Raw genomic sequence first — 262,175 nt, 5'->3', positions numbered from 1 at the left:
AGCTTACCTCTCAAGGTTTTCCAAATAAATTTCTTAATATACCCCTTCCTGAAATGCTCTAAGCACATATATACATACCTGGTTTTTAAAACTTGGTCTCCCATTGTATGGTTCTATAATTTTTTCCCCCCACTGATTCTATTTTGTGTATCTTTCCATATCCATGGAGATCAGTCATATTCTTGTTAATGCACATTATAAGTGTAGTTTTTCATCCTATGCATTTAGTAGTCATAGGATCAGAGCAGAAACCAACCAACTTCCTACCTGGGGTAGGAATCTCCTCTCCAGAGTTCCCTGAGGAATGGCCTTTGCTGCTCTATTTGAACATTCACACTTGTCATCTTATTCCAGCTGGCATTGTTACAGAAGTATCATTTATGAAGCCAAACTCAGACTCCTTGCAACTTGTATGCTTTTACCATAGTTGTATTATTTGCTGTTTTATAGAAAAGACTTAAACCTCTACGGCCATACTACCCTGAATGCTCCCGACCTCATCTGATCTTGGAAGCTAAGCCGGGTCAGGCCTGGTTAGTAGTTGGATGGGAGAAAAGATCTAAACCTCCATAATAATGTTGAACATTTCTTGACCCCTTTGCCAGGTATTCTGCCAGATAGTTTCATTACATATCTCATTTTAATCCTTAGAAAAGTCCCGAGTTAGCCATGCACGGTGGCTCATGTCTGTAATCCCGCACTTTGGGAGCCCGAGGCGGGCGGATCACCTGAGGTTGGGAATTTGACCAGCCTCACCAACATGGAGAAACCCCGTCTCTACTAAAAATACAAAATTAGCTGGGCATGGTGATGCATGCCTGTAATCCCAGCTAATTGGGAGGCTGAGGCAGGAGAATCGCTTGAACCCGGCAGGCTGAGGTTGCAGTGAGCCAAGATCGCACCATTGTACTCCAGCCTGGGCAACAAGAGTGAAACTCCATCTCCAAAAAAAAATTCTGAGTTAGGTAAGATTCTTAGGTAGGAAGTAGGTGAGATATTTGGGATGAAAGTTAGTAGGCAAAGCCTGGGCCTGGCACGGTGGCTCACGCCTGTAATCCCAAAACTTTGGGAGGCCGAGGTGGGCGGGATCACTTGAGGTCAGGAGTTCAAGATCAGCTTGGCCTAAAAATACAAAAATTAGCTAGGTGTGGTGGCGGACACCTATATCCCAGCTACTTAAGAGGCTGAGGCAGGAGAATCACTTGAACCCGGGAGGTGGAGGTTGCAATGAGCCAAGATCACACCACTGCACTCCAGATGGTGACAGAGTGAGACTCCATCTCAAAAATATAATAATAAAAATTTTAAAAAGGCAAAGCCTGAATTCCCTTTACCAGATATGACAGCCAAATGCTTTTAGGTACTGGGCCAGTGAAGAAATGGGGGAGGTGGGTATGGACAGTAGAAGTAGTTGGGGGACCGTGGTCACTTGTCAGATGTATATTTTACCTGAAAGTAGCCTTCTCCCCGCTCCAAAATGTTGGCCAGACCATATATCCTAACTTTTTTAAAGGATGTTCTTATTTGTAACAATTCTTATGCCTCCTGTTAGTCATTTCCAAGGCTAAAAACCCTCTCCAGTTGCTTCAGCTATTCTGCATGTGATGGAAATTTCAGATCCATTGCCACTCTGGTGGGTCTCTTGGTTAAGCTTCACGTGGTCATATACCAGAGGCACTTCTGTTCTGCCAGGAATTGTGAGGTGCTGGAGGTACAACAGGAACAAATAGGACTTGGGTAGTGAGGAACACAGGTTGCAAACCAGCAGCCACATGTTGGCCTGCATTTGAGGATTTATTTTTTGAATTGTTCCGTTTTATCTTCTGACCACCTGTCCCCAAGTTCTGCGCATTTTGTTTCTGAAAAGGGAAATGTTCACATGATCTTGATTTTGGACTTGAAAAATCAGGTAGTCCTTCATTGCTGAGAGGCTCCAGCCAACTCAAGTAAGGTAGTACAAGTTTTAGCTGAGCAGCATTCTCCAGTTCACCAAAGTTTCCACCACTCTTATTTTTATATCCAGCATGCTAATTTTCCTCACTAAGGACAAAGATTGTCTTAAACCCTCCCACAAATCCTAGCACAGTGCTTGTAGACACTTAGGTTTGTCAAATGAAGAGCTGGAATCGGGTGCATTTCCATCCCAGGACACTGTTCCTTTGAGGTATAGATAGGTAGGCAAGTACCGACCTACGTTTACTTCAGACTTTCCTAAATGGCCCTCCACCAGCTGCCTAGCAGGCCAGCTACTCTTCACACAGTTGATGCTGCCTGGTCAGTCATGCCTCTGCCTGGCACCCTCTGCCCAGGCCAAGGAGCCCATTTCATGACCTACCTATACCAGCTGGCACAGGAGAACCTCCTGCCACTGGTGTATGGTAAGGGAACCTGGTAGACGGACAGTAACAGCACTGGCTTTCTGCTTACCTTTGAAGGGTCATATACCAATCAATGCACCTTAGTTGCCTTGATTTCTCATTAAATTCCTATCCTGAGGCTTCTCTCCTAGATTCGGTCCCATAGGCTCCTGGCCTCACAGGTATGTAGTTCAGTGATGGGGCCTCAGTTTCCTTCTAAAGTGGGGATAAAACAGTTCCTACCTCACAAGGTGATTGTGAGGATTAAATAAAAACAGTTCCAGATGGTGGTTCACACAGCCTGGCACAAAGTAAGCTGCTGTTCAAGAAAGTAAAGAGGATCAATGCTTTGGCTTCAGGGAGCAGAGCCTGGGATGAGGCAGAGGTGGAGGGAAGAGAGACCATCTGTTACCCTCTTGCCATCTTGAGCCTGCTGTTCCATGGCAGAACCACCCGAGAGCCAGCGGCAGGGGCGAGGGTTGATTGCCCAGCCCAGGCAGGGCTCCTCTCCCTGACAGCTGCTGATGGAGGGTGTGAGGAGGTCTCAGGCCCCTGGTCCTTTACCAGCATTCGGCTGGGCCTGGAAGGCTGTGTGCTCCAATCCTCCGGAAAAGGTGAAAGGCCCTGCAGGGAAGTCCTTGAAGACAAAGAGGTTTTGCAGCTGGAGCATCATCAGATTGCCTCTCATGGAGCTTGTTTTTCCTCTATTTTTTTCACCTCCACTCAGTCTTGCTCCTTGCTATGCAAATACAGTCTGGTCTGTGGACTGGCAGCATCAACATCACTTGGGAAATTTGAAAGGCAGAATCTTGGGCTCCTCTCCTAAATCGGTATCTGCATTGTAGCAAGAGCCCTGTATGTCAAGAAGCCTACCTATTAGTTGCTTGTCAGTGTCTGAGAAGCACTGGCTGATGAGGGCTCACTTTCCCTCCTAGTCCATCTCCTCACCTTGAGACGACCTCCTCAGGCAGTGCCAATGGGTGGCCCTGGGTGCAGGGGCACTTAGAAGGTATAGTCCCTCCTCTTTGATCCACTGTTATTCTCTAGCTAAGACAGTAACTCCCAAAGTCTGCAGAACTGGCAGAGAAACAATGCAGGAAGACTTTGTGAAGATCACTTTTTGTGATCAGTGAGAAATTAAGACAGGAGTCCCAAAGATGAGGAAGGTCAGTGGCAGGAGTGGAACATGCTTGGGTTCCCTGAAGGCCCAGGGAAGGGGACGATGTATAATTTATGGCCCAGTGAGAGGCAGGATAGGTTTTCTTTCTGTTTCTGTGGGAGGCAGGCCTGGTGGCTCAGGAGTTTACTCCAAACGCTGGAGGTGGTGGCTTGCCTCCATCCATGGATCTCTATTGCCTCCATTCTTTCATTCCTCTCACTAACACAAGAAGAACCAACTAGAAAATGCTCCAATCTGAGGGTAAAAGTTTCTTGGCTAAGATGCTAATCCTTTGAGAGGGTTTTCTCTAGAATTAATGTCTACAGAGTTTGCCCTGAGACCACCATCCACAGGGCTGCTTTTGCCCCACAGCTGAAATAATGGCAGCAGCAAAATCACCAGCACATCCTGGGAGGGTCTGTGGCCTGATAGGCTGAAGAAAACCAGTGCCCCTTTGTCCGTAGTTGCAAGGAGATGACTTGCATTGGGAAATAGGAGGTGACCATGAGGAACCTGGGCAGTAAGACCAACTGTCCCTGTAGCTGTGATCAGAAAAGTGTAAGACTTAGCTGACTGATGGCATTGGGCATGGTGGCCAGCACCTGTAGTCCTAGCTACTTAAGAGGCCAAGGTGGGAGGATCCCTTGAGGCCAAGAGTTCAAGACCAGCCTGGGCAACAGATCTACAAATTTTCTTTTTTTTTTTTTTTTTTCTTGAGATGGAGTCTCACTCTGTCTCAGGCTGGAGTGCTGTGGCAGGATCTCGGCTCACTGCAACCTCTGCCTCCCATGTTCAAGCTATTCTCCTACTTCAGCCTCCCGAGTAGTTGGGATTATAGGCACGTGCCACCACGCCTGACTAATTTTTGTATTGTTAGTAGACATGGGGTTTCACCATGTTGGCCAGGCTGGTCTTGAACTGCTGACCTCGTGATCCTCCTGCCTCAGCCTCCCAAAGTGCTGGGATTACAGGCGTGAGCCACCATGCCTGGCCAAAATTTTTTTTTTTTTTTTTTTGAGACGGAGTCTCGCTGTGTCACCCAGGCTGGAGTGCAGTGGCGCGATCTCGGCTCACTGCAAGCTCCACCTCCCGGGTTCACGCCATTCTCCTGCCTCAGCCTCCGAGTAGCTGGGACTACAGGCGCCTGCCACCACGCCCGGCTAGTTTTTTTTTGTATTTTTTAGTAGAGACGGGGTTTCACCATGTTAGCCAGGATGGTCTCGATCTCCTGACCTCGTGATCCACCCGCCTCGGCCTCCCAAAGTGCTGGGATTACAGGCTTGAGCCACCGCGCCCGGCCTCAAAAATTTTTTTAAAAAAAAATTATACAGGTGTGGTGGTGTGTGCCTGTAATCCTAGCTACTTAGGAAGCTGAGGTGGGATCAGTTGAGCCCAGGGTTTGAAGTTACAGTGACCTGTGATGGTCCACTGAACTCCAGCCTGGGCAACAGAATGAGACCTTGTCACTTAAAAAGGCCAGGTGTGGTGGCTCACGCCTGTAATCCAAGCACTTTGGGAGGCTGAGGCAGACAGATCACGAGGTCAAAAGTTCGAGACCAGCCTGACCAACATGGTGAAACCCTGTCTCAACTAAAAAAAAAAAATTAGGTGTGGTGGTGGGCGCCTGTAATCTCAGCTACTCAGGAGGCTGAGGCAGGAGAATCGCTTGAACCCAGAAGGCGGAGGTTGCAGTGAGCCAAGATTGTGCCACTGCACTCCAGCTGGGCAACAGAGCAAGACTCCATCTCACAAAGGAAAAAGGGGAAAGGAAAAAGAAAAAAACTCACTGATCAGATTTGTTGATAGCTCCAAGTTTCCCCCAGAGTTATTTCTAAGTATTTTACGTTTTGTATAGCCTTGATAAATGAGGCCTTTTAGGCTGGGTGCAGTGACTCATGCCTGTAATCCCAGCACTTTGGGAGGTCAAGGCAGGCGCATCGCTTGAGACCAGGAGTTCAAGACCAGCCTGGCCAACATGGCAAACCCTGTGTCTCTACTAAAAATACAAAAATCAGCCAGGCATGGTGGTGTACTCCTGTAATCCCAGCTAGTCGGGTGGCTGAGGCATGAGAATCGCTTGAACCCGTGAGGTGGAGCTTGCATTGAGCTGAGATGTTGCCACTGCACTCCAGCCATCTCTAAATAAATAAATAAATCAGGCACAGTGGCTCATGCCTGTAACCCCAGCACTTTGGGAGGCTGAGGCAGGCAGATCGTTTGAGCCCAGGAGTTCAAGACCAGCCTGGGCAACATGGCAAAACCCCATCTCTACAAAAAAATTAGCCAAGTATGGTGGCATGCACCTATAGTCCCAGCTACTCAGGAGGCTGAGATGGGAGGATAGCTTGAGCCCAGGAGGTGGAGGTTGCAGTGAGCCAAAATTGCACCACTGCACTCCAGCCTGGGCAACATAGTGAGGCCCTCTCTCTACAAAATAACAAAATTAAAATAAAATAAAATATGAAATAAAATGGATTTTTTCCTATTCATTTTTTTCTTTGAATAGTTCTTTGTTAATGTATAGAAACACTACTGATTTTTATATGTTGCTTTTGTATCCTACAACTTTATTTAGTTCTGACAGGTTTTTGGTGGTGTCTTTAGGGTTTTCTATATATAAGATCATGCCATCTGTAAGTAGAGACAGTTTTACTTCTTCGTTTCCAATTTGGAGGCTTGTCATTTCTTTTTCTCGCCTAATGCTCTGGCTAGGATTTCCATTACTATGTTGAATAGAAATGGTGAGAGTGGGGATGCTTGTCTTGTTTCTAATCTTAGTGGAAGAGCTTTCAGTATGTTCACAGAGAATTTGTCATATAAAGTAAATTCCAAGGTACTACATCAGAGTACATTCCTTCTATACCTAACTTGTTGAGAGTTTTTACCATGAAAGGTTGTCAAATTTTCTCAAATGCTTTTCTACATCTATTGAGATGATCATGTGATTTTTGCCTTTCATACTCTTTTTTTTTTTGAGATAGAGTTTCACTCTTGTTGCCCAGGCTGGAGTACAGTGGCGTGATCTCGGCTCACTGCAACCTCCGCCTCTGGGTTCAAGCGATTCTCCTGCCTCAGCCTCCCCAGTAGCCGGGATTACAGGCATGTGCCACCACACAGGCTAATTTTGTATTTTTAGTAGAGACAAGATTTCTCCGTGTTGGTCAGGCTGGTCATGAACTCCCGACGTCAGGTGGTCTGCCTGCGTCGGCCTCCCAAAGTGCTGGGATTACAGGCGTGAGCCACCGTGCCTGGCCTGCCTTTCATTCTCTTTACGTGTGTATTACATTTACTGATATGCATATGTTGAACCCGGGATGTCAGAAAATGTCAAGTATTTTCCCCATTTAATGGGGAGTGAAACCACAGTGAGACCAAAAGCACCATGGACTGATGCTGGCCCAGGATCGAGGACTCCTCGTTCTGAACATCAACTCAAGATGATCTTCCACTATGTATTTCTCCCTGGTGTTTTCATCTCCCCACCTCCAGCGAGGGGCAAGAAACTAACCTCTCTCTGCCAATCTTATCAGACCAGCAATAAAAGAAGGTCAGTATCTCAGTGTGTGGAAATTATGACTTTGCAATCTAGGAAAACAAAGGAGGCAGGCACAAAGTCTAGAAAGTCACATAGGGTGTTGGCAGAGTAAATTCACGTTTATATACCAAGTCCCAGGTCACCAAAACTTGAAACTTGAGAGTACTTTGGGAACAAAAATATCTCTTCATTAAAAAAAATAAACATTAACCAAAAAAGTAGACCACAGAACTTTGAATGCAGCTCTATCTTGATGTACTTAAGTTCTCCAAATGTCTTAACTACAGTGACAGCTCTAATCTAACCTTGGTTTTTATCTCCAGACTTTGATTTAAATTTGCATATCAAGTCACCTTGAATTCGACGTTTATGTTTATCCATGAATTATCTTTGGGGCATCTACTATGGACATAGCTTTGGTAGGTATCAAAAAGGAATCATCCACCATGCCCATCCTCCAGAAGTTTGCAATATACTTACGTAGAAATAGATCCATATTTGAAATAACTGAACAAATATAATAAGTAATATTAATAAATAAGTACAGTCAGCCCTTCATATCTTTGGGTTCCACATCTGTAGATTCAACCAACTACAGATAAAAAATATTTGGGGGAAAAAACAACAAAAAGAACAATACCAGCTGGGTGTGGTGGCTCACACCTGTAATCCCAGCACTTTGGGAGGCCGAGGTGGGTGGATCACCTGAGATCAGGAGTTCAAGACCAGTCTGACCAACATGGTAAAACCCCATCTCTACTAAAAATACAAAAATTAGCCAGGCTTAGTGATGCATACCTGTAATCCCAGCTACAGGGAGGCTGAGGCAGGAGAATCGCTTGAACTCGGGAGGCAGAGGTTGCTGTGAGCCGAGGTAATGCCATTGCACTTCAGCGTGGGCAAGAAGAGCGAAGCTCCATCTCAAAAACAAAAAAACAAAAAACAGTAATAACAGCAAAAAAAAAATCCTTACGAAGAATAAAAAAAAATTAGCTGGGCTCTGTGACCCATACCTGTAGTCCCAGCTACTTGGGAGGCTGAGGTGGGAGGTTCGCTTGAGTCCATGAGTTTAAGGAGGCAGTGAGCCATGATCTCGCCACTACACTTCAGCCTGGGTGACAGCAAGACCCTGCCTAAAAAATTCAACAAGGCTTATCATGAAAATCAGTAGTTCTTGGCAACCACTCCTTTCTTTCTGTTGAAGAGACAACCACCTTCAGTTCTTCCAGATGAAGCTTTTAGTACTGACTTTCATGTCCATGTGAAATATTTTTATTACCATTTCACAGTTGTTCAGTATTAAGCCTTATCAACTGACTGTATCTAGTGCTGCAGATTGGGCTGCTGTTTGGTCATCCTTCATCACAGACACGTACTTTCAGTCCCTCCATTTGTCCATATAATTGTGTCATTTTGGTTGGATCAATATTAATGTTGATGTTACTAAGGACACACAAACGCTATTCATAGCTGAGCCAGAACTCTTAGTATGACTGACTGCTTTTCCTTCTGACACAACTTTTAGTTTTTCCTTGGAGTTAGTAATCACGTTTGTTTGCATGATTTTCTATGTATCTGTGTATCCCTAGTTAAGCCCAAACTGACCCCATTTGTATATATCCCCTAGTCTCCCATCCGTTTTATCTGAAAGAACTCTCTCCATAACTCTCTCCATAAAGGAGGGTGCTGCCCTGTCCTCTTCCTGCCCATTGTCCCTCTGAGGGGAGGAGGTGACTGTAGTGCCTTCTAGCTTCCCGCGTGACTTCTGATTCTTGGTTCTTCCTTTGTCATCATTTTTCTCTCTGGATGCTTGTAGAATTGTCTTCAGTGCTCTGAAATTTCACAATGCATGTCCTGCTATTGGCCTATTTCTATTAAGCACCCACTACCCATTGTGCCAGGTGCCCTTGGCCTTTTCATTCTGGAAGCTCATGTCCTTTAGTGCTAGGGAATTTTCTGAAATTAATTTATTTGATAATTTATTTCACTCATACCTTGGTTTCCTATTTCTGGAATTTTTTCATTAGATGTCGATCCTTTTCTATTTTTCGTATTTTTGTCTCTTTTCCATATTTTGTCTTTTTGATCTCCTTTGTGGAAGATTTCCTCAGTTTTTTTCTTTCAACTCCTCTGTCATATTTTATTTTATTTTATTTTATTTTTGAAACGGAGTCTTCTGCCACCCAGGGTGGAGTGCAGTGGCGCGATCTCATCCCACTGCAACCTCCGCCCCCCAGGTTCAAGCAATTCTCCTGCCTTAGCCTCCCAAGTAGCTGGGATTACAGGCGCGTGCCACCATGCCTGGCTAATTTTTGTATTTTTTACTAGAGATGGGGTTTCGCCGTGTTGGCCAGGCTGGTCTCGAACTCCTGACCTCAGGTCTCAGCCTCCCAAAGTCCTGGGATTACAGGCATGAGCCACTGTGCCCAGCCCTCTGTTATATTTTCTACTACTGTTTGGGTTTTTTTGTTTTTTTTTTTTGTTTTGTTTTGTTTTCTTTTTTAAGACAGAGTCTCACTCTGTTGCCCAGGCTGCAGTGCAGTGTGGCGATCTCAGCTCATTGCAGCCTTTGCCTCCCAGGCTCAAGCAATTCTCCTGCCTAAGCCTCCCAAGTATCTGGGATTACAAGCCTGTGCCACTACACCCAACTAATTTTTGTATTTTTAGTGGAGATGGGGTTTCACCATGTTGACCAGGCTGGTCTCAAACTACTGGCCTCAAAGTGACCTGCCCACCACAGCCTCCCAAAGTGCTGGGATTACAGGTGTGAGCCATTATGCCCGGCCTTCTACTCTTCTGTTACTATTTTTTTTCTTTTCTTTCTTTTTTTTTTTTGAGACGGAGTCTCACTCTGTTGCCCAAGCTGGAATGCAATGGTGTGATCTCGGCTCGCTGCAACCTCTGCCTCCCAGGTTCAAGCAATTTTCCTGCCTCAGCCTCCCGAATAGCTGGGACTACAGGCACGTGCCACCATACCCGGCTAATTTTTTGTATTTTTAGTAGAGATGGGGTTTCACCGTGTTAGCCAGGATGGTCTTGATCTCCTGACCTCGTGATCCACCCACCTCGGTCCCGCAAAGTGCTGGGATTACAGGCGTGAGCCACCACCCAGCTCTGTTACTTGCTATCATGGTTTTAATGTCCAAGGACTCTTTTTTACATTTTACAGCAATCAATTTTTGTTTTATGACCATAACATTTTTATCTCAGTATATTATCAACATAAAATAGTCACTTATCAGCACAGCAGTGAGAATGATCCCTTTAAAATCTATTATACTAAGTTCCCACCCACACTCAGATGAACTTGATGTCATTAACAGTACCATTCCACCTGCTGCTTAGACCGCCTGTCGCCATTGCCTCCTCTACAGTTGTTAAACCTGGTTCTGGGTTGGGCATAGTGGCTCACGCCTGTAATATCAGCACTTTGGGAGGCTAATGGGAGGATCTCTTGAGCCCAGGATTTTTTGTTTGTTTGTTTGTTTGTTTGTTTGTTTTTGAGACGGAGTCTCGCGCTGTGTCACCCAGGCTGGAGTGCAGTGGCGCGATCTCGGCTCACTGCAAGCTCCGCCTCCCAGGTTCACGCCATTCTCCTGCCTCAGCCTCCGAGTAGCTGGGACTACAGGCGCCCACCACCACGCCCGGCTAGTTTTTTTTTTTTTTTGTATTTTTAGTAGAGACGGGGTTTCACCATGTTAGCCAGGATGGTCTCGATCTCCTGACCTCGTGATCCACCCGCCTCGGCCTCCCAAAGTGCTGGGATTACAGGCTTGAGCCACCGCGCCCGGCCTGTTTTTTTGTTTGTTTGTTTTTTGTCTGTTTTTGAGACGGAGTCTCTCTCTGTCACCCAGGCTGGAGTGCAGTGGTGCGATCTCGGCTCACTGCAAGCTCCGCCTCCTGGAACCCAGGAGTTTGAAACCAGCCTGGGCAACATAGTGAGACCCCATCTCTACAAAAAAATTTATTATTTTTTATTTTTTTATTTTTTTATTTTTGAGACGGAGTCTCGCTCTGTCCCCCAGGCTGGAGTGCAGTGGCCGGATCTCAGCTCACTGCAAGCTCCGCCTCCCGGGTTTACGCCATTCTCCTGCCTCAGCCTCCTGAGTAGCTGGACTACAGGCACCCGCCACCGTGCCCGGCTAATTTTTTGTATTTTTAGTAGAGATGGGGTTTCACCGTGGTCTCGATCTCCTGACCTTGTGATCCGCCCGCCTCGGCCTCCCAAAGTGCTGGGATTACAGGTGTGAGCCACCGCGCCCGGCAAAAAAATTTATTTTAATTAAGCCAGGTGTGGTGGCATGCACTAGTGGTCCCAGATACTCAGGGAGCTAAGGTGGGAGGATCCTTGAGCCCAGGAGGTGGAGACTGCAGTCAGCTGTGATCATGCTACTGCACTCCAGCCAGGTGAGTGCAGTAGGCTCATGCCTATAATCCCAGCACTTTGTGAGGCTGAGGCAGGAGGATTTTTTGAGACCTTGTGTCAAAAAAAAAAAAAAAAAACACATGATTGCTTCCCTGTTGCTCTTCTGCTGACCTAGCTGAATTAGGAGACACGAACACAGCTTCATTTTTCAAATCTCTGTCTCCTATGGAAAATGCTGGCTTTTTTTCCTTCTTTTTAAGGGAGGTTGGTTTGAATCAATTGTGTTTGAAACTTTTTTCTTTTTTTTTTTTTTGAGATGGAGTCTCCCTCTGTTGCCCAGGCTGGAGTGCAGTGGCATGAGCTCGGCTCACTGCAAGCTCTGCCTCCCAGATTCAAGCAATTATCCTGTGTCAGCCTCCAGAGTAGCTGGGATTATAGGCATATGCCATCACACCAGGCTAACTTTTGTATTTTTAGTAGAGATGGGGTTTCACCATGTTGACCAGGCTGGTTTCGAACTCCTGACCTCAGGCAATCCACCCGCCTTGGCCTCCCAAAGTGCTAGGATTACAGGCGTCAGCCACCGTGCCTGACCTTGAAACATTTTTTTTTTAAGTATGTCCTGGCTGGGTGTGGTGGCTCATGCCTGTAATCCCAGCACTTTGGGAGGCCAACGCGGGCAGATCACTTGAGGCCAGGAGTTTCAGACTCGCCTGGCCAACATGGTGAAACCCCATCTCTACTACAGATACAAAACTTAGCCAGGCGTGGTGGTGCGTGCCTGTCATCCCAGCTCCTCCACCAAATGCCTCTTCTCATCTTTACCAAAGGAGCTTGTTTTTCTCTGGTGACAGAAGTTGTGATACGGGTTTCCTATTCTAATCTTCTAGTCCCAGACCAAAAAAAAAAAAAAAAGCCACACTTTCTTTGGGCCTATTTACCAGATTTAGGTGATAAGCTGAGAGTGAAGAGAAGGGCTGGACCCCCAGCTAGGGTAGGAGACGGGAAGCCAGCCTCTACCCAGGCCAGGGGAGAGGAGGTACAGGTTGTAGATCATACCACTGCTCCAACCTGTGCGACAGAATGAGACTCTGTCTCAAAAAAAAAAAAAAAAAAAATGTCCTCTTACTCCTTCCTTACTCCCATCCCCTACCTTAGCTGGGGGTCCAGCCCTTCTCTTCACTCTCAGCTGATCATCTAAATCTGGAAAGCACCTGGAGTGTACAAAGCTCTGGGAAAGACCTAGCAGTGATCAGGTTCCAAAGTTCAAAACCCTGTGAGTAATTGATACTCTGGAGTGAAGGCTGGAAGGCAAGGTTGTCTTTTGTCTAAGAGGGAGACAGCTACATCTTGAAATCTGGACACAGTTGAGGCTGTGATGGTGTTTCTGTCTTCTAGGGTCAGTCTTGGGTTTTCCTATGTCATCTTCCAGACTTTGAAAAATGATTGTTGGCCAGGCATCGCGGCTCATGCCTATAATCCCAGCACTTGGTGAGGCTGAGGCAGGAGGATTGCTTGCATCCAGGATTTTGAGCCCAGCCTGGGCAAAATAGCAAGACCTCATCTCTACAAAAAATCAAAAATTAGCTGAGCATGGTGGTGCATGCCTATAGTCCCAGCTACTTGGAAGGCTGAGGCGGAATGATTGCTTGAGCCTGGGAGGTCGAGGCTCCAATGAGCCATGGTCACACCACTGCACTCATCCTGGGGGACAGAGTGAGACTCTGTGTCAAAAAAATAACTAAACAAATGAATAAGAAATTAGCCAGGCATGGCAGTGTGCACCTGTAATCCCAGCTACTTGGGAGGCTGAGGTGGGAGGATTGCTTGAGGCTAGAAGGTTGAAGCTACAGTGAGCTGTGGTTGTGCCACTGTACTCCACCCTGGGCAACAGAGCAAGACCCTACCTCAAAATAAAAAGATAAAGAATTGTTCACTTAAAGATGGAATTATATTAAGCAAAATATTAAAGACTCCATATTAACAATCTGTCATTGTATTCTTCCAGAAAAAAAGCATATATAAAAATATATACAGATACTTTTTTTTCTTTTTTTGAGACAGTCTCAGTCTGTCCCCCAGGCTGGAGTGCAGTGGTATAATCTCTGATCACTGCAACCTCCACCTCCCGGGTTCAAGCAATTCTCCTGCCTCAGCCTCCTGAGTAGCTAGGATGCAGGCAGGTGAGATGTTGAAGAGTCCCTTATGTCATGGAAAGGAGCCTGGCCTCCCGTCCCCTACCCTAGCTGGGGGTCCAGCCCTTCTCTTCACTCTCAGCTCATCATCTAAATATGATAAATAAGCTTAAAGAGAGTATGGCTTTTTTTGTCTGGGACTACAAGATTAGAACAGGAAACCCATATCACAACTCCTGATGCCAGAAAAAAAACAGGCTCCTTCAGGTAAAGATGTAAAGAGGAACTTGGCTCATGAAAAGATTCGGGAAGCCAGGCGCAGTGGCTCACTGTAATCTCAGCACTTTGGGAGGCCGAGGTGAGCAGGTCACTTGAGGTGAGAAGTTTGAGACCAGCCTGGCAACTATGGTGAAACCCTGTCTCTACGAAACATACAAAAATTAGCTGTGCATGGTGGCGCACACCTGTAATTCCAGCTGCTTGGAAGGTTGAGCCATGAGAATTATTTGAATCCGGAAGGCAGAGGTTGCAGTGAGCTGAGATTGTGCCACTGTACTCCAGCCTGGGTGACAGAGTGAGACTCTGTCAAAGAAGGAAGGAAGGAGGGAGGGAGGGAGGGAGGGAGGGAGGGAGGGAGGGAGGGAGGGAGGGAGGGAAGGAAGGAAGGAAGGAAGGAAGGAAGGAAGGAAGGAAGGAAGGAAGGAAGGAAGGAAGGAAGGAAGGAAGGAAGGAAGGAAGGAAGGAAGGAAGGAGAAAAAAGATTCAGTAGCATGAAAAACAGTGGAACAGGAGAATTGGAGGAGAGTTGCTACCAGCAACAGGAGAAACTTGTACAAAAAGAAGGTTCGTACCTATAGTCAGATCAGAGAGGTTGTTGTAGGGGGCGATCTGGAGTCCAAGAACATAGTTTTCAGATGAAATTCTGGATTCAGGGATAAACATTCAGATAACAGAATATTAGGTACAACCTTGTGTGTGAGTTAAAAAATGGAAATGAAATGAACTTTTTAAAAATAAATGAAACGGACTATTTTAAAAATAAAATATAAATTACTAAAATTGACTCGGGAAGAAATAGAATATTGGAATAAACCAACGAACTCTGGAGGATAGGAAAAGGGTCACCAGAGATCTTACGTTGCATCAGCAGTGGACTGGATAAAGAAAACATGGTACATATACAACATGGAATATTATGGGGCCAGATGCGGTGGCTTACACCTGTAATCCCAACATTTTGGGAGGCCGAGGCAGGCAGATCACCTGAGGTCAGGAGTTTGAGACCGGCCTGGAAAACATGGTGAAACCCCATCTCTACTAAAAGTACAAAAATTAGCTGACTGTAGTGGCACACACCTGTAGTCCCAACTACTCAGGAGGCTGAGGGAGAGAATCACTTGAACCCAGGAAGCAGAGGTTGCAGTGAGCAGAGATTGCGACACTGCACTCCAGCCTGGGCAACAGAGCAAGACTCCGTCTCCAAAAAACAATAATAATAAAAATTAAAATAGAATATTATGCAGCCATAAAAAGAACAAGATCGTGTTATTTGCGACAACACAGATGGAGGTCGTTTTCCTAAGTGAATTAATACAGGAACAGAAAACCAAACACCACACATTCTCACTTATTATAAGCAGAAGCTAAACCTTCAGCACACGTGGGTACAAAGAATGGAACAGTTGACACTGAGGCCTGCTTGATGGTGGATAGTGGGAGGAGGGTTAGGATCAAAAAACTACCTTTTGAGTACTATGCTCATTACCTGGGTGACAAAATAGTCTGTATACCAAACCCCCACGATACGTAATTTACCCATGTAACAAACTTGCACGTGTATTCCCTGAACCTAAAATAAAAGAGAGAGAAAAAGATCTTATGCCCCCAAATTTTCAGACCTAGTTGAACAATATTATGGAAAATTTCTACTAAACATTGAAGAAAGACTGGAGGTAATTTTGCATTCTAGAATCTAAAGCAAGAGAGGCCAGGCGCGGTGGCTCACGCCTGTAATCCCCGCACTTTGGGAGGCCAAGACAGGCGGATCACGAGGTCAGGAGATTGAGACCATCCTGGCCAACACGGTGAAACCCCGCCTCTACTAAAAAAAAAAAACAAACAAACAAAAAACTAGCCAGGCATGGCGGGCGCCTGTAGTCCCAGCTACTTGGGAGGCTGAGGCAGGAGAATGGTGTGAACCCAGGAGGCGGAGCTTGCAGTGAGCTGAGATTGCGCCACTGCACGCCAGCCTGGGTGACAGAGCGAGACTCTGTCTCAAAAAATAAAATAAATAAAATAAAATAAATAAATAAAGCAAGAGAAAAGTTTAGAAACATCACTATCCATTTAACAAGCCTAGTAGAACACTTATATCAAAGCTCATCCAAACCAATGTGTTAAGAAATGTACATGCCAACTTCATCTATAAATATTGATTTTAAGTTTGTAAATAAATTATAAGAAGACAAAACCAAGCTGTGGGTTAAAACAAATAGGCAAAGTCAAAGGTCTATTAAGGAAATCTGTGTGTGCTTGATTGCCCTAATAGGTTGAAGGAGAAAAATCGTATGACTCCTTGATAGAAGCCAAAAACCGTCTGATAAAATTCAACATCTATCCCTGATTTACTAAAAAGGTATATTAAAATTCCCTAGCCAGGTCTTTCCTCTCGCAGGTCCCCATTCTCTCAATAGAGAGAGCTGTTTTTCTTTCTCTTTCTTCTATTAAACCGCCGCTCCTGGAAAAAAAAAAAAAATCTCCCTAACCAACTTCAAAAAGATGGGTCCTAACATCACCAAGAATATGAAGAATTAGGCCGGGTGTGGTGGCTCACGCCTGTAATCCCAGCACTTTGGGAAGCTGAGGCTGGCGGATATTATGAGGTCAGGAGTTTGAGACCAGGCTGGCCAACGTGGTGAAACCCCATCTCTACTAAAAATACAAAAATTAGTCGGGCTTGGTGGTGTACACCTGTAATCCCAGCTACTCTTGAGGCTGAGGCAGGAGAATCGCTTGAACCCGGGAGGCGGAGGTTGCAATGAGCCAAGGTCACGCCATTGCACTCCAGCCTGGGCAACAAGTGAAACTCTGTCTCAAAAAGAAAAAAAAAAAAAACAGAATATGAAGAATTAATCACAAATGCCGTAACTAATAATAAAATACCAAATGCATTCCCATTAAAATCAAAAACAAGGCAAAAATGCCCACTAACATCTGTCATTTTGATTGAACAAAGCCAGAGGAGGTATGAATGTCAGTATACAGACAGCCGTGCAAGAAATAAGGGTTTCCTTAAGGCTGGGCATGGTAGCTCAAGTCTGTAATCCCAGCACTTTGGGAGGCCAAGGTGGGCGGATCACTTGAGAGTCAGGAGTTTGAGACCATCCTGGCCAACATGGTGAAACCCTGTCTCTACTAACGGCACAAAAATTAGCCGGGTGTGGTGGTGGGCACCTGTAATCTCAGCTACTCGGGAGGCTGAGGTGGGGAGGGTTGGTTGAGCCCAGGAGGTTGGGCTTGCTGTGAGCCTAGATCATGCCATTGCATTCCAGCCTGGGCAACAGAGCAAGACTCTGTCTCAAAACAAACAAACACTATGCAGTTATTTTTTAAAAAACTAAAAATACAAAAAGTAGCCAGGCATGGTGGCATGCACCTGTAGTTCCAGCTACTCGGGAGGCTAAGGCAGGAGGATCACCTGAGCCTGGGAGGCAGAGGTTGCAGTGAGCCGGGATTATGCCACTGCACTCCAGCCTGGGCAACACAGCAAGACCCTGTCTTGAAAAAAAAAAAAAAAAAAAAGACAGAGAGAGAAAGAGAAACAAGGCATTCCCATTTTTTTTTTCTTTTTTTAAAAATTTCAGTGAATGGCTGGGCATGGTGGCTCCCAGCACTTTGGGAGCCCGAGGCAGGTGGATCACCTGAGGTCAGCTATTTGAGACCGGCCTTGCCAACATGGTGAAACCCCATCTCTACTGAAAAAGAGACACAAAAATTAGCTGGGCATGGTGGTGGGTGCCTGTAATCCCAGCTACCCAGGAGGCTGAGGCAGGAGAATTGCTTGAACCCGAGAGGCGGAGGTTGTAGTGAGCCAAGGTCGCGCCACTGCACTCCAGCCTGGGTGACACAGCAAGACTCTGTCTAAAAAAAAAAAAAAAAAAAAAAAAATTCAGTGAATTTCAAACATGAGTGACCATTCTCCCAGGTGATGGAAATTTACTCCTGGCCATAATAAGAGTGTTCCCCTTTCTGACAGCAAGCAGGGAGGACTGTCACTTGGTGTCAAGGCCTCCAGAAAGGAGGAGCATCTGACTCTTGAGTGTCCACACTGGCTAAGATGTGTTTTGTTTTGTCTAGATCTTGGGTACTGGTGATACAGGTAGCTGTGGTTTTGTCCCCTGTTCTCAGCTATGAACATTCTTCTGATCTGTGTCTCTTAGCTCCTTCTGCACCCCATTTGGGCATGTGGGAGCTTTAGGTGGTGTGTGTGCCTACTTCGTGGGAGTGTTCAAGATTTTCTGCTGCCTTTGAGAGCATTTAGGAACTCCTGGACACACATCAAATTGTTCTGCTGCTCCCAGCCCATGCTGGCATGCGTGCGTGAGAACCATGTGGGCTGCCAGACCCAGCTGCCCTGCTGTGCCCATAGCCTTTTCACTGTCTTGCCACTTACCAGACTCTACTTAGAAAAAGGGCATGGGTGCCTTCAGATTCCAGCTTTCTGGTTTGTCAAGGATATCTCTTGTTCTCCTGCTGGCAGCTCGCCCCTTCCATCCCCCACCACCCACTTACAGCAATTTTCGGGGCTTCTAGGGGAGGGGACAAGACGCAGGGGCACATCTCAGATTCAAACCCACATGCTTCTCTCTAACTCTCCTCTTTCTCTGCATCTAGAGACTTCTAGTTAAAGAAGCACTTATCAAGCAATCTATGATGGAAGACCCGTTTTGTTTTACTTCCAATTGTCATGAATTAATCTTTTTGGCCTGTACACTGTTGAATGAGATGAGTCTGCCAATCATGCACTTGGATAGGGACAACATCATATTGCTATAACAGCTGCTAAATGTTCTCAATATCTGTACTTAACTCATCATGGACAGTAACAGACAGTTCATGGATCAGCAGGGGGCCAGGGGCTACAGTGTGTAACCTGGTATGGAGTCTCACTCACCTCATCTGCCATTTCAAGTCTGAGAAAGAAGCCTGGGCACAGTGACTGACACCCGTAATCCCAGCTTTGGGAGGCCAAGGTGAGCAGATCACCTGAGGCCAGGAGTTTGAGACCAGCCTAGGCAACATGGTGAAAATTAGCATGGTGGCGCATGCCTGTAGACCCAGCTACTGAAGAGGCTGAGACGGGAGAATCACTTGAATCCAGGAGGCAGAAGTTGTGGTGAGCCGAGATTGCGCCACCGCACTCCAACTTGGGCGACAGATTGAGACTCTATCTCAAAAAAAAAAAAAAAGAGAGAGAGAGAAAGACTTTAGAAACTAAAAATTTCAAGAACTTGACTTCCTTTTTCTACATTCTGCTGTGTCATTCCTTCCCTAAGCCAATAGGCACTGAACACCCTAGCTGCTGCCAGACTGGAGGCAAGCAGTCATGGGGTCACAGAAGACGGTAGAAATTAAAATGTATTGGTTAACACAGCAACTTTCAGTCTTGCTGTAGAAATGAGAAGTATGAAATTGGTACAAAAAGAAAATGGAAAGAAAGAATGAGAGACTAATCATAATTTGTGAACACATTCATTGCAACTTACAAAAACCAAGAGGATTTTTCTTCTTTTTTTTCAACCTCTACATTAAGGACACAGAGATTTTTTCAAACAGCTGTTTGCACTAATAAGAGAGTTCAGCAGCAGGATAGATGGTTACAAATAATATCAAAATTGAGAGAACTTCTACTCTACTAGAATAACATTTAGGAACATTGTCTCATTCACAATAACTATAAAACAAAATACTTGAAGATCAAATTAATAGAAAGTTACTGAATATGATAATCCGGCTTTTACTAGTTTTTGTTTGTTTGTTTGTTTGTTTTGTTTTGTTTTGTTTTTTGAGACAATCTCACTCTGCCGCCCAGGCCGGAGTGCAGTGGCACGATCTCAGCTCACTGCAACCTCCGCCTCCCGGGTTCAAGTGATTCTCCTGCCTCAGCCTCTTGAGTAGCTGGGATTACATGTGAGCACCACCACGCCCGGCTAATTTTTGTATTTTTAGTAGACATGGGGTTTCACCATGTTGGCCAGGCTGGCCTCGAACGCCTGACCTTGTGATCCGCCCGCCTCAGCCTCCCAAAGTGCTGGGATTACAGGCTTGAGCCACTGCACCTGACTACTAGTTTTATAAAATAATCTTTTTAAGTATCTCAGTAAGATGTTATGATTTTTTTTCAAACAAACAAGCGAACAAAAACTATGCAGTTAGCTTTTTAAACTAAAAATACAAAAGTTAGTCAGGTATGGGGGTGCGTACCTGTAGTCCCAGCTACTGGGGAAGCTGAGGCAGGAGAATCACCTCAGCCTGAGAGGCAGAGGTTGCAGTGAGCCAGGATTGCGCCACTGCACTCCAGCCTGGGCAACAGAGCAAGACCCTGTCTCAAAAAAGAAAAGAGAAGGAGAAAATAAGGCTTTCCAATTTTTTTTCTTCTTTTTTAAAAATTTCAGTGAATTTCAGTCATGAGTGACCATGCTCCCAGGGGATGGAAAGATTATTTCATTCCACTAGTAAAAGCTGGGTGCAGTGGCTTGTACCTGTAGTCCCAACTGAGGTGGGAAGATCACTTGAGCTCAGGAGTTAGAGGCTGTAGTGATCTATGACTGTGCCATTGCATTCCAGCCTTGGTGACAGAGCAAGCTGTCTCTAAAAACAAAACAAAAACCTAATGTCTCAATATTATAAAGAAATGCAAATTCATCTACAAATGCAATTCCATTCTAATCAAAATCACATAGAAGGAATGGGGGGATTTGACAAAGTGATTCTGAAATCTATCTAGAAATAAAAGATTAAGATAATAGCCAAGAAAAGGTCAAAGGAGAATCTTAAGAATACTTAACCTCTTTGATATTAAATGACATTATAAATCAGGCATGATGTCTCGTGCCTATAGTCCCACTACTCAGGAGACTGAGGCAGGAAGATCCCTTGAACCCAGGAGATCAAGGCCAGCCTGGGCAACATGACAAGACCCTGTCTCTAAAACAATAAAATAAAATGGCATTATAAACCTACAGAAATTAAAACAGGGTGATTCTGCATAGGCACCAAAAGAAAAAACAATGGAACAGAAACACTATGCAAAAAGGGTCACAAATATCAACAAAAGTTTTGTATATGATAAATGGGCAATTAAAATCACTAGAGAAAAGGATAGCTTATTTAATAAATAGTGTTGGAATAACGAATTAACAAATGTAGGCTGGGCCCGTTGGCGCACGCCTGTAGTCCCAGCTACTTGGGAGGCTGAGGCAGAAGGATTGCTTGAGCCCAGGAGGTTGAGGCTGCAGGGAACCGTGATCATACCACTGCAGTCCAGCCTAGGCAACAACGCAAGAGTCTGTGTCTCAAAAAACACAAAAAAAACAAGTGGCCCAGTTGTCTGGGCTCATGTTTGGATTGAACTTCCTCATCTCTTAAAGGAGGCTGACTTGCCATGTGACTTGCCTTGGCAAGGAAATGTGAGTTCAAGCAATATGTGTCATTTCTGAGTAGCGGCTCTAACCGCCAGTGCGTAATTTCCCTTGTTTCACTTTCCCTCTGCCACGGTCCTAGAGTGATGATGATGCATAACAGAGCTCCCCATTGACCCATAATGAACACAAAGTGTGAGAGTGAAGTACACACCTTTGTTGTGTTAAGCCACCGGATTTGGGGGTTTCTGTCATGCAGCATACCCCAGCCTACCCTGGATGATACAGTCTCTATCTCATACTTCACACCTATTAGAGGAAAAATGAGTCACATCAGTAAATTAGAAACATGAATGATTAGCATTTGCTGGGAGTATCTGTGCTTCTAAAGAGGGCGATAGGGAGAAGGCACTGTTTATTCAAAAGAATGAAGGACCAGCTTCGTAACTTGTAACATGTGGGGCCCAGTGCAAAATGAAAATGCACAGTCCCTTGTTTAAAAACTGATTAAAAACTTCAAGAGGGTGACAGCAGAGCATTAAATCAAGCACAGGGTCCCTCTAAGCATGGGTCCCTGTGTGTCTACACAGGTCACACACCCAGGACACCATGAAGCATCCCTGGCTATGTCTAATTGATGTGTCTGCATCCTCCCTTTTCTCCTGGGCCAGTTTCTACTGCTCTGCTTCAGATTATACTTCCACGGGGCAGTGAGGTTGATGTCTGTGTGTCATTCATGAAGTCTTGATACAAATATCACTTCAGTGAGGCTAAACCCCCATGCCCCATGCTACTTATCTCTGATCCTGATTCATTTTTTTCCTTAATACTCACTACCATCATAGTATATATTTCACAAATTTATCTTATTTACAAGTATTTCCCCTAGTAAAATGGAATCCACAAAGGCACAGATTTTTTTTTTTTTTTAATTAAGTCTAGCTGTCTTGCCCAGGTTGGAGTGCACTGATGCAATCTCAGCTCACTGCAACCTCTGCCTCCTGGATTCAAGTGATTCTCCTGCCTCAGCTTCCCGAGTAGCTGGGACTACAGGCTCCTGCCACCACACCCTGCTAATTTTTGTATTTTCAGTAGAGATGGAGTTTCACCATATTGGTCAGGCTGGTCTTGAACTCCTGGCCTCAAGTGATCCACCCACCTCGGCTTCCCAAAGTGCTGGGATTACAGGCGTGCGCCACCATGCCCAGCTAATGTTTGTATTTTTAGTAGAGACGGGATTTTGCCATGTTGACCAGGCTGGTCTCGATCTCCTGACCTCAGGTGATCCACCCACCTCCCAAAATGTTGGGATTACAGGCGTCAGCCACCACACCAAGCCAAAGAAACAGATTTTTGTCTGTTTTGGTCACTGTGTAACCTCAACATTTAGGCTAGCCTGTCTGACAGGCTACACATTGGTGAATCCCTCCATTCAACAGTATTTATTTTATTTTATTTTATTTATTTTTTTGAGATGGAGTCTTGCTTTCACTCAGGCTGGAGTGCAATGGCGTGACCTCGGCTCGCTGCAACCTCCACCTCATGGGTGCAAGTGATTCTCCTGCCTGAGCTTCCCGAGTAGCTGGGACTACAGGCACCCACCACCATGCCTGGCTAATTTTTTGTATTTTTAGTAGAGACGGGGTTTCGCCATGTTGGCCAGGATGATCTCAACTGCTGACCTCAGATGATCCGCCCGCCTTGGCCCCCCAAAGTGCTGGATTACAGGCGTGAGCCACCGTGCCCGGCCAACAATAGTTAATGGTTGCCTCTCAAGTCACTGCATCATGTCATCTTCTGGGGCACAATAACAACCAGACCATAGAAAGTACCCTTAGGACACTTCCTGTCCAGTAAAGGACTTGGGTGCTTGAGCTATTGCTGGAATTTGTTGTTTTGTTTTTTTTGAGACGGGGTCTTGCTCTGTTGCCCAGGCCAGAGTGCAGTGACACAATCTCAGTTCACTGCAATCTCCGCCTCCCAAGCTCAAGTGACCCTAACACCTCAGCCTCACAAGTAGCTAGTACCACAGGTGTGCACCACCACCCCCCACTAATTTTTGTAGATGTATTTTTGTAGAGTGCGGTGGCGCGATCTCAGCTCACTGCAGCCTCCACTTTCCTGAGCTCAAACGACCTTCCCACCTCAGTTTCCCAAGCAGCTGGGACTACAGGCACATGCCACCACATTCAACTAATTTTGTTTGTTTTTTGTAGAGATGGGGTCTCACTATATTGCCCAGGCTGATCTCGAACTCCTGGGCTCAAGCAATCCTCCTGCCTTGGCCTCCCAAAGTGCTGGGATTACAGGTTTGAGCCACTGTGCTCTGCCAATATTTGTTGAAAGAATGTATGAATGAATTTAAAGAAATAACCGGGGCAAGTTGGTTGCTATGTGGCCCAGGCTGGTCTCAAACTCCTGGACTCAAGCAATCTGCCTGCCTCGGCCCCAAAGTATAAGCCACCAAACCTGGTCTCATTGTTAGAAATCTTGACAGCAATTGCAAAACATGATCTCATAGGATGTCATGAGGTTGGGACCCTATAGGAAAAATATTATTTTTATTTATTTATTTGAGACGGAGTTTTGCCAGTCACTGCACCTGGCCTCTTTTTAGTTTTATTCTTTTAAATCAGCTTTACTGGAGTACTATCTATGTTCCATAAAATGTACCGTTTTAGGCCAGGCACAGTGGCTTACGCCTGTAATCCCAGCACTTTGGGAGGCTGAGGTGGGCGGATCACCTAAGGTTGGGAGTTCAAGACCAGCCTGACCAACATGGAGCAACCCCATCTCTACTAAAAATAGAAAATTAGCCGGGCGTGGTGGCACATGCCTGTAATCCCAGCTACTCAGGAGGCTGAGGCAGGAGAATCACTTGAACCTGAGAGGTAGAGGTTGCAGTGAGCCAAGATAGTGCCATTGCACTCCAGCCTGGGCAACAAGAGGGAAATTTTGTCTCAAAAAAAAAAAAAGGTACCATTTTAACTATACAGGTTGATGCACTTAGATAAATGTATATACCTACATTCTGTATGCCTTTTTTATTGTGTTAAAAAACATATAACATTAAATTGATGGCTAGGTGCGAGGCTCGTGCCTATAATCCCAGCACTTTGGGAGGCCAAGGCGGAAGAATTGCTTGAGGCCAGGAGTTCAAGACAAACCTGGACAGCATAGCGAGACCTGTCTTTATTTTTAAAAATAATAAAAATAAAATTAAAAAATAAAAGAGGAAAAAAATGTTTTTATTATTTTTATTTTTCTATAGAGACAGGATCTCACTATGTTGCCCAGACTGGTCTCAAACTCCTGGGCTCAAGAAATCCTCCCACCTCAAGGTCCCAAAGTGTTGGGATTACAAGTATGAGCCACCACACCCGGCCAGCAAGAAAAAATTTTTTAAAACATTAAATTTACCATCTTAACCATTTTTAAGTGTACAGTTTAGTAGTGTTAAATGTATTCACATTGTTGTGAAACAGATCTTTAGAACTTCGTCTTGCAAAACCGAAACACTATACTCATTAGACATTAATTCCCTCTCCCTCTTCCCCGAGGAAAAGATTCTTTTTGAATCACCCCTATACAGTAAATGGAGCATTTAGTATATTTAAAGAACTCCCTAAAATAATCTCAAAATAGGGCCACTCCCAAAAAGAGCCAGTAAATCATTCGGGGCTCTTAAGGGTGCATTGTTTTTTTAATTCAACTCAAATTAACTAAGTAGTAAAAGAGGATTAGGGGACTCCTGTACCAGAACAGTCCTCTATCCAGGGCTCACATGATGACCACAGGTAGTTTCTCTTCCTTTCTGACTCGACACTGTCTCTGGATGTTGTCTTCACACACTGGCTGGGAGCAGCACCAGGGGTTGTTGTGGGCTATGTCTTTCCTCAATCACAGCCTTTTCTTCTTGGGCCTGCCAAGAAGGAAGCTTTTCATTCCTGGAAACCCCAGCAGATGGGTCCTCTGCTGGATCTGCTTGGGTTTCCTGCCCATGATGACCAAAGGAATGTCCATGATGTCTTAAACAAATCAGGGCCCATGTGGGAGTTTGGGCGGGCGTTGATCCTCCCTTACTGCATGGCTGAGAATGGGTGAGCCAAGAATTAACCAAGGCAAGTTGGTTGCAGGGATAAAAGGCGGTGGGGGATGCTAGGGAGATACTGTGATATCTTTATATATTATATTACTCAAGCATTCAGTATTCAGTGAGTTCCAGTTGCAAAATGATCATCTTGATGAATGTTTGGGATGTGGATCACGCTGTCCCTGAATCAAAGTTTCAGGTGCAAATGGTTTATTAGAGAAGAGTGTGCTCCCAGGAGAAGCCTGTAAGGGGATGGAGTGACTGGACTGTGAATTATACCTCCAGGCAAAGGACCTGGGCTGTTGTCCTCCCATGCCAGTCTGGCTACTGGCCAGGGAGAAGGGGGAATTGAAAACTCCCAGACACTTCCAGCTCTCCAAGCAGTCACTGAGGCTCCTGTGCCCAAGTTGCCCGCCATTCATAGCAAGCAGACAGCAGATGGGTGCACAGAGCTTGGCAAAGATGAGGCTTCCACGAGTTGGAGGCCAGCCTGGGCAACATAGTGAGATTCCATCTCTTTAAAAAATACTAAAAATAATTAAAAAAAAAAAAAAAAAAAAAGGGCTGGCCAGGCACGGTGGCTTACGCCTGTAATCCCAGCACTATGGGAGGCCGAGGTGGGTAGATCACCTGAGGTCAGAAGTTCAAGACCAACCTGGCCAACATGGTGAAACCCTATCTCTACTAAAAACTACAAACATTAGCCAGGTGTGGTGGTGGGTGCTTCTAATCCCAGCTACTCGGGAGGCTGAGACAGGAGAATTGCTTGAATCCGGGAGGCGAAGGTTGCAGTGAGCTGAGATTGTGCCATTGTACTCCAGCCTGGGCAACAGAGCGAGACTCCATCTCAAAAAAAAGAAAAAACAAAAACCATGGCTTCCATAGAATCTACTGTAAGGCATTATCAGGGATCTGATATGAAAGCTGGTGCCAGGATGGGTGGGCCAGGGAGGCCCGGAGAGCTGGGGAGGGGGCAAGGCTTGTAGCTTGAGGTGAGTCACTGACAAAAGTGCCCACACAAAGGAGTAAACTACAGACCTGGCAGAGAGAGCACCTGGCCACAGGCCTGGAAGAATGCAGCTGTGGAAAAGAGAAGAGAAACGTGTGGTCTTGAGAGTGAAGAATGGAAAAACTTTTCCTCTACTCTTTTATTTCGAAATGGGGTCTCACTCTGTCACCCAGGCTGGAGTGCAGTGGTATAATCTCAACTCACTGCAACCTTACCTCCTGGGATCAAGTGATCCTCCCACCTCCACCTCCACCTCCAGAGTAGCTGGGACTACTGGCATGCGCCACCATGCCCACCAAATTTTTTCTTTTTTTTTTTTTTTTGTAGAGATGGAGTTTTGCCATGTTGCCCAGGCTGGTCTCAAACTCCTGAGCTCAACTGATTCGCCTGCCTTGGCCTCCCAAAGTGCTGGAATTACAAGCATGTACCACCATGCCCAGCCTCCTCTACTCTTATATTCTGTAGCTGGGCCTGAGAGTTAAACTGTCAAAAGACAGATTAACAGGAGGGAAGTTTTATTTTGTGTATACATAGGGACTTCATAGAAAAGAAGTGAAAACCTAAAGAAGTGGTTAGGCCTGAGAGCTTATATATCATTTTAACAAAGGGTGATAAATTGTGGAGAGGTAACTAGACAAAGAAAAATGGGTTTGGGCTTCTAGGGGTTGTAAATTGTGGGAAAGTAAACATAAGGGGGAAACTATAGATAGGTTAGATAAGGGTTATCTAGTAAGGTTGGTTTATGCAGATTCATCTTGGTACCATCTCTAGTGATAATGGTGATTAAGAGTTATTCTACTCTTCCTGGTAGGGAGAGAAAGACACCCTTACAAATGAAACTTTACGTTCTGCTTTTAGGCAGAAATGGGAGGGGCAGTGATATGGTTTGGATGTGTGCCCCCTTCAAATCTCATGTTGAAGTGTGATCCCCAGTGTTGGAGGAGGGGCCTGGTGGGAGGTGTTGGGGTCATGGGGGCAGATTCCCCCATGAAGGGCTTGGTGCCGTCTCATGGTAATGAGTGAGCTCTTGTTCTGAGTTCAGGCAAGATCTGGTTGTGCAAAAGTGTGGCCCCTCCCCCGCCTTGCTTGTTCCCACCATGTGACATGCCTGCTCCCGCTTCACCTTCCACCATGAGTGGCAGCTCCCAGAGTCCTCACCAGAAGCTGAGCCCTGGCTCGTGCTATGCTTCTTGTACAGCCTGCAGAACCGTGAGCCAAACACACCTCTATTCTTTATAAATTCCCAGCTTCAGGTATTCCTGCAAACACAGTAACAGAGAGTTACACAGGGCAGAGAGTTCTTCCGGTGTCTGCTATTTCTTAATTGACTTTAGCTTAAAATAATTCTTGTGCCAATGTGGCATAGTTTGGGGTGGCATATTCTGATTCCCTTCAAGGAGGACAGTCTAAGAGTGAAGGGAAGAGAGAGGAAGCTGTTGTTCAGTCTCCCCCACTTTGCTGCATCAACTCCCACTACCCAAGCCTTAGACTAGCCCTTGGGCTTTCCTATCTCTGGCCTCCGAGCTGACACCTCGCATCACTGCTCTTCATCCAAGGCCCAGGCAGCCTCACCAGTACAGTCCCTGGTGCCAGGTCTCAGCCAGGCCCTGGGTCCAGTCCTGCCCTCCAACAGCTCTGACCACACCCTGGAGTCCCAGCCAGTGGCACCAAGCCAGGATACACAGTGAAGTTCCCTCAGTGTGAGCCACCAAAGCCAAGCCCCGGGGCAAGAAAAATGCAGAACCTCCAGGCCGCTTCAAGTAGGGCTCCCTGTGTGCACATTCTCTCTCATTGTCTTTGCGTGCTCCACCTTCAGAGCCTTCCTGGTTCTTCCCACACCTGTGACGTTCAGGAGAGTCTTTCTGGAGGTTTTGGAGCTGTTGTGTAAGCACTGGGATTTTATATTTACCAGGGTGATAGTGTGGGAGGAAGAAAGTCCAGATCTCTTACGTCGAAGAAGGATAACCCTGAGGTGTAATTGACACCCCACAGCTTCCCAAGGGACAAGGCTGAGACTGGAACTTCACATGAAATGCCACCCTAGCTCAGTTTTCTCCTTTTCCTTGACATGCGTCCCTCATTCCCTTACTGTTTCCCCTGGAAGCGCCTCCTTCATAATCTCTTGGACATGGATCCTCACTTGTACATGAATCCTCACTTCACTTCTTGTGCATGAATCCTCACTGTGCTGTTTGGCTTCTGTTTCTCAAGTCATCAGTCTCCACAAGGAAGTTGGAACTAGATCTTCAGAAAACTTCAAGTTCATGTTCTTATAGTCTCACGGCCAAAAAGGAAAAAAAACACTCTCCTACCAGCTCCAGGTAGAAAACTGCTGGGGAGAGTTCTTCTTGGCTAACATGGATGATGTATCCGTCCCTGGAACCATCACCATGGACAGGGAAATAGGGTCCTGCAAACTCGCCAAGAACTACATGATTCAAAAGGGGCTGAGTATGGAGGCTCATGCTTGTTTGGAATCCCATCTACTCTGGAGGCTGAGGTGGGAGGATCACTTGAGGCCAGGAGTTCAACACTAGCCTGGACCACATAGTGAGGACCCATTTCTACAAAAAAATACAAAAATTAGCCAGGCATGGTGGTGTATGCCTGTAGTCCTGGCTACTTAGCCAGCTGAGGTGGGAGGATCACTTGAACCCAGGAGGTCAGGGCTGCAGTGAGCCATGATGGTGCCACTGCACTCTAGCCTGGGTGACAGAGTGAGACCCTATCTCCAACAAAAACTCAAAAAAGGCTGGGTCCGGTGGCTCACACCTATAATCCCAGCACTTTGGGAAGCTGAGGCAGGTGGATCACTTGAGGCCAGGCATTCAAGACCAGCTTGGCCAACATGGTGAAACCCTATCTCTACTAAAAATACAAAAATTAGTCGGGCGTGGTGGCAGCATGGTGGCACACACCTGTAATTGCAGCTACTGAGAGGCTGAGGCATGAGAATCACTTGAACCCAGGAGGCAGAGGTTGCAGTGAGCTGAGATCACACCACTGTACTCCAATCTGGGCAACAGAGTGAGACTCTGTCTCAAAACATGAAGAAGACATTTTTCTACTCTCTGTATATCTCTCCAAATGCACATATTAATGTCTATATTAACCTTGCTATATATATATCACTATAACTATAAATCTATGTACCTTTTTTTTTTTTTTTTTTGAGACGGAGTTTCGCTCTTGTTGCCCAGGCTGGTGTGTAATGGCACGATCTCGGCTCACTGCAACCTCAGCCTCCCGGGTTCAAGCGATTCTTCTGCCTCAGCCTCCCAAGTAGCTGGGATTACAGGCACGTGCCACCACGCCCAACTAAGTTTGTATTTTTACTAGAGATGGGTCTTCTCCATGTTGGTCAGGCTGGTCTCGAACTCCTGACCTCAGGTGATCTTCCTGCCTCGGCCTCCCAAAGTGCTGTGATTACAGGTATGAGCCACCATGCCTGGCCAAATCTATGTACCCTTACACGAATATTCATGCCCCCATCTTTCTCTGGCTTCCTGTCCCTACATGTCCATGCCCAGTTCCGCATATGTCTGTCTTTGTGTGCTCTTGATTGGCTCTGCCCTGCTTTAGGCCCCACATAGCCCAGTGATGCTGAGCTGAGGCATTCACTAATAACTAGAATCAAAGTTATCCCCACTCCCAAGCTTTACCATCATTTCTGGTGCATCTAAGGACATGGTCAGCTGACTTTTGAGTATTGAGTACCCCCCGGACAATGACTCCATTGCCATTCACGTGGAAATGGGGCATTGTTCGCTCCTAGAAAATAAGGAAAAACAAACAAACAAACAGAAGATTCTATACATCTTCTGAGAAGCCTATTTCTTTTATTCTGCCACATTTGTTTCAGAGCAACCAAAAAAAGAAAAAAAGAAAAAAAGTTAGTCAGGAGTGGTGTGGTGCTATTCCGGAGGCTGAGGTGAGAGGATCACTTGAGCCCAGCGGGTGGAGACTATAGTGAGCCTTAATCGCACCACTGTACTCCAGCCTGAGCAACAGTGAGACCTTGTCTCAAAAGGAGAATAAAGAACCAACCAACAAACAAAATCTGCCTGGTTATTTGCACAGGGTAAACAAAAATTCTTTTATGCAAATATTTGTTAGGTCTTCACCCTCTCAATAATTAAATACTGCTTTCCACTTATACATGAATTAGTGGAACCATGTAGTGAAAGGAGGCCACCTGTCACCTGCCACAGCTCTTAGCTCATCTGGATCAGGAATATGGCAGAGTAGGTAAGCTGGGCAGTGCTTTCTCACCAATAAGACTCCTGGGTGATCAAGACAACTTCCGGGTTCTCTTCCTGGCTTAGTCACTCTTCCGGTTCTCTATTTCTGCATTACAAATGGCCCCAACGCTTCATGACTGGACAGTTGAATTTTGTGTCTTATGGTTCTGCAAGTTCACTGGGCTCAGCTCAGCAGTTCTCATGTGGGATCTCTCAGGTGATTGTTGCCAGATATTGGTTAGTGCTACAGTTAGCACAGGACTCAATTGTATGCAAATACAAGATGGCTCCTTTACGTGGCTGGTGGGTGATGCTAATTGGCTGCTGAGAACTCAGCTGGGACAATCAACTGGAGAGTTTATGCATGGCCTTTCCAAGTGGCTCAGGAGTCCACTTAGCATGGGGGCTGGGGTCTGAGAAGGAGTATCTCGAGAGCAAAGTTCCAAGACAGCTAGATGAGACCTGCAAGGCTTCTTAACGCTGTGCCCTGGAAGACACAAGATGTCCCTTCCACTCTTTTTTTTTTTTTTTTTTTTGAGGCGGAGTCTCGCTCTGTCGCCCAGGCTGGAGTGCAGTGGCGCGATCTCGGCTCACTGCAAGCTCCGCCTCCCGGGTTCCCGCCATTCTCCTGCCTCAGCCTCCCGAGTAGCTGGGACTACAGGCGCCGCCACCACGCCCGGCTAATTTTTTTGTATTTTTAGTGGAGACGGGGTTTCATTGTGTTAGCCAGGATGGTCTCGATCTCCTGACCTCGTGATCCGCCCGTCTCGGCCTCCCAAAGTGCTGGGATTACAGGCTTGAGCCACCGCGCCCGGCCGTCCCTTCCACTCTTTTTTTTTTTTTTTTTTTTTTTTTTTTTGAGACAGAGTCTGGCTCTGCCGCCCAGGCTGGAGTGCAGTGGCCGGATCTCAGCTCACTGCAAGCTCCGCCTCCCGGGTTCACGCCATTCTCCTGCCTCAGCCTCCCGAGTAGTTGGGACTACAGGCGCCCGCCACCGCGCCCGGCTAGTTTTTTGTATTTTTTAGCAGAGACGGGGTTTCACCGTGTTAGCCAGGATGGTCTCGATCTCCTGACCTCGTGATCCGCCCGTCTCGGCCTCCCAAAGTGCTGGGATTACAGGCTTGAGCCACCGCGCCCGGCCGTCCCTTCCACTCTTAAGTCACTAAAGTCAGTCCCAATTCAAAGAAAAGGGAATTTGCTGGGCGCAGTGGCTCACACCTGTAATCTCAGCACTTTGGGAGGCCGAGGCAGGCAGATCACTTGAGGCCAGGAGTTCAAGACCAGCCTGGCCAACGTGGTGAAACCCTGTCTCTCCTAAAAATACAAACAGCCAGATGTGGTGGTGCATGCATGTAATGCCAGCCACCTGGGTGGCTGAGGCACAAGAATCGCTTGAATCCTGGAGGCGGAGGTTGCAGTGAGCCGAGATGGTGCCACTGCACTCCAGCCTGGGTTACAAAGGGAGACTGTCTCACAAAGAAAGGAAAGGAAAGGAAGGGGAGGGAAGGGGAGGGGAGAGGAGGGGAGGGAAAAGGGAAAGGAAAGGAAGGAAAGGAAAAAGTGGAGAGGAAAGGAAAGGGACTTAGACTCAGGAAAGGAAAGGAAAGGTAAGGAAAGGAAAGGAAAGGAGAAAGGGAAAGGAAAGGAAGGAAAGGAAAAAGTGGAGAGGAGAGGAGAGGAAAGGAAAGGGACTTAGACTCTACCCCTTGAATTGCATTGCAGCATTCATCTATGGGGAGGGAAGGAAATGTCGGTGTCTGCCCTCTTCAGAGATAGTTTTACCTTGGTCATTTACTGAGTGACAGATCACAAACAACCATGCAATGAACAAGTACATCTTGAGCTCCTGCCTCACACAGGCCTCCAGGAAGTGTTGTGGAGCACCAAAATGCATAAAATGTGGTTTCTTGACGATTAGGAGTTTTTGAGGGTTGAAGAAGTGAGAATGGTGGAATTGAGAAGGGGTGTTTCTTTCTCAGAGTCTGGAAGCCACCTCACAGGAACAAAAGAAAGCTGACCACAAACACCTACCAGCATCCCATGGGTACATGATGGGAGGCATCAGTGGGAGGAGTCGCAAGGGAGGACTCAGTTCAAGGCTTCCAGAAAGAAGAGGAACGCAGGCGTCACCACCTGACTGAGGTTGGTGCCTCTAATTTGAGATAAGTATCTTAAGAGGGCTAAACTGAAAATGTCCTAGGAATAAGTACGTCAGCATGAAATGACTCTGATTGTAAAATGCGGCAGAGAGCTTCTCCTACTAAGAGCAGGATATGTGGAGGGAATGCTCTGTATGCCTAGAGGAGCAGGCCAAAGGAATTCCAGCTGCCCTCTACCCACTATGCAACTCCTCCTGTGAATGGTGAGAATGGTGCCGACCACTCCCCATGGCCCCACCTCTGTTCCTGAGGGTAGGAGGATTCCTGTCCCCTTCGTACCATCCTTGGTACTGAGAGCGATGCTGAAGAGACTGGGATGCTCATATTCTCACAAAGGGACTGCAGGGTGGTACAGATGGCTGGATGCCCAGTACTACATCCATTCTCCCCTTTTTCTTTAGTAGTAGAACCACTGAACCTTAGCTGGATGAGTAATAAAACCACTGGATAATCTTGGCCTAACATGGTGATCTGATTTGGCTCTGTGTCCCCACCCAAATCTCACCTTGAATTGTAATCCCTGTAATTCCCATGTGTCAAGGGTGGGACCAGGTGGAGGTAGTTGGATGATGGGCTGGTTTCCCCCATGCTGTTCTTGTGATAATGAGTGGCTCTCATGAGATCTGATGGTTTTATAAGCATCTGGCATTTTCCCTGCTTGCTCTCACTCTCTCCTGGCATGCTGTAAAGAAAGTGCCTGCTTCTCCTTTGCCTTCCACCATGACTGTAAGTTTCCTGAGGCCTCCCTAGCAATGCAGAACTGTGAGTCAATTAAACCTCTTTTCTTTATAAATTATCCAATCTCAGATATTTCTTCATAGCAGTGTGAGAACAGACTAATACGCACAGCCATTAATAGAAAAACTACGTTTCCTGGCATGCCATCTAACTAGGTATGGTCATGTGACTAGGCTCTGGCCAATGGAACACAGGTGGAAGTTGTTGGCGAAAACGCCATAAAACGGGAACAGCTGCAATATCAGCTGCAGGATATTATTTTACCTTTCCACCTGCCTGGGACCTGGATGTGGAACTGCAGTGTGAACTTTGCAACCTTGAAGAGAACAACCTTGATAATGGATGGTGAAGCAAGAAAGAGGAGCCTGAGGCTGGGTGCAGTGGCTCACACCTGTAATCCCAGCACTTTGGGAGGTTAAGGCAGGCAGATTGCTTGAACCCAGGAGTTTGAGACCAGCCTGGATAACATAGTGAGACTCCATGTCTTGTCTCTACAAAAAATTTTTAAAAAAAGCCAGGTCTGGTGGTGCATGCCTGTACTCCCAGCTACTACCAGGAGGTGGAGGTTGCAGTGAGTCATGATTGTGCCACGGCACTTCAGCCTGGGCAACAGAGTGAGACTCTGTGTCTTAAAAAAAAAAAAAACGGGGGGGTGGGTAGTGGGGAGGCCAGGTGCAGTGGCTCGCGCCTTAATCCCAGCACTTTGGGAGGCCGAGGCCGGTGGATTATGAGGTCAAGAGTTCGAGACCAGCCTGGCCAACATAGTGAAACCCTGTCTCTACTAAAAATACAAAAATTAGCTGGGTGTGGTGGCACGCACCTGTAGTCCCAGCTACTCAGGAGGCTGAGGCAGGAGAATCGCTTGAACCCAGGAGGCAGAGGTTGCGGTGAGCCAAGACAGCACCATCGCACTCCAGCCTGGGTGACAGAGCAAGACCCTGTCTTAAAAAAAAAAAAAAAAAGACAGGAGCCTAAGCACTGTTGACATTGTGGCATATTCATCTGCAGCGTGGTGGGCAGTTCTAGGACACCTGACGTGTTCCCACTGCAGAAACCGCACGGGTTTCTCCAGCACCACTGAAGCTTGCTCAGCCCGTGTAGAGTAGCCTGGACATACTGGGGCTTTATTTTCCTGAGGACAACCCTCAACCAGTGAGTGCCAGGAATCCGTGGGTAACTGCCCACCTGTTTTCCCCCCTCTCACCAGATAATTCTGAAGCATCTTCTACCCAACTCTGCAGAGGGTCCCTGCAGGACTGAGCCTGGTACCCGCAGTGATAATATGCACTTCAGTGCACCTTTTCTTGGCTTTCCACCCTGCCCTTTCTCACTTCTCCACTACTTGGAATCCTTTCCAAACAAACTACCCATACCTGAAATCTACTTTTACATAAACCCAAGCTAAGATGGTGAAATATTGCTTCATTTTGAAGTCAGTGGGATCAATTAAAACCTTAAAGAGGGATTTAGATGTATGTGGATTGGCAGCTGAGGACCCCGGGGGTGGGGACCAGAGACTGGAAACAGATGAGTCAGGGGATGAACACCCTCATGTCTGTGAGGGATGATGAGCATTAACCCGGGTCAGGAAAGTTCTGTCTGACCCAAGGGACATTCAAGGTGTGACCTCGTGAATCGCAGGTGTGAATAACCAGAAGGAAGATCCTTGGATATGTTTGGGGTTTTGACTTTTTTGTTTTTGAGACGGAGTCTCTCTCGCTCTATTGCCTAGGCTGGAATGCAGCGGCACGATCTCACTGCAACCTCTGCTCCCCGGGTTCAAGCTATTCTCCTGCCTTCAGCCTCCCGAGTAGCTGGGACTGCAGGCATACACCACCACACCCAACTAATTTTTTTTTGTATTTTTAGTACAAACGGGGTTTCACCATGTTGGCCAGGCTGGTCTCAAACTCCTGACTTCAGATGTTCCTCTCACCTCAGCCTTCCAAAGTGCTGGGATTACAGGCGTGAGCCACTGTGCCTGGCCAACATTTTTGTTTTTTAAAAAATGTTCTCTTTCCTCCACTCCCTAGTTTTGCCTTTTCTGGGATGCTCCAGAACTCTAGGAGGACAAACAAGGTCCTTCATGTCCCACATTAGGGGAAGGCAGCATCCTCCAAAGAAGAGTGACTCACCCTGACCAGCTGGCAGAGAAGCCTAAGGCCAGGCCCTGGGATGTGGAGAGCCAGTCCCAGCCTGGTCCGGAAGGAGGCGTGCCAGGGTGGCAATGATGCATCACCCACGTGGTTTACTGGCCTTGACTAACCTGACCATGACTTAGCAAAGCTGTGAGGTTTCCCAGTCTGGACCAATATGGGTGTGTGGGTAGAATACAGCCAGCAAGGGGAGGCGAAGGCCTGAGCAGCATGTCAAAACCAGGAACTTGTGGCCTCTTTCCCCGTCACCACAGCCCCTCTCCACCCTTCCTCACATCTGTCCCTGCTTCCCTGGTCATCCCAGGGACGGGGGTCTCCAGTGCAGCCCACTCCTCATCATGGTATTACTCCAGTACAGCTCCAATCTGACCTACAGTTGCGGTGTTTGGCATAGCAGGGGCATGATCCCTACTACCTACAACCAGTGAGTCACAGCCCTTTGGTCCAGTCTGTGCACTAGTCACTTCCTGTCCATCATGTGAGCTCCCACAGAACCCGGGTCCTGCCCCAGAGCCCAGGCATTAGACAGGCCTTGGCCTTAATCCGGTTGTCTCAGAGGCATCCCGTATGTGTCCAGGACACCTGGGAAGCTGGTGGTGGTGAGGAGTGAAGTGCAGTAGGGGGCCTCTGCTCTGGCCCCCTGGCCTCCTGCAAGCCAGGAAAACAGGCCCCACTCACAGCCACTTCTCCCCTGCTGGCTAGTCTCAAACAGATCACTAGAAGGACTTTGCTGCCCATAGCAACAAGGGTCACTGGTGAAAACAAGTAGCTCAGGGAGGTGGATCATGGAAATCACAGAATCAGAGATTTCTCTGTTCTCATCCCCTAAATCACCAGTGCCCCTGCTCCTGACAATTGGTCACCTCTCAGCCAACATCTGAGCCTGTGGTGTCCCTTCCTAGTGACAGAGTTCATGATACTCATGGATTATTTCAACGTGTTGGGAAGTTAGTCTTTTTTTTTTTTTTTTCTTTTTAAAGAGATGGGATCTGGCCATGTTGCCTAGGCCCATCTCAAACTCAAGCTCAAGTGATCTTTCCCACCTCGGCCTCCCAAAGTACTGGGATCACAGGTGTGAGCCACCACACCTGGCTGAGGAAGTTAGTCTTTAGAATGAGACTAAACCTGCTTTCCTATATTTTTCATCTTTTCATGTGCTTATTGGATATTTGCATTTCATTCATGAAAAAAATGATATCTTTTTGGTTTTTGTTTTTTTAATAGAGATGAGGTCTCCATCTGTTGGCCCAGGCTGGCCTCAAACTCCTAAGCTCAAGTGATCCTCCCACCTCAGCCTCCCAAAGTGCTGGGATTACAGGCATGAGCCACCACACCTGGCCGTTGGTATTTTTTAAATCTGTTCAAGTATCTGTACTTTGGTTTTCTTTCTTACTACAAATGCTATGTTTGTTCTCAATTCTTTTTTTTCTTTGATCACCTTTTTCAAAAATGTCCATTTTATTATTTTTCCTTCATTGAATTAGCATTTGGTTTGATTGATAAAATTTATTATTGAGTTTTCACTTGATTTATTTTTGTTTTCATCTTTAATAATTTTTGCTTATACTTCCTTTGGACTTATTTTGCTATTACTTGTCAGCCTCCTAGGTAGAAAATTTAATTTACATAATGTCAGTCTTTTTTTTTTTTTTTTTTTTGAGATGGAGTTCGCTCTTGTTGCCCAGGCTGGAGTGCAATGGCGTGATCTCGGCTCACTGCAACCTCCGCCTCCCGGGTTCAAGCGATTCTCCTGCCTTAGCCTCCCAAGTAGCTGGGATTACACCTATGCCCCACCACACCCAGCTAATTTTGTATTTTTAGTAGAGACGGGGTTTCTCCATGTTGGTCAGGCTGGTCTCGAACTCTCGAACTCAGGTGATCCACCTGCCTCGGTTTCCTAAAGTGCTGGGATTACAGGCGTGAGCCACTGCGCCCGCCCTGATAATGTTTTTGTTTTTGTTGTTTTTGAGATGGAATCTTGCTCTGTTGCCCAGGCTGGAGTGTCGTGGTGCAATCTCAGCACACTGCAACCTCCACCTCCTAGGTTCAAGTGATTCTCCTGCCTCAGCTTCCCAAGTAGCTGGGACTACAGGTGTGCACAACCACACCTGGTTGATTTTTGTATTTTTAGTAGAGACAGGGTTTCACCATGTTGGCCAGGCTGGTCTCCAACCCCTGACCTTAGATGATCTACCTGCTTTCAGCCTCCCAAAATGCTGGGATTATAGATGTGCACCACCGCACCTGGCCAGTCTTTCTTGTTTCGTTATCTGTGAACCTGTGGGCATGCATTTTCCTAAGTACCACTTTGGCCACATTTTCCAGATTTTGTCATACAGCTCTCTAATCATGTTTTTTTCCTGGGTTGTAATTTGTGTTTTTATTTCCCCTTGGAACCAAGAATCATTTAGAAAGCTTTTATAAACATTTCCAAGTTAACAAATTTTGGGATAATTTTTTGGATTTTTTAATAAATTCTATTTCACTGTGGTCAGAGAATACACACGTATGTGTACACCTATATGTATATGCAGCTTGTATGACTTTTCACTTTTCTGTAACTTTAATCCACCTGTCTCAGGTCTGTTCTCTGATCCCCCTCAAAGAAAGCTTAGTTCCTTTTTCACAGGGTGTGCCATTAAATATTTCATAGCAGGCCGGGCACGATGGCTCACACCTGTAATCTCAGTACTCTGGGAGGCCGAGTTGGGTAGACCACTTGAGGTTAGGAGTTCGAAACCAGCCTGGCCAATATGGTGAAACCCCATCTCCACCAAAAAATACAAACATTAGCCAGGTGTGGTGGTGCACACCTATAATCCCAGCTACTCAGTAGGCTGAGGCAGGAGAATCACTTGAAACCGGGAGGCAGAGGTTGCAGTAAGCTGAGATCATGCCATTGTACTCCAGCCTGGGTGATAGAGTGAGACTTCGTCTCAAAAAAAAAAAAAAAATTCATAGCAGCTACTTAGTGATTCCTGTTGAGGGGGGTGGAGGAGGATTATGCACTCCTTCCCTGGAGACTTTTGGTCCTCTGGGACCTTCTTAAGCACTCAGATCCACCAGCCTCCCTTCCTCCTCCCCATTTACTGTGTTGAGACAGGACAGGAAAAGTTGCTCTAAGTTAGACATTCACAGTAGGACAGCCATGGTCAGCCTTCACTGTCCTGGGGTCCATCTCTGAAGACACTGGAGTCTTTCAGTATCCCTCCCTCATAACTTATGAAACCAATATGGTGCTCAGAATGCAGGGAGCAGAGCATCTCCTCTCTCTGTCGCTGGAGACTATACTTCTCTTTATATGCTTCAAAGCTAGTATTGTCTTTTTCATAGCTCAGTCCATAAACTAAAGTCCCAAGTCAGTGTTTCCCACATTGTGTTCCATAGAATACCAGCTCTGTAGACATCAATAGGTAATATACAGTTCTGTTTAGGGACTGCTGATTTTTTATTTATTTATTTATTTATTTTTGAGACAGGGTCTCACTCTGTTTCCCAGGCTGGAATGCAGTGGCACGATCAGGGCTCACTGCAGCCTTGAACTCCCGGGCTCAAGTGATCCTCTCACCTCAGCCTCCTGAGTAGCTGGGAGTACAAGCATGCACCACCACGCCCGGCTAATTTTTTGTATTTTTGTTTTTAGTAGAGACAGGGTTTCACCATGTTGCCTAGTCTAGTCTTGAACTCCTGGACTCAAGCAATCGGCCTGCCTTGGCCTTTCAAAGTGCTGGGATTACAGGTGTGAGTCACTGTGCTTGACCTAGGACTGCTGATTTAAACAAAGAGGAATTTACTCCTTTACCATGGGCATCCAGGTCGCTGTATTTTCTAGTGCATAAATTGACTTTTTTTTTTTTTTTAATTGAGAGAGTCTCACTGTGTTGCCCAGGCTGGTCTTGAATTCCTGGGCTCAAGTGATTCTCCCACCTCCGCCTCCCAGTGTGCTGGGATTACAGGTGTGCACCTCCACACCCAGCCACATAAATGGCCTTTTTTTTTTTCTTTTTTTTTGAGACAGAGTTTCACTCTTGTTGCCTAGGCTGGAGTGCAATGGTGTGATCTCGGCTCACTGTAACCTCCACCTCTCAGGCTCAAGCGATTCTCTCACCACAGCCTCCCAAGTAGCTGGGATTACAGGCACCCGCCATCATGCCTGGCTAATTTTTTTTTTGTATTTTTATAAAGACGCGGTTTCACCATGTTGACCAGGCTGGTCTTGAACTCCTGACCTCAGGTGATCTGCCCGCCTCGGCCTCTCAAAGTGCTGGAATTACAGGTGTGAGCCACCATGCCTGGCCTATAAATGGACTTTCTAAAAAGAGGAAAAAGCATAGTGGTGCTTCCCAAACTAATCTGTGATAGAACCCTCTGTAGAACACCAGGTACATGTTCCAGAACAGATGCTATATGCTCCCTAAGGCCCTATTTTCAAGTATACTCCTGTGATGTATTTTGTTTTGGTTGACCTTTGTGTAGCCAATTGTTGGAGTCGGTCCTTTGCTTCATCCTCCCAGTGGGTTTGTATCTTGATTCCCCAATACAGTGTTTCAGCTTTCCTCTGAGATTCTTACTATCAGTGAATCAGATCAGCCTGTGACCTATGTTCTCATACAATGCATAGATAAGCGCTTGGAAAAGGACAGGACCAAGGACAGAGCCATATAGTGTGCCTCTGAAATAGGGAGACACACACATTCATCCCATAGAATGACTTTAATTGATTGATAAGGGCTGCCTGGGCTAGCACTTCCCAGCCTTCCTTGTGGTGAATCACGTGAGAATGCAGGATGTGACTCAGGGAGTTTGGGGTGGGTCTGAGATTCTGCATTTCTCACAGACTCCCAGGTAATGCTGATGCTGCCAGTTCTGAAACTACATTTTGAGTAGCAAGGTACTAGAGCACTGCGTTGAAAAGGGATCTGAGGCTACATCTGCACTCACGTGATCAATTAGTAATGTCTGCCACAGGCAGAGAAATGAGCTGTGAATAATGTGCCATCTTTGCCCTACAAGTCTATGTTGAAAATGATGTGTTATTCAAGAAAGTGGAGGGGAAAAGTAAGGTATACCATAATATGTTACACAAGCATGAAAATGAATGTCTTCATATTTTTGATAGCACAAATCCCAAGCCGTATTATGTTTTTTAAAAGGCAGATTTGGAAAATAAACTGTATACTACACTCCTATGTGTTTACAATAATCGATAATCATATACTCTGACAATGCCAAGATTTGATGAAGGTATAGAGAATGGGAACATTTTTACACTACTGGTGAGAACATGAACTGATATGGCTTTGGGAAACTATCTGGTATTATCAGTACAACTGAAGACACATATACTCTATAACCCAGTAATCATTCTCATGTGTACCAAGACCCATGGATAGACGCACTGCATGTAATAACCCCAAGTTGAAAACTCAAATGTCCCTCAAAAGGAAGATTGATAAATTTTGGTATATTCATAATGAAATGCTACACAATAATGGATATGACAAAACTCTAGCTATGTGTGGATGAATCTGAGAAACAAAATATTAACTGAAAAAGACAAGACACAAAAGACAATACAATGGGCCAGGCACAGTGGCTCACGCCTGTGATCCCAGCACTTTGGGAGGCTGAGGCAGGCAGATCACTTGAGCTCAGGAGTTCAAGACCAGCCTGGCTAACCAGGTGAAACCCTATCTCTACTGAAAATATAAAAATTAGCTGGGCATGGTGGTGTATTCCCATAATCCCAGCTACTCAGGAGGCTGACGCAGAAGAATTGCTTGAACCCGGGAGGTAGAGGTTGCAGTGAGCTGAGATTGTGCCACTGCACTCCAACCTGGGCGACAGAGCGAGACTCCATCTCAAAAAAAAAAAAAAAAGAAAAAAGACAATACACTGTACATTGTATGATTCTAGTCCATACATTTCAAAAATAGAAAAACCTATATTATTTGGTGATGTGTACACAGGTGCTAAAACTATTCTTTTTTTAAAGGCAAGGAAACAGGGCTGGGTGCAGTGTCTCACACCTGTAATCCCAGCACTTTGGGAGGCCAAGGTGGGAGGATTGCTTGAGGCCAGAGTTCAAGACTAGCCTGAACAATATAGCAAGAAGTCATCACTACAGAAGATTTTAAAAATTAGCTGGCTGGGAGCAGTAACTCATGCCTGTAATCCCCAGCACTTTGGGAGGCCAAGGTGGGTGGATTACCTGAGGTCAGGAGTTTGAGACCAGTCTGGCCAACATGATGAAACCCCATCTTTACTAAAAATACAAAAATTAGCCAGGTATGGTAGTGGTTGCTGGTAATTCCAGCTACTCAGGAGGCTGAGGCAGGAGAACTGCTTGAACCCGGGAGGTGGAGGTTGCAGTGAGCTAAGGTTGTGCCACTCTACTCCAGCCTGGGCGACAGAGCAAGACTCTGTCTCAAAGTCCTGGGCTCAAGTGATCTACCCACAGGCGTGGATTATAGGCATGGGCCACCTTGCCCAGCCTAAAACATGCATATATTTCTAATTCCATATAGCAAGTTGATTCTAACAGAATGTTTTCATTGATTTTTTTTTTTTTTTTTTTTTTTTTTTTTTGAGACAGAGTTTCACTCTTGTCAACCAGGCTGGAGTGCAATAGCGTGATTGATTTTACTTGTTCCATCATTCTGGATCACAGAGATTGCCCTAAACCTTGGTGTTATCATCTCTCTCTCTGTTTTTTTAGAGGCAGTGTCTCACTATGTTGCCCAGGCTGGTCTTAAGCAATCCTCCTGCCTTGGCCCCTCAAAGTGCTGGGATTACAGGTGTGAGCCACCGTGCCCAGCCATTATTATCTCACATACTGATTGTTCCTTCAAGCTTAGAGTCATTTACAATTTGATAAACATTTCTTCCATTTTTTTCATTGATCATGCCACTGCACTCTAGCCTGGGTGACAGAGCAAGACCCTGTGTCAAAAAAAAAAAGAAAACAATGTCGTAAGTCAGGCTCCCTAGAAGCAGAGCCTGAGGCAGGGATTCAGCTGCACATGATGTCTTCAGGGAGTGCTCCCGGGAGAAGGGAAGCCACATGCAGCAGAGGAAGAAGCTGAGCAAAGATGTCGTTTTCATCTAGAATCTAGCCTTAGCATAATCCCACAGAGAGCTCAGAAGTATGAACAGCATCACAGTGTTGGTCTCACTCTGGGGCAAGAGGACCAGCCTTTATGCAACAGAGTCACACAGCACTGGTTGCAGGCTGCTGGGGGTGGGTAACCTCCCAGGCAAGGCGACCCCAGTTGGCCAAAAATAACTCTCTGGAAAATGGGGCAGTTGTGAGTCATTATCAACCATCACCCCCTGCAGCTGGGGGAAAGATGCACCAGGCAGCCGTATGAGCTTAATTGTCCTCCAAAATGTCATATGTAGAAACCCTAACCTCCAGTGCCTCAGAATGTGACTCTGAGACAGGGCTTTTGAAGAGGTAATTAACTTAAAATGAGGCTGTTAGGTTGGCCCCTAATCCAATCTGACTGATATCCTCATAAGAAGAGGAATTAGGACGCACAGAGAGACACCAGGAATACATATGCACAGAAGAAAGAGCATTTGAGGACACAGAGAGACTATGGCCATTTGCAAGCCAAGGAGAGAGACTCAGAAGAAACCAATCCTGCACGGGCCTCGATCTTGGACTTCTAGCCTCCAGAGCTATGAGAAAACACATTTCTGTTGTCTAAGCCAAAGCTTGTGGTACTTTATGGTAGCTTGAGCTGACTGAGACAGCAGATAAACAGAGTCTGGATGGCACCAATGACATCCAGTACATCTTTTTTTTTTTTTTTTTTTTTTTTTGAGACGGAGTCTCACTCTATCATCCAGGCTGGAGTGCAATGGTGTGATCTTGGCTCACCACAATCCCCACCTCCCGGGTCCAAGTGATTATCCTGCCTCAGCTTCCTGAGTAGCTGAAATTACAGGTGTGAACCACCATGACCAGCTAATTTTTGTATTTTTAGCAGAGACAGGGTTTCACCATGATGGCCAGGCTGCCCCGATTTTTTTGTATTTTTAGTAGATACAAGGTTTCACCATGTTGGCCAGGCTAATCTCAAACTCCTGACCTCAGGTGATCTGCCTGCCTTGGCCTCCCAAAGTGCTGGCATTACAGGCATGAGCCACCGCGTCCAGCCTCCACTACGTCTTCATGTATGCTCTCCATCCAAATCATCTCTCCTTTCCTTCCCCACCTCCTCCCAAAAACACAGCTCATTTAAATCTGTCTGCCCTCTCTTCATGGGGAGCTACCGTGCCAATTACAGGAACCAGCTAATCTCCTGTATCAGCTGCCTGCCCCAGACAGGAGCCAACCAGTTTTCCCAGCCTCCTTTCAGCACTTTTGACCTCTCAATGAAAAGAGTGCCAATGGGCGAGGAATGGTCTTTTGGTTGAAATGAGCCATAAACCATCAGATAATTGCACAGGTTTCTGTATCTCCGCCTTTAATCCACCATTGAGACCCAGTTCTGACTTAGGGGCGCTATGTGTCCTTGCCCAGTCTGCAAAGAGCTTAAGAATTGTTGCCATGATCCCCATGGAGGGGCAGAGTGTCACAAAGGGAAGGAGATAGAGCTGGCTAAACTTTGTGAGGTGAGATCTTTAGTTTATTAAATCATTAAGGTTAATTTTCTTTCCAATGTTGGATTTTTCTTGTTGAACACTAACTCTGTTGATCCAGTTTCCACCTAACAGTGGGAATTCTGCAGCCTTCCAGTTGGCTGAACAAGTAGTGGACACCAAGTTTGTTAAGTTTAGGGTTGGTAAGTTTGAGTAAGAACTTTGGCTTTTTATCTGGGTGAAATCGGGAGCCATTGGTGAATGTAATAGTTTGCTAGGGCTGTCATAACAAAGTACCCCAGACGGGGTGGCTTAAACAACTGAAACTAATTTTCTTGCCATTCTGGAGGCTTAAAGTCCAAGACCAAGATGTCAGCAGGGTTGGTTTCTCCTCAGCCCTCTTTCCTTGGCTTGTAGAGATGGCAGTGTTCTTCTATAACTTCACACGATCTTCCCTTTATGTGTGGCGTCCAATTTCCTTCTTTTTTTTTTTTTTTTTTTTTTTTTTGAGGTAGAGTCTCACTCTGGCTGGAGTGAAGTGGCATGATCTTGGTTTACTGCAACCTCTACCTCCTGGGTTCAAGCAATTCTCCTGCTTCAGCCTCCAGAGTAGCTGGGATTACAGGCGCCTACCACCACGCCCAGCTAGTTTTTGTATTTTTAGTAGACACGGGGGTTTCACCACGTTGGCCAGGCTGGTCTCGAACTCCTGACCTCAAGTGATCCACCTGCCTTGGCCTCCCAAAGTGCTGGGATTACGGGCGTGAGCCACTGTGCCTGGCCTCTTCTTTTTTTTCACTGTAGCCTCGACCTCCAGGGCTCAAGTGATTCCCCCACCTCAGCCTCCCAAATAGCTGGTGGGAATACAGGTGCGCACCTCCACGCCTGGCTAATTTTGTTGTTGTTGTTGTTGTTGTTGTTGTTGTTGTTGAAACGGAGTCTCGCTGTGTCTCCCAGGCTGGAGTGCAGTGGCGCGATCTCGGCTCACTGCAAGCTCCGCCTCCCGGGTTCACGCCATTCTCCCGCCTCAGCCTCCGAGTAGCTGGGACTACAGGCGCCCGCCACCACGCCCGGCTAGTTTTTTGTATTTTTAGTAGAGACGGGGTTTCACCATGTTAGCCAGGATGGTCTCGATATCCTGACCTCGTGATCCACCCGCCTCGGCCTCCCAAAGTGCTGGGATTACAGGCTTGAGCCGCCGCGACCGGCCCTGGCTAATTTTTATATTTTTTTATAGAGTCGAGGTTTTGCTATGTTGCCCAGGCTGGTCTCAAACTGCTGGGCTCTAGCGATCTGCCCACCTTGGCCTCCCAAAGTGCTGGGATTACAGGCATGAGCCATTGCACCTGGCCTCAATTTTCCTCTTCTAATGAACGCATAAGTCATAATGTGTTAAACCCCACCCTAATGACCTCATTTTAATGTAATTGCCTCTTTGAAGACTCTATCCCCAAATACAGTTACATTTTGAGGTACTGGGGCTTAGAACTTCAACATATGAACTGAATTGGAGGGGGACACAATTCAGCCCGTAACAGAGGGTTTTGGACAGAAGAAGGACTTTGTAATGTCTTATCTGACTTGTTTTGCTCTGTTGCCCGGGCTGGAGTGCAGTGGCATGATCACAGCTCAATGCAGCCTTGAAATCCTGGCTCAAGCAATCTTTCTGCCTCGACGTCCAAGAGCACTGGAATTACAGGTGCGAGTCACCATGCCTGGCTGTCATCTGACTTTTTTAAAGGACCACTTAGGTTGTTGGGTAAGAAGGCAAGAGTATCAGAGCAGGGCCCACCAGGAGATGACTGCAATAATCCAGAGGAGAGAAGAGGGTGTCTTGAGTAGGGAGATAGCAGTGATAATACGCAGATAATAAGGGGAATCAGATCCTAAAATATATATATAGATACTTTTTTTTTGGAGACTGATATATATATCCATTGAGGTCAGGAGTTCAAGACCAGTCTGGCCAACATGGTGAAACCATGTCTCTACTAAAAATACAAAAATTAGCCGGGCATGGTGGTGGCCACCTGTAATCTCAGCTACTTGGGAGGCTGAGGCAGGAGAATCACTTGAACCCAGGAGGCAGAGGTTGCAGTGAGCCAAGATCAGGTCACTGCACTCTGGGCTGGGGGACTAAGTGAGACTCCATCTCAAAATCCCAGCTACTTAGGAAGCTGAGGTGGAAGGATCACTTGAGCCCGGGAGGCCAAGACTGCAGGTGAACCGAGATTGCATCATTGCATTTCAGCCTGGGCGACAGGAGACTCTGTCTCAAAATAAAACACACACACACACACACAAATAAAGGCAATGCATTAATCTGGGTGGAAATGAGACGCATGTTATTTAGGAATGTGAGGTAGCCATCCAGTGGTGTTTAACAGATGTTTGTACAGCCAACTTTCCAGAAAAAATTTGCATATGTATTAATATATACATTTATTACAAATTTCTCTGATATAAGGGATATATGGTATACAATTTACAGATGATAAAATACATTTATTTCTCTTTTTTCCTTTTCCTTTTATTTTTTTTTTTGACATAACGTCTGTCGCCTAGGCTGAAACGCAGTGGCACAATCTCGGTTCACTGCAGTCTTTTTTTTTTTTTTTTTGAGACGGAGTTTTACTCTTGTTGCCCAAGCTGGAGAGCAATGGTGCGATCTCGGCTCACCACAACCTCCGCCTCCCAGGTTCAAGCGATTCTCCTGCCTTAGCCTCCTAAGTAGCTGGGATTACAGGCATGCGCCACCACACCAGGCTAATTTTGTGTTTTTAGTAGAAATAGGGTTTCTCCGTGTTGATCATGGCTGGTTTCAAACTCCTGACCTCAGGTGATCCGCCCGCCTTGGCCTCCCAAAGTGCTGGGATTACAGGCGTGAGCCACCGCGCCCAGCCTGCAGTCTTGACTTCCTGGGCTCAAGTGATTCTCCCACCTCAGCCTCCTAGTAGCTGGGACTACAGGCACGCCACCACCACACCCAGCTAATTTTTTTTTTTTTTCTTTTTTTTTGGAGAGATGTGGTTTCACTGGTCTGGAACTCCTGGGCTCAAGTGATCTACCCACAGGCGTGGATTACAGGCATGAGCCACCTTGCCCAGCCTAAAACATACATATATTTCTAATTCCATATAGCAAGTTGATTCTAAGAGAATGTTTTCATTGATTTTTTTTTTTTTTTTTTTTTTTGAGACAGAGTTTCACTCTTGTCAACCAGGCTGGAGTGCAATAGCATAATCTTGGCTCACTGCAATCTCCGCCTCCCAGGTTCAAGCAATTCTCCTGCCTCAGCCTCCCAAATAGCTGGGATTAGCCGAGATCGCACCACTGCACTCCAGTCTGCGCAACCGGAAACACTGTCTCAAAAAAAAAAAAAAAAAAAAACTAGTGAAAATGTTAATAAAAGTATGTCATATCTATAGCTGTAGCCTTTGCATTGGAATAGCATGAACAAACATTTGAGGAAATGTTCTTCCAGTGTTCATAATCTATTTTTTACAGCAAAGAAGTTCTCCTACCTCTGATTAACAAGTGAAGTTCTGAAATATATCTTTCTTGTTTTACTTTGTCTTCTTTGATAACATACATGAAAATATCAACCAACATTCATGTTAGATACCAGAGTTCAGCAAAAATCAGTGAAAGTGGCCAGGCGCAATGGCTCATGCCTGTAATCTCATCACTTTGGGAGGCCAAGGTGGGCAGATCACTTGAGGAGTTCAAGACCAGGCTGGCCAACATGGTTAAACTGCGTCTCTACTAAAAATACAAAAATTAGCCAGGAGTGTTGGTGTGCGCCTGTAATCCCAGCTACTTGGGAGGCTGAGGCAGGAGAATTGCTTGAACCCAGGAGGCAGAGGTTGCAGTGAGCCAAGATCATGCCACTGGACTCCAGACTGGGCAATAGAGCAAGACTCTGTCTCAGAAAAAAAAAAAAAATTAAATTAAATTAAATTAAAAAGCTGGGTGTAGTGGCTCATGTCTGTAATCCCAGCACTTTGGGAGGCCAAGGTGGGCAGATCATAAGATCAGGAATTTGAGAACAGCCTGGCCAATATGGTGAAACCCCGTCTCTACCAAAAATACAAAAATTAGCTGGGCGTGGTGGTGGGCGCCTGTAGTCCCAGCTACTTGGGAGGCTGAGGGAGGAGAATCGCTTGAACCTGGGAGGCAGAGTTTGCAGTAAGCCGAGATCGCACCACTGCACTCTAGCCTGGGCAACAAAGTGAGACTTCATCATAAATAAATAAATAAATATTTTTTAAAAAATGAGAATACAAAAATTAGCTGGGCTTAGTAGTGGGCACCTGTAATCCCAGCTCAGCAGTGAGCTGAGATCGCGCCACTGCACTCCAGCCTGGGTGACAGAGTGAGACTCCATCTCAAAAAAAATAATAATAAAATAAATAAATATATATATATATAAAACAAATAAATAAAAATAATAAAAAATAAAAATACAAAAATTAACTGGGCATGGTGGCGGGCACCTGTAATCCCAGCTCAGCAGTGAGCTGAGATCGCGCCACTGCACTCCAGCCTGGGTGACAGAGTGAGAGTCTGTCTCAAAAAAAATAAAAAGTAGGCCAGGCGCGATGGCTCAAGCCTGTAATCCCAGCACTTTGGGAGGCCGAGATGGGCGGATCACAAGGTCAGGAGATCGAGACCATCCTGGCTAACATGATGAAACCCCGTCTCTACTAAAAAATACAAAAAACTAGCTGGGCGAGGTGGCGGGCGCCTGCAGTCCCAGCTACTTGGGAGGCTGAGGCAGGAGAATGGCATGAACCCGGGAGGTAGAGTTTGCAGTGAGCTGAGATCCGGCCACTGCACTCCAGCCTGGGTGACAGAGCGAGATTCCGTCTGAAAAATAAATAAATAAATAAATAAATAAATAAAAATTAAAATATTTCCCAAGCCCAGGGAGCTTATTCTTAGAGAAGGGGGAAGGATAATGGGGTGAGCAGGCATTCCAAAAAGTATTACAGCACCCTTGGAAGACAAGGAAAAACTCTGAGTCCTTTTAAACGCAAGCTGAATGTCACACATGGAGAGATGACTGAGATGAAAGGACAGCAGGATAAATTAGAGGAAAGTTGGATGATATCAAAAAGGATTGGAGGAAAACTAAAATTCAAGAATAGCGTTAAAATCCATTTTGGAGGATGACCTTTAAAAAAGTTTGCCTGGAATGCAATAAAAAAGAACAGAGTAATAGACAAAGAGGATCATAGCAGGCAGAGAACACAGAGCTGGGTCAGCGACACAGTGGAAATATCCCTTCTCTCTTTTCTTGACATTATTTTGGTTTTGTTGGAGGTGAGGCTGGTGTTAGAGAGGCCAAATTTTGATGATGATGAAAAAGCCAAGGGAATCAGGGGTTTAGGCTCCAACATCCTTATTCCACTGAACCACCCGCAACTGCTTATCCCTAGACATTTCATTATGTGAGCTAAATAAACACCTATTTTAAGCAACTGGTGTCTGAGGTTTCTGAAACATGAATTTCAGAAAATTCACGTTCCCTGAAACCCCTGATATGCTAGCATGCATATAATCAATGTTTCTCAGGCGAAATCAGAACAAAAAGGATTAGTCCTAATAATTGAAACTATAAGAGAATAAAATTATCCTGAGATAAAGAAATATGCCGATCAAAGAGCTTACTGTCTCCTGAATGAAATTAGAAGATCTACATTTAAACATGATTCACTGAGTTGGGCGGATCACTTGAGGTCAGGAGTCTGAGACCAGCCTGGCCACCATGGTGAAACCCCATCTCTACTAAAAATACAAAAATTAGCTGGGTGTGGTAGCACTCGCCTCTAGTGCCAGCTACTCCGGAGGCTGAGGCAGGAGAATTGCTTGAACCTGGGAGGCGGAGGTTGCTGAGATGGCATCACTACATTCCAGCTTGGGTGACAGAGCAAGACTCCGTCTCAAAAAAACAAGCAAACAAACATAAAGACCATTCAGCAAAGTATCTAAACTGTGAGGGAAAAATCATGAACTCCTGATAGGATCCATGTAGAAAAGATGGGAAAATCAAGAAAGAAATATATATAAGCCTGCCTTAATAGCAGCATGTACAAGAGTTTTATGGGGTAAAATATTGTGACTCAAGGATTTTATATCCAGTGTATATTTCATGTGTAAGGGCAAAAGAACATTCTCAGATATTCAAGGGCTAAAAAAAAAAGTCTGTCATATCTAGCATGTAGTAAAATACTATACAGGACTGGCAGGCGGATCACTTGAGGTCAGGAGTTTGAGACCAGCCCCGGCAATATGGTGAAACCCCATCTTTACTAAAAATACAAAAATTAGCCAGGTGTGGTGGTGTGTGCCTATAATCCCAGCTACTCGGGAGGCTGAGACAGGAGAATTGCTTGAACTCAGGAGGTGGAGGTTGCAGTGAGCAGGATTGCACCACTGCACTCCAGCCTGGGAGACAGAGTGACTCTGTCTCAAAGAAACAAACAAAAATTATGCACTTTTTTTTAAAACATGGAAATTTTTAAGGTAAAAATATGGAAAGATTCCCAAGATACATACTGTTACATGAGAAGAAGCAGCAGAACAGTCTGTACATCATGCTACTGTAAGAGTTAAAATCGGGGGGAAGCAAGAATCTGTATTAATATTAGCTTGTTTATTCATAAAGAAAGGAAGTGAAACATAAGATACTAAGAATTGTGGTTAATGGTTGTTGGAAAGATGGGAGACAAGGCTGGGAAGAAGGTTGACTAATTCTTCACATATTTTGGTGTGACTTTTGAAGCACGTAAAAGCATTACCCATTTGGGCCGGGTGCAGTGGCTCAGCCTGTAATCCCAACACTTTGGGAGGCCAAGCAAGGTGGATTACCTGAGGTCAGGAGATCAGCCTAACCAATATGGCAAAACCTCGTCTCTACAAAAACTATAAAAAATGGCCGGGCACGGTGGCTCAAGCCTGTAATCCCAGCACTTTGGGAGGCCGAGACGGGTGGATCACGAGGTCAGGAGATCGAGACCATCCTGGCTAACACGGTGAAACCCTGTCTCTACTAAAAAATACAAAAAAACTAGCCGGGCGAGGTGGCGGTCGCCTGTAGTCCCAACTACTCGGGAGGCTGAGGCAAGAGAATGGCGTAAACCCGGGAGGCGGAGCTTGCAGTGAGCCGAGATTGCGCCACTGCACTCCAGCCTGGGCGACAGAGCGAGACTCTGTCTCAAAAAAAAAAAAAAAAAAAAAAAAAAAAACTATAAAAAATTAGCTGGGCATGGTGGTGTGCGTCTGTAGTCCCAGCTACTCAGGAGGCTGAGGCATGAGAATTGCTTGAACCTGGGAGGCAGAGGTTGTAGGAGTGGAGTTTGCACCACTGCACACCAGCCTGGGCAACAGAGTGAGACTTTGTCTCAAAAAAACAAAAGTATTCCCCATTCAAAGATTAAACTCGAAATACTGTATATTTTTATTTTTAATTTATTTTTATTTTTGTTTTTTATTTGCATTACCCATTCAAAAATTAAACTTGAAATACTATTTTTTTTATTTATTTTTTATTTTTTAGAGACAGGATCTCACTGTGTTGCCCAGGCTGATGTGCAATGGCTTAAAATAAGTGTGAGTGTGTGTGTGTGTGTTTTGGAGACAGAGTCTTGCTCTGTCACTCACTCTGGTGTGCAGTGGTGTGATTCCAGCTCACTGCAACCTTGAACTCCTGAGCTTAAGGGATCCTTGCACTGCCTCAGCCTCCCATGTAGCTAGGACAAGCAGTCTTCCTGCCTCGGCCTCCCGAAGTACTGAAATTATACAGATAAGCTACCACACCCAGCAAATATATATATATACACATACACACATGCACACACTATTGGAATGCTGAGAGGTGGGAGGAACTCTTGACCCCAGAAGGTTGAGGCGACAGTGAGCCATGACTCAAAAATGTTTTAAAAATTATATTACTATAGTTGTATATTGTAGTTATATACATATAGTTATATCATTTATTTAACATCTGCCTGCAAAAAGTGGTGGCAGGCGTGGTGGCGGGCGCCTATAATCCCAGCTACTCGGGAGGCTGAGACAAGAGAATCGCTTGAACCCGTGAGGAGGAGGTTGCAGTGAGCCGAGATTGTGTCATTGCACCCCAGCCTGAGTGACTCCGTCTCAAAAAAAAAAAAAAAAAATTATCCGGGAGTGGTGGCACGTGTCTGTAGTCCCAGCTACTTGAGAGGTTGAGGCAGGAGAATCGCTTGATCGCTTGAACCTGGGAGGTGGAGGCTGCAGTCAGCTGAGATGTCACCACTGCACTCCAGCCTGGGGCACAGAGCAAGACTCCGTCTCAAAAAAAAAAAAAAAAAAAAAAAAAAAAAAAAAAAAATATATATATATATATATATATATATATATATATATATATATATACCAACTGGCTGAAAGAGGAAGCAAAATATGAATCTGAGAAATGGGGAAGTCAAGGTATAGAGTGGGTTGGAGCACACAGTCAAAGTCGAAAATCACAATTATAGTAGAGCTGATTTCAATACTCAATGCCAACATAAAAAAAATTCTTGGCCGGGCGCGGTGGCTCAAGCCTGTAATCCCAGCACTTTGGGAGGCCGAGACGGGCGGATCACGAGGTCAGGAGATCGAGACCATCCTGGCTAACACGGTGAAACCCCGTCTCTACTAAAAAATACAAAAAACTAGCCAGGCGAAGTGGCGGGCGCCTGTGGTCCCAGCTACTCGGGAGGCTGAGGCAGGAGAATGGCGTAAACCCGGGAGGCGGAGCTTGCAGTGAGCTGAGATCCGGCCACTGCACTCCAGCCTGGGCGACAGAGCCAGACTCAGTCTCAAAAAAAAAAAAAAAAAAAAAAAAATTCTTGAATGAATACTCCACATCACTTTCAGGGTGGATTTTTCTGTTTTCGCAAGAATGTCATTGGGATTTTTGATAAAGACTATGTGACATCTATAGATCACTTTGGGTAGTATTGACATCTTAACAATATGAAGTCTTTCAATCCATAAACATAGAGTTTCTTTCCATTTATTTTTGTCTTTTAAAATTGCTTTCAGCAATGTTTTGTAGTTTTCATTGCACAAGTCTTTCGATGAATATTTTATTCCTTTTTTTTTTTTTTCTTTTTGAGACAGAGTTTCGTTCTTGTCGCCCAGGCTGTAGTGCAATGACGCGATCTCAGCTTACCACAACCTCCACCTACTGGGTTGGAGTGATTCTCCTGCTTCAGCCTCCCAAGTATCTGGGATTACAGGCATGTGCCACCATGCCCGGTTAATTTTGTATTTTTAGTAGAGAAAGGGTTTCTCCATGTTGGTCAGGCTGGTCTCGAACTTCCAACCTCAGGTGATCCACCTGCCTCAGCCTCCCAAAGTGCTGGGATTACAGGTGTGAGACACCACGCCCAGCCATATTTTGTTCTTTTTATGCTGTTATAAATGGAATTATTTTCTTAATTTCATATATAGTAACACAACTGATGTTCATGTATTGCTTTTGTGTCCTGCTGCTTTGCCAAATTTGTTTAGTAGTTCCAAAGGTTTTTTTTGTGGAATCTTTAGGGTTTTCTATGTATCAGATTATATAATCTTTGAATAACAATTTTCCTTCTTTGTTTCCAATTTGGATACATTTTCTTTCTTTCTTTTTTCTTTTCTTTCTATTCCCTCCTTTTCCTTCTTTTCTTTCCTTTTCTTCCTTTTGCCTAATTGCTCTATCTAGAAATTCCAGGACTATGTGGTATAGAAGTGGTGAAAGTGGGCATTCTTATCTTGTTCCTGATCTTAGAGGAAAAAGTTTGTCTTGCATCATTGAGTATGATTTAACTATGGGGTTTTCATATATGGCTATGATATTGTGGTGGTTTTCTTCTATTTCTAGTTTGCTGCATTCTTTTTTAGCCATGAAAGTGTGTTGAACTTTTTCAAAAGCTTTTTCTGCATTGATTAAGATGATCATGTGGTTTTTGTTTGTCATTGTGTTACTGTTGTGCATTACACTTTCTGATTCTGGGGTTGATTTTAAAGCATTCATTCCTCCAAACACACTCCCAGGTTTAGGTCTCTTACCTCTGCATGTATTTAGGAAAAAGACATAATATGACCAACTTCCCAACTATTAGACCATGTTTGGGATAAACTGTATTTTGTTATGGTGCCTTATTTATTTATGAGACGGAGTCTTGCTGTGTCGCCCAGGCTGGAGTGCAGTGGCGTGATCTCGGCTCACTGCAACCTCTGCCTCCCAGGTTCAAGTGATTCTCCTGCCTCAGCCTCCTGAGTAGCTGGGATTACAGGTGTGCACCACCACATCTGGCTAATTTTTATATGTTTAGTAGAGATGGGGTTTCACCGTGTTGGCCAGGCTGGTCTCGAACTCCTGACCTCAGGTGATCTGCCCTCCTTGGCCTCCCAAAGTGCTGGGATTACAGGCATGAGCCAACAAGCCCGGCCTGGTGCCTTCTTTTAAATCCTTTTTTTTTTTTTTGAGATGGAGTCTTGCTCTGTCGCCCAGGCTGGAATACAGTGGCGTGATCTCGGCTCACTGCAACCTCCACCTCCTGGTTTCAAGCAATTCTCTGCCTCAGCCTCCCGAGTAGCTGGGATTACAGGTGTCCACCACCACATCTGGCTAATTTTTGTATTTTTGGTAGAGAAGGGGTTTCACCATCTTGGCCAGGCTTGTCTTGAACCCCTAACCTCGTGATCCACCCGCCTCGGCCTCCCAAAGTGCTGGGATTACAGGCGTGAGCCACCGCACCTGGACCTTTTAAATAATTTTATGTGGGATTGCATTGGGAGTTATACCTGATGTAAATGACGAGTTGATGGGTGCAGCACACCAACAAGGCACAAGTATATATATGTAACAAACCTGCACATTATGCACATGTACCCTACAACTTAAAGTATAATAATAATAAATAAATTTTAAAAAAATAAAATAAAATAAAATAAAAATAGCTATAATTATGACTATGAAAAAAATAAATAAATAATAATTTTATGCTGCATACCATATTCAGCCTTTAGTATTTAGTAGTAGATGAATTCTTACTTTGTTGTTGCGTGCCCTGGAGAGCATAGTTCCTTGGAGACTCCAAAGGAAGATCTTTCCAGGAAGGTCTTCTGGGAAGGGGCCTCCTCCAAGAAGGGAGTGAGGAAGGAGGTGGATTGAGTCAATGCACTTTTCCTCTATCTTGTCAGAGTTCCTGAAGGTATCTTTTTTCTGAACTTGGGTGGGGTTTGCCATGGGGTAGGGGAAAAGAGAAATGATTCTGACACGTACAAGAAAACGCTCCTTTGTGGGGCGCAGGGGCAGGAGCTGCTTCCAGAAGGACCCAACAAAGACTTGTAGGGAACGTTTAAATTTATCTGTGTGGGGCCGGACATGGTGGTTTATGCCTGTAATCCCGGCGCTTTGGGAGGCCAAAGTAGGTAGATCACCTGAGGTCAGGATTTTGAGAGCAGCCTGGACAACATGGTGAAACCCCGTCTCTACTAAAATTACAAAGTTAGCCCGGCGTGGTGGCACATGCCTGTAATCCCAGTTACTTGGGAGGCTCTGGCAGAAGAACCTCTTGAACCTGGGAGGGGGAGACTGCAGTGAGCCGAGATGCACCACTGTACTCCAGCCTGGACGACCAGAGCGAAACTCCGTCTCAAAATAAATAAATAAATAAATATCTGTGTGAACTAGCACTTGAGAGACTGCTGCAGCCTCAGGCAGTTTTCAGCCCTGTGCACACAATGAAATTACCTAAAGGGCTTAAAAAAAAAGATGGAAGCCTGGGTCCCACCCCAGAGGCTCTGAGGGAAGTGACCTGTAGTGCAGTTTTTAACCATCCACAGGTGTTCGTAATGCAGCGCCAAGGTTGGGTAATGAAGAGCTGACGTTGATTGAGAGCTGACTCTGTGCCAAGCTCCATTCTCCAAGTTTTACTTCACAATAACCTTATGAGACAGGTCTACTGTTATCCTTCATAGAGAGCCATTGAGGCACAAAGAGGTTAAGTGCTGGCCAGGGACTCCCAGTTCATAAGGGGTATTCTCTCCACTTGAACTTCAGAGCCCATGCCCCTTACCACAATGCTGTGCCAGCAAGGGTTGCATGCCAGGCCGTGCCATGATCCTGCCCCAATTACCCCTGGGGAAGAGAGATGAGCCAAAACATAAAGGGCGGGAGCAGCTGGGCATGGTGGCTCACGCCTGTAACCCCAGCACTATGAGGGGCCGAAGCAGGAATATCACTTGAGCCCAGGAGTTCAAGACTAGCCTGGGCAACATAGCAAGACTCTATCTCTACAAAAAAAAAAAAAAAAAAGTTTTTAATTAGCCAAGTGTGGCAGAGTGTGCCTGTAGTCCTAGCTCCTCAGGAGGCTGAGATGGGAGGATCGCTTGAGCCCAGGAGGTCAAGGATGCAGTGAGCCGTGGTTGTGTCACTGCACTCCAGCCTGAACAACAGAGTGAAAACTTGTTTAAAAAAATTAGAAATAAAAGCAGGAACATCTCCATCTCTATCAAACTGGTCCAGGCACCGAGGACATTGCTGATGAGCACAAAAGGGAACACAGGAGTCTGTTTTAAGCTCCTGATGCCAATGCCTCCATGAGCAGCCCAGATGTGAACACTGTACCCTGAGTGAACTGCCTCCTAGAGATGTCTGGGTGACCCTAGATCCCTTGGCTCCTCTTCAGCCCCTCCTGATTCTCATCAATGTTTGTTGCCTCCCAATCCAAAGAGCACATGGAATTCATGACGTGTAGTTTCTTACACGGGCCTGCAGGGTAGGAGACATCAACAATGCCCCAGCAAATCGAATATGCAAGCCAGAGCCTGTGATCCTACAGAGAACTGAAGCAGTTATTTTTCCCAGTCTCCTGGGGAATGTGAGAGTCGTTCAGTGTCGTCCTCACCCCAGCTGAGGATTCCTGGGGAGCCAGAAGGAAGCTGGGAATATAAAACGCTGGTGGCCCACCCACTCCCCAGCCAATGTGAAAATAAGTCCTAAGAGAAAAAGGGAAGCCGGGTGCTGTGGCTCATGCCTGTAATCCCAGCACTTTGGGAGGCCAAGGCAGGAGGATAACTTGAGCTCAGGAGTTCGAGACCAGCCTGGGCAACACAGTGAGACCTCAATTCTACAGAAAATTAGAAAATTAGCTGGGCGTAGTGGTATGTGCCTGTAGTACCAGCTACTAGGGAGGCTGAGGTGGGAGCATCCCCTGAGCCCTGGAGATCAAGGCTGCAGTGAGCTCTGATCATGCCACCATACTCCAGCACTCCAGAGTGAGACCCTGTCTCAATAAATAAATAAATAAATAAATAAATAAAATGGAAAGCATAGAAGGCAAGAGAAAAAGAAAATAAACAGAACAAGATTATAGCTCAAAGTCCCCCAATGTCAGATCAAGAGTTTAAAAGTGAGTAGTCAGGCTGGGTGTGGTGACTCATGCCTGTAATCTCAGCACTTTGGGAGGCCAAGGCGAGGGGATCACCTGAGGTTGGGAGTTCGAGACCAGCCTCACCAACATGGAGAAACCCCGTCTCTACTAAAAATACAAAATTAGGCCGGGCACGGTGGCTCATCTGTAATCCCAGCACTTTGGGAGTCCGAGGCAGGCAGATCACGAGGTCAGGAGTTCGAGACCAGTCTGGCCAACATAGTGAAACCCCGTCTCTACTAAAAATACAAAAAAAAAAATTAGCCAGGCATGGTGCCTTGTGCCTGTAATCCCAGCTACTCGGGAGGCTGAGGCAGGAGAATCGCGTGAACACGGGAGGAGGCTGCAGTGAGTCGAGATAGCGCCATTGCACTCCAACCCAGGCGACGGTGTGAGACACTCAAAAAAAAAAATTAGCTGGGCATGGTCGTGGGCACCTGTAATCCCAGCTACTCAGGAGGCTGAGGCAGGAGAATCGCTTGAACCCGTGAGGTGGAGATTGCAGTGAGCTGAGAGCGCGCCACTGCACTCCAGCCTGGGCAACAAGAGTGAAGCTCCGTCTCGAAAAAAAAAAAAAGAGTAATAAAGTGAGAAGCACAATGAACCAAGGGTTTACAAATGTTTAAAAGACTAAAACTGAAATGAAACATCTGTGATGAAAAGTTATGCATAACCAGCCTGGCCAACATGGTGAAACCCCGTCTCTACTAAAATACAAATATTAGCTAGGCCTGGTGGCGCGCGCCTGTAATCCCAGCTACTGGGGAGGCTGAGGCAGGAGATCTCTTGAACCTGGGAGGCAGAGGTTGCAGTGAGCCGAGATTGTACCACTGCACTCCAGCACCACTGCACTCCAGCCTGGGAGAGCGAGACTCTGTCTCAAAAAAAAAAAAAAAAAAAAGTTATGCATTAAAAGATCATCACTGAGGAGGTTAAATAGGATAGAGAGTTAAAAAAAAAAAAATCCTGCTAGCAGCAGCTGGGGAGAGACTCTTGAAAGAGGGTTTCTAGGACATGCCAAGCTTCTAGCAAGTCCTAAAATAGGCAGGAAACCCGCAGGCACTGTCAGCATCTGCAGGCTCCAACACTGTGAACCTTCACGCAGGGTCCTCTGGGCTGGGGCCTTCACTTCCATCTCAGGAGCCCTGGGGCAGAATTTTCTGGAAGGCTGCTTCTTTAAGCGGGGCCCTGGAACCAGCTGCATCCCAACACAGAAGCTTGTGAGGCTTGTAGATTCTCCGGCCACACCCCAGGCCACTGAGTCAGCATCTGCATTTTAACAAGATCCCCAGGGGATTCATTGTACATGAAAGTTTGAGAAGTGCTGCTTTAGAAAAAATACCACATCGCCTTCCTTTATTTTTAATTTATGAAGTATTATAAATAGCCAAAGAAAAAATGAGAATATTATGGCAAACACTTAGGAACCTACAACTCAGATACAGCAAAAGTTAGCATTTTGACAAACTGCCTTCAGATCTATTTTCTTCTTCCTTTTGAGGCAGAGTCTCTCTCCGTCAACCAGGCTGGAGTGCCGTGGCGCAATCTCAGCTCACTGCAACCTCCACCTCCCAGGTTCAAGCGATTCTCATGCCTCAGCCTCCCGAGTAGCCGGGACCACAGGTGTGTGCCATCACGCCCGGTAAATTGTTTGTATTTTCAGTACAGATGGGGTTTCACCATGTTGGCCAGGCTGGTCATGAACTCCTGGCCTCGAGTGATCCGCCCATCTTGGCCTCCCAAAGTGCTGGGATTACAGGCAGGAGCCACTGGGCCTAGACTTTCTCTCCTTAATACAGCATTAGAGGTATAGTTTCTTCCTCTCATTGTCACCTTTCCTCACAGGTCTCTTTCCTTCCCTGGAGATTGCTGCTGCTATGATGTTAGTGTGTTTCTTCCCCAATTTGCACCTTTATTACAAATGCAAGAATCAATAAAGACAGTGTCACTCTGTGCATTTGATTTTACATAAATAGTCGCATACCCTATGTACCTTTCTGCAACTTTCCTCTTTAACTCAGCATTATGTCTTAAAGGTTTATGCATGTTGATAAGTTCACTCATTTTAATAGCTGCATAGTATTCCTTTGATTGTATACTGTGAGATGTATTTATTAGTTCTCTTATTGAGGGATAAATAGGCTATTTCCAGTTTTTTGATACTGAAAAAAAAAAAAGCTGAAATGAACATTTGCAGGTATCTTTGTGAACATGTATGAGAGCTTCCCAGCTGCAAATCTCTGGAAAAGCCTAATCTGGGTTGCCCACTATCTAGATAGTTATATTAACTAGTATTGGCAAATTGCTTTCCAAAGTGGTTGAGGCTATTTACACTCCTGCCAACCACGTATGAGCTTTTTTTTTTTTTTTTTAAATAGAGACAAGGTCTCCCTATGTTGTCCAAGCTGGTCTCAAATCCCTGGGCTCAAGGGATCCTCTTGTCTCAGCCTCCCAAAGAGTGCTAAGATTACAGTCCTGAGCCACCACACCCGGCCCCTCCTTTTTTTTTTTGAGAAAGGATCTCACTCTGTCACCCAGGCTGGAGCGCAATGGCATGATCATGGCTAACTGTAGCCTCAATCTCCCAGGCTCAAGCCATCCTCCCACCTCAGTAGCTAGGACCACAGTCACGTGCCACCACCAGCTAATTTTGTTTATTTTTTGTAGAGACAAGGTCTCACTATGTTGCCCAGGCTGCTCCCAAACTCGTAGACTTAAGTGATCCTCCTGCCTCAACCTCCCAAAGTACTAGGATTATAGGCATGAGCCACCACACCTTCTGAGCATTCTTCCATATCCAAATCCTCTCCAATGCTTGATTTTATTGGTGTGTTAGACACTGTAGGCTGGCTAACTCAACACCTGTCTAACTCTTTCTGCTTGGCCTACCTGTATTATACATATTCGAAAACGGAATACTCACATTCTCATCTCCCCTTCATCTGGGGTGGCCACATAATGCAATCCTGGACACTGTATCTCTCGTGTTTTATTAAGGAAAAAAATTAGAAGCACAATTGGTAAAACATCAGTGTTTGTTCAGAATTAATCGTAGGTACACATGTGGGGGTTATATTATTTTCTGTTCTTTTCTGAATGTTTGAAATATTTTGTATAGCAAAAGTTGGCTAGAAGCCATTTAAAGCTTTTGCTTTTCTGACAAAGCACACTGATGCCTTTAGTCTTGCTCTTCTCTGATTGTGGCTTTAAAATAGGTGTGATGTCCGGGAGCACACCAGGTACCTTGACAGCATGTGGCTAAGCCATTGAACCGATGCCCACGTCACTTACCTCCAGACTTTCTTGTTTGTTTGTTTGTGTGTTTGAGATAGGGTCTCACTCTATTGCCCAGGCTGGAGTGCAGTGGCACAATCACAGCTCACTGCAGCCAAAACCTCCCCGGGCTTAGGTGATTCTCCCACCCACCTCCTGAGTAGCTGGGACCACAGGCTCCCACTACCGTGCCCGGCTACAGACTTGTTATGTGAGAAAAAGAACTTCCTATTTGTCTGAGTCATTTAGTTAGATCTTCTACTGCTTGTAGCCTAATGCATTTCTTTTCTTTTCTTTTTTTTTTTTTTTGAGACAGGGTCTCTCTCTGCCCAGGCTGGAGTGCAGGGGTGTGATCTCGGCTCAGTACTGCGTCGATCTCCCAGGCTCAAGTAATCCTCCTGCCTCAGCTTCCTGAATACCTGGGACTATAGGTGCCCACCATCACACCCGGCTAATTTAAAAAAATTTTTATTTCCACCCAGCTCAGTGGCTCACGCCTATAATCCCAGCACTTTGGGAGGCCGAGGCGGGTGAAGTGCTTGAGCTCAGGAGTTTGAGACCAGCCTGGGCAACACAGTGAAACCCTGTCTCTATTAAAATACAAAAAAATTGGCCAGGCATGGAGCGCATACCTGTAATCTCAGCTACCTCGGAGGCTGAGACAGGAGAATCGCCTGAATCCAGGAGGTGAAGGTTGCAGTGAGCTGAGATTGTGCCACTGCACTCCAGCCTGGGAGACAGAGAGGCTCTGCCTCAAAAAAAAAAAAAAAAAAAAAAAAAATTCTAGTAGAGACAAGGTTTTAATATGTTGTCCAGGCTGATCTCAAACTTCTGAGCTCAAGTAATCCTCCCCTCCCACCTTGGTCTCCCAAAGTGCTGGGATTATGGGCATGAGCCACCATGCCCAGCTGCCTAATGCATTTTTGATTAAATAGGCAGGCTTGCTAATATTTGCCGATCTGAAGAATGTAAGATGGTATCTCGGTGTGTTTTAATATACATTTCCCTAATTACTGCAGAGGTCGAGCTTCTTTTTGTCTGTTTATATGTTTCGTGTGTTTATTGGTCATAGAAATCATTCCTTTGTCATTTTCCTTTTGGATGGTTTGTCCTTTTTGCATTATTTGTAGGGTTTTTTTTTTAGGTGTGGTTCTGTTTTTTTTTTTTTTTTTTTTTAAAGAAAGAGTCTCTCTCTGTTGCCCAGGCTGGAGTGCAGTGGCACAGTCTCAGCTCACTGCAACCTCTGCCTCCCGGGTTCAAGTGATTCTCCTGCTTCAGCTTCCCGAGTAGCTGGGATTACAGGCGCCCATCACCACGCCCGGCTAACTTTTGTATTTTTAGTAGAGACAGGGTTTCACCATATTGGCCAGGCTGGTCTGGAATTCCTGATCTCGAGTGATGTGCCTGCCTTAGCCTCCCAAAATGCTGGGATTAAAGGCCTGAGCCACCACGCCAGGCCTATTTGTAGGTTTTTAAAATATTTTGAAAAATAATAATAAAAAACAAAAAAAGAAAAGTTTTGGATATCAATTCTTTCTTAGTTATATACGTTACCAATGTCTTAATTTGTAGCTATTTTTCTCATATTATTTATAGTTTTCCATGAAAATGTACAAAAGGATTTACTTTTTTTTTTTTTTTTTTTTTGGCTTTTTTTTCTTTGAGACAAAGCTTTGTTCTTGTTGCCCAGGCTGCAGTGCAATGGCGTGATCTCGGCTCACTGCAACCTCCGCCTCCCAGGTTGAAGCAATTCTCCTGCCTCAGCCTCCCAAATAGCTGGGATTACAGGCATGTGCCACCACACCCAGTTAATTTTGTATTTTTAGTAGAGATCAGGTTTCACCATGTTGGTCAGGCTGGTCTCAAACCCCTGACCTCAGGTGATCTGCCCACCTCAGCCTCCCAAAGTGCTGGGATTACAGGTATGAGCCACCTTGCCCGGCTTATTTTTTATTTTTTATTTTTCTTGAGACAGAGTCTTACTCCGTCGCCCAGGCTAGAGTGCAGTGAGGTGATCTTGGCTCACTTCCACCTCCGCCTCCTGAGTTCAAGAGATTCTCCTGCCTCAGCCTCCGAAATCGCTGGGATTGCAGGCCCAAAGCACTATGCCCAGCTATATTGCTACTTACTTTCTTTTCTCTTTTGAGACGGACTCTCACTCTGTTGTCCAGGCTGGGGTGCAGTGGCGCGATCTCAGCTCACTGCTGCAACCTCCTCCTCCAGAGTTTAAGCAGTTCTCTGCCTCAGCCTCCCAAATAGCTGGGATTACACTATATTGCTACTTTCTAATGGTAAAGTAACGGCCTTGCCTTCCTGGGATAAATACCAATTGGTAATGTTTGTTTTACGCATTGTTGTATTTGACTAGCTAATGTTTTATTCATAATTTTTACATCTGTGTAAGTGAAACTGAACTATTGGTTTCCTTTTCTTCTTACCCTTTTTTAATGTTTTTGGTTAGGTGTGAGATTTCCACTTACAGTAGCTAGTGACTAGATTCACATGGGTTATTGAATTTTGTTTCTTAGTTTGGGTAAGATGGAGGTTTTCTGTTCCTCAAAGTTATAGACGTTGCCTGTGAGGACTCCTGGGCTTGGTGAAGTGTTTTGTGGTTATAATTTTCTATTCTTGCTAGAATTTTTTATTCAGGTTCAATTTTACTTATATGTAAGTCTGTTCCATTCCTTTGTCTCCCAGGTTCAAGCAATTCTCACACCTCAGCCTCCTGAGTATCTGGGATTACAGGCGCCCGCCTCCACATCCAGCTAATTTTTGTATTTTTAGTAGAGAAGGGTTTCACCATGTTGGACAGGCTGGTCTCGAACTCCTAACCTCGGGTGATCAACCACCTCAGCCTCCCAGTGCTGAGATTACAGGAGTGAGCCACCACAGCTGGCCTTCTATGTTTCTTCTTGAACAATTTTGGTAATGATGTTTTTCCATGTAATTGTTCACTTTAATTTTTCACATGTAAAGTCTACCATACAGAGTCCAAAGCTTTAGAAGAATTCCTTATTTCCCTTCTCTTGTAGGGACTGGCCCAACACGGACAGGTGGCAAAAAAAAAAAAAAAAAAAAAAAAAAAAAAAAAAAAACCTAAAAAAAGATGCTTTTATTTGTCTCTGATGAGTCATAACCTCAAAAAGACACGGGAAAGGAGCTGTTAATTTCCCAAATACTCCCACTTACATCCATTAAACACTATTGTTGGGCGCGGTGACTCACGCCTATAATCCCAGCACTTTGGGAGGTCGAGGTGGGTGGATCATGAGGTCAGATCAAGACCATCGTGGCCAACATGGTGAAACCCTGTCTCTACTAAAAATACAAAAATTATCTGGGTGTGGTGGCGTGCACCTGTAATCCCAGCTACTCGGGAGGCTGAGGCAGGAGAATCACTTGAACTCAGAAGTCGGAGGTTGCAGTGAGCGAGCTGAGATCGTGCCACTGCACTCCAGCCTGGCAACAGAGTGAGACCCCGTCTCAATAAAAAAAAAAAAAAAAAATTAAATTTAAACGCTCTGTAACTTTAACTATCTTGGCTGGGTACAGTAGCTCAGCCTGTGTAATTCCAAAATTTTGGGAAGCTGAGGCAGGAGGATCACTTAAGGCCAGGAGTTTGAGACCAGCCTGGGCAACATGGAGAGAACCCCCCAACACTCCCACCATCTCTTTAAAAAGTAAAAAAATAATCTGGCCGGGCGCGGTGGCTCAAGCCTGTAATCCCAGCACTTTGGGAGGCCGAGACGGGCGGATCACAAGGTCAGGAGATCGAGACCATCCTGGCTAACATGGTGAAACCCCATCTCTACTAAAAATACAAAAAACTAGCCGGGCGAGGTGGCGGGCGCCTGTAGTCCCAGCTACTCGGGAGGCTGAGGCAAGAGAATGGCGTAAACCCGGGAGGTAGAGCTTGCAGTGAGCTGAGATCCGGCCACTGCACTCCAGCCTGGGCGACAGAGCGAGACTCCGTCTCAAAAAAAAAAAATAATAATAATAATAATAATAATCTAGGCCGGGCGCGGTGGCTCAAGCCTGTAATCCCAGCACTTTGGGAGGCCGAGGCGGGTGGATCACAAGGTCAGGAGATCGAGACCACAGTGAAACCCCGTCTCTACTAAAAATACAAAAAATTAGCCGGGCGCGGTTGTGGGCGCCTGTAGTCCCAGCTACTCGGGAGGCTGAGGCAGGAGAATGGCGGGAACCCGGGAGGCGGAGCTTGCAGTGAGCCGAGATCGCGCCACTGCACTCCAGCCTGGGCAACAGCGTGAGACTCCGTCTCAAAAAAAAAAATAATAATAATAATAATAATAATCTGGAAGTGATGGTGCATGCCTGTGATCCTAGCTACTTGGGAGGCTGAGGCAGGAGGATTGCTTGAGCCCAGGAGGTCGAGGCTGCAGTGAGCCATGATCTCACCACTGTGCTCCAGTCTGGGTAACAGGGAAACAAAACAAAACAAAATAAAAACCATTGAATATGGCCGGGCATGGCTCATGCCTGTAATCCCAGATCCCTGACAGGCTAAGGCAGGAGAATCACTTGAGGCCAAGAGTTCAAGACTAGCCTGGACAGTATAATGAGACCCCTGATTCTGCAAAAATACAAAAATTAGCCAAGTATGGTGGCGGATGCCATAGTCCTGACTGCTGGGGAGGCTGAGATGGGAGGACTGCTTGAACCCAAGAGTTCAAGTTTACAGTGAGCTATGATTGTGCCACTGCACTCCAGCCTGGGCAACAGAGTAATATCCTATCTCTAAATAAAATAAAAATTTTAAACCAGCTGGGCGAGGTGGCTCACACCTGCAATCCCAGCACCTTGGGAGGCTGAGGCAGGTAGATCACCTGAGGTCAGGAGTTCCAGACCAGCCTGGAACCCCGTCTCCACCAAAATATAAAAATTAGCTGGGTGTGGTGGCACATGCCTGTAATCCCAGCTCTTTGGGAGGCTGAGGCAGGAAAATCACTTGAGCCTGGGAGGCAGAGGTTGCAGTGAGCCAAGATAGTGCCACTGCACTCCAGCCTGGGCAACAGAATGAGACCCTGTCTCAAACAAAACAAAACAAAACAAAACCTCATTAAACAAGGACATTCTGAGCATATAGGAGATGGGGTGAACAAGGGCCCCCGTGGCCCCATGGCAGGCAGGAAAACAAGGGTGAATTCAGGTGAAGGTGAGCACCAACTTGGCAGGAAGGAGGCTTCCCTGGAACGGGCAGAGAGATAAGGTAAAAGCTTACCTGGCAGAGATTGTGACCACGAGATGCCGACCTGGAGACCAGGTGGTCAAGGAGAGAGAACTTTAGCCTGGAGTAACCTGGTCTTCAACCTTTTGCCAGTTGTATCCCGGAGTAACCTCATCTTCAGTGTTTTACCAAATGCACCATTTTGTGTCACTCCTCCGTTCCCTGTCCCCCACCTGTCACCTTGTCTAAGATAAATGCACCATTTTGGAGAGAATTGGAGGGCAGAAGAGGGGGAAGAGACACCAACTGCCTTTTCTTACTACTTATAAACCCTGTTTTGTTGTTTTTTGTGTATTTATTTTGAGACGGAGTCTTGCTCTGTCACCCAGGCAGGAGTGCAGTGGCACGATCATAGCTTACTACAGCCTCCTGCCTCAGCCTCCTGAATAGCTTTGACTACAGGCACACACCACCATGCTCAGGTAATCTTTTTCTTTTTCTTTTTCTTTTTTGAGACAGAGTCTCACTCTATCACCCAGGCTGGAGTGCAGTGGTGTGATCTCATCTCATTGCAGCCTCCACCTTCCAGGCTCAAGTGATTCTCCTGCCTCAGCCTCCCGAGTAGCTGAGATTACAGGTATGCGCCACCATGCCTGGCTAATTTTTCTATTTTTAGTGGAGATGGGGTTTCTCCAGGTTGACCAGGCTGGTCTCAAACTCCTGATCTCAGGTGATCCATGTGCCTTGGCCTCCCAACGTGTTGGGATTACAGGTGTGAACGACTGTGCTCGGCCCAATTTTTTTATTTTTTAAGAGACAGGGGTCTTGATTTGTTGCCCAAGCCGGTCTTGAACTCTTTCAGCCCCCAAAAGTGCTGGGATTGCAGGTGTGAGCCACAGAGCCTAAGCCTGTTTGAAAATACAGTTTTAACTGGCAGAGAGGTGTTTACTCTCAGGTGTGAATAAGGCAAGAAAAATCAGAAAGTGGGGGATCTGGGCTGGGCTTTGGTAGGAAATGCTGTGACTATAGCCTTAGGACAAAAATGCAAAGGGTTTGGGAAATCCAGGGTTTTGCAGCTGTGTAATCTTGAGCAAGTTACTTAACTCCGAAGGCCTTGGAATACGAGAATGAGATCTCTGATTTTTAGCTGAGTTCCACAGTTTCAAATTCCTGTGGTTTGGACACAGGGACCTGGGGATCAGGGAGTCGGCGGGTGGATTTCAGAGTGATATTTTCCAGGGCCTCCTCTTTGACTTCAGTTAGCACCTATTAGATCTGACTTGTACACTGTGCACAGGGATCCGAGCAGTAACACCGTTTGGGAAGCCAAAAGATCCTGTGGTTTAAAAACAACAAATAGTAAACAGTAACTGCCATGGATATTCAACAACCACTGGAATTCTATAAACATAATGTACTAGAAAAATAAATCCCAAGTGATGTGCAAAATGGACGGGGGAGGAAGGAGACTGACTCACCCTGCTCCTCAAGGTGTGGTCTGTAGACCAGCAACACCAGCATCACCTGGAAACTTGTGAGAAATGCAGAATCTCATGCCCCACCGAGATCTACTGAATCAGAATCTGGGTTTTGTTGTTGCTGATGTTGCTGTTGTTTTTAAGAGATAGGGTCACCCAGGTGTGGTGGTGCGTGCCTGTAATCCCAGCTACTTGGGAGGCTGAGGCAGGATAATCACTTGAACCTGGGAGGTGGAGGTTGCAGTGAGCCAAGATCGTGCCATTGCACTCCAGCCTGGGCAACAAGAGTGAAATTCCATCTCAAAAAAAAAAAAAAGATAGGGTCTTGCTCTGTGGCCCAGCCTGAAGTGCAGTGGTGCCACCATAGCTCACTGTAGCCTTGAACTTCTGGCCTCAAGTCATCCTCCTGCCTCAGCCTCCCAAAGTGCTGGAATTAGGATCTGCGTTTTCACTTTAGGTAATAGAACTACTTCAAGCTTGACTGGGCTTGTTGGCTCACACTTGTATTCCCAGCACTTTGGGAGGTCAAAGTGGGAGGATCACCTGAGGTCAGGAGTTCAAGACCATCCTGGCCAACATGGAGACACCCTATCTCTACTAAAAATACAAAAATCGGGTCAGGCACAGTGGCTCACGCCTGTAATCCGAGCACTTTGGGAGGCCGAGGCGGGCAGATTACTTAAAGTCAGGAGTTCAAGACCAGCCTGGCCAACATGGTGAAATCCCATCTCTACTAAAAATACAAAACAAAATCAGCCGGGTGTGGTGGCGAGCACCTGTAGTCCTAGCTACTCGGGAGGCTGAGGCACAAGAATCATTTAAACCCAGGAGGCGGAGGTTGCAGTGAGCCAAGATTGTGCTGCTGCACTCCAGTCTGGGTGACAGAGTGAGTCTCTGTCTCAAAAAAATAAAATAAAATAAAACAAAACACAAAAATTAGCCGGGCATGGTGACAGGTGCCTGTAGTCTCAGCTACTCGGGAGACTGAGACAGAAGAATTGCTTGAACCTGGCAGGCAGAGGCTGTAGTGAGCCAAGATCATGCCACTGCACTCCAGCCTGGGGGACAGAGTCTGTCTCAAATAAATAAATAAATAAATACTTCAAGTTTGCGTTAATAAGGACCTGAACCAGGCATTTCACATCGAGTCACCTGCTGGGCCAGAGAGGTCCCATAAATAAGTGAGGAGGCCTGTTTGTGGGGAGCGGTGAATGGCTAAGAGATGCCCCCACCCCATGGGGCCAGGGAATCCTTAGCTCTGGCCCAGGGGATTGTTACTGTGGTCATGCCAGAACAGAGGCATTGCTGGGACTGATGATTTTTTTTCTTTTTCTTTTCCTTTTTTTTTTTTTTTTGAGACGGAGTTTCACTCTTGTTGCCCAGGCTGAAGTGCAGTGGTGCAACCTCGGCTCACTGAAACCTCTGCCTCCTGGGTTCAAGTGATTCTCCTGCCTCAGCCTCCTGAATAGCTGGGATTATAGGCGCACGACACCACGCCCAGCTAATTTTTTGTATTTTTAGTAGAATTGGGATTTCACCATGTTGGTCAGGCTGGTCTCAAACTCCTGACTTCAGGTGATCCGACCTCAGCTGACCTGCCCACCTTGGCCTCCCAAAGTGCAGGGATTACAGGCATGAGCTAACGCACCCAGCCTAATTTTTTTTTCTTTTTTTTAATTGAGACTATCATGAAACAGCATTGATTTTTCAAGAGAAGCATAAAGTCCAGATTCCAATGTGAAATCTCCTAACTTTTAAATCCTGATAGCCAATGTTTAAAGTTATGTTTAACTTTGAGAAATTAAAAAACTGAAAAGAGAATACTCAAACTTTTGTTCTTCTAACCTGGGATCAGGGTAGGGGGCAGATAATAGGAAGGAAGGAGGGAGGGAAGGGAAAAAAGAGCAAAGGACAAGTAAACTGTAGGTAAGACAGACGCAACTGGGAATGCCAGTCTGTAGATGAGGTAATTTACAGACTACACGCAAGAGTATGGGAACGAGTTAGGCAAGCCTCCCAGATTTCGGGAAGAGGCACCTGGGGGAATGATGAAAGTAGAAGAGGTGGAGGGAAAGCAGGCCGCCCTCTGCGGAAGGATGGCTGGTCCTGTGTTAGGTATGAAGAATGACTTGCAGGCCATCTGGTTCCAAAGCCCAGCTCTTACCCACATCCACGGAAGGGGATACTGTGCTGCCCTTAAAAAGAATGAGGCTTATGTCTGTAATCCCAGCACTTTGGGAGGCCAAGGCGGGTGGATCACTTGAGCTCAGGAGTTTGAGACCAGCCTGTGCAACTTGGAGAAACTCCATCTTGACAAAAAATAAAGAAAGTAGTTGGGCGAGGTGGCGTGCACGTATGGTCCCAGTGACTCAGGAAGCTGAGGAAGGAGGATCGCTTGAACCTGGAAGGTTGAGGCTGCAGTGAGCCCTGATTGTGCAACTGCACTCTAGCCTGAGTGACAAAGTGAGACCCTGTCTCAAAAGAAAAAAAAAAAACAGAATGAGGAAGCGTTGGTGTCGGGATAGGGGAGTATCTCCAGGTCATGTTAAATGAACCAAGCAACGTATAGAACAGTGCATACATGGGCTTCTCTTTGGGTTTCTCTCAAAGCAAACTCAGACAAGGATTCGAGTGCAAGTACTTAATTTGGGAAGTGAGCTGGCTAAACAGCAGGAAAGGAGTGGGGAAGTGAGACAGGGAAGGGAAGGCGGCCAACAACAGGTGGGTGATCCTACAAATAACTACTGAAAGCAACTGAAGGTGAATCCGGTGGAGAAGCGTTGGGCAATAGCGTAGAATTGGCTTCCCAGAGTTATTTCGCCAGAGGGGTGGGCAGGGGAGCAGGGGTGTTAAGATGCCACCACCTGAGAGCTTGGATGCAGGCACTCCAGGACGGGAGGGGAGTAATCTCAACCCCCACCCCCATGCACTGTCTGCCACAAGGCTGCTGAGGGTCTTCCTAGTTCCCATCAATCCCTCGGGTGCAGGGGCAGGTGCATACCTGCTGGCAGGAGAAAATCTGTAGGAGCACACTGCAAAGGTGACGGGAGAGCAGCCACAGCATGTGCTGCCCTATTGCTGTGTCAGGAAGTTCTTTTTCCTTGGCTATGCAACCGAATGTTTTTGTTTTGTTTTGTTTTTAGAGCTGGGGTCTCGCTCTGTCACTTAGGCTGGGGTGCAGTGGTGTGGACTCCTGCACTGCAGCCTTGAACCCCTGGGCTCAAGTGGTCCTCCCTCCTCAGCCTTCTAAGTTGCTGAAATTAATTATTGAACTGCATCCAGCTCAAGAATATATGTGTATAAATATGTGTATTGAGAAGACAATACAAGAAAGCAGTAAGAATGGTTGTTGCTGGAGAGGGGAAAATGGGCAGGAGGGAGGCAGGGATGCTACAGAGACTTTCATCCTGGGCTTTTTTACCTTTGAATTTGGAACCAGGTGAATGTATTCCTTGTGTTTTTTGTTTGTTTGTTTGTTTTTGAGACGGAGTTTTGCTCTTGTTGCCCAGGCTGGAGTGTAATGGCGCAATCTCAGCTCACTGCAATCTCTACCTCCCAGGTTCAAGTGATTCTCCTGCCTCAGCCTCCAGAGTAGCTGGGATTACAGGTGCCTGCCACCATGTCCAGCTAATTTTGTATTTTTAGTAGAGACGGGATTTCGCCATGCTCGTCTGGCTGGTCTGGCTGGTCTCGAACTCCTGACCTCAGGTGATCTGCCCGCCTTGGCCTCCCAAAGTATTAGGATTACAGGTGTGAGCCATCGCACCCGGCCCCTCGTTTTTAATCAGTACAATTACAGCATATAGTTTTAAAAAGTGGTCTGCAGGGGAAAAAATAAAAAGAGATAAAAGTGACTCGCATGTAGCATCTGAATGCAGGAAAACGAAGGTAGGAGGTGGGTCAGGAGAGCAGAGAACAGAAACAAACAGAAGTGTTCAGATAAACTGAAGTTATGTGTGTGTACAGAGACCAGATATCTCAGATCTCTGATTCCATGCTATTTTGTAGGTTTGTTTTTTCTTCTCTCTCTCTTTTTTTTTTCTTCCGAGACAAAGTCTTGCTCTATTGCCCAGGCTGGAGTGCAGTGGTGTAATCTCGGCTCACTGCAACCTCCACCTCCCAGGTTCAAGCGATTCTCCTGCCTCAACCTCCCCAGTAGCTGGGATTACAGGCGAGTACCACCACGCCCGGCCACTTTTTGTATTTTTAGTAGAGATGGGGTTTTGCCATGTTGGCCAGGCTGGTCTCAAACTCCTGACCTCAAGTGGTCCGCCCACCTCAGCCTCCCAAGGTGCTGAGATTACAGGCGTGAACCATCGTACCTGGCCTATTTTGTATGTTTTTTTTTTTTTTTTTTTTTGAGACGGAGTCTCGCTGTGTCTCCCAGGCTGGAGTGCAGTGGCGTGATCTCGGCTCACTGCAAGCTCCGCCTCCCGGGTTCACACCATTCTCCCACCTCAGCCTCCCAAGTAGCTGAGACTACAGGCGCCCGCCACCACGCCCAGCTAGTTTTTTGTATTTTTAGTAGAGACGGGGTTTCACCATGTTAGCCAGGATAGTCTCGATCTCCTGACCTCGTGATCCACCCGCCTCGGCCTCCCAAAGTGCTGGGATTACAGGCTTGAGCCACCGCGCCCGGCCTATTTTGTATGTTTTAATAAGTTAAATATATATAGCATATAACTATGTAATGTAATGCTTTTACCTTTATCAGACCATGCATTCTATTAATATTTCTTAGTACAGACAAGACAGTAGGGTCACCAGACCCATGAGATGGGCCAAACACAGCCACAACATTCTTCCTCAAGTATGTAAACGGTAACTGTTATAAATAATCCTTTCCTTGGTACCCCTAGGAGTTCTATTTAAAAAGTACCTGCATTCCTCAAATAGTCAAAACAACATTGAAAAAGAAGAGCAAAGTTGAAGGACTCATACCTCCTGATTTCACAACTTACTACAAAGCCACAGTAATGAAAGCAATGTGATACTGGCATAAGGACAGACATATAGACCAACAGAAGATAATGGAGACCCCAAAATAAACCCTTGTATTTATGATCAATTGATTTTCAACAAAGGAGCCACCTTTTAATGTAGAAAAGACAGTTTCTTCAACAAATAGTGCTGGGAAAACTGGATATCCACATGCAAAAGAAAGAAGTTGCATCCTTACCTAACACCATATATAAAAATATTACCCGGAATGGATCAAAGGCCTAAACATAACAGTTAAAACTATGAAACACTTAGAAAAAAATCTTTATGACATTAGATTTGGCAATAATTTCATAGATATGACTCTAAAAGTATAGGTAATGAAAGAAAAATAGATAAATTTGACCTCATGAAAATTAAAAAGTTTTGTACATCAAAAAACACTATGAAGAGAGTGGAGCCAGAAGGCGCATGTTCTTAGGAATTCTTGAGGCTGTGCCTCAGAGAAAAAAAATAGAGAGTGAGGCTGGTCATGGTGGCTCACACTTGTAATCCCAGCACTTTGGGAGGCTGAGGTGGGAGGATCACTTGAGCCCAGGGGTTCCAGACCAGCCTAGTCAAACCCTCATCTCTACAAAAACTAAAAAATATTACATATATATATATATATGCCAGGCATGGTAGGACATGGCTGTAGTGCCAACTACTCCAGAGGGTAAAGCAGGAAGATTGCTTGAGCCCAGGAGGTCAAGGCTGCAGGGAGCCGTGATCATGCCATTGCACTTCAGCCTAGGTGACAGAGCAAGACTTCATGTAAAAAAAAAAAAAAAAGAAAGAAAAGAAAAGAAAACAACTAGAGGTGGAAGGATCGCTTGAGCCCAGGAGTTCAGCAAGGCTGCAGTGAGCCATGATCACACACCACTGCACTCCAGCCTGGGCAACACAGTGAGATCCTGTCTCTAAAATTTTTTGTTTGTTTGTTTGTTTGAGACAAAGTCTGGCTCTGTCGCCCAGGTTGGAGTGCAGTGGCGCGATCTTGGCTCACTGCAACCTCTGCCTCCCGGGTTCACATCATTCTCCTGCCTCAGTTTCCCGAGTAGCTGGGACTATAAGCGCCCGCCACCATGCCAGGCTGATTTTTTGTATTTTTAGTAGAGATGGGGTTTCACTGTGTTAGCCGGGGTGGTCTCGATCTTCTGAACTTGTGATCCGCCTGCCTCGGCTTCCCAAAGTGCTGGGATTAGAGGCGTGAGCCACCGTGCCCGGCTTTTTTTTTTTTTTTTTTTTAATGAGATGGAGTCTCACTCTGTCACCTGAGCTGGAGTGCAGTGGCACGATCTCGGCTCACTGCAAGCTTCGCCTCCTGAGTTCAAGCAATTCTCCTGCTTCATCTTCCTGAGTAGCTGGGATTACAGGCGCCCACCACTACACCTAGCTAATTTTTTGTATTTTTAGTAGAGACGAGGTTTCACCATGTTGTCCAGGCTGGTTTTGAACTCCTGACCTTGTGATTTGCACTCCTCGGCCTCCCAAAATTCTGGGATTACAGGTGTATCCCACTGTGCCCGGCCTAAAAAAATTTTTAAAACCACACAGTAAGAAACAAGACAGTGAAAAGACAATTCACAGAATGGAAGAAAATAGTTGTAAAACATGTATTTGATAAAATATTAATATCCAGTATATATAAAGAAATTCTATGATTCAACAACCAAACAAACAATCCAATTCAAAAGTAGACAAAGAAGCCAGGCATGGTGGTAAGCGCCTGTAGTCCCACCTACTTAGGAGGCTGAGGATTGCTTGCTTGAGCCCAGGAGTTCGAGGCCAGCCTGGGCAACACAACAAGGCTGGTCTCAAAAAAAAAAAAAAAAAAAAAGCAAAGCCTTGAATAGATGTTTCTTTATTCTTTTTTTTTTTTTTTTTTTTTCCGAGACAAGGTCTCACGCTGTCATCTAGACTGGAGTGCAGTGGTGTAATCACAGCCTGCTGCAGCCTCCATCTCCTGGGCTCAACCACTCCTCCCATCTCAGCTTCCCTAGTAGCTGGGACTACAGGTACACACTATACCCAGCTAATTTTTGTATTTTATATAGAGACGAAGTTTCACCATGTTACCCAGGATACTCTCGAACCTCCTGGGCTCAAGCAATCTGCCTGCCTCAGCCTCCCAAAGTGCTGGGATTACAGGTGTGAGGCACTGTGCCTGGCCAATGTTTCTTTAAAGAAGATATAAAAATGACTGGGCACGGTGGCTCACGCCTATAATCCCAACACTCTGGGAGGCCAAGGCGGGCAGATCACTTGAGATCAGGAGTTTGAAACCAGCCTGCTCAACATGGTGAAACCCTGACGGTTTGAAACCATCTCTACTAAAAATACAAAAATTACCTGGGCATGGTGGTGCATGCCTGTAGTCCCAGCTACCAGGGAGGCTGAGGTGGGAGAATTGAACCGTGGAGGCGAAGGTTGCAGTGAGCCGAGATCAAACCACTACACTCCAGCCTGGGAGACAAAGCGAGACCCTGTCTCAAAAAAAAAAAAAAAAAAAAGAAGATATAGAAATGGACAACAAATAAGAAGATGGTCATCGTTACTAATCATTAGGGAAATTCAAATCAAAACCACAATGAGATGCCACTTCACACACACTAGGCTAGCTATTATAGAAAATAGAAAAATAAGTGTTGGCAAGAATGGGGAGAAGTTGAACCCCTTGTGCATTGCTGATGGGAACATAAAATGGTGCAGCTGCTGCAGAAAATGGTATGGCAATTCCTCAAAAATCTAAATCTAGAACTGTCATATGAGTCAGCAATTCCACTTCTGGGTACATGCCCCAAAAAAGTGAAAACAAGGTCTTTCAGAGATATGCGTACACCCACATTCATAGCAGCATAGCCAAGGGGTGACAGCAACCCAAGTGTCCATCAATGGATACACTGATGAAATGTGATATATGCATACAGTGGAATATTATTCAGGCTTAAAAGGCAAGCAACATGCTCCAATACAGATGAAGCTTGAGGGCATTGTGCTAAGTGAAATAATCCAGTTACGAAAAGACAAATATTATATGATTCCACTTGTATAAGGTGCCTGAAGTCACCAAATTCATAGAGACAGTAGAAGGGGGTTGCCAGGGACTGGTGGAGAGAGAAAATGTGGAATTAATGTGTAATGGGTAGAATTTCAGTTGGGGAAGATGATCATGTTCTGGAGATGGATGGTGGTGATGGTTGCATCACAATGTGAATGTTCTTAACACCACAGAACTGTACACTTAAAAATGGTTAAAATGGACCTGGCGCGGTGGCTCCTGGCTATAGTCCCAGCACTTTGGGAGGCCGAGGCAGGTGGATCACCTGCGGCCAGGAGTTCGAGACCGGCCTGTACAACATGGAGAAATCTGGTCTCTACTAAAAATACAAAAAATTAGCTGGGCGTGGTGATGGGCGCCAGTGATCCCAGCTACTCGGAGGCTGAGGCAGGAGAATCGCTTGAATCTGGGAAGTGGAGGTTGCAGTGAGCCAAGATCACGTCACTGCACTCCAGCCTGGGCGACAGAGTAAGACTCTGTCTCAAAAAAAAAAAAATAAATAAATAAATAAATATATAAATAAGACAAAGAAACAAACAAACAACATACACATTGCAGTGAGTTGTGACTGTGCCACTGCACCCTAGCCTGAGTGACAGAGAGAGACCCTGTCTCTAAAATAATAACAACAATGAAACAAAACAACGATAATTTTTCCTGATATGATTCATTGGGAAGGATATGACATCACATCCTTGATTCCTGTCATAAATATTTAATCTAGATCATGATGAGTAAACATTAAAAAACCCAAATTGAAGGACATTCTGCAAAATAAGTTACCTGGAATTTTCAGATACATCAACATCAAAAAGAGGTGGCCTGGCATGTTGGCTCATGCCTGTAACCCCAGCACTTCGAGAGGCCAAGGCAGGCTGACCTCATGAGTTCCAGACCAGCCTGGGCAATATGGCGAAACCTCATCGCTACAAAAAACACAAAATTACTAGGCATGGTGGCACGTGTGCTTGTGGTTCCAGCTACTTGGCAGGCTGAGGTAGGAGAATCACTTGAGCCAGGCAGAGGTGGCAGTGAGCCAAAATCACACCACTGAACTCCAACCGGGGCAACAGAGCAAGACCCTGTCTCAAAGAAGAAAAAAAAAAAAGAGGTAAGGTAACTGGCCAGATTAAAGATATTAAAGAGACATAGCAACTAAATGCAATAGGCGATCCTTGATTGGACTCAGGACCAAAAAGAAAACAAATCGGCTGGGCGCAGTGAATCATACCTGTAATTCCAGCACTTTGGGAGGCCGAGGTGGGCGGATCACGAGGTCAGGAGATCGAGACCGTCCTGGCTAACACAGTGAAACTCTGTCTCTACTAAAAATACAAAAAATTAGCTGGGCGTGGTGGCGGGCGCCTGTAGTCCCAGCTACTTGGGAGCCTGATGCAGGAGAATGGCATGAACCCAGGAGGTGGAGCTTGCAGTGAGCCGAGATCGCGCCACTGCACTCCAGCCTGGGTGACAAAGTGAGACTCCGTTTCAAAAAAAAAAAGAAAATAAAAGAGAACAAAAGAAAACAAATCTACAAAGGACATTATTGGGACAATTGGAGAAATTTGAACGTAGACTGAATATTAGAGACCAGTGCTAATTTAACAATGATAAATTTCCTATGTGTGATACTACGGTTGCATAGGAGAATGTCTTTGTTCTTTTTTTAATTTAATTTTATTTTTTGAGACAGAATCTGGCTCTGTTGCTCAGGTTGGAGTGCAATGGCGTGATCTTGGCTCACTGCAACCTCCGCCTCCTGGTTCAAGAGGTTCTCGTGCCTTGCCCTCCTGAGTAGCTGGGACTAAAGGTGCATGCACCACCACATCCAGGTAATTTTTGTATTTTTTAGTAGAGACGGGGTTTCACCATGTTGGCCAGGATGGTCTCAATCTCCTGACCTCGTGATCCACCCACCTCGGCCTCCCAAAGTGTTGGGATTATAGGCGTGAGCCACCGCACTCGGCCCTGGTTAATGTTTGTATTTTTAGTAGAGACGGGGTTTCACCATGTTGGCCAGGCTCGTCTTGAACTCTTGACCTTGTGATCTGCCCACGGGTGACGGAGTGAGACTCTGTCTCAAAACAAACAAACAAATACAAAACTGGTGAAAAAGGTAAAAAAAAAAAATGACCACCTCTCAGGAAGGTACTAACTGGGAAGAGGCATGAGGAAAATTTCTCGAGTGATGGAAACGCTGTATGTTGAACACCGTAGTGGTCTCATGGGTGTATACAGGGATAGAAATTCGTCCAGATGCACAAATTGAGCCTCAACAATAAAATGAAGTACTAATAGTATTGAAGACTGTTCTTGGGCTTTGATCCACTGGCCACAACTTCTTGTTGGCCTAAGGCCTTCATGCTTTATGTTTAAGTGTAGTAACACTCATGCTCTATGTTTGAGTATAGTAATACTCAAAAAAGGGTGGCTATTGCACCTTCGGAGCTGGGTTATGGCTGACCTCCCGGGCTCTGGGCAGCTACCGTGGTGCCCCACCTACAGGAAGAAGAGAGGAGCCAAGATTGAAAGGGAGTATTAACTCACGGAAAGGACAGGATTTACTAGCAGGAAAAGGAAAAGTTTTATGTAAAGCACATGGCACAGGGCTGGGAACCTTGCACTTCCTCCTTAGGGCTTTCTGACTCACGCTTCCCTCTACTCCGTTTCAAGGTCTTTGCACACCTGCCTCTTCTTGGTCCCAGGGCCAAGGTGCCGCCTTAGAGAGGGCTTCCCTGATGCTTCACCAAACATGGCACCCACCTCTACTCACTGCCATCCTGCTCCATTTAATTCCTAAGTCACAATTTGCAATGATCTCTCTTTTGTATTTGTTGACTTGTCCCTGACTCTATTTTAATTGCAGCCCCCTAAAGAGCAAGGACTTCAGGTACCACTGGGCTTAGCATGGTCCCCAACTGGAAGTAAGCACTCTGCCAACATTGATGGCATCAGTAAATAGTATCTGTTAATAAACTGGGGAAATTATTGCTATGGTTGAATCAAAGGAGTAGAGAGTGGTTTTGTTTTTGTTTTTGTTTTTTCTTTCTCTCTCTTTTTTTTTTTTTATCCTGAGACGGAGTCTTGCTCTGTAGCCCAGGCTGGAGTGCAGTGGCGCAATCTTGGCTCACTGAAACCTTGGCCTCCCGGGCTCAAGCGATTCTCCTTCCTCAGTCTCCCAAGTAGCTGGGACTACAGCATGCACCACCATGCCCTGCTAATTTTTGTATTTTTAGTAGAAACAGAGTTTCACCATATTGGCCAGGGTGGTCTTGAGCTCCTGACCTCAAGTGATCCACCTGCCTTGGCCTCCCAAAGTGCTGGGATTACAGGGGTGAGCCACAGTGCTGGCCTTAGAGGGTAGCTTTGAGAAAGAGCTTAGAGGAGACTGAGGAGTGGTAGAAGTCAGGGATTCATGGAGGGAAGCAGAGTGTGGAGGGGAGGGGAGTACAAGGGCGGCGAGAATGAGAACAAAGTCAGCAGGATTAGTGCGTGTTGATGGAGATTCAGGTTGATGGGAAATTTCAAAGCTTAGTGAAAATAGTTCCAGATCAACAAAGATGGGGGTCTTACTATAATTCCTATGGTGGTCTCAAACTCCGGGACTCAAGGGATCCTCCTGCCTTGGCCTCCCAAAGTGCAAGGATTATAGGTGTGAGCCGCTGCACCCAGCCAATAAGTATTATTTATGGCTGCCATTTAGTGTTTTCCACAATCTTTTGAGGAAAGGACTACCTGTGGGACCTCAAGCAAGTTGTTTATTGATTTCTTTATTTTGAGACAGGGTCTCACTCTGTCATCCAGGCTGGAGTGCAGTGTCTTGAACATGGCTCACTGCAGCCTCGACCTCCTGGGCTCAAGCAACCCTCATCCCCCCGAGTAGCTGGGACTACAAGCATTCACCACCACGCCCAGCTAATTTGTTTTGTAATTTTTGTAGAGATAGGGTCTTACTATGTTGCCCAGCCTGGTGTTGAACTCCTGGGCTCAAGTGATCTGCCTGCCTGGGTCTCCCAAAGTGCTGGGATTACAGGCATGAGCCACTGCACCGAGGCAAATTATTAACCTCCCTGAGACTCACTGTCTCCCTTTGTCACATAGGGGCAATAAACGTGCCTACCTCATAGGTTGTTGCGAGGATTAAGCAAAAATAACAGTTGCAAAGTCTTTGGAACAGTCTGTAGCTGGATCACAGTAAAGTACTCAATAAATGTCACTACCACTATCATTTTTTTTTAAATATTTTTTATTTTTTAAGACTGAGTCTCCCTCCATTACGCAGGCTGGAGTACAGTGGCGCGATCTTGGCTCACTGGAACCTCCCTGATTCAAGCGATTCTCCGGCCTCAGCCTTTCAAGAAGCTGGGATGGACTACTGGTGCATGCCACCACACCCAGCTAAGTTTTGTATTTTTAGTAGGGACAGGGTTTTGCCACGTTGGCCAGGCTGGTCTCGAACTCCTGATCTCAGGTGATCCACCCGCCTTGTCCTCTCAAACTGCTGGGATTACAGGCATGAGCCACCGCACTCGGCCTTACTATTATTATTTTTTCACTATTATTGTAATTGACCCATTTTACAGGTGAATAATTTGATGCCCAGAGAGGCTAAGTAACTTTTCCTAGCTCGTGTAGCTGGGTTTTTTTTTCCAGTCTGGCTCGTCCTGTCTGTCCCCACTGCCACAGAATTAATTCATCACTTCCCACCCATACTTTTGCTTAACCTTTTCAGGAGTCTTCTTTCTTTCTTTTTTTTTTTTTTTTTTTTGAGACGGAGTCTCGCTCTGTCGCCCAGGCTGGAGTGCAGTGGCCGGATCTCCGCTTACTGCAAGCTCTGCCTCCCGGGTTTACGCCATTCTCCCGCCTCAGCCTCCCGAGTAGCTGGGACTACAGGCGCCCGCCACCTCGCCCGGCTAGTTTTTTGTACTTCTTTTTAGTAGAGACGGGGTTTCACCGTGTTAGCCAGGATGGTCTCGATCTCCTGACCTCGTGATCCGCCCGTCTCGGCCTCCCAAAGTGCTGGGATTACAGGCATGAGCCACCGCGCCCGGCCAGGAGTCTTCTTTCTATCTGTCTCTTCCCACACCTCTCCACCCTCCATAGTGCAATCTTGGCTCGCTGCAACCTCCACCTTTTGGGTTCGAGCAATTCTCTTGCCTCAGTCTTCTGAGTAGCTGGGATTATAGACATCCACTAGCATGCCTGGCTAATTTTATATATATATATATATATATATATATATATATATATATATATATATATATACATATATTTTTTTTTTTTTTTTAGTAGAGACAGGGTTTTGCCATGTTAGCCAGGCTGGTCTCGAACTGCTGACCTCAGGTGATCCATCAGCCTCGGCCTCCCAAAGTACTGGGATTACAGGCATGAGCCACCGAGCCTGGCCCCTAAGAAACCTTTTAAATGCCTACATGGAGCATTAGTGGACACTCCAGGTGCACCCTCCACATGCCGAAAGGTCCCATGACAATTTCTGTGGATCACTGCCCTGGATTCTCTGAGCTTTTGTTTCCAAAGGCTTACATCTATATTCTCTTTGAAGAATCGTCCTCAGGCTACTTGAACTGCTCTGCCTAAAAACACAGAGAGGCTAGGAGCTGACTGTCTTACTGTCTTACTTGTCTTGTCTGACTAGTGCTGTGATATGAGGCCCAGCTCCCTTGCCTTGAGTAGGAACAAACTTGGAGATACAATTTGTTCTCCAGAACTCCATGCAGATCAGGCTAAGGCTGAGACCTTACCTAAAATTACCCATCTCTCTTTTTTTCTTTTTTAAGACAAGGTCTCACTGTGTCACTCGGACTGGAGTGCAGTAGTGCAATCATGGCTCACTGCAGCGTTGAACTCCTGGGCTCAAGTGATCCACTTGCCTTGGTCTCTCAATGTGTTGGGATCGCAGGTGTGACCCACCACACCCAGCCCATCACCCTCCTTTTAGCTCCTTCTCCTTTCCTATTCTACTTTTCTTACTGCTGAGAAATTCCCTTACCAGGGCAGGCGTGGCAGCATGCACCTGTAATCCTAGCACTCTGGGAGGCAGGAGGATCTCTTGAGTTCTGGAGTTCAAGACCATCCAAGGCAGCAAGAAAGACACTCCCTTACCAGTTTCTCTTGGGAGCCTTTTCTTTATATATGACTCACAACAAACCTTTATCTCAGATCTGCTTCTGAGGAATTTTATTTTATTATTATTATTTTTTTGAGACGGAGTCTCGCTCTTGTTACCCAGGCTGGAGTGCAATGGTGCAATCTTGACTCACTGCAGCCTTTGCCTCCTGGGTTCAAGCAATTCTCCTGCCTCAGTCTCCGAGTATCTAGGATTACAGGCATGCAGCGCCACACCCGGCTAATTTTGTATTTTTAGTAGAGACAGGGTTTCGCCCTGCTGGTCAGGCTGGTCTTGAACTCCCGACCTCAGGTGATCCACCTGTCTCAGCCTTCCAAAGTGCTGGGATTACAGACATGAGCCACAGCACCCAATCTTTTTTTTTTTTTTTTTTTTTTTGAGGGGGACAGAGTCTCACTTTGTTTCCCAGGCTGGAATGCAGTCATGCGGTCTTGGCTCACTGCAACCTCTGCCTTCCAGGTTCAAGAGATTCTCCTGCCTCAGCTTCCCAAGTAGCTGGGATTACAGGCATGTGCCACCACACCTGGCTGATTTTTGTATTTTTAGTAGAGACAGTGTCTCACCATGTTGACCAGCCTGGTCTTGAACTCGTGACCTCAAGTGATCCATCCGCTTCGGCCTTCCAAAGTGCTGAGATTACAGGCATGAGCCACTGCGCCTGGCCTAATTTTTAAATTTTTGTTGAGATGGGTTCTCCCTGGTTCTGCTGAGAGAGCAAAATATGGAACAAAATTAAAAAATAAAAAGAGCAAGATAAAACAAAACAATTTTTTTTTTTTTTTTTTTTTTAAAGAGAAGCAGACGGGGTCTTCCTATGTTGCCCAGACTAATCTCAAGGTTCTGGACTCAAGCAATCCTTCTGCCTCAGCCTCCCAAAGTGCTGAGAGGACAGGTGTGAGCTACCTTGCCCTGCCATGAACCCAGTTTTGCACCATCATTTTCCTCTTTACTCCCTTTATCTGGGTGAGTACTAATTTCTGTGGCATGTGTTATTGGTGAAGTGTCCCCGTCAATGATGAAGATGGTGTCCTCCAGCATCTGGTGTTCTCTCCACGCACTATTCTCTCTCCGCTTACTCCCAGTCTCCTTTGCTGAAGGAGTTCCCAGGCGCTCCTTCCTGAGCTTTTAGTGCTCTCCATCTGCACGCTCTCCCTAGATGATCCTTTTGAATCTCTTGGCTTCAAATATCACATACTGTTGATGACTCCCTTGTATATAACCATAACCCTAGCCCAGTCTCCTCCCTGTGCCTGTGTGAATGAATCTGGATGCAGATATTGAACTTCCTACCCAATGATCCCTCTGGGGTTGTCACACATGGAAGTCTTCTAGGCTGTCCCCCATCACAGCTGCATCTCCCTTCATGCCCCTGGTCTGTAAAATGGCCCCTCATCTACCTGGCCGCTCAACTCCAAACCATGAAGCTATCCTGATTCCTCTTTTTCTTTCATCTTCCACGTGTAGCCTATTAGCAAGCACTGTCAGTATTATCTTTTTTTATTTTTACTTTTCTTGAGACAGGGTCTCGGTCTGTCACCCAGGCTGGAGTGCAGTGGTGTGATGTCAACTCACTGCAACCGCTGCCTCCTGGGTTCAAGTGATTCACCCGCCTCAGCCTCCCGAATAGCTGGGACTATAGGCATGTGCCACCACGCCTGGCTAATTTTTGTATTTTTAGTAGAGACAGGGTTTCACTGTGCTGGCCAGGCTGGTCTCGAACTCCTGACCTCAGGTGATCTGCCCACTTTGGCCTCCCAAAGTGCTGGGATTATAGGCATGAGCTACCACACCCGGTGTGTCTTTAAAGTATATCTTGAGGCTGGGCGTGGGGGCTCACGCCTGTAATCCCAGCACTTTGGGAGGCTGGGGCCGGTGGATCACCTGAGGTCAGGAGTTCAAGACCAGCCTGGCCAACACGGTGAAATCCCGTCTCGACTAAAAATAAAAAATTAGCCGGGTGTGGTGGCACGCACCTATAGTCCCAGCTACTTGGGAGGCTGAGGCAGGAGAACGGCGTGAACCCAGGAGGTGGAGCTTGCAGTGAGCCGAGATCACGCCACTGCACTCCAGCCTGGGCGACAGGGTGAGACTCCGTCTCAAAAAATAAAAATAAAATAAAAAAATAAAAGAAAATGGCCAGGCGCGGTGGCTCACGCCTGTAATCCCAGCACTTCGGGACGCCGAGGCAGGCAGCTCGCAAGGTCAGGAGATCGAGACCATCCTGACTAACACGGGGAAACCCCATCTCTACTCAAAATACAAAAAATTAGCTGGGCATGGTGCCTGTAGTCCCAGCTACTCAGGAGGCTGAGGCAGGAGAATGGGTGAACCCGGGAGGCAGAGCTTGCAGTGGGCCGAGATCATGCTACTGCACTCCAGCCTGGGCGGCAGAGCAGGACTCAGTCTCAAAAAAAAAAAAAAAAGGTATATCTTGAATTTGTTGCTTATTTCCACCTCCACTGCTCTTACCCCAGGCCAAACCACTGTCTTCCACCTGAACTCCTGTAATTCCTTTATCTATTTGCTTTACACTTGTCCCCTTCAATCCATTCTCCCTCCCCAGCAAAAGAGATCTTCTCAAAACCTAAATAGGTCAGGCATGGTGGGTGGCTCACACCTATAATCTCAGCACAGCACTTTGGGAGGCCCAGGCAGGTAAATCACTTGAGTCCAAGAGTTTGAGACTAGCCTGGGCAACACAGGGAGATGCCATGTCCCTATATCTTTAAAAAAAAAAAAAAAAAGTTTTAATTTTTTGTTTTGTTTTACCTTGCTCTTTTTCTTTCTGTTTTTGTTGATTTTTTTGTTTGTTTGTTTTTGAGACAGAGTCTCACTCTGTCACCAGACTGGATTGCAGTGGTGCGATCTTGGCTCACTGCAACCTCCGCCTCCCAGGTTCAAGTGATTCTCCTACCTCAGCCTCCCAAGTAGCTGGGACTACAGGGGTGCACCACTACACCCAGCTAATTTTTGTATTTTTAGTGGAGACGGGGTTTCACCATGTTGGCCAGGATGGTCTCCATCTCTTGACCTCATGATCCGCCTGCCTCAGCCTCCCAAAGTCCTGAGATTACAGATGTGAGCCGCCATGTCTGGCCTCTTTCTTTCTATTTTGTTGTTGTTGTTCTGTATTTTGCTTTCAGCAGAATCTGGGACACTTCATCTGGACAAAAATTAAAAATTAAGCCAGGTGTGGTGGCATGGACCTGTAGTCCCAACTACTAGGGAGGCTGAGGTGGGAGAATCGCTTGAGCCCAGGAGTTCGAGGCTGCGGCAAGCTGTGATCACACCACCGCACTGCAGAATGGGCAATAGAGTGAGACCCTGTAACAGGAATGACAGCAAAACATAAACCCCTGCTCACACCCTTTACCCACTCCCTATCATATTTAGGAGACTTGCTTTTCCTGGCCTTTTCATTACCTCTTCTGTAATCTCATCTCATCCCATTCTCGCTCCTGTCTTCCATGTTCCTATCACACTGACTGCTTTTCAATTCCTCGAACATGGCAAGTTCTTTCCTGCCTCAGGACCTTTGCTCTTGCTATTGCACTTCCTGAAATGTTCTTCTCCCAGGTCTTTGCATAATTGGCTTGGATGAGTCTCAGCAATAATCTCACCTTCTTCATCCTTTATCATCTTACCTAAGTTGCCTCCCAACTTTGATCAAAGCCTGTTCTTCTTGTTCTTTTTAAATTTATTGCTAACATAGTAATAATAATTATTGTTTTCAGGTTTTCACTATTTATTTATGACAAATAGTCCACATTCAAAATTCTCTCCAGTCAACAGTTATTTGAGGCCAGGCACAGTGGCTCACGCCTGTAATCCCAACATTTTGGGAGGCTGAGAGGAAGCATATAAGAGCCCAGATGCTGGTAGGTATGGGAAGACAGAAGATAACTCACTGCATAAGCAACACCTGGTGGGGCTCCTGGTACTCGGTGGACTTGTGTTCTAAGACATGAGATGGCAGCCAAGAAATAAACAAAAAATAATTATGTGCTTTCTCTGCTCATATGCGTTGTGGTGGCAACAGCTGTGGCCTCAACATGCAGAATAATGCTAGTGAGTTTGTGGACGTGTATGAAATGCTCCACCAGCAACTGCATCATCAGCATCAAAGACTACGCCTCCATCCAGATAAATGTGTCTGAGGTTGATAAGGTCATGAGCAGGTTTAATGGCCAGTTTAAAACCTATGCTCTCGGTGGGGCCATTTGAAGGATGGGCAAGTGAGATGATCTATTCTCTGACTGTCCAATGCTGATGACATTGTCTCAAATAACTTTTTCGAGACACCTCGCCCAGTCCTTCTTCGGTCTTCCCATACCTACCAGCATGCAGGCTCACTGGGGGCAGACCTAGTAAGTCTGTGTTTTTTTTTTTTGAGATGGATTCTTGCTCTGTCGCCCAGGCTGGAGTGCAGTGGCGTGATCTCGGCTCACTACAACAACCACCTCCTAGGTTGAAGCAATTCTCCTGCCTCAGCCTCCCAAGTAGCTGGGACTACAGGCGCCCGCCACTATGTCCGGCTAATTTTTGTATTTTTAGTAGAAACAGGGTTTTACCATGTTGACCAGGCTGGTCTCGAACTCCTGACCTCAAGTGATCTGCCTGCCTCAAGCCTCCCAAAGTGCTGATATTACAGGCGTGAGCCACTGTGCCTGGCCAATAAGTTTCTTTGTGTTCATTTGTTTGTTTCTTTTGTGACAGATTTTCACTTTTGTTGCCCAGGCTGTAGTACAATGGTGCAATCTCGGCTCACTGCAACCTCCATCTCCTGAGTTCAAGCGATTCTCCTGCCTCAGCCTCCCGAGTAACTGGGATTACAGGCATGTGCCACCACGCCCGGCTAATTTTGTATTTTTAGTAGAGACAGGGTTTCTCCATGTTGATCAGACTGGTCTCAAACTCACGACCTCAGGTGATCCACCCGCCTCAGCTTTCCAAAGTGCTGGGATTACAGGTGTGAGCCACCGCGCCCTGCCCAGTAAGTTTCTTATCCATCATTTTGTCAGTGGTTCTAGCTCAGTGCTTGCCAGGTAGCACATGACCAATGAAGAGTGGCTGTACTAACTTATAGGAGGTGAGTGAGTGGTGCAGCCAACCATCGGGGCACAAAGGACCTAAATTCCAAGTGACCTTGCAAACTAGAGACCTTATCAAAAACAGAATGGAAAAATATCACCTAGGGAAAGACTGAATGTTTGATATTATGGCTCAAAAACCAATTGTGGGCTCAGTTATACAGCTAGATTAGGCTTCTTATATGGTGTTTGTAAAGGGCTATAAAAAAAATCTGCAGGAAGCACATTCACATCAATTACCTCATTTAATCCTCATACCAACCTAGGCAGTATATAGGGTAGACGAAATTGTCTCAAGTTTACATACTAGGAAACCTATGTGTAGTTTGGTTATATGATTTCCCCAAGGTCACTGAGCAAGGCAAAGGCAGGGCAGGGACCCCGTGCCTTTTCTCTCCAAGGCTGCATGAGTTGTATAACCCATTTATTCTAGGATCAAAGAAATATTCAAATTTAAACCTTCACATCCTGCAGTCCAGACACATCCCTCTTTTCTAAAGCACACATTCCTGGAGACAACACCTGTGACCCATTCAAGTCCCTGAGCCTGTTCTTGTGCCCCAGGCCCCACCTCAGAGAGAGACCAAGCTGTTTGAAACGGGGAACAAGCCCAGCCGCAATGACTCACATCTATAATCCCAGCACTTTGGGAGGCCGAGATGGGCGGATCACCTGAGGTAAGGAGTTTGAGACCAGCCTGGCCAACATGGAGAAAACCCGTCCATGTGTGGGCGCCTGTAATCCCAGCTACTAGGGAGGCTGAGGCAGGAGAAATGCTTGAACCTGGGAGGTGGAGGTTGCAGTGAGCCAAGACTGTGCCTTTGCACTCTAGCCTGGGCAACAAGAGGGAAACTCCATCTCAAAAAAAAAAAAAAAAAAAAACTTTTGTAGTATACATACAGAAAAACTTAAGTGTGCAGGTTAATGAAATCTCACAAATTGAATATGCCTGTGTGCCTAGCACCCATATCAAGACATCACACATGGCCAGCTCTTCAGAAGGCCCTTGTGTCTCTGCTTAGTCACTATGCCCCTAGAGGGTGACAGCATCCCAAATTCCAGCAGGTTAGATTAGTTTGCCTCTTTTCTTCAAAAACAAAACAAAACAAAACAAATTTGCTGTTGTCCACTTCCTGTTTGAACTTCGTTTCTTTTTTCTTTTCATTTTACCTGCTGCTCCCATTCAACCTCTTTTCTATTTTACATAACTACTGATGGAGTTTTGTTCTTTTTCCTTATTTCCCCCTCAAAGGCTAAATGTGTCCATGAGGGTCAGGTTCAAATGATTCCCTTATTGAAAAAAGCCCGGTTTCTTTATTTTGAGACAAGGTCTTGTTCTGTCTCCCAACCTGCTAGGCTGACGCAATCTCGGCTCGCTGCAACCGCCACCTCCTGGGTTCAAATAATCCTCAGCCTCCCCAGTAGCTGAAACTACAGGGCTGCACCACCATGACTGGCTAATTTTTTTTTTTTTTTTTTGAGATGGAGTTTTGCTGTTGTTGCCCAGGCTGGAGTGCAATGGCACCATCTCGGTTCACTGAGACCTCCGCCTCCTGAGTTCAAGTGATTCTCCTGCCTCAGCCTCCTGAGTAGCTGGGATTTTTGTATTTTTAGTAGAGACGGGGTTTCACCATGTTGGTCAGGCTGGTCTTGAACTCCTGACCTCAGGTGATCTGCCCACTTTGGCCTCCCAAAGTGCTGGGATTACAGGTGTGAGCCACCGCACCCAGCTAATTTTGTATTTTATGTAGACACGGAGTTTCACCACGTTGCCCAGGCTGATCTTAAACTCCTGGGCTCAAGCCATCTGCCCACCTCAGCCTTCCAAAGTGCTGGATTATATGTCTGAGCCACAGTGCCCAGCCCAAAAGCCCCATTTCTGTACCCTGGCATTGGAGCCTTCTTGTTTAGCCTGTACCCTATGTTTTGCACTTGGCTTATCTGATGGTTAATTATATGTATCAACCTGTCTGGGCTAAGAGATGCCCAGATAGCTGGTAAAACATTATTTCTGGGTCTGACTGGGACAGTGTTTGCAGAAGAGATAAGCATTTAAATCAGTAGACAGAAAAGTTCTGCCTTCACCCATGTGAGCAGGCATCATCCAATCCACTGTGGGTCCAGACAGAACAAAAAGGCAGGGTGAAGGCACATCTGCACCCTCTTCTGGAGCGGGGCCATCCATCTTCTCCTGCCCTTGGACATCAGAGCTCCAGGTACTCAGGTCTTCAGACTCAGGCTGAAGGACGCCACCAACTTTCCAGGTTCCCCAGCTTGCAGACGGCATACGGTGGGACTTCTTGGCCTTTAGAATCACGTGAGCTAATTCCTGCAATAAATCCCCTCTTCCATATCTCTCATATATGCTTCTGTATATCCTGTTGGTTCTGTTTCTCTGGAGAACTCTGGAGAACTAATTCAATTTCCAATCCTCCAGGACCCTGGGGGTTAATCTGAGTTCTTTCCCTTCACATTTCACCTCTCATCAGTGGGCAGCCGCTGTTGGTTTGGTGGAACAAGTGAAGTCATTGAGTACTAACTGAGTACTTCAGTACTAACCGAACTGAGTACTTACTGTGTGGTAGGCACCACATGAGGAGCTGGCATACAGAATTAAATAAACCAGGACCTCTGCTCTGGATGCACTGACAACTAGTGAGGGAGAGAAACAGAAAAACAACTCATTTGCATACATTTCGTTCTAAACGCCGTGATGCACGGAGGGAATGTACTTGCACCAGCCTAGGGACTCAGTGGGGGTTTCAGGAGAGGCCAAGTTGGGACTTTTTGAGCAAGAGCGATCCAGAGGACATTAAGGAGATCCAGGCAGTAGAAATGGTGTTGGCCTTGAAGAGCTTTTGCAGGGAAAACAGAAATGGGCATAGCCACACTCTCCTTGTCCCCAACACCTTTTTTGAAGGGAGCAAGAGGAAGAAGAATCTGAGAAGAAAGAAAAAAAATATAGTCAGAGAAGTAGAAGAACCAGTAGGAAATGCAGTCACAAAGTCAAAAGAAGAGAGATTATCCTGAGAGAACACAGCTGTGCCAAATGCCTCCAGAAAATTCAGTAAGATGCATATGGAAAAGATTCCCCGGATTGTGCAATTTCGAGGGCATGGCTAATTTACCTGGGCAGTTTCAGAGGAATACGGGAATGCAGCCCAGATTGCCTGGGGGTAAAGAGAGGAAGGAAGTCAGGAGGAGGAAACAAAGACTGCACGTGGCTTTTTTGAGAAGCTGAGCTGAGAATGGGAGATGATTGCACGAACTGGGAGGATGTAAACTTTCCAAAGACAAGGGTGGTAGGGCTGAGCATGATGACACATGTCTGTAATCCCAGCACTTTGGGAGGCTGAGGCGGGAGGGTCACTTGAGCCCAGGAGTTTGAGACCAGCCTGGGCAACATAGTGAGACTCCCATCTCTAAGGAAAAAAAAGAAAGGGAGGTCAGCATTGAAATATAGAGGACACCCAAAGGAGGGGTCTTCAGTACTTAAGGCCAGGAAGAGGGGTCCCTCATGGGAAAGTGGGGTTGTGGATAAGGGGAGGTGGGGGATGAGGAAATGCCCCTCTCATGACCAGTTACCAAAAATCAGGAAGCAAGGTTATTTGCTGGGAGTAGGGGAGAATGGTTAGGTAAGGAATTTGGGGTCATTCGAGGGTAAGAGGTTACTTCCATTGGCTGGACTTCAGATCTGCTGGGGCTGCAGAGTGAACTGGGGTGGAGGAGGCAGAAGCAAACCATGCTTCTTTGAACCCCTTGTGCATAGATCCGTGCCCACCAGTGTGCCTTTGTGTCAGACAGATTCCAGAACTGATGTTCTGAGTTCAGGGTGTGTGCATTTAAATGCTCTCTTCTTTTCAAGGGATGGGGGTTTGCGGGGGAGACAAGGTCTCACTCTGTTGCCCAGGCTGGAGTGGCACTTAATGCCACTGAGTTGTACACTTAAAAGTGGTTAAAAAGGTAAATTTTGGCCAGGCATGGTGGCTCACACCTGTAATCCCAGCACTTTGGGAGGCTAAAGCGGGTGGATCACCTGAGGTCAGGAGTTCGAGACCAGCCTGACCAACATGGTGAAACCCCATCTCTACTAAAAATACAAAAATTAGCCGGGCATGGTGGCACATGCCTGTAATCCCAGCTACTCAGGAGGCTGAGGCGGGAGAATCGCCTGAACCCAGGAGGCAGAGGTTGCGGTGAGCCAAGATCATGCCATTGCACTCTAGCCTGGGCAACAAGAGCAAAACTCTGTCTCAAAAAAAAAAAAAAAAAAAAAGTGGCCGGGCGCGGTGGCTCAAGCCTGTAATCCCAGCACTTTGGGAGGCCGAGACGGGCGGATCATGAGGTCAGGAGATCGAGACCATCCTGGCTAATACGGTGAAACCCCGTCTCTACTAAAAAATACAAAAAACTAGCCGGGCGAAGTGGCGGGTGCCTGTAGTCCCAGCTACTCGGGAGGCTGAGGCAGGAGAATGGCGTGAACCCGAGAGGAGGAGCTTGCAGTGAGCTGAGATCCGGCCACTGCACTCCAGCCTGGGTGACAGAGCAAGACTCCGTCTCAAAAAAAAAAAAAAAAAGTAAATTTTATTATACATATATTTTATCACAATGAAAAAAGAAATGAAATATTGAAGCATGCTACAACGTAGTTGAAGCTTGAAAATGTGGTAAGTTAAAGAAGCCAGTCACAAAAGACCACATATTATTGTATAATTCCATTTATACTAAATGTTCAGAATAGTCAAATCCATAGAAAGAGTGAAGATTAGTGGTTGCCGGAGGCTGGGGGAAGAGGAGAAATAGGAAATGACTGCTAATAGATACGGAGTTTCTTTTGGGAGTGATAAAAATGTTCTAAAATTAGTGGTAATGGTTGTACAGCTTTGTGAACATACTGGAAAACCACCAAATTGTATACTTTACAATTGTTTACTTTTTTTGTTTGTTTGTTTTTGACACTGAGTCTTGCTCTGTTGCCCAGGTTGGTGTGCAGTGGTGTGATTTCAGCTCACTGCAACTTCAGCCTCCCAAGTTCAAGCGATTCTCCTGCCTCAGCCTCCCAAGTAGCTGGGACTACACGTGTGTGTCACCAAGCCCGGCTAATTTTTGTAGTTTTAGTAGAGACGGGGTTTCACTATGTTGACCAAGCTGGTCTCCAACTCCTGACCTCAAGTGATTCACCTGCATCGGCCTCCCAGAGTGCTAGGATGATAGGTGTGAGCCTCCAGGCCTGGCCACAATTGTTTACTTTAAAGGATATACTCTAAAATGTATACCTTAAAATGGAGTATTATGGTACATGAATTATATTTCAAAATAAATAAATAAATAAAAGCAAGCCTGGGGGCGAAGTGGGGAGAAGGCTACATGGTATACGTGCCTATCTCATAGATCATTCAGCTATTCCCTGATTGATGGATGTTTGGGTTGTTTTCAGGTTTTTTGTTTTTGTATTGCTACTTGAAACAATGCTTCAATGCGCATCATTGAACACGCACACACACACACATGCACACACATGCACACACCCATGTCATTTCAGGCAGGTCTTGGTCCTGCCATGCAGCCCCAGATCTGTTATGTCTTAGTATGAGACAGATTTAGAAAGTGTGAATTCTGCTGAAATCAAGAGATGGTGCAGGCCAGGAGCGGTGGTTCACTCCTATAATCCCAGCACTTTGGGAGGCCAAGGCAGGTGGATCACTTGAGGCCAGGAGTTTGAGACCAGCCTGGCCAACATGGTGAAACTCTGTCTCTACTAAAAATACAAAAATTAGTGGGGGGTGGTGGCAAACATTTCTAATCCCAGCTATTTGGGAGGCTGAGGCAGGAGAATTGCTTGAGCCGAGATTGCACCACTGCACTCCAGCCTGGGCAACAGAGCAAGACTCCATCTCAAAATATATAAATAAATAAATAATAAATAAATAAATAAATAAATAAAAATGGCTTTTACAGATGAACATTTGCCATCAATCTGATGACAAGAAAGACTAACTTTGAACCCCAATTAAGCAAAATCTTATTTTCCCCACCCCCCAAATTCTATTATTTTCATTAGTAGACCGGTATTATAAAACTATTATGCTCAATTATTATTATATTTTGAATTTCATCAATAAGAAATCTGTGGAAATTTGTTTTCTATCACTATGTAAGTACTGTCACTTTTCTTTTTCTTTTTTTTTTTTTTTTGAGACGGAGTCTTGCTCTGTCACCCAGGCTGGAGTGCAGTGGCCGGATCTCAGCTCACTGCAAGCTCCTCCTCCTGGGTTCACGCCATTCTCCTGCCTCAGCCTCCCGAGTAGCTGGGACTACAGGCACCCGCCACTTCGCCCGGCTAGTTTTTTGTATTTTTTAGTAGAGACGGGGTTTCACCGTATTAGCCAGGATGGTCTCGATCTCCTGACCTCATGATCCGCCCGTCTCGGCCTCCCAAAGTGCTGGGATTACAGGCTTGAGCCACCGCGCCCGGCCTACTTTTCTTTTTTTTTGAGACAGAGTTTCACTCTTGTTGTCCAGGCTGGAGTGCAATGGCCCGATCTTAGCTCACTGCAACCTCCTCCTTCCGGGTTCAACTGATTCTCCTGCCTCAGTCTCCCAAGTAGCTGGGACTACAGGCATTAACCACCATGCCCAGCTAATTTTGTATTTTTAGTACAGACGGGGTTCACCATGTTGGTCAGGCTAGTCTTTGTTTTTTTTTTTTTTTTTGAGACAGAGTCTCACTCTGTCGCCCAGGCTGGAGTGCAGTGGCCAGATCTCAGCTCACTGCAAGCTCTGCCTCCCGGGTTTACGCCATTCTCCTGCCTCAGCCTCCCTAGTAGCTGGGACTACAGGCGCCCACCACCTCGCCTGGCTAGTTTTTTGTTTTTTGTTTTTTGTTTTTTTTTTTTTTCAGTAGAGACGGGGTTTCACCATGTTAGCCAGGATGGTCTCGATCTCCTGACCTCGTGATCCGCCCGTCTCGGCCTCGCAAAGTGCTGGGATTACAGGCTTGAGCCACTGCGCCCAGCCCTGGTCAGGCTGGTCTTGAACTCCTGACCTCAAGTGATCCACCCACCTCGGCCTCCCAAAGTGCTGGGATTATAGGCGTGAGCCACCACGCCCGGCCCCTATCATTATATAAGTACCGTACCTATTTAATGTCATCAATTTTACCTCTTGGCCCACAAAACCGAAAACATTTATTATCTAGCTCTTTCCAGAAAAAGTTTGCCCCAGGTCTAGACTCCAGAGAGATGTTGAAAATAACATTGAAAAGTACTGTATGAAGATGGAATAGCCCCAAGCTACAATTACCTCTCAAAAATAACACAGCCTGGAAATGACTGAAATTTCAATCAAATTAACCAGGTCATGAAAGCTTCTTGATATATTCTGCTGATTTAGTTTAGAGAAGTTAAAGGAGGAGGAAACAAACCTTGTTTGTATGAGCTGTAATAGAAAGGAAGATGAATGGAAAATAAAAGGAAAAGGAACTGAACAGGAAAATTTTGATGTATTTTTAAAATTGATAATGGTAAAAATAATTATATAAAAATAATGACATCGAACACTTACATATTCATGCACTGAATAAGCACTTTATATACATTTAATCCTTGTAACATCTTGAAAGACAGAAGTCAGAGCTATCTGCTGATACCAAAGCCAGTTTGTCAGCAGTAAAATCTCCAAAAAAAAAAAAAAAAAAAGAAGAAAAAGAAGCCTGAGAATACAGATTAAGGGCCTTGAATGCTACACTGGGAAAGGTTTATTCTTTCTTTATTTAGCTATTAAACATTTATTTATTTATTTATTTATTCAGAGATGGGGTCTCCCCATGTTGCCTAGTGTGGTCTCAAACTCCTGGCAAAGGCAATCCTCTTGCCTTGGTCTCCCAAAATGCTGGGATTACAGGCTCGAACTACTGTGCCTGGTCTCCAATTATCCTTTTGACTGGGAGACCCTGAAGGATTTTCAGAAAGGGTGTGAGATTATCAGTTCTGTGCTCTGGGATGATAACAAGGATAGTTTCAGGAGATTCGTCTTGAGTCCAACAGGCCAGAGAGAAACTTTTTCGACGGTTAACAGTCCAAGAAAGAGCCAGTGAGGGTCAGTACCTGTGTTGGATGAGAAGAGAATTTCACAAATACTTCCCAGCTTGACCATAGGTGACAGAGTGGACATGTAGGCTGGGGGGGCAAGGACTCAAAGACCAGTTCGAAGTTTCTGGTAGCAAAATGAGAGAACTCAGATAAGGAACCAGTTTATCTGGAGAGAGAATAATGTGTCAGTAGTGGAGATTATTTGCAATTCCTGGAGAATATTCAGGGCAGGTTGTTCGAGGGACAATTGGAAATGTGTTTACAAGTTCAGAAAGATGTCTGTCTTGTCTAGAGAGAGGTTTGGGAACCACGAGGAGATGGCTGACCTTCAGAGGCGGTGAGAGGAGAGGGCAGGGGAGAAAGAAGATATGAGGGAAAACTAACATTTCTAGACTGGAATCTGAGAAACTCACATCACTGAGAGGGAAGGGAGGGTGTATGGATAGTTAGCGAGAAACAGTGGTATTATCACAAGAATAGAGTTTCAAGTGAGAAGTCAATGGACTGTTACAGAGCCATCAAAGAAGAAAAGGACTGTAAACCTGTAATTGGTTTTGGCAATTAGAAGGTCACAGATGACAACTGATAAAACAGGGAGGGACAGTGCCTGAGGGGTGACGGCGGGGGAAGTTGGGGAGAGGAAGGGAAGCAGGACGGCTGGGGAGACTGGGACAATGGAAGGTTTTTCAGGATAGAGAAAAATGGTAAATGCCAAGAGAGGGAGAGGGAGACACTGAAGATTCCACAGTTCATGGAATAACAATGGGGAGGGGATAGACTTAAGAGCTCAGGGGGTCTTGACCCTGGAACTTCCCTTCCCTTCTAATCAGAAGACTCCACATTCCTTACTAAGCAGAACACATCGTATTTAAAAAAAAAAAAAAAGGTTGGCTGGAGTACGCTGTATGCTCTCACTGGTGTAGAATGATGATTACGGGGCAATGCGTGAGTTTTTCTCTGGGTGCTGGTCACAGCATCTTTGTTTTTTTTTTTTTTTTTTTTTTGAGAGAGTCTTGCTCTGTCGCCCAGGCTGGAGTGCAGTGGCGCGATCTCGGCTCACTGCAAGCTCCGTCTCCCGGGTTCACGCCATTCTCCTGCCTCAGCTTCCCGAGTAGCTGGGATTACAGGCGCCCGCCACCACGCCCGGCTAGTTTTTTTTTTTGTATTTTTAGTAGAGACGGGGTTTCACTGCGTTAGCCAGGATGGTCTCGATCTCCTGACCTCATGATCCGCCTGCCTCGGCCTCCCAAAGTGCTGGGATTACAGGCTTGAGCCACCGTGCCCGGCCGCATCTTTGTTTTTTATTTTCTCCATCTTCCATGGGGATCAAAACATTCGACATTCCAGTGTATATCGAATTTTGCAATCCAACACTTTTTTTTCCCTACTTAGTGAATCCCAGTAGGAATTGTGAACTTCAAATATCTGAGACAGGTCTCAGTCGATTTAGAAAGTTCATTTTGCCAAGGTTAAGGATGCGCGCCTGTGACACAGCCTCAGGAGGTCCTGACGACATGTGTCCAAGGTGGTCAGGGCACAACTTGGTTTTATGCATTTTAGGGAGACATGAGACATCAATCAATATATGTAAAATGTACATTGTTTCCATCCAGAAAGGTGGGAAAGGTGGAGAGCGGGCTACTAGGTCATCGATAGACAAAGGACAAATGGTTGCATTCTTTTGAGTTTCTGATTAGCCTTCCATGGAATCAAAGAAAGCAATCAGATAAACATTTGTCTCACGTGAGCAGAGGGATGACTTTGAGTTCTGTCTGTCCTTTTTCCACAAGGAATCTCCTTGTGGACAGATTATAAGGGAGGTATGTAGCTTTTCTACCTTTGTAGCCATCTTATTTAGGAATAGAATGGAGGCTGGGTGCGGTGTCTCATGCCTGTAATCCCAGTACTTTGGGAGGCTGAGGCAGGTGGATCACCTGAGGTTGGGAGTTCGAGACCAGCCTGACCAACATGGAGAAGCCCGTCTCTACTAAATACACAAAATTAGCTGGGCGTGGTGGCGCATGCCTGTAATCCCAGCTACTCGGGAGGCTGAGTCAGGAGATTTAGGCTGAACCCAGGAGGCAGAGGTTGCGGTGAGCCAGGATCACGCCATTGCACTCCAGCCTGGGCAACAAGAGCGAAACTCTGTCTCAAAAAACAAACAAACAAACAAACAACCCAAAAGCCAGAATGGGAGGCAGGTTTGCCCTTCAGAATTCCCAGCTTGACTTTTCCCTTTGGCTTAGTGGTTTTGGGGTCCTGAGATTTATTTTTCCTTCACAGAATCAAGCCAACTCTTATATTTAAAAAAAAAAAAAATACTGTTATTAGGCCAGGCGCGGTGGCTCATGCCTGTAATCTCAACATTTTGGAAGGCTGAGGTGGCAGGATTGCCTGAGTCCAGGAGTCCAGGAGTTCGAGACCAGCCTGGGCAACATAGCAAGACCCCCTTCTCTACAAAAAATAAAAATTAGCCGGACCTGGTGGTGTGCTCCTGTCATCCCAGCTACTTAGGAGGCCAAGGTTGGGGGAATCCCTTGAACCTGGAAGGTTGATGCTGCAGCCTTGATTGTGCCATTGCACTCCAGCCTGGGTGACAGAGTGAGACTTTGTCTCTAAAAAATTAAATATAAGAAAATAAAAATGCAGTTATTAGATAAATAAATGGGAAGACACATTATTGTCACGACACAGACCACACTTGCCTATTTCATAAAATTCCTTTAGTTGCTGCTTCCCCAACTGCATTGACATGTGTGATGTCAGTTTCCAAAACTGTGTAAAACACATAAATAATTCTGATTATAAAATCAATTTCTCTCCATATGAGGTCAGACACCGTCTACAATTCTGTTTCTCAAGAGTTGCCCGGGAACTGGTAAATTATAATTCAGTTAGTAAAGCAACCATGACAGTGGTTTCAAGATGGAAGGTGTTAAGAAAGTACAAATTATTAGAACTTAAAAAAAAATGTATTCAGATTTCAGCAGTGGCTCCATACATGTGGTCCTCAGACCAGCAGCAACAGCATCACCTGGGAACTTGCCAGAAATGCAGATTCTGGAGCCTCAGGCCAGACCTCCAGCCTCAGCAACTCTGGGGGTGGGGCCCAGCCATCTGCATTTTAATGAAGTCCTCAAAGTGAAGCTGCCCAGCTCTGAAGACCGAGGGCCAGGGATTTAGATTTGGCCTTTCTGCTTAGCGGTCCGAGAACCTCACCCAGGGGCATCACCTGGGGACAATTTATAAGTGCAGACTTTCGGGCTGCACCCTAGAGCCACTGAATGTGAACCTGCCCCAAGCCTAACACGACTCCCAGGGAATTCAAGTCTGAAAAGCCTTGGTTTGTAGTACCATCTCTGCATGAGGTAAGGAGAACGTCTTCTCCAGTTAAGTTAAAATACCTGGCTACTTAAGTGGAGAAGCGGTGAAATTGTTTTAAAACATCCAACCCACTAAGCCGAGTGCACCACAAACTGCCTGATTATCATGCTCGAGCAATGACAGGGCTCGGTGACAGGCGGTGTAAAAAGGGGGGACCTGGACCAGGACACTCAGGGACCAGCGCTCTGCTTGCCACGTGGGTCCCCCCGGAGCAGGTGTGACTGATGGGAAGGGTCGCGAAGGGGGGCGTTGTTTCCGCGCAAGGGAGGGAAATGAAAGGAACGGGAAGGGGACGGCTGGGTGCGAGGCCCGAGATGTTCCGGGGAGCGCTGCCGGGTGCCAGGGGGCAGCCCCTCCCGGGGCGGAGGCCCGAGGCTAGGGGTCGGGGGCGGGGAGGGAGGTGGGCCCCAGACCGGCGCGGGGGCGGGCGGCTCCGCTGCTCCCCGCCCCCGACCCGCCCCTCCACGGCGCCATTTTGCAGGCGGCTGTCGCGGGGACCGGAGGCGGCGGCGGCAGCGGGCACTGCGGCGCCGAGGCGCGGCGGCAGGACGGGAACCACGCGAGCTGCAGCCAGGTGAGAGCCGGGCCGCCGCGCCCCCTGCCCGGCCCGCGGGCCGCACCTGCCGGCCGGGCCGCGAGGTGTCCGCCGCGCCCACGAGGCCGGCCCCCGCGCGCTGTCACCCACCGGCCCCGCGGCGCGGCCTGCGCGCCCCCACCCCGACCCGTCTCCCGGGACCCCGCGCCCGCCGGCCAGCCTGGACCCGGGGTCCAAGATGCCCGGCGGCCCTCAGTTCCTGCCGCCCCGCCGGCCGGGCCGGGCCCCCGGGGTACCCACCCCTGCCTGCCGCGGGAGCCACAGCGCGCTCGGGCCCTCAGGCCGCGCAGCGGGGAGGCAAATGGGGCGCCCCCAGAACCCCACTGGCTGCCGCCGCCTCTTCCCGGGCTCTGCGTCCGCGCGTCCTGGGGTCGCTTTCCTCGCCCCTCCCCAGGTGGTGCGCACGGGTATCGTCTCGCTCCCTGGAATTCAGGGGCATCAGTAGGGGCGGCAAGAGGGTGCCTTTTACATTCTTGCTTTCTTCCCGAGCTCCTCCGACCTCGGGGTCTTTCTGGCCTGTTCCCCGGGGGTCGCGAGTCCCCCTCCTTGCCACCTTTAGGGGGGAAAAATGACATTTCAAGTGTGACTACTTTAAGGCGCAGGATTTTCTCCTTCGTCTGGTCCTAGATGCCCCCCCTTGGATGGGTGGCTGATAGGATGTCGGCCTGCAGGCTGGGGGTTTAAGCGTGACTGATGGGAAATTATGGATTGTCAGGGCAAAGGGTAAATGAGGGCAACTGCAGGTGGAAGAAAGTCACCCATAAGGGCTTTCTGGGTCTGCAGCGTTTGTGGTAGGTGCTACTTCTATTCTTGCAGAGCTGGGAGACGGGCGGGGGAAGATGCAGTCCCTGCTGACAATTGGGTCATCTGCGCGCAGAGAAGGCCCCGGGATGTGCGAGGACATGGGACCGGGAGTCCGGGGGCAGTCTGGTTTGAGCTGTCACTAATTGGCCATGTGACCTCCCTCAGCCGGCTTCCTCCTCTCTGAAGCAAAAGGCTGGAATCGGGGTGGCTGGAGCATTTTTATTTTATGTTTTTGTATTTGAATGCTGTTAGGTTTGGGCCTCACCATTTCTGGTTGTCTGCACCTGCCTTTTAACCGATGCAGGTCACGTTGCCTGCCTCTCCTGAAGGTGTTTGAACCTGATGAGATTTATAAAGGACCCTTTCAGCTAAAAAAATCAGAATTCTGTGCTGGGTTATGGTTGGCTCTATCAGGGTCACTTATGAATGTATTACTACTGTTCTCTTTTCATTCATTCCCCAATTTAATAGCTTTTGGGCACCGGTGGGTGTGCCCAGTGTAAGCTCTTATGGCACACCTGCTAGTTAAAGGGAGGCAGCGGGTGTGTCCAGCCTGTTCCATGTGACATGCTAAGCATGAGCTATCTGCTTTCTAGGCTATTTCTTTTGCCAAAATGGCAACCAGCTTCTTTCTTTTAATACCAAGGCATTTCTCTTTTGGTTTCTTTGCTTAGTGTGGAAGGTGATTTTTTTAAGAAAATAGGGATTTCAGGAACTTTTTATGTTGACAGTTTTTTAGATGGTTGCCTGGCAGTTGTATTCTCTGACTGTGGTACGGTCAATTAAGTCAATTACGTTTAAACATCTGTTGACATGTTTAAAAAATGCCTATTAAGGTACCTGGGCCGGGTGTTGTGGTTCACACCTGTAATCCCAGCACTTTGGGAGGCTGAGGTGGGAGGATTGTTTGAGGCCAGGAGTTCAAGACCAGCCTAGGCAACATAGCAAGACTCCTGTTTCTATATTAAAAAAAAAAAAAAAAAAAGCTGAGTGTGGTGGCCAGCTTAAAAAAAACCAGTACCTGGCTAGAAAAATGTAGATGGTTTTGCTAGGTTTCATGCCATACTATCTATCTCATTTATGGAGCAAACTCTAGTCTATGTAGCATTGCAGAAATGAGTCATGTGTCCCAGGGGCAGGCAAGCACATGTAGCCACCCATTGAGTAGTCTGTCCATCTGTGTCTGCCCATCTATCCATCCACTTGGTGACCAGGTGCTGTTGAACAAATCGTTGTTGAATAAACTGTGTCTTTTGCCCTCACAGAGCCTAAGGTCTAGTTTGTGGGGTGTCTGAAATCCCTAATTGCCTACTGTTGTCATCTTCAGTGTCTCTAAAGACAAACCAGGGATCTGTTTGGAGACCTATTTTCTGGTACCACTGGTAGCTTGAGGAATTTTCCCATTTTGGTTAAGGTAATTAAAAGCAGTAGGCTGGGGCTGGGCGTGGTGGCTCATGCCTGGAGGCTCATGCCTGGAATCCCAGCACTTTGGGAGACTGAGGCGGGCAGATCGCTTGAGCTCAGGAGTTCGAGACCAGCCTGGCCACCATGGTGAAACCTCGTCTCTACTAAAAATACAAAAATTAGCCGGGCACGGTGGTGCATGCTTGTAATTCCTGCTGTACAGGAGGCTGAGGCAGGAGAATCGCTTGAACCTGGGAGGTGGAGTTTGCAGTTAGTCGAGATCGTGCCACTGCACTCCAGCCCAGGCGACAGAGTGAGACTGTCTCCTAAAAAAAAAAAAAAAAAAAAAAAAAAAAAAAAAAAAAAGGTCAACAGTAATAATTTGAAATTATATGGTGCTTTGTACATGTACATTGAAGCTTTTTAAAAACGTATTTATATTTAATCCTCTTAGGCTTTTTAAATTTAAACATCTTACAGTCCTTCCTGACCTGTTTCCTGGCCTTGCCCATAAAACTCTCACACACCAGTCTATTGGTTCTGAGTGCCCAGTAACCTCATTAATTCATTTTCATGCCCTGCTGTTCCTCCAGTTGTTCTCTGGGCTTCCTTTTATTCTTTCGGTAGGGAACCATCCTCCTCCAGGTTAAGCTGTGCGTTGCAGCCTCTGGGTTGAAATGAGCCCTTTGTGCGCTATGCCGTTCTTCTCATTTTCTCTCTGGCTTTGCTATTTTGAACCTGTTATTTTGTCACAGGTTCTAGGTTGTTGGCTCTCCTGTAATTGAGGTCTGCTTTCAGCTTCACCTTTCATAGGCCTTTCATACATTTATTACATTGTTTGAGTGCCTAATCTGTGCTGGGTAATATTCGTGGTGCTTGGGATGCTGCAGGGAGATTCCCAGCCCACATGGAGCCCACACTGTAGGGAGCTGGACAATGAGAGCTGGTGCTGTGAAGAGGAATCTGGCAAGGCTTGGGGGATTAAGTATGGGGATGGGAGTTGATATTTTGGGAAGGGTAGACAGGGAGGAAGGTATATTAGTCTGCTAACACTGCCACAACAAAAATAGCACAGTGTGGGTGGCTTAAACAACAGAAATTTATTTCTTACAATTCTGGAGTCTGGGAAGTCCAAGGTCAAGGTTCTGGCCTATTTAGTTTCTGGTGAGGGCTTTCTTCCTGGCTTGTAGGTGGCCGTCTTCTTGATGAGTCCTCACATGGCCTTTTCTTGGTGCCATTTATCTCTTTCTGTTCAAGCACTGTTGGTCACACCTGTAATCCCAGCACTTCGGGAGGCTGAGGCAGGAGGATCACTTGAGACCAGTCAAGGCAACATAGTGAGATTCTGTCTCTACAAAAAAAAAAAAAAAAAAAATTCGCTGGACGTGGTGGTGTGTGCCTGCAGTCCCAACTACTCAGGAGGCTAAGGTGGGAGGATTGTTTGAGCCCAGGAGGTTGAGGCTGCAGTGAGCCATGATTGCGCCACTGCACACCAGCCTGGGTGACAAAGCTAGACTTTGTTTAAAAAAATAAAGTTTTCCTATTGGATCAGGGCCCCATCCTTAAGAACTCATTTAAATTCGGTTACCTCCTAAAGCTTCTATCTCTAAATACAGCCACATTGTGGGGGTAGGGCTTCAACATAATGAATTCTTTCAGTGGTGGTGGGGGATACAGTTGAGTTCATAGCAGAGGGCTTGAGTCATCTTTGACTAAAGATGTGAAGGGAGTGAGGCATGTGGAGATCTGGGAGAAAGATCATTCTGAGGGGAGGAAACAGCAGATGCAAAGGCCCTGAAGCAGGAGGAGGGGATAATTTGGTCTGGAGGTCAGAGAACCCATGGGGGTCAGATCACAATAAGGCCATGCGGACCACTGTAAGCCCTGCAGATTTTACCTTGAGGGTGGTAGGAGCCATTGGAGGGTTTTGGAGTAAAGAAGGGAGGTGGACTGATCTAGTTTTTGGCAAGCACACTCTAGGCACTGCTGTGTGAGAGAGAGTGAAGTCAGGACAGCAAGGAGACCAGCCAGATGGCCAGTGCAGGGCTGAGGGGAGACTAGTGGAATTTCAAGGTGAGGTTGAGATTTGCTAATGAACCAGAAAGAAAATTGAGGAGGCCGCCGAGGTTCTGGTCTTAGTACCTAGAAAGAAAGTGGCCATTAACTGAGATGCTGGAGGAGCCAGTTTAGGCCATGTTAAGTTGTAATGCCAACCCGACATACCCAAATGCAGCAGAAAAGCAAGGGTGGAGATTTTTGGGGGAGGTCATCTTCAATGGAAATCTAAATCTTGGGGGCTTCTCATTGTCCTTTGTCCCAGTTTTCAACTTTGACCTCAGGTGACCTCAGCTAAGTCCGTGACCTCAGATTTAGGTGTCTCTGAGGCCCTCTATGGAAATTCCATCCTTAAAGGAGAGTGGCTTTCTCTGGTGAGTGATCAGGAAAATCTTCACTCATGAGTTTTTTTTTTTTTTCTTTTTTGAGATAGAATCTTGCTCTGTTGCCCAGGCTGGAGTGCAGTGGTGCCATCTTGGCTCACCGCAACCTCCGCCTCATGGGTTCAAGTGATTCTCCTGCCTCAGCCTCCCAAGTAGCTGGGATTACGGGTGCATACCACCACACCCGGCTAATTTTTGTATTTTTAGTAGAGATGGAATTTCACCATGTTGGCCAGCTGGTCTCGAACTCCTGACCTTGTGATCCGCCCACCTCGACCTCCCAAAGCGCTGAGATTACAGGCGTGAACCACCGCGCCTGGCCCACTCATGAGTTTTGCCCAAAGCAGCTGATGGCTCAGGCTTCCTTCCCAAAGGCATCATCTCACTGAGCACCTGGTGGAGGTCATCCATGTCTGTGTGTAACTCTTACAGAGTTGAATCCTTCCATCTTCTAAGTTGAATGGAAGTGCAGTTTGATAAGGGTCACTTCTCTGTTGGACCTTCTCCAAGCAATAGAAGGGACCCTAGAAAGACAAGAGAGTCCCATGTGATAGGACCAAGGAAACAGTGATAGTGCCCATAGGTATCGATTATGTATTGGGCACTTGAAGTTATTATTGCTAGTCCTAGCAACTGGCAGGCACGGTGGCTTCTGGTCCTTCATTTATTGATGAAGGCTTGGGTACCTTCTGTAAGTTAATTCCTGAGTCTTGAATTCTGTTCCATGAAACTACTGTAGAACACTATTCCCAGCTCTCATCTGAAACTCAGGGTTTCTAAGTTCCTGTTAGTGTAGAAGAGGGCAGAGAAGCCAGTGTCAGTTGAGTGCCAGGGAGCTCTGCCCAGCACTCCTGTGTTCTCTCACGCGATCAGTCTCTGCAGCCCTGTGGGATGGGAATTAATCGCTTTTCATCCTTCAGCTGAGGATGCTGAGGTGTGGCAGGAGGGCAGCTCCTTACCTAGGGTCTTAGCGCTGCTAAGTAGAGTCAGGATTTGACCCTAGGCCGGTCAGTTGCCAAGCTCGAAGTTAGACTCAAATCATGCTGTGCTTCTGTGTTCCAGGATGACTTTTGGGGACTTGGGATAGAAAGTAGGGTTAGGCTAGAGAAGGTGGGAATGACATTCCAGATTGAGGGATCAGTGTGAGCGAAGGGCGAAACGGGAGAGGCATATGCCTGGGAGAGGGTAACTGAGTTAGGACAGTTGGAAGGATGTGATGGGGGTCAGGTGGAGAGGTCCTTTGATACTATATTACGGGGCTTGAATCCTTGTCTGGAAAGCCACGGGGAGATTCCCAGAAGGGGAGTGACTTGTTCAGATGTGCATTTTAGAAAATTTTGGGGTGGAGTAAAGGGTGCACTGGGAGGAGGCTGAGGCTGAGTTGGAACAGGATCATCTCCTCTCTCTCGCTCCTGCCTTGTTTGCCTGTGGTTCATTCCTGGCTACAGTGTTTGCCTTTATGTACCCTAGCTTGGATTCCTTCTGTCAGTTCCCCTGTTTGTTCCTGTAGGAATCTTCTATCCACCACCTCAACGCTCACACATTTTCCCCCCACCACTGGCTTTGTTTTGTTCAAGTGAATGTATATACATACCCCCACCTCCATTTAATTAAATTTGAATAGGCTTTTTCATTCTGGACCATCATTTCATCTCAGAGTTCTTGGCTTTGTGACTGAGGGTCTTCTCCACCCTGCTTCAGACCAAAAGCACTGCTATGTCCTTGGTCTTCATGGAGGAAACACAATTTCTTTTTTTTATTTTTTTGAGACGGAGTTTTGCTCTTGTTGCCCAGACTGGAGTGCAATGGTGCGATCACAGCTCACTGCAGGCTCCACCTCCTGGGTTCAAGTGATTCTCCTGCCTCAGCCTCCCAAGTAGTTGGGATTACAGTCACCTGCAACCATACCCGGCTAATTTTTGTATTTTTTTTTTTTTGAGACGGAGTCTCACTCTGTTGCCCTGGCTGGAGTGCAGTGGTACGATCTCGGCTCACTGCAACCTCCGCCTCGCAGGTTCAAGCAGTTCTTCTGCCTCAGCCTCCTGAGTAGGTATGCCTGACTAATTGGCATATTTTTGGTAGAGATGGGGTTTCACCATATTGTCTAGGCTGGTCTCGAACTCCTGACCTTGTGTGATCCACCTGCCTCAGCCTCCCAAAGTGCTGAGATTACAGGCGTGAGCCAGCGTACCTGGCCAACACAATTTCTTATACATTCTCCTTTAGATGGGATTTCAGCCTCAAATTTGGTTTAGCTTTATTGACTCCTCTCCAGGGCTGGCTAAAAATCATTTGCTGTCTCCAAAGGCAAATCACCTAGCTGGGGGCTAACTACAACACCTTCGTCGCCAAACATGGATCTCATTCTGAAGATCTAGGGTGGGCCCCGAAAATGTGCATTTCTCACAAGTTCTCAGGTGACAGGGATGCTGCTGGTGGAGGAATCACCAGCATCTGGTTTTGTAAATAAGCTTTAATTGCAACACAGCCAAGCTCACTCAAGAGACCATGTAACTCTGGCCCTTTATAGACCCTTCACAGAAAACATTTGGTGATCCTTGCTTCACAGTAAGGTATATGTGATCAGTGCTGAGAATTTTCTATTGAATTCGTATATCTGTATCTATATATTTTTTGAGACAGGGTCTCACTCTGTCACCCAGGCTGGAGTGCAGTGGTGAGATCTCTGCTCACTGGCAGCTTCTGCTCCCTGGGCTCAGGAGATCCTCCCACTTCAGCCTCTTGAGTAGCTGGGACTACAGGCATGCACCACTACACCCAACTAATTGTATTTTTTCTAGAGACAGGGTTTCACCATGTTTTTAGAGGTGGGGGTCTCCTGTGTTGCCCAGGATGGTCTCGAACTCTTGAGTTCAAGCCTCCTAAAGTTCTGGGGTTACAGCCATGAGCCACTGTGCCTAGCCCAAGTTCATATATTTGTTATCAAGAGCTTCTTTGATATTTGTATTTATAGACATTGCTTCACAAATTTTTCCGCAGATGCATGATATGGGGGAATGTATGCATATTTAAAAGTGTTTGGAATATAACAAGCATGACACTTCTTTTAAGTCTTTTCTGTTTTATCTAAAATTAATGTGAATTTCTCATTCTGTTTCAGAAACATCAGTGCTTGTTTTAATATAAAACATTTTTCTTCCATATTCTTTGAGTAAAGTTGATGCTACTATTTATGTTGTTTTTGATCTTTACCTGCTTGAGAAACATGTGCAGGTTGGGTATCCCTTCTCTGAAGTGCTTATGACTAGAAAGTGTTTTGGATTTGGGTTTTTTAATTTTTATTTTGGCATATTTGCATTATACTTACCAGTTGAGCATTCCTGATTTGTTAATCTGAAATTCAGAATGCTTCAGTGAGCATTTTCTTTTGAGTGTCTTGTTGGCACTCAGAAAGTACTGAATTTTGGAGCCTTTCAAATTTTGGACTTTTGAATTAGGAATACTCAACCTGTGTTAAGATTTGCATTTTTTTTTTTTTTTTTTTTTTTTTTTTTGAGACAGAGTCTCGCTCTGCCGCCCAGGCTGGAGTACAGTGGCGTGATCTTGGCTCACTGCAAGCTCCGCCTCCCGGGTTCACGCCATTCTCCTGCCTCAGCCTCCCGAGTAGCTGGGACTACAGGCGCCCGCCACCTCGCCTGGCTAGTTTTTTTGTATTTTTTAGTAGAGATGGGGTTTCACTGTGTCAGCCAGGATGGTCTCGATCTCCTGACCTCGTGATCCGCCCGTCTCGGCCTCCCAAAGTGCTGGGATTACAGGCTTGAGCCACCGCGCCCGGCCAAGATTTGCATTTTTTTGTTCTACTTTGCAAATATTTTTTTCTATGCCTTGAATTTAAGTCTGTCGGCCGTGTTCGGTGGCTCACTCCTGTAATCCCAGCGCCTTGGGAGGCCGAGGCGGGCGGATCACCTGAGGTCGGGAGTTTGAGACCAGACTGACCAACACGGAGAAACCCCATCTCTACTAAAAATAGAAAATTTGCCAGGCATGGTAGCGCATGCCTGTAATCCCAGCTACTTGGGAGGCTGAGGGAGGAGAATCACTTGAATCCGGGAGGCGGAGGTTGCGGTGAGCCAAGATTGCCTCATTGCACTCCAGCCTGGGCAACAAGAGCGAAACTCCGTCTCCAAAAAAAAAAAAAAATAAATCTGTCAATCTTTTTTTATTTCCCATGGCTTCGTTATCTCAAGGTTTTATAGGTATTCACTCATATTTTCTCTTAGGTCTTTAAAAAAAATTGGCTATAATTAGTGTGATACTTGTTTTGGAGTATTTTATGAAGTGAGGATTATTTGGTCCCTCTAGTTTATATTTTTTAGGTACTATTTATTAATTCATCCTTATTAACTTAAAAAATAACACCTTAATCATATGCTGAATCTGTTGTTTTACTCAGTTTATCTGTTCTTTTGCCATGATCTTACTATTTTGCTCATTATAATCACTTTATAGTAGGCTTTGTTATCTCGTAGTGCCTATGCTCAGTTTTTACTCCAGTGTTTTTGAATTTAGGGTTTCAAAATACTCTCTCCACCTCGAGATGGAGTCTCACTCTGTTGCCCAGGCTGGAGTGCAGTGGTGCCATCTTGGCTCACTGCAACCTCTGCCTCCCAGCTTCAAGCGATTCTCCTGTCTCAGCCTCCCGAGTAGCTGGGATTACAGGCATGTACCACCATACCCAGCTAATTTTTGTATTCTTAGTAGAGACAGAGTTTCACGATGTTGGCCAGGCTGTCAAAATACTTTTAACGGGAAATTGCATTAAATGTATAAGTTAATATGGGGAGACTTGTCATCTTTATAATATTGACTTATTTTGTGTATGAACAGAGCAAGTCAGTGTCTCTAGATTTTTCCTAATATATGGTCTATAGATTACTTATTATTATTATTATTATTTTTTTTTTTTTGGAGACTGAGTCTGGCTCTGTCGCCCAGGCTGGAGTGCAGTGGCCGGATCTCAGCTCACTGCAAGCTCCGCCTCCCAGGTTTACGCCATTCTCCTGGCTCAGCCTCCCGAGTAGCTGGGACCACAGGCGCCCGCCACTTCGCCCGGCTAGTTTTTTGTATTTTTTAGTAGAGATGGGGTTTCACCGTGTTAGCCAGGATGGTCTCGATCTCCTGACCTCGTGATCCGCCCGTCTCGGCCTCCCAAAGTGCTGGGATTACAGGCTTGAGCCACCGCGCCCGGCCTAGATTACTTATTATTATTATTTTTTTTGTGAGACAGAGTCTCTCTCTGTTGCCCAGGCTGGGGTGCAGTGGCATGATCTTAGCTCACTGCAACCTGCACCTCCCGGATTCAAACAATTCTCCTGCCTCAGCCTCCTGAGTAGCTGGGATTACAGGTGTGCACCACTACACCCAGCTAATTTTGGGGTTTCACCATATTCGTCAGGCTGGTCTTGAACTTCTGACCTTGTGATCCACCTGCCTTGGCCTCCCAAAGTGCTGGGATTACAGGCATGAGCCACCCTGCCCGACTGATTACTTATTCTATATTTTAAAGTATTTGCTGGACTGGACATGTGGCTTACACCTGTAATTCCAGTACTTTGCGAAGCTGACATGGGAAGATTGCTTGAGGTCAGGAGGTTAAGACCAGTTTGGGCGTCATAGTGAGACCCCATCTCTGCAAAAATTTTTACAGTAGCCTAGTGTGGTGGTGTGCATACCTGTGGTCCCACTGACTAGGGAGGCTGATGTGGGAAGAGAACTTGAGCCCAGGAGTTCAAGGCTGCAGGAGTTCAAGGTGCCACTGCACTCCAGCTTGGGCAACAAAGGGAGACACCCTACTCAAAAACAAAGAAAATATTTGGTATTTAGAATGTGATTATCTCCCCTCACGCCTCCTTCCCAACCGCTATTACTAACTGGTATAGAGCAGGTATAAAGCAAGTATACTGCTTGCAGTTTGTATGTTGTGGGGTTTTTTTTTTTTTTTTTTCCGAGACAGAGTTTTGCTCTCGTTGCCCAGGCTGGAGTCAGTGGTGTGATCTCGGCTCACAGCAACCTCCATCTCCCAAGTGATTCTCTTGCCTTAGCCTCCCAAGTGGAATTATAGGCATGTGCCACCACGCCTGGCCAATTTTGTGTTTTTAGTAGAGACAGGGTTTCACCATGTGGGTCAGGCTGGGCTTGAACTCTTGACCTCTGGTGATCCACCTGCCTTGGCTTCCCACAGTGCTGGAAATTACAGGCATGAGCCACTGTGCCCAGCCTTGTTTTTAACAAGATAAGAGATGGAGGCCAGGGGCAGTGGCTCACGCCTGTAATCCCAGCACTTTGGGAGGCTGAGGTGGGCGGATCACCTGAGGCCAGGAGTTCAAGACCAGCCTGGCCAACATGGGGAAAAACCCCCTGTCTACTAAGAAAAAAAAAAAAAAATTAGCCGGGTGTGGTGGTGCATGCCTATAGTCCCTGCTACTCGGGAGGCTGAGGCCTGAGAATCAGTTGAACCCAGGAAATGGAGGTTGCAGTGGGTCCAGATCACGCCACTGCATTTCAGGCCAGGCCACTGAGTGAGACTCTGTCTCAAAAAAAATTAAATAAAAAATGAGATAGAGATGGAATCTTGCTGTGTTGCCCAGGCTGGGCTCCAGCTCCCAGTCTCAAGTGATCCTCTGCCTTGGCCTCCCAAAGCGCTGGGATTACAGGGATGAGCCACTGCACCTAGCCAGTCTGTATGTTTTATAACCGACCACCTGTATTAGTCAGGGTAGGTAATGCTAGTCAAAAACTGTGGCCTGACAAAGAAAACATTTATTTCTTGCCCACATTTATTTTAGATGGTTCTTTTTTAAGTGGTGACTTGGAGATCTAGGCTCCTTCCATTTTTGTCACAACTGGCAAGAAGATGTGACCTGTAAGTTTGCCATGTAATTTTGTGCGTGGAAGTTTTTTTCATGGGCCAAGCTTGGAAGTAGTATGATTTCTTCCGAGGTCTGTTGGCTCTATTTTAGGTGCAGGGGGGCTGGGAAGTGGAGTCCTTTGGTGTATCCGTGAGGAAAATGTAGTAGTACCATGTCTGCTATACTACTTAACCAAACTCCGTTGTTCTTATTTTTCAGTAGATTCTCTTGAGTTTCTTAGATAGGCAATCATAATACATGTTGAGCATTTCTAATCCCCAAGTCTAAAATTGGAAACTTTTGAGCACTGACAGGATGCCACAAGTGGAAAATTCCATACCTGACCTCATGACATGGGTTGCAGTCAAAACTTTATTTCATATGCAATTTTTTTTTTTTTTTTTTTTTTAAGAGATCTTGCTCTGTCACTCAGGCTGTAGTGCAGTAGCAAGATCATGGCTCACTGCAGCCTTGATCTCCTAGGCTCAAGTAATCTTCCTGCTTTGGCCTTCCAAAGTGCCAGGATTACAGGTGTGAGCCATTGCACGTAGCCATTATACACAAAATTATTTAAAATATTGAGTAGAATTACCTTCAGGCTATGTGTATAAGGCGTATATTAAACATAAATGAATTTTGTGTTTAGACTTGGGTCCCGTTCTCAGGATATCTCAGTATATATATATGCACATATTCCAAAATCAGAAAAGATACAAAATTTGAAACACTTCTGGTCCCAAGCACTTTATACAAGGAATACTTAACTTGTGGTTGCAAATGATCATTTTGTCTTTTTTTCCCCCTTCCGATAGTTAGCTATTTGTTTTTCTTTTCTTTTTTTTTTTTTTTTTTCTTGAGACGGAGTCTCGCTCTGTCGCCCAAGCTGGAGTGCAGTGGTCGGATCTCAGCTCACTGCAAACTCTGCCTCCCGGGTTTAAGCCATTCTCCTGCCTCAGCCTCCAGAGTAGCTGGGACTACAGGCACCCGCCACCTCGCCCGGCTAGTTTTTTGTATTTTTAGTAGAGATGGGGTTTCACTGTGTTAGCCAGGATGGTCTCGATCTCCTGACCTCGTGATCCACCCGTCTCGGCCTCCCAAAGTGCTGGGATTACAGGCTTGAGCCACCGCGCCCGGCCTGTTTTTCTTTTCTTTTCTTTTTTGAGACGGAGTCTCGCTCTGTTGCCCAAGCTGGAGTGCAGTGGCATGATTTCCATTCACTGCAACCTCCGCATCCCAGGTTCAAGTGATTCTCCTGCCTCAGCCTCCTGAGTAGCTGGGACTACAGGCACCCGCCACCACGCCCAGCTAATTTTTGTATTTTTAGTAGAGACGGGGTTTCACCACATTGGCCAGGCTGGTGTCGAACTCCTGACCTTGTGATCCGCACACCTCGGCCTCCCAAAGTGCTGGGATTACAGACATGTGCCACCACGTCCAGCCAATTTTTTAATTTTTAATAGAGACCGCGTTTCACCATATTGGCCAGGCTGATCTCGAACTCCTGACCTCAGGTGATTGGCCCCCTCTGTTTCCCAAAGTGCTGGGATTTACAGGCGTGAGCCACCACGCACAGCCAGCTACTTTTTGTTTTGTTTGTTTGTTTGTTTGTTTTTGAGATGGAGTTTTGCTCTTGTTGCCCAAGCTGGAGTGCAATGGTGTGATCTTGGCTCACTGCAACCTCCACCTCCGGGGTTCAAGCGATTCTCCTGCCTCAGCCTCCTGAGTAGCTGGGATTACAGGCGCCCACCACGGCGCCCGGCTAATTTTTGTATTTTTAGTGGAGACAGGGTTTCGCCATGTTGGCCAGGCTTGTTTTGAACTCCTGACCTTAAGTGATCCATCTGCCTTGGCCTCCCAAAGTGCTGGGATTACAGGCATGAGCCATCACGCAAGGCCAACTGTTTTTTTTTTTTTTTTTTTTTTTTAATTTTTTTAATGCGTTGTAGAGTACTTGCAGAATAGGTTTAACTGTCATAGTTCTTATTTTCACTTTTGACTCAAATGCAATATTGTAAATAGTCTTTAGTGGTATTCAAGAAGTGTCCTAATTACAGTCTCATACATAGTGTTTTTTTGTTTTTTGTTTTGTTTTGTTTTGTTTTTTTGTGTTTTTTTGAGATGGAATCTCACTCTGTTGCCTAGGCTGGAGTGCAGTGGTGCGATCTTGGCTCACTGCAAGCTCCGCCTCCTGGGTTCATGCCATTCTCCGGCCTCAGCCTCCTGAGTAGCTGGGACTACAGGCGCCCACTACCATGCCCGGCTAAGTTTTTGTATTTTTAGTAGAGTTGGGGTTTCACCGTGTTAGCCAGGATGGTCTCGATCTCCTGACCTCGTGATCCGCCCGCCTCGGCCTCCCAAAGTGCTGGGATTATAGGCGTGAGCTACCGCGCACAGCCACGTAGTGTTTTGTTTTTTAGCAAACAAAGCTCAGCATCTTGACATTGACCCTGGAATCCTCACAGATATTCTTGGTAGTCTCTCCCTGATAGTGATAATTCTCTACATTTTTGTTTCCCTGCCGATTTGAAGATGACCTCAGATTTCTTGACGCGCGGAGTTTCGCGAGTGATCTTTCTTCAGGTTTGTCCCCAGGGCTTCTGCTTTAGCCCAGGCTGTTGGATTGTACAGCTGCTCGCATCTTCTGTGTCAGAGATCCTGACCTGCAGTCTTTGAAAATGTTGTCTCCCTCTGAGAAGTTTGATGGGTTCTTGTTCCTCTTCCTTTATTCTTTCATCCACTCAAAGATAAACTGAATAAGTTAGCAATATCGATTTTGTTCCTTCTCCTTTCTTTCCTCCAGTTGACGCTTGGCTTCTGTTTGAGTTCTTTTTGTGCTTGCTTCTGGACCCCTAGTGTGAGTTTGGGGCCTGCATGTCCAGGCTGCCCACCTGCAGCCCTGCAGTCCCCATTTCCAGTGATGGTGCACCCTTCCCTGTGGAGCTCCCCACGTGATCTGCAGTAGACTTCACCAGAAGGGGCCTGAATTTAGTGGGAGTAGGAAGCTCCTCTGAGCCCTGAGAGGTGGACGGAGGAGGGAAGCGTATTACTTGACTTACCAAAGTAGATACCAGGGTCAGCTTTACTTTTTCTGCTATTTAGTTCCATGCTTACAATGATGCTTTAAAGTGACTTCAGCTTTTTTTCAATTTCTCTTTTTGACTCTGAGATCTCACACTTACTGTTTTATTTCTTGAATATCGTCAACTGCTAAAATGTATTTTCCAGACTTTTTGTTTTGACTGACCCACTTCTCTCTATTTATATTCATCTGTGTGTGTGTGTGTGTGTGTGTGTGTGTGTGTGTGTGTGTGTGTGTATGTATCTCAGACAAAAGTTTTGAGGCCAGGCGCGGTGACTCATGCCTGTAATCCCAGCACTTTGGGAGGCTGAGGTGGATTGAACCAGACGAGATTCTGTGGGCATGGCAGGAGAGGGACTCCCTATATCCAGGAGTTCGAGAGCAGTTTGGCCAAAATGGTAAAACCCCATCTTTACTAAAAATACAAACATTAGTTAGACGTGGTGGCAGGCAGCTGTAATCCCAGCTACTCAGGGGGCTGAGGCAGGAGAATTGCTTGAACCCAGGAGGTGGAGGCTGTAGTGAGCTGAGATTGCACCACTGCACTCCAGCCTGGGCAACAGAGGGAGACTCCATCTCAAAAAAAGAAAAAGTTTCATGGCCGGGCGTGGTGGCTCACACCTGTAATCCTAACACTTTGGGAGGCCGAGGTGGGTGGATTGCCTGAGCCCAGGAGTTCGAGACCAACCTGGGCAACATGATGAAACCTTGTCTCTACTAAAAATACAAAAAATTAGCTGGGCATTTTGGTGCACTCCTGTAATTCCAGCTACTCGGGAGGCTGAGGCATGAGAATCACTTGAACCCGGGAGGCGGAGGTTGCAATGAGCCGAGATTGTGCCGCTGCACTCCAGCTTGGGCAAAAAAAAAAAAGGTTTCATACCACATCACATAACCTTTGTTTTTTTTTGTTTTTTGTTTTTTTTTTTTTTGCGGCAAAAGGGGTCTCTCTGTGTTGCCTAGGCTAGTCTGGAACTCCTGAGCTCAAACCATCCTGCCCCTGCCCCTGCCTTTGCTAGGATTATAGGCATGAGCCACTCCATCCAGCCAGATAAACCTTTTAGGCCGTGTCGTCTGAAATTTTCTATGCTGATTTCATGATGAAAATTTTGGTTATGATGTCCTAAATTGATATGGTCCTTTAAGTAGAAAGGTTAATTCTTCATACTATCCTATGGAAAAGGAACCAGACGAGATTCTGTGGGCATGGCAGGAGAGGGACTCCCTATATCCAGAATAACACGTAAGAAAGCGTCATTGAGATAATTTACATAAAATTCACTTATTTAAAGGATAGGCTTCAGTAGTTGGTAGCATGTTCACTGAGTTTCATAACCGCTACCATCTGGCTGTCATTTGTGGTTACTCTCCCTTCTCCCCTTTTCACCCAGCCCCTAGCGACACTAATCCACAGTCTATTTCTATAGCTGTGCTCTTCTGGACATATAAATGGTATCATACAATATGTGGTTTGGGCCAGGCACGGTGGCTCACGCCTGTAATCCCAGCACTTTGGGAAGCCAAGGTGGGCAGATCACCTGAGCTCAGGAGTTGAAGTCCAGCCTGACCAACATCGTGAAACCCCGTATCTACTAAGAATACAAAAATTAGCTGGGCATGGTGGCGCGTGCCTGTAGTCCCAGCTACTAGGCACACTGAGGTGGGGGTATCGCTTGAACCCGAGTGGCGGAGGTTGCAGTGAGCGAGACTGTGCTATTGCACTCCAGCCTGGGCAACAGAGCGAGACCCTGTCTCAAAAAAAAAAAAAAGTATTTTTTTGTGATAGACTTTTTCACTTAGCTTAATGTTTTCAAGGTTTATCCATGTTACATTGTGTGTCAGCACTTTCACTTTATTGCTGAATAATATTCCATTGCATGGATGTATACCACATTTTGTTTATCCATTAATTAGTTGATGGAGATTTGGGTTATTTTCACATTTGGCTGTTATAAATAATGCTGTTATGAACATCTGAATACAAGTTTTTGTGTGATCATCTTTTTACTTTTCTTGGTAGATACATAGAAGTGGAATTACTGGATCATATGGTAATTCTATGTTTAACATTTTGAGGAGCTGCCAAACGGTTTTCCAAAGTAGGTTCTTCAGAATTACATGAGGGTTCCAATTTCTCCGTGTCCTTGCTGACAATTGTTATTGCTGCTCTTTTTGATTATAGCCATCCTAATGGGTGTGCAGTGGTTTTGGTTTGCATTTCCCTAGTGACTAATGATGTTGAACACCTTTTCATGTGTTTATTGGCCATTTGTATGCTACCTTTGCAGAGATGTCTATTCAAATTCTTGGCCCGTTTTTTTGTTTGTCTTTTTGTTTGTGTTTGAGGCCAGGTCTTGCTATGTTGCCCAGTCTGAAGTGCAGTGGCTTGTTAATAAGATCATAGCTCACTGTAGCTTCAGATTCCAAGAGATCCTCCTGCCTCAGGCTCCGGAGTAGCTGGACTAGAGGTATGTGCCGGGTCATCCAGCTTTCTTTGCCCATTTTATTAGGTTACTTGTCTTTATATTGTTGAGTTGTAAGCGTTCTTAATATATTCTTCACGACTCCTTTATCTGGTATGTAATTTGCAAATATTTTTTCCCCATTCTGTAAGATTCTTTTTCACTTCCTTGCTGTGTCTTTTTTTTTTTTTAATGTGAGACGCAGTTTCACTCTTGTTGCCCAGGCTGGAGTGCAATGGCGCGATCTCGGCTCACTGCACTCTCCGCCTCCTGAGTTCAAGCGATTCTCCTGCTTTAGCCTCCTGAATAGCTGGAATCACAGGCATGCACCACCATGCCTGGCTAATTTGTGTTTTTAGTAGAGATAGGGTTTCTCCTTGTTGGTCAGTCTGGTCTCGAACTCCTGACCTCAGGTGATCTGCCCACTTTGGCTTCCCAAAGTGCTGGGATTACAGGCGTGAGCCACCGCACCCAGCCTTGCTTGTTTCTTTTGCAGTTAAAAAAGTTTTAAATTTTGTTAAAGTCTCTATGTATCTGTTTTTCTTTTCTTGCTTGTGATTTTGGTGTCATATCTTAGAAACCACTGTCTAACCCAAGGTCATAAAGATTTACCCCCTCTCCGTTTTCTTTTAAGAATTTTACAGTTTTAGCTCTTAAAGTTGGATCTCTGATCCATTTTAAGTTAATTTTTGTATATGTTTGAGTTAGGGGTCCACCTTCATTCTTTTACATGTGGAGTTTTTCTTTTTTTTTGAGACTGAGTTTTACTCTTGCTGCCCAGGCTGGAGTGCAGTGGCGTGATTTTGACTCACTACAACCTCTGCCTCCTGGGTTCAAGCGATTCTCCTGCCTCAGCCTCCTGAGTAGCTGGGATTATAGGTATGTGCTACCATGCCTGGATAATTTTGTATTTTTAGTAGAGACAGGATTTCTCCATGCTGATCGGGCTGGTCTCGAATTCTCGACCTCAGGTGATCTGCCTGCCTCAGCCTCCCAAAGTATTGGGATTATAGGCATGAGCCACCGTGCCCGCCACACATTTGAACTTTCAGTTGTCTCATCACCATTTGTTTAAAGGATGACTCTACCTCCCATTACATTGTCCTGATACCCTTTTTTGAAAATCACATTTAGGTTTATTTGTGAATCCTCAATTGTATTCTCTTAATCTACATGGCTACCCTTATCCTAGTATCTTTGTATGTACTTATACCCCACTGTCTTAATTAATATAGCTTCATATTACTTTTGAAATGGGGTAGTGGGAGTCCTCCAATTTTGTTGTTTCTCAAGATTGTTTTGACTATTCTGGGTCCTGTGTATTTCCATAAGAATTTTAGGATCGGCTTGTCAATTTTTGCCAAAAAGACAGATGGGATTTTGAGAGTGATTGCATTGAATCTGAAGATCAGTTTGGGTAGTATTGCCAAGAATTACATATTTTTAACTGAAAAATTTCTTGAGACAATATTTATCTGCATGAGGAGCAGTACATTATGATAATTTCTTCCAGCCTAGTCTAGTCTACTTCATTCCATTTTTTCAAATTCAGAAATTGCCATCGGTCAGGCACGGTGGCTCATGCCTGTAATCCCAGCACTTTGGGAGGCCGAGGTGGGCAGATCATGAGGTCAGGAGTTGGAGACCAGCCTGGCCAACATGGTGAAACCCCGTCTCTACTAAAAATACAAAAATTAGCTGGGCGTGGTGATGTGCGCCTGTAATCCCAGCTACTGGGGAGACTGAGGCAAGAGAATGGCTTGAACCCAGGAGGTGGAGGCTGCAGTGAGCTGAGATTATGCCACTGCACTCCAGCCTGGGTGACAGAGCAAGACTGCATCTCAAAAAAGAAAGAGGCCGGGTGCAGTGGCTCATGCCTGTAATCCCAGCACTTTGGGAGGCTGAGGTGAGGTCAGGAGATTGAGACCATCCTGGCTATCACGGTGAAACCCTGTCTCTACTAAAAATACAAAAAAATAGCCAGACATGGTGGCATGCGCCTCTGGTCCCAGCTACTCAGGAGGCTGAGACAGGAGAATCGCTTGAATCCGGGAGGTGGAGATTGCGGTGAGCCCAGATCTCGCCACTGCACTCCAGCCTGGGCAACAGAGCGAGATTCCATCTGAAAGAAAAAGAAAGAGAGAAAAGGAAGGAAGGAGAAGGAAATGGAAGGAAGGAAGGAGAAAGAAATGGAAAGAAGGAAGGAGAAGGAAATGGAGGGAAGGAAGGAGAAGGAAATGGAAGGAAGGAAGGAGAAGGAAATGGAAGGACATGGAAGGAAAGAAGAAGGAAATAAGGAAAGAAATTGCCAACCCCAGGCACTGATTTGAGTACTCTCTCTCATGGACCATTCATTTTCTATTGTTTGAAAAATATGCTTCATGTCAGTGGTCCTCAACCTTGACAGCAAATTGCAATCACCTGGGAAACTTTAAAAAACTACGGATGCTGGACACATCCATGAGACCGGGATGCCGTTGATGAGAAATTCAGCCCGAGCACTTCCAGGTGATTCCAGGGTACAGCCAGAGCTGAGCACCATTGCTATAAGTAAACTAAAATTCAGATATTTATACTGCTTTTAAAGCCTTTTCATAGTCGACTGAATGGGATGGAAATGTGCATGTTGCTAACTTACAGGTCCTTATTTTTTTTTTTTTTTTTTTTTTACTTACAGGTCCTTATGTGTCAATTTGATGACAAATGTATTAGGTCTGTTTGTGCACTTTCGCTTAATGTAAGACGACCTGTGATGCAGTTCTCTTGAGAAATTGAATGATTATGTTGTTGACTTGCCTGTGGGTGTGTAGGGTTGTCCCTGGTCTATGTAGAGAGCAAAGACAGAGCCGAATGTTTGGAGATCATCTGTCATTTCTCAGGAATTTTCGTGTCTGCCTTTTTGCAGTAGGAAATGGATTGAGAAGAATATGTGGGAAATTCACAGCTATTTTAGGAATTGTCATATAGAGACCACTAAATCTATTGGTTAGAATTACTGTTGATGTATATGAAGCTATTGGTCAGAATTAAGGTCAGAATTAGTGGAAAAATATCTGGACTGGTGTCCTGTCTTAGAGAGATTAAGGAATATTAGGATTGTGGTGGAATGCTTATATATAAAGTAGCTTATTTTACTCATTGAATATTCTTTTATCTGGTTTTATTTGAAAGTAAAATGTGGCTGGACGCAGTGGCTCACACTTGTAATCCCAGCACTTTGGCAGGCTGAGGTGGGCAGTTCACCTGAGGTCGGGAGTTCGAGACCAGCCTGGCCAACATGGTGAAACCCCATCTCTACTAAAAATACAAAAATTAACTGGGCGTGGTGGCAGCTACCTGTAATCCCAGCTATTTGGGAAACTCAGACAGGAGAATCACTTGAACCGGGTGGCGGACGTTGCAGTGAGCCAGGATTGCGCCATTGCACTCTAGCCTGGGCCACAGAGTAAGACCCTATCTCAAAAAAAGAAAAAAAAAAGAAAAAAAGAAAGTAAAATGTGCAGATATACAATATATATAACTATTTTTTTTCAAAGTAGAGATTCTACGGAGGGTATTTAAGCCTGTTTTTTACTAAGCAATGTATCTTAGACACGTAACTAAATAGTCCTTTAAAACATGGTTATTCACAGCTCATTTGTGCTGAATACATCATGTTTTATTTGACACATCCTTCTATTAGGTATTTAGCTTATGAGCCATTTTCTGCTGTGGTAGACATAATACAGTGGTGAAAAGCATTGTACCTAAATCTGTGTGCATTTTCCTGAGTATTTCTTTAGACTAAGTTGTTGGAAGGGATATCGTTTGCATTTCTAAGGCTTTAACACATAAGTAACATATATGCCAGAGACCTCCTGCATTCAGGTTAACACACTGGGAAGTATTGCCATAATAAAACATTTTTTCTTTTTTATGCCAATTTGAGTGAAGAATGGAATCACCATGTTTATTTTGCTTTTCTTTGATGCCTAGTGAGTTTGAGCACTTTTTAATGATTCTTTTGGTCATTTATATTTTGTTTGGCTTCCTGTATTTTTTGTCAGTTTTTCCAGTCTTGTATCTATCTCTCTTTCCTGGTGATTTATAGCAGTTCTTTTTATATCAAGGACATGAACACTTTGATAAATATTATACATATTTTCCCCATTTGCCTGGTAATTTTGTGATGTATTGGAGAACTAAGTCTAATTTGCAGATCTTTTTCTTGATTTAATTTTCAAATTAGAAGTCTCATTTTTCAAACTTTAAAGTTTCAAAGGAAACATTTTTCTTAAAGATGAATAAAAATCTGTCAGAACATGATTTTGTTTAAAGTATTTTATAGATTTCTTATTTGCTTGTCTACTAAAATAACGCTTGGAACAATCAGCTGCCACCTTTGAATTTAAAAGAGAAGTAAAATTTGGAATTGAAGATTTTCCAATATTATTGTCTCTATATTTTAATTTTTTTTCATATATTTAGACATCTTTTTTGTAGAGGCAGGGTCTTTCTATGTTGTCTAGGCTGGTCTTGAACTCTTGGTCTAAAGTCATCCTCCTGCCAGGGCTTCCCAAAGTTTTGGGATTATAGGTATGAGCCACCATGCTGGCCCCATTGTCCCAGTAAATGTGAACCTTAAGTTTGGGCGCTTTTGGTGTTTAGACCCTTTGGGTACACATAATGTCTTTTGGGTTGATGGTGCTCTTTTGTGTTAATTTCTTTTTTTTTTTTTTTTTTTTTTTGAGTTGGAGTCTCGCTCTGTTGCCCAGGCTGGAGTGCAGTGGTGTGATCTCGGTTCACCGTAACCTCCGCCTCTCGGGTTCAAGCGATTCTCCTGCCTCAGCCTTCTGAGTAGCTGGGATTACAGGTACACGCCACCAAGCTCAGCTAATTTTTGTGTTTTTAGTAGAGACAGGATTTTGCCATGTTGGCCAGGCTGGTCTCAAACTCCTGACCTCGTGATCCGCCCGTCTCAGCCTCCCAAAGTACTGAGATTATAGATGTGAGCCCCCGCGCCCAGCCCTTTGCAGTAATTTCTTAGTTTTGCTCCAGTAGTATTAAATTGGAGACTTTTGCATTATACTTAGATAATAGCCTTAAATAACTCTTTCTAATTTTATCCTGTAGGCTTCTTGTTTAAAAATCTGTTTGTATTCCAGCTCTCGGGAAGCACTTGTCCTAGCTAGGTTTTAGGGGCTTGCTAGTCTTTTTTTTTTTTTTTTTTGAGACGGAGTCTCGCTCTGTCGCCCAGGCTGGAGTGCAGTGGCGTGATCTCGGCTCACTGCAAGCTCCGCCTCCCGGGTTCACGCCATTCTCCTGGCTCAGCCTCCCGAGTAGCTGGGACTACAGGCGCCCACAACCGCGCCCGGCTAATTTTTTGTATTTTTAGTAGAGACGGGGTTTCACCGTGGTCTCGATCTCCTGACCTTGTGATCCGCCCGCCTCGGCCTCCCAAAGTGCTGGGATTACAGGCGTGAGCCACCGCGCCCGGCGTGGGGCTTGCTAGTCTTGTTGGCTCCTTGAGGTTGTGGAGGGGGGCTTAATGTGTGTAGCTTCATAGCATCTGGCTCAGCACAGCTCAGAATAGGTACTACACATGCCCTGTGTGCATATCCTGGCATTTTCCCTTTAACCATCCCTAGGAGAAATGAGACCAGTATGGGTTCTGGTTCTGGGGCTGCCTCCAACTGGGTGTAAGACTCTGTTTCCCCTCTGTGCCTTCCATTGCCAGTGGTGAGCCGGGTTGCAGGATTTCTAAGCACCTTGTATTCATTCTTTCCACCCCCATCATTGAGCACTGTCTTTCGGCAGGGTGCTGGGGAGAAGCAGCCTGCCCAGGCTTAGCCATTTCTAGGTCGTCCTCGTTTTGAGTTCACAATTCTGACCTCTGGTTACTTTAATCTGGTTATTATCTAATCGTGATCACTCCTAGACATTTTGCAGAGGTTTAGAAAGTTTTGGGACTGACAGACATAAAATAGGCTTTTCAGCTTAGTTGAAGGTCAACAATGCTTGTTCACACGCAAAGGCGCAGTTTATGAAGGGAAAAATAGAACCATTTATGTTAACCGAGCTTGACTTATTAGCACCGATAGTTGCCATGGGAGTGTTTTTTTAAGTTTGTCATTTTGCCAGGAATGTAAATTGGGGCATTACTCCTTAGATCTTCATGTAATTAGGAGGATGGACAAAGCCTCTATTTTTCTTGAATCAGAAGTTTATTATCCCATTTATAATATGGGAGTAAGTAAGGAAAGGTGTCTTTAATTTTTTTGTTTGTTTTTGTAGAGACCCTTGTTATGTTGCCCAGGCTGGTCTTGAACTTCTTGGCTCAAGCGATCCTCTTGCCTCAGCCTCCTGAAGTGCTGAGATTATACAGTGTGAGCCACTGCCAGTATCTTTAATTTTTTTATGATAAGTACAACTTAGGCATCGAGCAAAACTATTTTTAGTGACTTGTCTTGCGTATATATTTATGAATTTTGAGCTTTTAAAAAATCACAAATAGGCCAGGTGTGGTAGCTCACACCTGTAATCCTAGCACTTAGGGAAGCTGAGGCAGGAGGATCACATGAGCTCAGGAGTTCGAGACCAGCCTGGGCAGCATGATGAGATCTCGTCTCGCTCTCTCTTTTTTTGAGACAGAGACTCGCTCTCTCCCCAGGCTGGAGTGCAGTGGTGCAGTCTCAGCTCACTGCAGCCTCTGTCTCCCCATTTCTTTTTTTTTTTTTTTTGAGACGGAGTCTCGCTCTGTTGCCCAGGCTGGAGTGCAGTGGCGCGATCTCGGCTCACTGCAAGCTCCACCTCCCGGGTTCACGCCATTCTCCCGCCTCAGCCTCCGAGTAGCTGGGACTACAGGCGCCCGCCACCACGCCCGGCTAGTTTTTTGTATTTTTAGTAGAGACGGGGTTTCACCATGTTAGCCAGGATGGTCTCGATCTCCTGACCTCGTGATCCACCCGCCTCGGCCTCCCAAAGTGCTGGGATTACAGGCTTGAGCCACCGCGCCCGGCATCTGTCTCCCCATTTCAAGTGATTCTCCTGCCTCAGCCTTCCCAGTAGCTGGGACTACAGGTGCATGCCACCATGCCCAGCTAATTTTTGTAGTTTTTTAGTAGGGTCGGGGGTGGGAGGGTTTCACCTTGTTGGCCAGGCTGGTGTTGAACTCCTAACCTCATGATCCACCCACCTCAACCTCCCAAAGTGCTGGGATTACAAGTGTGAGCCGCTGCACCCAGCCTGAGATCTTGTCTTTATTAAGAAAATAAATAAAAATATAATACGTGTTCGTTAATAATGGGTAAAGTAGAAAAGCAAAAAGAAATAGGACACCACCTGCATCTGAAACCCTGGGAGGATCCAGTTAATATTGTAGTAAGTGTCCCAGAATGCCTGTCTTGCTGAAGAAGTCATGTTCATAAAGAGAGAGATGTTCTGCCTTTTTTCACCCCACTTTGTAATAGATCATAACTATTTCCGTGTGTCATGATAGAGTACTGCAGAATGGCCCAGTAGTATTTTATCATACAGTGTTTTACTATCATAATTTATTCATGTAGTCCTTACATAGTGGATTCTACTTGTCCTACAATTGAAGTGTATACAATTATATTCATCTAGTTACTTTTCTAGAACAATGATTTTACTGGATATGCATTTTTGTTATTTTTTTTGAGATGCAGCTTTGCTAAGCCGCCCAGGCTGAAGTGCAGTGGTGTGATCTCGGCTCACTGCAGCCTCCTCCCCCCACCCCCCGGTTCAAGCGATTCTCCTGCCTCAGCCTCCCAAGTAGCTGGGACTACAGGCAGGCATGCGCCACCCCGCCTGGCTACTTTTTGTATTTTTAGTAGAGACAGGGTTTCACCATGTTGGCCAGGATAGTCTCGATCTCTTGACCTCATGATCCACCTGCCTTGGCCTCCTAAAGTGCTGGGATTACAGGCATGAGCCACCACACCCAGCCTGGATATACATTTTAAAGGAGGTGGATATTAAACATTTTTAAATTATTTTGACCAAAAACATCTAGCTGAAAATGGTGGTGAATATTTCTCTGATTTTGGAATGGGGAGGGACTTTCTTTTCTTTTTGGGATGAAGTCTTGCTCTTGTCCCCCAGGCTGGAGTGCAATGGCGTGATCTCGGCTCACTGCAACCTCTGCCTCCTGAGTTCAAGCGATTCTCTTGCCTCAGCCTCCCGAGTAGCTGGGATTACAGGTGCCTGCCACCATGCTCTATTACTTTTGTGCTAGAAAGTCCCTCCCTGGCCGGGCACGGTGGTTCACGCCTGTAATCCCAGCATTTTGGAAGGCCAACATGGGCAGATCACCTGAGGTCAGGAGTTCGAGATCAGCCTGGCCAACATGGTGAAGCCTTGTCACTACTAAAAATACAAACATTAGTCGGTATGGTGGTGTATGCACGTAATCCCAGCTACTTGGGAGACTGAGACAGGAGATTGGCTTGAGCCTGGGAGGTGGAGTTTGCAGTGAGCCGAGATGGCACCACTGCATTCCAGCCTGGGCAACAGAGTGAAATTGTCTCAAAAAAAAAAAAAAAAAAATCTAGGAATGGCAAGTGAGGTTACCATCGTATTCTTTCATTTTCTTTTTTTCTTACCACTGCACCAATGAAGAAATACATAGTTTTCTTCCCTTGTGCTTTGTCAGTCGGTCTGCTTTCCCAGAAAGAATTGGGAAGCTTTTTCATTTCCCATTTCTTACGAGGAAGGCTGGGAAATAACTAAGAATTTGTCTGGGCCTAGCACCTTTTGGAGAAGAGTAATTTGCTTTTGTAATTTTCTCCATTTATTGTTACTTGTTTAGGTTTTCTTTTTTTTTTTCTTTTTTTTTTTTTTGAGACGGAGTCTGGCTCTGTCGCCCAGGCTGGAGTGCAGTGGCCGGATCTTAGCTCACTGCAAGCTCTGTCTCCCGGGTTCACACCATTCTCCTGCCTCAGCCTCCCGAGTAGCTGGGACTACAGGCGCCCACCACCTCGCCCGGCTAGTTTTTTGTATTTTTTAGTAGAGATGGGGTTTCACCGTGTTAGCCAGGGTGGTCTCGATCTCCTGACCTCGTGATCCGCTCGCCTTGGCCTCCCAAAGTGCTGGGATTACAGCCGTGAGCCACTGCGCCCGGCCCACTTGTTTAGGTTTTCAAAAAAATAGTTTTTGGCCAGGCATGGTGGCTCACACCTGTAATCCAGCACTTTGGGAGACTGAGGCAGGTGGATCACTTGAGGTCAGGAGTTGGAGACTAGCCTGGTCAGCATGATGAAACCACATCTTTACTAAAAATACAAAAATTAGCCAGGTGTGGTGGTGGGCACCTGTAATCCCAGCTACTTGGGAGAGCCCTGGAGGCAGAGGTTGCAGTGAGCTGAGATCACGCCACTGCACTCCAGCCTGGGCGACAGAGTGAGACTCCATCTCAAAAACAAAAACACTGAAAAAATAGTTTTCCCCCTAAAATTGCCTGTTTCATCAAGATTTTCAAGTGCATACATGTGCTGCTTTTGTAAGTCCTTGAAAAAAATACAAACATTGGGAATGATAGTATAAGGAGTTAAAAATAAACTTAAAAAACAAAATGTGTTTTGAATTTGCCCTTGTTTTCAGAAGATATTTGTCATATTCAGGAAGTATCTTTTAATTTGCATTGAAGATATTTGGTTTTTGCTTTTTAAATCAGGAGGAAGTGTTTTGTCAGCCTTTTTGGCATCTACTGAATTGATATAATGATTTGGCTGCTCAAAGGTTCTGGCCTGTTATGATACTGGCCCTGGCATTCTCTCCTTCCTGCTTTTGAAGAGTTAACATCCCTTTTTAAGGAAATGATGGTGAGTCAGTGGTAGATGTTAAATAACGTAGTAAGATACACAGATGGCAATTCTGTATTATTTCCTCCCCAGTTTTTTGTTGAATGTTTTCTATATGAAGTCAGTGTCTGGAAACCACAGCATGTAGTATGTACTTTTGCACATCCTCATTAAGAAGCAACAGAAGCACCGTGAACAGATTCTTGAGAGTTCAGCGGGCCTTGATGGGGGAAAGTCATGTGGCCGTCAATGTGTCCCAAGTGATGTTTCCTCTGACCTGCCACAGCACTTGGGCTTTGATCTCAGCCCTGTAGCCTTGCATGCAAAGAACAGAGTGTGGTGGAGCCTGCGAATGGGAGGTGCTTTCAGCGGAGAGCTCTGCCAGAAGTTCAAGGATGCTCACTGATAGCTCAGTCTTGTTTTTGTTTGTATTGTGATTCCTTCTGCTTAGCTCCTTCCTCAGAGATTCCTTTCTCAAAAATCTATTTACATGTTCCCAGTATTAGAACCTCTGACCCAGTTCTGTGGTTTGGTCTCAATACTTGCTCTGTGCAGTAGTAAGTCAAGTCCTTCCAGCCATCTTGCCACTCAGCTTAGAAAAATACTCTCCAAAAACATGTCTTTAAGGAGTCATAGTACTTTCGCTTCTCCATTCAGAATTTTCCAATGATTTGTAGCTAAAAATGACATTCTGTTAATTTGCACTTTGCCCTCATGGAGCCGTTTTTAATTAATAGTTTTTAAAAAGATTTGCAAAAGAAGCATACACATGTTGAAAAATAAGTGTAGCTTGTCAGACTCGTATTTAGTAAATTGAGAAAGTCACACGATCTTTTCTTATGTCCACCCCACCACTTCAAAGCAGTTTGATCTGTATCCTTGCCAGCCCTGTTCTGTGTACACAAATGCATACTATGTAATTATCTTTTCAATAAAAGTGAAATCATAACCACACATTGTACAACCTGTATTTTTCAAGGAACTGTATTTGTTATTACAGTTTAACTGAAAGTAAGCCATTCTTTTAAAGTATCTTTTTTTTTTTTCATGTTTTTTCATTATTCTTCTTGACTAGACATTGATGGATGTCACCTTTGTGCCTCCCTTCTGACATTGCAAATTTCTGGTAAACATAGCTTAAGGCTTGGCATAGTGGCTCGTGCCTGTAATCCCAGCACTTTGGGAGGCCGAGGTGGGTGGATCACCTGAGTTGGGTTCAAGACCAGCCTGGCCAACATGGTGAAACCGTGTCTCTACTAAAAATACAAAAAATTAGCCAGGCGTGGTGGCGGGTACCTGTAATCCCAGCTATTCTGGAGGCTGAGGCAAGAGAATCTCTTGAACCCGAGAGTGGAGGTTGCAGTGAGCCAAGATTGCGCCCCTGCCCTCCAGCCTAGGTGATAGATCGAGACTCTGTCTCATTTAAAACAGCAACAACAACCCCAAAAAAACCCCGCAAAAAACCCCACATAGCTTAAGATAGATTTATGGAATGGAGATTTTATTTTGAGAAATAAATTACTTTTTGTTTTCCTTGCATGCAAAATGTTTTAGAAAGGGAAAGACATCAGTTTCTTCATTCACATTCTAATAATTTAAAGTGAGTATTTTTTCCTAAACAGCAAAAGACCAGTGTTTAGTTTCCAAATTAAAAAAAAAAGTAAAAGAAATAGGCTCATTAGTGGTTCATTGAAGACTGGACTGGGACCAGTTCGATAGCATTTGTGTGCTATTTAACTTGGGGCCATTGGCGATTGTTGATGCTAACTTGTCCAAGAACAAATGGTGAAAGTTGATGTCTCAACATAAGGATTTTCAAGTGAAAATCTGGCTAAACTGTTGGTTGCCTTTTTCTTCACAAGGGAGGACCAGGCTCATGGCTGGGGCTGTGATGACTGTTCCCAAGACAGCCACTGAGTCAGGCTCTGGGTTCCCTTTATTGCAGAACATTGTACAGATGCAAGAGTGGATAAAGCATAGCCATTTAATAAATGGTAAAAGGAACATCTGTGTACCTGCTAATACCCCGTTTAAGAAATAGAATGTGACCGGCTTTTTGAGAAGCACCCTCCCCATGTGCTAATCCATTTTTAAGAGGCTTTAAAAGAAGGTGACTTAATTTTTTTTGTTGTTAAATCAAAGGCCCTGTGCTGGGGAATATGGAGTTTAAAAATTATCAATGAAGAAATCCCAACTGATAGCAAATCAGTTTTTTTGCTTTTGTTTTGAGATGGGGTGTTGCTCTGTTGCCCAAGTAGGACTGCAGTGGCACAGTCACAGCTCACTGCAGCCTTGACCTTCTGGGCTCAAGGAATCCTCCTGCCTCAGCCTCCTGAGTAGCTGCGACTACAGGTGTGTGCCACCGCGACGAGATTTTTTTTGTTTGTTTGTTTTTTGTTTTAGAGATGAGGTTTCACTATGTTGCCCAGGCTGGTCTTGAACTCCTGGCCTCAAGTGATCCTCCCATCCCAGCCTCCCTATAGTTGTGAACAACCGTGCCTGGCCCCAAATTGCTGTTTATTTATTTGTTTATTTATTTGAGACAGAGTCTCACTCTGTCAGCCAAGCTGGAGTGCAGTTGCACAATCACAGCTCACTGCAACCTCAACCTCCTGGGCTCAGGTGATCCTCCACCTTTCACTCTCCTGAGTAGCTGGGATTACAGGTGCATGACACCATACCTGGCTAATATGTGTGTGTGTGTGTGTGTGTGTGTGTGTGTGTGTGTGTTTTGTAGAGACCACCCTATTGCTCAGGCTGGTCTTGAATGCCTGGGCTTAAGCGACCTGCCTGCCTTGGCCTACCAAAGTGCTGGGGTTACAGGTGTGAGCCACTGTACCTGGCTGAAAATTGTTTTTTTATGGGTGTTCTAAAATACTGTCTTTCAAAATACTTTGTAGAAATGGAGAGTGGATTTTTTTTTTTTTTTTAGACAGAGTCTTGCTCTGTCGCCCAGGCTGGAGTGCAGTGGCACCATCTTGGCTCACTGCAAGCTCTGCCTCTGGGGTTCACGCCATTCTCCTGTCTCAGCCTCCCACATAGCTGGGACTATAGGCACCTGCCACCACGCCCGGCTAATTTTTTGTATTTTTAGTAGAGACGGGGTTTCACTGTGTTAGCCAGGATGGTCTCGATCTCCTGACCTCGTGATCCACCTGCCTCGGCCTCCCAAAGTGCTGAGAGTACAGGCGCGAGCCACCGCGCTCGGCTGGAGAATGGATTTTTAAAGAACTGAAGGTGCAGTTTGTGACCCCTGCCTAGGGACAGGCTGGGGTCTTGGAGGCAGTCCATAAAAATGAAGAAGTAGTAATAGAGCAAATTCTAAGCTTGAACATGACTGGGTGAAAAATAGACTCCATTCATGCACAGTGCCTCCTGCTAGGTTTGTTATTACTTTAAGTTTACCATTTGCTTTTCTCCAGCTAGGTCTTGACTCCACTAACGGGGACTTCTCATACGGCTTTGAACTTGGACCTTGGCGCATAAGCAAATGTAACTCAGCGACTTGTAATGGAAAGCATATGGACAGGTCTACGCCACATCACTTAGGTGCGTGTAAAACACAATCTCCGGTTGTGTTTCCTTTTTTTTTCTTACTTTTTCTGAAACAGGGTCTTGCTGTGTCACCCAGGCTGGAGTGCAGTGGCACGATCGCGGCTCGTGGCATCCTTGGCCTGCTGGGCTTATGTGATCCTTCTACCTCAGCTTCCCAAGTAGCTGGGACTACAGACGTGAGCCACAGTGCCTGGCTAATTTAAATTTTTTTTTTTTTTTTTGTAGAGATGGGGTCTTACTTTGTTATCTAGGCTGGTTTCTAACTCCTGGGCTCAAGTGATCCTCCTGCCTCTGCCCCTCAAAGTGCTGGGGATATAGGCGTGAGCCACCATGCCTGGCTAGTTATGCTTCATGGTAGAATTGGGCTGGCAGCTCTGTAGCATTAGAACCCTTTTGTACTTGACCTTACCTTTGTACGTTTTTTACCTGTCGAGAACAGTCTAAATGCACAGCCTTTGGAATAATGAATTGTTATGTTAATGTTAATGATAAGGTAATGGACTTCTTTAGGCCAAATTCCACGTAAGTAGATTAAACTAGAAAATAAACAGGCACAGTCTTGCCACTTATATTAATTACGAAGTAGGAGGTAAATATTTTCAGTTTTCTTTCATGCTTTTGACTTTATTAACAGCAAAAATTTGTTGAGTACCTCCTGCTCTTGGGGCCCTCCATGAGATTTATACATGAGGACCCTGGAGTAGAAAGAGATTTAAGAATTGTTTCCTCGCTCCTTTTCAAGCATTCTCTGCAGTTTAATTAATGAGACTAACCACATGTACATTACTAAGGTGCATTCTTTTTTTCCTCCTCCTGCTGTTTCCCTTATCCTCAAAGCTTGATGAACATTTTGATTATTTCTAATTTTTTGCTATTATAAGCAATACTGCAATCAGATTTCTTCTTGGGGAAAACATCTTAGCAGTAATAGTGATGGGCACAGTTCATGACCTGTTAAAAATTTGATATATATTGATAAATTATCCTGCAGAAAAGCCGCAAGTATTTCACATCTGCTGACACATTCTCCCAGATACTCTGCTTCTGGGTGTGGTGGTGCCCGCCCGTAGTCCCAGCTACTCTGGAGACTGAAACAGGAGGATCACTTGAGCCCAGGAGTTCAAGGATTTAATGAGCTCTGATTGTGCCAGCGCATTCTAGCCGGGGTGGCAGAGTGAGACCCTGCCTCAAGAAAAAAAAAAAAAAGGATGCTGTCAGATACATTGACTTGTTAAAACTAAATTTATTCAGTATGGTGGATGTAAAATGTTATGTCAGTGTTGTTTTAAAAACTTTTATGTGCAGTAAAATTTACTTTCTGTGTACGCTTATAAGACCTTTTACAAATACTTAGAGGGGATCACTCCTTTTAAAAAAATTTTTAAGACTTCTAATAAAGGCTGGGCGTGGTGGCTCACATCTGTAATCCCAGCACTTTGGGAAGCTGAGGTGGGCAGATCACCTGAGGTCCGGAGTTCGAGACCAGCCTGTACAACACGGAGAAACCCTGTCTAAAGTACAAAAAATTAGCCGGGCGTGGTGGCACATTCCTGTAATCCCAGTTACTTGGGAGGCTGAGGTAGGAGAATTACTTGAACCTGGGAGGCGAGAGGTTGCAGTGAGCTGAGATTGTGCCATTGTACTCCAGCCTGGGTAACAAGAGGGAAACTCTGTCTCAAAACAAAACAACAACAAGAAAACAAAAAAACACTTCTAATAAAGAAGTCTCTACTTACTACTAAAAACAAAATAAAGCTGGGCGTGGTGGTTCACACCTGTAATCCCAGCACTTTGGGAGGCCAAGGTGGGCAGATCATGAGGTCAGGAGTTCAAGACCAGCCTGGCCAACATGGCTGGTGAAACCCCATCTCTACTAAAAATACAAAAATTAGCCAGGCATGGTGGCGCACACCTGTATTGCCAGCTACTCTGGAGGCTGAGACAGGAGAAATGCATGAACTCGGGAGGCAGAGGTTGCAGTGAGCCGAGATCGTGCCACTACACTCCAGCCTGGATGACAGAGCCGGACTCAGTCTCAAAAAATAAAACAAAAAAAAAAAAAAGAAAAGAAAAATATACATCCCGACATTTTTAATGATTTACCTTGTCAAGCCTTGTCAAATATTTACTTATTTCTGAAGGAAGAGGACACCTGGCTCTTTTCTTAGAGGTCACCTTTAATTCCAGGTCTTTCTTTGAAATCACTCCCTTAGTTCATCCTTTTTTCTCATTGGCACTTTACCGTCACAGTTGCCAAGGTCCTTTTCCTTGGATTAACACAGAAGCTTATTGATCTCCATTTTGATCCCCATTATCCTGTGGTGGACGACTGCTCTCCTTGCCTGCCCAGAAACTCATGTTGCATGAAGCCGTTCTGTGTTGATGTTCGCCTTTCAAGGCTACTTTGACTCCACAAAGGTTTTTCTTCCTTTGCTTCCCTGCCCTCTGACCTCCAGGTGCTGGGGTTAGGCTGTTGTGTTCAGCGCCCAAAAGCCCATCATTTGCCACCTACCTCTGGACCTCCCTGGTGGCATCCGTCTTGGGATTCCTGCCATCTTTCAAGACTGACCCTAATCTCACTTTGTAAAAGTCATTTCTGACAACTTCCAGCCTGGAGTTCCAGTGTCTCTGAGCTCTCCTGCCCAGTTTGATGGTTGTATGTGTTTTCTCTTATTTGCTAGGTGTCCGGGCTGTACCATCAGGTGGGAAAGAGCCTCAGCATAATGTGTCTCCATCTCCTTGCCCCAGCCCACCAAGGCAGTCAGGGATCTAGTTGGATGGTTGGTGTCATTCCATTTGCCTTGAGATGATCAGTACAGATGCTGAAATGTTACGCTCTTACTAAACTGAGAAAAGAGGAGGTTTGCTCATACCTTTCATTTTCGTCGTTAATATCATACAGATGACCGTTTAGTGCCTGGCTTTTATAGCTGAGAACACCCACTTTGCTTGGTGCCTGAAGCCTGCAGACTGGGTACCTGGTTCTGGTCGAAGGGTATTTTAGCATTTGCTAGAACCACCACAGATGTTGCAGGACTCAGATATAAACTGGATCAAAAGTTTTGAGCAGTGAAGAGAGTTTTCTATTTTATTGGTGCCTGATTTCCAAGAAGCCTTGTATCGGGAAATCCTGGTGTTTTTGGTTTAGAGTCTTTGTGCTGTTGACGTCAGTGTCTCACTTTCTCATTACCAGACATGTTGTATAAAAATGCTGCGTTGCTTATGGTTTGATCAGTAGCAACAAGATAATTAAATATTTACTGGAGAAATTGGGTGGTTTCACAAACCTATGTAAACACTGATGGTGATTACAGAGCTTACATAAGAAGGTAAGGAAGGAAGATGGAACAGTTGTGTAACAGTTACTATGAAAGAGATTCCAAGCAAATTAGAACAAGTCTGGCCTTTTCAACTGGTTATTTTGAAAAATCAACATGTTAGTGTTGGATTAAGACCAGCTGTTTATAAATTGTCTAAGTTGTTTGCTGATTTTTCTGTATGGTATTAAAAAAATCAATAAATTTGTCTCGTGACTTCTAACGATAATCCTTTTTAAATACACATATTGTTTTGTTTTAGGTTTGCCGTAAACTGGAACTTTCAGATCAATAGCAATAAAGCCTTTCTGGATTTGAGTAGTGTTTACCTTTGGATGGGCCGTGTGTTTTATTTAGATTTCTCGTACTGGTTCTGGGCTTCCCTCGAAGAGCCCCTGCCTCCAGCCCTTCTGACCTTTTGTCTTGCGCTTCTCGTTAGCACAAGATTTCTGCTTCTGGATTTCTGCTTTGGTCTCTTTTATATCTGCCTCCTTCCCTCGTCTCAGTTCTGTGTGTGGAAAATTAGGTTATGGCACCTGCTCCCCATCATGTTATCTACCCAGCTGACTGTGTAGGATATTAATGATAGGGTTGGCTTTGATGTTTGGATAAAGATGGCCATGTCTCTGCGTGTGTTTATGTGTGTGTGTGTGTGTGTGTGTGTGTGTGTAAAATCAAACTATCAAAAGTTTACACATTCATAGGATGTGGTCTTATCATGATTACCCTGGTTGTGTGCTCTGAAATAGCGTTTTCTCTTTCCCTGATATCCACATTTTTTAGACTAGCAGTACCTAATACCATTATAATGGAAGTCACATATGTAATTTTGAGGTAGCTACGTTAAAGGAAAACAAGAACAATTAATTTTAGTAATATATTTTACAAGCTGATATATTAAAAATAATTCAACACAATCAATATAAAATTATTAATGAGATAGTTACATTCTTTATTTTCATGGTAACCCTTTAAAGTCTATTGTATATGTTACATTCATAGCACACACCAGTTGGACCAACACGTTTGAGGTGCTCAGTAGCCACCTGGGGCTGGTGGCTCGCACATTGGATAGCACAGTTACCACATTGCTTTATTTACCACTGAGCAATATGTTTTCAACTTCCAAGCTCTTGGAGTTTTCAGTATTTCATAATGTAAGCCCCCTCTATTTCAGGGACTATGTAGTAATACATACTCACACTTGAACGGTGCTACTAAAGCTTCCCCTTCCTCACCTTTTTCCTTTCAAATTTAGATTTTCAGTTGCCTGGAAAATGCATAAGAACCAGTTCAACAAGTAAATTGATCTCCCCTGCCGCCCCCTACCTCAGTCTATAGGTATATTTTTCTTTTTTACCCAAGAATCACAAATATGTTCTATAGCTTATAATTCTTTTTTTAATTTTCTTTTTGAGACAGGGTCTCTCTCCCTCTGTTATCCAGGCTGGAGTGTGGTGGTATGATTATAGCTCGTTAAGATGGAGTCTCACTCAGTCACCCAGGGTGTAGTGCAGTGGCAGTCTTGGGTCATTTTAACATCTGCCTCCCGGGTTCAAGCAATTCTCCTGCCCCAGCCTCCTGAGTAGCTGGAATTACAGGCGCATGCCACCACGCCCAGCTAATTTTTGTATTCTTAGTAGAGACGGTGTTTTTCTATGTTGGCCACACTGGTCTGCAACTCCTGACCTCAAGTGATCTGCCTGCCTTGGCCTCCCAAAGTGCTGGGATTACAGGCCTGAGCCACCGCCCCCAGCCGAGGGTGATGCTTCCTCTTCAGCTTCCCTGGTAGCTGGGACTACAAGCACACACCACCACACCTGGCTAATTTTTTGTAGAGACGGGGTTTTGCTCTGTTACCCAGGCTGATCTCGAACTTCTGGGCTCAAGTGATATGCCTGCCTTGGCCTCCCAAAGTACTGGGATTACAAATGTGAGCCACTGGGTCCAGCCAGTTTGTAATTTTGACAAATTAAAGTTTGGTTGCAATGAATGAGTCTCATTTCTTTTTCAAATAAAGAAGATCTAGAAAATGTGAAGAAGTATGATAACTAATATTAGATAAAAATAGCCCTTGGAAGAGTTGAGATCCAAGAATAAAAAGGATTTAAGGAAAATCAGGAATCCCTGAACACGGTAGGTTTACCGAATGTGAAGACCGCTTACCTTTTGACCACACCTTTGGTTTTCTAAGTTACTCAGGTGCCATCAGCACACCCTTAGGAATGAGAAATTTAGCCTCCTGGTTACCAGGAAACTCTAACCCTCCCAGCACTCTCTCCAGGAGTACACTGACTATATCAATAGGGTGTTTTTTCTCAGCACTGCTGTTGACTGCCAGAATTTCTCTTCTAGTTTGTCTTACCCGTATATTTATTTTAGTGTTGTCCTTAGATAATGGCTCAAGCTTTTAAGAATTATGAAAGTGACATATGTACACTATAGAAAAATAAGGGGAAAAAACCACATACAATCCCATCATCTGGAGATAATCATTTACTATTTTGGTATCTTCCTTTCTTTTTTTCTCTTCTTTTCCCTTCTCTTCTAGTCTTCTCTTCTTTCCTTTTTTTCTTGTCGTCGTCGTCGTCTTTTTTTTTTTTTTTTTTGAGACAGAATCTTGCTCTCGTCACCCAGGCTGGGGTGCAGTGGTGTGATCTCGGCTCACTGCAACTCTACCTCCCTGGTGCAGGGGATCCTCCTGCCTCAGCCTCCTGAGTAGCTGGGACTACAGGAATGTGCTACCACACCTGGCTAATTTTTTGGTGTCCCTTTGTTTTCTGCATGTGTGCACACACTGAAATGGGATTATCAGGTTTGTTTTGTAAACCTGCCTTTTTCTCAGTTTAATAATGCACTCCATACGTTGCCATGTCAGTCACCCATGTTTTAATCTCTGAAATATACTCATGTAAGAATGTGCCCACAGTTGTACCAACCAGTCCTTTATTTTCGGCATTAATATTTTCCCGTCTGGTTTTGGATTACTCTAAGCATTATTTTAATGAACACTCACAAAATGAAAAATTTAAGCCTGTTTTAATTATTTTGCTAGGATAAATTTCTTCAGAGTGAAATTGTTAGGTCAAAGGCTATGTGTATTTTTAGAGCCTTTGGTGATGTTAAATTACCGTCTAAAAATGTTATGGCTGGGTGAAATGACTCACGCCTATAATCCCAGCACTTTGGGAAGCTGATGTGGTCGAATTGCTTGAGCCCAGGAGTTCCAAGACCAGCCAGGGTAACATGGCGAGACCCCATCTCTACAAAAAGTAGAAAAATTAGCGCGTGCCTGCAATCCCAGCTACTTGGGAGGCTGAGGCGAGAGGATCACCTGAGCCCAGGGAGGTCAAGGCTGCAGTGAGTCATGATCGTACCACTGCACTCCAGCTTGAGCGACAGAGTGAGACCTATCTCAAAAAAAATAAAAAAGTTAGGGCAATTATTACTCCACTAGCAGTATATCCAAAGTGCTTGCATGCTAAAGGAAGGTTAAAAATTATTTAGTAAATTTATAATTTGTTGTGTAAATTACAAATGGTACATTTTATTTTTGCCTTTTTGATTTTTTGCTTTTTTTTTGAGACAGAGTCTTACTGTGTCACCCAGGCTGCAGTGCAGTGGCACTATCTCGGCTCACTGCAACCTCCGCCTCTTGGGTTCAAGTGATTCTGGTGCCTCAGCCTCAGGAGTAGCTGGGGCTACAGGTATGTGCCATCATGCCTGGCTAATTTTTGTATTTTTAGTAGAGATGGGATTTCACCATGTTGGCCAGGTTGGTCTTGAACTCCTGGCCTCAAGTGATCCACCTACCTTGGCCTCCCAAAGTGCTGGAATTATATAGGTGTGAGCCACTGCACCTGGCCAGATTTTTTTACATTTTTTAATAAGAAAGCTTACATATGGTCCTATTCCTGCTGGCAACAGAGAATCATAGTAAAGGAGTTATGGCAGCCTTAGGAATTCTTAGAGCCACGCAGACTACTTTTAAGTGTGTGTGGCTGTGACTAAGGGGTCCTGAAGCCAGCGTGCCAGAGCACCTGTTTTCCTGACCTGGTGGCTTGCTGGATACATTGTTAGGTATATGCCCTCCACTTATCTTCTGCTGATCACCATTTAGGAACTGGATAAACCCAGAAAACGTGGATCCCTGGCTTCATGAACCTGAGAAAAGCATAGCTTTGGATAACGAAGAACATTTGGCATGAATTGTGCTCCTTGCTTTGGGAGAATAGCAAAGAGTGCAGTGAGTGGTTTGGATTTTGAGGGGTGTGGAAAGGATTTGCTGAGGAATTGGTATTTAGATTCTCCAGGTGCTGCAGTATTTCCAGGTAGAGGGAATAGCAAGCAGGCTGTGTCCTCCAGCCTTAATTCAACTACTTTTGTTAGTTTTGAAGCCTTTTTCCTCTTTGCCATCATCTGGCAACTTTTTTTGAGATGGAGTCTTGCTCTGTCACCCAGGCTGGAGTGCAGGGGTGTGATCTCAGCTCACTTGCAACCTCCGCCTCCCTGGTTCTAAGCGATTCTCCTGCCTCAGCGCCCACCGAGTAGCTGGGATTACAGGTGCGTGCCACCACACCTGACTAATTTTGTATTTTTAGTAGAGATGGGATTTCACCATGTTGGCCAGGCTGATCTCGAACTCCTGACCTCAGATAATCCACCTGCCTTGTCCTCCCAAAGTGCTGGGATTACAGGTGTGAACCACTGCGCCAGGCCATCTAGCAACTTCTTGACCTTTCTTTATGCCCCTTGAATGTTGGCTTCTGGCCTGCCACATTTTTTTCCACTGTGTCTTCTAGCATCATCTCTCAGTCGTTGGCTCATCCGGTCATGAGATCTCACTGTCCCTTTACCTTTTGCAGGGAGTTTTATTTCCAGTTTATATCAGCTCTCCCGGGCCCAGTCATCTCCCAGACAGCACTTTGGGATCCTGAGCTGGGAGTGTGTCTATACACCCTGTCCTACCTAGCTCTCATTTTTCCCCTTCACTGGTCCTGTGCTCCAGCTCTGTGGTGCTCTCTAGCTTCCTCTCGCCTCCCCAGTCCTTTTTACCTGCTGTGGACGCCACAGGAAATCACGTGGCTGCCATCTTACTAAATGGTCTCCTCCCTCTCTGAGCTGCCTCCAGAACGTGTCAAGCTCTCTCAGGCCCTGGTCCTACTATTCTGTTTTGTTTTGCGCTGGTTGAACTCTGCTGGAGAGAAACCAGACAACAAGGTGACTTTCTCTATTTCACATTATGAGTTCTGGGCTCAGCTGGACTTTGATTTTTTTTTTTTTAAATAATATAATTTTTCTCGTCATTTTTCTTCTTCCATAGCCACTTCTGTCCAATCAGATACCCAGCATTTCTACTCTCAGCCATGACCTCTGCTTCTTAGTTCATTAAGAAAACAAGTGATCAGATAAGCACTCCCCCAACTTCCTGCCCTCCTCTCACCTCATGCTGCCTTGCGTAAGGGCAACTGTCTGCATACATCTCTACCCACAGAGGCTATGAGGCAATCACTGGAGATGGTCTGTGTGGAACTGTCCGAACAAATTCTACAAGTTTTCCTGTCAAGGTTACATGAGAACTGCTTTTCGCTCCCTGTGGCGTAGAGAATCTCTGGCTGAGGGGGATATGTTTGTGTTTTCATAAAAGACAGTATTTTAGAAGTGATATGACACTTGGAGGGGGTCAAATCATCCCCAAAATTAAATCCCCTCCCAAGATGATAGAACTCATCAATGGCACAGTCAGGGCTGGAATCTCAATCGTGTCCTCAGTGGCCTGTCCTTATGTGAAATAAAAATACTTTAGATCAAAGGTGTCCAATCTTTTGGCTTCCCTGGGCCACACATAAAATACACTATCACTAATGATAGCTGATGAGCTTAAAAAAATCGCAAAAAATCTCAAATGTTTTAAGAAAGTTATGAATTTGTGTTGGACTGCATTCACAGCTGTCCTAGGCCAAGGACTGGACAAGCTTGCTTTAAATAGGCCCCACTCTGGGGGCTGGAGGTAAAGAGGGCGTCAAACTTATTTGTAATTAAAAAAATATATAGATCAAGTGTGGTGGCTCACACCTGTAATCCCAGCACTTTGGGAGGCCAAGACGGGCAGATCACGAGGTCAGGAGATCGAGACCATCCTGGCTCACAAGGTGAAACCCTGTCTCTACTAAAAATATAAAAAATTAGCCAAGAGCGGTAACACGCACTTGTAGGGAGAATTGCTTGAACCTGGGAGGTGGAGGTTGCAGTGAGTCGAGATCTTGCCACCTCACTCCAGCCTGGGGGACAAAGCGAGACTCTGTCTCAAAAAAGAAAGGATGCATAATCAGAGAATAAGCCTTCTTCCTGTCTGGTCCTGGTCCCATTTCCATCTCTGGAGGCAGCCACTTTTACCAGTTTTTGTGTGTTCAGATTGTGTATCCTTTTAAAGATAGTCTTTGGTTAAACGTTTGTTTTTAATTGTGACATTTCAAATATAAAGAAAATAAAAGAATGAAACTTACCTGCTGGATACCGAGACCTAATAAATCTAAACATGTTATCATTTTTGCTTCAGGTATTTTGTTTTTGCTTTTTAAGGAAATTGAAACATTTCCGATACCTGGTTTGTCCTCTCCGCTAGCCTCATCTCCCTCTTTCTCTTCTTCTCAGAGGTACCTTTACAGTCCATATCTTTACTTTTGTGTTACACGCTTATATATTCACAAACCAACATATAATAATGCTTGCGTGATTTAAAACCTTAAATAGTAGATCTCGTGTGTGTGCATGTGTGTGTACTACCACCTACTTAATCACTCTGGAAAATGTTCCCAAATGTTGGTACAAGTAGCTAGAGTTCGTTTATTTTAACTACAGTATTTTATTTCATTGATTAAATGTAGCATAACTTACTTAAATATTCTCCTCTTGAAATAGCATAATGAACAGAATGACTGTCCTCACCTGGGTGGGTTTCTCAAGGGTAGAGTATGCTAACTGGCCTTGCTGGATCATAGTGCATACACGTTTTCAACCAACTAAATATTACCAGTTGTTCTCCCAAGTATTTGAACCAACTTTCTTCTCTGGCAACATGATAGAGGAATTCCTGTTTATTCACAGTCTTGCCAATACTTCATATTACTAAACTCTTATTCTAGACTTATCTGATGAATGTGAAATGATAATTGTGTTTTAATAGAGATATGCTATGTGGTTTGTGGATATTCACTAGTTGATGTTTACTAGTTCAAGGTGAATGTTGTTTCCAGGTTTTGGCTAGTATAAATAAAGTCACTAGAGGTCAGGTATGGTAGCTCACAGTTATAATCCCAGCACTTTGGGAGGCTGAGGTGGGAGGATCACTTGAGCTCAGGAGTTTGAGACCAGCCTGGGTAACATAGCAAGACCTCATCTCTACAAAAACAATGACAATAAAAAAAAATTAGCTGAGTATGGCAGTACACATCTGTAGTTCTCTCTACTTAGGAGGCTGAGGCGGGTGGATTGCTTGAGGTCAGGAGTTTGACGCTGCAATGAGCTATGAGCCTGTCACTGTAATCCTGCCTATGTGACAGAGTGAGACCCTGTGTCTAAAAATAAAAATAGCTGATATAGTGGCTCATTCCTGTGATCCCATTGAGCCAGAGGCCAAGGTGGGAGGTTCACTTGAGCCCAGGCAACAGCCTGAGCAACATGATGAAACCTCGTCTCTACAAAAATTGCAAAAATTAGCCAGGTGTGGTAGCGCACACCTGTAGTCCCACCTACTTGGGAGGCTGAGGTGGGAGGAATCACTTGAGCCCGAGAGGTTGAGGCTGTAGTGAGCCATGATTGTACTCAGTGAGAGTGATGGCACTCCAGCCTGGGTAGCAGAGTGAGACATTGTCTCAAAATAAATAAAAATAAAAAATAAAACCATTATTAACATTTATGTACATGTTCTTGTCTGAACATAATGTTTCATTCAGCCATAGATACCCAGGAGTAGTATTGCTGGATCTTATGGAAATATATGTTTAACTTGATAAGAAATGACCAAATGGTTTTCCAAAGTAGTTGTACCATTTTGCATACCCACTCAAGAGTATGAGGGTTCCAGTAACTTGTCTTTTTTTGTTCTAACCATTTTAATAGGTATGTCATACACCATGTTTTTGTTTTTGTTTTGAGACAGAGTTTCGCTCTTGTTGCCCAGGCTAGAGTGTAATGGCACAATCTTGGCTCACCGCAACCTCTGCCTCCTGGGTTCAGGTGATTCTTCTGCCTCAGCCTCCTGAGTAGCTGGGATTACAGGAATGTGCTTTTTTTTTTTTTTTTTTTTTTGTATTTTTAGTAGAGATGGGGTTTCTCCATGTTGGTCAGGCTGGTCTTGAACTCCCTATCTCAGGTGATCTGCCGGCCTTGGCCTCCCAAAGTGCTCAAAGTGTGAGCCATCACACCTGGCCCTTTCATACAGCTTTTTAATCCAAAGAATGAAATTTAAAAATCAGATTATATTTTAAAGTTATTTAAAGTAATTGAATTTTGCCCTTCTTGCTCTTGGATGATCTTTTTTTCTTTCTCTTTAATTCAGAATCAGAGCATTGTGTTAGGGTAACCAAATAGTGAAGAGATGGTATAGTACAGCATAACATTTGCAACCACTCGGCCAGGCATGGTGGCTCACACTTATAATCCCAGCAATATGGGAGGCTAACGCAGGTGGATTTCTTGAGCCCAGGAGTTTGAGACCAGCCTTGGCATCATGGTGAAACCTTGTCTCTACCAAAAATACAAAAATTAGCCAGTCTCATAACCCAGTTTCCAAAAAAAAAAAAAAAAAAAAAAAAGTAAATATTTGCAGCTACTGCTAGAAAATTAGATAAATGTATTTTCTTGCTGAGAAATACATGGAATTTTTCATTTACTAGTTGGACTATTTTATTTCTGGAAAATGTGTATTAAAACTTTATAGTGAAGAATGTTAAACCTCCATTTTAATGTTAAATGAACATTCTTCATTTATAGTGAAGAATGTTAAACCTCCATTTTAATGTTAAACCTCCATTTTAATCCTCCTACTGGTGTGATTTCTCCCCCTCCCCTCCAGGCTTTGAATAAGAGTTAGTTTGAGGATACTCGTTCCACTACTAAAAACAAAAGTGCAGAAACTACAGGAGTAGGGCAGCAATCTTATTTTACAGAGGCATTTTCGGCTCACTGGTTAATGACTTTCCTACACATACAGCACCATGCATGGTGTCCAGTGAGGGGTACAGATGCCAGTGCAGTGATGCTTCACCACTAACCCTTCTACTGCAGCCTGCTAACTAGGATACATTGTAATGTGAGTCTTGAGCTGGAATCGTGCAGGCAGTCTTCACAGTGGATTTGCTTTGAGAGTTGGATGAAGTGTTTTTGCTTCATTGCTGGAATTGTGGTATGTGCTTGTCAGCATACATTCTGAATCATGCCTTGAGATTATGGCTGAGTGGCCAGGCTTTAAGTGTCTGCCAGAGAAGCCCATAATAAGTTTTCGATAGTCAAGGTGAACAATGAATTTATTCATTTCACCCGGATGCTTAGCTTTTACCATGAACCTGCTATTTGGTTCGTCTGAAGAAAAATAACTTCAACCCTCTATTCCCCCACCATACTCCCCAGGTTAAGAATATGTACTGATCTTGTATTTCCTTTGAAAAATTTGGAAACTAGGGTTGTTCCAAATGTGATGTCTTACTAGTGCACTTTGCAGATTCTGTGTTGTTTTTTTTTTAATGTCCGAATTCTTATTCTTAGAATGGACATAGTATACAATTTTTTTTTTTCTTGAATGTCAGGTTTCTTTTTTTTTTTGTTTGAGATGGAGTCTCACTCTGTTGCTCAGGCTGGAGTGCAATGGCCTGATATTGGCTCACTGCAACCTCTGCCTCCCAGGTTCAAGAGATTCTCCTGCCTCAGCCTCCCTAGTAGCTGAGATTACAGGCACACGCCACCATGCCCAGCTAATTTTTGTATTTTTCAGTAGAGATGGGGTTTCACCCTGCTGGAGGCTGGTCTGGAACTCCTGACCTCAAGTGATCCGTCCGCTATGGCCTTCCAAAGTTCTGGGATTACAGGCCTGAGCCACCGCACCCGGCCTGAATGTCAGGTTTCTTTTTTTTTTTTTTAATTGAGACAGAGTCTCTTTCTGCTGCCCAGGCTGGAGTGCAGTGGCACGATCTCAGCTGGCTGCAACCTCTGCCTCCTGGGTTCCAGCGATTATCATGCCTCAGTCTCCCAAGTAGCTGAGATTACAGGTGTACATCACCACGCTTGGCTAATGTTTGTATTTTTAGTGGAGAGGTGGTTTCACTGTGTTGCCCATGCTGGTCTTGAACTTCTGGCTTCAAGTGGTCTACCCGTCTCAGCCTCTCCAAGTGCTGGGATTAAGGGCATGAGCCACTGTGCCCAGCCTGAATGTCAGGTTTCTTTTTTTTTTTTTTGAGATAGTGTCTCGCTCTGTTGCCTAGGCTGGAGTGCAATGGCATGATCTCGGCTCACTGCAACTTCTGCCTTCTGGTTTCAAGGGATTCTCCTGCCTCAGCCTCCCGAGTAGCTGCGACTACAGGCGCCCACCACCATGCTTGGCTAATTTTTGTATTTTTAGTAGAAATGGGGTTTCACCATGTTGGCCAGGCTGGTCTTGAACTCCTGACCTCAGGTGATCTGCCCGCCTTGGCCTCCCGAAGTGCTGGGATTACAGGCATGAGCCACTGCACCAGGCCTGTTGGGTTTTTTTTTTGGTGGGGGGTTATAGTTTTAGCTGCTGTAACATGCTGGGATGACACAATCAAAGTGTTTTCCTCACATAATCTGTCCCCTGCTTTAAAATTTCTAGAGTATTGATTTTTATTTTTAAAATTAACTTTTAGAGATAGTGTCTTGCTCTGTCATCCAGGCTTGAGTGCAGTGTCGTGATCATAGTTCACTGAACGTTGAACTCCTAGGTTCAAGCCATCCTCCTGCCTCACCCTACTGAGTAGCTGGGATAACAGGCACACCTCACCATGCCCAGGTAATTAAACAAAAAAAAAAAAATTTTTTTTTTTTTTTTGCACAGATGGGGGTCTTGCTATATTGTCCAGGATGGTTTCAAACTCCTATCCTCAAGTGATCCTCCTGACTCAAGCCCCCCAAAACACTGGGAATATAGGCATAAGCCACCATGCTTGGCTTCTTAGAGTGTTGATTCTTTTACATAGTCCAAGGTGGTTCCTGCAGCCAGTAAGAAGAGGGAAGGGAGAGGAGAGGTCATGCTTACTTTCACCCATATCCGTTGGCTAAGGTTGGCTGCATCTAGCTGCAAGGGAGGCTGGGAAATGTTGCCTTAATTAATTCAGTTGGTTGTGTGCCCCAACTTAAAACCAAGGATTTTATTAGTTGAATTACTAATCCAATGGCAGAGAAGGGCCCATGGAGATACTTGGTTGCCTCTGATACCTCTTAATGAAATATAAAGTTGCTACAATAATAAGAACAGTCAGCAATTGGAAACAAATTGAATATGAAATGAAAATGTGTTTTCATTTTGTCTACTTTTCTGTATGTTTGAAATTTTCCAAAAGAGGTTTTAAAAAATACTACATTTAGATTTCCTACTTCTACCAAGTGCCAGTTAGATTTTATAACACTAGAGGGTGCTGTTAATGCATTTGCTTTTAGCATTTCTAGCATCTGCCCCCTTGTCTTATTACAGAATCAAAGTGGGTTTTGTCCAGCTGATAATCTTGAATCTCTTTTGTTGTTTTACTCAGTTTTCCAACAGCAGGGGCATGGAAATGTCAATATCTAACATTATCTGGAAAGACAAAAATGATGATTACCAAATGTAGAATTAAAAGAAAAACGTTTTAGATTTTATTCATAAAAGGAAAACAAATCAGAGATTATGTTAATCAGATTAGATATTTTCAAATGCAAAATTATTTCTGAAGACTCAGAAGTTTTTTTCTTGTATTTGTCCATGTTTAGCATTTTAGTTGTTTTGCCCTATTTTCTGTTCTGAGTTTACTAACCATACATACATACTAAGAATTGAACTATTGCTAATTTTTCCTCCTAATATAAGGAGAGGGGCATTACTAAAATTTTAAGAATGTAGATAAACACAACAAGAAATACCTGTAACCCCTATATTCTAGAGATTACCACCATAAACTGCTTGGTGCATAGCCTTTTTTTTTTTTTTTAAAAGCACAATTGCACATGTATATATACAGTACTTTTTTTAAGAAAATTATTTTTGAGACAGAGTCTCACATTGTTACCCAGGCTGGAGTGCAGTGGCACCATCTCCGCTCACTACAGCCTTGACCTCCAATTGGAGCTCAAGCAATCTTCCCACCTCAACCCTTCAAGAAGCTGGGACTAAAGGCACACCCCACCATAACCGGTTAATTTTTTTGTATTTTTTGTAGAGACGGGGCTTTAGTATGTTTCTCAGGCTGGTCTCGAGCCCCTGAACTCAAGTGTTACTCCTACCTTGGCCTCCCAAGGATTACAGGCATGAGCCATCGCACACAACCTATACAGTACTTTAAAGAGAGGGGAATCAGGAGTTGGTGCTCATGTATGGGAATTTTTTGTATATTCATTTTATAACTTACTATCTTTCTGAAGTATCTTATTCTAGGGGGTGTGTGTGTGTGTGTGTGTGTGTTTACTCATTTTCTGGGTAGACAGACACATTACCTATAAATAATTCTTTTGCTTTCCCTTCTCCATTATTTGAATGTTCAAAAATTTTTTTCTTCATTTTAGAAATAGGGTCTTAGTCTGTTGCCCAGGCTGGATTGCAGAGATGCAGTCATTGTTCACTGCAGCCTCAAACTCCTGCAGTCAAGCCAGTCCTCCTACCTCAGCCGCCTTAGTAGCTGGGACCACAGGCGTGCACCACCATGTCCAGCTAATTAGAAAAAAAAATTTTTTTTTAATAGAGACTAGGTCTTGTTATGTTGCCCTGGCTGGTCTTGAACTGGCCTGAAGTGATCCTTCTGGCCTCCCAAAACAGTGAGATTACAGACCCGAGCCACTGTGCCCAAACAAAATCTTTTTCTTTTTTCTTTTTTTTTTTTTGAGACAGAATATCCCTCTGTCGCCCAGGTTGGAGTGCATTCTTCTGCCTCAGCCTTCCGAGTAGCTGGGACTACAGGCACGCACCACCACACCCAGCTAACTTTTGTATTTTTGGTGGAGACAGGGTTTCACCATATTGGCCAGGCTGGTCTCGAACTCCTGACCTTGTGATCCGCCCTTCTCAGCCTCCCAAAGTGCTGGGATTACAGGCGTGAGCCACCGTGCCCAGCCCAAAATCTTTTTCTTATCGTCCTGGTTAGAACTTCTAGAACAGTCTTCTATAATGCCACCCACCAGACTCCTATTTTTGTCTTTAAAGGGCACCCTTCAGGGTGTTGTTTGAGTTATGTATCTCATTGCCTTTGGTATGAGATTGGGGTTCTTTTCGAGGACTTTTTTCTTCTATGTCTAATGTGCTAAGAGTTTTATTCAAAAATTGACATTGAGTTTTATGCCTTTTTGGTTTATTTCTGTTTTTTTCTTTTTTAAGACGGAGGATCGCTCTGTCACCCAGGCTGGAGTGCAGTGGCGCAATCTTGGCTCAACTGCAACCTCCACCTTCTAGGTTCAAGCAATTCTCCTACCTCAGCCTCCTGAGTAGTTGGGATTACAGGCGTGCGCCACCAGGCCCAGCTAACTTTTTTTTGTATTTTTAGTAGAGACGGGGTTTCACCATGTTGGCCAGGCTGGTGTCAAACTCCTGACCTCAGGTGATCCACCCACCTCAGCCTCCCAAAGTGCTGGGATTATAGGTGTGAGCCACTGCACCTGGCCTGCCTTTTTGGTTTCTTTTGACCTTATAGTTCTTCTTCCTATCTGTTGATGTGAGTTATAAAAATACTAACTTTTCTCTTTTCCTTGTGCTTTGTCAACTTTTGGATCAGGGTTATACTGGATTTTGATAAGCTTCTCATCTTTTTCCAGTGCTTTGCAGCTCTCCGAGTAGCATGCAGTGTGACTATGCCTTGATATTGTGGATATTGATGCCGTGGAAATATTTGCCTGCAAAACCACCTAGGCCTGGTGCCTGTTTAAGGGGAAGGTCTTTGCTCTCTTCGGCCTCTGGAGGCTTAAGAACACTTTTGGATGTGTTTATCAAATTTATCAGTTTTGTTGCTTATTTTCTAGCTAATTTCCCTCTCTTCTCTTTAATTTCTTTTTTCCTTCTTAGTACATTTTGTTACTTATTTTTTCTTCTTTAATGTAGAGATATTTTTATAGTTTTCAATGTCTCCTTTGACTCAATGGTTATTTAGGAAAAAGATTTAAAGTGGAAGTTGTTAAAAACTTTCTTGATTATTTTTATTTCTTTCTGGCATTGTGATCAGGCAATGAGAAATAGGAATAGGAACGTTCCTTTTTTTTTTTTTTTTTGGAGACCGAGTCTAACTCTGTCGCCTAGGCAGGAGTACAGTGGCATCATCTCAACTCACTACAACCTCCGCCTCCCAGGTTCAAGTAAGTCTCCTGCCTCAGCTTCCCGAGTATCTGGGATTACAGGCGCCCGCCACCACGCCTGACTAATTGTTTGTATTTTTAGTAGAGATGGGGTTTCACCGTGTTAGCCAGGCTAGTCTCAAACTCCTGACCTCAGGTGATCCACCTGCCTTGGCCTCCTAAAGTGCTGGGATTACAGGCATGAGCCATTGCGCCCAGCTGAAATGTTCCTTTTTTTGTGGGGTTTGAAATTTTGCTTGTGGCATGATAGATGGTCACTTTTCGTAAATGCTCTTTAGCCATTGAAAAGGAAGCTATTTCCTGTGGGGTGCACAGTTTGATATCTATTATATTAGCCTTATTCATTTTATTGGTCAGATTCTGTAATCAATACAAAATAAAATTAATATGGACATGGGGCCTATGCTTGTATATCCTTCCTACCCCTATCTTCTTGGAGAGAGATATGTTTATGAAGTGTTGGTCATTTCTTCTCTATTTCTAGCCATTATGGGCTTTATTTCAGTGAAAGAATGTTCAGAATGTAAAGACTGACATCACATTCTTCTTGTGAATTTTATCCTTTAGCAGTGTAAAATGACCTCCTTTTTCCTGCTTAATACTTTTTGGCATGAATTCCACTGTGTCTGACATTTAAAAAATAATAAGGCAGCATTAGTGTTACTTTTTTTCACTTTAAGGTCTAACTTGGCATTTATTTTATTTTTATTTATTATTTTTTTGAGACAGAGTCTCTGTCTGTTGCCCAGGCTGGAGTGCAGTGGCATAATCTCAGCTCACTGCAACCTCCACCCCTTGGGTTTAAGCGAGTCTCCTGTCTCAGCCTCCCAAGTAGCTAAGACTACAGGTGTGCGCCACCACACCCAGCTAATTTTTGTATTTTTAGTAGAGATGGGGTTTCTTCATGTTGGCCGGGCTAGTCTTGAACTCCTGACCCCAAGTGATCTGCCCACCTCAGCCTCCCAAAGTACTAGGATTACAGGCATGAGCCACTGCATCCGGCTGGCATTTATTTTTTGATGGAATCTGAGTATTTTTAATTAAATGGGTTTAACTCATTTATAGGTCTAGCTGTGTTTTAGTCTGTGTTCTGTTTCAAATTCTAATACTGGTTTTAAGTGAAAAACAAAAAAAACCTCATTTCTCTAATTGTCATAGTTAAGGCCTATCTATGGTTCTTTCTCTTTGGGAGAAGGGCTTTAGCATCTTCTTACTGTCTGTTTTCAGTCTTTATTAATGTAATCTTTTCTGTCTGCTTTATTTAAATTACATTTCTTTTTTTATTTAATTTAATTTTATTGTTATTATTTTTGAGATGGAGTCTCTGTTGCCAGGCTGGAGTGCAGTGGCACTATCTCGGCTCACTGCAACCTCCACTTCCTGGGTTCAAGTGATTCTCCTGCCTCAGCCTCCCGAGTTGCTGAGATTCCAGGCGTGTACCACCACTCCCAGCTAATTTTTGTATTTTTAGTAGAGATGGGGTTTCACCATGTTGGCTAGGGTGGTCTTGATCTCTTGACCTTGTGATTCGCCCGCCTTGGCCTCCCAAAGTGCTGGGATTACAGGCATGAGCCTCCACACCTGACTTTTTTTTTTTTTGAGTCTCGTTCTGTCACCCAGGTTAGAGTGCAGGGGTGCAATCTCGGCTCACTGCAAACTTTGCCTCCCAGGTTCAAGTGATTGTCCTGCCTCAGCCTCCTGAGTAGCTGGGATTACAGGTACATGCCACCACTCCCAGCTAATTTTTGTATTTTTAGTAGAGATTGGGTTTTGCCATGTTAATCAGGCTGGTCTCGATCTCCTGACCTTGTGATCCGCCCGCCTTGGCCTCCCAAAGTGCTGGGATTACAGGCTTGAGCCACTGCACCCGGCCTATTTAATTACACTTCTTATATAGCATATATTTAGAGAGCAATTTGGCTTATGCATTAAGTTTTATAACCAGATTTACACTCATTATTTAGCTTTGTCCCTACCTTGATGGTTTTAGCGTCCGTGCTTAGCAGCCTTGTATACTAGTTAGTGGCCTCTGTGAATTTCACTTCTATATTCCAACCTGGTTGGATACAGCTTCAGGCTTTCTTTCCCTCCTTTTCCTTTGAGCTCATGCACATCTAAAACTGTCTTGTTTGGCTTTCACACATGAAGGGCACCTTATCTGGGTGTAAAATTCCTTGGTAAGACCTTTCCCTCAGTTTGTGTTTGTGTTACTGTCTTCTGACATTTAATACTGCTATGGACAACCCAGGAGCTAAGCTTAATTCAAGCTAACATTTAAGCAAACCAAACATTTTCTCCTTCTCCCTGGATGTGTCTACGATTCTTTCATCCTGTGGTTAAATTATTTTGCTAGGATGTGTCCAAGTATATGATTATTGCATGAACCTAGAATGCCCTTGTAGTCCCTTTGCTCAGATTTTTCTTAATCTCAGAGTAATTTTTTAGTCTGTATTTTTTATATTAGGTTCTTTAAGTCTGCTCCATTTGTTCTTTTTTTTTTTTTGAATCAGAGTTCTGCTCTGTCACCCAGGCTGGAGTGCGGTGGCGCAATCTTTGCTCACTGCAACCTCTGCCTCCCAGGTTCAAGTGATTTTCCTGCCCTCAGCCTCTCAAGTAGCTGGGATTACAGGCACGTGCCATCACACCCAGCTAATTTTTGTATTTTTAGTAGAGATGGGGTTTCACTGTGTTGGCCAGGTTGGTCTCAAACTCCTGACCTTAGGTGATCACGCCTGCCTCAGCCTCCCAAAGTGCTGGGATTACAGGTGTGAGCCACCATACCCAACCTCATTTGTTTTTTTTTTTTTAAAGTTTTATTGAGGTGTATTACACACCATGATAGTCATCATCTTAAAATATACAATTCAGTGGTTTTTAGTATACAGTTATTCACAAAGCTGTACAGCCATCACCACAATACAATTTTAGCACTTTTTTTCATCCTGCAAAAAATCCTAAAACCCATGAATAGTCACTCCCATTCCCACCCTAGCCCCAGGCAACCATTGATGAACTTTCTGTCTCTGTGGATTTGCTTACTCTGGACATTTTGTGTAAATGGAATCGTACAGCACAACTGGCTTCATTACCCCTTTTGTTTCTAAGTCTGCTTGAAAGACACTGATGAGTCACAGTTTGGCCTTGCTCTTTGCTTTTTCCTGCCCAGCTCTGTCTCGGAATAGCCTTAGCCTTTCTGTACTTTTCCTTGTCTCTCAGAGTTTCTCAGGTCTGTCACCCACCTCCCGTTTCAGTGTTTTGTGACACCATTTCTCTCGCTTGCTTTTGAGTTAATGCTGACTCTTCATTTCCCTACAGTTCTTCCCTACCTCAGCTTCTTGTTCTTGATTCATTTTCTCCATATAGTTGTCGATCTTGTTTCCTTTTTTAAAAAAATACTAACTTAAAAAATGTTTTTCCTCCTTTAATCCAACTGTGGGTTTTTTTGTGTGTGTTTTTGTTTTAGTTTTCTTTTGGCTCCTGCAACAAATCTTCTCTGATGTTAGTCTTCACAGCATGTCCTGAATACAGTTCTCGGCTCCTCTAGACGTGTTGAGCTGATGGGCTGGATGTGTCATGTGCCGACCTTGTTCTGGGCATTTGTGGTGGTGGGTCTCCTGCCCTAAGCAGTTGAAGCGCCTTGCTCCCAACCTTCTCCCCAGTTTCTACTAAGGCATCACTTCTGGTTAGGTGGTGTTATCCTCTTACCCCACGCTGAGCTCCTCAAAGTTTCCGTGAATGAGGAATACTTACAGCTGCTTTTCTCCAGGAATTGTCCTGGTTCTTTTTCTGTCTTTATCTCAGGCACTCCCATTTCTAAGATGTCCCTTGCTGACGGTCGATGCCCCTTCTGCCTGGCTGTTTGTCATCTGAGCCTCGAGTTCCCTTTCTGGATTTGGGAAGGGCAGTCTGGTGTTAGGGAGTTGGAGGCAGGTATTTGCATATTCCACAGGGCAGAGGGTGCCCACTGCCCAGGTTCCTGGCAGGCCTTGGCCTGGAGTCAGGACTGGGAAGGGCAAAGTCTGGCCACAGGTGTGATTTCTTTCCTAGTCCTGATGTTAGACTGTCAGTGTGCCTTCGCCACTTTTGTCTGCATGGGTACGTCCACTGTTTGGTAGGAATCAGTGGGGACCTGCATGCCGAATGCCATGTTGAACTGGACCCCAGCAGTCAGCTCTCCAATGTGACAGTTATTTGTTGGCTTTTCCTTTAATGATGAGCTCCTACCTTGAGATCTGAATTTTTTTGAGCTCTGAAAACAATTGTCTTTGGACCCTGATTGGGGAAATGGAAACTTACCAGGGAGTAAAATTAACCCCCCTTTTCACTGAGCTGGAAGCAGCCTGGGTGGACTTACTCATCTGAACTGCAGCGTTTATAAAGATAGGTTTTAATTTTCCTTGTTAGTGCAGGTTTGAGACATATATTCTCAGCAGCTGCTTGGTTTCTACAATAGACTCTCCAGCCTGCCATGGAGAAACTGGCTGTACAGATTGATGTTAAGGAGACCGTAACAGAGGCATGCAGTAACGTTTGTAACCGGGTGGTGGCTGTTGTGTAACACAAATAGCATTTCTGATGAGGTGGTGCGGTTATACAATTTTGGCCAGCCTGTGTGGGTTATAAAAGCTGAAATTCCTTCAGCACCTGAGAGCATCTCATGCTGAGTACCTGGACAGTCGCAGGGTTGTCCAGACACCAGCACAGAAGTGGTGGGTGAGGCACTGATTAGAGGCCATTTCTGTGGAAGGGTGGAGTTTCACTTTGACGGTAAGGCCATTTGGCGGTTCTGCTTTGGGGAATGAGTTGTGAGGATACACAGATTGATTAATACCTGTTTGTGTCTGCGTGCATTCGGGTCTGCGTGTATCTGTTTCCGTGTGAGTATCTGAGTGTATCTCTGGTGATGTTTCTGATTTTTTGATTTTCTGCATGTATGTCTGTTTCTGTGTGTGTGTGTGTGTGTGTGTACTAACTGTGCCTGTGTAGGTGGATGAGAAGTCCCCAATTTTGCACAGCTGCATTACTAGAAAATCTCCAAAGGGTTTCTTAGTGCTGTCAGACATAATTTAAATATAAAAAACGGAACATTAACATGACAAAAGGCATCTAGAGACCTGGAAGAGAAGAAAGCATTTTTTCTATTCCCTGAAAGTAACTCACAAGTTTTGCTTGGCTTCCTTCAGAATGACCTTTAGATATTACCTTCTCAGGCCTATTCTGGTCTTTGGGCGTTTTCTTCAGAGCCTTGTTCTCTTAGCGTGGAAGGTAACACAAGCAATGTTTGTCTTCTCAGAATGGTTGTTGGACCCACAACATTGGCCCTGAGCTTTTGTGCAGAGGTAAATCAGCCTCTCTGTGCCCCAGTTTCTCATCTGTGAAATGGAGAGAATAACAACCCCTTCCAGAATTTTTGTAAGGGCTAAGTGAAACCATGTTTGTGTCTGGGACTTGATAGTTCATTATGCATATGTTTTTATCTTGTTGTAAAAATTCCATATAAAATTAGCTTTTCAGTGGCTCCTGTGATGATTGATGATTAATACATTTTAAATAGTGTTTAAATAAAAAGCACCATGTGTGCAAAAAGTGATGTGTTAAATCACGTAGTGGAAATAAATGCAATAAAACTCATCTTTGTTCTGCTTTAGTTTGCTAAAATGTACATTCATATTTTAATTTTGTCATGCAGGCTGCACTTTTTGCTATACTGCCCCTCCCTTTCCCCTTTCGTGTCCCAGCCACAAGATTTCCCTGAACGAGTCAGGGATTCTCCAAGTATTTGAATGCCTTTTATGCATTGGACACTGTGTCCCTGCTGCCATCTCATTCTGGTGGGGAGTGTACAGGAAGCTGGGAACCATGGAAACACAGGACAGCTGACCCAGGAGTGCTCCTTGGAGGAGGAGGCATCTTGAGCCCAGACCTGGGAACTCTGGAGGTCAGTGTGGGCAGCACCTGGCACCCAGGAGAAATGGCCAGGATGACGAGGCTTAAGATGGTCTTGTTATAATTGTATTTCAATAAAGTTTTGGAAAGAAAACTGCTGCTGCAAGTTACCAGGCACAGCAGGCCCTGTAGCATCTGTTTGCTATCGCATTAGGTTAGAAAAAGAAGGATTGCGGATGACTTTGTATCATAAACCCTCAAATAAACAAAGCATCCACCACTCTGACATTTTACTTTCTCAGACTCCATCGCTCTTCTGAACAGGCAGTCAAGTGAGTGTCACCTAGATACCATGGTGTCACCTAGATACCATGACCATCATCTCTCATGGCTCATGCATAATTCCATGTCAGCAAAATGATGTGTCTCAGGTTGGATTCAGGAGCTTTTTTAGGATTTAGCATTGCATTTGGGACTAGAGCTTGTCTATACCAGTGCTTCTGCGACCAAGTCTTTGGGCCAGACTGAAGGGATCTTCTGCAGGCAGAGCCCATTCTTTAACATCTTGTTTCATTCTTTCAGTTGTGCATTTTACTTTATGCACCATGAACTATTTGCTGTCAGTTAGGAGTGACCTCCCCACCTAACTCACCCCACGGATGTTTCAGGAAAATTTCCCACGTTTATCCAGTGGCATTGCATCCTCTCTGGCCCACTGGTGAGGACCTGAGAACCCATTTTTAGATTATTCCTAACTAGTACAGTGTTTGCCCAGGGACCCTTTTTTTTCCTACCGTCGGAGCAGGGTTGCTGCTGTCAGGGCCCCTCTTGGGACGCTGGGAGTGGCCTCTAAGGGATCATTACTCCTGGTGCTTGCTACAGATGGAAACTGGTTTCTGAGGTGGAACTTGGCAGTGGTACCTAGGTTCCCTCTCAGAAATCCAGGTTTTATCTGACTTCCTTTAAAACATTTCCAACTCTTAAAAGAATTAAGTCCACAAACCGAGACAGTGACAGAAGGCTGAGATGGCACATTAGGGTGCAAAGGAGATTCCTTCCATTGCAGTCATTGGAGGTAGTTTGGTTTAGGGCTCTGGTAGATGATCGTAATTAATTATAAGGCCACCCTCCGGCTGCGATTCTGGGTATTCTCTCCATCACTGTGGTGGGGGAATATGATGATATGTTGTCGTCAGTGCCATCATCTTGCACCGCTTTCTCACTTTGGCACAATATTTCTATGGGCATGTTAGTTTAAGGTCAGTAAATAATCTGATGTAAGTTGGGCACTTGGAACATGCCTTTCATGTCAGTGTGCAGAGCTTTTACATCAGTGACTTCCAGACTCTTTTCCCCTGACCCACAGCATGAAGCATTTTGCCTTGACACTCTCGGTTACCCCTGTCTTTTGAGATTTGCTCTGAAGTTTTTTGTTCTGTCAAATGCCATTGTTTTAAGAATTCTGGTCAAGATGCACTAATTTAATTTCATGACCCACTAGTAGGTACTGACTTGCAGTTTGAAAAATGAGCACTGGCTTGGCATGGTGGCTCATGCCTGTGATTCCAGCACTTTGGGAGGCTGAGGCGGGTGGATTGCTTGAGCTCAGGAGTTCGAGACTAGCCTGGGCAACAAGTAAACCCTGTCTCTACAAAAAATACAAACATTAGCTGGGCATGGTGGTGCATGCCTGTGGTCACAGCTACTCAGGAGGCTGAGGTGTGGCAGGTTTCAGTGAGCTGTGATTGCTTGACTGCACTCCAACCTGAGTGCCAGAGCCAGACTCTGTCTCAAAAAAAAAATAAAGAGAGATCAAGAGTTCCTGCAGTGTTTTGGAGAAGACTGCAGGATGATTTTTTTTTTTTTAATTCAGTCACACGCTGTGAGCATAGTTGTCATCACAAGATCAAATAATTACCACTGTTTACAAGTTCCTTCGTTGCTGCTTAGAGCTTTAAATGGAATAATTATAGCTAGGATCAGCATCAGAATTGCAAACTCCCTGAAGTTGGACTCTGTGTATTAGGTAACCAGTTAAGTCATTTCATTCAAAGGAAGTTGATCATATACAAGTTGAAGTTTTTTTTGTTTTTTTGTTTGTTTGTTTTTTTTTTGAGAATTCAGAGCGTTTCATTCAAAACCAGCCCTCACCACACCTACAAGTTGAGGGTATATGTTCCAACAATCTTTTTTGACTTGAATTAAAAGCATTTAGGTCAAATGTTAGCATTTAACAGAACTTAATGGGGCAGCCACAGTTTGACTATAATCCCCTTATGGGATTTAAGCTGAGAGCCATGGATTGGCTTTTGAAATGTGCTTCATCATTGAACCTAGCCGACCCTGAAAGCTCTTGCGTCTTGGTGAGAACCAAAGTAGCACTTGGCAGGTTGAGGTTTTGAGTGTCCTTATCCCAGAGGGCACTCCTTCTTAGTCATATTCTTCCCCTGTCTGGATCGGTTTAAAGAAGTGGTGACAATAGCTCTCTCCCAGCCGAAATTGCCTATCCCAAGGTGTGGGTGATCTGAGGACCTCTAGCATGAGAATATTTGTGCATTTGTTAAAAATATAGGTTCCTGGCCGGGCGCGGTGGCTCACGCCTGTAATCCCAGCACTTTGGGAGGCCGAGGCGGGTGGATCACGAGGTCAGGAATTAAAGACCAGTCTGGCCAAGATGGTGAAACCCTGTCTGTACTAAAAATACAAAAATTAGCTGGGTGTGGTGGTGCATGTATGTAATCCCAGCTGCTTGGGAGGCTGAGGCAGAGAATTGTTGGAACCCGGGAGGTGGAGGTTGCAGTGAGCTGACATTGCGCCACTGCACTCCAGCCTGGGCGATGGAGCGAGACTCCATCCCAACAAACAAAAATACAGGTTCACAAGCCCCCAAGGTAGGTCTACAGGATTAGAATTTGAGAAGGGGACATTTTTAAAATTGGCGGGATTACAGGGGTTTTTGATTAGTCTTCTAAAGTCAATTTTATTGCGATAATGTTTACATAGAGTAAGTGGATATACATCCAAATGGAGCCACCAGAATCAGTCAAAACAGCAGATTTCTATCACTCCAAAGGTTCCATCCTTTCCCTGGGGAGCCCCTTCCTCCGTTCCTGCCCTAGGTAACCACTCTCTGCTTCCTGTAGAATGGTTTTGTCTTTTGAGAATCAGACTGCATGTCTTGTGTCTGGCTGCTTTAACGAAACATCTGTGCGACTCCCCTGTGCTGTCAGGCACGTCAGCAGACGCTCTCCGGTTTGTTGCTGACTAGTATGCCTTTTGATGGACCCACCATGGTTTGCTTACCCGTCCACCTCTTGATGGCTCTTTGGATGTTTCCAGTTTGGGACTGTTATAAATAAAACAGTGTCGAGGATTTTTGTCTTATGTGCATTTGTGTCAAATAAATCTGTCGTGTTTTTTTTTTTGGATACAGAATCTTGCTCTGTTGCCTGGGCTGGAGTGCAGTCATGCAGTCTCAGCTCACTGCAACCTCTACATCCTGGACTCAAGCCATCCTCCCACCTCAGTCTTCTAAATAGCTGGGACTACAGGCAGATACCACCATGTCTGGCTAATTTTTCTATTTTTTTGATAGAAATGGGGTTTGTCAGGTTGCCCAGGCTGGTCTTGAACTCCTGGGCTTAAGTGATCCGCCTGCCTCAGCCTCCCAAAGTGCTAGGATTGCAGGTGTGATTCGCTGTGCCTGGCCCAGATGTCTGCATTTTAAATAAGCTTCCCAAGTGAGTCTTAAGCACACGAGCCAGTGATTCTTATTCTGGCTATTCCTCTCTCTCATATCCTTTTGGGGAACTGTAGGTTTTTATGTCTAGAGCAAATGATGGATTTGCCATGGATTTATATTTCTGATGTAGTATTTATTCAGTGCCGTTTACGTGGAGTAAATGTAAATTTCATTAGCATTTATGGAGCATCTGTCTTCTCCCCGCGCCGCCCCCACCCCCCCACCCCGCCGTACTTCCTTGTAAAGAGCATCTGCCTATTCTGTGCTAAGAGCTGGGAATATAAAGATGAATTTTATTTTTTATTTTTTGTAGAGTCAGAGTCTCACTGTGTTGCTCAGGCTGGTCCCGAACTCTTGGCCTCAAGCAGTCCTCCCAGCTAGGCCTCCCAAAGTGTTGGGTTTATAGGCATGAGTCACTGTGCTCAACCTTAAAGATGAATTTTACATAGGGGGTTTCTGCTCTTTGGGAAGACTCTTAGTGATGAACTCATTCAGCCATTGGAGGCTTTGTATGTTACCTGCTGACTCTGCTAGATACTGATGATGAAAGGACAGGTTTTTCTTAGGGTTTGGTGGTTCTTTCGAGAAACACAGAAGGTTTTGGTATTTAACTCCAGGAATAGCTCAGCCCTGAAAACTTCTGGACAGTGCCATCACATTTCTCCTTCAGGTGGCCCTGCTAAGTCACAGTGAGAGGGGTGACTCTGTTTCCTCGACAGGGAGAAATGGTCAGATAAAATGAAGCTCAAAAGAAATCGTTACAGGCTGAATAGCTGATGAAACAAGTACTGATTAAAAGCTGCTGTTATTCTGCATTTGTGCATGATTGTTGGTGGCTGGAGAGTTAGTGATTCAGTCCTTAGGGAATTGAAAGATTTATTACACATCTAAATATTTTATTTTACTTTTCTACTTTCTCGTAACAGAATTTTCCAGATTGGTGATTTTTTTTCTCTGTCAGGTGTACATTTATTTCCAGGTGCCTTTTTTTTTTTTTTTTTTTTTAAAGACTGTAGTGATCTCCTTCCTCTAAGGTAGTGATTTTTAACTTTGGCTACAGGGAGCTTTCAAAAAATCTAGATGCCAAGTATAATTTGTAGAACCTTGGCTTTTCTCCACTCTCTTCTGAAACCCAGTTATTTTAGAACTTTAAACATGAGGACATTATTCCACACTGCTGGATCCTGAGCTCACAACAGAAAGGACTGAATTGATTTGCTTGCATTACATTGTAAAGGAGGTAGATGCCGTAAGGGGAACCAGCCTTTCCCCTGGACTTGATTCTGAGGAGTAAGGAGGAACTGGTGCTAATGTGGACACCATGAGGCTCTTAGGGGAGAAATTTGGGCCCATCTTTTGTTGTCAAGTTAGTTTAGAAAATATAGAGGACGGGCCGGGCGCAGTGGCTCAAGCCTGTAATCCCAGCACTTTGGGAGGCTGAGATGGGCGGATCACGAGGTCAGGAGATCGAGACCATCCTGGCTAATATGGTGAAACCCCGTCTCTACTAAAAATACAAAAAACTAGCCGGGCGAGGTGGTGGGCGCCTGTAGTCCCAGCTACACGGGAGGCTGAGGCAGGAGAATGGCGTAAACCCGGGAGGCGGAGCTTGCAGTGAGCTGAGATCCGGCCACTGCACTCCAGCCTGGGCAACAAAGCGAGACTCCGTCTCAAAAAAAAAAAAAAAAAAAGAAAATATAGAGGACTAAAAAGAGGAAAATATGTCATTTGTGTTTCTATCACTCAACATTTTGGTTAACATTTTGGTGTGTGTATACATGGCCACATACTTTACACATGCACAGTGGGTTAATGCTGTACATAGCGTCTGTTTCATTATATATATTGCCTTTAATTCTTTTCACTTACAAAAGGACTTTTTTCACTTAAAACTAGTATCTTCTACCATTCTTTTTATTTTTTTTATTTTTATTGTGATAAGAACATTTAACACGAGATCTACCTTATTAACAACCTTTTTTTTTTTTTTTTTGGAGACAGAGTCTCGCCCTGTCACCCAGACTGGAGTGCAGTGGTGCGATCTTGGCTCACTGCAACCTCTGCCTCCTGGGTTCAAGTGTGTCTCCTCCCTCAGCCTCCTGAGTAGCTGGGATTACAGGCATACTCCACCATGCCTGGCTATTTTTTATATTTTTAGTAGAGATGGAGTTTTACCATGTTGGCCAGGCTGGTCTCGAACTCCTGACCTCAGGTGATCTGCCCACCTCGGCTTCCCAAAGTGCTAGGATTACAGGCATGAGCTTCCACGCCCAGCCAACAACTTTTTAAGTGCACAATATGATATTTTTTTTGTTTTCTGGCTAATTTAAATAATTTCATTTTTTAAGAGATGGAATCTTACTATGTTACCCAGGCTGATCTTGAACTCTTGGCCTCCAGCAATCCTCCCACTCTTAGCCTCCCAAAGTACTAAGATTATAGGCGTGCGTGAGGCACCGTGCCTGACCAAAGTATTGTTAATTATAGGCACGGTGTGGTCCAGCAGATCTCTACAATTTGCTCATGTTGTGTAACTGAAACTTTTTGGTATTTTTTTTGAGACAGAGTCTTGCTCTGTCGCCCAGGCTGGAGTGTAGTGGTGCGATCTTGGCTTACTGCAGCCTCCACCTCCTGGGTTCAAGTGATTCTTGTGCCTCAGCCTCCTAAGTAGTTGGGCTTACAGGTGTGCACCACCATACTGAACTAGTTTTTGTATTTTTGGTAGAGAAGGGTTTTCACCATGTTGGTCAAGCTGGTCTTGAACCGTCGACCTCAGGTGATCTTCCTGCCTTGGCCTCCCAAAGTGCTGGGATTACAGGCGTGAGCCACCGTGCCCAGCAACCTAAAACTTTTAACCTGTTGAATGTCGGTTCTCCATTGACCCCTCCCCCAAGTCCCTGGCATCCACCATCCTACTCTGCTTCTGCATTTGACTATTTTAGACGCCTCACGTAAGTGGAATCATGCAGTATTTGTCCTTCTGTGACTGGCTTGTTTCACTTCATGGAAAGATGTTCACCCTGTGTTGTGTAAAAAGGCAAGTTAAAAAATAGCACATATATAACAGGGTGAACATCTTCCCATGTCAATAAATATTTCTGTGCTTTCTTAACAAGGTTAAAATGTAGACCTTAGGTCTTACTTTTTCTGGATTTTACTATTTGTTAGTAACCAATTGTCTTGGCATGTATATTGAAAAATCCGTAGTTTGTTTTATGATTTGAAGTGCTGCCGTATCATATGTTCATCAGTTTTGTTTTTTTTTGTTTTGATGACTGATAGTTACTTTGTTTTCATACTTGTTGAACTTCTGTTTATTACAGCTTTACATTAGGGCTCTTATCTCACTGACCACACTCGTCCTGTTTTTCAAATACTGGTGGCCATCCTTGCTTATTATTATTGTTGTTATTTTGAGATGGGGTCTCACTCTGCCGCCCAGGCTGTAGTGCAGAGGCTCACTGCAAACTCTGCCTCCCAGGCTCAAGTGATCCACCTCAGCCTCCAAGTAGTGGAGACCACAGGTGCACGCCACCATACCTGGCTAATTTTTTTGTATTTTTGGTAGAGACAGGATTTTGCCAGGTTACCCAGGCTGGTCTCAAACTCCAGAGCTCAGATTATCCACCTGCCTCCACCTCCCAAAACTGTTGGGATTAGAGGCATGAGCCACCATGCCTGGCCCTTGCTTATTCTTCTAGAGGAATTTTTAGCAAGCTCCTCTGACTCGTTGGGGGGGGGGTATTAATGGATTTTTATTAAATCTGTATAGATTATGTTAATTGGAAAATGAATATTCTTACAGTACCTTTCCTATCGAAGAGTATCCTCTGTTTCTTTGGTTATTCAAATCCTTTTTATGTCCCTCGGTAATTTTATCATTTTCTTCATAAAGGTCACACATATTTTTATTAAACTTATTCTTAAGTATTTAACGTTATTTTTGCCATGGTGAGGAGGATTCTTTTATCCTGTTGTTGTCTGGCATGGGCAAACCTTTCTATAACTGTCTTTGGTCTTAGGGGCCAGGTGATCTCAGTCACATGTTCTTCTTTGCTGTTGTTCACAATCCTTTAAACATGTAAAAACCATTTTTAGCAGGGACCTTAACAGAAACAGGCCAGGTGGTGGCTAGCCAGCTTCTGATATAGATGCTTGTCGCTGGCCTTTGGGAAATGTTTGATTCAATCACATTGAAAGAGGCTTGCTCATGGGTTTTGTAACTCTCTATTTAATTGTAGATTCTTTGAGATTTTTCGTATCTTTTGATATAGTTATAATTTGGACTTTTCTAATACTTCCCTCATCTGTCTTGGTCGGTGTCCGTCGATGGTGGTGACGTTGACACCCCCGATTTGTTCTGACGTCTGTTGTGTCACAGATAGGTTTGATGTAGTAAGATTATTAAACAAAACCACTGTGACATTATAGCACATGCCTTAAAAAAATCATTTATCAATCCACAAACTTTGGAGAACCTTTAATATAGACGCCAAGTTCAGCACCAGGGGTGGAGGTAAGATGGTGAGGCTGTGATACTGTTCCTTTCTGTTTCCCACAGCTGTCTGGCTAGGCAGACAGACAGACATGATCTTGCTTTGTTACAATCATCTTTTTAAATTTTACCTTAATTTTTTTTTGTACAGATGGAGTCTTGCTCTCTTGCCCAGGTTGGTCTCAAAGTCCTGGCCTCAAGCAGTCCTTCTGCCTGGGTCTCCCAAAGTGTTGAGATTACAGATGTGAGCCATCACACTTGGCCCTCCACATGGTCCTCCGACACCATGATGAGGTGGTGATCGGAGGAGGGATTGATGGGAGTCACCCCAGTGAGAAGGGGTGAGATGAAGGGGGCTTATTTTGGAGGGATGGCATGAGCAGGGTCCTGAGAGATAGGAGAGGTCTGTGAGTAATCACAGTAGGGTCCATGAGGGACTGAGAAAGGGGACCTGGATAGGCCCCATAGTCACCTCTTGTGAAGGAATTTGGGTGTCACTCTAAATTAGGAAGCCATCAAAGAGCATGATAATTTTCTGTTGAAGCATCATGCTGCTTACCATTTGGACAAGTGTTTAGAACCGTCAAGATGGAATGAGGGGCCGAGTGTGGTGGCTCACACCTGTAATCCCAGCACTTTGAGAGGCCAAGGCGGGCGGATCACCTGAGGTCAGAAGTTCGAGACCAGCCTGACTGGCCAACATCTACTAAAAATACAAAATTAGCCAGGCATGGTAGCGCATGCCTGTAATCCTAGCTACTTGAGAGGCTGAGGCAGGAGAATTGCTTGAACCCGGGAGGCAGAGGTTGCAGTGAGCCGAGATCACGCCATTGCACTTGAGACTGGGGAACAAGAGCGAAACTCCGTCTTAAAAAAAAAAAAAAAAAGATGGGATGAGGGCCAGGTGCAGTGGCTCATGCCTGTAATCCCTCCACTTTGGGAGGCTGAGGTAGGAGATTGCTTGAGCTCAGATGCTCAACACCACCCTAGGCAACATTGTGAAACCTCATCTCTACAAAAACTAGCCAGGTGTGGTGGCACATGCCTGTAGTCCTAGCTACTCAGGAGGCTGAGGTGAGAGGATCACCTGAGCCTGGGAAATCACAGCTGCAGTGAACTGTGATTGCGCCACTGCACTCCAGCTTGGGCAACAGAGTGAGATCCTATCTCAAAAAAAATTTTTTTTAATTAAATTTATTCTTTTTTTTTTTTTTTTTTTTTGAGACGGAGTCTTGCTCTGCCGCCCAGGCTGGAGTGCAGTGGCCGGATCTCAGCTCACTGCAATCTCCGCCTCCCGGGTTCACGCCATTCTCCTGCCTCAGCCTCCCGAGTAGTTGGGACTACAGGCGCCCGCCACCGCGCCCGGCTAGTTTTTTTGTATTTTTTAGTAGAGACGGGGTTTCACCGTGTTAGCCAGGATGGTCTCGATCTCCTGACCTCGTGATCCGCCCGTCTCGGCCTCCCAAAGTGCTGGGATTACAGGCTTGAGCCACCGCGCCCGGCCTATTAAATTTATTCTTAAGTATTTAATGTTATTTTTGCCATGGTGAGCAGGATTCCTTTATCCTATTGTTGTCAGGCATGGGCAAACCTTTCTATAAATGTCTTTCGTCTTAGGGGCCGGGTGATCTCAGTCACATGTTCTTCTTTGCTGCTGTTCACAACAGCAATGAGAACACAAGTTAAGTGGCTGTTGTGATGTTGATGAGAGACCATGGTGATGTGTGCTAGGGAGCAGATGTGCACGTGAATAGAAGTGCATGTGTTAGAGAGTTCCTAGTCCGAGGAGGGTGGGTATCAACCCTGGAAAAGGAGCTTGAAGGTGATTCCTGCGCCCCAATGCCCCCTCAGAAATCACAAGGAGGGTAAAATCACCAGCAAGTCCCACAGAGGCAGTGTGTATAGGCCAGCTGGCCTGGGCTGTGTTTGTCCAGGGAGAACAGCTGTAAGCTGAGCATTTAAAGGACAGTTTTATGTCTTGCTTGTATAAACAGTGTAATGGCAGGTTCAAATTACTGATTCAAGTTTGAATCCTGTTCTACTGCTTATAGTAGTGTATCCTTTGGCAAGTTATTTTACTTCTCTGAAGCTCAATTTCTACTTTTGTAGAGTTTGTGCGGAAACCAAGTAATATTATGCTTACTGGCCAGAAATAACTGTCATTTATTTAATAAGAGGTCAGAGACGTGCCTGGCACACACGGACACTTAGCAACTGGAAAACTGCAATTATTACTGCCATTGTCGCCATCATGATCTTCCATCGCTCCACTCCTCCTTCCCCACTGTCGTGTATTAAGGCCAAGACAGTGAGTGGATTTGCTCATTCTCTTTCTGTCTTTTGCAAGGGGTAGGAAAAGGGGCAGTGAGGGACCATGGGTTGGCACAGTTTCCCCCGTGTCAGATTCCTGGGGAGATTTTGCTTCTTGTTTTAATACAGACGTTAAACTCCACTCTTCCCTCACCTCTCCCCTTTTATCTGTTGCATTTTGCCGCTGGACCTTGGCATTTATGCACACCATGCTCATCCTGTGTGAATAAACCCTCTGATCTCGGGTTGTCGCATACTTTCTGACCTTGAGAGTGTCTGCATCATCCTTGTGCACTGGGGTGTGGAATACTCTGTCCTTTTGGGCTTTTTATGGCAGTGTCCAAGGACACATTTCTTTGTTCAGCATTCACCCCTTCTTCCTTCTTCCTCCTTGTACTGCTCCTGATGAAAGGTGCTCCCCTCTTCCTGAACCCTGCAGTCCTCTTCCCTGACGCCTTTCTCAGAACATCACTGCTCTGCGCTTTCTGAGCCTCATCTCTCCTGTGCTCTTTCAGGTCTAAGGCTTCAGGATACTCCAGGCACTACTCTGGAAGGGGTGGGTGAAGAGCATTGGTGGTTCCCCCACTGTAGCTTGTGAGGTTCAATTAAATGCGTGGTGGAGTAAATGGAGCACAGAGTTACTTGCTGGAAGGTATTCTTCCTGGGATGGAACTGTCTCTGTTTGTCCCTAGTGCTGGGGATGGTGGTGAGGGGTTTGCTGCTGCAATGGATGTTCATGTCTGGAACACCAAGATGAACTTAACCTAGGAGAGTAAATTTATTCTGCTTTAAATAATCACATCAGTTTCCTTAGCCAGGCATGGTGGCTTGCACCTGTAGTCCCAGCTATGTGGGAGGCTGAGGCAGGATGATCACTTGAGGCCAGGATTTTGAGACCAACCTGGGCAACGTAATGAGACCCCATCTCTTTAAGAAAAAAAGTCCCATCATTTTCCCTAAAGTTGATATAGATAAGGGTGATTTGAAAGCTCTGCTGACTTGCTAGATGTGGGACAAAGAGCTTATTGGTCCCTTGAAATATGACTATATGGCATGTGGCCGGGTAAAAATCTATCAGTATTTCACTATCCTCTTTTATCTTCTGAAAAAATAAACTTCTGGTGGTCTCAAGGTAGAGGTCCACTGTGGCTCCTTCAGGCAGATTTTATTTGTAGGTGTGTTTATTTTCACTCTGGGTTTTTTGCAGATTTTGGGAAGATGATGGGTGGCAGTGGCTAAATCACAGTGTAAAAGGCTGATGGATTTGGCTACACAAACATGATGACAACTCTGGCAGCTCAAAAGGTCATCCCCCAAATTCAGAAACAAAAAGTGGGGATAAAATGTTTGCATCAAATACAACAGAGATTTAAAGGATTAATATCCTTAAAATAAAGACCTGTAAACGTTATAGAAAATAGGCAAAAGACGTAAGGGGATAAACCACAAAAGAGGCTCTGTGGTTGCCAGCAGACATGAAAAACTCATGAATCAATGCATAGCAACATATCTGAAAAATTATCCACTTGCACAGATTTTATATATGTATATATTTATATATAAAAATACATATATTTATATATAAATATGTCTATATATGTTTATATATATTTATATATAAATATGTCTATATATGTTTATATATATTTATTTATGTATAAATATATATATATTTTTGAGACAGAGTCTCGCCCTGTCACCCAGGCTGGAGTGCAGTGGCACAATCTTGGCTCACTGCAAGCTCCGCTTCCCGGGTTCACACCATTCTTCTGCGTCAGCCTCCCCAGTAGCTGGGACTACAGGCGCCCGCCACCATACCCGGCTAATTTTTTGTGTTTTTAGTAGAGACGGGGTTTCACCATGTTAGACAGGATGGTCTCAATCTCCTGACCTCGTGATCTGCCTACCTCGGCCTCCCAAAGTGCTGGGATTACAGTCATGAGCCACCACGCCTGGCCTGCACAGATTTTATGTATTAAGGACTATCAAACTTTGTAGTGTCGTAGTGATCCCTGCAGTAGAGTTTCATATCCTTGTTAAACAGCAGAGTTGTGATGGATGAGTTAGGACCTGTATGTGGTGGGGGCTGTGGCAGAGTGGTGGGACCCCTGAGGTGGTCCGGATGTGGCATTTTAGGCTTTTCATTCATTTCTCTCTGGATGCTGTAAACATCACTTTTTCCTCCAGTTTTTACTGTTAATGATAAGAAGTCTGATGTTAATACTATCTTTCCTTTGTCAATAAGCTGCTTGTATTTGTATGTTTTTGGTTTTTTTATGACAAGAAGTTTCAAGATTTTTTTTTTTTTTTTAAACGGAGTCTCGCTGTGTTTTCTAGGCTGGAGTGTAATGGCACAATCTCGGCTCACTGCAACCTCTGCCTCCCAGGTTCAAGCGATACTCCTGCCTCATTTTGCTGAGTAGCTGGGCTTACAGGCACCCGCCACCATGCCCGGCCAATTTTTATATTTTTAGTAGAGGCAGGGTTTCACCATGCTGGCCAGGCTTGTTTTGAACTTCCGACCTCAGGCGATCCGCCCACCTTGACCTCCCAAAGTGCTGGAATTACAGGCGCGAGCCACCACACCTGGCCAGAAAATTCTTTTTATAATGACCAAGCTGGAGTAAGTCCCACAGATGTGCTTCTGTGTGGGCTTCGCTATATGCATGTTCCTGCTCCTCTAACTGCCAAGTGTATCCCTTGGAGGACCTGATCTTGTCCTTAGAATCAACATGGCACATCTGGGATGCCATCCTCGGGAGAAGGGAAGTGTCTTTAAACGAAGATTTCACAATCTCAGCCCTCCTGAAATCTTGGTGTGGGATCTGTCCTGTGCATTGTAGGATGTTCAGCAGCACCCCTGGCTTCTACGTACTAGATGTTAATAGCTCTCCCCCAGTTGTGATGGCCGAAGACATCCCCAGACATTGCCAGATGGCCCCTGCAGGGCAAAATTACTTTGGATTGAGAATCACTGCTTTAAATGAATGTGGATAGCATGTGAATGAAAATGCAAAATGTGCATGAATATGCAAACGAGAACAACCACCCCGGAAGAATTTGATGTGTGTTCCTAGCTCTCTATATTTCACTTATGGAACTTCATGTTCTGGCAGTGGTTTCTTTTGTTTTCCTTTTTGGCCTTCTGATTGCTGAACTCTAAAATTTGTGTAATTCTTTCTCTTTTTTATTTCTTTACATTTCATTTTTCCCCTGGCTCATCCAAAGTATTTATTGAACGAAGTATCCTATGAAGAGTTCCTTGAACAGCAAGTTCTGTACTTGTATTTCCAAACTACTTGCAGGCCTGTCCTCACATTTGCAGGACAGCTTGGTTGAATTCTTTATTCCTGGTGGGAGGATAATTGGTGGTAAGATCTGATGTCACCCTAATTGGAGTACCAGAGGATGCGCTCTGCCCTTCCCACCCCTACCTGTTTGCATTATTTTTTTCTTTATAAAAATTCAGGTATAGGCCGGGCGCGGTGGCTCAAGCCTGTAATCCTAACACTTTGGGAGGCCGAGACGGGCGGATCACGAGGTCAGGAGATCGAGACCATCCTGGTTAACACGGTGAAACCCCGTCTCTACTAAAAAAATACACACAAAAAAAACTAGCCGGGCAAGGTGGCGGGTGCCTGTAGTCCCAGCTACTCGGGAGGCAGGAGAATGGCGTAAACCCGGGAGGCGGAGCTTGCAGTGAGCTGAGATCCGGTCACTGCACTCCAGCTTGGGTGACTGAGCGAGACTCCGTCTCAAAAAAAACAAAACAAAACAAAACAAAACTTCAGGTATAGCTAGGCATGTTTCCTTGTATGTTTGCCATTCCTTGGAGGAATTCCTCTGTGCCCTCTCCTTTTTTTTTCCTTTTGAGACTGATTCTCACTTACTGTGTCGCCCAGGCTGGAGTGCAGTGGTGCGATCTCAGCTCACTGCAACTTCCACCTCCCAGGTTCAAGTGATTCTTCTGCCTCAGCCTCTCGTAGCTGGGATTACAGGCATGCACCACCACTCCCGGCTAATTTTTTTTTTTTTAGTAGAGCCACAGACTACAAGTAGCTATCTTAAATTTCAATTAAAATTAGATACAATTAAAATTCACTTACTCATTTGCACTAAGCACATTTCAGGTTCTCAGTAGCCACATGACTGTTGGACAGGACAGATATATAACATCTCCCTCATTGCAGAAAGTTCTATTAGGTAATGCTGGGTTATAAGATATAAACCATATGCATATCAAAGAAGTACCTTAGCTATTTTTTTTCTCCCTAGTATTGTGATATTTTTGATAATTTGGTTTAGTGGTCCCCATCTCTAGTGGGCAATTCAGAATCAGTGGGTGACTAAATGAAGAAGGGATGGGTACCTGAAAACTGTATTTAGGTAAAGTATTTTTTGGATGCTTGTGGATAATGTGTAGTATGACTTTTTTTCTGTGCGAGAAACTCAGTGACGGCATGGTCTGTGTTATTTTCATGCTTTGGGGTGATTTGGCTGTGCTCTTCTTTTCTAGGTGCTAAGAGATGCCGTTTGCGGGCCTCATCTCTGCCTGAGAATCGGGGGCTCCAGGCACTAGAAGACCCGGCTGATCCTGGGCTTCTTGCTTAAATAAGCCTTCACTTCCAGCTGCTCTCCAACGGCTGTGCAAACTACTCGCTTCTCTTAATGATGGGTATTGGTAAGAATACCACATCCAAATCAATGGAGGCTGGAAGTTCAACGGAAGGCAAATACGAAGACGAGGCAAAGCACCCTGCTTTCTTCACTCTTCCGGTAATCATATTCTCTGTCTTTCTTAAATATCTTGAAAGTAGTTTCCATATGGAATCGACATAGGATTGGCTTTAATGCTTATGTTTTCAGTGAAGGTTAAGGCATTTGCAAACCAAATACTTTATATGTGAGATAGTCTTTGGGCTAACTCTTGGGTTTTAGCTGTGCTGTCAGCCTGGAGTCATCTGCTGGGATTAACTCCAGGAAGGAAGCATGCATTGCTGTTAACATTTTAAATCTAGCCCATTGCTACCTGTGTCCTGGAGGATGTTGAAGGCTTAATTTTATCTTCAAAAATGTACTCTTAGGAAATAATGTGCAACCCAACATCACACTCATATTGCAAGCTGGGAGGATGAATGACTTACTGCTTGGAACCCCACTGTCCATATGTATTACAGTAGCAGTGTCCAGCATGGAGATGGTTTTATCCGAATAAGTGATAGCAGTCAGATAAGGCGGACTATACACATTCATTTATATTCAGTAAGAACATTTTTTCCCAGATATAGGATGATGATTTGTATAAAGTTAACTATAATGTGTTGTTTTAAAAACAGAAAAATGCTCTTTAGAGTGATCTTGCCTCAAGATGTTTTCCTCTTAATATTGGAGATGTGGTTAATGGCAAGAATAGTATTCTAGGATTTTTTTTCTTTTTTTTTTTGTTTTCTCTTTTTTTGAGGCAAGGTCTCACTCTGTTGCCCAGGCTGGAGTGCAGTGGCGCCCTTAAAGCTCACTGCAGCCTTGACTTCCCAGGCTTAAACTATCTTCCCATCTCAGTCTCCCAAGTAGCTGGGACTATAGGTGTGTGCAGCCTGTAGTCTACTACAGCTGGCTAATTTTTTATACTTTTTGTGGAGATGGGGTCTCGCTGTGTTGCGTAGGCTGGTCTTGAACTTCTGGGCTCAAGCGATCCTCTTGCCTCAGCCTCCTAAAGCACTGGGATTATAAGCATGAGCCACCACGCCTGGTTTCAAGATTAGTTATTGTTATCAATGTTGTGTCTGAAGCTATTGGCATGCCCCATGGCGTAATGATAAAGGGAATCAACAGTAAGACATTTGAGGGAAGATGGATCTACAGAGGTGTCAGGATTATTTTTTAAGACTGGATCTCACTGTGTTGCCCAGGTTGGAGTGCAGTGGCACAATTAAGGCTCAGGCCTCCTGGGCTCAGGCAGTCCTCCCACCACAGCCTCCCAAGTAGCTGGGACCACAGATGCCTGCCACCATGGTCAGCTAATATTTTTTATTACTTCTGTAGAGACAGGGTTGTTGCCCAGACTGGTCTTGAACTTAAGAGCTTGAGCTCAAGCAATCCTCCTGCCTTGGAGATTGAGTCTCACTCTTGCCTACACTGGAGGGCAGTGGTGCAATCATAATGCAGCTTTGAATTCCAGGGCTCAAGCCATCTCACTCAGACTGTCGAGTAGCTGGGATTATGGATGCACGCTACCAACCCTGGCTTGAACATGGTATCTTTTTTTTTTGGAGACAAAGTCTTGCTCTGTCATCCAGGCTGGAGTGCAGTGGCACCATCTCAGTTCACTGCAGCCTCCACCTCCCGGGTTCAAGTGATTCTCCTGCCTCAGCCTCCCAAGTGGGACTACAGGCTGGGACTCCCAACTGGGACTACAGGCACGTGCCACCACGCCTGGCTAATGTTTGTATTTTTAGTAGAGATGGGGTTTTGCCACGTTGGCCAGGCTGGTCTCGAACTCCTGATCTCAGATGATCCACCTGCCTCGGCCTCCCAAAGTGCTAGGATTATAGGCGTGAGCCACCATGCCTGGCTGAACATGGCATCTTTAAGTACATTGTTTGACTACTTTCATCCACACTGTATTTATTTGTTTATTTCTTTTAATTGTATTCTCAGAGAGGTGTTTAATTTTACAGCTGGCATTACTATTTTCTTTTTTCCTATAATGAAAAATTTTGTAACTGGATTTTCTTCGCTGTTGAAGGCTTAGGGTTGACACAGGTTTTCTAGGGGAAGAGGCATCAGTCAGTTGTTCAAGATTAAATTACATCTACTTGAAGAGTGAATGGGAAGGTCTCATGCATGGGGGTTGCCTCGTCTCTTTTGTGGCTTTATTTTGTCTTACAGCCCAGGAGATGATTCACTCTCACTTCCCTTCACTTTGGGGACAAGAACTTGAGCATCTCTCAACCACCTGCCTTGTCATTATTCCAGAATTTAAGATTTACTTATTCTAGGTTAAGCTTGTAGTATTTTATCGTTAGCAGTTGAATTCGTCATTGTATGTGGTCAGCTTCCTCATTCCTTGTTGTTTCTTGTGTTCTTTTTCTTCCCTTTTAGTTTGCTTTTCATTTAAGATACACCGATAGTCTGGTCACCATCTTAGTCTTTGTACATCTGGAAATAATTGTAGTTTGCCCTCCACTATTATACAGACTTCTGTGAATGATACACACCAACCTTCCAGCCTGTCCTCATTTCTTTTTAGCTGCTTTCACTAATGATTTAGGTATCCTCTTCCAGCACTGCCTTCTGGATGAATCCTTCAGTATTTTCCAGTTTACTTATTTTTTTGTATACAGTCATGTATTTGTGTTGAATTTTTATTGCAATATTATACTTCTAAAATTTTTATTCAGTTAACTTCTGCCTATTTTTGGCCCTTAATTTCTTGTACGTATGCGTTTCTTTTAACTGTGACTTCATTTAAATCATTGGGAACCCTCATATACTTATGAAGTCCCTCCCTAGTTCTCTTTCCATCTGGAATCTTCTGGGAATTTCATCTCTTTCTCTGTGCTCCTGTGGGGTTTGTGTCTTCTCATTATGGATCCAGTCCAGAGGCAAACCCTGGGGTGGAGCCCTCATTGTCTTCCCCAGGGTTGCCAACCATGGCATGGAAGAGTGGGGGAAGCCTGCCTGTCCTGGTTCAGCCCCCACCTTGTTCCCCTGCTGGAGCCGAGGCTGCCTGGCTTAGGGCTTCCAGGCTCAGCCCGGCAGGTCCCACTGTCAGCCCCATTTTTTTTCCATAAGTGTTTTTTTCTCTTTTTCTTTCTTTTTCTTTTTCTTTTCACACAGGGTCTCATTCTGTTGCCCAGGCTGGAGTGCAGTGGAGCGATCACAGCTCACTGCAGTCTTGACCTCCTTGGCTCAGGTGATCCTCCCACCTCAGCCTCCTGAGTAGTTAGGACTGCAGGTGTGTGCTACTGGGCCTGGCTAATTTTTTTTTTTTTTTTTTTGGTAGAGATGGCATTTCTGCATGTTGCCAGACTAGTCTGGAACTCCTGAGGTCAAGTGACGCACCTGCTTCAGCCTCCCAAAGTGTTGGGATTACAGGCGTGAGCCACCGTGCCTAGCCCATACATGTTTCTTGTGTATGGAAATGTTTTTCTTTTTAAGCTTGCCTATTTTGAGGTTTTTCCCTCTATCCCTGTACATTTTTTAGGGCAGGGTTGGGAAGGAATACTGCTCAAAGCATTAATTTCCAGATCCAACCTAAGTAGGAGTCCTTGTGAGAACATGGGAGCTGGGAATGTGGACGTAAGCCATAGTTGGGTGTAAATATGATGTTAATTATAAAGTTGATTTAACAGTAGAGCCATTTAATTAAGGATGTTGTGGAATTTTTATCCCAGTCTAGGGCTATAAAAGGAAGCCTTAAAAGGGGGACGAAAATAGTTTTAAAGTTATGCTAAATTGAACTACAAAGAGTAGGAACAGAGTTGGAATCATGGGATGGAGCTGCTGGGAGGAGAGAGATGCCAAGGATAGAGGTGGCAGAGTCCAAACTTGAGCTCCCAGGATGATTTGGCTTCAGGGATGCCAAGGTGGGCCTTAGTCTGAATTCCTAAAGCTCAAGATGAAGTCGATTACATAAAAGAAGGAAAACACGGAAACAAAACTTCATCAAAGAATGTTCACAAAGGAATAGTTCGTGGGATGGAGTTTTGGGTTGTGGATAGTTTTGTTAGAAAATATGTTATAGGCTGGGTGTGGATGCTCAGGCCTGTAGTCTCAGCACTCTAGGAGGCCAAGGTGTGAGGATCACTTGTGGCCAGGAGTTCCAGACCAGCCGTGGCAACATAGTGAGACCCTCATTCATACAAAAAATTTAAAGATTAGCTGGACGCGGTGGTGCGTGCCTATAGTCCTACCTACTTGGAAGACTGAGGTGGGAGGATTGCTTGAGCCCAGAGGTTCGAGGCTGCAGTGAGTCAGCAGTTGTATCATTGCATGCCATCCTTGGTGACAGAGCAAGACTCTGTCCCCAAAATATATCTAAAATAAGAACAGGAACACAGTACTGCCCGTATTGAATCACTAGTGAAATTGCTACCATAGGTCAGCTTTTAAAGTAGAAGAGCATTTTGAATGATTTGCCCATTGACAGGAGAAAGGTGAGGGGCTCAGTTACAGTGGGTGGCTTCCCACTGCCTGATGGATGGGATTAGTGTGGGGGCAGCTGGTTGGAGGCAGGGGCAGTGGAGTAGGACAGGAAGAATTGGTGGGTCTAGGAGATACCAAAGGCGTGGGAATAGTAAGAACAGAGGTGAGGCTGATAGAAGAGATGATAGGAGGTTTTGAGGGCCAAAGATGGAGATGTTTCGGATTCCCATCAAAATTCTATACATAAGAACCCGATTGGGTGTATGGTGGCTTTGGAGAAAATATGAAGTCTAGGGAAAACTCTTAAGTTTGGAGGTTGGGGAAGATGGAAGATGATGGGTTTTACTTGAGAAGTTGTGGATTTGAACTGTGGTGCTCCTAGAGCCTGCAGGCACTGGGGGTGTGGGACTTGGTGCACACAGAGATCAGGAGAGCTGTAAAGACTCACTGTGACGGCTCATGTGGGTGGTGACTGATCCGTGGGAGAGGGTGCTGCTGCCGGGCAAAGCTGGCGGAGGAAGATAGGGTTGAGGGTCTCACTGTTGGAGATACCCACAGATGAGTGACTGGGAGGATCATGCCAGGACATTGCTGCCTGCTAGTGCCTTGTTTCATCCTGGCCTTTGCAAAGGTAAATATTGAAGAATAGCCAGCATGACAGCTTTGGGTTTTATCTTTTTGTCTGGATCTGTGTTGTCCAACATCATGGCTGCTAGTCACACGTGACTGTTTACATTTAAATTAAATACTGTTAAATGAAACCTGAAATTCACTTTGTTGGTTGCACTCATCAAGCACTCCATAGCCACACGTGGCTAGTGGTTAGCCCATCTCTGCTTGCTGGTTAGGGCATTGCGAGGCTGAAACGTTGGCTCTTTTGCCTTAGAATCCAAAGCTGGGCTTTAGGCTGTCAGCTGTTAAGGCATCTAGAGAAAGGTGTGCTGGAGTGCAGCGAGGTTGAGCACCAGTAACCAAATCTGGCTGTTCCTGAGAACCAGGCTTGTAGGGTGTCTCCTGGAAAGGGAGGCCGGGGTGTGTGGCTGATAAGGATCTCATCTTTAGAGATTCTCTTAGGCATCCTGTGTTGGATGAGTGGAGTGCTTCCCATATCTTTTTTTTTTTTTTTTGAGACGGAGTCTCGCTCTGTCGCCCAGGCTGAAGTGCAGTGGCGCAATCTTGGCTCACTCCAAGTTCTGCCACCCAGGTTCATGCCATTCTCCTGCTTCAGCTTCCCGAGTAGCTGGGACTACAGGCACCCGCCACCACGCCCGGCTAATTTTTTTGTATTTTTAGTAGAGATGGGGTTTCACCGTGTTAGCCAGGATGGTCTCAATCTCCTGACCTCGTGATCCGCCCACCTCGGCCTCCCAAAGTGCTGGGATTACAGGCGTGAGCCACCGCGCCTGGGCGCTTCCCAGATCTTTAAACAAAATAAAACAAAACACCCACACAAACATTTTACAAAGAAAAAGAACAAATCCATACTTAGAAGTAGAATGTCCTCTAGGTCAAAGTAAGAACAAGAGACATGCCAAGCCCCAGGACCCATGGAAATTAGGTCATGTGGTCAGAGTTGATATCAAATAGGGGGAACATAGCAAAAGATCTTCTTCTTATCCCACAGGACTCTAGTTAGGCAAATTCTTGTGTTTTAAAGTCAGCTAGGAAATGCTTAAATAGAGGTGAATGCCCATGGCAAGAAATAGGAACCAGAAAAAAAAAAGTCCTGATGAACGATCATACCCTGGGGACATTGATCCCAAAGTACAGACAGGAAGCACGGCCAGAAAAAGGCTGTGTGTTTGCTCAGCAGTTCTTGGACCACCTAAACCTGGAAGCCCAGTTAACAGCCCAAGCTTCCTGTTAGCACAGGCACGACTGTGACACACACAGCCTGTTGTTTCAGCGCGTCGTCATTCAGAGTCAGGGAAAGCGTTTAAGCTTCCTTAAGCTTCTTTAACAGCCTTTGTGAGAATATTTGGGTATCAAGAGTAGATTATTCTGTCTGGAGATATTAGCGGCATGGACTGAAGAGTAACTTTATGAGGTTCAGTCTTAACAGAGAATGGGAGAAATACTCGTGGGTGTTCATAAGAACCGACCACTTCTCATCTTCCCTGGATGTGTGTTCTTCAGAACATGTAATGGGAAGAGCCCACAGCCTCATGTTCCTCCATTGATTTAACGTGTCTGGTAACCAGCTGCTTACAGCCCAGTGGGGGACATATGGCAAGACAGCCAGCATACCATCAGTGTTAGGGTTTGAATTCCACATGGGTGCTGTGATAGTGTCCATGTGAGACCCTTGCCCAGCTGTACTGTGGGGTAGGCCTTGCCGGTCAGATGAAGGTTCCCAGGGGAGATAACATGGAACTCCTAAAAAACGTCTAGGTATAGCAGGTCAAGAGGAGGGAGACTGAGGGCCTCTCAGCTTAGGGTGGGCATGGCAGTGACTTGCTTGGGGCGCATGTTTAGTGCAGAGTACAGTGGAGGTGGAGATGAGCGGTGGTGATGCTGAGGAGAGGTCATCGTAAATTCGCTTGTTTTGGGGTAGGAAGTTCCTGCGGTGGGTGCTGGGGCAGGAAGGGTCTGGAGATAGGAAGGCAAGTTAGGGTGCTTATGCAGTCCAGGTGTGAGCCGATAGTGACCTGGCCTGGAAAGTGCGGAGGAAAGGAATTCTTCCATTCAGCAGATGATTATTGGGCACCTGCTTCGTGTGAGGCTCTGTCCTGGAATTGGCCTCCTAGTGATGGTGGGAGGAGAAAAACAGTAAAGAAACAAGTAAATACATCAGTCTTGTGGCAACCGGCCACTAATTCTGTGAAGAAAAATAAATCAGGGAGGGAAATACTGATAAATAGAATGTGAGGCCAGACAGTGATCATACATAACCTGCAAACCATTCATTAATTTGTCCTATTAAAAGTAGGAACTGGGTGCCACTCACAGGTCTGGCTCTAGAGAACAGCAATGAATAGACAGACAACAATCCCTGAGTTTCCATCTTTTTTTTTTTTTTTTTTAAGGCAGGGTCTTGCTCTATCACCCAGGCTGAAGTGCAGTGGCATCATCATGGCTCACTGCAGCCTCAGCCTCCTGGGTTTAAGCCTTCCTCCCACCTCAGCCTCCTGAGTGGCTGGAATATGGCACATGCCACTGTGCTCAGCTGATTTTTATTTTATTTTATTTTTTTTTTTGTAGAGACAGGGTCTTACTATGTTGCTGATTTCAAACTCCTGAACTTAAGCAATCCTTCTGCTTCAGCCTCCCAAAGTGCTGGGATTACAGGCAGGAACCACTTTGCCCAGCCACAGGGCTTCCATTCTGGTGTGGGAAACAGGCAAGCCACAATAGAAATAAGTCAAATGTATAGATGTTCGATATTGACAAACACTGGGGAAAAAAAGTAAGGGAGCGGTATGGATGCTGAAAATTCAGGAAGCCAGGAAAGGCTGTACCAAGAAGGCGGCCTTTGAGTAAAGTCCTGGAGGAGTTATGGGAAATCTCTGTGTGGGCTTCAAGGGCAAAGGCCCCATGGCAGGGGGGTGCTGGTGTTGCTCCACCAGGGTGAGCATTGACCAGAGATTCTATAGGCCTTGTGGGCCTGACCAGGATGTTGGCCTGAGAAAAACCTTTGGAGGCCTTTGAGCAGAGATGTGACATGCTCTGCCTAGTGGGGAGTAGGCTAAAGAGGAAAAGCAGGAGGCCAGGCAGGAGCTGGTGGCCCTAGGACAGGTGTGCTGACAGCAGCTGTGTCCTCGGTGCTTGCCCTGTGGAGGTGGGAGAAGCCCTCAGGCTCTGGAGCAGACCTGGTCTCTGTGCTTTTGGGCTGGATGAGGGTGGGAGCAAGTCCCTTCAGAAACAAACACCCGTTCCAGGCGTTGAAAAGTATGTCAGGAGAAATTCTGACTCTGGAGGGAGGGCAGGGAGGAGCCACAGTGGAGGAAGGGTTGGCTGGAGGTGTGGCCCAGAGCTTTGAAAAGAAGGGGCGAGGTGCTGTCCTGGAAGAGACTCCTGGAAGGAGCTTCAGGAGGAGACCTGGGGCCTGTGGGGCTGTGTCCTGATGGGTGTGCCTAGCAGGCAGGAGGTGAGCAGGACAGAGTGGTGGTGCGGCTCAGAGTTGCCCTGTGCAAGGATGGGGGGATGCGAGGATGCCCCGGAGCAGGGGGGAGGAAGGCAGCCACCAGGACCAGGGACCCATGCTCCTTTATTTCCTTTCCTGTTTCCCTTCCCTCCCTTCTTCCTTCCCGTCCCTTCTTTTAAGACAAGTGACCTTGGCAGAAAGATGTAGGGAGGTACAGTGAAGAAACCATTTAATGGCTGCTTCGGTTCCTCTAAACCCCTGACTATATGATGACAGATTTGAATATGCCCATTTTCATCAGTGAAAAGAAAGCAAAAGGTTTTTTGGTGCAAATACTTTTACTCTAAAAACCAAGCAAGGAAGCCCAGAACATGTCCTTGTTCTTGTGACTTTAGTACCGGGTTCTGTGAAGTTCCTTTTTGTACATCCCTAAATAGAGAATTTGGAGTACTTAGCTCTTAAAATGAAAAGTCTCAGTTGGATGGTAATAATAGTTGTCTGGGAAAATGTTCTTTCTGTAAGAATAATAGATTTTGGGATTGACTATGATTCCGAGAAGGGCCTAAGGATGAAGAGAGACTGTTTCCTGGAGTCGGCCCAGGGAATTGGTTTAATTCTCCTGTTTCTGTAAGATGAGAGTTTTAATATACTGCATAATGGCCATGATTTAGGCGGGGGATGCCCTTAACAGCTTGAAGTGGAACAACCAAGATGAGCACCCTTTTCTCTTTTAAAATTTGTAAGTTGCGGGGGAAAAGGTGTTAGAAAAGGAATATGCCAATGTATGCTTTGAAATGAAAACATCAAAACGATGGGATGCAAGTGAAGATTTTTGTGCATGGTAAGATATTCTTTTCCTTATCCACGCGCCCTCCCTCCCTCTCTGCCTCCTTCCCTTCAAGATGGGGTCTTGCTATTCCTGCCTGTGCCTTTTGCATTTCTAGGACTACTTCAGATTTCCTTTCTTCTAGGTGAATCCCCACCCCCACTAACTTTTATTTGCCTAAGCTAGGTAGGCAGGCTTCTTGGTTTTAATGATTAGAGATAAAATATTTCAGATTGATTTCTTTACCATAATCTAAGCCCATAATTCTATTGGAAAAAAAGTTCATTCCTGCTAGGATTTGATAAAGTACTTGAGGAGGAAGGTGTGATATTGGAGGTTTCGAGGCAGTAATCACTCAGTTGTCACATTCCCCACCCCCTTAAATTGCCCTTAAAATGGATGTTTTTAAGCATCCATAGTTCTCCCTAGCTTTTACGGGTCAAAATACATTGTTGGGGTGAAATGGAAGAAGCAAGAATGCTGGTATGTTCTTCTACTGCCTCTTTTTTTATAGTTCTCATATGTTCATTTTCTGTCCCTTTTTCATTATTTGTGTAACTTTCTTCATTTACAAGAGAAATAAGTTCACTGCAGAAAATACAGAGTGGTAAAATGAGGAAAACAAATAATTTAAAATCTCACTAGCCAGAAAAACGACACTTTTCTCTTATTTTGCTAGTAACAGAAAATATTTTGCTGATATTTTGGTGTATTTCTTTTCTTTTGTTTTTTGGTTATGATTGTTGTTTGAGATAGGGTCTCACTCTGTCACCCAGGCTGGAGTGCAGTGGCATGATCGTAGCTTGCTGCAGTCTTGACTACCTGGGCTCAAGTGATCCTCCCATGTCAGCCTCTTGGGTAGCTGGGACTACAGGCATGTACCACCACACTCGCTAGTTGTTGTTATTGTTGTTGTTTTTAGTAGAAATGGGGTTTTGCCATGTTGCCTAGGCTGGTGTCGAATTCCTGAGCTCAAGTGATGGTCTCCCAAAGTGCTGGGATTACAGGCGTGAGCCACTGTGCCCAGCCTTGATGTATTTCTTTCCAGAGATTTAAAACAAGTGTTTGAGTGTTCTTTTATAAAATTCTCATCAACACATAATCTGCTTTATAAAGCCTTTAACTTTATATGATATCATGGCATCTCAATATTATTAGAAACCGAACTTGTAATTGTGACATATAGCAAATCATGGATCTAACTTTTTTACTTTCATTGGGACTTTGGATTGTTTCTAACGCTTTGCTCTAATAAATGACAGCCTAGTTTATATTGACCTTAATGTATCTGATTGCTCTAATTTTGACTTTCAGTGAAGCCAAACACTTCTGCCAGCATTCCTTGGCCATTTATATTCTTTCATTGTGTCTATTCTTCTCTCTAGCCCCTTTATTCCTGCAGAGCAATACTGGTGATCAAAGATACTGCATCATACAGAACAATTGCAGAGAAGATCCCTGGATCCGATAGCAATTTGAGGGAATAGAAGGAGAACCAGCTGCACCACCAGCCAGATCTGTGCCTGTCATTACTGGTAGCCCTAGGATAGGGAGATGTTTCCTCTGTCTCTGTTTAGGGGGAGCAGCTTTTGTTGTAGAAAGAAGTGTCTGTATCTACAGATCTGTGTCCGTAGCTCCGTTCTTGCTCGTTTCACTTTCTGATATACAGATGATGTTCTGTGTACCTGTGTCAGTGTATAAGGATTATCTTCATTGTTTTTTATAACTGCAAAGTGATCCATGGTATGGATATACCATAATTTATTTAATTATTGCAGATAGACCTCTAGACTGTTTCTAATATTTTGCTATTACAAATAGCATTGCGCTGAATAACCTTGCACATAAGTTGTTTCACTCAGGTGTAATTGCAGGATAGATTTCCAAGAGTGAGATTTTTGAGTCAGAGGGGATGTGCGTAAGCTGAGGGGGCTACTCACCAAATTGCCCTCTGTTTAGGAATTTCATCAGCAATGTGTGAATGCCTGTTTTTTTGCATGATTGGCAGCAGAACATATGATCAGACTGGGCTTTTGCCCGATTAGCAGGTAGAAAGAGTTTTCTCATAGTTTGGTGGAGTCTCGTTCTACTGCCCCGGCTGGAGTGCAGTGTCATATTCTCGGCTCACTGCAACCTCCACCTCCCAGGTTCAAGCAATTCTGCCTCATCCTCCCAAGTAGCTAGCATTACAGGCGCGAGCCTCCATGCCCAGCTAACTTTTATATTTTTAGTGGAGATGGGGTTTCACCATGTTGGCCAGGCTGGTCTCGAACTCCTGACCTCAAGTGATCCACCCATCTTGGCCTCCCAAAGTGCTGAGATTACAGGTGTGAGCCACTGCACCTGGCCTCTCATCACAGTTTTAATGTATATCTTATTATGAGTAAGGTTGAGCATCTTTTCAGTGTTCAGGAAGCATGTTTATTTCCTTAGTCATTTTCCTATTGGGATGTTAGCCCTTTTCTTGTTGGATTTGTGTCCCTTCCATATTCTTTACATTGTAGAGACATGGGTTTGTTATCTGTAATGTGTTAGCAGCTGGAAAGAATGGGAGAGGGCGGTCCACTTCGGGTGGAGTGCTGTCATGTGCTGCGTGGCCTCCGGAGCTGTTCTTGAATCCATCTGGGGACGGAATCCCCAGGGACATCTCTTAGAAACCTCACCTAGCAGGAAGATGTTTGAAGTGCCCAGCCTAGTGCCAGGCATGAATATGTGCCAGGCAGACAGTAGCAGCCACCAGCACCACCTGCCTGGGGTGTGGGAGGAACAGACACTGCAGAGTATTTCAGCGTGGGCCCTGGCAGACACATCACCCGCCCGAGCTCTGCTGTGGGCCGGCACGGGGAGAGGTGAGGCTCCTTCTGCCTCCTCTTGCCGCCCTGCTGGGGGACAGGTGAGATGCAGCTGGAACCCCCAGGGTGCTTCTGGCTGCCACAGCCTTAGCCTTCTGGAGAAGGCAGCCCTAGGAAGACCAGGCTGGGTCAGGCAAGTGGTGGAGGCCGAGCCATCCAGCAGCATCACCTGCACTGGGGAGTTACAGGAGCCATCCTGTTGGAAGAGGCAGTGAAAACAAAATTAGAGGCTTTGCTGCACGAGCCAGATGCAAGGTCGCTAGTGTCATGTTAGATCTATCTGCTGCCGCATCTTTTAGAGATGATGTAATCTAAGATTGACAAGCTTTGGATGTTTAGAATATGTTGTACTATACTCACTTGAACTTATTTTTTAGAGTGGTTAATTTTGAAATTTCTAATAATATTGAAAGTAGGTGGGAAGTCTTCATGTTCATAGTAAAGGAGCTTGGAGTAAAGGCTGGGAAACACTAATCTATTATCTTTATTCTGTATTCAAAACACATTTTAATTGTGGAGTAGATTTGGATACAAGAGGAAATAATGGTGTGTGCATGCATTGAGGAGAGGTATTGATAACAGTGTGTGTTACCTTTCTGTTAATAGAAAGCAGAAATTTGGGGAACGATTACTATTCTGAAAGTGATTGGCTTAGTATAAAGGGGTTTTCTTAGTGGCCAGACATGTTACAGTGTGGATGAATTATGACCACATCCTGAATAAGTGAGAAATTGAGTTCTGAACACTCTCATAGGAGGTGTGGGGTTTCGCAGGTGCCAGTGCCCTCCGCTTGACAGGTGTCAGTAAGCAGCACATGCACTGTCACTTCTGCTTGAGAAATGTGGGCACATACAACTGTCAGTTTCACCTGGTGCTGCTGTGATACTGACACCCCTAGGCAATGACTTCTTTCACTCCTGCTTCCTATACCTCTGACCATCTCAGGAGAACTGTTTAGAAATAAATACTTTAATACCATTATCTTAGTTTAGTAGAAATAAAACACAAGCAAAAAAGACATTGTATTTATTAAGCAATGGTTACATTTCCACACTCAAAGTCAAAGTGTAAGACTTGACTTTGAGTGTGGAAATGTGTCCATTGTTCAATAAGTACAATGCAAATACAATTGCATATTGGAGACAAACAAAATCATCTGGTTAGGCAGAGACAACCTCCTTTCATAGCTAATTGAGTGATTGTACAATATTAGTTTAGGAGACAAAACTTAAGGCCATGAGTTTAGTTTAAGACAGTTTTGGAGAAGAAAGGACATCTTGTTCCCAAAAGGGTTATACTAATCTGCTGGTATTTTTATAAAAACTTGATCAATTTCCTGAGGTGAATGATGCCAAGATTCTTCTGTTATCTATTAGTTACCCAAAAGAAAACCAGACTTTATTAAGTTTAGAAACCTTCTCAAGACATGTTTTATTTCCTAGTTAAAATAATATTTACAAGTTCCAAAATTGGAAGCTTTGATACTATCATCAACATTTTAATCCTTTTCCCATAAAAAAATTCAGTCCTCAAGAACTGATTTTTACCGTTTGATTTTTAAAATTAAATTTTGCATTAAAAGTAGACCATTAGAATATCTATTTTAATAAGCCAAAGGAAAAAATATTAGTAAAATAGACTAGTACTTCCAGTAGAACTCTTCATCTGTAAGAACCATTTAGGCAGGAATCATTTAGGCAGCCCCCTGCACGCAAGCAGATGAGAGACCAGCCAGTAAGAGAAGAGCATTTCCAGCTAGTGTCCCCGTCTAATTACAGGTTTCCCTAGAGGACAGGGGTAGCATGGAGAGAAGAGCTATGTCTCAGCTGTGCAACAGGAGGGTAGCAGGGGGAGGCTGGGCTCTGAGTTCCCCAGGGGACAGCTGGACCTGTGCAAACCATAGGTTATCTAGGCCAGTAGTATTTACAGTTAAATAAACTTCCTGGACTAGCCTGGCAAAGTAAAGCTTCCTTTTTCAGATGATTCCTGTGGGTCAAACACATTTTGAATTGGCTTACAAACACTCCACCCCTACCTCCACCAGTCTCTTTGGGACTGGCACCTCCGTCCACCCAGCTTCCCAGCTGAGAAACCTAGACAGGAGCCTGGATACTTTATCCCCATGCCCCCTGCTGTGCTGTGATGGTATCTCTCTACTGTACTCACCACAGAGCTCCCATCCAGACAATCTTCGGGGGGCATTAAGTCCACATCATTGCTCTCTCCTGAAGCTGACCGTCTTTCCCAGACCGCCGTTAACACCTTGGCCCTGCTACTGTCTCCTCGTGTGCCAAAGAGTCATTCCTTTACCCCACCCTTCCACTCTCCTGCCGCACTGAGTGGCTGTCCAGTGCAAGCATCTGATTGTGGCACTCCTGTTCTTGGCATTTCATTGTGACTACTGACTGCCTCCTGTGTAACAGCAGAATTCCTTGACGGGGCACTCGGTCTGGACTGAGCTCCTGCAGGGAGGCAGGACTGCATTCTCACTGCCTGGGATACAACCACAACTTGTTGAATGAATGAATATGTGAGCTTTTTTTCTAGGTTTCGGAGTGTCTGCATTTTATAATACAGATGTTCCTTGACTTACGACAGAATTACACTCCTAAAATGCATTTAATACACCTAACCTACTGGCATTTCATAGCTTAACCTCACCTACCTCACATGTGCTCAGAACCCTTATATTAGCCTGTAGTTAGGCAAAAGCATCTAACACAAAGCCTATTTTATTGTAAAGTGTTAAATATCTCTTGCAGTTTCTTGAATACTGAAGTGAAAAGCAGAGTGGTTGTATGGGTACTTGACAGTTTCTACTGAATACGCACCACTTTTGCACCACTGTAAAGTCAAAAAATCCTAAGTTTAACAATTGCAAGTTGGGGATCATCTGTACTTTATTTGTGTGTGTATAAGTAGGGAGTGGAATGTGTCAGGGGAGCAGTAGGAATTGCTGACTCATTCCAAAATCTGTATAATTGGTGCCATGTATACAGATGATTTTTTTTCATGTATCGAGGTGAAGTTTGCATAACATGAAATTAAAGTGAACAATTCGGTGATATTTTAACATACTCACAGTGTTGTATAGCCTCCTCCATTTTGTTCCAAAACATTTTCATCTCCCGCAAAGGAAACCCCGTACTGGTAAAGTTGCTGTTCCCTGCAGCAACCCGAGATAAATGCAGTTGAAGGTTAGTTTGGCTAGAGTAGGACTTTCAGTCATATCTGGGTTTTTCTGATGATTTAGTAACTAATCCGTGTTTTAAGAGAGTTCATCCTGAGAGCGTGTTGCTCTTGGCTTCTCAGTGGGTTGAGCACTGCTGCGATGTGACTTGGAGCACAGTTCTCTCTTAAGAGTTTCATCTCGTGGACCTGAACTTGGCCAGGAATGTGTATCCTCCCAGCAACTAGTTTTTGTAGGCAAACCAGCTCCACAAACTCAGTTGGCTTGTGTAAAAAACTGTAACATATTTGAGAAATAATTTTAAAAGCAGGTCTTTATTTGAAGTAATGTAAAAGAATTCTGCTCTGTATGAGTATGTACTAATTAATTGAGATCTTTGGCATATTTTTTATTTTTATTTTATTTTATTTTTTATTTTTCAAGATGGAGTCTCGCTCTGTTGACCAGGCTGGAGTGCAGTGGCACAATCTCGGCTCATTGCAAACTCCACCTCCTGGGTTTAAGCGATTCTCCTGCCTCATCCTCTCGAGTAGCTGAGATTACAGGCGCCCATCACCACGCCCAGCTAATTTTTGTATTTTTAGTACAGATGGGGTTTTGCCATGCTGGCTAGGCTGGTCTCGAACTCCTGATCTCGGGTGATCTGCCTGCCACGGCCTCCCAAAGTGCTGGGATTACAGGCATGAGCCACTGTGCCCAGCCTCTCTGGCATACTTAAAAACCCACTTCAGACCTGGGTTATAATCTGTATGACCTTGAATGAGAAATCTAATTTTTCACTGCCCTAATTTCCTTGACTACAAAAACACATGAAGTGGGAATCTTTCTGGACCTCCTCAATCCAAGCTGTGCTGCTAGGATTTTAGTCTTAAATTTCTTCCCTGTTATCAAAATAAATTGTACTTATTCATTTTAGGAAATTACCAAAATATAAAAAGGGGAAAAAGTTGGCAAAAATGGCCCTACCAATTAAGGACAACCACTGTTAGCATTTTGGAGTGTGTCTTTTTTTTTTAATTATCCGCTTTAAAAAAGCGGTATACAAATAACACAAATACATCCTGATCCCAAACACTTACAAAAGTTTGGGAGTAAAAAAATGAAAGGTGTCTGCTATTGCTGTTCTTGTCCCTAAGGCAGCACCCTTCCTACTGGTTGTGATTTTCCGGTATCCTTTTCTGTCCTTTTTAGACAAGTGGTAAGGTCATTACAATTTTCTTTTTTAGCTCAGTTGGGATAATTCTAGGCTTATTGTTTTATGACTTTTTAAAAACAGTATTTCTTGGAGTTCTTTTTTTTTTTTAATTAGTACATCAGCTATTTATTTATTTATTTATTTAGAGTTGATGTCTTGCTCTGTCACCGAGGCTAGAGTGCAATGGCGCGATCTGGGCTCACTGCACCCCCCGCCTTACATGTTCCAGCAGTTCTCCTGCCTCAGCCTCCTGAGTAGCTGGGACTACAGATGTGCAACACCATGCCTGGCTTATTTTTGTATTTTTAGTAGAGACGGGGTTTCACTGTGTTGGCCAGCTGGTCTCGAACTCCTGACCTCAGGTGATCCACCTGCCTCAGCCTTCCAAAGTGCCAGGATTACAGACCTGAGCCACCGTGTCTGGTGCTGTATTATTTTTAATGGCTGAATATCTCCTCTAAATGAGTGTATAATAGTGTAACCGTGTCTTTTTGATGAACATTTGTGTTGTCCCCAAGTATTCAATATTTCATAAATTATAGCAGTGATCATCCTTGAACCTACATATTACCTGCATGGGTATTTCTAGAGGATAAGCTTCTATCAGTATAATTGCTGGATCCACAGAAATACCTGTTTTAAATCCCATTGCCAAATTATCCCTCCATGAAGGCCATTCCACCAAGAGCAGATTCTCTCCAAGGACACAGGAGAGTAACTATCCCCATACCTTGGTCAACACCTGATTCCGTTTTTTAAGTTTCTCTCTAAATTTGTTTTTCTAAAAATAAAATTTTAATCATTATTTCCATAATTTAAAATGATATAGAACAGCTTTTCATGTGTTTTATTGTATATATGTTTTTCTTCTATGAATGATATATTCCTAGCCCTTGCCCATTTCATCTCCATCTTTTTTCCTTAGACCTCTCAGGGATGAATTGGATTGTTTGGTTTTATTATTGGTTTGAGGTGTTCTTTATGAATATTGATACTGACCCTTTTTGTATCTGCTGCAGTGTATTTTCTCCTAGGCCATCACTTGTCTTCTGCTTGCTTTTAGTGTATTTCACAATGCTGGAATTTGAACTTTTTGTATACTTTTTAAATCTGTAGTTTTTAAATGTAGTTGCACTGTCAACCATATATGCAGTTACCTTAATATTTATTACATGTGCGTTTTCCTTGATGTTACCCTGTGTAAAAATCTTTTTCCTTGTAGTATTCTGGGTGTCAGTGGCCTGTAACTAGTTATTTGGGACATGTGCGGTGGCTCATGCCTGTAATCCCAGCACTTTGGGAGGCTGAGGTGGGTGGATCACCTGAGGTCAGGAGTTCAGACCAGCCCAACCAACATGGTGAAACCCTATCTCTACTAATAATATCAAAATTAGCTAGGTGTCATGGCGGGCGCCTGTAATTCCATTTACTCAGGAGGCTGAGGCAGGAGAATTTCTTGAACCTGGGAGGCGGAGGTTGCAGTGAGCCGAGACTGCGACACTGCACTTCACCCTGGGTGACAGAGCGAGACATCGTCTCAAAAACAAAACAAAACAACAACAACGACAACAAAACCTAAAAAACAAAAACTAGTTATTTGTTATTACAAACAGTGATTACTTTCTTTGGGTTAAAGCTTTTCTTCTCAATATTGTTCTCCAGGATAGATTCCTAGAAGTGAAACCATTTGGCTAAAAAGTAAAAACATTTTATGGCTCTTGCTACTGTCTGGCAGAACCCGGGATGGTGGTGTAGCCCCTTAGTGAGGAGTGCTCTCCCGGGGGCTGGTTTACTTCGGTGAACAGCAGAGTTTGAGTTCCTCCAGCTAGAACATTTCCCCTTCTAGGGGCAGGAAGTCGGCCTCAGGTGGTTATGTGGGCAGGGATCTTAACTGAGACAGCTCGGGGTACTCTCACCTGTTCAGCCAGGGCCTTGTCCACAAACAGCATGGGCCTCTGAGCCAAACTTCCCTTGCCCTGGAGGATGTGGGGGTGCCCCTTCTGAGGTTGTCCTGGGGTTTTATTTCTGTTTTCCCCGGCTGAGCCTTCTGCTCAGGCAGCCTCCCCATCTGGTACATGGAGTATGTTTCTCCATCAAAACCATGACTGGTCATGCACTCACCAGGAGAATTACAAAAGGCTTTTGGGGGGGAAAATGTGGTTCACGCTGAAACAGCCTCTAAGTGGATTGTCTCTGCAGGTGGTGATAAATGGAGGCGCCACCTCCAGTGGTGAGCAGGACAATGAGGACACCGAGCTCATGGCGATCTACACTACGGAAAACGGCATTGCAGAAAAGGTACCCCTTCCCTCACCCCGTGTCCCCACTCCCACCGCCATCCCCTCCCACAGGTGCTGCCCCGGATCCGGATCCCTTGCGGGCACCTGCGTGTCCTTCGTTTGGGGCTTGGTCTCTGATCCCCAAGGGGGTGTGTTCTCTTCATCAGGTAAGCAGGAGGAGCCATAGGGAATAGAAATTTAAAAAGGCCTTGGCCAAGACGCCAGAGGGAAGTGGTTAAGAGCTCGAGGTCTGACATCAGGTCTGAGTGCAAATATGAGTCAGAATGAGGAAATTATAGAAGTTCTCTGGGCCTCAGTTCCCTGTCTCTAAAATGGGAATAAAAATATCAACATCTATCTTAGGGTTGTTGTGAGGATTGAATCAAATAATATGTATGTGAAGTTATTAGCATCGTGCCTGTTACATATACATGTGCAGTAAATAAGAGAATAAGGGAAATCAGCAAGTGGTTTATGCAGCCTATGAAAATGACTTTGAGCTTTGACCTTAGCACTTTTGGCACCTTGTGTACCAATGGAGATGGCACACTAAGGTGGGGAGAATCGTGTTTGTGGTTTTTTTTGTTTATTTTTGTTTTGCTCTGTGCCTCATTCCATCTCCTTGAATGGTCAGACTTTGTGACCATAGAGGTCAGGAAAGAGTTGCCCAAAGTGGCTCCAATCTGTGCACAGTGGCTCACACGTATAGTCCCAACACTTTGGGAGGCTGAGGCGGGAAGATTGCTTGAGACCAGGAGTTTGAGACCAGCCTGGGCAACATAGCAAGATCCTGTCTCTACAAAAAAATAAAAAAGAGAAAGAAAGGAAGGGAGGGAGGGAGGAAAGGAAAGGAAGAAAGGGAAGGAAAGGAAGGAAGGAAAGGGAAGGAAAGGAAGGAAAGAAAGGAAAGGAAGGAAAGAAGGAAGGAAGGAAAGAAGGAAACAAAGAAGGAAAGAGAAAGAGAGAGAAAGAAGGAAAGAGAGAAAGAGAAAGAAAGGAAGGAAGAAGGAAGGAAGGAAGAAAGAAAGAAAGAAAGAAGGAAATAATTATCCAGATGTGATGATGTGTGCCTAGAGTGGCAGCTACTCAGGGAGCAGGAGGTTTGTTTGAGCCTAAGAGTTTGAGGCTACAGTGAGCTTTGATCATGCCTCTGCACTCTACCTGGGAAGACAGAGTAAGACCCTGTCTCTAAAAAAACAAAATAAATAAATTCATAAATAAAAATAAAACAAAGTAGGTCCAGATATCCCGGTTTCTTTTTTCCTTGTATCTGCCATGGTGTCTAACACATGAAAAGTTAAATAATCTGATATTTCCAAATTGTAACACAGCTCTAAGACTTTCATTTGAGTTTTACTTGTAGATTTTAAGCACAGGTTTTGTTTATACTATGAAAATTTACTAATTTTCAACTTACATAATAAGAAACTAAACAATTTATGTAATGAGAAATTCTATTCTGGAACCACTGTATTATACTGTAGACAGTGTATACTGTGTATTCTAATGACAGACCACCCAGAAGTTGACACATACAAATATAGTACCTGACTTGGGTATTAGCATGGTGAGTTCACAGTGTAATCACTAAAGTGATTAAGAACAAATACATTGTATTGAAAGTCTAGAATAACCAAATTTTATGCCCTTTTAAACAAAATTCCGGTCTGGGATATGGAAATTTCTTTTTTGCCTCTCAACTCATATTGTTACTATTTTCCTACTGCTTGGAGCTATTATAAATTTTATGGAGGTTAATTAAAGTAGATTCATGCAGAGATATTGAAATTCCAGAAGTGCGGGGTTCCAAGCTGCTCCCCAGAGGTTAGTGCAGTGGTGTTTGGCATGTGTATCAGTGCTTGCGGTCTGCAGCTGAGGCATGTCCCACACCGCCGGGCCGCAGCTTTCACACGGCCTATGTTGTAACAAAGGGCTTCTTCACAGACTTGGTGGGGCCACATATAATCCCGTATGCCATGATTCCAGGTTGTCGTGTTTTCAGACTTCCTCCTTCTCTGTCTGGAGACCGTCTTTAGAAATAAATAGTAACGAGCATTAACACTTTGGGGCTTAGCTTTACTTTGTACTGATGGGAGGGATCCAGTTGTAGGGAAAATGTCTCTAGCACATTTATGCTAAATGTTTATTTTCCGGTTTGGATGAACATTTTTTCATTGTCTAAACATTGACACATTTGCATTTCCTTGAATACCGATCAAATGGAGTACCTTCATATTTTCCTGGCCATTTTTCTTACTTTATGAAATGAAGAGGACAGTGAGAAGAGCTGCCACATATTAAATAGTGCTAGTTGGGCTGGGCGTGGTGGCTCACACCTGCAATCACAGCACTTTGGGAGGCTGAGATGGGTGAATTACTTGAGGTCAGGAGTTCAAGACCGGTCTGGCCAACATGACAAAACCCTGTCTCTACTAAAAATACAAAAATTAGCCGGGAGTGGTGTCGCACGCCTGTGGTTGCAGCTACTTGGGAAGCTGAGGCAGGAGAATCACCTGAACCCAGGAGGGAGAGGTTGCAGTGAGCCGAGATGGTGCCACTACCCTCCAGCCCAGGTGACAGAGTGAGACTCTGACTCGAAATAAATAAATAAAATAAAATAAAATGCTAATCATTAGGCCAGACCCTCAGCTGACTGGTTTTTTTTTGTTTGTTTGTTTTTGTTTTGTTTTTTCCTTGAAACAGAGTCTCACTCTGTCACCCAGGCTGGAATGCAGTGGCCCAGTCTCAGCTCACTGCAATCTCTGCCTCCCCGGTTCAAGCGATTCTCCTACCTCAGCCTCCTGAGTAGCTGGGACCAGAGGCACACACCATCACACCAGGCTAATTTTTTTGTATTTTTAGTAAAGTTGGGGATTTACCGTGTTGGCCAGGCTGGTCTCAAACTCCTGACCTCAGGTGATTCATCCACCTTGGCCTCCCAAAGGGCTGAGATTACAGGCGTGAGCCACCATACCCGGCCAAAAATTGCGGAAGGCTCTCAGGAAGCAGGATTACTTTGTAGAATCTCCCTCAGCTTAAGTTTGTCACTGTAGTTTCATCCTGATTTTTCATTAGTGAGGCTGCATCTCTTTACACATGCTCAAGAGCCACGTGTATATCCTTTTCTGGGCCAGTTTTTCCTGACACTTTCAATGTTTAGCTTCGGGGCTGCTGTTATCTCAGGAATTGTATCTTTAAATATTAATTCCAGTCTATTCTTTTGGTTTCTGATTTGGGAGCTGCAGTTATGCAAGTTTTGTTTGTTCTTTGCCTGCCTCCTCCACCTATCAGTTCTCTTTAACCTTTTCTTTTTCCTCTTAGCACCGAGTTTTTTCATTCCAGTCTCTGACCCTTACTCTGTTTCTCAGCTTATCAGTTCTTCCTTGTGCTTCTCATACTTTCACATTTTTTGTATTTTTCTTCCTTTCCATCTGGCCAAATTATGTAAACTCATGTTTATTTCCAGTTTTCCTTAAATGTCTGTTTGAATTTTAAGGTCTTCCTTAGTAAGAATGATTGTTTTATTGTGTTTTCAAAATGCATTTTTTCATTAATCTATTGAATACTGTAGTATCCTTCTAATTTGTTAACATGTCCTTTATTTCTTAAATTTTTCTTATTTCTTTTTTTTTTTGAGACGGAGTCTCACTCTGTCGCCCAGGCCAGAGTGCAGTGGCCGGATCTCAGCTCACTGCAAGCTCCGCCTCCCGGGTTTACACCATTCTCCTGCCTCAGCCTCCCGAGTAGCTGGGACTACAGGCGCCCGCCACCTCGCCCGGCTAGTTTTTGTGTGTGTGTGTTTTTTTAGTAGAAACGGGGTTTCACCGTATTAACCAGGATGGTCTCGATTTCCTGACCTCGTGATCCGCCCGTCTCGGCCTCCCAAAGTGCTGGGATTACAGGCTTGAGCCACCGTGCCCGGCCTATTTTTCTTATTTCTTTGGTTAATTTCTATATTCTTTTTTCCTTGTTCTGACATTTAACACTTACTCTTATTTATATTTGTCTTTTTTTTATTTTTGAGAGCTACCTTTAACTTCCAACCCTTCTGTTGAGTTTTAAAAAACTATCCTGTGTTTAATTTCTGAGACCTCTTTTATTGTTTTTTGGTTTTGTTTATTGGCTAAAGTATTTATTTTATTTTATTTTATTTTATTTTATTTTATTTTATTTATTTATTTTTTGAGACGGAGTCTCGCTCTGTCCCCCAGGCTGGAGTGCAGTGGCTGGATCTCAGCTCACTGCAAGCTCCGCCTCCCGGGTTCACGCCATTCTCCGGCCTCAGCCTCCCGAGTAGCTGGGACTACAGGCGCCCGCCACCTCGCCCGGCTAGTTTTTTGTATTTCTTAATAGAGACGGGGTTTCACCGTGTTAGCCAGGATGGTTTCGATCTCCTGACCTCGTGATCCGCCCGTCTCGGCCTCCCAAAGTGCTGGGATTACAGGCTTGAGCCACCGCGCCCGGCCGGCTAAAGTATTTAAAAAGCATTCTTTGTCTCCCACAATTGAAGTAACTTTATTTTTCTGAAGATAGTCTTTATTTTAAGCTTTTTAAAAAATACTACATTGATTATATTTTGTTTCTTTGCCTTCATTTTTTTAGTCTTTCTTCACTGTCCCAGGATAGGAGGCAATAAAAGATAGGATCGTGAGGTCTTTATGTGTGATGAAGTTTATCTAATTGTGGGCCTGCCCTTGAGTGACCAGGTGGAACGCCGTGTTGTCTCTGCGGGATGTATAGATGTCACTGTCTTGTCTTTGGGGCTGATCAGCTTTCTCTAGAAAGGAATTGTGTAGTCTCCTGTGGGTATAAGTCTGGTTTCTGTGACCTGGGTTCTGGCATTCTGGAAGCAGATGAGTATCCTGCTGCTGATGTTTTCCTTGATTGCTGTGTGGTATTCCTCAGCTGGAGGGCTTTCCAGTTCATATTCTTCAGACCATACATGTTTGTTTCTTGAAGGAGGAGGACAGCAGTAGTTAACACACTGTCTGACCAGTTTGCAGGGTTAAGACCTGTCCTCTCCCCATTGCTACCCTGTCTAGTGCTTGCAAGCATAGCACTTTCCGGGGTTCTGCTGGTCAGCCAGCCCACCTCCTCATAGCATCCTTCTATGAGTACCCAGCTTGTGCATTCCTTCCCTCTCCCAAATTGGTCACACAGCATCTAAACACTTTCCATATTAAAAAAAAAAAATTGTTAATCTCATTTTCTTGATCTCCTCTTTGCTTTGTCCTTGTAGATGTGTATCATATTTATTCCTTCTGAGTTTTTAGGACTTAGAAGAAAAGATACATGTGGTCAATCTACCATGTTTAACTAGAACTCAAAAGCTGGCTTGTTGAAAAGAATAATGAAATTGATATTTTTGGGTTTTTTGGTTTTTGTTTTTGAGACAGAGTATCACTCTGTCACCCAGGCTGGAGTGCAGTGGCGCGATCTCGGCTCACTGCAGCCTCCGCCTCCTGGGTTGAAGCGATTCTCCTGCCTCAGTCTCCTGAGTAGCTGGGACTACAGGTGTGCGCCAACACGCCCAGCTAATTTTTGTATTTTCAGTAGAGACAGGGTTTCAGGGTTTCGCCATGTTGGCCAGGCTGACCTCAAGTGATTGGCCTGCCTCGGCCTCCCAAAGTGCTGGGATTACAGACATGAGTCACCAGCCTGTTTTGTTTTTTTGAGATAAGATCTCTGTTGCCTAGACTGGAGTGCAGTGGCATGATCACAGCTCACTGCAGCCTCAACCTCTCAGGCTCAAGTGATGCTCCTACCTCAGACTCCTGAGCAGCTGACTCCTGAGCAGCTGACCACTGGCATGTGCCACCACACTCAGCTAATTTTTGTTTGTTTTTGGAGACAGGGTCTCTGTTTGTTGCCCAGGCTGGTCTCAAACTCCTGAGCTCAAGTAGTCTGCTGACCTCAGTCTCCCAAAGTGCTGGAATTGTAGACATGAGCCACCATGCCTGGCCAAAATTGATCTTTTGTGGCCCCGATTAAGAGAAAAAAGTAGAAAGCACAAATATACATTAATATAGTAAAAAAGAGAAATGTATAAGAGAATAGTACATGCTACTTTATGATAATCAGTTTGAAATGCTACAGCAGGGATTGGCAAGCAAAATTTGGTTTAATATCTGTTCTTCTCAGTAGACTTTTGCTGGAACACAGCCATATTTCTTTGTTTACCTGTTGCCTAAGGTTGCATCCATGCTACAGTGACAGAACTATGTGGCTCCCAAAGCTTGAAATATTTACTGTATGGCCCTTTATAAAAAATATTTTCTTAATCCAGTCTGTCACTGATGGACATTTGGGTTGATTCCAAGTCTTTGCTATTGTGAATAGTGCCGCAATAAACATACGTGTGCATGTGTCTTTATAGCAGCATGAATTATAATCCTTTGGGTATATACCCAGTAATGGGATGGCTGGGTCATATGGTACGTCTAGTTCTAGATCCTTGAGGAATCACCATACTGTTTTCCATAATGGTTGAACTAGTTTACAATCCCACCAACAGTGTAAAAGTGTTCCTATTTCTCCACATCCTCTCCAGCACCTGTTGTTTCCTGACTTTTTAAGAAAATGTGGCACATATACACCATGGAATACTATGCAGCCATAAAAAAGGATGAGTTTGTGTCCTTTGTAGGGACATGGATGCAGCTGGAAACCATCATTCTTAGCAAACTGTCACAAGAACAGAAAACCAAACACCGCATATTCTCACTCATAGGTGGAAACTGAACAATGAGATCACTTGGACTCGGGAAGGGGAACATCACACACCGGGGCCTATAATGGGGAGCGGGGAGGGGGGAGGGATTGCATTGGGAGTTATACCTGATGTAAATGACGAGTTGATGGGTGCTGACAAGTTGATGGGTGCAGCACAGCAACATGGCACAAGTATACATATGTAACAAACCTGCACGTTATGCACATGTACCCTAGAACTTAAAGTATAATTTAAAAAAAAAATGTGCTGACTCTGCTGTAGAGGAAATGATTTCCTAGAGAAAGAGACTACAGTCGACCCCAAAGGTGCTAGATTAGATAAAGAACCGCGGAGGAGATAGCAAAGGTAGTTAAAAGTGTTAAGAAGGCTCTAGGCAGAGAACAGCATTCTGAGTTCACTCTAGTCTTTGAAGCACAGGTAATTTTTTGTTCTTTACATTATTTCAGATCATAGAATAAGATGGAAAGTCTTTTTAAAGTGACATAGTTATTTATGTAGTCATCGTTTGCAGAAACCTTGTTAGAGGTTTTTGGTTTTGCAGTATTTGAAATAGCTCATGGTTTACACAGTGATCACTGAGCGTGGCTCCACAGTGCGCAGAGTGCACAATGGCCAGACCGGTCCTTCTGTCATCAGGCGGGGCTGCACAGCATCTGCCTCACAGTGTTGTCTGATCCCCTTGACCACACAACCCCCCCGTCCTGTATCATTTTAATACCAGCTGTGGACCTTTACACTAGTTTTGTTTCTGAGTTGTAGGGCTACTCTCACTACTAAGAAAAGTCTGCATGTGTGCATGTGCATACATGTGCCTGTGTGTACATCTTAACCTCTGCCTGGATGTGAAAAGTCTTGTCTGTGTGTGTGTGTGTGTGTGTGACAGAATCTCGCTCTGTTGCCCAGGCAAGAGTGCGGTGGCGTGATCTTGGCTCACTGCAACCTCCGTCTCCTGGGTTCAAGCAATTCTTCTGCGTCAGCCTCTGGAATAGCTGGGATTACAGGCGTGCGCCACCACACCCAGCTAATTTTTGTATTTTTAGTAGAGACAGGGTTTCACCATGTTGGCTAGGCTAGTCTTGAGCTCCTGACCTCAGGTGATCTACCTGGCTGGGCAGGTGCTGGAATTACAGATGTCAGCCACTGCACCTGGCCAAAAAGTCTTTTCATCTGCCTTATAATTAACAATCATGGTTTTGGAATTGTTAGAAAAATGTTGCTTACATTATTGTGTGACAGGTTGTACTAGTCTATGATAGTGTTATGTATTCTGTCTTCAGACATTTCTCTTTGTTATGAAATACTTTGTCATGTTACTTTGTGAGCAGCAGCACTGCCTGTGTGGCTGCAGCTAATGCGGTGCTGCTGAGCTGACCTTTGTGTCTTGAGCCCCAGCTCTGTAATTCCACCGTGTTAGCAAAATGATGACCTCAGTTCAGAAGGTCCCAAATCAGGTTCTGAGATTTATGAGGAAGACTCAGAGAATTCAGCAGAGCTGTTTTACTCACAGTTAAGGGTTTTTTTGTTTTTCGTTTGTTTGTTTGTTTTTCAGAGAAAGGATACAGATTAAAATAAAAAATGGAAAAAGGCACAGAGTCAGGGTCTAGGAGACACCAGGCACAGGCTTGCAGCCATCCTCGCCCAGTGGAGTCATGGAGGCAGTGTTCAGTTTTCCCAGCAGTGATATGTGGTAACACTCATTCAACCAGGGAAGCTCACCCAAGCCTTGGGGCCCAAGGTTTTTAAGTGGGGATCTGTTGTATAGGTATGGCTGACTGCCTGTGTGGCTAACTTTAGTTACTCACCAGCCCCTCCAGAGGTCAAGCTGACACTGTGTGGCCAAGTTTCAGGTAAAAAAAATATGTATAAACTGGAGAAGGGGCCTCATTATGTTGCCCAGGCTGTTCTTGAACCCTGGCCTCAAGTGATCCTCATACCTTAGCATCCCAGAGTGCTGGGACCACAGGTGTGAGCCACTGCACTGGGCCTAAAAAGACACATTTAAGAGGCAGAAACCCCAAGAGCTCAGGTTGTCCCCCACATGCCAGGCAAGAGTCAACCCTTCCTTTGAAATGTACAGGGTTTGAACAACCCAGACCTGCTGAGTTAATCTTTATTGTACATCACTGCATGCCACACCCCTCAGACACATATGTACTTTTTCTACCATTTCGTCCAACAAGTTGTTAAAGACATCCATAATCCATCGTAACAAATTCAACACAGTGTAAATTTGCCAGTATCCCTTGTGAGGACGGAAGAGAAAGTTTTACCCAAAAGGTCATATTCAGTTACATTTGGTTTAGATCAGATATCAGCTTCTATCAGACGTTTACTGCCAGCTGTGGAAGGTGAGGGTGAACTGTGTCCCTTCTTTTGTTTAAGGGTATTGGACCCCGAACCCCAAACACCAAACCCCTGTTACCTCCATGTGGAACACATGGAATCAGCATTTTCCCCATGTGGGATATCTTTTCATTTTATTTCTGTTAAGCACTTTGTTTGCTAGGTTACAAAAGTTTTTTCAAATGAGGTACATGTCTTGGATTCCAATAAATGACTGTAGAAATTCCAAGAAAAGATTCTTTGTGTGGTGTTTGAAACCAGAGCAGTTTTGAGGTTCTCTTGGGGAACTCAAGGCTACCTTGAGTTTTCTGTTTGGCTCAGATACTGCCTGAGTTCAGAACTGATGCTGGGGGTGATTGGAAGAGGCTGGACTCTAACCTAAAGTGACTGGTCTTTATGATGATTTTGGCTTAAAAACCATGCTACACTTAATGTTTTAAAATATTTTTTTTACTAGTGTTAGGGTAAAAAGAAGGAAAAAACCTGTCAGCTAAACTATCAATACATTTTTAATGTTTTGTTTTTTAAACAGAATTGAAATCACTGTGTTTATATACTTCTGAATTTTCCTCTTTTCACCTAAGAGCAATAGTGTTTGGATAGAAAGGTGTAGAACTTCAAAGTACAAAGATCCTGCAGGGATGAAGTAGGCTGGGAGGGGCAGATCAGTGTGCTGTCTCTTCGAAAGTGCTTAAAATTTGCTAAGATTTCTTCATCTGGGGCCTCACGCAAGGACTGCTCATGCCAAGGTATCGTTTTGTGGTCTCAACCTGGGAACATCTCTGTCCATGCAGGAGGATCCCCAGGCCTGGGGAGAAGCTCTGAGGAAGTTTGGTGTTCTCGGGGATGAGTTGTTGACAAAGGACACTGACCCCCCAAATTCTGAGGATTGACCATCCCAGTGGGCGAGTGTACTTGAGCCCAAGAGTGTACTTGGCTTCAACGACAGCCAAGGCTCAAAACTGCAGGAAAATGGCAGCCACTTGATAAAGTTGTTTTTCTGTAATAGTGGCCTGCACGTGGCCAAGCTAACATTGGTGTTCAGGTTTAATGAGTACCCTCCTTTCTCCTTCTCGCTCACAGAGCTCTCTCGCCGAGACCCTCGATAGCACTGGCAGTCTGGACCCCCAGCGATCGGACATGATTTATACCATAGAAGATGTTCCTCCCTGGTACCTGTGTATATTTTTGGGGCTGCAGGTAAGATGGTTCCTGTAGGATATGTAACTACCAGCAGGTGTTTGCGTTGTCTGCCATCTGGAATTGTTTAAAAGTTCAAGTTTGATTTTTGTTTATTGAAGACTTTTATAAATTCCTCTTTTTAAGAGTGATGAGTAGGGACAGCATGGTGGCTGATGCCTGTAATCCTAGCAGTTTTGGAGGCTGAGGTGGGCAGATCACTTGAGCCTAGGAGCTCAAGACCAGCCTGGGTAACATGGCAAAAGGCCACCTCTACAAAAATACAAAAATTAGCCACGTGTGGTGGTGTGTGCCTATAGTCCCAGCCACTCAAGAGGCTGAGGCAGGGGGATCGCTTGAGGTTGAAGTTGCAGTGAGCTGTGATTGCACCACTCCACTTCAGCCTGCTTGACATAGTGAGACCCTGTCTCAAAAAAAAAAAAAAAAAAAAAAAAAAAGGGGGATGAACGGGAATTGTTGACATCATAGCAGGAGGAGGAAAAGAACAGGTAGAATGGATTACCAGGGAAAAGAAATATGATGTTCAGGGGCACGCAAGAGCAGTGACATAAAGGAAGGCAAAGGAGATAGAGTTATAGAAAGAAGGAAGAATAGAGAAAGGAGAAAAGTTGAAGAGTAGAGAAAAGAGGAATTTATTTTCATCTCCCATCCCTGGCCTAGTTAACCCACCCAAAATCATGGTATCCTCTGCCATGAAACATGAGTTACCCTGAAAAGAGCCATGTCGGCCAGGACCTAAATGGTGGATTTTCAGTCTTTTTTTTTAAAGGAAGGGAAACTCGCCACAGTAGCGGCAGCTTTGTCTGCTGTAGCTTCCAGTGGGAGGGGAGGGCAACCAGGCTCAGGGACAAGGTGGGTGGTGACATAGCTGATGCAGGCCTCCAGCGTCTTTGATACCTCCCTCCTCTGTCTTCAGCACCCTTTTCCCTTTCATAGGATTAACGCAGGACGTTTTGGAGAAAGGGGACAATGTGGGGAAGGTCTTTTCTTAGATGTACACCCCTGGGCTGTATTTGCTTTGGTTTTAAGTTGGACTCTGTTCTGAGGTCTGGTTTACTATTTTTCCCTTCTCAAGTGTGTGGTCCATTCAACTTAAGGTATCTCAGGTGCTGAGAAAATCCATCTTATTGTCCAGAGAGGTTTATTCACCCTGGGATGGGGCTGTGCCTGCCAACAGCTGGGTACTTTGGTCGAATTTCCAGTCGCCTCACCCTTTCCACACCCCCTTTCAGGTATCAAAGCACATGTTAACCCCAACTGGCAGGTGTCTGTTTAGTAGGGGAGGAGTCAGAGCCAAAGGAGCTGAGTGGCCTTGGCAAATAGTCTACTTTGGGCCGAGCATTCTGAACCACATTCAGGAAACACAGTTTTTGGAATGTTTATCCTATAAATGTTTCTAGCAGTCTTCCCTGGTCAGGTAGGAGTGGGAAACCCTGCCTGCATCATGCCCTTCCTGACGGTTCAGAGAACATAAACTTGTGAGCAGCCCTGAGGCATCCTGAACAGGAATGTTTCACCTCAGGAAACTCCTTTACTGTTGGGCTTCTTGGGCTGCATGTGGCGTGTTTGGCGAATGTGGGCAGGAATGGGAAGCTGCTGGAAGAAAAGTAGGAAGTTTGCAGAACAGAAATAAGAACTGGTCAACGGGGGAAGGGAGGGAATTGAGTCCGTGAGTGCTGGGACTATCCTACCGAGGCTACAGGTGTGGCGTTGGGCAGGCGTGGGGGGGTCCCAAAGGAAGGTGGGATGGGGTTCTTTCTGGAAGATTCCCATGGCTACCATATGCCCTTAATCCTGCCCTGACTGGAACAGATGAATTCTTTGTTTTCAAAAACAATGCCAGCTCACAGAAAAAGACAGAAAACACTCCATGCGTATGTAACTTATGACACTTATGTAACTTTAATCCCCAGACATGAAAGAACTTTTTTAAAGAAGTAGACTAATTAACTTAGAAATGTAGATGCAGAATTGTATATAAAATATTAACAGATCAAATTGCAGAAGAAAAATACAGCATGACTGACTAGGGTTTGTTTCAAGCATGCAAGAATAGTTCAGCACATCACAATTCATGATAACAGATTAGAGGAGAAAGGCCTTATGGTTTTAGCAATTTATGCCAGAAAAGCGTTTTGGGGAAAAAGCCCCAAATATTTCTAATAAGAATTACATAATTAAAATATCACCAGGGCTGAATATTGACTGTTTCCTTTGTGAGGTATGGATTCATCCAAGTAATAAGTAATAATGACAGTGTGTAGTAAGACAAGAAAATGTAATAAAAAGGAGAAATGCAGCTGGGCGCAGTGGCTCACGCCTGTAATCCCAGAACTTTGGGGAGGGAGAGGCAGGCAGATCGCTTGAGCCCAGGTGTGTGATACCAGCCTGGCCAACACGGTGAAAACCCATCACTACAAAAAATACAAAAATTAGCTGGGCGTGGTGGTGCGTGCCTGTAATCCCAGCTACTTGGGAGGTTGAAGCAGGAGAATTGCTTGAGCCTGGGAGGTGGAGGTCACAGTGAGCCAAGATCGCACCATTGCACTCCGTCCAGGGTAGTGGGAATGAAACTGTCTCAACAACAAAGGAGAAATGCTGAAAAAGAAGGAAAAAAAAATGGCTTGCTCTAACAAACCAAGGAGATTCTTTATGGGGGCTATTTTTTAATGACAATAAAAGAGAAGAATTAGGATGATCTCAAGAATAAATGAGGAAGGGCTTACTGTTTCTCCTCTGACCCTTTTCCTGCCCACAGCACTACCTGACATGCTTCAGCGGCACGATCGCAGTGCCCTTCCTGTTGGCCGATGCCATGTGTGTGGGGTACGACCAGTGGGCCACCAGCCAGCTCATTGGGACCATTTTCTTCTGTGTGGGAATCACTACTTTGCTACAGACAACGTTTGGATGCAGGTGAGATTGGGGTACTAATGGGGGATGCCAAAGTCCCCAGAAGGCGTTGAGCTGGGCCGTTTGCCTAGGGCTGTTTGCAAGGACAGAATGGAGGCAGGGGAATGTCCTAGTGGCCATTGGTTCCCACCCCCGCAGTGTTCCTCCCAATCATTTCCTCTCTTGGTGAACGGTCCAAGCTGGAAACTCAGCCTCACCCTCCTTCCCCTGTCCCCTTGGCAAGTCATGCTCGCTCCCTAGCACCCCTCTGTGCCCCCATTCCTTGAGTTCAGACCGGAGTGTCCCACCAGGCTCCCTGTTGGCAAGTCATGCTCGCTCCCTAGCACCCCTCTGTGCCCCCATTCCTTGAGTTCAGACCGGAGTGTCCCAGCAGGCTTCCCTGCCTCCAGGGCACTGCTCTTGGACTCACTTTGTGCCCCACACCCAGTGCCGTCTTTCTACTTCCACACCCTCCTCAGGGTGAGCCACATTGCAGCTCTCCTCCCTTTTTACACACCAGGCTGCACCCAGCATTTAGGCTTGCCCTTGCTCTCTGCCCCACCTACATTTCCAGCCATGCCTCTGAGCCCTGTCTCCTGCCTTCCCTGGCCTCACTCCCGAGGGCCCACTGTCTCTCTTCCTGTGTGTCTTCTCCCCACCCGCCTGGCACACACCAGCTCATCCTCCAGACCCAGCTTGTCCTGCCCTCCCGACTCTGTGGAGCCCTTCGTTGTTCTCTGAATTCCCACCTTGTTTTCATCCTTCCAGTGTGGCCCCTATTCCAGTTTGTCCTTTTTGTTTCTATGTCTTTTTCCCACGGTGCTTCCTCCTTGATGCCAGGGCTTTGGCTTGTTCACTTTTGCATTTCCAGCCACCAACTTAAATGGTCATGAAGCTGGCACAGGAAGAAGAAACATCCTTATCTACCTTCCTACCTCCTCCTGCAAGCTTGCCTTTTCCTCTCCTTTCCTGCTCTTCTACCCTCTTCTCAGTGCAGCCTCTTACTTTACCCCAGGGCACTGCCCAGGAAGTGAAGCCTGCTGTGGCAGGACTGTCCTAAGTTCACCACCAGCTGTCTCTTGCTCCGTCAGAGACAGGCTGAGTAAGGCCTGGCCCTTCCTGCTGTGGGAGGTGGGTGTGAGCTGAAGTCAGGGACTGCATTCTGATGAGTTAGAATCCTTCGGGACCTCGGGGTTGCCCTAACACGGCACGGGGATAGGGAAGCCTTGGAGGGCTGTGAGCCATGTGCAGGTGTTCTGGTTGCCAGGGTGGGCCACACCCTGGGAGGGCAGGCCGCAGGTCTGCTGATGGAAAGAAGCTATGTGGACTAAAGGCTTCGGGGCTGGCAAGCTCTTAGGGTTCCCAGATCCCAGCCCTTGCTAGTCTGCCCACAACCACCAAGCTGGGCTGACGGGAAGAGGGTCTCCTCAAGCCCCCCAGGGGGCAGGGCAGGGATATCACTGACCAACTAGGGGGAGGAGATGTGGTCTGGGCCTTCCAAGAAGGGCTCAATCTGACTAGCACCCTCTTTCATTATTTGGGCACAGTGTTCAGGGCTCTGTGCTTCAAGGCCAGAGTGCCCGGCAAAGCTTTTGTTGGCTGGCTCAGGATCCTTACCTTGCCCATGGAGCACTGGCTCTCTGGAGAGATGTTCTTTTTCTAAAGAGCTGATTTATCCATGGATTTGTAGGCACAAATCCCTCTGTGAATTTGGTCAGTGTCTCTAGTTGAGCATTATTGGTTGACCTGAATAGGGAATGAAAGCTGTCTTTATTGCAGTGAAGTGTGCACCGTGTGCAGCTCTGCCCCAGCTCATGCCAAAGAGGCCAGGCCTGGCCAGCAGCTGAGCCTGATGGGCATAGTTGCTAATGGGACACAGAAGGGAGGGCCTGGGGGAACTTGGGGTAAATACTTTTGGTCACGGAGGGCATCATCTTGCCCACTGTTGGGGCACAAGACCTAAATCGAACTACCCAGGTCAGCGTGGTTCACCTCCCTGCTGGCATGGGAAGCAGTTTGAGCTGAGTAAGAACAGGAGAGGGCATTTGACACCCTACTGAGATGGCTCAGGGACCCAAAATGCAGAGCTGTGGCCTGGAGGAGGGTGTGTGTCCGTGTGCCCCATGTCCACGAGGCTGGGTGAAAGCAGCCTTTCTTGCCGTGTTTGTGAGGAGTCAGAGTGAGTCCCCCATGACCTCTGGCTGTGCAAAGAATGGCAGCCCCACCCCTGCTTCCATCCTCCCCGCAGTGTGGCCATTTGCTTCGTCATGAATCAGGTGGTGCTGACTCTAATCACGTCAGCACCTGTGTGCTGCTGGGCAGGTGAGGGTGTGCTGGGGACTTTGGTGGGGTGTTGGGCTTGTGATAGGGGTTTTCTGTGGTTGTCAGGGTGTGGGTGGTACTCGTCCTCTTAACCTGGACAAAGCGAAAGAGTACTGGCTCAGCCCTGCAGATGTTCAGTGACTGGTCTGTGTAGCAGGTGCGGGGCCTGGCTGTCGTGGGGAGCAACGGTGACATCGAAGCACATGGCCTGCAGCACGAATGGCAGCACCATCAGGGAGATGCAGTGCATCCTCTAGGGGACTTGGTGGGAATCCTGGAGGAGGTGGGGTTTGAGACAGAGCCTGCAGGCTCCAAGAGCTCTGCCCGGGAAGGCTGAGGGAGCAGCTTCCATCCCAGCAGGGGCAAAGGCAGGAAGTCACAGCCTGGCATGATCCCCCTGACCAGGCACACAGAGGCTGGGGCTTGGGACTTATCAACAGGCACAGGGAGCATTCAATGGCTTTGTTAGCAGGGGACACACCCTCTGGGGCTGTGCCTTGAAGGATGTTACTTAACCAAGTATAGGGGGTGAGGACCATCCCAGGGGATCAGTGACATCCATGAGAAAGGTGACGGGGCCCAGGCAAGCATCAGGGGTGTAGGGTAGGAAGGTGACTGTGCTGGGGCTGAACTCATCCCCCAGTCTCACTCTTTCTCGTTCTGGGGGTCCCTTCCTGCTTTGAATCCTTAGCTGGAAAGAGAAGCAGCACGGAATGGAATGTGCTTCATGTGTCCTGATTAAAGAATCTTTCTAGCAGAGTGGCTTAGAGAGAGCCTTTGGGATGGGGGAGGGGAGCGTCCCTGCTGGCACCTTGCGGCTCGGGCCCTCCAGGCTGAGGGGGGCTCTTGCTGTGAATCTTCTGAGCCTTCTATGTGTTGCCTGCACCCCTTGCTTCCTCTCCGACCAGCAGGTGGGCTCAGGTGGGAGCTCCTGCTCTGCACGGCCTCAGACCATGTTTGCAGACCTTCTGTGTGGGTCCTCAGCACACTTGGGGGCTTGCTATGCAGGGGGCTGCGTGTCTGAGACAGCAAAGGGGCACTGAGGCAATGAGACAAGCTGCTATTTCCCCCCTTGACTGGCCAGTCACCATGGGGGGCATGTTTGCTGCACCCCATGTTTGTGTGTCTCTTCTCCACCCCATGTCTCTCCACCCTCCATCCCTTCCTGCTGGAACCCAGACTCCTCCACCCGTCCTCTTCCCATCTTTGCACTAGGCCAGAAGAGGCTGGGCTACCTTGTCAGCTGCACCACCTCTCACAGCCTTGCCTCAGGTTTCCTGTGGGGTTAGTGAGGGAAGAGCAGAAATCCCCAAATGGCCAACTACTCCTTGAGCATATGCCCTGTTCCCATCCAGCAGAGCAAGGTTGGCAGCCAGACCTCAGTAGGGTGAGGCCCCCTCTGGTACTTGGACACCCAGATCTCACTCAGGACAGCATCTGTTCTAGGGGTGCTCACCAAGATCAGTGCTGCCAGAGCTGGACGCATGGCCATTGCAAGTGAAAGTCAGATTTTGGGATACTTTTATGGAATTCTAACCCCTTGGGTATCAAACCTACACTTCTGAGGATAGAGAGATGTTTACAGCATGTGGCGTTATGACCTTGGACAAGTGACCCCTCCAGCCCTGTTTCCTTTGTGAAAATGAAAGGAGGCTCCTCCCTCAGGTGTCCTGGGAATGATATATTTTGCCCTATTTTAATGAATCTATTGTGTTGTTATAGATTATTTTGTTTCTTAAAATAGTTTTTGGGAGTTTCTGCATACAAAAATGTGAACTCATATTTTAGACTTTTAGTTCTGCTAGTTGCTTAGATAGATCCATCATAGGCTGTGAATTATCATTTCTTTTAGACTTCTGTGCTTATTTTCTGTTCAAAAAAGGATGGAAGAAATAGCTAGAGCAGTTGGGGTAGAGAGGCTGCGAGCAGGGAGCGAGGTGGAGAGGAAAGGCAGACGCAGCTGGGAGTGTGGGCCTGCCTCCCAGCAGCACCGCTGGAAGGATGGCAGATGGCCTCTGTGGGCTTTTGTGCGTTGTGTTTTTGTTTTTGGAGAAGCTCACCACTCATTTCCTTAGGCTTAGAGCAGAAGGAAAAATTTTTCATGTCCAGCTTTTGTGATTTCTAAGACACAGTCTCAGATTTCTCCAGCTCCGGTCGTTCCCCTGTTGTGTTTCAGTTCTGTATCCAGCTTTGTGCATTTGACTGCCTCTTGCTGAGTACCCGGTATTTCTGTCGCGCTGGATGTTGTGGGTGAAGGAAGCCTGAGGACAAATCATGGCCTGTGCCCTTCAGGGGCGGGCCCTCTATTCTGCACAAGCGTCTAGAGTACAGGAAGGAATGAGGTGCTGTGGTCAAGTCATCCCCCTCGTTTCACATGGGCTCTTGATCTGTGTGGAATGCTATCCTGGAAACCTGTTTCATTCTATAAAAATGACCAGAGTTGATGGGAAACCCGTGAAGGTGAAACAGATGTGTGTCTTTGCAGACCTTACCCAAGCACAGAAGGCCGACTGTAGATGCCACAGCATGGGGGCACATTTCCCAAGGCTGACTGACTGAGACCACATGAAGCATGTCTGAGTTGTGCGGGCTGCAGACCCTTCTTCCTTCACTGCACATCTCCCCTGGCATGAAAGTTTTCCTTTTCCTCCAGGGGCCGTTGTCTTTTTGCACTGGAGGTTGTGGGCCTTAGCCCCGGTTGTCGAGGCCTTTAGGAGGCTTTGGTGCTTTCCAAGCCTTTGCTTAGGGAAAGGCGGCTTCCTCGTGGCCCTTGCTCATGGCATTCCCTCTCCCTCTCCCTCTCCCTCTTCCTCCCTAGCTTTTCCTCCTCCCTCCTCTGCTTTGACCTTGATCCCTTGAGCTTTGCATCAAGGAGGTCTTCATTACCGAGTTCCCCTGAGCGAGGATTCAACAGTTCTCATTTTGGTTGGTCTGTGATGTCAATTCCAGTTAACCTTTGTTCTGGGAATTAGTACAAAGCCTTTAAAATCCAGAGAAATGAGGGCAGCATTTCGAGAGTCCCCTAACCAGCCTGCAGCTGTCATTCTTTTGTGGCACCTCCGAGCTTCCCAGAGTTCCCACCCCTGACCTTTGGTGTCTCTAGGGCCCTCCAAGACCCTGCCCCGCTGTCACCACACTGACTTGCCCACAGGCTGGTGGAAGGAGTCTTACGGTGTCTGAGGGGCCACCCTCAGCCTTTCACTCCAGGCCCTTCTTAGAGGCATCACTCTGGCCTCTCCAGCAAAATGAAGGATAGGATGTCCCTCTCAGAGGACCCCCTCCTGGCCACTCTCAGGCCTGCTATAGGCACACAGCACATTCATGTGGTGAGAAACAGTAGGGTTTGGCCAAGAGAGTCATTGTAGCTGGTTTAGGAACCTGGCCTCTAACCAGATTGCCCTAAGGAGAGGGAGTTCCTCTGTCTTCTGTCCTGTCAGGTTCCTGGGGCCCGTAATGGAACCTTGTCCATGATATGTGCTCACTGAGTACAAGGGGTGGTGGCTCCAGGAGACTTTAAGGTCTTAAATCTGGGGGCTTCGAACTCATGATTGTTTATGAAACTTAGAAGCACGGAGGGATGCGGTGATTAGATTGGGGCAGGGGAGACCCCGCTTCTTTTTCTGTATATGTATGTTGGGGTACAGGTGTAATTTTTTTTTTTTTTATTTTTGAGCCACTTGAAAGTAAAGTTGCAGGCTGGGCAAGACGGTTCAGGGCTGTAATCCCAGCACTTTGGGAGTTTGAGGCGGGAGGATTGCTGGAGCCCAGGAGTTTGAGACCAGCCTGGTGGACAACATAGTGAGACTTTGTCTCTACAAATAATAAAAATAATTAGCTGGGTGTGATGGCGTGCACCTATGGTCCCAGCTACTCAAGAGCCTGAGGTGGGAGGGTCACTTGAGCCCAGGAGATGAGGCTTCACTGAGCCACGATCAAGCCATTGCATTCCAGCCTGGGAGACAGAGCGAGATCCTGTCTAAAAAAAAAAAAAGAAGTAAAGTTGCAGACAGCATGATGGCTCACCCCTACATACTCTCCTAGCAATGCGGGTGTCTCTTGTGTATGCAGGAGACCATTTGTCACACCTAACAACATTAACAATCACTCTGTTTCATCATCTCATATGCACTTCGTATTTAACTTCCCAGTTGTTCGTAAAATACCTTTCCCAGTTATTCCCTCTCTAAACCAGTCACCTTCGTGTGGTGCCTTTGTTTGTTGTGTCTCTTTGCTGTCTCCACCTTTTTCCTCCCCACATCATCGTCTTTTTTAAAAGATTCCAGACCTGGTGTCTCGTGTCTGATTTTGTCTTGATTGTGTCCCTGTCACATTGTTTGATTTGTCCCACAATCCCTTTCATTTGTTGTCAACCAGAAGATGGGGCTGGAGGCATGATTGATTTAGGGTAAACATTGTTGCCAAAATTACTGTGTAGGTGATCTCAAATCCTTTGTATTCTGTCATGTCAAGCAGGCAAGCACATAATGGCACATTATAGGGTTTTGTGCCCAAATAAAAAATTTTTACCATTCATTTAACTAAAAAAGAATTTAAAATTGTACATTAATATGGGAGACCGGACTGGGTGCGGTGGCTCATGCCTGTAATCCCAGCACTTTGGGAGGCTGAGGCGGGTGGATCACCTGAGGTCGGGAGTTTGAGACCAGCCTGGCCAACATGGTGAAACTCCGTCTCTACTAAAAATACAGAAATTAGCTGGGCATGGTAGCAGATGCCTATATCCCAGATACTCGGGAGGCTGAGGCAAGAACAATTGCTTGAACCCAAGAGGCAGAGGTTGCAGTGAGCCGAGATAAGGTAGACCAGTGAGAATGCAGGGTGATGACCTTGGTTGAGGGTCTCTGCCCTGTCTTCCCTGCCAGCTGCACTGAGTCCTTGGACGCAGAGGCAGCTGGGCTCCCTTTCCATCATTCAGTACTCACGCAACTTTGGACAAGCTCTCCCTAGATAAGTCTCTCCAAGCCCTGTTTCCTCAATGGTAAACTAACCATAAGATTGTTAGTGAGCTGGACACCGTGGCTCGTGCCTGCAATCCCAGCACTTTGGGAGGCCGAGGTGGGAGGATCATTTGAGCCCTGAAGTTCAAGACCAACCTGGGCAACATAAGGAGACCTTTGTCTCTACAAAAACATTAAAAAATTTAGCCAGGTGTGGTGGTGCACACCTGTGGTCCCAGCTACTCGGGAGGCTGAGGTGGGAGGATTGCTTAAGCCCAGGAGGTCAAGGCTGCAGTGAGCTGTAATTTGCGCCACTACACTCCAGCCTGCGTGACAGAGCGATACCCTGTCTCAAAAGGAAGATTGTTAGCGAGCATCAAGTGAGATGATGCCTGGTACCTGTCCACACTCAGTGGCTGATTCTATTTATCTTAGTTTTCTCCACTGGGAGGGAAGGAGGCAGGTACTGTAGTGGGTGTGCAGCAAACAAGGGCTGGGCAGCCTCTTGGAGCAACGTGGACCTGATGAGTGCAGCAGGGCTTGGGGTTGGCCACACTGCCAGTGTCCCCGGCCAGGGTGGGCCCCACTGACCCTGGAATCTGTGTCAGAGGCCATCAGAAAACTCTAAGGGCATTTGATCCAGCCCCTCCTGAGGCTGGAGACTGTCTTGCCTCAGCCGAGCTTGTTCTCTAGGGCGGGTCTACTTGCTTTTGTCCCTGCAACTCTAGCTTTTCTGGGTGGTCTCCCTTCAGTTACTCCCCCCTTGCTCTGTTAGCTGGTATTTGTGATGTTTCAAGGGCCTAGGAATCTGATTGAGTCCTCTTGTTACATGTAAGTTTAATGAATTTGGTTCTCTACAACTTTTCTTCTTCGACTGGCAGGTCCTTCTTGTCCCAAACATTTCCCCAGGCTCTGAATTGTTCATCCTCCTCCTCATGGCCTTTTGCTTCCACCACCTCCCCTCCCCTAACCCCCATTCTTCCTTTTTAGGCAGGTGACTGCCCTGGCAAAAGCAGCTCTACACAGGAGTGAACAGTACTTATCACCAAATAAGGATGGAAGCTCTTTTCCTGTTTTAAATTTGGGGAGTTTTTTCAATATTTGGCATGACTCTGGTGTTTTAAGGAATATGTCGTCATCTCCTTGCCTCTGCTGCCCCCACCCCCCTAAGTCCCACCCCCTGAAAACACTTGATAGACTGATAGAGTTTTTTAAAATGTCGCCTCTATTGAGGGGCAATAGATACGCAGTAGAATTCACCCTTAAGCTGTACAGTTAGATGAGCTTATACCGATGTGTGCAATCACATCACCATCACCATGAACAGATAGGACAGTGCAGGCTACTTTCCAGCAGTTCAGCCGGTCAGTGGATGGATGGATGGATGGATGGATGGATGGATGGATACAGTAAATGATAGAACATGTCATCAATTAAGAAAAAGTTTTCTTTAACACATTGTGTCTTTCTTTTCTTTTTGAGATGGAGTCTCGCTCTGTTGCCCAGGCTGGAGTGCAGTGGCGTGTTCTAGGCTCACTGCAACCTCCACCTTCCATGTTTAAGCGATTCTTCTGCCTCAGCCTCCCAAGTGGCTGGGATATAGGTACCTGCCACCACGCCTGGCCGATTTTTGTGTTTTTAGTAGAGATGGGGTTTCTCTATGTTGGCCAGTCTGGTCTCGAACTCCTGACCTCAGGTGATCCTCCTGCCTTGGCCTCCCAAAGTGCTGGGATTACAGGCATGAGCCACCATGCCTGGCCTTGCTTTTCTTTAAGAGTACTTTTTACACACACTCCTAGTGGTAGATTCAATAATGAACTTATAGGTCCTCAAAGCCAAACCTGTTACATCTCTTAGGGATTATTTTTCAAAAAATTTTCCTGCAGTTTAGACTCTTGAGTGTTCCTGTGACAATGCAAGGTTTTGTACCAACTTTGATGGTTGTCTTGTAGATTAAGAAGCCAGGCACAGAGTATATATGCTCTGCGTTGGTGAATTTTGTTTTTGTTTTATTCAGTTTCATTAACAGTTTAGTTCTGGCAGATACATTTTGTACCTTCATGGTGCTTCCCATAGGAACCATTGGCTTTTAAGCTTTCTCTGATGGCACCATAGGAGGACTGCAAGCTGCCTGGCGACTGGAGGCTTATCTGGGTGAATCATGAAAACCCATGCACATTTCATCCCCAGCTCTGAGCGCTTTTAATCTAATCACCACTCTTCCAAATTTGCAGTCAAAATCAACTTGCCAGAAAGACTTAACCTCTTATTTTTAGTTTAATAGAATTCCTTTCTGAGAATATTTGTAAATAGCCCCTTCATTTCATTAAGTATTCATTGGTGCTGAGGATACATGGTGGGTCAAGACGGTGGGTGAAGCCAATCCACTTCCTACTATCGGGATGCCTACCTCAAAGTTGAGGTGGGCAGGACAGCTCATGGGAAGTGCACCAGCACAGACAGCAGCAGCCCGAGGAAGGGAGCAGATAGAGGCTGGGCGCATGTGGAGATCTGATTCAGGCTGGCTCGTCATTCGAGCGGATGCCAAAGGGAATTAAAAAGCAAAGACGACACACAGAGCCATGCCACAGCCTGTTGGGATGTCCTCGGTGGCTTGGTTCCTTCAAGACTGAGAATAGCTTCAGGGTTAAGGTCACCTCTCCCAGTTCTCCTACAGTAGTCCTTTCAGAGCAGGTCCTTCACTCGTTTTCCTCTTGCTGCAGGAAGAACACAGGGCATCTGTCATTTGGTCCCCACTGACCTTCACCATATGAGCTCCCTGTGCTTTCGCCCAAGTGGAGAATCTGCAGTCCTCTGAGGGTTCCTGGGTCCGTCCTGTGGCTCTTGTTTTGCACCTCCCCTCTCTCTGCCTGGAATACCTGAAACCCTCACACACATGGCGAAGCACTTCTCATGCTTTAAGGCTCGCTCAAGCGACTGCACCTGCAGAGCCCCACAGCATTTCACACCATCACATCACCGCCCCTCATATGTGACCGTGGTTAGTGCCTTCTTCACGCAGCAGAAACAGAAGGGCTCAGGAAGTGTTTTCCATCGTCGTATCTGCTCATAATTGTGCTGGTGTGAAGCAGATAGCCAAGAATCGTTTATAAAGTGACAAAATGATAAATCCCTTTACCTGGCACAGGGGTTGTCAGTCTCAGCCACCCCTAGAAGGCATTGTTGAAAATGCAGATTTGGTGCCACCCACCCCTGAATCTGGCTAACCAGGACAAGACGCAGAAATCTCCACCTTTAACCAGCACTCCCAGAGAACCCTGAAGCAGCTTCCTGGTAACTTGGGAGGTGACTTGCAAAAATCTTGACAAAAAGCCCTAAGTTGTAGGGGAACACATTACAGATTCAAAGGAGATCCTGGAATATTTACTGGAGGAGGTGATATTTTCTCTGTGCCTTAAATGACAAATGAAAACTGAACTCGTATGAAGGAGCTGGTGAGAGATACCAGGCTGGGAGTGGGGTTCAGGTTACCTGGGCACCAAGCTGGACATGGCGGGGCTCTGGCAGGGTTTCGAATAACGTAAGGACTGTGGAGGAGTTGCTTAGGTTCTCTTGCTGTCCTGAGGCTGGAGCCTGACATGGGATCTCATCATGTCACAGTTGCTGGATTTTGTTTTTTAAACTAATGTCTAGTGGCCACTATTAACTGAGAATTTCCAGCTGCAGAAACCCACTGCCTCTTCACATATTTAAGATATATTTTCCCTGTAGACAGGTCAGAAAAACTTCTTTTGTAGAAGGCCAACAATAAATAGCCTAGGCCTTGCGTGCCTCTGTTAATGCGCTGAGCTCCACCGTGACTGCGTGAAAGCGGCCGTTGACCATGAGTAAATAAATGGCTGTCCTCTATTCTAGTACAGCTTTACTTACAAAACAGGTAGCACCCTAGATTTGACCCACTAGCTGGTTTGGCAGCCCCTGGTGTAAAGAAAAGCACAGTTTAATGTATTTCCTTTCCAGTCTTTAGTACAAAATAAAAGAGCAGGCAGTCTTCTTGGCCTGGGGAGACCCACCTGGGCGCCTGAGGTTTACGTGGTCATAGGGGCCGTACTCTGGGTGCGGAGAGAAGAGCTGAGAATTGACCAGCTTCACACTGGGCAAAGCACCTAAAAAAGTCACTGTTATCACCTTCAGTCGTTTTCTTGGAAAATTGGCTTTGTTAATTGTGATCTAGGGAAGCTCTCGTTTGTTTAACGTGTTCATACGCTCTTGTTGCAACTTTCCCCGAGAATGTTTCAGTCAAGCCAGTGACAGAGCCCACACTTAGTGCTGGCGTCTTAACAGCTTGTGTCAGGCGATGTTGCCTGGCTAGATGTGAACACGTAATGCTGGCATGAGCAGCCCTTTCCAGATTGTCTCGGGAGACTTTTTCTATTGTCATCTATTTCAGGGGGGTCCCAGCAGCTCGCAAATGAGCGAGTGTCTTTGCAGCAGCGCTCTCGAGACCTTTAGTCCTAGTTAAGCCATCAAATGCTCACCCCAAAAGGTGGCCAGGTCAGATGCCAAGGTCAGGTTCAGGCTGAGGTCTGACTAAAGAGTGGAAGCCAGATCCAGTCTTTCCTTTTGCCATTTCCAGTGAATCACCAATGCAGTGTGATGTGTGATGGCCACATTCCTAAGGATAAAATCTCTAAACGCAGTTCACCATTTGTATTCCACTGCCCTAGGATGCATTGGTTGAAGTCGGAAACCATAGTAAACCAAATGGCATTTGGACCATTCCATACAGCATCCATCCCTAATTATATGTTGTCCTTTCAGTACAGTCCTGAAAATTTGTGCTTATGGAATACTTAGAAGTCAAACAGTGTTTTCCCTTTGACATACATTCCCACTTCAGGTGTCCTTCACTTCTGCTATCCTCTGGGCCCCTCTGGCAGGTAATTATAACTGGATGGTTATTGAAGGGCATGCCTATGGGAGTGGCCATCAGCAATGCATCTGGTTTGTGTGGTGTAGCCTGCCTCTGTGCCTTAAAGCCAGCACCCTGCATACTCTGGATTGATGTCATTGCATGATTAAACAGCCAGGAGAGCATCTGTAACAAGGACGTCTTGACCTCCCTGGCTCAGAATGGTGTGTGCTGGGCTCTGGACTTGCAGCGAGACTGCTTGTTCTTTAGCCAGAGCCAGTTGGATTTCTCAGTCCAGTTCCTGTTTCACTGTGGGTAGGACTTGCTGCCAGACCGCTCAAAGGGAAGGATGCTGGGTCCCTGTGTCGCTGGCAAGGCCACTGACTAGGCTCCCTGGGGCCTTTCAGGATTTGGATGTGTGAGAGTTCCCAGCCCTGCAAACAGGAGGAGCCAGTTTAATATTTTACCCTCAAAATTATATTTAAAATAGTGATTAAGTTCTGATGCTAACCCATAAAGCCACTTTAATGTGACTTAGCTGAAATGCTGTACATTTTCATTAAAAAATGGTAGTCTTTTTGAATAGCTTAAGTGTTCGTGAAGTCAATGTGAAATATCTAAAATATAATCAAATGTCATTTGAGGATCTCTGCATTTAGTTTGAGGATGTGGGCAGCAAATTTAATGGAGATTCTGCAAGTTTTCTGGGCCCTTTAAAATATGTTCGAATACCTTTAAGTATTTTTATGATTAAGCAGAATATTTATTATGTCTGCTATCACGTTGTAACTTACAGCTCTGTAGATCTAGATCACTATTATGATTTATCTGTAATCGGTGATTAGGGCAATTTTTGATTCACAAAATGAAACAACGGAGGGAAATTTTTTCCTATGATAACCAATAATAATTTTAAAGGGAGGAGGAGGGAAGTAAAAAAGCAGAAATACACTGATGTTTAAAAAGGAGTTTATAAGCTCAGCAAGGAAGAGGGAACCTCAAATGCCCGCAGTCCCCCACCTGCAAGAGGAAAGGTGGTGATGGCAGGGGCCGGTGTTGGGGTGTTGGCACTGACCACGGGGCCCACCCTGGAGCTGCCTGGGTGGGAGGAGAGTGGCAATGGGGAGGATGAAGAAGCCACTGGCTGTGGCTGCATGGCACAGGAGACCTTTGCAGACTGGGGCTTTTTCTTCTAGGTGTGCCTGCATTTACTCATGTGCTGTATGTCTATGGAAAAGACTGTTAAGCTGTCAAATAGTGAACTACCTCGGTAGTTCCCGATGCCGTGATCATGGTTTTGGTCTCATTTCTTTTAGGTTACCCCTGTTTCAGGCCAGTGCTTTTGCATTTTTGGCCCCTGCTCGAGCCATCCTGTCTTTAGATAAATGGAAATGTAACACCACAGGTAATTGCAGTTATTTCCACATATGTCATTGGGGTCCCTTAATGCAGGTGTAAAGGGAGGCCTGGACATGCTGTCCTCAGCAGCGCTAAATCCTTTCTGGAATTAGGGACAAAGCACACAAACCCACAAACAGCTTAGAATGCTCCATCTGTGGACCGTGTCTGTCTCTCTCTTTCTATCCACTTGTTCATCCCTAACCCTAGAGCAAGAAAGGATCAGAATTGACCTCATTTCTCTGTTAATGAAATTGACAAATATGGGAATGGAATAGAAAAATATTTGTGCTATTTTTCTGCCTCTCTCTTTCAGTGGATTTTATGACCCACCAGTAATCACTCTCTTTGCTGCGTCAGCATCCCTTCTCTGAAACGTCTTTGCTTTTTAAGGATCTGGCTACTGTGGTTTGCTGCAAATGACTTTCATTCCCCTTCCTTAGTGATTGCAAAGATCCTTAAGGAACCCGATAAGGTCAGGAAAAGATAGGGAATTTGAGAAAATCAGAGTCAGACCTGTACTCTCAAAAATACAATTACATTTTGACCTTCTAGGAGCTTCCAGCCTTCATTTCCTTCCTTGCTCCTAGGAGTTACTTTGTGGCCACTGATTTGATCTGGGAACTGGAAAAGGCCCTCTGTTTTATCTAAGTTTTTCAAACCTCAGTCCAGCAACCTTGCTGTCGGGCATTTCAGTGAGCTGTGTGCAAAGGTTGGTTTTTTTTGTGTGAGGCTGGTACTAGTAACGTGTATCACCACTTCAGTTAGCTTTTGACAATTTGGGGAGCTCTCAGTCGATGAATTCATTTGGTTAAATTAGCATTTGAGGATCCACCTTTCAGTAAGATAAGCTGTACTGTTAGAGGTTGAATTTTAGGGATGGGGATTGACACAGATACAGTAAAAACAGGCAGAAAATTCTTCTTAAAAGGTAAAATGAGTATGTCATGTGAGACATCAGTGTCACTCCAAGAAAAACTTTGTTTTTGTTTTCAAGATGTTTCAGTTGCCAATGGAACGGCAGAGCTGTTGCACACAGAACACATCTGGTATCCCCGGATCCGAGAGGTAAAAGACAAGCGTTGTCTGCTTTTGGCTTCTTCATGTTTCTTCTCAGCTTCAATGTTGGTTGACCCAGGAAATAGCAGTTACTTTTACTGAGCCCTTCTTTTCTTTTTCAATTACTGATACGTTTATTTCTCTCGTTAAAGTAAATGTAGTTAAGCAACACTCTAGAATAAAGCATACGGAAATGTTTTGGGCAACCAGAAGGAATGGTTTCCTCCCTCCTGCACACCCACAGACCTGTGCACTCACACTCGCCAGCACAACTAGCTGAGGTTGGTAGCTCCCTGGACAGAGCTACAGAGGCTCATCATCGACAGATAGAATTGTTCACCCTGGCCTCAGCATCTGCCTGTGTTCATTGAAAGAGCTAAAGATATTTGTCTGCCAAAGTGCAATTGAACAGAAGCAGACATGAAGTACAGCTGACAGTGTATTAATGTTTTCCAAAACCTGTGAGATAATTCACCATCAGTTCAGAATGAGCACAGATGTGGCCATTCTGCACACTAAAAACATCCCTTCAGAATTTCTGTCAACAACACTGTCTTGTCGACATCCTGGGGGCTCACTCTTTAAAGCTGAGAGTCTTTATGCTGCAGTGTTCCTCTAAGGCTGGTCTTTAAATGTTGTGTTTCTTAAATGGGAATTACAAATTTTTGCCTGCATCATTTAGCAGTGGAAAAGGCATGTGGGCCGTGTGTCCAGGACCCATTTCTGTAATACACCTGCCTCAGGAATGCAGGCCCCAGTTAGCGCCCACTGAAGTTTCTTGTCAGGTCCTGGGGAGTTTTCCAGCTGTCTCTCCCAAGGTAGATGATGTAATAACTTACTGCCTTGCAGAATTATCAGTCGTGGTTGTAGGTGACATTCTGAGCGTGCAATGTACAAGCAGCTCACTCTCATGTCTGTGCCATCTCTTGTTGCAGATCCAGGGGGCCATCATCATGTCCTCACTGATAGAAGTAGTCATCGGCCTCCTAGGCCTGCCTGGGGCTCTGCTGAAGTACATCGGTCCCTTGACCATTACACCTACGGTGGCCCTCATCGGCCTCTCTGGTTTCCAGGCAGCAGGGGAGAGAGCCGGGAAGCACTGGGGCATTGCCATGCTGTAAGTGGAAACATCTCTCCTCATCCCACCACTGCGGGGCAGCCTTTAGGAACATTCACATAGACTTCAGGAGATAATGTTTTTCAATAATAAGAATGGTCTGACAGTTTCAACTTTATTTATTTCAAGCTAGGGAATAGTCAAAGGGTTTTTGACCCAGAGTTTGGGAAGTGACATACAGTTGAGGTATTATAGAGACACACTTAGCAGCAGTATGAAGAGTGTGGGTTGTAAGGTTTTAAGCTTTGGTAATGGGGTAAGGTGGTGGCACCATTTGTTTTTGACTTTTGAGGTCTTGCCAAGTCTCATGTGCATGGTGACATACTGAGAAGCCAATTGAAAAAAATTTTTTTTGATACCGAGTTTTCCTCTGTCACCCAAACTGGAGTGCAGTGGCACAATCTCAGCTCACTGCAACCTCCACCTCCCGGGTTCAAGCGATTCTTCTGTCTCGCCTTCCCGAGTAGCTGAGACTACAGGCACATATCACAACACCCGGCTGATTTTTTTTTTTTTTTAAGTAGAGATGAGGTTTCACCATGTTAGCCAGGATGGTCTCGATCTCCTGACCTCGTGATCCGCCCGCCTCGGCCTCCCAAAGTGCTGGGATTACAGGCGTGAGCCACTGCTCCCGGCCGAGAAGCCAAATTTTTATATCATGAGACTCAAAAATATTCAGAGTGGCAGGAGTCTGGAGTATTTCCAGAGAAGTTGCGGGAAAGGTCTGTTGGCATTGATGATGTGGCTCTTCTCCCCACGCCACACTGGGCTCTGCACTCCTGGCGGGTGGGTGGTTGGGGGAGGGACATGGTTTCTGCCGGGGTCCTGCTAGTCAGTGCCTGTCCTTTTGTATAGAATGTCACATCCATTAAAGATGTCCCTTGCCCTTTAAGTAAAGTTAACATTTTGTGTTAATGAAGTCACAGGGGAGTTTGATAATATTACTGATGATTAGAGCCACAGAACTCTTTGTAACACAGAGCCCACACTCTCTGTGTGTCTGCAGAGCATGTTTAAGAATTGATTATGTGTGGGTATATGGTTCCATTACTCTGGAATTTAACCAGCCAGTAAAATTCCTAAAACAAAATAAGTCATCACATAAGAGGATTTTTCATTTGTTTTGTTTTGTGAAATACTCTGCAGTTATTTAATAACAGGTGGTATTTATTGATCTTTTACTACGCATCAGTCCTTTATATAACACTTGTATATAGTATCAGATAAGGTACATCCTAGTGTAATCCCGTTTAATAGCAGAGGACACTGAGCACCACAATGTAATGTTATTTGCCCAGAGTCATACAGTGAGTTAAGTGGCCAACGTGGGTTTCAAAACCCAAGTGTTGGAAATGGGCCTGAACCCATCCTACTAATCCTGTTCTGTGTATTAGAACATGACGTACAAATAAAAGTGAACCATAGCAGAATTGTTTTCTACACTTTACAAATTAAGGTGTGTGAAAATACCAAGTTTTTTTCTTTAAACAAGGTTTGAAGGAGGCACATCTCACACATAAGCATGAATATTCATCATCATGCTTTCCCAAAACTGTTCCTTTTTTGAGATGGAGTCTTGCTCCGATGCCCAGGCTGGAGTACAATGGCGCTATCTTGGCTCACTGCAATCTCTGCCTCCCGAGTTTAAACAATTCTCCTGCCTCAGCCTCCCAAGTAGCTGGGATTACAAGCACCCACCACCACGCCCAGCTGGTTTTTGTATTTTTAGTAGACACGGGGTTTCACCATGTTGGCCAGGCTGGTCTCAAACTCCTGACCTCATGTGATCTGCCCACCTGGGCCTCCCAAAGTGCTGGTATTACAGGCGTGAGCCACTGTGCCCAGCCCAAAATTGTTCTTAATACTCTCATTTCTCCAAATGTTGGTCAAAACATTCTTCACACCAGCAGAGGTGGGAAGATGGCATGGAAGAATATTCTTTCAGCAAAATATAATTAATGCCAAAATGGAAAAACAGTAGGTATAGTACAGTGAAATTTGAAACCAGTAACAATGAACAAAACCCACAAAGCACTTAGAAGCTTAAAAAAAAAAGTGTTAAATATCTCTCTCAGAGGGGAAATTGAAAATTTGCAATTAATTACTGATAGTTTAGGAAATGATGGCAAGAACAGCACCAGTCACACTTAGTAGCCAGAGGTGTTCTCAAGAAAATTCACAGCCTTTAAAGCAGATACAGCACATGAAGAATTTCACTAGCTAAGAAAACAGTACAAAAAAATGAACCTAGTAAAAGCAGGGGGAATGAATTAATGAAGATACAGAAAATGTGAAACAGATAGAAGTGGTAAATCTGAAAGCTGGTCTCTTGAGGGGAAAAAAAAACCCAACGGAGACAAACTTCTGGCAAAGCTAAGCAGGATAAGAGGATGCCTGTGCAGGTAGATCTGCCACAGATCCCGTCAGAGGGAGCTAAACTGTTACCTCCCCCCAAATTAAAACAAAAAGTAAGAAAATAGTGGTTTTCAGAAAAGCCTAAGTAACCAAAATTGATTCCTCCTCACTGTAAGTATGGGGGTGCCTCCAAACTTGATCCTGGCCCTTCTCTCCATGCACTTCCCCCGAGGAGATCGCATTTCTTCGAAGGTGAGTATTTCCGCGGAAACCTGTAGTTCAGTCAGACCTGTGAACTCCAGATTTACAGAGCCAGCCCCCAGCTTGTCCTCTCCACTTGCTGTTACACAAGACATCTTCAACTGTAAATGAAAAAAGCCCCAGACTTTTGACTCCTTTCCAACCCCCGAAACCAGTTTCTTCTGCCTTCCTCCTTTCGGTAAATGGCACAACCGTGCTCTCAGTTGCTTCAGCCAGAAATGTCTATCTGCTCTTGAGTCTTCGTTTCCCCTCATCCCTCACACAGCCCGTCCTGCCCTTCCTCCTCCAGAACAAGTTCTAAAGCTGCTCTCTTTTCCAGGCCTTCACTGCCATCACCGTCTGCGAGCCTCGCCCTCGGCCGTTGATTCCTCACTGTCCCCAACTTCTCCCTCATGTCTCCCAGGGGTCCTCCTCTGTCCCCTCCTTTTGAAACATCAGTTAGACACAAGCTAGAATTCTGGAAGCTTTGGGGTCTTCTTACTGTTCCAATGTGTGGAGCCTCACGTGCTGCCCTTGGTGGGTGTGTGTGCATCTCTTGGCCTGGATACCTGGAGCCCCTTTGCTCTGGGCACCCAGGCATGCAGAGGTGGGACATGATCTTGAATTATTTAGATGCCTTCCTCCACTCCACCCTTACTTGTCTCTTTCTGTAACCTCTTCTTGAAGCCTCCTGGACTCTTCCTCTTTCTTCTCCTGTTTTCTATCTCTTTGTCTTTCTTCTCTATTTGTGAGAACTATCTTTTGCTTTATCTCTTATTCCTTCTGCCAAGACTGTCATTTATGCCCTGGTGTTTTTTCAGTTTCTAAGAGCTCTTCTGTGTCCTTGGGCTGTCAGCTCTGTGAGGGCAGGGCCTATGTGCTGGGCGGGTCACTTCGGCACCCCCAGCACCTGCCCCTCCCATGGCTGAGCTGGCGCTCAGTGAGCAGGTTGTGAACTAATGAAGAAAGGCTCAGGAAGCCCCGTAAACCCATGACCACAAGAGCAACCAAAATAGTCCTTATTGAAGGACTCTGATTCCTAAAAGAAGCCCTGGGTCCAGATGGTTAGACAACAAGTTCTTTCAGTCTTCAAGGAGGAGAGAATATATGCACCGTTTAAACTGTTCCAGAGCTCTGTGAAAGGAGGGAAACTCCCCAGCCAATCTTAGCAGCAAATTCTGACTGAACTAATACAAAAGGAGAGCCATGGACCATCGTTTTCTTTCCTGGGGTTGTGTTAAAAACAAACAGATCCTGAGCTGATGGATGTATTGTGGCACATTCTAAGCAACGAGCCCTGAGTTCAAATGTCTTCAGGTAGCATGCTCAAGTTCTGCATCATTCTCTACTGTAAGGCTCCTTCCAATCTTTAAAAATGCAAATGTGCAAAAGACTCTATTCACCTTCAGAAAAGGGCCTTAGTGTCCAGCCCTGTCCACCCTTCATTTGTTTTTTAAATGCCACACATCTATAAGCATATCTTGGTAGACTATTCCTTAGAGCATGTTTGGGAAGATGCTGCTACGGATAACACAATGAAAGAACAAGGCATAATGTGTCATTTCAAGAATTCACAGATGGTCAGATATTAAAGTGTGTTGAAATCGATCGTGGCTGCGTGGTAGGTTTTATTTTATTTTTTTTAGTTTTGAGACAGGGTCTCACTTCATCACCCAGGCTGGAGTGCAGTGTCACGATCTCAGCTCACTGCGGCCTCTGACTCCTGAGTTCAGGCGATTCTTATTCGTCAGCCTCCCAAGAGTACCTGGGACTACAGGGTAGATTTTACTAATAAGCTCTTATTGATAAAAACTATGGTAATAGTCCCCTCCCCTAAATTTTATTTGTAAAATTCAACCTACGTCCTTGCTGCAAACTTAGCAATGTGAGAACAGAAGGAATTTTTTTTTTTTTGAGACAGCGTTTCAGTCTTGTTGCCCAGGCTGGAGTGCAATAGGGCAATCTCGGCTTACCGCAACCTCCACTTCCCAGGTTCCAGCAATGCTCCTGCCTCAGCCTCCCAAGTCGCTGGGATTACAGACATCTGCCACCACTCCCAGCTAATTTTTTGTATTTTTAGTAGAGACGGGGTTTCATCATGTTGGCCAGGCTGGTCTCAAACTGCTGACCTCAGGTGATCCACCCACCTCAGCCTCCCAAAGTGCTGGGATTACAGGTGTGAGCCACCACACCCGGCTGTACAGAAGGATCTTTATGTATAAGATAAAAATGCCTCATACTTGAATGATGAAATATTCAAATCAGGAACTTAAATAAGCTTGTTTATTATCACTGGTATCATTTAAAGTTATTCTAGATGTGCTAGTCAATGTATAAAACAAGAAAGTAAAATAATGTGGATCCATACCAAAAAGATCAGAGAGGAGAGGGGATGGTGACTTGCCTGTAGAGGAATTAAATACATTCCACAGCTTCATAAATAATATGGTGGTCCTGGGACAGGGATAGACATCGGTAGAGCAGAGTAAGAAGAACAGAATCAAAGAAAAATAAATATTTAGTATAGATGACAGTCATATTTGAAACCAGTAGGGAATGGACAAATTGTGTAGGAAAAACTAACTTTTTGGGAAAAAGTTAGACTCCTAATTTATATCAAATTATATTTCAGTTGAACTAAGACTTAAATATATAAAATAACCACGAAAGTGCTAGAAGAAAACCTAAATAAGTATTTAATCCTAAGGGAGGGAAGATCTTTCTTAAAGCAGATATTGAAGAGAGAGAGAAAGAAAGATTTTACTACTGACACATTTAAAACATCAAAAAGCACTGAATTAAAAACAAATCTGGTATGGTGGCTCACACCTGTAATCCCAGCACTTTGGGAGGCTGAGGTGGGCAGATCACTTGAGCTCAGGAGTTCTCAACCAGCCTGGCCAACATGGTGAAACTCCGTCTCTACTAAAAACACAAAATGAGCCAAGTGTAGTGGCAGGCGCCTGTAATCTCAGCTACTCCGGAAGCTGAGGCACATGAATCACTTGAATCCAGGAGGTGGAGGTTGCAGTGAGCCGAGATTGCACTTGAACCCAGGAGGGGAAGGTTGCAGTGAGCTGAGATTGCGCCACTGCACTTCAGCCTGGGCGACAGAATGAGACTCTGTCTCAAAAAAAAGCTGGGAAAATACTCATAAAAATGTCACAAGAAAGGCTAATATCCCTAACTTGTAAAGAGTTCTACTGGTTAAAAGTGAGAGAGGCCGGGTGCAGTGGCTCCAGCGTGTAATCCCAGCACTTTGGGAGGCCAAGACGGGCGGATCACGAGGTCAGGAGATCGAGACCATCCTGGCTAACACGGTGAAACCCCATCTCAACTAAAAAAAAAAAAAAAAACTAGCCGGGGACATGGCGGGCGCCTATAGACCCAGCTACTCAGGAGACTGAGGCAGGAGAATGGCATGAACCCAGGAGGCAGAGCGTGCAGTGAGCTGAGATCCGACCACTGCACTCCAGCCTGGGTGACAGAGCGAGACTCTGTCTCAAAAAAAAAAAAGTGAGAGAATCCCAGTGGAGTAATGGATGAGGAGTGTGATAGGAGTAGCCATTTAGCAAAAAAGGAACTACACCTAGCTCATTAATGTGTGAAAAAGGTTTATGCTCCCAATTTATTAAAATGTGTATTACCTACATGATTCTGTTGGAATTGAGAGTGAATGAGTGGTACAAACCAAGTCACTCCAATACAGATGGGGTTTAGAGACAGAGTCTCAGGGAGGTTAGTGCGGCCGGTCAGTGACTGCTCTTTCTGGCACAGTGCGTGTGTCCTTGGTAGGACCTGCATTTTAAAACCTTTTTTTTTAAATTGACTTTTCTTATGGAAAATTTCAAACCTATCCAGAAGTGAAGACAGTAGTTTAATGAACCGCCATGTGTCAATCCCAGGCACTCCAAAACAGTATACTTTTATCTATAGCCCACTGTTTTTCATCCCCCTCCAATTCAGTTACATTCTAGGTATTTGAAATTTAACAGTGATTGAGCACAGAAATCTAAAGTAAAATAGTCACCTCCTACTCTATGTCTCAAAAAAAACCTCATGATTGTTAACTAGCAAAAAAGTTTGTTTTTATCCTTACATATTTTTATATTTTTATGCAAATAAGCACAAACTAGCATATATACAGCTTCAACATAATTTTATTTGCTTTTACCCCAGTAATTTGTTGGGTTTACTGCTCCTAGACAGCATGTTTACACTGATCTCTTTCTTTCTAAATCTGCACAGTGTTTAATATAGTCTATAATTTATTCAACCATTTCTCAATTGATACTCATGCATGTAGCTTAAATTTTTGCTGCTACAAAAAAAAATTGTTGAAATATATACCTCAATGTGTAAAGACTGAGTATTAGAAGCAATGATGATACAGTTTTTCAATTAAAGCTGTTTATGTTGCTTCCGATGTACAGTATGGGAATTGTTAAACAAGCTGTGGTGTGTCCATAAAACAGAATACTAAAGCAGTTACTGAGGTGCTAATGCAAATCTCTGTCTGATGAGGTGGAAAAGCAAATAGGTGAGGCAGGTCAGGAAGCTGCTTAAAACTTGATGCCAGTTTGGCTTAGATGATAACCTGTTCATGTCTGGGGACAAGGAAGATGACAATGTGTCTTCCTCCAGCACCCAGCAAATATCCAGGGAATGAAGGCCATTCAGAACAGATAGACCACAATATTATATGGTTTTATCACTCAAGGGGGATTATGGATGATCTTCAGGGTTTTATTTTTTCTTTCTGCTTACCTGTCTTTTAAATTTTTTCTACAATTTAGTGTGCATTACTTGCATGACATTTTAAAGTAAAAGTTAGCAAAGGTAAACATGAGGTGAAAAGCATGCAGTGGAGTAGACAGCAGCCCATCCTGAGAGCTGAGGCTGAAACGCTTCATCCCTTTGCTCAGTTAAGATGTGTGGACATGGGCAGGTCTGCATCTCTAAGCTGCTGCCTCTCTGTCCCAGGGTGCCCGCCCCCAGGTGTATTTGAGACTAAAAATAAACTCAAAGTAGACAGGTTTTAGAGCAGAAAGAAATAGTCATGTTCATCCGCTGCCTAATCTGCTTTCTAAATTTGAGTTGCCGATTTGGGCCTGAGATCTGAGTGTCCCTCCTCAAATTCTGTGTGGTCTCAGTCGCCTCTTAAATGTGCAGGTGTGTTGCCTGAAATAATGATGACGAAAATAGCAGACTTGGGGCATCTTCGGATCTCCTAATATTCACTCTGAAACAAATAGGTAGCATTTTTTTTTTCCCAACATGAAAATTATATGTAGGTCTAAGTTTAAAATATTCCAGTTTTAGTATCCCTTGTTACCATATTGTTTTGTGTTAAACTTCACTATCCCGGAGGAATTGAAATAACATGGGCACTGTGTGCGTTTTCAACCTTGAACTGGTACTGGCGGAGACCCCCGATGGATCACCAGTTCACTGAAGTGCCTGAGTAGGCGGGGAGACCCGTGGAGCAACACACGCCTGTTCTCCAGCCGGGATGCCATCCACACCTCATGAGGAATGTGACAGTGGAGTCACACTTGACCGGCTGTCGATGGAGCTAATGATGCCATCTCAGCAGTTGGAACTGTGCCCAGGAACAATTAAGCTTAGCTTTGACTGAGAACCTACTCTTGCTGCCAGCTCTACTTCAGGTCTTAAGTGAAGGAGCGAGACCACGTGGAGGCTTAGACGCATTGTTGGGCACCAGTTTTGTTTTGGTGATGAGTAAATCCACCTGGGGAATGGGAAGTGGCCCCACATCTGCCAGCTCCATGGGACACCAGACCGATGTCACGGACTGGTGTGTCAGGAAGTGCCGTGGTCCTGCTGTGGAGGAGTCGGCGCCTGTCGCTGCCTCCCATAGCACTTAGTGCAGTTCAGTCAGGACCGTGAGGCTCAAGGAGAGGGACTTCTCGCAGCCCAGCCTCCCTGCCCTGTGACCAGGGTGCCAAAAGGAAAGAGTTCAGTTCAAGCCACAGAGCTAGATTCCTGGCCTCGCAATGCTGCAACCCTAGCCGTGTGATCTTGCCCCCTCTGGCTTTGTCTCTGTGAAAAGGAGACGATCATAGAAGCCACCCCATAAGGTTGAGATGATGCACAGGAAGACATTAGTGTAGTGTCTGGCACACAGAAGCCTCTCAGGAATGTTATTAATACTGAATTCTACTGTATGTAGTTTTCTTAAACAGTGAAGCTTCACTTTTTGCTCTTTTAAAAGTAATTTATGCGTGCTGTAAGTAAATTGGAAAATACAGAAAAGTGGGAAAACTAGTTGCAAATCATGTAACTACTCAAAGCGAATCCCTGGGAGAATTTTGGATCATGTCCTTCTTACCTGTTTGTGTGTACATGCAGTAGTTTCTTGGTTTGCTTTGTAGTTAATTCGTAGTTCGAATCTTACAGTTTATGTTGTATCTGGCATCCTTTCCCCTTCCATAGTGTAAGCTTTTCCCATCAATGTATACATTCTTTGGGTTCTCTTATTCTAGTTAGGAAGAGCTGTCCTAAGGCATTTACCTCAGAATTTCATTTCAGTATCAAGAAATGCTAGGCAAGTTAGTTGTAACATCTTCCCCTAAAGTAGTGTTTCAAAAAGATGTACGTTCCAATAGATGTACTGTTTCTCAAATAGTAGTTCAGAGGACTAGCAGCTTTCTAGGTAAATAAATTGAACACTATGTCAGTTTTGCCATAGAAGCTTCGAGTGTTATTTTACAACAGAGACATAACAGCTTTTGACCTAGTTTGTTTTCTTTCTCTCCTCAGGACAATATTCCTAGTATTACTGTTTTCTCAATATGCCAGAAATGTTAAATTTCCTCTCCCGATTTATAAATCTAAGAAAGGATGGACTGCGTACAAGTTACAGCTGTTCAAAATGTTCCCCGTGAGTAGCTGGCTTCTTCCCCCGCTGATATTTTTGCCTTTGGATAATACGTAAGATGATTAAGGGAAGGGAGGGTTTTAAGCAGGCGCCCCTTGGGGGATCACGTCTGTGCAGTGATATCAGGGTACTAATGACCACTCAAATCATCATAGACTTAAAGGTTCTGATTGTGAAATGAGAGCACATCCTTTTAGCAGTGCCACAGGAAGGGGACACTGTCGTTGGGACTGAGTGAGATTCGACTCCACGTGGCCTCTGCAGGCACAATGTCCATGCTTGTTTTACTAGCCAGACTTTGGAATGGGTAAGATAAATTCACCTGAATGAAACTGCTCTCTCAGTGAGATTCCATTCAAGGAAGAATATGTCTGTAGAGTGCTGACTGTGGTGGGCTCTGGGGTGTGATGTTCAGACCGCGGGAAGGAGTGTTTTTTGCCAATACCTGTGAGCCCTGCTGGCCTGACAGAGCTTCCCCTTGACCACTCCAGATCATCCTGGCCATCCTGGTATCCTGGCTGCTCTGCTTCATCTTCACGGTGACAGACGTCTTCCCTCCCGACAACACGAAGTATGGCTTCTACGCTCGCACGGATGCCAGGCAGGGCGTGCTGCTGGTAGCCCCGTGGTTTAAGGTTCCGTACCCATGTAAGTATTCTGATGGCCAGAGGGGTCAGGAGCCCAGGAGGGCCCAACTGAGAGGGGTTGGAAGTTGGCAGAACAGCTTTCTTTGTCCCAGAATGTGTCCTGAGGGTCTTGCCATTCTGGTCAGGAGAGGATTAGACAGCAAGTAAGGGAGGCCCTGTCCTCAGAGAGCAGAAGCCAACACACAGAGACTGACTGGCTCCCTTCTCAGATTAGCTAGCTGTCTCTTTTGGATCTGCTAGGATGAAATCCGGGACAAGGTGTCTCTTGCCAGGTTGAGGCTTTGGTGGCCAGGATTTGAGGGCAGCTGTTTAGATAGGCAAGTATAGAGCTGCTTGGTCCCAGAGCTGCCAAAGTGGAAAGACGTGAGTGGGAACAGCCTGGGGATTAGCAAGCAACCTGCTCAAGCATGATGGAATTTATATAATCTCTTAATGGGCAGCCATAATCTTTTAAATTTGGCCACAGCTGTAGAGGTAAGTTGATAGTCACTAGTGGCCAAAAGCTGCATCTTAATTTGAGTGTTGTGTAACTCTTGGGGGTGTGAATGCATTCCCTAGCTGGGGTGTCACCTGGACTGGTAGCTAGCCCTGTCTAGGTGATCCCAGTGGTTGTTACCCACTTGGTTCCATTGTGAAGACTCTAGTCCCAGCGTTTGGGTTTTTATTAGAATTGGGGCCTGAGCTTAGTCAGGTTCAGCCCACTTCTTTCCCTGTTTAACCATCTTACTTTCATTTTTTATAATGGCAAGGAGAAAAAGAGAGAAGCCAAGAATTTTAAGGTTGGGTTAAAGAGGACTGCTCTGAGCACGTTGAATGATGAGTGTTGGCTGTTCTTTTTGTTCTTAATACACTTAGGAAAGCTTTAAAAAGTTTCGTCTTTCAGGCGGGACACGGTGGCTCATGCCTGTAACACCAGCACTTTGGGAGGCCGAGGCGGGAGGATCACCTGAGGTCAGGAGTTCAAGACCAGCCTGGCCAACATGGTGAAACCCCATCTCTACAAAAATACAAAAATCAGCCAGGCATGATGGCGGGTGCCCGTAATTCCAGCTACTTGGGAGGCTGAGGTGGGAGAATCGCTTGAATCTGGGAGGTGGAGGTTGTAGTGAGTCGAGATCGCACCACTGCACTTCACCCTGGGAGATAGAGCAAGACTGTCTCAAAAAAAAAAATAAATAAATAAAAATATTATCTTTCTAAAATAACTTTCTATCAGATGGTATGGTTTAAGTATGCACTTATACAGACCTGTTCTTTCTCCAAGAAAGAATGTGCATGGCTCATAAACATACCTATAGTCTGAGATAAAATGAAATTACAATTAGTTGATGAGGCAGTCAGGGCAAGGAGTGGGGGGAGGCGGGGGTGGCGGGTGGGTAGAAGCACCCACAGCACTTACACGGTGGTCTTCTGCTTGTGTGGGCAACTCCCAAGGTGGGTGCCAGTGGGAGCACAAGCTGGGCTGTCCAGGAAGGGCAGCTGTACAGGTGCTGGGGCCAAAGGGAGTTCACTAGGACCCAAGGGGCCCTGCACAGGAAGGCAAAACTTAGAGCATCTGAGGTTGTGCTGGCCATGAGCGAGCACGTAGGGCTCCTGGCCTGCTGAGGGCTGGTGCGGTACCAGAGCTCCACTAGCTAGAAGGCCACCCCCAGGGATATAGTCGTACTACTCTGTACATATGTAGTGCTCTCCAGTGCTTTGTCTCAGTCCGGAGAGAGGCTTTCGAATACCTGAGCCGTACTTTTCAGTGTTTAGTACACTAGGCATAATCTGGACTCATAATCTGTAATATAGATACCTGGAGCAAAATGTCAACAGTGCTGAGGTTGAGAAGCCCTGCTGTCAAGTAACAAACTAAATGGAAGTTTCTTGGTAAAAGGAGATATGAAATAACAGATTCAAGATAGAAGGCTGGAAGTCAACAGGGTCTTTAAGAAAAAAATATATATATAGATATAGATCTAAAGGAAAAAGGATCAAAATAAGAATCCCCCCTCAAAATCAAGACACTAAACTGAAACCAGAATGCTACAACAATAACATAACAGTATAAAAGATAATTTAGAAAAAGCAAAATGTTGCTTGGTATCGAAGGCCTCTGAACAAGGAAAATCCATTCCAAATTAACCTGGAGCTGATATGTTGAGCAGGCCTCTTGCTGGTGGCATAGGGTGTGTCGAGCCCCGTCCATCAACCTGTGTACTTTGTACCCCTGACCAAGGGCCGCCTCTGCATCCCCTGGCTGCTCCCACAGAGTGAACCAGCCCGAGGCAGGAGCAGTTCTGCCCTTAACCACACTCCAGGCTTATTCTGCACGTCTGACTTTGTATCCTTTCTCTTCCCAATCCAGTGGTTGCTCTAGGCTACCTACAACACAGACCAAACCCCTGAGATGGCTTAGATGGCTTTTGGAACCCTTCCCGAACTTGCCTCCTGTCCCATGCTCTGCATGAGAGCTTTGCATCCACCAGAACACCTTCTTTCAAACCCCACCCCCCTGACCCTCCCCATCCCTGGAGGGGCACCTCCTCCTCAGATCCTTCGCTGGCCAGGGCCTCACTTTGCCTTTTCCTGACCTCCTCACTGGTGTTCCTTGTGACCCAGCTCGGCTTGCATCCACTTTTGAAGTTGAGCCGTGGCCCTCTCCCCGGATCTTTTGGAGTGTCGTGTGCCCCCAGCTACATTGTTGGCTCCTGTGTGAGAGACCATGTTTTAGCCATCGTTCTTTTCCCACTGTGCTTTCTCCTCAGTGGGTGTATTATAACTAATGCTTCAAGTAAAGAAGGGCTACTCCTTTATCAAAGGAATCTATTCATTCTCACACTGAAAGAGACCCATGCTGTTTTTATTAAATAAGATCTATGGCTTTCAAGTCCAAATAAATATACTTGTAAAGAAAAACATATCGGCCGGGCGCGGTGGCTCAAGCCTGTAATCCCAGCACTTTGGGAGGCCGAGACGGGCGGATCACGAGGTCAGGAGATCGAGACCATCCTGGTTAACACGGTGAAACCCCGTCTCTACTAAAAAATACAAAAAACTAGCCGGCCGAGGTGGCGGACGCCTGTAGTCCCAGCTACTCGGGAGGTGGAGGCAGGAGAATGGCGTGAACCTGGGAGGCGGAGCTTGCAGTGAGCTGAGATCCGGCCACTGCACTCCAGCCTGGGTGACAGCGCGAGACTCCCTCTCGGAAAAAAAAAAAAAAAAAAAAACATATCTAATGAGGGATTAAGTAAATGCCTCACTTTGCTTTTGGAAACTATTTAATTTCATAACTTGGTTTATGATTTAAAAATAAGGTTCTGGTATTATAGTAGAGAAGGACTATCCATACATTATGGATGTTTTACTGTTGGGATTTAAATTTAGCTGGTGATTTCTCACTGCTTTTTTACTTGATGCCCTCCCCTGGGGAAGGCCACTGCTGCTTTGTACCCTGCTCTGTGCAGCAGGGTTGTAAATCCCTCATGCAAATTTCCCAACACGGCAGGCCACTTTCAGTTGTTATTTAGTAGACGCCGAGTGTGGCTTGGAAGCAGGAAAGAGAAGTTACAGCCTCTTCCAGCCCAGCGTTCTTCCTGTTTTTGTTTTTGTTTTTTTTTTTGAGATGGAGTCTTGCTCTATCACCTAGGCTGGAGTGCAGTGGCGCAGTGTTGGCTCACTGCAACCTCTGCCTCCTGGGTTCAAGTGATTCTCCTGCCTCAGCCTCCCTAATAGTTGGGATTACAGGCACACGCCACCTCACCTGGCTAATTTTTGTATTTTTAGTAGAAATGGGGTTTCACCATGTTGGCCAGGCTGATCTCGAACTCCTGACCTCGTGATCTGCCTGCCTTGGCCTCCCAGAGTGCTGGGATTACAGGCATGAGCCACCGCGCCCAGTCACGATGTCTTCTTTTAATTAAAGACACGGTGTGGATCAGTCTTCATTATGGCCCTCTTCATCTAACTTAGCAACTGTCCCAGGCCTCTGGTGCTTAAGATTTTAAAATGAACAGTTTCCACCAGCTCGAGAATCTGAGTGGATCTTGTAGAGTCTTGCAGCGTTCAGAAGGACTTTGGTTAACTGGTCCTGGTCACTTTGGCCTGCTTCTCTAGGAGCATTCATGGTTGTTTTCCTCCCACAGTTCAGTGGGGACTGCCCACCGTGTCTGCGGCTGGTGTCATTGGCATGCTCAGCGCGGTGGTCGCCAGCATCATCGAGTCTATTGGTGACTACTACGCCTGTGCACGGCTGTCCTGTGCCCCACCACCCCCCATCCACGCAATAAACAGGTATGTTCCTGAGAAGGCGAGTTCCTGATTGGTCCCAGCACCTTGTTTCTTTGTTGTTAGGTTCAGATTACCTTGAAGACAAAACCAAGAGTTTCAGCACAGCCCAGCCAAGCAGCAGGACTCTCATGACTGTTTGACACATCATTGCCCTTGTTCACTTTCATCTTCCTCGTCCATGACGTGGAACAGAATTCCTACCCTTCCTTAACTGCAGTGACATCAAATAACACACTCTCTGCGAAACCACTGTAAGCCTTAAATTCAAAAACCACACGCCAAGCACCATACTTGTTCTTTGCTGTGTGTGTGTGTGTGTGTGTGTCATTTGGAGAGACAGATAGGTAAAATCAGTGTAGCTCTATGTGTGTATATATATGTGTGTGTGTGTGTGTGTGTGTGTGTGTGTGTATATATATACACACACACACAGAGAGAGAGAGTGAGTGCTACTTTGAGTTTCTGTTATCTTGCTTTTCCAACTGTTCTTTTTTTTTTTTTTTTTACACAAACTGAAATTTTTCTTGCGAGCAAAACAAGCTCTTCACTGTTTACAGGTTTTTTTTTGTTTGTTTCTTTTTGTTTTTAATTAAAAAAGACCCAGGGTCTCACTCTGTTGCCCAGGCTGCAGTGCAGTGGCTGTTCACAGGCACAGTCATAATGCACCACATGCTCGAACTCCTGGGCTCAAGCAATCCTCCCCCCTCAGCACCCTGAGTAGCTGAGACTGCAGGTGTGCACCACCATATTTGGCTATACAGCACTATTTCTACGTTGCAAAAATTACCTGTTTTTTTCCCCTGTGTTTCCCCACCCAGTCTTGGCTGCCACAATCAGACAGACAGAAAGCAAAAGGATATCATTTTCTCTCCCCTGTAGTGGAAACCTTAGCAGCAGGCAGTAGTAACTGCTCCAAGTCTGTCAATTAGATACATTCCAACTGTCCCCAAGGGTAAGCACTGTGTAATCTATGCTTGGTTACAGTTTATATAAACAGGGACAGGGATAGCAGAAATGAATGAAATCTGGGGGATCTAGGGTTTATGAACTATGGGGTTTATGATCTCAAAACATTTGGTCTTTAGCTTTTGGAAGTTGTTAGATAATTGCCCCTGAGGAGTCTGCAGAGAAAAGAAAACAGCCCAAATCCTCTTCTGTTCTCCAGCCAGCTCTGCCACCCCAGAAGGGACTGTGTGTGATGAGATCAATGGACTGGGCCTTGGCTCTGTTAGAGGGTTTTCAGTCCTAATATCCACATCTTTCTCTAGTGGAGCTGCTGCATATGATTAAATACCTGTATATCAATATGTTTAAAAGTGTCAGTACTTGTGAAATTATAAACCATTTCCTTCCTGATGAGACTGGATTTTAACAGTAAAGGATCACATCAATGTTTTATTTCCATAGACGGCCCATGTTTGTCTTGATGGCTTTATTTTCTGGCTAAAATCCTTTGCTTTCATTTGCAGTGATTTTAAAAACACTCGAATCTAACGTGTGATTTAGAGGGATACTTCTCAAAATGGAATGAGCTTTGGGGGTTCTATTAAAATGCAGATTCTGGCCGGGCGCGGTGGCTCACGCCTGTAATCCCAACACTTTGGGAGGCTGAGGCAGGCGGATCACCCTGAGGTCAGGAATTCCAGACCAGCCTGGCCAACATGGTGAAACCCCGTCTCTACTAAAAATACAAAAATTAGCCAGGCATGGTGGTGCAAACCTGTAATCCCAGCTACTTGGGAGGCAGGAGAATCTCTTGAACCCAGGAGGTGGAGATTGTAGTGAGCCGAGGTTGCGTCACTGCATTCCAGCCTAGGTGACAGAGATACTCTTAAAAAAAAAAAAAAAAAAAATGGAGATTCTTTTTTGCTTCAGCAGGTCTGGGGTGGGGTCTGAGATTGTATTTTTAATCCCCCTTCCAGGAGATGTGGAAGCTGCAGGCTCTGGACCACATTTTTGGATTGCAGATGTGTAGAGGCTATTTCAGAATGAATGCATTATCCCGTTGAATGAATGTTTTTCTTTCCTTCATTTCTTTACATTTTAGGGGAATTTTCGTGGAAGGCCTCTCCTGTGTTCTTGATGGCATATTTGGTACTGGGAATGGCTCTACTTCATCCAGTCCCAACATTGGAGTTTTGGGAATTACAAAGGTACACAGATTTTTCTAATTAAATGATTGGGCTTCTAAACATTCATCCATTTCATTGATCGGTCTGGCCACTGCAAGTTCCAAATGAGTGGGCCTCTGATTCTAAAAAATTATTTCTCTCCATCTCCTTTTTTTTTTTTGTTTAAGTGTTTATAATGCCTGTTTGGAAGTCTCTCCTCTCTTGCTGGTCCAGGTAGGGAGGCACTCCGTGCTGTCACTCCATCACGCAGTGTAGATATTTATAAAGCACCGACTCTGCCAGGCCACTGTTCGAGGCACTTGGGATACATCAGTGAATTAAAAAGTGGAGTTTACATTCTAGCAAGGGAAGACAGACAACCAACAGTCAGCATACTAAGTCCATAAATGATGCAGTATGTCAGCCAGTGACAAGCACCGGGGGAAACATGGGACAGGAAGCTTGGGGAGAGGGGGATTAGGTGTTAAATAGGGTGATCAGGTGACCTGAACACAGACCTGAAGGGTGGAGGGAGGGAGCCTGCAGATAACCTGGGGAAGAGCCTTCCAGGCCGGGGTGTGGCCAGGGCAGAGCCCTATCCTGGGAGTAGAAGGTCAGCAAGGAGGCCAGTGCGGGTCAGGGAGTCAGAGCAGGTGGGGTCTGCCAGGTAATTGAGGACCAGGTTACACAGGCAGGCAGGTAGGTAGGCAGTCACAGACTGCCTAAGTGGAAGGGGGTGCTGCAGGGAGCAGCTTGGTCTGATTTTTTTTTTTTTTTTTTAAGGATGGCTTTGACTGCAGTGATGAGAATAGACCATGGGGGGCTGGGCAAAAGGAGAAATGGGATCTCAACTGGGAGGTGTCACTAGTTTTAAATTAAGAGATGACCCACCATTGGCCATTGTACGTTGTGAAACTAAGACCATGAAAATTGGTTCACTGTCCTCGATGGCCTCCGTCTCGCAGGTCTCCCTCACCGAGGACTTGGGGTGAGCCCAGAAACCTTCTAGAACTGGTTGACCTCTGTCAAACTGGGAGGAGGGAGTGGATTTCGAAAGAACTCTCGCTTGCCATGTAAGATTCTATAATCAGATAAAGAGAATCAGATACTAAGTTTGATTAATCTTGATTGCAAATCCAGGTGACAGGGAGCCGCCGGGCATGCACGCACATACCTGGTTTGTTTGTTGGTTTCCCCAAGTTGGCAGGACCCTGCCAGAGCTCAGCCTCAGGTGTGCCAATGGCCCCATCTGCCTGTTGCTCCTGGTATGGGGGATGCGAGGAAAGGCTGTCTGAGGGGCACTTGCTCCAGCATCGTCCTGGGAGTCCTATTGCTGCCCATGGTGAGACGCCAGTGCTGAGCACGGGGAGATGAGGGAATGATCTCATGAGCACAGAATGGGGCCTAAGCCATGCCACTCTTTAGCCAGTTTGCTGCCATGAGCTTGCAGGCATATAACTAATCCCAAATAAGATAGCCAACCCTCTGTATCTGTGGGTTCTACCAACTTCAAGTCAAAAATATTGCTTCTGAACTAATATTGTTTGTTTCTGTACTGTTCTGCATGAGCATGTACAGACTTTTTGTTGTCATTATTCTCTGAACAATGCAGTCTGACAACGATTTACAGAACAATTACATTGTATTAAGGATTGTAAGTAATGTCGAGATGATTTAAAGTATATGGGAGGATGTTGGCTGGGTGCAGTGGCTCACACCTGTAATCCCAGCACTTTGGGAGACCAAGGTGGGCAGATCACCTGAGGTCAGGAGTTTGAGACCAGCCTGGCCAACATATAGAACCCCTGTCTCCACTAAAAACACAAAAATTAGCCAGGCATGGTGCCTGGTGCCTGTAAGCCCAGCCACTTGGGAAGCTGAGGCAGGAGAATCACTTGAACCCAGAAGACAGAGGTTGCAGTGAGCCGAGATTGTGCCATTGCGCTCCACCCTGGGTGACAGAGTGAAACTCTGACTCAAAAAAATAAAAAATGAAAAAATAAAGTATATGGGAGGATGTATGTAGACTACATGCAAATACTACACCATTTTATATCAGGGAGTTGAGCATCTGTGGTTGTAGGTATCTGAGGCGGGGAGAGTGGCGGTCCTGGAACTAATTCAAGGATCCCTAGGGACAACTGTGGGAGTAAAATTGTTGTAGATGAAGGCACTCTTAGGGGAAGATGGTTTAACAAGCCTCCTCTTTCTGCACCCCTTTAAAACACATCATCATATAATGTGACCACCAAGGTAGTTTGGGAAATCATTCTTTTTATTAAAATTTGAAGGGTGCTAGCTTACTCTGACAAGTTACCTTGCCAACACTTTTTAATGAGCTGATGTATCCCAAGTGCCTAGAACAGTAGCCTGGCAGAGTGGGTGCTTCATAAATATCTATATTGCATGAAGGAATGATGGTACCTGAGGGCCTCCCTACCTGGACCAGCAAAGTCCATCATTATCATTAATTTTCGTTATCGCTATTTAGCCCTTAGTTTATTTCTAGGAACAGAGCAAGTAGTATCTCGCTGACTGTCATCTCTTTGGTGGTGTCCAGAGGAAGGTCATTTCTCCTTGCTGCATTTTGCACCACCGTTGAAGACCAGAAACCCAGGATCTATTTTTCCAAGGTCCTAGAGGCAGAGCCACAGTTCAGGAGGGAGGTGCCAGGGAGATTCCAGGGAATGGACCCTGTGAGAGGGGACACAAAGGTCCTGGGGAAGTACCAGGAGGGCTGGGATTTTAGAGCTCTATCTCTGGTAGTTAGAATAAAACATAATAGGTACTTGGTCAGTATTCACTAAACAGAAGAATGGCTTAGTTGCTGCATATATTTTTGACAGCGTCAAAGGCAGATCAGTCTTCCAGATGTCACTTTCGTGTCAGATTTAGTTTCAGGTATCCCTGGGGCCAGTTTGACCCCTTATACCTAACAGGCCTGCCTGGCCCTGCCGGGAGTCTTTGCATAGGCTCTTTCCTCTGCCTGGATGGTCTTCCACTAGCGAACTCTTACTCACCCCTCAGGACCATCTCCAACAACCCTCCCCTACTCTTCAGATGTTTTCTTCCCTGTTGCTGGGCTCCCCCAACAGCAGGAACAGCACAGCAGTGAGATTATTTGATCAAGCTCGTGACTTACTCATCTTTGCATTCACCTGCCCCAGTCTAACAAGTCACAAGCTTGATCAAATAATTACATAGTTCCTCAAAAATGTTTGCTGAAGTTGGGGCCGTTAGTAAATGAAAGCCTTCCTTATTACATAGTAACAGGCAAGCACAAGTCACTTTTGCTTGATTTGTCAGTTTGAGTGATCTTTCCATTGCTTCCCTGCCTTCTGTGGTGTGGGGAGTCTCACGTTGGGATAATGGGACAGTGACTGAGTCCAGCTGGGCGGCTGTCTCTCATGTGCACAGCTTCAGATCAGGCTCTGATCAGGCTTAACCGGCTGACCCTGGTCCTTTGAGAGTTCTGTGCAGTGGTCACCATGTCACACACAGCTGCACCAGCCACGTGTGCCTGGTGGGCACTTTAGATGTGGCCAGTGTGCGTGAGGAATTGCATTTAAAATTTCGTCTTATTTTATTTAATTAAAATGTAAGCAACCCCCTTCTCCTCACTGGGGTCATACATAAATCCTGTGGACACTCCCCCAAACACTCTAGAACCTGCTTTACCCAGTTTTACATTCTTAGGGTGTTTTCCTGGAAGAGGAAGCACAGAATAGGGGCCCACAGTGCAGGATTCTTGAGCCCGATGCCAGCACCACCTCCCACTGTCCGGGTGACAGCAGGCTAGACAGAAGCTGCTTCGAGGCAGAGATCAGGAGTAGCAGATACGCCCTACGTGGTGCTGTGGGAGCCTGTAATGGGAGAATAGTCCTGGAGTCAGGATGCTTTTCAGAGGAGCATTTGGGTGATGTTTAAAACGATGCGTCTGGGATCTGGCTAGGAGGGGGCCACAGGGAAGGGTGTCCAGGTAGACAGGCCAAGGCCTGCCTGGCTTGCTTGGAAAGAGCCTCAGAAGTGGGCTTTATTTCATGAGTACCAGAGGATGCAGGCAGAGGACCAACCTCCCCAATTCCATGTGTTAGAAAGGTCACCCCGTGGCAGCATGGAGTGGGTGCAGGAAAGGCCAGAGGCAGCAGGCCCATGTGGGCGGCTCTCAGGTGGCATTGCGTGCCAGCTACCATTCAGGCAGTTTTATGCAGGTCCTGTTTAATCCTCAAAACAAAACCACGAGGCTTGTGCATGACTGAGATGAAGATCCTGAGACTCTAGAGGATATGGGACTGCCCGACCATACAGTTAAACGCGGGCTGGGAGAAGAGCCCGCAGTCAGGCTCCAGATGTCCTCACCTGTAGCCCCTTCTCTTTTCCACCTCTCACAGGAAGGGCGCCATGAGGAGAGGAGGTTCCAGACATGTCTGGGGGTTTGGTCTGATTTCCGGTGTGGGGAAGTTGGCATTGAGGCTGAAGCGCTTCAGGGAAAGTTGCCTTGGTGACGTGTGGTGCCGGGAACCCAGGGGATAGGCAGGGAAAACTGTGGCCTTTGCATTTGAGACACAGAGGGCCATCCCAACCCATGACTGTGCCAGGGCGGTAGACCCCAGGGGCTTGAGTGCAGGGAGTGTCACCAAGGCATGGAGATGCAGAGGGCGACCCTCAGGGTCCCCATAGTGGAGGTGAGAAGAGTGGGCTGAGGAGGAGGGGAAGGTAGCGAGCCAGGCCATGGGTATCTCCGGTCTGTGTTCTTTAGTAACTCCTGGTGATTTTGCATGGAGATCAGTCCCTGTTTCCTGGTCTCCCGTGTGTCCTGCAGGTCGGCAGCCGCCGCGTGATACAGTGTGGAGCAGCCCTCATGCTCGCCCTGGGCATGATCGGGAAGTTCAGTGCCCTCTTTGCGTCCCTTCCAGATCCTGTGCTGGGAGCCCTGTTCTGCACGCTCTTTGGTAAGACTCCCCTCTCTGGCTTTTTGCTTTACTTTTCCAGATTTTTAATAGGGATCATGGTGTTTTTGCTGACTCCCTTCAGTAAGAAGGTAATGATAAATTTCTGTTTTAAAATACAAAGGATATGCCTTCAAAAAATGAAAAATTTTATCACTCTCTGAGTTGAAGTTATATTAAAGATGGAACCAACAGTAAGATGTAATTGTGCTATGAACATTTAGATTAAATTTAATCTCTTTAGTATTTCTGGCCAGTTTAACTCAAATACCATCCCTCTGAATGGGCCACTTAAAACTGACCATTTTTACAGTGGGACTCTGGATTTGATCTCTGCGCCATTTCGCTGTAATAACCAGAGACATGCACCAGATATCTGGGTAGGTCTCCTTGTTTAATCACAATGTGTGTGTAGAGAGGGAACCAATGTCCTTAGTTTTCTATTTGACAAACAAAATGCCATGTGGTGTTTATGCTCCTATATAAGCCTAAATAGTGCTTAGGCTGAGGGTCATTTTGCTCAGAGCCTGGGGTGGCCACAGTCTGACCCCACACATCCCCCTTCCTGTCCCTGCACTGGTCTCATTGGTTTTTGCTGGACAGAGAAGGGGTGCCAGGGAGCCTGCCCTCACCTGCCCTGAGCAGTGGGCTATCTGCGCTGCAGTGGTACTAGAGCTTGTGGTCTGGTTTGTTTTTCTCCAGGAATGATCACAGCTGTTGGCCTCTCTAACCTGCAGTTCATTGATTTAAATTCTTCCCGGAACCTCTTTGTGCTTGGATTTTCGATCTTCTTTGGGCTCGTCCTTCCAAGTTACCTAAGACAGAACCCTCTGGTCACAGGTAAGGAAATGGGCTTTACATCTTGGAGTGGGAGCTGGAACCACAGCCACCAGTCCACACGCAGCTCTTTGCCCATTGGAGAGGACTTTGGGCCTCCAGGAACTGTGGTGCAGATGCGTCTGTGGATCTCTCTTGAATCTCACTTTTCGGCAGTTACCTGGAAGCCCTGTGGGCTTCCCACTGGTGTGTACACGTGACAGTCATGGATTCTGAGGTCTCTTTTTCACTGGGACCCTCTCCTTTGAGACAACACCTCTCTCTAAATCCTTTTGATTTCATTAGTCTATCTTAATAGACTAATGCTCCATTAAGATATTTTTTTGAAACTCAACTTCATAGACTTTGAACACGTTATTCTACAATTTTATATCCATCCTATTAAATCCTCAGAGCAAAATCATGTGGCTTGTGCATTCAAGATTAACCTTTTTAACTCCTCCTTTTGTTTTAATACTGCAATGTCGTGAAGAATGTAGAAAGGAGGAACCATCTCAAGACACAGCCATTGCTACTGGTAATATCTTAGCCAGTGCAGAATTGAGGAGCATTTGTTTATACAGATATTTTTTGTGGGTGAAATTCACATAGCAAAATTAACCACTTCAAGCAGTTCAGTGGCATCTAGTACAGTGTTGTATAGCCATCACCTCTGTCCAGTTTCCAAAACATTTCATCACCCCAAAATAAAACCTCAAACTCATTAAGCAGTAAATCCCCATCACCCCCTGCTCCCATCCCCCGGCAGCCACAAGTATGCTTTCTCTTTCTATGGATTCACAGTCTATTCTAGGTATAGTCTTAATATGTGGCTTTTTATGTCTGGCTTCCTTCACTTAGCATGTTTTCAAGATTCATCCATGTAGCATGTAGCAGTACTTCATTCCTTTTTTTGAGATGGAGTCTCACTTTGTTGCTCAGGCTGGAGTGCAGGCCTGGGCGTGATCTCAGCTCACTGCAACCTCCACCTCCTGGGTTCAAGCGATTCTCATGCCTCAGCCTCCCAAGCAGCTGGGATAATAGGCACCCACCACCACACCCAGCCAATTTTTGTATTTTTAGTAGAGATGGGGTTTTACCATGTTGGCCAGGCTAGTCTCGAGCTCCTGACCTCAAGTGATCCACCTGCCTCGGCCTCCCAAAGTGTTGGGATTACAGGCGTGAGCCACTGTGCATGGCCTCATTCCTTTTTTATGACTAGATAATATTCTACCATGTGTATATACCATAATTTGTTTATCCATTCACCCACTGATGGACATTTGGGTTGTCTCTGGCCTTTGGCTATTGTGAATATTGATGTGCAAGTATAGTCATTTATCATTATTCATGAAGTTATGTTCCGTAGAGTTGCCACAGGCAGTATTAGCAAATGTTGAACCATTGCTGGGGAAACACAGCCAGCAATGCCACAGCTCCTGTCTGGATGGATCTTCTGTAACATACACCACAGCCACCTAATGTGTAGGAACATCAGGGAGCACTTCACACCACTTGGTGGACATTTTAAACAGTGAGATCACCAACGGAAAGCACACGGTATGACAGACATGGCACTACATAGTCCGCAAAAAGGACTCTTGTTTACGGGATGAGACCAGAACAAGGTAGAGCGTCACCTTGTTTGACATCAGCCAGGAATGTGTGTGGCGTGGCTCAGATTTTTCACGGCTCTGTATACCCATGAAGGCACCAAGGGTATTCATTTTGGGTTTACAAATTTTAGTGTATAGGCAATTTCACAAACACGTAATTCACAAATAATCAGTGTGGGCCATATTTGAGTATTTGTTTTCATTTTTCCTGGGTATATACCTAAGAGTGGAATAATTGTTGGGTCATGTGGTAATTCTATTTTTAACCTTTTGAGGAACCACCAAACATTTTCATGGCGGCTGCACCATTTTACTCTCCTATTAGCCATGTAGGAGGGTTCCTGTTTCTCCACATCCTCACCAGTGCCTATGATTTTCTGTTAAGGATCATTCTGTCTTCAATGTGGAAACTGTGTGGATAAACGAGATTCTTGCTGCTTTTTACATTTAATATGTCATACTCGGGGCCAGGCACGGTGGCTCACGCCTGTAATCCCAGCACTTTGGGAGGCCGAGGCGGGCAGATCACGAGGTCAGGAGATCGAGACCATCGTGGCTAACATGGTGAAACCCTGTCTCTACTAAAAATAAAAAAAAAATTAGCTGGGCACAGTGGTGCGCACCTGTAGTCCCAGCTACTGGGGAGGCTGAGGCAGGAGAATGGCGTGAACCCGGGAGGTGGAGCTTGCAGTGAGCCGAGACGGCGCCACTGCACTCCGGCCTGGGCGACAGAGCGAGACTCCATCTCGGAAAAAAAAAAAATGATATTCATGGGAGGACATCTTTTTTTTTTTTTTTTGAGACGGAGTCTCGCTCTATCGCCCAGGCTGGAGTGCAGTGGCCGGATCTCAGCTCACTGCAAGCTCCGCCTCCCGGGTTCACGCCATTCTCCTGCCTCAGCCTCCTGAGTAGCTGGGACTACAGGCGCCCGCCACCTCGCCCGGCTAGTTTTTTTTTTTTTTTTTGGCCGGGCGCGGTGGCTCAAGCCTATAATCCCAGCACTTTGGGAGGCCGAGACGGGCGGATCACGAGGTCAGGAGATCAAGATCATCCTGGCTAAAACGGGGAGCACATCTTTATAAATCCAGTTGCTCCTGATTAAAAGCAGCTGAGCACTAACTGGTAACCCAGGATACTGAAAAGTCTTGTATGATTGTACGTACCAGAAATATTTTTGTCATCTTATTATTCACTTTGTAATTTTTTTCTCAGCCTTATGACTACCATTTTCTTTTTATTTTGAATTTTTTTAATCCACCGACTACACCCCTGTGGCTTCACAGTTCGTTGTAGGGTGAACGCCACTTTTAGATTCACCTTCTATGCACCACTGTTGGGAATTCTTCTTATGAAGATACCTTTGGATTGTTGTTGAAAGTGTTCATCGTAGTTTAAAACATTACCAGCAAAAATTCATCTACACGTGCACAACTAAGAAATTTACACTTTCCTTTACTGCTTTGATTGGCGGAGTTCTTCCCACATCATTGCCCCTTCCCAAGTCAAGGGCAGGCTCACCGCTGCCATGGCACTGACCTCTATGGCTGTGTTCTCTTTCTAGGGATAACAGGAATCGATCAAGTCTTGAACGTCCTTCTCACAACTGCTATGTTTGTAGGGGGCTGTGTGGCTTTTATCCTGGATAACACCATCCCAGGTATGTGGTATATATCAAACACACTTTTTTTTTTTAAACATATATGTTACTTTTTTGCCAAATAGAAATGGAAAACGGGAAGAGTCAGTGAGTTCAAAGCCATCACTAATTATAACTGTTTTCTAAAACAGTTGCGATGGCACTCCCAGCCTCTGCGTATGGATCAGTTTTTTGCTAAATAAACTGATTAATTTTGTTTCTCCTGAAGGACTTTTGGGAGACAGCAGGTGAGTTTGCTGCGTGTGGTGAGATGGCAGTGGGATGGGTACAGGCCAGGTTCCTGCCCCCCTGCACAGCCTGTGCCAGAGGCCCTGCAGTGTGGCTTTCGTCTGATCTGAGAGAGGTGGGCACAGCCTGCAGCACTTCTACCTGGGGAGACTGTCCTTTAAATGAGTTGTTACTAAGGTGGGCTTCCAACCAACTAAAACCAAAAGGCAGTAGAAGACCAGGGGCAAAGGCTGAGATCAGGGGTCTAAGATCATTGACAAGAGAAGCCTGGAAGCAGCTGCCTCTCCAGTACCCATGATCCCTGTTTATGGATACATCTGTGCTGAGCTTGGGGTGGCAGACGAGGATGTTATGTGGGTCCTGCCTTGGAGGTGGCTGCTGTGGACCACTGTAAAGTGCTGCCATGGACATACTGGCAGATTTCCCTGCCTTCAAGGAAGGGTGATACTTATTCTTAGGCTTGAAGGTTTTGTTGACATTTTCCCCTTGAAACAACAAATAAAAATAAAAATCTCCAAAAAATAACTTCAATCAAGAGATTGCTGGGGAAACCAAGGCAGAAGGAATCACACACATGAATAGATGGAAGGCACTGGATTTAAGAGAGTCCATAACGACTACCCTCTTTCTGTCCTAAGCCAGAGGGAATTGAGAGAGGGGTGCAACAGTCAGGCTGATGGAAATTAAAGTCAGCTTTATTTCTGAAATACTAATGAGAGAGCAGAGCTTAGATATAAAAAAAATCATGAGCTTCCTTGCTGAGCCCTGTGTGCTCAGAGCTTTCTCCCTGACCCATCTGTCAGGGTGCAGAGTGGCCAGGAGTGTCCAACTGGTGGATATTCATCCCCATGGAAGCACGACAGATACATGACCTGTGTGTCCCCCACAGCACCAGACACACTAAAATGGAGCAAAGCAGCATGAAGTGTGGGTCTGTCTGGATGGGGGGTGAGTGTGCAGTGACTGGTTGATGAAGGCATAGTGTGATACAATAAAGACTTAGCCCTGTTTTGCAAACTCAGATTTGCATTTTAAAGAGGTTTTTTTTTTTTTTTAAACTCAGATTTACATTTTAGAGAGTTTTTTTGTGTTTTGTTGTTGTTTGTTTTGTTTTGTTTTTAAGACAGAGTCTTGCTCTGTTGTCCAGGCTAGAGTGCAATGGCATGATCTCAGCTCACTGCAATCTCTGCCTCTCAGGTTCAAGCGATTCTCCTGTCTCAGCCTCCTGAGTAGTTAAGATTACAGGCGTGCACCACCACGCCCAGCTAATTTTTGTATTTTGAGTAGGGACGGGGTTTCACCATGTTGGCTAGGCTGGTCCAAACTCCTGGCCTCATGTGATCCTCTCACCTCAGCCTCCCAAAGTGCTTGGATTACAGGTGTGAGCCACCACCCCTGGCCTAGAGAGGTAGTTTTTGAACAGACTTAGGGCAGGAGGTGCTGAGCCGGAAGACTAGGTAACCAGTTGGGAGACCAATAGAATGAACCAGGAAAGCAATAACATGGCCTGGGCTGGACCCTAACAGTGATAATTGAGAATATGGGTCACACAGAAGAATAGGGAGGTCGGAAGACCATTAGGTGATTGCTTGAATGAGGGACATGGAGGGGTTAGTGCTTCTTAGACTTCTGGTTTGGGCACTGGATAGCTGAGCACCTTGAACTCCGCATGTGTTCTTTGCTGTCACCTGGGCAGGTTTGATCTGTAGGACCGTGTGTGTGTGTGTGTGTAACGACAGTTTCATTCTCAGTAGAGCTGCTAAACGAAGCATTCCTTTGTTTTATCTTGGGATGTGTGTGACAGGTACTCCAGAGGAAAGAGGAATCCGGAAATGGAAGAAGGGCGTGGGCAAAGGGAACAAATCACTCGACGGCATGGAGTCATACAATTTGCCATTTGGCATGAACATTATAAAAAAATACAGATGCTTCAGCTACTTACCCATCAGTCCAACCTTCGTGGGCTACACGTGGAAAGGCCTCAGGAAGAGTGACAACAGCCGGAGTTCAGACGAAGACTCCCAGGCCACGGGATAGCCTTTGCTGTGCCCTGTGGCCCGGCCGCAGTGAGGCATGTATCTGTAGTTCCTTGCTGGGTAACAAGAAGTAAAATACATGTTTGTATATCTACATTTACATTCTGCGCCCCAGAGCTAAGACAGACTGCGAATCACTTTTCTTCTGCGGGGGTGATAGTGCCTAATACGGTGTCTCGCCTATCTCCTTATTTAAACCCTTGACCCCTTGCCCTTTGAGTGTCCATTGCTGGCCGTGGTCACTAAGTTTGAAGTTCCAGTCCTCCCTTGGGAGTGGGCATTTAAAATCTGCAGCAATTCCTTGCTTCAGTTCCCTTCCACTGCCCGGGGCTGGCTTTCCTGTAAGCCACCTCCAGGGTCCAGTCCAAGGGCTTTCTCTCTCTCTCCCCGAAGCCCCTGGACCTGCTTCCTTGTCATTTGACCCTCGTTTGTGCCCGCAGAGACCTCCTCTGACCAAGGGGCACCAGTATCCTCGCGCTGTCATGACTGACTGGCCCAGCATGATTCTGTTGTCGCTGATCTCCTGGAGGAGGAGGCTGCTGACCTGAAAACAGTGGCGTGGCTGCCCTGTGCCCAGGTCAGGCCATGGGTAAGCCCTGCACAGATGTTGAATGAACATCTGTTTGGGGCATTGGAGGGAAAAGGAAAGGACCCTGAAGCCAATATCTGATTCTTGGCTGCGCCTTCTCTTGGCCACCCTGGCCCTGACCAGGCCAGCACGTGCACACTGGCCTCTTTTCACTTCACCAGTGGCCGAGACACCCTCTCTGGCATTTATCACTATTGGCCGGTGTGATGAGTGTAGAGTGCCACCCAAGGCACCAGTCACACAAGCTGATGGGCGTCTTGGCTCTGCCGTCATGTGGATGTTATTGTCGCGCGCGTCTATAATTACAAGGTTTTATTCCTATTTAATGTTATTGACTATAGCAGATTTTGGAAATCAGTGTTTTCCATGTGACCCTTTTTCCTTGCATCTCTATTCCTTGTCCCCCACCCCACTCTTCCCTCCATCAAGAAAAGAACCAGCATTTGTAAAGCTGTGGATGCCATCAGGGAAGCTTGTTGTAACGGCTTTTGAAGGCCAGTAACCATTGTTGTGGTTGTGTTTTGTATTGCTTGATACCATGAAAGTGTAAATACTGTAATGCCTAATCTATTTATCAAAACTGACTACTGGACCAGAGCCCAGAAACCATGGGTCAAGTTACACGTGAATTTGTTTTGTGAAGAAGGGAAGCTGGGGCAGGTAACATGCAGAGCCGCCACGTGGAACGGTCTGTCGGCCAGCTGGTCCCACTTTCCAGGGCTTCTGTTGAAAGTCGCTTTTGGCAATCGTGGCTTAAGGAGACTTCCTGTGGGTTGCCATGTTGCACGTCCATTAGATCTTGATTTTACAGGTGAAGGTCATGGCCAAAGGTGATGATAAAAGCAGCCAACAGGCTCCATCTCACTTAAGAGAGTTCTAATTAATAACACTAAATCCTTCCTGAGAAATGACTCCTATTGGTTTGGTTTGAAGTTTTTCAGAGAAGGAAAAAGCCTGAGATATGAAGCAGTGCCCCCGCTTAATGAGGTGGCCGCATCTTCAGTGGCCGTTGGCCTGGTCGAGCTTTGGTCAGCTGCGTGGGTGCCTGTCTCCTGTCTCCAGCGGCAGAGCATGGTTCTTGGCAGCCTGGTGTCCACACGGTGCGTTCCTGTCCCCCTCGGCCGCAGGCTGGCTCAGCTCTCCAGTGCGGCGGCGCTGTCTTCGCGGCATTGCCATGTCACTGTAGCCCCCTTCACTCCTGGAAGTTTGGGGCTTCAAGGTTTATTCTGGCAAGAACACCTTGGAGCCACTGCATTATTTTGCCAAAACCTTGCTGCAGATTAAGTAAAGAACTTAGATGCTAAATTACATCTAATTTTGTACGTTTTTTTAAATGTGTCTTTGATGCATACATTAGAAGCACACTGGCTCATGGTTTCCATCCCTCTTGCCTTGGGACGCCCTTGAGGCTGGCAGCCCTCCTGCACTGGGTTGCTCTCAGTTCCTTCTGTTTGGATTTTGCTCAACATCTCCAGTTTCTCTGCTCCGAAAAGTGGGGTAAACTGCTAAACATCCCAGAGATTTGCAATCTTCTAGCTCTCCAGGTGAGCAGAAAGACCAAACATCCAAATAAAAGCCTGAAAGCCATTGGTGATCCAGGGGCAGCTTCTCTTCAGCTTGACTGGGCGTCTTCCACTGTATAACACTCAAGGTGTGTGCTCTAGCCATCCAGAAACCCACTCCCTTCTGAAGCCCCTCCTTGGGCCGGGTTTTATCAGGAGGCTTCAACTCTGCTAACGTGCGGGGTGCCCTCTGTGGGCCTTCACACGGGGAAGGAAGCCCTACACTTTCAACTCCTGTTGGAATGAGAGTTTCCTGTTCTTCTTATTCCACTGGGGCCAACCCGATATTCTGTCCGAGGAGGGTTAAGGGGATAGGAGGTAGGGAGCAAAGAGGGCAGCCTGACTAGATACCCCTGCTGAATCTGGTACTTTGTGCACAGCCTTGAGTGATTGGAGTCCCCTAATGACTAATAAACTCGAACATGTAACACACACACACACACACACACACACACACACACACACACACACCCCATTTTAGGAAGTGGTTCTCCTGCTGGAAAATATGCTACAGAATGAAAGTTTGTAATTGAAAGAAAAAGAACGTATTCATCTGCTTCTTGGGTTTAAGCACACACCTGAAGGGGAGATATCGGGGGACACGATGGCCATCCGCAGTCTGCGTCATGACACTTCCCATTCACATCATTGGCCTGCATTGCTGGGGCTTTGAACCACCACCCCATACTTTGTTTTGCCTGTAGAGTGTTCTAAAATATTTTGGACGTGAATGTTCTTGCAGGCCAGTTAGTCTCCAGTTTCCACAGAGACCACCTCCTCACCACCTTCCCAGGTCACCTGCCTGGTCCCTAAAAGAAAGCATTTGTGTGGGTGATCCCAACATGAAACGTAGACAGTGTGAATACGGACAGGAGGTGATGCCATATTCACAGTGGGGGATGGGGAACCCCCACCCCTGCTTCACAGAATAATGGGAAGTGACTCTAGTCTTTGTAAGCAATTTTCATTCTCATTAGGGAGTTAAATGTAGATTCACTGATACATTTACTTTCAGAATCTGTAAGAGGATTTCAAGTGCTAACTTTTAGTTTCTTGGGATTGATCAAGGCAAGCCAGAATGAAGCATCATAGGTCCTGATGGTTTCCCGTTTTCATGGTAACAAATTCACACACAGGTTTTGCTTTATACTGTAGAATACTGACTTTCATGATGACAACTTGGTTTATGCATGAATATTGCAGTATTTCCATATAGCAAAATAACATTTCTACCCAGGATAATAGTCACAGTTTTCCAGGGAGGGAATGATATAATTTTCATGACAATGTCATGTGATGATAGAATTTCTCCATTGATGAATCTCTAGTATGTGTGTATACTTTATTTCCCATACGTATATTTTATGACCATGAGCTAAGTTGTTATTTCTTTCATTCATGTCCCTGCTGAAATACTGGTACTAGCAACTTAAAGTTGGCAAGTCTCATCTTCAGTAATACGGATGCCATGGGAGCGGCCAGGCCAGATTGAAGGTGAATATGGAGCGATAGCAGAAGCCTCATTCCAGAACCCATCTGGCCAGAGAAGAAGTAGCATCCTGGGGGTGGCCATGCATGGGGTGTACACTCGCTACAGGCACAGGCCTGGCATGGCTGTCGCTGGACGCCAGCTGTGCACGCCCAGCCACACCTGCTGCACGCCGCGTTTGTGTGCGGCTCCGGGCCTGAGCATTCACAAAGCTCGCTTCTCCAGGGAGCCTCCCCTTGGCTTTAGAAAAGAGCCCAGGGACTTACGTGCTGCCTGTTGTACTCTGTCCCCTCATTACTTTTTTAGACACAGGGACTAGGACATCGACCACCCTCTGCCCCTCCTGCAGTCAAAACCTGAGTAGTGCAAGAAGGGCCACCTGATTTTGCCAGCGTTGGGGGTCTCTTTTCAGCAGCCTCACAAACATTCCCATCCTTTCTGGTTGGTGTTGACTGTGTTTCAGCGTCACTCTACCCTCCCACGTCCTTAGCATTGCTGTGCGTGTTTCCAGGCAGTTAGGACACCCTTCCCCATGTTGCCATCTTACTGACAGTTCAAATGACTCTCCTTTTCTGTTCGTTAGTAACAGTCTTCATTTGACACCTTAATACATTTCTGACTGTTCTTAAAACAGTGGGGATGCCTATATTTTCCTTGAGTTTTTGTGACTGACTTTGGCTATGTATACCTTTCTGGGGTTTTGTTTTTTTTATTTTTATTTTGCATATCGAGGGTATTTGGGGTGGGGTTGTTTTTTGAGATGTGTAATTCTTTTATGGAGTTTTTAAAAAGAATTTTCATATTGTTTTTCTAACATGGCTTCATTAAACGTTTAAGTATTTTAAAAATATGTAATATTTGGACCAGATGTTGTGAATAATAGTAGAGATAAAGCTATTTTATTCTGTATTTTTAAAACTGTTCCGTACAAATAAAAGCTCTCCTGGACACAGTTTTGCTCTTCACGTGCCTCCTTCTTGGGCTACTCTTTAAGAATAAAGGGTCGTCCCTCAGAATCTGTGGGGGATTGGTTCTGGGACTTCCTCAGATACCAAAATCCGAGGCTACTCAAGTCCCTGATATAAAATGGCATAGTAAGTCAGGCACGGGGGCTCACCCCTGTAATCTCAGCACTTTGAAAGGCCAAGGCGGGAGAATCGCTTGAGCCCAGGAATTCGAGACCAGCCTTGGCAACATAGTGAGACCCCCCCCTCCCCGCGTCTCTAAAAATGCTTAGGCACACATGGTGGTGCACACTTGTGGTCCCAGCTACTTGGGAGGCTGAGGTGGGAGGGTTGCTTGAGCCCAGGAGCTCGAGGCTGCAGTGAGCCATGGTCGTACCACTGTACCCCAGGCTGGATGACAGAGTGAGACTGTCTCAAAAAAATAAAATGGTATAGTGTTTGGATATAACCTATGCATATCTTCCTGTATTCTTTAAATCATCTCTAGATGACTTACAATATCAAATACAATATAGAGGCTATGTAATAGTTGTTATACTGTATTGTTTCTATATTTACATTTTTATTGTGTTATTTTTTATTGCTTTTTATTTTCAATCCTCGGTTGAATCCAAGGATACGGAAGCCTCAGGTACAGAAAGCCGATGGTAATTAATTAAAAGTCATCACCTAGGGGAGGAAATCAACTGATAAGAAATTCAATTCAACAAGTTCATGAGCGTTATTCATTGTCAGGTGCCTGGCAGACTGATCAATGAAAGCTACAGGAAAGGGACAATCAGTCCTCGTTCCCAGAGAACCAGAGATGTGGGCAGGACTCTTGCGAGGATGTGGAAGGAGGAAGTAAAGTCTCAGAGACCTCAAAAAGAGAGTGCGCCCATTTTGGACTTTGGGGGCGAAATTCTGAGTCTGTTATTACAGTAACACATCTGGAGGTGGAAGACATTTTGGGAGTGGTGACCAGAGAGAGGGTCTCACCAGCCATGCCCACTTTGAGGCTGAGTATTCAGACTAGGTCAGGAAATGCTGAGTTTTGGGGGACTGAGAGCAGCTCCATTCCATACACAGGCTCGCTCCCTGGTGGGGTATAATGATGGGTCCAGAGGTGATTAGATGTGTTTTTTCACTTAGAGCAAGCTTGTCCAACCCACAGGCCGCAGGCCACATGCTGCCCAGGATGGCTTTGAAAGCTGCCCAACACAAATTTGTAAACTTTCTTAAAACACTGAGATTTTTTGCGATTCTTTTTTTTTTTTTTTTTTTTTTTTTGAGACGAAGTTTTGCTCTTGCTGCCCAGGCTGGAGTGCAATGGCACAATGTCGTCTCACTGCAACCTCTGTCTCCCGGGTTCAAGCGATTCTCCTGCCTCAACCTCCCAAGTAGCTGGGATTACAGGCATGCACCACCACACCTGGCTAATTTTTTATATTTAGTAGAGATGGGGTTTCACCATGTTGGTCAGGCTGGTCTCAAACTCCTGACCTCAGGTGATCCACCCGCCTCAGCCTCCCAAGGTGCTGGCATTACAGGTGTGAGCTACCATACCTGGCTGATTTTTTTTTTGGCTCATCAGCTGATGTTAGTGTATTTCATGTGAGGCCCAAGACAGTTATTCCAGTGTGGCCTAGGGAAGCCAAAAGATTGGACACCTCTGGTTTAGGGCAAACCTAGAACTACCCCATTCCCATCTCCACCTGTGGTTCTTCTCTGGCGCCTTGAGCTATGACTGACCACTGCAGCCACTCCTGCAAGACCTGCAGCCAGCGCCACCATTCCCAATATCCTGACCTATGAACCGCTGCGGGCGAGTCCATCACGAGGGGGATTATTTTACCTGAAGTTAAGTACACGCAAAAGATTTTGTAAGGTATTTAAAAAATAAGGAGTACCCACGTTTCCACCCCCGGCTCTGACCACAGCATATTAACAGAGCTTCAGACACCCTGCCCCCCTGAACCCTTCTCCTACTGCATCTTCATTCTCATCAAGAGCTGCTACCCCTAAATTTTGAATGTATCCTTTCCTTTCCTTCACAATTTTGTCACATAACAGTACCCCCAAGTAATCTATTAAGCTTTGCATGGTTTTGAACATGATGTAAAAGGAATGAGATACGTGTTGTCATGCTTTGTTCATGAGATACGTTTATGTTGATACATCTCTTTAATGTAGTGCATTTCATTTTCATTACTGGGTAGTAAAATTTAAGATGAACAAAGACAACATTCTGAAAGCTTCCAGAGAGAATGAACAGAATCAAAACCTCAAGAGCTCTGATCCAATCAACATCGGATTTTTCAGCAACATTTTTTAAGAACTGAAGGAAAAGAACTTTGAACTTAGAATTTTATGTCTAGCTACTTGAATGCCCACATTTTAATATTTTGTGGTAAAATACTTAAAGAGAAACAAACCTAGGAAGTGCTGTAGGAGATAACTGAAGGGAAGGTAAGCAATAAATATCTTGGTAAGCCTGATCACTGGAAATTAGCCAGGACCACAGGAAAGAAAAAAGAAATATCCATAATATCACAATGTAATTGGAGGCCCAGTCACTATGGTGTTGGAAAGAGGACATATAGATGTGAGATCTAGAAACAGGCCCAAATGTACCAATAACTATAAATGAATCAAACTCATTAGTTAAATGATTGTCAGATTAAATGTCAAACCAAAATCCTGATATGTCCTGTTTATGACACTGGTGTTCCAAAGTGTGGTCTGGGATTGTTAAAGATTGCCACAAGATATGTTCAGAAATGGAGTCTTAGCAACTTCATAAAAGTTTCTAAGCAAGTTCACAGTCATTTTATGCGTGCTGACTGTAATACTAAAATACCTGGGCTTATTTTTTGCTTTTTTTTTTTTTTTTTTTTTTGAGATAGGTTCTTACTCCATTGCCTAGGCTAGAGTGCAGTGGCACAGTCTCAGCTCACTGCAGCCTTGACCTGGGCTCTGGTGATCCTCTCACCTCAGTCTCCCTGGTAGCTGGGACTACAGGCACATGCCACCATGCCTGGCTTTTTTTTTTTTTTTTTTTTTTTTTTTTTTGGTAGAGATAGGGTTTCTCTATGTTGCACAGGCTGGTCTTGAACTCCTTAGCCCAAGTGATCTGCCCACTTCAGCCTCCCAAAGTGCTGAGATTACAGACATGAGCAACCATGCCCAGCGTTATCTTTAACTCCATAGTTTGTTTTTAAAAATATTTTACAGGCCGGGCGCGGTGGCTCAAGCCTGTAATCCCAGCACTTTGGGAGGCCGAGACAGGCGGATCACGAGGTCAGGAGATCGAGACCATCCTGGTGAACACGGTGAAACCCCGTCTCTACTAAAAAATACAAAAAACTAGTCGGGCGAGGTGGCGGGCACCTGTAGTCCCAGCTACTCGGGAGGCTGAGGCAGGAGAATGGCGTAAACCCGGGAGGCGGAGCTTGCAGTGAGCTGAGATCCGGCCACTGCACTCCAGCCTGGGCGACAGAGCCAGACTCCATCTCAAAAAAAAAAAAAAAGAAAAAAAAAAATTTTACAAAAGTCTGTGATATGTGAGGAAAAGCAAAAAACAACTGATCTCTACAAAAAATTGAAAAATGATCTGGGCATGGTGGTGCATGCCTGTGGTCCCAGCTATTCGGGAGGCTGAGGTGGGAGGATCACCTGAGTCTGGGAGGTTGAGGCTGCAGTGAGCCAAGATCCCGCCACTACAGTCCTGCCTGGGTGGCAAAGCAAGACCCTGTCTTAAAAAAAAAATTAAATAGAAACATACTTCCCATTGTGTTACAATTGCCTACTGCAGCAGTCCCCAGCCTTTTTGGCAACAGGGACCAGTTTCGTGGAAGACAATTTTTTCCGTGGATTTGGGGGGTGAGGGGATGGATGGTTTCAGGATGAAACTGCTCCACTTCAGATCATCAGACATTAGTTAGATTCTCATAAGGAGCCACAGCCTAGATCCCTCGCATGCGCAGTTCACAATAGGGTTCACGCTCCTATGAGAATCTAATGTACTGCTGATCTGACAGGGGGCGGAGCTCAGGCAGTAACGCTCCCTCGCCTGCCACTCACCTGTTATGTGGCCTAGTCCTAACAGGCCGTGGGCTGGTACCAGTCTGCGGCCCAGGGGTTGAGGACCCCTGGCCTGCAGTATTCAATACAGTAACATGTTGTGTAGGTCTGTAGCCTAGGGGTGTAATAGGCTATACTATCTAAGTTTGTGTAAGAACACTCTATGATGTTCACTCAACAAAACCACCTAACAACACATTTCTCAAAACATATCCCTGTTGTTAGTCAACACATGCCCGTATTTGCTGATACAGGTTGAGTATCCCTAATCCAAAAATTCAAAACCTGAAATGCTCCAAAGTCTGAAACATTTTGAGCGCTGATGACATGCTCAAAGCATGAGCATGAGAGACCATTGAGACCAAGCATATCAGATTTGGGATTTCAGATTTTCAGATTAGGGATGCTCAACCAGTAAGTACGATGCAAATATTCCAAAATCTGAAAAAAATCCAAAATCTAAAACATTTCTGGTCCCACACATTTTAAATAGAGGACCCTCAATCTATATCACAAGAAATGGGAAATCCTCTGTACTTCTCTGAAACCGATATGAAAACTTGTACTTCCTCAGATTGTGCTTGACATTAAAATAACATTTGCAGCCAAATATATCTCAGTATAAATATGAGAGTGTTGAAGCCACCTCATATATATTGCTACCTTTTGTCCAGGATGGGAAAGGTTTTGCCTAACAAATGACATGGCTTAGTAGACAAAGTCTTCCAGAACCTTCCATCCTTGGGGAAAAAAACAGACTTGGAACCACAAGTTCAGACTGGAGGAATGACTCAGATGGTGGGATTTACCCATCTGCCTCTGAGCTGTACCCAGAAGTCTACAATGACCACCCCCACACCTCCCCCAACCTACACACACACCAGGGCAGCCCTTGCGTTAACTGGACCAATGTTGTCTCCAGACACGTCCCCCAGCAAAACGACAAGAAGACTTCCTCCATCGCCGCTCCAACCTTCCAAACCCTTTGAGGCACTGTGAGCCTCAAAATCCCAATTTGTATCACTTATACATAGAAGCATACTACACTGCCACTTGCTTTTTTCACTTGACAATATAGTGTGGGCATTTCTACCAATGGGGAAGATACAGATCTAATATTTTATGCATCAAGATACAATTTAACATAGCCAAGATCTTATGCACATGGATTCCTTTTTAGTACAGCCTTTTTTTCATCTCTTCTGTTTGCTTCTCCTCTGCCATCCCGCTCTCCTTCTGCCCATCCTCCTGCCTTGCTCCATGTGAGCAATAGACTTGGTATCATTCACACATTTCTGCATGATCATCGCCTTGTCAACATCCAGCTAGCTAGCTATTCTACATGTACGCACACATATACACCACACACATATATATTCCTTCATGTTTTGTCATTGTTTGCTCTCATACACACTTTTCTGCATCTTGCATTGTTTACTGAGCAATATCTTGTGGAAATCCCTACAATTTAGCTGGTATCACTCTAATTAATTTTCCTGATGATTTCACAATATTCTTTGCTGTGGATTCACCATAGCTTATTCAAAGTTGAGAGATATTCATATTCCTAGTTTTTAGCCATCATATATAGCTATAACAAACATTGTTTTATCCAGGTTTAAACAAATGATAAAATACATTCCCAGGAGTAGTATTGCTGGGCTAAATAGTATGGGTATTTTTAATTTTTTTTTTTTTGATGGAATCTTGCTCTGTCACCCAGGCTGGAGTACAATGGCGTAATCTCGGCTCACTGAAACCTCCGTCTCCCAGGCTCAAGTGATTCTCCTGCCTCAGCCTCCCAAGTAGCTGGGATTACAGGTACAAGCCACCATGCTCAGCTAATTTTTGTATTTTTAATAGAGACGGGGTTTCACCATATTGGCCAGGCTGGTCTTGAACTCCTGACCTCAGGTGATCCACCCACCTTGGCCTCCCAAAGTGCTGGGATTATAGGCGTGAGCCACCACGCCGGGCTGGGTATTTTAAATTTTAAGGGATGTTGTGACCAGATTGCTTTCCAAAAGACTATAATAATTTACATTTCCACCAGAAAGTACGAAAGTACCTTACCTGATTCCTCACTCCTTCATCTCTGTCAATAATGCTGTTATCTTTTAAATTTTGTCAGTCTAATAAATATAACATATTTCATGGTACCTTAAGTGGTGTCTCCTTGAAGCTGTGTTTCCTTGATCGCTAATGTGTTCAAGTAGTTCTTTTCTATTTCTCAGCCATTTCAATTTGCCCTTCTATGGATTTTCTATTCATATTCTTTACCATTTTTCTTTTTCTTTTTCTTTTTTTTCAACTTTGATTTTAAGTTCATGGGTGCATGTGCAGGATGTGCAGATTTGTTACATAGATAACAATGTGCCATGGTGGTTCGCTGCACAAGTCATCTGCCATTTGTCTTTTAGGTTATCTTTTATTTTGTAAGAGTTATTTGTGTATTATGGGCGTTTAACTCTTAATCTGTATTGCAAATATTTATTTCCCAAATTTATTTGTCTATTGCTATTTCTTGGCAAGAAATAATTAAAGAAAAGTCAACACACAAATAAATTTGGGAAAAAATATTTGCAATACAGATACAGATTTGAATATCCATAATACATAAAACACTTTTATAAATGCTTAGTTAACTATCTGGATCCGCAGAGCAAGTGGGTTTCCTGTTTTGGTTTAGATAATTTCTCCATCCCTAGGTTTTATGTGTAGTCCGATACTTCATTCTTGATCTTTATCATTTAATATTTTACATTTAAGTGTTTTATGCTTCTGGAATTTATATTCATGATTGGTTGTTCCACTAATCTATCTATCTGTCTCTGTTACAATAAGGCAAATCCATACTGAATCTTGGCAAAGAGTCCTCAGCCTCCCAGGCTCAGGTGATCCTCCCACTTCAGCATCCCTGTTACTGGGCTGACAGGCGTGCACCACCACATCCGGCTAATTTTTGCATCTTTTGTAAAGATGGGGTTTCACCATATTGCCCAGGCTGGTCTCCAACTCCTGGGCTCAAGCAATCCGCCTGCCTTGACCTCCCAAAATGCTAGGATTACAGGCGTGAGCCATCATGGGTGGCATAACTCCTAAATTTTGCAGAGATAAGGTAATACTCTTCATTTGAGCTGATTATTTGAATTTCTCTCGTATTCTGTCTTCTATCTATAAATTCTTACTGTGTGCTTATACTATGCAATTTTATACAGAGTATTATTCTGTTAGATTTCACTGTGTGTTTTGAAAGGTCCATTGCTCACCACTGTTTCCTCTTTTCTTTACTCTGTCTCAACTTGATATCTCTGTTTTGAGTCTTTTGGGTATTTTCCCCTTCCCCTCCCCGCTCTCCCCTCCCTTCCCCTCCCCCTCCCCCTCCCCTTCTCCCCTCCTCTCCCCCTCCCCTCCCCCCTCCTCTCCCCCTCCCCTCCCCCCTCCTCTCCCCCTCCCCTCCCCCCTCCCCTCTCCCCTCCTCTCCCCCTCCCCTTCCCCCCTCCTCTCCCCCTCCCCTACCTCCCTCCCTCCCTCCCTTCCTTCCTTCCTTCCTTCCTTCCTTCCTTCCTTCCTTCCTTCCTTCCTTCCTTTCTTCCTTCCTTCCTTTTCTTGAGACAGGTCTTGCTCTGTCACCCAGGCTGGAGTGCAGTTGCATTATCACAGCTCACTGCAGTCTTGAACTCCCAGGTTCAAGGGATCCTCTTACCTTAGCCTCCCAAATGGCTGGGACTACTGGCATATACCACCACACCCAGCTAATTTTCATATTAATATGTTGTATAGAGACAAGGTTTTGCCATGCTCCCCAGGCTGGTCTTGAAGTCCTGTTCTTAGGCAATCCGCCCGCCTTTGCATCCCAAAGTGCTGGGATTATAGGCATGAGCCACCATGTCCAGCCTGAGTCATTTGTTTTTAGACAGAGTTCTTTTCTGAGATATTTCATTCTAAGGTGCAAGTACATTTTGATGTTTCTCATGTCCATAACTTTTTTTACTCTGACATGTCAGTGATATCTTAGTCTAGTAGAAAAGATTCTTAGTTTGCTGTTTTATTTATTTATTTATTTTTAAAAATCAGTACTTGTTATTCCACTGTCTGTTAGCTTCCTGTGTTTGCCATCCTTTCCTTTAATTCATCAACCAAATATTTTAATTTAAAAGTTATATTTATATGCGGGATCCTGTGCCATAAAAAAATTACATTTTGATAATTGTGCTTAAAGAATTCTCTTTAAAAGGCTGGGCACAGGCCGGGCGCAGTGGCTCACGCCTGTAATCCCAGCACTTTGGGAGGCGGAAGTGGGTGGATCACGAGGTCAGGAGATGGAGACCATCCTGGCTAACATGGTGAAACCCTGTCTCTACTAAAAATACATAAAATTAGCCGGGCGTGGTGGCGGGCGCCTGTAGTCCCAGCTACTCAGGAGGCTGAGTCAGGAGAATGGCATGAATCTGGGAGGCGGAGCTTGCAGTGAGCCGAGATCTTGCCACTGCTGGCAACAGAGCAAGACTCCCTCTCCGAAAAAAAAAAAAAGGCTGGGCACAGTGGCTCATGCCTGTAATCCCAGCACTTTGGGAGGCCGAGGCGGGCAGATCACTTGAGGTCAGGAGTTCAAGACTAGCTTGGCCAACATGGCGAAACCCTGTCTCTACTAAAAATACAAAAATTAGCCAGGCGTGGTAATCCCAGCTACTTGGGAGCCTGAGGCAGGATAATTGCTTGAACCTGGGAGGTGGAAGTTGCAGTGAGCCGAGATCATGCCATTGCACTCTAGCCTGGGTGACAGAGGCAGACTCGGTCTCAAAAAAAAGGTAGATAGATAAAGCATGTGTCAAACTGTAGTTAGAGGAGAGCACATGCATATTTTTAAGAGACATTGAAATATGTCTGCATTGAAATATGTAGGGGTGATATGACATGGTGTCCGAAATGTGCTTTAAAATACATAGTTGAACGAAGCTACAGTAATCAACAGTGTGGTGCTGTCATAGAGACAGATAGACCAATGTTATAGAATAGAGAGCCCAGAAATAAACCCTCACACATATGGTCAAATGGTTGTTTTTGTTTTTGTTTTTGTTTTTCCCGAGATGGAGTCTCGATCTGTCGCCCAGGCTGGAGTGCAGTGGCATGATCTTGACTCACTGCAACCTCTGCCTCCCAGGTTCAAGCTATTCTCCTGCCTCAGCCTCCCAAGTAGCTGGGATTACAGGCACCCACCACCACGCCCAGCTAATTTTTGTATTTTTAGTAGAGACGGGGTTTCACCATGTTGGCCAGGCTGGTCTCGAACTCTTGACCTCAAGGTGATCAACCCGCCTCAGTCTCCCAAAGTGCTGGGATTACAGGCGTGAATCACCATGCCAGGCCAGTCAAATGGTTTTTATTTGGACCATTTATTAGGAGAAAAGACCGTCTTTTCATCAAATGATGCTGAAAAACTAGATATCCATATGCAAAATAATAAGCTGAACCCTTAGCAAACACCATATACAAAAATTAATTCATTATGGACCAAAGAACTACATGTAAGATCTGAAACTATAAAACTTGTAAAAGAAAGCATAGGGCAAAATCTTCATGACAAAATTGGGCTATATAAAAAATTTTTAAATTGTGCATCAAAAGATAATATCATCAGAGTAAACAGCCAACCCACACAATGAGAGAAAATATTTGCAAATCATATATCTGATAAGGGATTACTATCCAGATCATTTAGAAAACCCCTAATAACTCAACAACAACAAAAACAACGCAATTCAAATATGAGCAAAGGACTTGAATAGACATTTCTTCAAAGAATACAATACAATATACAATTGACCAATAAACAATGAAAAGATGTCCAACCCCAGTAATCATTGGGGAACTACAAATCAAAACAATAATGAGATGTCATTTTATGTGCATTAGGATGGCTACCGTCAGAAAAATGGAAAATATTAATAATAAATGTTGGCGAGGATGTGGAGACATTGGAATCCTTGTGCTCGGTTGGTGAGAATATAAAATGGTATATCACTATGAAAAACAGTATGGTGGTTCCTCAAAACAATAGTGATAGAATTACCATATGATTTGGGAAGCTGAGGCAGGTGAATCACAAGGTCAGGAGTTCGAGACCAGCCTGGCCAACATGGTGAAACCGCGTCTCTACTAAAAATACAAAAATTAGCTGGGCGTGGTGGCGGGCACCTGTAATCCCAACTACTCAGGAGGCTGAGCAGCAGTATCGCTTGAACCTGGGAGGTGGGGGTTGCAGTGAGCTGAGATCGCACCACTGCACTCCAGCCCGGGTGACAGAGCAAGACTGTCTCAAAAAAAAAAAAAAAAAAAATTATATGATTCAGCAATCCCATTTCTGGGTACATACCCAAAAGAGCTGAAAGCAGGGTCCCAAATATATTTGTGCACTGATGTTTACAACAGCATTATTCACAAGTTAAAAAAAATGGAAGCAACCTAAGTGTTCATGGGTTGAATGAATAAGCAAATCCATTCAACCTGTGGATGAATGGATAAGCGAATTGTTGTATAAATATACAATGGATAACCACTCAACCTTGAAAAGAGAGGAAATTCTGACCTATAGTACATTTATCTGCGTTGTACCTTGAAGACATTATGCTAAGTGAAACAAGCCGGTCGCAAAAAGACAAATATTATATAATTCCAATTATATGAGGTACTTAGAGTAGTCAAAATCATAGAAAGTAGAATGGCGGTTGCTAGGGGATGGGAGCAAGGGGGAGATGGAGAGTTATTTGTTGTTGTTGTTATTTTTGTTTTGTTTTGTTTTGTTTTTTGAGATGGAGTCTTGCTCTGTCTCCCAGGCTGGAGTGCGGTGGTGCGATCTCGGCTCACTGCAACTTCCGCCTCCCAGGTTCAAGTGATTCTCCTGCCTCAGCCTCCCAAGTAGCTGGGATTACAGGCACCTGCCAGCACATCCAGCTAATTTTTGTATTTTTAGTAGAGACAGGGTTTCACTGTGTTGGCCAGGCTAGTCTCAAACTCTTGACCTTGTGATCTGCCCACCTTGACCTCCCAAAGTGCTGGGATTACAAGCGGGAGCCACCGCTCCCCGCCGAGAGTTATTGTTTAATGGGGACAGAGTTTCAGTTTTACAATATGAAAGAGTTCTAGAAATGGATAGTGATGACAGCATTATGAATGTATTTCATACCACTGAACTATCAACTTAAAAATGGTTAAGATGGAAAATTTATGTGCATTTTATCACAGTTTTAAACATTAATGGGAAAGAATACTTAGAGAAGACAAGAAGTTGATGAAGCATGTGTGGCAAAATCTTTATGGCTGTTAAATCTGGCTGATGGCATATGGAGGTCTATTATGTTTTACTGTGTGTATGTAAATATTCATGATAAAACTAAATTTTTTAGTTCCAGAAATTTTTTTTGGGTGCTGTTCTCAACTCTTTCTAGAAACTCTTCTAATTTTTTGCTCATGCTGGGGTCTGACAGCTGACTGAGCAAAGTCAAGGAAGCATAAAACAGCAGAGCCGGTGCAGGGAGCAACAAATGCTTCAGCCTTGTTGGTGCATACAGTGTGAACCAGAGAGGAGTAAGTAATGAAAATGGAGCCTCCAGCAAGGGCTGGCTAATGAGCTGCCTTGTAGGCCACAGCAGATGATGTTCTCTCCCTGTTCTCTATACCTCTGGCCCTGCATTCCCCTGTAGCTGCAAAGGAGGGCAGTTTCCAGCACACTGACAGCTTCCTGCCTCAAGCATCTGTACATCTTGCTTTTCCTCTGCTTAAGATTTGGGTATCATGGGAATTTCCTCAACTGACGGCAGGTATATCCTGGAAGTGAGGGAGGCAGGAACTTAATCTCAACAATGCAAGGCGGGACTTAGTGGGAAAATGCCCCAGCCTTCTACCCTCTGACAGGATGATTCAGAGGAATGTTCCACGCAGTATCTCAGAAGACCTACAGGATTGGGCTGCAGTTACCCACAGGGGGATCCTGCTCATTATCGCACCACTGATGGGCCTTCCTCCCTCCACTGTTTCACTTCCCCACTCCCTTATTGGTGCTTCCTAGGACTACCTCCCAAATAAAGTATCTGCACCCAGATTCTTGTCTCAAGGTGTGATGATTTCAAAATATATTCATAAATTCTTTGACAATCCTCCCTTCAATAGATGGAGCTAATTTCCCTCCCCTTGAGTATGGGCAGATTTAGTGACTGCTTCTAAGGAATAGCCGTGATGTGTGTCTTCCAAGGCTGGGTCATAAAAGACTTTACAAATCTCCACCTTGTTTCTTTGAGTCATGCCATGCATACATGCAAGCATGCCTATCAAGGGACAGAACCACGGCCCTCTGACAACAGCCACGTGCCTGAGCCATCTTAGAAGTGGATTCACCGGCCCCAGTCAAGCCTTCAGATGATTACAGCTCCAGTTGACATCCTGATGACAACCCAGTGAGAGCCCTTGAGCCTGAACCACTCAGCTGAGCTGCTCCCAAATCCATAACCCACAATAACTGTATGAGTGTTTATTATTGTTTTAAGCTGCAAACTTTTGCAGTAATTTGTTCTGTAGCAATAGATAATATGCAGGGGCTGCTGTTGGGTGAAGCCAAATTAAGACATTAGCTGTGATGAACTTTCAGGACATAATCCTACAGGTGGGGGAAGTTACAAAAGGTTTTAAAGGGAAGCTCCCACCCCCAACTAGCAGACCCTACCTCGGGTCTTTTTCCCGTTCAGGCTGCCCACTCTCCCCATGGCCATGGTTCGTATTCTCATCCAAGGTAGCAGAAGCACAAATTTAATGTTTCAAAAATGAAACATTTGTTTTATGATTGTTCTCTTGATGTTGAGAATTCATTAGAATTTTCTGTTGGTGTTCTCCAGCACAGGCATTTTGGTAGGGGGCTTCCAGTCCCACTCAGGATCTGTTGGGTACAGTTCCACTGCCACACCCCACCCACTAATTTCCTCCCCCTCACTCTAGGCACACCAGCCCCATAGAGCATGGGGCCATGGTATGGTGTCTGGGGGCAGGGTGTTCCATGACCCTGTCTGACTGTGCATTCAGATTCCTGTTCTCTATCCCCCTGGCCCACCTGCATTCCCCTGTAACTGCAGAGGACAGTTTCCAACACTGACAAGTATCTGTACATCTTACTTTTCCTCTGCTTAAGGCTTGGGCATCGTGGGAGTTTGCTCAACCGAAGGCAGGTGTACCCCAGAAGTGGGAGAGGCAGGAACACACACATCAGTAATTGTGTGGCTACTGATGTCCAGGTGACCTTTTCTCTCACCTCAGGGCCACTTAGGCTGCCTCTCTCATCTGGAAGAGCCAAAGAACCTGCATTCTTGAGTGGGGCACTTCCCCCAGAACTGAAGTCACATTCCACCCCCCTGTCAATCCCACCCTAGGTGAACAATCCACGTGCATCCCTGGAATGCTCTCTTAAGGTACCTCTCCATCAGGCCATCCCAGGGAGAACCCATGGCTCCCAGAAACTCTGGAAGTGATCACTATTGTCCCTCCTCCCAACACCTGTGGCTCTGGCCACGTTGCAGGGTGGAGGGTACCTTTTCATGCTCTCTGT

General features: G+C 45.3%; 1 protein-coding gene across 6 annotated transcripts; it reads left to right on the top strand.

Annotated features, from left to right (window-relative positions):
* The first annotated feature begins 98,803 nt into the window (after nucleotides 1-98,803).
* On the top strand, nucleotides 98,804-245,961 carry LOC105481564 (solute carrier family 23 member 2). Of its 6 annotated transcripts, none has more exons than XM_071079629.1 (17): nucleotides 98,811-98,897; nucleotides 129,201-129,323; nucleotides 168,137-168,396; nucleotides 187,114-187,212; nucleotides 197,353-197,469; nucleotides 200,228-200,385; nucleotides 213,831-213,919; nucleotides 214,910-214,980; nucleotides 215,907-216,088; nucleotides 225,467-225,587; nucleotides 226,076-226,232; nucleotides 230,359-230,506; nucleotides 232,551-232,656; nucleotides 237,437-237,566; nucleotides 238,266-238,403; nucleotides 241,557-241,652; nucleotides 243,685-245,961. In XM_071079629.1, exons 3-17 carry the CDS (start codon nucleotides 168,289-168,291, stop codon nucleotides 243,915-243,917), a joined length of 1,953 nt encoding a protein of 650 aa, XP_070935730.1. In that variant the 5' UTR covers nucleotides 98,811-98,897; nucleotides 129,201-129,323; nucleotides 168,137-168,288; the 3' UTR covers nucleotides 243,918-245,961. The 6 variants fall into 6 exon arrangements, with proteins under 6 accessions (XP_070935733.1, XP_070935730.1, XP_070935729.1 ...); XM_071079628.1 differs by having other exon boundaries at nucleotides 129,197-129,323; XM_071079630.1 differs by lacking the exon at nucleotides 98,811-98,897 and adding an exon at nucleotides 125,705-125,795 and having other exon boundaries at nucleotides 129,197-129,323.
* The last annotated feature ends 16,214 nt before the right edge of the window (nucleotides 245,962-262,175 follow it).

This window comes from Macaca nemestrina, chromosome 15 (genome assembly GCF_043159975.1).
Source record: "Macaca nemestrina isolate mMacNem1 chromosome 15, mMacNem.hap1, whole genome shotgun sequence".
Taxonomy (NCBI): Eukaryota; Metazoa; Chordata; class Mammalia; order Primates; family Cercopithecidae; genus Macaca; species Macaca nemestrina.
This window is presented reverse-complemented; position numbering and strand designations above follow the sequence as displayed.

Bases quoted from the DNA above. Each gene is read 5' to 3' on its own strand.
- LOC105481564 (XM_071079632.1), top strand. From the start codon at position 168,289: ATGATGGGTATTGGTAAGAATACCACATCCAAATCAATGGAGGCTGGA. The intron at 197,470-200,227 runs GTAAGATGGTTC...TCCTGCCCACAG, and splicing joins GTATATTTTTGGGGCTGCAG to CACTACCTGACATGCTTCAG. The intron at 213,920-214,909 runs GTAATTGCAGTT...TTTGTTTTCAAG, and splicing joins ATGGAAATGTAACACCACAG to ATGTTTCAGTTGCCAATGGA.